Below are 209,620 nucleotides of genomic sequence, written 5' to 3'. Positions count from 1 at the left end.
GTTTGAATTGGAGAAGAACACCCTTATTCTGTAGATTCCCTCATTTTGCCCAAATAAAATGATGCTGTCAGCATGTAGGAGCAAGAAATTGCCCCACTAGTGGAAGAAGAAAACTACAGAAGTGTCAAAATTTACATACAGGAAATAACAGCAAGTAGTCTGTCCAAAGACAGCAGCAGTCACAGGTGTTAGATTATTAGTTTCCTTTGATATAAAGCTCCAGTCTTACACACTGGCTGGCACACTGGTACCACACATATCAGAATGCTGATGCCGTGCTACACAACTTACAGTGTCCTACAGTGTTGAAGTTCAAAGTTCAAAAAAATCCCAGTGCCAATGTGTAAAGCTAAAGTTAAAATTTTAAAAAGAACTAGCTAGATGACTTTAGTCAGTATCTTACTTTGGTGTAGCCTCAGATTCTCTCTCTCTCTCTCTCTCTCTCTCTCTCTCTCTCTCTCTCTCTCTGTCTCAGCCTAACTGGTGGAGGCAGACGGCATACCACCATGAGCCAGATTCTGTTCAAGGTTTCTACCTGTTAAAAGCGTGTTTTTCCTTGCCACCGTTGCCAAGTTCCTGCTCTTGGGAGAAATGTTGGGTCTCTGTAAATAACATTAAAAAGGCCTGATCTATATGAAAAGTGCCTTGAGATAACTTCTGTTGTGATTCGGCACTAAACAAATGAAACTGACTGACTTGACTCATGTCTTCCTGTCACAGAGCTAAGCACTTCCTAAGCTGCACCTCTTTTTCCTAATCCAAACAGAGATGATAGCTGGGCACGATGTGAACAATGTGAACTAAAATAAAACATTTCTTTCCAATATTGTATGTTTTCATTCAGAATAACAAGGATGTGTCATTTCCAACTACCTGAATGAGGAAACACAGTCACAGCTTAAAAAACTGGTTACGTTTTTTTTTTTTTTTTTTTTTTGTAGTGCAACAAACAAAAGGTTTTTCATCCAAATGGTTGGAAGAGTCTTTGAGGATTCTGGAAATACCCTCAGAACAGTAATAGGTGCTGTTAAAAGACCATCTGGGTTCCTCAAAGATCGTCAGGTATTTATTGTTTGGAAAATCTGATGCTTAGCTCTGTGACTCAAACGCTCGAATGCAGTGGTAATACACGTGTGGCACAACACACATTGTTGCTGTACAGTGGAATTCAACGCCCCATAAACTTTTGTGTGTCGCTTGTTTTTGTTTAGATCTGTTTTTTGAATTTTTGGCAAATGAATGAATGGCAGCTTGGACCTGGACACTTCATACAGTGCAATCATTCTGATAGTCCTATGTCCTGACTGATTAAAACAACCTAAAAAAATTAAGACTCAAGTAAAGACCTAGACTACCTCTGGACATACTGAGACTCTCTTGGCACTGATAAACTGTGTGTAAAGCACTTCCCCTCCATGACGGCAGGCAGCCATGATAAAGACTTGCAAATTCAGGCCACGGTAAACAAATACCCACGGCTGGAAGGTAATCTGTGGGTTGAGGGAGTTTCAGGCAAGAGGAAGACAAAACAGCCTTTGAGAGTCTTCAGGCTGCTGCTGATCAGTCGCTGATAAACTCCCCTCTGGATGATGTAACAATCTGGGCTGCAATGACAAAGGGCATGTGTGTGTGTGTATGTGTGTGTGTGTGTGTGTATGAAGGTGTGCACAAGCACTCATACCCAAAAATACTGTATCTCAGGGGTGCGGTGCGTGTTTGGGTCCATGCACCTGGCTTGTGCATACACTAGAGACTATCTTTTGCTGTGTGTGTGCATGTATATGTGTGTGTGGGGGGGGGGGGGGGGGGGGGGGGGGGGGGTGAATAACGAATCGCAATTCCAGTGGAGTTTTAAAGGCTTGTGAAGTGGCTCCTAAAACCTGAGAATAGAGTTCCACTGATGTAGTGTGTAATCTTGTCTTCATGGTCTCAGAGGGAGGGTGCCCTCCTATTCCAACAATACTGCTTTCATTTGAAAGATTCAGAAAATAACACAAAGGTTTTCAAGTATTCATGTCCAATCCTTTGTCTTGTCACCTGTGTTTGTGCTATTTCCCAGTGCTTGCTCCTGCAAACTCAGGGAGGGTAAAAGTTGAGAGAGATATAAATATATACATATTGTAATGAAATGCTGGTCAAAAACAGCGGCCCTGGCCTCTCAACCTGAGGTGAGGAATTAATTTCACATAGTCGTCTGTTCTCACAGCTGACAACAGCAAACAGTGCAGTGACAAACAGGCCAGAAGTTTAGCTAAAAGAGCAATACGACTGATGCAGCCGTGGCAAGTGAGTGGGAGTCAATCTGGACTTGGACTTTCTGTTCTCAGACTGCCAGCCTCATGGATTGCTTCAGGCTACTGAATGCTAAATGGTGTAGCCTTGGCTATCCTTTCAAAGTGCTGCTCACTCCGTGTGTGGGATGCCTAGTGATCTCCCCATTCTTTATTTATTTAAAGTGACCTTTCGACTCCCGAGCCGAGATTGCTTTGGGCAAACTGAGCTGGGTTTAAATGTTCGGGGGTGTGGGAGGGAGGCCATCATTTGTTGCCAGGGCCCTGAGCGAACTGCGCTGAAACTCTACAGTTTTAACCCCGGAATTCTTCTGGGAAGTGCCGGCTGGCAGGCAGCATCAAATGAAGCGTTTCAGGTTAGATGTGGTGATAGGTTTTTGTCCTCATTAAAACAGAAATCCCTGCCACTTCTTCCTCATTTGTATTCCACTGAAATTCATTCGAGGTGGATTTTGATTTGGGGGGATTTGGATGGTATAAGGCCACTGAAGCCAGGAGGAAAAAGAATGCATCTTGTAGTTTCATCTTACGCAAAGCCCTGAAAGAGCAACTTTACAAATACTTTGTCCTCTCTTACTTTCCAACTTCGTGGTTAAAGACAAAACCTCTGTCTTGGCTGAACAGAATAAGAGTATTCCTGCTTATGAAAGGATCTAAAGCTCGTCCCTTGAAACACCTATTCTTAAGCACACTTGCGGCTGAATGTGCCAATCACTTGAAACATCGACCCCACTTCAGGGAGCTGAAACATAATGAGTGTCAGTATCATTAAATCTGCCGCGCTGATATTAAATCAGTATCATTCAAAGGAGCTCATGCTGATATCATTGCTTCAAAAAGTGCTGATTCTGCTGTGGGACCTGCTGGCTACAGTATGATAGGATTTTGCATCCATTCAGAGATTCTTTAATTCCCTCAGGGACTATACTGCACAGTAATCCACTTAATTCACAATTACCCATGCAAGCCACTCATATGGAATGATTAATGGACTCAAGTAATTCCACTGATAGAGCTGGTGAGCACGGAAATTGACCGTATACACTATATATGTTCGGTTTTCTAAGCTTCCATCATTTGTCTCCATATACACAACATGTTGTCATATGTCATATGAGCTGCTCTCAGTTCAGAAGCACAAGCATGTACACGCACACATACATGTACACACATATTTACAAATATATATGCTGCACATCCCCTTCGTATCTCCGTTGTGAATACTGTATGAACCTCCTCCCTGCCTTTGAGGAGTTGCAGGGGTAAAGCCTGGCTGTGCAGGGTGAATGTTAATGTTTTAACTCCCCTGCCAAAGATCAGAGCAGTGCCTGCTCTCCTCGGCCCTTTGAACTCTAACCCAGATTTCGCTGTACCAACCTCTGTCCTCGCCACGTCTGTGCTGTTGGCTGCTGTTGGGTACTTGGGAGGAGTTACTGGCACAAGTATTGTGAGATAGATGGACACCAGATGTTCTGTTTTTTAACCTGCGACTTGGAGTCTACGACGATGCTAGCAGCTCGGTGACACTGTACAGTAGTGTTTAGAGCAAAATGCTAACATGTTAGCATGGTAACGCACTAAATACTTACATTAAAACAAAAAGGACACTACATACATAACCTTGAACTGCACATGAGCATGAATAACAAATGACTAACAATAATCACTGTAAAAACTCAGAGCATCAGCAAAGTTATTACAATATGTACTAGAACAATTAGTTCCAAAACCACAAATCACAACCTCATGATGGCATCAAACAAAAAGTCAGGGGATCACCAAAGTTATTAGGATTCATCCTCCGGGAACCATGAATGTCTGCACAAAACTTCACTGTAATCTAACCAGCACTTTTTGAGATATTTCAGCTTGGACCAAAGTGATGGAACGACAAACCGACATTGCTAGTGTGGCTAAAAAAGCTCTTTTTAATTTCACCTTTCTGATTCCTTTTTTCTTCTCTTCTACACTTTGTTTTTCCATATTGCAGTTTTCAGTTTAAAGCAAATCAATCTTGAAATCTCATTCTCTATCTCTCTGTGTGCGTATGGCTCCCGTCTCTGATTTGACTCTTTTGCTCTTACATTTTTCTCACTTTACTTTCCCTCACACATTTGATTGGTCCTTATTTCAGTTTCTAGTCAAAGATGGGCAAATCAATCTCCCTCTTTCACTTTTTAATCACTGTCTTTTGCTCTTTTTCTTGTTCCTTCTTTCTCTCTGACTTAGCCTATCTGACCCTTTGACTACAACTGCAACTGCCAACTGCACTCACTATACCTCTCCCCTTTCTCTGCTCTGATTCACACATTTTAATTGCCCATCTCCCCATCTCCGGAATTAATGAAATCTTTATTCATACAAAGATTTATTAAGATTTAGAGGGGAGAGAGAGGAATACAGAGAAGGAAGGAGAAAATGGAACAATATATTTTAGTTTTTACTGAGAACAACAGATGTTGATAGCAATGATTACCCCATAGCCAAATAGCCGAATCACTTCTTACTAACAGGGAATAAATCACAGAAATCGCCCTCAACAAAAGCAAATGAGAAACACATTTTTCTCCCTCTGTTCTGAGTATCATTTGCTGTCCAAAGCCTTTGAGAGAGATGCTGTGAAGGAAACACAGCAGATCAAAGCCTTTTCCCTCGCCCTTTCTCACAGCGGTCCTTATGCAGGGAACGACAGATGTGGGTGATGAGTTGACGGCAGAGAAAACGATGCAGGGAAAAAGGTTAGAATGACATGTGAGGACATGTTATGACTGCTGCCTTGACTTGACAGTGCAGGGTTAATTATGGATGGCCTCCTCTGTTGGCAAAGGCTCAACACTAAGTCGCAGAGACGACTGAGGCCCCTCTGCCTTCTGGCTATGTGCATTAGGTCCTCTTATGTTTTATTACTGCTGGAGGTTGTGTTGGGGTGGTGGAGTTCCACTTAGGATTTGAAACAAGCTTTCTGACATTAGAAGTTAACAACAGTTTCAGCTGATGTTTTATGGCTGACCCATTTTACTCACGGGTTATTAGCGAAACACATCCTCTGAGGACCACGGAGCCACTGTAACGACTTAACCAACCAGACTGAACAGAAGAACCAGAGTCTAATGGAGAAGATGGCAATTCCCTTCCTTCCCTTGCAAGATGGGCATCTCTTAAATGTCCTTAAATGAATAGTATAACATTCTGAGAAATACAGTTAAGTGAAATGAAAAGACCAATATCAATAGCACATATAGCCTAAATTCCTGAGAAAGTCACAGGGGGATTGAGCCTTCTGAGGATAGAGAGCTGGATGAATGAAAGCCCTTTTATCGCTAATTATTCCATGTTTTTACACAGCCTGTACTATATACACACATGCAAACATGAAACCATGTTAAGTTGTTAACTTTAGGTAAGATTTTATAAACACGGCCAAAGAAAAATACAGTTTCTTTTCTGTGCTTTATCTCATTCCTCTCCACAATTCGTTTTGCTGCTACATGTTCAATCAATCAAGGATGCCAAGCTGACATTGCTGGCACACAGGCTGAGTTGCATTGATTTGTTAAAAGATGTCAGGCCTCTGTGGCTGGTAAAATGTGCCTCAGAAGGATCTATTCTGTTCTCACACTATCGTTGAGGCGCTGCAGATTCATACACATTTGATTGCCCTGATGCCATAATTAGCTTGGTCAGGCAAACAAGCATTCTGCAGTGGTTCTACCTGAGTGTATCTATTTAAGAGACCTTGTTTTTTTTTTTTTTTTCAGAGGGCTATGGATTGAAATAAAGTGATGTCAGCATGAAACAAAAGCCCGAAACATTTAGTCGATTTACTGTCCTGACCTGGCAAGGAGAAAGTTGCTCAAGCCAGAAAAGCACCGGATTTGTCTCTATTGTCGACACTCTGGGAAGTAATTTGCCTGCTGCGTCTATGTTTGGGGAAATGGGGGGTAGTTTTTGCTTTGTCATGGGGAATGCGATGATTCATGCTAAAAGAAGCCTAACATCTGGCCTCATTAATCATTTCTTTTCAAGTCTGGGTTTTTGGGGAATACTTTTCCTCTTTTCAGCATATTCTCTCCCTCTCTCTCGCTTTCTTCTTCTTTTCCTCTCCCTCTCTCCCCCCATCTGCACCGCTTGTCATCTGTTGACATCCTGGCATGCCTCATCACCCATATCACTCCTCCCTCCTCATTTGCTCCCTAATTTGTTTAGATGGCACAAGAAAGAGAAGAATAAGAATGAGAGTGTCTAAGGTGTGGAGGGAGAAAAGAAGAAGAAGAAGGGAGAGTGTGGGAGAGGAGGAAGGACTGGAGAGTAGTAAATCAAGTTTGATGAAATCAGTTTGCAGACTGTTTAACAGTTAGGGAGTTCCTCATTACTCACTGAGCGCTGAGTGAATGCAGTGACACAGCCGCATTAATGCCTCATTGCCTGGGGCTAACCAACACAGTGATAAGAACAACATTTTCCATTCACTGTGATGTCCCCCACATGCCGCCCGTCAAACATTTACAGCCTTCGGAAATTGCTGCTTTCCGACAAAGTTCCCATGACCGCTGTCATGTCAGCTGAGATGTTTGTTACTCTTTATTACATTTCATGGCTCAGCTGGTAATCCTAAGGGACATGTTGTTCATAATGCTGACAGAGAGAGATTTACTGTGTATAATATTGGAAATATTAAAAGATGAAACCGTGGATTGCATTTAAGACATAAAGCAGGGAGAAGGAACAGATCAAAACATGCCCTGTATCAGATTATGCCACAGGTTTTGGAATATGAAATTTAAACTGAAAATGTAATGCTATCCAGCTCAAGGCTGTTTGTTTAATTGGGACTGTCCCCCCAAGAAAAAAAACCTCATCAGTCATCGCAGCAAGCAAGTTTACATTCAAGTGGCATAGGCCCTACGATGAAGGTCCCCTAACCTCAAAAAGGCCATCATTTTAACCCAAGGCACCAACTTTCCTTATTCCTTTTTGTAAAACCAGGGTCTTTCCTAATTGTAATCTTAAATCACAAACAAATTATGTCGTCCTGTCAATAGGGGTGTTAAATAAAATACTTAACATAAAAGCCCAGAAAGTCTTGCAGTTTTGCATTGTGGCATTTTTTGGCACTTTTCTTTGGCAAAAGGGAGCAGCAGCTGCAAGTAACATGGTTGCCCTTCAAAAGACCAGTTCATAATGTAATACAGTTTGATAATACAGTTTTGACACTGCATCAGGTTTATGGCATCCAGCTACAACCAGCATCCAGCTACAGGGATCCATGGATCTGAAGATTAGTTTGTGTGCTTTTACCACAGCCAGAGAATATGCATGAGGCTATTTTACAGAACCAGAAGGAGCCTGCGTCGTGCAAAGAATGAAATGTTTGTCCTTTGTATTCACTGATGAAAGCAAGGTGCTTCAAACATTTCCAATATGGTTAAGACAGATAATGTTCCCTAATGATGCACCAATCTGTTAACACGATTATCTCATAAAACTGCTCAGCAACGTTTGAGAAAACATTATCACCACGGCATTAAATTTTGACCTGCGAAACATGTGAAACAGTAAAAATCTACACCCACTTTTTCTTATGCAGGGTCTTCAGATCTAATATCAGTAAATCAGTCTCTATGGAAATGCGAAATCTTACATAATCTTCAAAGAGCTGGACTGCTTCCTTCAGAAGTTGTTGTCCATTATCCACTAAACACAGCTCAAGACTTTGATTACAGCAATTCAAACTGGACTGCAAATGTTCTAAGGAAAAGGGTTAGCTGATTAGATACTTTATATTCACATATTTTAAGATATGACCATTGTTTGTTTTCACATATGACAAAACCATATGTTTCCCAAAACCTGTCTGGGAGCTAAAGAAGTGCACAGGTTATTTTCAGACACAACCACTGATGCATATGCAGATGATACAGTCTGTCTGCTGTGTGATGTGGTGAGCGGGGGGGGGGGGGGGGGGGGGGGGGGCTTTCTGTTTTCCATTGTATGACAATTTCAGAAGTGTGCCATAAAAAACTGCCTAGGTTTGTTTATTTGTTTTGGTTATACAAGTATGAAAGCTTTCAGAGAAGGTAGATTCTAAACTAAAAAAAAATAAAAAAAATAAAAATTAAAAAAAAGCCTGAGCAACATGTCCACGCTGAAATAAAATTAAATCAAAGCAGAGCGGCAGGCACAAACATACAACACATATTCACACTTACATGCACTAGCTTGTACAAGGACAAAGAGTCATCCATTTAATTGAGTTTAATGCAATGTGCTGAACAATAGCCTACCGCACAGATAAAATGCACAGGCTGAAGCCATTAGCACTTACATAACTGTGGTGTGTTTGCCAAATAGGCCAAGTTGAAACAAACCCTGTTTGATGCTGCAGTGCAGTGCATCAACTTCTATTCAAAGGAGTTACATGCTACATGTACATGACAATGAGAGATATCATCAAGCACTCACACGCTGACGGTCTCTGCACTTGAAACGATAAATTATGAGTTTGTACACTCAGATCTTTAGATTGTGTCTTTGATCAAAACAGCAATTCAAAACGCATTTACAGGCATTTTAAAACTGTGTTGGACTGAGTTCAGTGGTGTGAGTGAAAACAAGTCTTCCAGTTAATGAAGACTAGGCCTCGACATGTAACACTGTATGTTGGAAGGGAAGTAAAAATGTTTGTGTTTAGTGTAAATGACTGATTACCTGCTTTGAATACAAACTGACGAGCTGCTAAGCCCCTCCTTGACGCAGCACATCTGTCAGGCTTTAGATTTCTCTGTATGTTGAAACTGCAGTAGAGTTTAAGTTTTCATCAATAAAAGCCCAGTTCTTGTCTAACAGTCTTTCTCTATTGTGTAGGAGTTGTCTGGATAACACGGAGGGTTAAAGGTAATGTAAGCAGCTCTCTCCTGCTCTTTACTTGTTCCACATGGATCAGAAACTGCTGGGGATGTTGACTTTTGGCCTGGGTCACATTTTAGCCTCAGTGTTTTAGTATGATGTCATGCATGAATCCATCCTCAAACATTAGAAAGTCAGCCAGAGGCCGCATTTTCAGCCAACTCACGGAGTTAATGCTAGCAGATAAAATCTGCAGTTGTTTTTTCAGCCAGCAAAAATCAACAGCTGACTGCAAGAAATGAGAAGCCTGCTTTTGTCTTTCTCTATCTGAAATCAAGGAACCATCGTTTCAAAAAATGTTCTAAAATTTTCAAATAACAAATTTGAAATTCGTAAACTGCATGTGTGCCGTGTGAGAGTGAAAAGCTGAACAGGCCTGGTAAATTAACTAACAGCCTTTTATTTTTGGAAAATTAAAAATAAAAAGCAAGGGCAAAAATATGGAGAAACACTGCAGAATCGGTAAAATCACAGATTTTTTGGGCTGAAGAGCTCTTTCCCGCCAACTGCTTCTGCAACCAGTTCAACAACCACTGATAAGAAATGACTCGGCCCGGTGGTGCTAGACACACCACAAAAAGTGCCCTCAAGAAGCTCAAGAACGGCCTGCTGGCTCCCAACATGTGACCGTTAGCTTGGTGTATCTGAGCCCAGAGAAACACAGACAGACAGATAAAACCCTCTCACACCAATTTCCTGCAAATGTTGTCCAATATCAGCTATGCTAAGACCAAACATCCCAGATTTCCAGCCTCCAGCTGTTTCTTCCATTCTGTGGCAGAATGAAGGGGAGGTCTTCCCACTGTAAATCACCCGGCCAAGGTCCACCATAAACCTCTGCGAAACTGGGACTCATCCAAACCTGAACTTTTAGTGTTGCCTTTTATCAAAAATGCTAGAAGAAAATAGAGGGGAGGCAAGGGGGAGTGAGAAAAACCAACAGATGATAAAGAAGGATGAAAGAAGAGGGAGCAGACGGAGTCAAGAAGAGAGTCTGAGAAAGAGCAGCAAAGAAGCTGGACAAAATTTATCTCCCACCAGTCCGGTCTGAACATCTGGGCTGAGATCAGTGTACAGAGATATCATAGAGATACACTAGCTGAAAAATATATAAATTATATGAACAAATCCTTTCAAAAGCTCTGTAAATATATTTGCAGAATAAACAGTAAGCACCAACATATACATCCCAAACCGAGCCACTAAATAAGAGAGAGATCACTTATTAAATAAAAGGCTGTTTATAAATGATGCATGTGGAAGAAAGAAGATGAAGAATGAAAATGACTAAAGAGGTGGGGGCTTTCAAACTGAAGTTTGGCTTGAATTCTTCTCCTGGTTCTTTGCTCCAGAACCTTTTCTAACGAATCAGGAGTCAGAGCTATTTTATGACCAAAGTTTTCAAGAAACGTGTTATTCCTGTTCCTACATTGGCAGAACTGCTGTTATGCCAGCATGCAACGGAATAAGACAAGGCACTAACCACTTTAAAATAAGTGTGCAGAGAGCACAGAGAATAGATTGTACAGAGATAGAGGACGACTTAGTGCGTCAGTGTTTGCCTGTGTGATGTACAAGGAAGATGAGCAAAGGTGAGAGAAAAGCAAGAGCTGGAGAGCATTTTGTTGGACAGCTGGTTTGCGCTGAGTAAACAGGCAGGCAAATCATAAGAAAACCTTTCAAGTATAAGGACCTTTTCTTAGAAAGGTGCTCAGTGCATTCAGTGCTCTGTGTGTGTGTGTCTGCTTATTTGTGACTTTTTTCTACAGTAGATTTGCAATTTTTTTCTCCATCTTTGTCTTTCTCTGTCTCCCCTCATGCCCCTCTCCACCCCCTTTTCACTGAGTTCAAGCTTGCCTGAACAGCTTGGCAAGCACTGCTGTAATACATTCCATCTACCAACAGCTCTGCAAACTCACATTTTCAAGGATTTACAAACTGATTACTCCCTGACAAATTGTCAGAACTGAAGTAATGTGAAGAAGACATTGGCTTTAACCCAAATCTTGTCAATTCACGCAGCAGATTCATATTAAGGTTATCAGGGTCATTACACATCTTGCAGCAAAAGCTCCAGTGTAAGGGAATTCTAAGGTGTGTGAAATTTGGAGCAAATTCTTTAACCTCCACTCAGAGGAAATTGAAAAAAAGTATGTAAAGCGAGGTATCTGCAACTGCTTCTCATAACTGCCTGTGTGACCAGAGCAGGTATCGAAAGAACTAGAAAGGGACAGAAGGTAAGAGACAGAGGAAAGACAGAGGAAAGAAGAACTGTATCATTGTTTGAAAGTTCATACTGTGTGAGCATGTATGCCTAAGGCAGAAAGGGGGGATTCCACTGGGGGAAATGAATTTGAGACTGCTTGCACTAAATGAGGAAAAACAAACACAAACATATTACAGCTGACTGACGGTGGACTAATAAAGTGCAAAGCTGCGCTGAGAGGAACAACTTACTGAGTATTTGTAGCAGTTTAACAACCCTTTATTCTAAATTACACTCAGTGTCATTGACAGGAAAACAAACACAAAGGTTATTAAAGTAAATCTGGGAAAATGAAATGTAAACTGAGCTAAAATTATCCAGTAATGGGGTCATTGTTCGGTATTATTAACATTTTTTTAACCGGGGTTAAATAACATTTATTTCAGTTTAAAACAGCAGGCTTCTGCAGTCATCATCATGCCATTACTTCTGCCAAAGCCAAATTCCCCTTCACCAGCTGGGACATTTAAAGTCCAAAAGAGAGTCGATAAGGCATTTTCGCAAAGCCAGTAACTTTTAAATAAAAGATAATGGACTTTTTAACAGCCACATTTTTATAGAGGCTCTTAATATATGACATTGCTCATTCTCAAACTAAGTAACCCTGATAAAGTCACAGTCTGTAATTTAAAGGCATAAGAGCAGTTTCCAAAGACATGCATGTTACAAACTGAGGCTCGTTCATAGCTCTGAATGTTACTGTGGATCCCAGTAACACTTACGTCATAACAATAACGTTATTTTAAGTGTCAACTAATAACAAGATGATGTTCTGCTGTTACAGTTTTCAGCATGTTAGAATGCTAACATTTGTTAATTAGCAGTAAAGTACAGCAGAGAATGTCATTAGATTTGCAGGTAGTCCGTCATTAACCAGGTTAAGACTTTGACTTGATAATGGCGCTAGATGAAAGGTCAGGGTATCAGCAAAGTTATTCTTCCTGGGAAAAGATGAATTATGAAGAAAATTGAAGTAGTTGTGGAGACATTTCACTAAAAAACAGTTTCAGTGTCATAGGATAAGGAAAAGCCAGGGGATCACCAAAGCTAGACCCCAGTACCAAAATTTGTGCTAATCCATTTTGTGGATGTTGATGTTGACCTGCTGGTCGTGCTACACAAACAGTTCTAAAACACCAGAGTAGTTAGGATTCATCCTCTGGGCACCATGAATATCTTGACAAAACTTCATGGCATTCGATCCAGTAGTTGTTGCGCCATTTCACTAAATAAAACCTGAAACTCAACATCATAATGGAGCAGAAGGGAAAGCCAGGGAACCACCAATATTAGAGCACTTAATCCTCTGGGGAAAACAAACAGAATTTTATGGCAATCCACTCAGTAGCTGTTGAGTTATTTCAGTCTGGACCAAAGTGGCGGACTACCCAAGTGACACTGCCAACCCTAGAGCCATGCAGCTTACATGGTTAAAAAAGACTAAGCATCGACTTGGCAGCAGCGCCCACATCTTCCCAGTTAAAAGAAAAAAATATTCACATTTCTGGAGCAAGTAAATATATTTGGACCTGGTCGGGCGCCAGGTGCAACATCACCCCGCTGTGTCTCACAGTAAGTAAACTAAAAGTAAACTTCTACATATTTCGGGCACATCAAGGTTTTGCCACCTAATAGTTAAGCAGGTACAACCTGACCTACTTACAGTAAATAGAGCGGTTCTTTGTATCAGCAATTAATCAAAGTGAGTCCTAACAAAGTGCTTCTGTCCCATGTAGTTAGATACGGGAAGGCACAAGCCGATATGATAGGTTCTTTATGCATCATGCCAGCCTTATATTCCCACTGAGGATTTCTGTGTCTGTGAAGGGTGGGAGGGCCCCTCACCTTTCTCTGCGCGTTACAGCTCAATGGCAAGATAAAGAGACAGGTTCATAAATAATGCTTCATCTCTAACTGTCTGCCTACTTGTCTGTCTTGATATGGTATCTATAAGCCACTCAATCAATCTACTACACCTGTCTGACACCAGCTGACCCACCTGCTTGCCTGGCTCAGTTTACACAGAGTTTTCTCTTTTCACCACCTGAAATGAAGTCATTTTACCCATAACGTACTTATGTCACTGCACATTTACCCTGTTGTGTCCTGTTTGTTGTGTTATTGCTTCACTGTGCTGTTTTTTTTTTGAGGCTTGATATGCAATGGTGCATATGCACAAGTGTTGTCACAATGCATGAGGGTTACTCAAAGTGAATGTGTGGGTGGGCGTGTGAAAAATGAATGCCATTTTGAATGCATGAATGCTGTTGTGTGTGAGTATGTATCATCAGGAGGGGAAGGCCTGAAATGTTGATCTAACCTCGTGCCCCAGCTGTTTTCATTCCCTATTCAGTGGAGTTTAATATTGAGGGACTCTGAGCTGTCAAAACATATCAGTGATAATGCATATTGTGGTACAATGTGCTTGGTTGCCTGGTGAGGGACATTTTTCAATGCTGAGAGATGTGATGGTGGTAATATCTCTCACACTGGATGAATGGGTAGACGGATCAGAGGTCTGTTCCTGTCTAACTGCACACATGGTCACTGTTTCCTCCTCTTTTTCCTGTTTCTTTCTCTTGTTGGTCAAACACAGCTCCTCCATTTTCACTCAGTGCAAAAACTGAGTCATGTTGCTTCATTGCTAAACTTTAAAAAGTTCTTTTGATGATATAGAATTGCATTAAATTACATTAAGAAGATTTTGATCCTTAAAAAGTATCATTTCACACATTCTTCTTCCTTGTCAAAACATAGATTGGGTAATCTTATTTCCTTTAAACCAATTTATCAGATTTCATGCAAGTCCTTCAAGAGCCACAAAAGACTTTATACAGATTTTCACATATTCAGTAATACCCCACCCACAACCTGTAAACTGTGACTTAAAAATAAAAAAATGTCAGGATGTGAGATATTAAGACAGTGAACTCCATTTCAAGAAAATAATCTTTTGGCCCTAGCAGCTGAAACCCTCCCTGCTCTACAAATGGACAACACCGTCTGACTAATGAAAAGTGTTAAACTGACAACAGAGTAGTAGAGTGGAAAACTATACGAGATCCGGAGTTGGTACTTTCTATTTTGAACCGTTTCTTGGTCGCCAGCCGTTACAGAGTACACTGATAAATGAGGCGAGTCGAATAGGCAGCATAAAAAAAAACTCAAAGGTTCCACCTCACCTCTGCGGTTCCGTGATTTACTCCCATTAACCTCCCTCCCTCCCTCAGCGGCTCGCGGCTGTCTTCGACCTCCACGACTTCAGCCTCCTGCTCTCCAACAACCATGTCCTCGTTTCTGGCTCCCTGATGCCTGGAACAGCAACCTGTGAAACTGGTACCCAAGAAGGCACTACCTCCCCTTTGTGAGTCTGTGACAATTATTTTAATGAGCAACACTTTTACATTTAGGGAATAATGTGACCATGTGTTAAATGAACTGAAAATGCAAAGCTTTGTAGCCATGGAATGCAAGAACATTGCATTAAATATTAATCTCTGCCTTTCCTCTTTAAGCATATCTAACACTGAATACTTTTTCCATCCCTATAATAGGAAAATTGTCCTTTTATCAAAGTGAATTGCAGCGTTCATTTCTTCTCTTATCTGTGTACTTATTCCACAGCCCACTGAAGGAAATTCAACAGATGGTTAAACTCTGGTATGAAAAATTAGGAATACTAGCTGATTAAAATTTTTAACGGACATAAAATGTATGATAATCATGAAAGACCAGTGCCTGTAACTATCACACTGAATCAAGCTGAATGCAAAAGGTCAGTTTACATAAAAGGTCATCCAACTAAAACCTGTTGGCCATACCCCATGCCAAACTACTGTGATACTGTGATTTTGATGCCCTGGCAACAACCCCTCCCACCCCCAATCAGATCAGCTGAGTCTGTTGACATGGCAGATTTTTAAGCATACAGTTTCCCATTTAAAAATTCAACAGATATGGAGAAACACAAGCATTCATCTGGACTCTTATCTCTGGCCACTTAGTGAATGTGACTTCAGTATTGAGTCTCTTTTAGCTCTGTTTTGGCCTCCACCTTCTCCCGAGAAAAAATTATGGGACTCAAAACCAAAACAATGAACTAAGAAGAAGCTAAAAAGCTCAGCAGAGCTCCGGGAAACTGCAAATATGGGTGATCACTGCAAGTGCACTGCATACTTCACATAATCATCTGACCCATAATTATCACAAAAATATTCATTACAGCTGCTTTAAGGTTAGGCACCTAAACCACTTTTTTTGTAATTTGGGTGAACTGACCCTTTAAATGATGCAGTTCAGCTACAGCTACTTTCAGCCTAATTTAACACTGCACACAAATACTCAGCTTCCACCCTGTGACGGGCTCTCTGAAACCACAACCCATGCTCTGCTTCCCATCCAATCCTGTGTGTCCTCCTGCTGTGTGCATTTGTCTGTATGTGTGTGTGTTTCTGTGTGCTTGTGAGTTCTGTCTTGGTTGGCACCCAGGTCCCAGCTGTCGCAGCAGAGAGAATTTGCGCCAAACCGGATACCCACGGGGCACACTGGAGCCAGAGGCTGCCAGCTGGCCCAGCAGTCTTTCCCCCCACCCCTCGATGAGACACACACTCACAGAGACACACACACAATCCCCCCTCTATCTCACACTCAAAAACTCCTCCACTGACCTCTCTTACTCGCCTACCCCCCCACCCAATATACACATTTAGACACACAGTGGGCACACACCCAAGTCTTGGCATGTTGGAGCTGTAAAGGCGACAGGAGTGTCAACAACATCACACTGCTGCTACATAATCCTCCTCATCCCCCTGAGCAACCTAGCACAGACACACAGCCTTAATCGATAAATCAGTCCCCTCGCTCAACACGTCTTAGGGAAAGAGAGGCGGGGTGGAGCGTTCAAGTAATTGCTGCTGGGACAGAAAGTGATGTCATCTTTAATTTTGGTGGACTATTTATTATGGTAATGCAAGATCATAATGGCTGAGATTAAGAGGCCGATGTGGAGATAAATGTGAGCGTGCAGTGTTCGAGAGAGAATTTAGGCCAATGAGACAATCAAGACACTGAGCTGCGGTGGAAGGATAAGAGCTGAGAGTGACTTTTGTTCCTTGAATTGTTGTTTATTCACTGTTTTGTTGGCATAGATCTTAAACTGCCCATTCATATTGAAACGGTTATTGTTCAGTGTTATTTCAGCCCACGCATTATGCAAATCTCACCCAAGCCAATCAGCTGCAAATGCTCCACATTTCTGGTTCTTAGAAATAGAAGAATACTTGTCATTATAGGTTATTGTGCTGGATGTTGCTGAGAGAACTCAATGTGTCTCCCTGTGTTTGTTTGGTGCGAGTTCATCCTCAGAGGTGTGGACAGGATGTCATCTCCTTTGTTGCTTTGACTGCAAGGAACTGATGCCAGTTTGTGCCAGTATATGACTGCAAGTGGTCACAGGATTATACTCACTCACACACACACACACACCTACACCTACACACACACACACACACACACACACACACACACACACACACACACACACACACACACACACACACACACACACACACACACACACAAAATCATGCACGTCTAGTACCTCCACACACAATATCTCAAGTATGCACACATGATGGAAAGACAGATACTCCTACCTCACCCACACACCTGAGTAAAAGCCACACAAACAACTCAGAGAGACAAGTGAACACACACACAGACTGCAAAACACACCTAGTCCCTGCACTGCTCCAGCTGAGCTCCAAAGTGATCCTCATCCTGAGTGCAACATCACATCACTAGCTGCAACAGTTATGCAGGGATTTGTGGACTTCAGGATAACAATACAATTCTGTCAACGCATAAATGAAATTACTTGACAACACAGTAATATTCTAACATTTTCATAGCAGTAACTAAGTAATAACTAAGACAGGGTAGTAACTAAGACTTTCTTATCAGTGCTTTTAAATGGTGAATTAAAATACTCAAACAAAGTCTAAGTGGAAAATGTCACATTGTTTTTGCTATCTCCAACAAGTCCGCCTACCTAAACAGCAAAATAGGTCACTGCCTTCCAAAACGATCCATATTGGTGGATGAGTGTTTTCCGATCTGGAAACCCAATCTGAGGGATTGCATTCTTTTTGTGTCTGACACAGAAAGACAAAGAGTCTACAACCACACTAGTCATTTCATTAAGCAGTGCATAGGCAAAGTGGTGCTTTAAGCTAAATGGCAACATCAACACACTAACATGCTTAAAATGACAACATGTTTGCCTCAAGCAGGTATTATGTATGATAGCATGCTTACAGCTGATTCTGGCGGGAATATCAAAGGTTTTTCAGGTATAAACCAAAGTACTGGACAAATTGCCCTATAACGGCGTAACACTACCTGCCCCTTTGCCTCTGAGAGAGATGAATTAGTGTTTGCAGGACGATAAATCACAAGTCAGGAAAATGTATTTGGACAATTTGTCAGTTCTGTAGTTTTTTAGGTAAGGACAGTCTCGCTATCTCTCACTTAGTTTGAAAACAAAGTGCTCTCTGACACCAGTCAGCAAGAGAACAAGTGCTCTTCAGTGCACAAATGTGAACTTGGCAAAAAGACAGAGCCTCTTCCTGCTACGATGGGTTGAGGTTCAACATGTAACCTGTTCGGTGGCAAAGTCACTGCTGGATTTTAAGGCACCACAATCACCAAATCTTACCGAGTGACCAGCCTGACCCCAACATTAGAGATCCATGAGTGGTGAGTATTCAGCCTGATGCATAATCAGATTTATCTGATAATAGTGTGGAAATCATTGCTTAAGAAGTGTGAGATTTTGATCAGAAGATGTGTGGTTAACCAGAACCCACATACGAGATTGCACAACAAGGTAGGAGGAGAGTTTCTGTTTTTTCCAACCACCCATCTATTACCTGCAGCTGTCATGAATTTGGCATAAAGATATTGTGAAAGGGTCCAATTTTCTCTGAGAATAGCATGCAATTGTACAACAGGAGAGATTGGAGCACTAAAACACAATGAACAGCCGAGGTACTGGGTTAAAATTGTCCTCACGTACCTGTTTATTTGGGTTGAGGCTGCTGACCATAAATGTCCCCTTTCTATTGATCATCAACCTGTAAGACAAATATGACCCCTGACAAACAAACTGCTTCTGTCTCAATAACAGTTCCAGTAAGGGAGCAATTTAGGACACTGATGTTAATCATTCACCAGTGGAAATACCCTGACATCAAATGTCTCCCGTCCAGGTGGGGAAAATGGAGAATGAAAAGCCACTAAATGAATACTGACTCATACACACAGTGGATGAAAGTGAGGAGGCCATCAAACAGGCCTGTACTTTAAACCCCTCAGGATACCAGCAACACCACACATTTCACTGTCCCAGTTCTGTGCAATAGTGAAAACAAGAATAGACTATTTCTCACCAAAGGCACCACATTGCATCATTTCTTCTGTTCTGTGTTTTTTGTTCTTTTTTTTTTGTTTTTCTTTTCTTTTTCTACAAGGTATCATTCCACAGCGAAGCCATCAATCCAGTCACTCACAAACCCAACAGATCAAGGCCCAGCAGTGTGAAATGCGTCGGCCATTTTGGCTCTGTCAGAGATGGTGGCACGCAGAGCAACTGCTCATTAAAAGGCAAGTGTGACAGAGCCTCTCTCTCCTCCACCAGACGGGTTTGACTTCCTCACCCAAACAGAGGGGGAGAGTAGAGAGAGGGGAGGAGAGAGGCAAGGGAAAAGGGGAGAGAAAGCAGGAGAGGGAGGACGGTTGGAGGGAGAGTGAAAGTGAAAAAGAGGTGAGAGGTGGGAGTGACGAAGAGATACAGTGTGAGAGACGTGGAGGGAGAGAGGGCAGGGGGGTGAGAAAACGTGCCGGCAGATATCATTAGGGTCGGGTACAGGGCTGTTTAACGAGCAAGCTCACAGCACCCCTCCATCCGCAGTGGCGCCTGCTGACTTGAGGCCCCCAGGTTCTGGCTTTTCAGTAGGGGCTCCGGCCTGTTCCATCCCCACTGAACGAAGGGGGGAGCTGAGGGTGGAAATGTATTTTTTCTCTCTACCTGTGGAGCACATTTGCACAGTCACATGCACAGGCTTTTAAATAACCAAACAAACATGAATTCAGGATCTCACTCACTCAGACACACAGCCTCAGGGAGGAGAGGTTTACCGCTCTCTTTTTTTCCCTTCTCCCATCAGAGGTATAATTGACTCTGCCTGACACATAAACATAGTGGTAATAACCCCGGCTTCCCCTTGATGTCGAACGACGGAGCACACAGCTGTGCGAGGTGCTGGCAAAAGTCACCGGGCAGCAGGCGTCTGGGAGCTTGCAGCACCCCTGCCGTCACCTGTTCAACTGTGTGACTGCACTGCCGCCATGGGAGGCTGACCAGAAAACATTTCCCTTTAGACCTCTAAGGAGAGCCGCTTCTTATTTGAATACATCAGCTGAAGGAAGGGAGCAAGATTAGAATCACAGGGCTGAGAGGTTACATGAGATAGCTTCACCACTGACAGAGGCAAAAAGAATAGGCAGGAGGAGGGAATCATAGAAGGAATATTAGCTGTGAAGATGAAATTAAATGCCATGTTAGAGCCTCTTTTGGCTGTGCACTACAGAAATATATCAAAGATATCAAGCTTTGCAAATTGATTGGTCTGATGAGAATAATCAAAAAAGTCCCCAACAAGTAAAGTTATGCCTGTTTGAATAACCTTTACTTTACTGAACCTTTTTTAAAAATGAAACTATATATTTGTGTAAAATGTAAGAAGCTGTAAACACAACATTTATATATGGTTGTATAAATTAATATGGCAAACATGTGGCACACAGGATGTTTACACACCGGGCAACCATGATGCAGCACTATCATTCATTAGTTATGTTTCTGGCCACCTGGTGAACGTAAGACCAATATTCACTTTACGTTTAGATTTGTTTTATCTAAATATCTAACTCAAATGTCCAAATGTTTGGTTTTTAGCACGTGCTGGCTCCTGGGGCACAGAGCATAGAGAGGAGGCAGCTTAGGAACAAGCCCACTTGCTCGCTGTGAATTCTCTGGACATTGACCTGCTCTATTCACACATCCGCTCATTCAGACATGACATGGTCTTTGTCCTACGGAGCTGGCAGGGTGAAGGCCATTTAACGTGTGGTTCAACTGATTTGGACATTTGCGTTAACACAAACGGATCTTTCTGGTATTGTCTATGTGCACCTTAAAGAACTACTGCTTGTATTTCTTTAAGAGAGAGCTGCACTGAATGTAAAGGTTTTTAAATGGAACTTCCCATTTTTCTGACCGATTATTTCCCTCTATATACTGTAATTGCCCAACTGAACAGATATTGCAGCCCTCAGTTTTGACCTGAAAAAGACCCCTTAAACTCTGAAAGGTTGCCACGGTAAATCAGTGTGATGGAAAGTGCGCATTATCCTCTGCAGTACTGACACTGGTCGTGGCAAAGCTGGCAAGATAAAACCCCATGAAAAGTGGCTGTTGGAGATGAGAACATAACCAGGCAGCGGAGAGCGGGGACTGTGAGTTCACGACCGGATGGATGTCAGCTTGATCTATACTCAATCAACGCACAGCGAGGGGTTGATAAGAAGGCTTAACGTCCTTGGCTGGTGAAGAGACTCTCCTGATGCCCACTTACACGCATGCACAGTTTTGTGAAGTTATGGTATGTAAGTTGAAGGTTTCCACTTGCAGATACTGACACGTGTAGAGACAATGGTACACAGAGATCACTGTTCCTTGCCAAAATAAACAACGTCAGTCGCTTTGAAAGGTTTTCATATCAGTCATATTGGCGGGATCAGTGAGAACAGGATAAAGTGGGAGAGACACGGTTAGAGGTAGGGTTAGAGTGGGAGAGAAAGAGAGAGAAAGAAAGGAGATGCATGTGGATAAGAGGGTAGGATATGGATGAAAGAACAGAAAGTCATAAAGGCAACACGATTAAAAAAACAAAGCAGAAATAAAGTTGAATAAAAGTTGAAAAATGAAAGGAAGCGAACTGGGGAAATGGGTTGGGGGCAGTGTGTGTGTGTGGGGGGGGCAAAAAAATATATATTTTGATACAAACCACTAGTTGAAAACAGCATGTACTGAGAAATCAAACAAGATAAGAGAAGGGGAGAGATAAGACAGGGCGAGACAAGGAAAGCACAAGAAAGACTGCAAGAAAAAAGAAGGCAGAAAGAAACTTTTCTTTGTCAAAGTGGTAAAGCTTTAGCACTAAAGAGGAATCTTTGCTTCTTCCACCCCCCTCTGACAATAATACGTGAAGGAAAACAGATGTGATAACCCTCACTGCTCAGTGTGATACAGTGTCAAGTACCCAGTAATGCGCACACACACACGCACACACACACACACACACAAACGGTGTGTGGCCAGAGCCCCCTATCTGAGTACCACTGCTCATCCTGACACTCCAAAGGGGCTCAGTGTGTGCACTGTCTAAGATGTTTAATTCATACTGCCGCCTGCTTGTGCTCGACATGAATGTGTGACGGAGGAAAATGGGAATGCAGAGTGTTATGCGCAACAGCCAGGCTGAGGATGATGCAGAGACACAAGAGAGGGAGGAGAGAGAAAGAGAGAATGCCAATGTATGAAGAAGAGATAAATAAAAGAAAGTGATGTAGGAGTATCCACAGCGACATAGGAAACAAGGATATAGAAATAGACACAGCTGAAGCAATAAAATAATACCAGAGAGAGAAAGAGGGAGAGAACGGAATAGATGATAGAGCACATGTTTGAGATAGATTCTCAGATGCCAGCACACACAGAATGAGTAATGGATAGAATTAGAGCAGCAAAACTGAGAGAGAGAAGAGAGGGACAGGGCAAAGTGAGAAAGTGAGGAAATTCAGACACACACGCAGAAGGACAAAAACTGTGGAGGTCTCATCCAGGAAGGCGGTGAGATCTCAGAGTGCTGAGGGTGTGTGCTGCAGGTCTCAGGAGAGGCAGGCAGGGGACTGAGCGCTAGCGATTTTCTGTCATACCTCTCTTTCTCTTCATCCCTCACGCCTGTTATCCACCTCCACCTCCTCCTCCCTCACCCCACCCTCACCACTGCAGTACAGCCCCGCTAAAAAAGTACAACAGCAAGTGTAGCATGTGTAGGGCATCAATTTCGATCCATTCACAGATCGATTTCATGGTGGGATTAATCCTGATACCTTTGTATAATTAGTTTCTCAAAATTGGGGCCATGTTTCTTATGCCACCTGTTTTTTCCTGTCCCTTCTCCTTTTGCAGCTCTGAAAGCTGTGGGTCTGTGCTGTGCTGGAACAGTGGAATAGTGTATTTTGTGCCCGAAAGCAAACAAGCAGATTTCCCCAAAAATCTATAATTTCTAATACATCAGCAACAAGCCACTATAACATTTTTTTTTTGCACTGGCAGCATTTGAAAAATACTTTTGACTAGTGCATATCTAGCGTAATACATGTACATGTGCATTAGAAGGTGAAAAGAATGTGTTCTTGTACTCACAATCATTTGCAGTTGCGATCCACAGAGTCTCCTGCAGGATACCGAGGCCTGGTGGAGGCTGCCTGGCCTGCAGCGTCACATACAACTCCAGCCACAAAATCTGCAAGGAAATCTTTTTTTTTTTTTTTGCAAACTCAGACCTTAGCGTTACACTGTGAGCACATTTAAAGAGAGTTGTAACAACCCAGTTGGCCACTCATACACAGCTTAAACAGAGAACACACAATGCATGAAGATTAATCTGTTTATTATACATATATTTATATATATATTTATATATATACTCATGATATCAATATCATCATTAATATCCATCATTAGGCACCTTATATGTAGATAGACTGGGAGTAGAGACTTGGTCTGCATGCCTGTTGGTTACAAAAACAAAACCCAAACATGCTGTCAACATGGGAGAAAAAAATCTTTTTGATTTGTCCGTCTTCTGTTTAGATTGTGTTTGAGTTGCTTATATGCCTGCTTCTACATGTGTTTATGCATAACTAATGTGAATGTGAACAGCTGTGACTTTGTTTACTGCTAATTTGTTGAGAAATGTGTGTTTGTTTAGTTCTTCTGGGTGCATATAATGTCACAGTATGCGTGTGTGTGTGCTTGTGTGTGTGTGTATTTTACACACAACATCTGGGTTTGTGTGTATTTAACGTGCATGCCAGCATGTGACAAAGTTCTTGTGCAATAACGTTGTGTGAGGTTTATTCTGGCATTCTCTTGTGTAACAGTGCACTGTGTATCAGTGTCTATGAGTGCGTGCCAAACCTCTTACAGGTACTGGGAGACTATGGGCTGAGCCAGTTCAGGCAAGTCCTCGGACACCTTGGCATGGTTGCCAGATCTCAAGCTGGTTATACCTGGATATCTGAGCCAGAAACACTGTGGAGAGTTTCCCTCATACCTCTGGAGGAATATCTATTCCCTCGCTTCCCCTCCCTGCAAGTATGGAACATACATCCTGCAGAGTAAAGAATCAATATTCCTTTACACTCAGAGTTATTACAGTGCTGCAGCTTAGGATATGGATAACTAAAACAGACTGCTACAGTACATTTGTTATGTAGTAGAGGACCTGCAAGCAGCTTTAGGTCTTGACCTGAAGTGTAGACTGTCTGCTCTAAATTAGTAAAAATTAATTTCAAAGACACTTTAACAACAAAGGGATATTGAAGGAACACTGAAGTGCGGAACTCCAATTGAATGAGAATATGGAGTACTTTACAGTGTTACCAACAAAAATATGATGAAATTGTATGCAAGTGGTTCATAAGGCCACAAGAAGTAAGCCTTGTGTTCTTTTCCCACCAGATTTTGGGAGTGCGTGGACCTTAGTTTTGTGAAACTGTTTTGTGCAAACGGTCAGAAGTGTTTGAACATAACAGCCTGGCAAACTCAAGGTCGTACATAAAATTAAACTGCAAAAATGACAGTAAAACATATGAGATATAACCTGCTATTTAATGATCTTTAGAGGTGATGGTAGGCAGATTTTAATGCTTTGACTGAACTTTGCTAGTGGTTTCCCTCTTTTTCTAGTATTTATGCTGAGCTAAGCTAACAGGCAGCTGTAGATTCATATTTAGCTGGCAGATACATGTATGTTGTATCCATGTTCTCATCTAACTCTTTGCAAAGCAGTGAATAAATGTAGGCCTATTATCCATAATGTTGAATTATTTGTTTAATGCCAGTAAGCAGTTATAGTGATGACAATGGTTATATGTTCAAAACTCCTGCCAACAGTCGTTTGCATGAATTAAGACCAGGGGTCTCACTCTTGGCGGCCTTTACCACTGCAAACCATTTCTTCCAGTTTAGCTACTGACATTTTCCAATCTGAAATTGAAGAATGGAGAAATTCCAAACTTAACGGAAGCTTCAGCCTTCTCCTTCCTCCTGTGGACTTGACAGACATGGACACGGCATCTCCACCAAACCGTGAAATAGCAACTTGTGTTTTAGCCCGAACAACTCCATTCCTATGTGACTGTCAGCGGGCGAGCGCACGTACACGCGCACACACACACACACAGTCCTTGAGGCTTTTGTAATCTGGGAGGACTGACTGTATGTCCTGAAGAACTGATCAATACAATTCAATCTGCTTGCAGGTCTTTGCGGCATTAGGCTACGGCTGCTATCCAAACAATGAATGGCTGGACACAGAGGGACCCGTGTACAAATGGAATCTCATTACAACGCAATGGCTCTCAGGGGCCGACGCCGACCCCCTTTTTATTCCCTCTTCTAGAACCACAGCATCTATTTTATGCTCCTCTGATTGACAGCTCCCATCCAGGAAAGGAAAGATGTTGTTACCGTGACAACAGCTCATGGTACACCAACTTGGATACGAGTTTTTGATGAATATCACTCCAGTACACTGAAATCAGCAGTTGATATTTAGAGGTCATTATACTGGCTACTAGATTTTATAATGTATTTACACTCAGACATAGCAGAGAGGACGACGATGATCTAAGTAAAAGCAGTTTTGTTTCATGACAGACACGTGCTTTTAAGTTAAAATACCTATAATATCAACAGTGAGTGGCCATTATTCACATTGACGGCAGAGATTTCAGTTTCTCATCAGAGATAAATAGGATACAGTGCATCTTCCTAACAGACTGACATACAACATTTCCATGATGAGCTTTTGCGCACAGCACGTCTCCTTTCTACACAATTTTCAATATATCGCACCTAAAAATAGTTTCAAGCAGTGAGATGGAAAGCAGACAAAGCAATAAAGAGTTGGCGATATGGAGGGGAGGAAATGAAAAAGGCTCCTCTTTTGTTATCTGTGATGTCTTTTCTTTTTTTTCTCTCCTCATTAGTGGTAAAGAATTTCAAGTCATAGCATCTCTTGGTTCACTGAGCCCTTTTGCTTTGCCTGCTCCTTTTTTCTCTCAGCCACCCCCTTTTGGGTTAACAAATCAGTTTATCTACTAGTACAGTGCTTTTAGGGACACAGAGGGAATTTCCTTCTCGCAGTTCATCCCTTATTTTTCTTTCCAGGTTCAGCTTCACCTCCTTCAGATTGCTTTTCACAACAATGCTGTGTATTTCGGCGAGCCAACTTAACCGTACCTAATGTGATGCCAGGTTCAGTGTTTATTCCCCTATTAACTGTTTTCACAGTGAAGTTCTCTCAGGCTTAGCGTCTACCTTAAGAGAGCGATCCACAATATGGAGAGGGCAAGAGACATGGATACTTCACCGGGCTTTGTCGAACACTGAGCACAGGGTCTATGCACAGAATGAGAGAGAGAGAAAGCACAACAACACACACATGGTTGTGTAAAATGTGTCACCCTCTTGTGGTTGCTGAAATATAGTCTGTGAGGAGATAAGAAAGAAGAGTAAGGGAAGGAAAGGTGTGTATAGTAGCAGTGGTGTGGACAGCCTTTTGTTGCTGCCATTACCAAATGTCCTTAGAAGGGCAAAACCTGGCTCAGCAGTGCACCACAAAAGTACTTGTGGGAGAAAATACACATTAAAGTGCTACAATGAAGGAGCTAACATGCCACAAACAGACCAAGAGACTGTGGATTATACTGTAAGAGTGGGGGTACTGTTTTGGGATAAGTTCCCTAAAAGCAAAATAGCACACACACTTAAAACTATCGTCCAACCACAAGGCAATGGTATCACTGTGTTTAAATGCTTTCAGGAAACCCAGCCAAGCGAACACTGGATTCTGGGTAGATGGTGATTGGAGGGCTTGGCTGTTGGTGCTGTTCTTGAAGGACAGAGAGCAAAGGGATGTATGAGAGGAGTGTGGGAGTTATAGCGTGAGAGGTCTGGTGGAGATTTGGCTGCAAAGGTCAGAAATGATTGGAGATGGGACGTCTGTAATGGAAACTATTGGTCAGACTCCAGGAAGCTGTGAGGAATTGTTTGGACTGCGAGGAAACAGCGAGTCAGAACTCGTGGGAGATTCAAAGGAGTGGCTGGGAAGAAAAGAAGGCAGGGGTATTTTTCCAGATCAGTCATTGCAGAGGTCAAGGACAGAGACCAAAGGTGTGAGTCGGAGAGCTGTGATTGGTCCAGGGAGAAGTCTGGGGATCACATACTGAGTGGATGGTGGCAAGGCGGTGGGCATCTGCGTCCTTTGTGACTGGGTATCCTGCTCCATCGGGCTACGGTGAAGATGGAGTGCACTCCAGAGAGGCTGTGGAAAAGAGACAGAAGACAGAAAAGACTGTAAAAAGTGCATGAAAAAATAACAGAGAAGAGAGTTGGAAGATGGAGAAGTGCTCCTGTTGGAAAGAGGAAGAGGTTGAGAAAAATCACAAAAATGGCGAGGAAGAAGAACAGAAGACGAAAACAGAAGAACAAAAAGTGAAACGATGACGGCCATCGTACGAAGAGCGGGGAAGGGGGTGCAAAAGGAAACTGAGAGGAAATTAAGAAGTTGAGATCAAACAGCAAAAAAAAGAGAAAGGGCTGAGATAACAAGCATGGGCACAGTGAGGCATAAAAATGGATCAGGGGGATGGAATTAGAAAAATAGAAGAGAGTGGAGGGAGATAAGAGAGACAGGATAAAAGAGAGAAAGAGGGAGAGCGAGGGGGAGGATGAATAAAAAGAGAGGAGACATAATTATAAAATGGCACGGGAAAATCAATGCAGTGGGCATCATTGTGCTTGCAGGCGCCGTACAAAAGGAGGTGGAGAGCAGCAGTGTGTCCGTCAAACGCATACACACCAGCACATGTCAGTGTCACACACACACACACACACATGCACAGAAACATTTCAAATGCAGAGTGAAGACAAGGAGGATGAGTCAGGCAGATGAAGCGGAGAGAGACAAGTGACATTTAGAGCTCAGTCGGAGCATGTGATGACAAGGCACAAAGATACATGCCAGCCCCAGCTCTGACAACAGCTTGTGTGTGTGTGTGTGTGTGTGTGTGTGTGTGTGTGTGTGTGTGTGTGGACATAGAGCTCACTGCAAAGACACAGATTTGTGATTTTATACATTATTCTCTTCACCCGTGGGAGTTGAAACTCAGGGCAGAGAGCCAACTCAGAGCTGAGAATTCATGTTAACATTTTAAAACTTGAGGCCATAGTAAGAGAGGTGTAGTAGGAAACATCTGCAGATACACTTTTCTAGCAGTGGAAGTTGTATTCCTTTAAGTTCAAGCAGTTCTTTAAATGAAACCACATGAGAAGTTTAGAGGGGGGAAATTGGTGTAACTAATCTTACTTAAGCTTGCTTAGCTTAATCTCTAGCACCTCGCAGACATCTGAAATGTAACAAGGTGCCTCGGCAAGATATTGCTTTTGTTTGGGGTCACAAGGAAAAAAGGATGGGAACCACTTGTCTCATTAAAGAATTTGTTGTATTTTATAAGCGTTGCAAGTTTTATTTCAACAAGTTTTACAAATTAAACAACAAAAGACGTCAGTTCGTCCACAGCCTAGAGAACCACACGCAGAAGCTTTTTATGACCTGATGCCTGTATTTGGCAGGACAACATCATTTTTTTATGTCTCCCACAATCATTTCAAATCACTGCTGAAAAACAAATGTAGACTATGAAGTGAGAGTGGTTAGATTTACCGAAACTTCATGTATTCGGTCTAATTACTACTTCGCTGAGGTTAGGAGAGCTTTGTTGTCACAGTTGCAATAGTAAACACGTAGCTACATTTCAGGAACAATCATGGTCGTTCTCAAAAAGGAACAAACATTGATGGTCACTTTGAAAGGGGAAAATGAGCAGTGAGCTCCCGCATTAAAGTCTGATGCTTTGTGAGGGAAAGGCTGTGGTTTCCCACAAGTATAAAGAAGCATGAAGTGGGAAAACGTAATGTGAAGTGATTCAAAATTGAACAATGCCTAAATAAATGCACTGAGTAACATTCCACCCCGTCATGGCTATTATTACACACATACGCACATAAACAGCCATGTAAATTCATTCATGTAATATTCATCATCATTATTGGATACAAACACCACTTCAGGCAGCACACACACACACACACACACACACACACACATACGCACACACACACACACACACACACACACACACACACACACACACACACACACACACACACACACACACACACACACACACACACACATTCCTCGTTAACTATATTAGTGCCAGGGCTTATCTGTGCTGTGGGACCACACACCACAAAAGGCTGAAAATCATTACAGTTGTAGGAGTGCCTTGACAAGCTGTCAGCACGTTCGAAAGATTCTTCAAATCCAACAACCCCCCCACCCCCAAACACACACACGCACACACACACACACACACACACACACACACACACACACACACACACACACACACACACACACACACACACACACACACACAAAACTCTGCTCTGAATCTTAATTTCATGGGTAGTTTACACTGACTCTCTCTCCATCACACACACACTTGTACACACTCACACACATACATGTACACACATTATTCTGAGTTAGCGGAGAATGGAGAGCAGGCCCAGAGGTGCAGTTCAATGACATACTCTGTATATCCAATTTATGCTGGCGTCACTACGCTTCTCTTGGCTGCCAGTATACGCACGCAAACCCTTCCTCTCTCTCTCTCTCTCTCTCTCTCTCTCTCTCTCTCACACACACACACACACACACACACACACACGTTACACATGCTCTGCATTTTTATGCAAAGGATACTTTGCAGTTACGGCTGTGGTTACATCGATAGGAAAACATTTTCGGATGATCAAAGAGATTATTGTTGTCATAAAACCATGCAAAACAATAAAACCATGGATGCTTTCACAACCTTTATGTGAACATATCTTCCAGTCTGGTTTAACTGTTAAATAGTGGTGTAAAAAAAAACAAAAAGAGTTTGATCATCCTTCAGCCAGCGCTGTTTCAGTCTTCAAGGACAGAAAAGGGCAAATTACTCTGGAAAATCTTTTCTTTAACGTAATTACTATAATCTGCCAAACCCAAATTAAACAGACCAGCATGTGAATGCCTCCCTGACATGAGTGTGGAGTGTGTGTGCTCCAGCATTTGACAGAGAATTATAATTTCGGCATGTTTCTGTGGTGTGTAATTGCATGTGTGTGTGTGCGTGTGTGAATGAGAGGCACAGAAGACTCCGTTTGTCTCCAGTTATTAAACTAACCAATTACAAAGCCCACTCATCACGTTTACGTCCCAAACAAAGGGAGAGTTGATCTATTATTAATGTACCGCTTCGCAGCGTAATTCACGCACAGATTCGGTGTCATACCCATACATTCACACGCGAATGCTTGCATGCACATCCCACATCTGCACAAAGAAATTCACCTCCTGTAGCCTGCAGTAGCTTACTCTCCTGTGCCACAGGATTAATATGCTAGTATTAACAGGTGAACAGCTTTTCAGAGACAGGTAAATCAAATGTCTAAATCATCAAAATTTCTCGCTGTCTCTCCTGGCTTCATCTCTCTCTGTTTCCCTCTCTTTCTCTATGGCTCTCACCCATTCATTTGTAATCAGACCAGTCTTGCTTGTTTACTCAGAGCACACCTCAGTGTGTAGCCACATCTGCCGTCTCTCCGCTGAGCACCATATCTCATTCTGAAGACGTGACCGAGGACATGTTTGCACTGATTCTGTGCATCCAGCTTTGAAGTACTGCATTTGTTCCGTAGGCTGGATCCAGGATTTACCTGGTGGTGCTTCTCTATTGTTGGGAAACCTTGAGATGTGCTTTTAAAGGATAAGGCTGGTGATATTCTGCATTTCTCTTTTTGTCAACACCCATGAAAACACTACTCTATTTTTAAAGAGGTACGGTACGGAGTAGAAACTCTAAGCTTATGGCTGAGTGCCACAGACACTACCAGACAGGTAATGAAGTCGGTTGTATTGTTAAAGCTGAAGTATTGTGAGACAGGCTAACTTATTCTTGATTTTAGTCTTTTCATGTTATTTGTTGTTTCACACATAGCTGTGTATTAAAAGGGGCACCAGTGCAGTTCCACTCAGTGTTAATGCTAGCCTCTGGTAATACAGATAAGAGACAGAAAAAAAAATCATTTGCAAGACATCCAGATCTGATCAGTTATCTAATTAGTATGTAACTGGAAAATAATCAGTCTCGTCTTTGAGGTAGTAAGTCTTTTCCTTTCAATCCTACATTATTAAAGGAAAACCCTGTTAAGGACTGCATCTCTAAGCAAGATTTGATGAGCCTAAAAAATCTATCTAATCTATTCTATTAATCATCTGTTTATAAATAGAAAACAGAGAAAATAGAAAATACAGATGATTAGAACAAAAAGCAACTCAGCTAGCTCTGCTTCAGAGCAGTGGTTTCAAACTTTCTGGCTTGTGACCCTTTAAAATGAAGCATGTGACTGCTTATCAAAGGTTATGGCCTGAGTGTGGGACATGAGCTGTGAGCAGCTCAAAGAAGGATCGATTTTTTTTTTTCCTTTTCAGATTACTTCATCTGAGGGATTTTTCAGAGACCTGAAGAGGTAAAAGTCACAAAGATTTCACAATAGAAAACTCAAGGAAGAAAAAATATATAATGGTTCATTCCATGATTTTGCAAAACCCTGGACTTACATCAAGTCATGTTTTTTATGTCTGATGCCAGTGTTTAAAGTTAAAATTACGTAAAAATCATGGTTATAGCAAATACTTAAGGAACTGAAACAATTGGTTATGGAAAGATTGTGGCTGTGGTTTGGTTTGAAATGGTCCAATATGAACATAATTCCTAGGAATACTGGATGTAAAGATACAAAGGCAGCCAAGGTCCAAAAGTATTTAGCATATACTCAACATTACAACTTGTAACATCTATGACCTACAAGATGCTTTCTGGGAATCGCCGGTTACTGATTACCTTGGTTGCTGAAGGTTAACTGGTAAAAGTCTGAAACATCATCACATGTCCTTTCACGGTTCAATAGTTCAATACACAGTTACAAAAGTACAGTAAACATGGCTGTGGTCTGGAGTACAATGACCTTACCAACAGACCATAATGAAAACCGCCACGAGGTAAACTCTTTGCACTTACAGCAGAATCCTTGTTATTGATTCATATATTGATTTATGTTAAGTCTACTGTTTGTCTGACTCAAAGGCTTCCACCAGAATGTGTAACTGAGAGGTCACTGTCTCTAGCTTCATCACATCTGCCACAGGTTGAGATGATCAATTTAAGTGAAAGTTCAGACAAATAAGGAAGAGCCAAGGATACACATAGGCACATGGACACACATGCATGCAAATATATATTCCTATATGTAGAGTTCTGAGCCTCTGTTGTGCTCAGATAAGGTTTAGAGAGCCTTGTCTCCCAGTGTGTATTCAAAATAGGTCATCTTATTCTGTGACTCTGAGCGAGCACGCCTGCTTCTTTTCCTGCCCTGATTTCAACAACATAAACAACTGATGAGAAGTTTCCCCCTCTCCCTCCTCTCCCCATCTATCTCTTTAAAGTGGAGCTCCTCATCAGCGTAATCCAGTGAGGTTAAGTAAATAAGTCTATTTTATGCAGAGCAAGAGACAGAGGAATGGTAGTTCTCAAAGTGCTTGTATTTTGGTATTCTAACTAGTGTCAAGTTGGATTTGTTTGCTACTGTGCCTTTACAGTGCCACCTGCCAACATACACACACACCTACACACACACACACATGCACGTGCGCGCGCACACAGACTTTGCCTCCATGCTTCAGCTTCCTTTAGTTGCTCAGCAGGGGACTGTCAAACTGAGCTCAGAACCATTTCTTTACTGTGCTGCTCTATCATGCAGGATATCTCTCCTGACATAGAGCTGTCATGGCCTTCAGGGCTTAAAGATGGCGATGCAAAGGAGCAAAAAGTGGAACAGTAAAAACAAGCCCTTCATTCATTTCAGTGCACGTGTGCTGATGTCTGCATGTATCTATATTTATGGGCATGTTCATGAAAGCATGGTTGTGTGCGTGGAAATTTGTGGGGATATGAAGCGACTTGAAAGAGTAGGATGAAAAAACAGCTTCTCCCCCCCCCAGGCGGTAAGAATCATGAACATATTGCCCCCCCCCCGCAAACCCTGTGACTACCCCGTTAAACAATGACGTTATTGGGTCTCTTCTTATTGAAATCCCTTTTGATGAATCATGGTTTCTTTTGACTGACTACAACAAAGTGGAACAGCCTGTTACCTGTTGTAGAAATATCAACTGTTGTCGGAAAATTAAAGGAACGATTAAAGGAACAAGTCAATGTTTTGGGAAATGCACTTATTTGCTTTTTTGCTGAGTTAGATAAAAACATAAACTGGAGAAGGCATTCCAGTAAGTCACAGGAAAAAAATGATAGAAAATTCTTTGCACAAGGTCTTATCACTGAATTTTCCAGAGCTTTCAGTCATATCTTCTTGCCTTCATCAGCATGTGGTGTTTTTTCAATTCCTTACTTATGTCGCGTGATTGCAACCGAAGCATCTCCTGGACAACTGAGGACACTTCATTTCAAAGCTATAACATGTGTGCTACGATTATCAATCTGTTCTCAACTGTGTTGTCAGATCATTTAATACATGATAAAAAAAAGTACAAGTACTTGAGCTCATCCAGTGTGATGATTGGTCACTTTTCTTTGTTTTAAGTAATTGGAAATATCTTTGTGTTTTGTATTTCAGACAAAACAAGACGTTTAAAAATATCAGCTTGGATTTGGACTCTATCGCGACAGTTGAATTGTTAACAGAATTAATCGTTAGCCGCAGCTCTTGATGGAAGATTTTATCCATATTATCTACCCCTAGGCTACACTTTTCAGCTCTGGTTTATTTTTGTTTTCTCATGTGTATTACACATTACACACCCAGTGAGCAAAAGAGAGAGGAAGGGAGAGGGGTGGAGTAAGGCGGCGGTAGACAGCTGAGAAACAGAAGAAAAGGTAAAGACATGTGGACACAGTGAGTGAGAGAACTATGAACTACCCTCAGCTCTCGGGTTCTTGCTGACACTGATAAATACCTGAGGAATGGGACACAGTTGAGAGCTTGCCTATGCCATCATTAACCTTGTAAAACCCCAGCCTGTGCTGGTGATTAACGACACCCCATTATGTGCTATTAAACAGCAGCAGAGGAGGGTATCCTCTCCCATACCAAAACAGAACAATGATGCCAAGGAACTATGGCTTCTTAGAGAAACTTTCCCTTGGCTTGACAGCGTTCTCCCACCGGGATGGGAGTATAACAAATTCAGGCCTTAACATTATACACTGGATAAGAAAGATTTGTTTGCAGGTTGCAGAATGACCCACTGTGGCCTAATATCCTCTGACTGCTGCTCCTTTGCGTGCCACTTACATGTTTCCCCTCCCTGTCTTGTTCAAAGGTCTGTTATTGTTTATTACAATAGAACTCAGTGGAGTCCCCAAAGAGGGCTCAGTGATAAGCAAAATACTCCGACACAGAGAGGAGGCTTTTACCATATGAAAGGCAGGGGAGACAAGAAAGAGAAAAAAGGAAGAGAGAAATGGGAAACGGATAAAGCGAGAACAGATAGAGGTGCTGGGATGGGGTGGAGATGTGGGGAGCGGAGGGTGTGTGTGTGTAAGTAAGAGAGAGAGAGAGAGAAGGGAGAGAGCTGGGAGGGCGGGAGGGGGAGATAAAGGCAGAGCTGTATTCCCTGATGTGGCTTCTGTGTGTTGGCTCTTCGCAGCTCCTGCTCCAAGGATTACTGCATTTACACTTCAGCTTAAAAATAGCCCCCGTGATAATTTATTTAGCTGGAGCATGCCATCCAGCATTGTGTTCCAAGAGAATAGTTTTTTTATGTGTCTCTATGAGATTCTTCCTCTCTCTCACTTTCTCCCCCCCATATCTCAGCTGTGATATTTTCTCCCTCTCCATATCTCTTTCTCTTAATCCCCCATTCCCTAAGAAACTCATAGTCTCTCTAAAAATCACAAATAAACACAGTGTCTATGTTTACCTGCACGGACCTTGCTACTGGTTATGTTCCTGTTATAATCTCATTTGCGCCGCTCGGTTATGTGAACCTCTGATACCCTTCGACTCAGTGCTGTGAATAAATCAGTTTTCAAAACAAACAAGAAATGACAAAAAAACCAAAACAACATTTATAACGTATTCTGTAGTAGTTCCATTGATACTGACATGCATCCTTAATTTTTTTAATTTAAGTTTGGCCAGACAGCAAATAACAAAAGTGCAAAGAGCATAATGCTGACAGGCAATAGTAATCTGCTTATTAGAGAAAACCACCTATTCTCATCTGGGTCCAGTTGCATTCATTTGGTGTAGATTTTTGACTAAAACTGTATCTACAATCTCTTTGTCATATGTGCAAACCTGTTTGTACGAATGGTTCTCTCATAAATCTCTGTAAGTTTGAAAGTGGGTGCAGAGGATGACCCTAATTTCTACTTCCATGTAACTACACCTTGGTAAAGTGACCTACAGCTCTCCTTTTATACACTTGTGCACAGTTTGTCAAGGTAACCAGTGGGCAGGTTGTGCGGAGCATCTTGAGGAATTTGCCACAGTTCTTTTGTGGATTTAGGCTCTCTCAGTGTCTTCTATCTCTTCATGCAATCCCAGACTGGCATGAGCATAATCATATGTTTGCTTGTCAATACCTCCCTCTGCTCCACCAGACACTATAATAATCTTTAGCCTTGTCAATGAAAAGGAAAGTAAAGTAAAGAGGAAGCAATGTCTGTATTGTACTGGCAAAGCCCTCGAACTGTGCTAGCTATTTCAGCTCCTGTATTATCATTACTTTATCACATGTACCTGTAAATCAGCAGTGATTTCTCAGTCATCGTCAGACATTATAATAGTCTGAAGCATAAACACATAAACAGGTATCATTATAAATACCTGTTTATGTGTGGGTGATGACGTGCACATTTTTTGTGCAAATTACACATTTACATATGTGACCTCTGGTTTCTTAGTATCACAGAATATGTTCAACCTGCTTATTCCAACCATGCTATCATATTTATGCTGTGCATGGAATTTTTCTGGAATGTAACCAAAGCCACCAAACATGAGTGAAATTAGCATTAGCACAACGCTCCTGATTCTAGGACAACCTCCTGAGCCAATGACATACTGCTAAAGTGTAGAAAGCAAGTCTATTACCACAGCACTATCCAATTTGCCCTTGGGATATGCCTGTTGAGTGTTCTTTGAGCACACTTGAAGGAAACGATCTCCCTCAAGTCGCTCAGCTGATACGGCAGCCTATCAAGACTCGAACAGGGCATGTTCAAAGTCAACAGCACTTAAACATAAGATATGAGAGGCCTTCAAAGAGTCGGGAGAGAAACGCTTGGTTGCTATTTTGGATCGGGAAAAGTGCTTCAGTAGCTGAGGTTAAAGGGGATCATCAGTCTTCGTGGCACAACGAATCTCATTTTCCACAGAAATGTGATGACTCGACAACAAGGAGGACAGCAGTGATGTAGACGTTGGGATCGGGGAAGTGGGACTCGCAAAAAGGAAAAGGATCGCAATGCACTCCACTCAGCGTTTTTGCCTTCCTGCCTGTCTATCTGTCTCACCTGCTATGTCTCTCACTACAGAAACCCTGAGAGCTTTTGGTGAACAATGATGACCGCACATGGCGCCATGGCTCAGAAACACTGACAACTCCTACATCCCTTTGTTTGTGTCCTAATGGGATCTTATTTCTCCCTATCAGATTTCTGCTTTTCTGCCAGCAGTGAGTGGTTCTGTGGTGAGAAGGTGGCACTGAATGTTGTTCAAACTCTAAAATGACTCATGACAAAGAGGGGAGAAAGAGAGGAGATGGTTGGCAGATTTCATCAGCTGTGAATGGCTAGCCAGTTAAACTAATGTTAGTTAGTGGAAAACGTGGTCTGTGAGTGACTTTTTTTAAAAGGGTCTTAATTATGCACTGTGTGGCTACATATGTATCATGCTAAAAATGCTAATAAACCATGCAGAAGGCATGTAAGGCTAAATAAAGCAACATCATTGTTCTTGTAGAACTATTTAGTCTCATTAGTGTGAGGAGAAGACTTTTTTTTTTAAGTAACCTGAAACTGGGTTCTGCCCCAGAAGTAAGAAAACTCTAGGTGACACTGGGGACAGAGCCTTTCTCAGCAGCATGTTGTGTGGCTCACTTCATGTGTTCAGATAAGGACAAGTAGGTTTTTAAAAAAAAAAAATATTTTAGTTGCTTTTAACAAACACATCCCGAGATGCTCAAGGGCTAAACGTCAAAGTTTGACTGAGGAGGTGACTCCATGAGACGATTGCGACTAGTTCAGATATGTCTGTAGTAACAGCAGGACAAATAGGACTGGAGGGTGCACAAGTTTTAGAGCTTGAAAAAAATTAAAGCTACAGAAGCTAGTAGAGCAGTTAATGATTTGTTCCTGGAAGTGTCAACTGGTTACTACTGTGGGTGGATATAGTTTGCTGGATGTGCCAACAACTGCAGCTTACATTAGAGAAGATAACCACAGTGTTTATTTCTTACACCTTTGCTCTTATGTTTGTGGTTTTGAAAAGCTAAAAAATAATTTCTGTCATGCTCTAGAGCCCCGTGCACACTGGGAAAAAAATAAGCTATTTTATTCATTATAGTGCAGCACACCTTGTCATGAAGGCCGGCTGGACCTGAGTTGTACAAGCCCAGAAGATTATTGTTTTGTTTTTTTTAAGTCTGAGGAAAATTTTGAGAAAATTAAAGAGTGAAAATGAGGGTGGGTGTTAGTACAATCTGTGAACAGACCTCCCTGTCTAGAATTATCACTTCTCATACTGCTTCTTTAAAATGCATTTTGTAGTTTAACCATCTTTATTTAATGTGATTGCAAACCTTTACAGTTGCAAGCACTGTGTCACTTTTATAAAACAAGAAAATGACTTGTTGTTTCTTGAATTATCATAAGCAAACTGCTGAAAAAACAAAACCCAGGACAGTTTCTTTGTGTTTTTCTCGATTTCCATTTAATCTGACTCATGAATCCACTCTGCCCCTGAAGGCACCATTGCCACTGATGGCATCATTATCCTCATTCACACAATGACAACTGTGTGAAAGAAGCAGCTTTCAGCATCTGGATGCTGTTACCAGAGGTACACTATTATAGATATATATTCCCTTCTCAATCTAACCAGTGTAAGAGATGCATTGAAGAAATTACAAAGCTCTCATAATTGTCTTTAGGGAAATGTTGTGTATACTCAGTATGTCAGTCTGGGTGGAAGTGCAATACAGCCTTCCTCTCAGCGACATAAACAATCACTATGCAAAGAAGATTTCATTTTCCTCTCTCCTGAAAACTTTTGGAAACACTCTAATTCCCCTCGAGTGGCTATGGGATTTCAAGTTTAAACTAATTTGGTTGTCTGTTAATTAAATAAGAAATCAATTCTACAAACAATTAGTTCCGCCGATGCATGCAAGCTAGTGGTGGTTGTGTGTTTGTGAGAGTGACTTTAAGCGTGGAAGAGCTCTTGTGTATGCAGACAGTATCTGCATGTGGTCAGGCACATATCTGAGTGTGTTTGCTGTGTGGGCGTTGTGAGAAGGATCACCTACTTTCAGATTGATTGCAAACTTTTTTCTTTTCCTTTTCTGGTAATCAGAAAGCAGAAAATGTGGGCACACGTTCACACCACACATTCTGGTCCATGTTTAGAGCCATCACAACACACAATTACAAGATATGTCTTACATAAAGTAGGAATAATGGAGAGACGTGCTAATAGTAAATAAGGTAAACTGAGATTTTAACCTCGTGAAGACATGCCTTAAGGTACTGAACACCACTCATTCCTTACACTTCTTATTACAAGCAGCTCACGCACATCTCACAAAGCAAGAAAGCTAAGGACCTGAATCTGCAATGTCATCAAGCAGGCAGTCTTGAGCTGCCAAATATTCAGGGAGGAAATGTTTTTTTCCTGATATGAAGGTACATTTGATCATTTAAAACTGATAAAACTCATATATTTGGGGGTTTGAGGAAAGTTCTTACTTTGAATAAACCTACTGTCTGTGATGTTCAGTACTTTCTGTTGGTTATTGTGCAAAGTACATTTTGGCATATCCACTCCCCCTCAAACTGCCTTATCTACGTCTGCTTCGGCTATTCCATAGATTTCCCACACTGCATCTGAACAACCCCCAGAGAACAGGAGTGAACCTGTTGCATTCAATTTGTGTGGGAGGAGAGTGCAAAACAGATAATGATAGCAACGGCATAGTAACTGCAATAGAGTGAGTATCTCCAGGCAAAAACAGGGGCGCATTTTTTCCCTTACTCAGTAGACATGACATTTTGTGGCCGAATTGCCACAAGACGTTGCCTGTTGTCGAAGGGGGAATTAGTATCTGTGCTTTCTTGTGGAGTTCTCCTTGTGCAATTGTTGAATGTTGAGTCTACAAAGATGCTCTTGCTTTAAAAGCTGCTATAAATCGTTACTTTTAAATGAATAATGGGTCACATGGCTATATGTAATGTAAAGGTTTCAGCAGACATATATCAGCTAAAGAGACAGATGTTTCCCTCAGGAGTCGGTGGTGACCAAAACCGACATAAAAGCAGCATTAATACTGGACTTCTATTCACCATGTGCCAGGCAGGTGACTCTATGAATGCTAATGCTGCTCTTTGTCTGTTCGATATGTAAATAGCCAGCTGTTTGAAAACAAATGAGCTATATCAACTTTATAAGGTGATGATATGTCAAAGTTGTCTTTTCACTTTGTTGCACTGTTCACAACTTGCTGAAAAAAATCTGTTAATGCAGGTTTAAATTCTCAGCAATGTTTACCATAGGGTGTTAGTGAAATAAGGGCAATAATTCAAAACTATTAATCATCAACTTTCAGTGGAATCTACAGTGATTACACATTATGCAGTTTATTTTACTGTTTTATGTAAAAATGTTTCTATGATATAATTCACAGTGGAACACAGACCCCTGTACTGAACATGAGCTTGATTAATTTATGATGTTTTTTTTTTCTCCAGAAAAACATTCTTACTAATTCCATTGATACCACTGATTTCAACAATATCACCAAGTGTTAAATCACATTTTTTTAATAGCCTAATGACTGGACTAAATTTTCTTAAAATGAAGTAGAAAAACAGCGGTAAACAATGATAAAACAGAGCCTTCAGCATATTTTCTGTTTTTCTTTTTCCTACTATACCTGTCAAAAAAAAACTAGTGCAAAATCAGATGCTGACTCTTTCACATAGTGTAAGGCAGTGAGCAGTCTTCATGTGCTGACACTGAAAATCTTCCCACCAGTCCCTCACACCTTCGCTGCTTCAAAGTAAATCACCTGAAGTGATTGTGTATTCTGTGCGTGCCGCCTGCCCCCGCTGACTGGGTAGCATTAAACGTGTATTTACCAGCTGGGGGTCTGAATACATGACGAGGCCTCTGGATTCCCAGCGGGACCATACCTGCCACCGCTACACCACATCGCCCTTGAGCTAGACACCTTAACCTTAGCGCAGCACACAGTCGAGTACGCATCGAATCAGGCCGACTGTGTGTAAATGGATTTAATGTTAGTGTCAGGGTGTGTAGGTCCCAGTGGATACTGAGGGGGCATCTGCAGGCAATGGAGGAGCCATATGATGAATATTAATCATCATATGTGCTGCAGATCTGGGGGGAGACTCTGGAGATTGTAGTGAAGTATTACCTGGGGGGAATCTACTATACACATTCATTTGCCATCAATGCTGCCATGTCTGCTGCAGCTACAGGGTGTCATGTCCCAGCATGCCCTCTAGTCAGAGCACTCTAGTTAGAGCGGTATGTTTGCGTGCATGTGTGTTCAAATTATACGCGCATTACACTGCGTGTGACAACAGCGTTCCTACTGTGAGACAGGATAGCGCTGCTCTCTGTTGTGTGTCTTTGCGCAGGCACCCTTGTCTCACGAAAACACACTCTCCAGCGCCTACCTGTAGGTTTATAATACGTCTGGGTCAACAGACATTGGAAACACAGAGGGAGGTTAATGTGAAGCAGATAGTGTATCTGTCTCACTGCTGGCAAGCATCAGAGTTATTTGCCAGATGCATTAGACACACAGTCGGTGAACGTCGCTAGCTGAAAGAGCTGCAGAAACGTATCCATTTGGAGATTGTTTTCCGACATGTGACACACTTGAGATGTGATTTGTTTGGATTGCCTGGTACTTGAAGAACCTCAATATTGGGAGAGCCTCTTTTAATCAAGCACTCTTCTTTTTTTTCAGCTATTCTTGAATCTTAATTTATCATCTTGCCACTTCCAGTGTCAGACATGTTAAGCTGCCCATGTGGAGGAACAAGGTCCTGAGGCACTTCAACATTAAGAAAAGAACCAACCAATCAAAGAGAGACAATTTAAGAAGATTGTGAAAAAATGCCTATCACACTTTCTTAGAGCCCAGAGTGATATCTTCAAATGTCTGTTTTGTCCGACAAATGCAAACCCAAAGATCTTAAATTTACAGTGACATAAAGAAGAATCTAATTTTTGATAAATAATAACTTAATCATCAACAAAGTTTCTTATTGATTTTCTGTCAGTGAGCCATACTGTATACAGATATATAGCTAAGTATACGTTAAAGTTCATCAACTCGCTGTGTCTGTACTGCTGCAGGAGCAGTTTAGCAAAACAAGTTTTCTGAGCCTCAGCAAAGAGCTGCACATCCTCATATCCTGGACCATGGACCGATGCCCTGAAAACACATTTGACCTATTAAACGTAGAGAGATTGCCTTTTAAATGGGGTTAGTGGCAGGCTGCAGAAGTTGCACTCCACAGACAAAAGCGGGACTGTAGTAGAACCGATTACTGTTGTGACTAGTAAGTGTTACATGAGCACACTACACACAGACAGACAGAGCTGAAGTGCTCCAGCATTATTCTTGCTGCTGTTTCAGTGAAAAACCACAGAAATAGATATCATCTTCACCTGTGTCCATGCAACAGGTAGGCTTTTTATGTAAATAACTGTAGTCAGGTTGTATGGTGCAGTCGACTGGTGTAGGAGTAAAATTGACTGCTTTTGCCAAAGCACTTGAATGCAATGTGCGGCGACCGTTTTTATTTTAAACCAAGACCAGTCGCTTTGGGAAGTGAAAGTGAAGAGAGGGAACATTTGCACAAATGATGACTAATCGTCAAAGCCTTCTTTGCACACGCCCTGCAAATAAATGTGTCACCTGTTTTCACCGCCTACTTGACACTGAGCAATCACACAGTGAGAGACATCTGCCATGTTACTGGATGGCAGCGTTGCCTCCTACATTCATCCCAGCCAATTGGGAGGGAGAAGATGAGTGCCACAGGAAGTGCTGAGGGATTAGGACTGACCCCTTTAACACCAAGTGAAGCATCAGATGTTGCAGAAAGCTTTTTGTGCAAACAGGCCAACAAATAATGATTCTGTGTCTCAGTAGCTGATTCACTGATCCATCCTTCTTTATTTCATTTAGAGGCAAAAGAAGCCGCATTATCCCAAATGGCATTCCTTGTCTTAGCTGTGTAATATGTCAGGTATAAGCCCCTGCAGTCATACAGGGGAACACCTGCTATGGGCACAAATAATGTACAAACTGTTTGCCAAACAGGAGGAGGAGGAGGAGGAGGAAAAAAAGGGAGATGGGGCTTTGGAGAGAAAAACAACATTAGGACCAAGAAACAGTGCAAAACCAACATGGTATTAGACGACTGAAGCAAAGTGGGAGGCCTACAAAACATTAAAACAAGATGGCAAATTCTGTATAGAATTTGAAAATTAATTCAGTTAATGTGTACGCCAGATGGTTATGGTAAAATAAAACAACAAACACAACAGAAGAAGTAAAGAGAATCAAAGAAAGGTGTTTCACCGTCAATTCTGCACGATTCTACGTCTCGTTGCAGTACAAACCACACCCAACACCCATCTCGTACTCTATGAAGGTTAAAATAAACACTGAATAATTTACAAGTGCTATTTGACCCAGGGTTGCGGGAGAGTAAGCTATATCAATTGGATCGGATGAAATTCAGGTACGCTGGAAATGAGCCAGTACTCTAATGAAGGGCTATTATATATCCTTCTGTTAACAACCCTGGGTTTTCTGCTTCTCTAAATAACGGTGAGTCTGGGGAAAGCTGACTGAAGTACTGACAGAAATGCAAATCAATTTCTTCTTAAGCACCCACTGTATGATAATCGCTCTCTCTACAAGAAATGAGATGATTTCAGAAAACGTGAGGCTGCTTAATTGCTAACCTGAAGAGAAAGATAACTAAATTCCAGTGGCCAAGAGTTTAAGTGTATAAACAGATTGAAATGAAAAAGGTTCCAGAAGAACTGGATAGTTTATTTTATCAGCATGCACTTTAAAACATTAATTTTTTTTTTTTTTGCCACATGGGGGCAGTCGAACAAGCTGTAAACACAGCATTGACATATAGTCACCTTTAAAGGTGATTAACGAACATGTTAGCAGTCCAATATTCACTTTCCTTTTAGCTCCATTTTGCTCTCCACTAACTTCTGAAGTGAAAAAACCTTGTACTGGTGCAGCTTTAATTTGTATTTCTTCCTCTTGTGGGTATTATATTAAGACGGAAAAATGTAAATATGTAATACCTGGCCGCAAAGCCATTTTGAAATTCTAGCTGTCTTAATGAAAGTATCTGAAATACAAAATAAAATGAATATATGTTAATGCCTTCTCAAAAATTCCACTAGGATGAAGGAAGTAAGTAAACAGAATGAATTAACCAGAGAATATAATTGTTTGTTGAAGAATCATGATTTAATTTGATTCAAAAAGCAAAAACAAGCAAACCTCATTTGAATGTTATAAGGTGCTTTAATGCTGCGGTGGTGTATAATTACACCTTGTGATTTGCATTTGCATTTTTCAATCATATATGCATACATACACATATATGTATGCAGCTGTTCACATGCATGGGTGTCTTGTTTGTGCGTTTGTGTTAACAGGCCCTTGAAAACATGAGTGTGCATATGTGTGTGACTGGGAGCAATGAGGCAGTGTATCAAAGGCAGCAAGCTGACAACGTATGCTTGAATGCCTCTTTAAATGAATCATCTGTCTTACTGAGAGAGCACGAGGCACTTAAGCAAAATCTACTTGACCTGCTCTAAGCGCAGACAGAAGTAAAGACAATTGTGTGCTAAACCCACTGGCGTTAAACAAAAGGATTTCATTCTTCATTACCGGCGGAGGAGAAAATGAGTTTGTCTTCATGGATCAGTGGTCGTGAGGCAAGCAGGTAGCGTGCAAAAGCACCTCGCACCTCACTCTGACAACCAAATAACCAGAACAGAAATCAAACCAAATAACATACCAATCCTACACAGCACAAGGCCACCGCCGGCAAGCTAACTGTGATTCAGCCTGTTAGTCAGTTAGAGGGAGTTGATGGACAAATAAGCATTACAGCCCTCGCCTCCTTATCTCCTTGTTCTGTTGAAGACTGCACTTGTGTGATTGATGGCTGAATGCAGGCCTTAATTTGTAGGAGGTGAAAGGATGGGAGTTACAATGCCTGACAAAGCAGGAACAAAGGAAGAGCAGATATAGATAAAAGACAGGAGGAAAATGGAGATGTGAAGATCCATTGTTAATCCTCGGAAGAGATAGGCTGACATTTGTTGGTGCAGCAGAACGCTGATATCTGGTTGAATACTACAGTACATATACGGTGTTTGTACAGCATACTCAGTGACATTCCTGCAATGCAAAGTTACTCTTTTTTTTTTGCCATTTTACAGGTTTTCAGGAGCAGGTGATATTTAAAAATGAATACAGCTTACATTCAAGGCTGACCCAAATGCTCAGATGCTTTGAAGCTTTATTTGTTGCCATAGTAATCACTGCCAAAATCTGCATTCAGATACTTTCTCTTGTCGTTCAAAATTCTGTCTGGACTGCAAGAGCACTTTGTCTTTACTTTAAGGGTCAAGTATGCAGATATGTTGGCTTGGTTTCGGCTAATGAGCAGTGAGCTGATACGGAAGTTATTTCTTCTGTATTCGCAGAAGAATAGAACAGCATAGAAGAAGAATAGTTTTTGCACTGTTTTTGCGATTATGTTTGGAGGCATTTTAGGGTCTTTCCCTGCCACAAATTCAATAAGTGTCACTGATCTAAGTAATAAAATCTTGTAAGTCCTAAAACGGTTAAATGAAGTTGTCAGAGGAGACTGCTGGTAGGCCATATAACTCCCTGTTCAATGTCATCATTTCCCTCTTTGCTCTCAGTCCTCCCGCTCCATCCCTTCTTTTTTTTTTTCTAAATCTTCCTATTTTCCCCAGCTCTTGTTTTTACCCACACTCCAACTGCTATGTCATCATCTTATTTCCTTCCCCCCCCTCTCTCTCTGTTGCCTCTTGTTTCCTCCTCAAACTTCCCCCTTCCTTCCCTGGGGTCAGCAGTGCGTTTAAGACGAGTATCTGGCAGGTAATTACTGTCACAGCCTAAAGATCTTAATCAAGGTGTAGATGTGATAGAATCACAAGCCTAGGTGACTGTTTAAGGATAATTTACAACACACTTCTCGCTACACCACTGCAGAATCGACTGTGAACATTTATGAGATGATGCACGACGCACACATTTTTTTTTCCATTTTCCTTTTTTGCTCATACAATTGCTGTCTTCAACACATACGTGCACAATCATGTGCACTTTGCTCCAACCCACAATTACAGAAGCAGCCGCGATAAACTAAGTTGTTTACATCATCAAAATGTCGCTGCACTGGCAGGAGAAGAGAAGAGAGGAAATTAGTGTCGTTCGTCACATGTCGAGATTAAGAAGCGCTGAGTTGAGTAAACGCCGTTTCTTAATGTGATACTGATGGAATCCTTCTCCAGGTTTATTTACAGCAGGCTATCATGTGTAAACAAGTGAAGTGGAGGAATACTCAGTAAGCATATGCTAACGAAAAAGCTATAGGGTTTGGTTTGTTTTACATGACAGCTCAGCAGAGGAGGAAGATTCCTCTCTGTGCAGCAGACAAGCTGTGGATTATTCTATGTTCAGCTGTACATCACCTGAAACTCACTACAGACAACACCTCACTTCTTTCAGCTTCTGCCATGTTTTATGTCTACCTAACAAATGTAATTTCAATATTCACTCTCTTTTTTCAGTTTCCCCTAATGACTGGGGAAATACCTGACCCTTTAGCTGCTAAATGCTCCATTATTTTTACCAGCTTGTGGCTTCCTTTGGGTTTTCGCTGTTTGGTGCTGAGCCTTTAGTGTACAGTGGAGTTTTTAGAGCTTTTTTTTTTTTTTTTTTTTTTGCTGAAAACAGCTGCCCGCTGCTGCCAAGAATTACGCCATGAGAGCTGTGAGAGTGGTCCAAAACAGCAGTTGTGGGCCCGAAAAAATTGAAGGGAAACCGTTACACATAAGATCTACTGTTATTATAAAAATATTGATTATAGACACTTTAATGTTATGTGAAAAAATGTGCCCTGGCGTTGCCGTACTTGTATTGTCAACATGTATTACAACTAAAAATATATGTGTGTCAATTATATTATTGCTTCCATAAATCCTAACAGTAGCTGATGATTACTTTCCCTTTAAAGAAAACCCTCCAAACCTGGGTCAAAGACCGCTGCAGACCGCTGAGACTTATTCCACTTTTGTCTCTGTGCACAGCTGTAAACATTTAGATTTAGTTTATGACCTCAGGAGAGAAATAGATCCAGTGCTGCTGCCATGCAAGAGTCATACAAGCTCTCAGCCTAAGTACATTTATTCCCCGGGAGGTGGTGAGCTGATGTTGCACGACAGTGACATTTTGTACACTCTCTGAGGAATAAGCCACTAAAAATGAGATGCCACTATGATTAATAACCATAAAAATATATGCACACATTCGACTTGAGGTGGCAACAATATGGACGCCATGAAGCGAACAATGACGAAGTGCAGCAGTTTCAGTTCCGAAGGTGCAGTCATGCACATTGTCGGATAGCCATTTTCTATAAAATGTAATTTTCAGCAGGAGCCTATTCCTAGAATCCCAGTAATCATTTAGAACTTCTTCCAAAATACAGCTGCAATTGTAGTGGATTCAGAAAGGTGTGCAAGTGAGTCAGTGTTTGTGTGTGCGTGCATCTATTTGTGTGTGTGTGTGTGTGTGTTTGTGTTCCAACAGGCTGTGCGCTGTCAGGCGGTGTTGTATAGCGTGGAACCATTCGATCAGTCTCAGGGAATAGAGTGTGTGTCTGCAGCATGGCGTATGGCCACCATTCCTCTCCCAGGAGCCAGTTCACTTTAATTGAAGCTCCACTGAAACACAAGCCCGGGCAGTACAGTAGCTCACACAAGACTGCTATCTGCAGCATCTCTGTCTCCCATAGAAATAGAATTAGACTGACAGCCTCTGGCCTCCAGAGCTGCAGTGTGACAAACAGACACAAAGAAATAGATGCACACACACACAAACACACACATACACCCTTATAAAAAAAACTCTTGCTCTCTTCCAAACAAAAAATACACATACAAAACAGCATATACACAGTAGTGGAGACAAAAGTGCTCACACATGCACACACGCACACAAATGCACACACAAAGGCAGTGTGATAGAGTGACTGTGGCTCTCCATCAACCAAGAAATCTCATATTGGTCTGCCTTATACTGGCCTGAGCAACTGCGAAGGAGAGAAAGATGGAGAGGGACTGAGAAAAGGAGACGATGGAAAATGGGAGGATCAATGGAAGCAGAGTGAGTGATGAGAATGAGAGAGGAGGGCAGAAACTTGGGAGAAAAAAAACGCTGGGGAGAAGACAGGGAGAGGCACGTCGAGGAAGGTGGAGATGAAGAGGAAAGGAGCAGAGGGTGGGTGTGTGGACAGAAAATTAATAGTTACCCTTCTTGTGGTTTTCACTCCGCTTCCTTGTTCAAACTGGGTTAAGGCTGAAGGTTAAGAGTTAATCACTGTCTGTTAACCATGAAAGCATGTCGTGATAATTTCTTACACAGTATAAATAATTTAATAAATAAACCAGTCCACTGTCAGGAAGAAGCTTAAACCAGAGCTGTGATTTCATGTCTAGGCATGAGCTTTACTCCATTCAGTGGTAGCCGTTTCCCAAGGTTATCAAGTGTCGGTTGAACAAAACGGGCACTTTGTGGACATCACCTTGGGCTCTGGGAAATGGTGATGAGGAACTAAACTAAAAGATAAATGAATGAATCAGAAAAAAATGTTAGTTATAGCCCTAAATCATACTCTGATGAAAAAAACGTGGATGAATGATGGCTTTTCATATTCAGCAAATATTTCCTTTGACAAAGTGGAGCACATTACTTTGTTATCCACTCATATCTACAACATCTGAAAATGTTTCAGAAGGCTTAATAGTGTGGGCAGTTTTTGGCCCATGGTAGACCAGCTCCAGTTGATTTGTAATGCCTTTTGATTTCACACTACCAAATGCAATACAAAGAGGCACTGAATTATCAATTATTAATTAGCCTCCAAACCCTCTGGCATTCCCCTTGTTCCACATCATGATCTGAGCTTTTGCAAGCCAAGGCCATATGGTACCAAGCAGTGGTAACATTTCGATGCTGTGCTTCTTCTTTGCCCTCCCTCTAATTTAAAATTTCACATTGTTTGCTAATGCATTCCCACCATTAAGGCCCGCATAATGAGCAGCAGGACACTGTTTAGCATGCAGTAAACACCTGCTTGGCCCCAAATCATTTTTCGCTCTTTCTCGTTGTCAGCAACTCTCGCAGAGGATGGTGTAGGAGTTGTGGTGTAGACTACAGGGGGAGCAAAAGGGGCTATTTGTATTCTGCTAATCCTCCCGTACAGTGCTGCAGAGGGTAATGGGGGTTAACAGGACTTTCACTTAAACACACGCTGAACTCCTCGCTCTCAGTGAGATTCTCAGGGGCCAGAGGAAGGTGTGTCTCTAGATACAAACCCCTCCATTGACCTGCTCGCCCGAGACTGCCTTTGCTCTTTGATGGGGTTATGAAGGTAGGTGTGAGTGGGCAGGGGAGTGGGCGTAGCGAAGATGATGCTGAGTGAAGTTGCAGTGGTGGTTGAGAGGGCAAATGTGGTCATGGTAGGCCATATAATTGTGTTATTACTGTGGCCATGACATTTTTGTTAAAGACACTAGAGGACATACCCAAACTATACAAGCAGAAACACACATGGACACGCCTGACTACACACGCTCTCATTCTAATGCAGTGGTGGATGGTGCTTACTTTACCTCAAATCACAAGTACAACAGAACTGTACCCAGGTACTGTACATAAGTGACAGCATCACTGCAGCTGCTCCCCAATAGACACACAGAGAGGTTTTCATCAATTAGTTATGCATTCAACCATTTTCTCCAGGCAAAACATCCACACGTACACCTACAGTATATGCAATTCCCCTAATCTGCAAGTCTTGTGTATCCAACTGGATTTATGCCCAAGTAATTTAAAACAATAATAAACTATTTTCTCTGATACAATTCTGCGAATTCTGGAATCAGTACTTTGGCAGAGACTAAAACTAAGATATATTCAGACGAAGTACTTTGCTGCTGCATCCACATTTGTAAATAATTGATTCTGAATGTACAGAACATCTACGCCCTAAATCATATATTAGTCTTACATTTGCACATTCCATTTACTGATCATACAGTAGCTTTACATTATGAATTCATTAAGAGGGAAAAGATTTGACCCGAGGCTTGAGGTGCAGCCATAAGGCTCATAAAGTGAATATTATCTCTATGCCATTGCCCTAAAACCCTATTTTCTTATTACAGACAGTGTGTTCATGTTTTCAGTGTAGCAGAGATTCTTATAGGTTCTTTAAGGTGGATTTGATGGGAGGACTGTGAAATATCATTATAATATACGTGTTAAAAAGTGGCACAGCTCAAAGTATATTGCCCTGTTAAAAACAAGGAAGAATAACGGCAAATAAAAATCTCAAGTCAGTTTTTTCTGTTGTTTTTTTTTTTTTTATAATACGACATTAAATCATTTTGAATGTGTCCTAGTTGTTATTCAAAATATTTTCCACAGAAAAGGGAAAGAAATCTTTACATATGCTTTTTTATGGTTATTAGGAAACATAACACTTTTATAGACTATATCGCAAATAGTTTCTCAGCATTTCATAGATGTAGATAGGAAAGTGACTCTTTTGTCTTAGCATTTTTATGAACACTAAACTCATGCATTTCTTTCCATTTTTAGACATTATAAGGTCTTTCTGGTTTGATTTACAGAGAGTGGTGGATAGAATAAAGAAATGAGACGTGGGATAGAGATGTGACAAATCACTTAGAAATCCACTGCGTCCAGTGCATGTGGGAAGGAGGTGACACAGCAAGCATGAATACTGCACTTCAATTAGAGCACCAAGGTTCGGGCCCCCATGTTTGCAGGCATTCACTCTGCTCAAGTGCCCTTGTACAAAACAGTGAGTCCTTACAGTTGCTATTCTGTATGTGACCCTGTACTATCACCTCCCTGTGGAGTGAAAAGAAAATTTCCTTGCAGGAACCAAAAAAAAAAAAAAAATCAAAACATTATAATTAAGTAAACACTGTAACTTCCAGGGCACCTGGCACTGAATTTCTTTTCAGTGGGGTCACATCTGTCCTTTGGTTGCCATTAATACATGAATTAATTCTGCCTTAAATTTGTAATGTTTAGGTCTGTTGAAAGTGTAAGAATTGGAGTGTGCTTATCTGCTCTGTAAAATGCAATCTTACTACCCACAGCCGCAACCTAGTGTTACTTCCAAGGTCAACAGGCACAACATTAACTAACCAGTTAGTTCTATTAAAAAAGAAAGCCCTGTTTACGATTAGCACATCCACTGTATAGTGTTTCCCCACTGTGCTAAAGCCGATAATGGAAGCTATTAGAGTTAGAGTAGGAGCTCTGTCCTGCTCTTTATTGGATTTGAGACGTTTACACTCCGGCGACCTCTGCCAGTGTTACCTGAGATGTGTTACACTAGCCAAACATCAGTTAGTCCTTATCCTAAAAGTCTTTTCTTTTGTATTGTTAAAAGTGAAAACATACTGTTTGAAAATACAGTGCTGCTTGGCTTACATACTTGCCAAACGGCTGCTTAGGGATAGTTTGGAACAGAATAACAAATCTTGCGGTTTTGGATTCAGTCTTATAGCACGATATAATGTATATAACCATTAAGTGCATATTTTTGAGACCCCATTTAAAAGAGTCAAGATTTAAAACAGGTTAGACTCAACTCATGCAACGCATGTTCACTTGATTAGCTTGCTGGCTACAGCAGATAAAATGTGCTGGAAAGAGAAAGGACAGGTCACCTTTTAGTCTACTTCTGTTTGAAATCTGTTTTTTTTTTTTTTTTTTAATTTTGAGGGTTAACTCTGCCTCTATTATTACTGTAAACTGCAAACCCTGACATGCAGAGCAACAGTAAGTAGCAAACAGGGCTTAGCAAACAGTGAATGTGCACAGTTAGAAGAGTATTAAGCATGAGAACCACAGGAAGGCTGACAGTGAAAGAACAGATTGAGGCGGAGAGATGCTGAATATGTTCTAGTGTTAAATATATGAAGGGGTCTCTGTCTGTCATTGCACTGTGTAGTGAGTAAAAATGTCTTTATACCAGTGCCACTTAAACCATTCTGAATGTTTAGTGTGCTTTGTAATTTAAGTTATTCTCATTTGGAAACAGTGAGAGAGAAGAATAAACCTGTGACAGGGAAAAAGATTCACTCTCTGCTGATGTCCGCTAGTGGTTGATTGCAATTTCAGTACAAAGGTAAAGTGAGGATGATAGTGGACTACACGTCCTCAAGAAGCTCTCAGGAGAATATGACAGAATAGTAAGAGTCTTTAGCAGGGGCTGTAGACATTCATTAAAATGAGAGCAATGTCAAAAGAACAAGGTAACTGATATGACTCACAGGCAGAAAGGGTCGTTTTCAAAGCATGCTCAGGCTGGCTTCAGAGTGGGATGGATTTAGAAAAACGTTCATTGAAAAGGCTTAACCAACACAAAAAATTTGCAAAAAAAATTAAAAAAGCTTAACACAAATTGTGGAAACAATGGTCTACATGTAAATGGAGCACAAAGAGTGACATATGTTCTGCTCTGCTTCAAATCTGAAGATTTTTCTCCCGTCTTACCTGAAAAATGAAGGGTTAAAAAATCTCCTTTTAACTACAGGTTATATGACAAGAGAAAAAGCGGCGTCCCTATATGGAACATTTTAGTCTTACTTTCTGCAACCAAGAATGCTGACGCCACCTAAATCCTGCAGGTTCTCTCCCCAGTGCTTCACGAGCTGGATTCATCTCTCTCTTTACCTTCTTCTGTCTGTGTTCTGGCAAAACTTAAAGTGCACAAAAGTACGTTTTTTTCTGTAAGAGTTTGTGAAACCACCCGTGGAAACTTCATCTGCAAGAGAAAAACTTCATGATTATGTAGCAGGTAAGATAACATGCTACATTTAACCTATTTTTTTTTTCTATTTTCTATTTTTCTTTTTTTTTTGCATTTGCCACTATGTCTCATTGGTTTTTGTCATTAGTAAAATGGAGAAATTGAATTCCCTCCACCCTGACATGACTGATACAGGAGAGTCACCGCAAGTGAAAATGACTTTGGCTGAATAGATCAGTTTTGATTTTATATAGAACAGTAACTTTACAGTTATAACTTAGCTTCATTAAAAATTCCAAACAATCAAACACAACAACGGATAGTGTTAAAAAGAAAAGTGGCTTTGTTGTTATCGGTGGCTACTAGTGTTTTTTTTTCCAATAAAAAAAAAAAATCAAATACACATACTGTTGTTTTGAATATAAGAGTAAAGTTTAGAAGTACAAGTGTGATCTTAAAAATGCTTTTGTCACTTGAGTAACTTCTCGTGTTGAATATTAGTGGATTTCCTGTTTTCTGAATATCTCTCAAGCCTCAAAGTACAAATGGCAAACTAGGTTTTCATGTGGTTGAAACAGGGAATTCACAACATTATGAAAAACACAACACTGATAAGAAGTGTGCTAATTAATACAAAAATATAAATTTGAAACGGTCCATTTGATAGCTTTTTCCTAAAGCTTTCATCTCCATCTTTTTGTCTTTCTCAGTGGAATAAGTTGTTTGCCATTTTAAAATGATTTATTACTAAAGCATTAAAAAAAAGAAAAATCTCCAGAGGTACCTGAAGTATTCAGTGCATGGCTAGTGGGCCAAACTGGTAATTTTGTGTATGGGAGTTAGTAAATTGCTCTTAGCAGAAAAGACCATTCTCTCTCTTGGCTCAGGTATAAATGAACAGAATCTTATGAAACAACATTTTGCTTCTTGTATTCAGGTCATAGGACTTACAACGTCAACCGAAACCCTTCCCATCTCTCACTGCTGGACAAGACAGCAATTGCTCTCTTCCCTCATCCAGCCCTCATTCATGTCGGGTATTCTTCTCTCAACTAAGACTCCACCCTGTATAAGGCCACCATTGAGCCTTTTAGAGGTGGTGTGGAGGGGAAGGTCACCTTTACATAAACACACCCTTCACCTCAGACAAGAGGATGAGGGCTTCAGCCACCTTCTGTGTTGTCTCTGCCGGACTCAGGAGAGTCAACATATTCTGACTGTGTTTGCAGGCTCCGGTTGGCTGCATGGCCTCTCTTTTCAATAAGTCAGTGCTAATGCCATTTTTGGTACTTTTATATAAAAATCAGGCTCTGGCTGGGTACACGCATCCACGGAAATAGCAAGGGATCTGCGCTCAATATCTTTGTCAGATAGTATTGTAATTGTGTGGGGCTAAGGTGGCAGGAGCCCAGTGACTCGGTTTGGATATTGCCTGGTTAGATTTCCCTTGAGCCTGATGCAGTGTAAGTAGTCTCTCTAGGTCTCTCTCTCCCTCTCTCGCGCCTGTCTGTCCTTGCTTTTTTGTCTCTCTGACTCTTTTTTTCTGTCTCACCTGCCACACCGTGGCAGAAAAACAAGTCCCGCCTCCCTCTCTCACACATCAGATTGAACACTTTTAGCACAAGAAAATGAAATTCTGGATGAAATACAGGAAGCACATTTACTAATTTGTGCTCCATCGCACACATGTGCAAGCCTTAGATAACAAGTCCTCGTAACACAACAACAAATATGCTGTTTTCCTTCTAAAAGACTGTTGCAAAAAATGATTCATATGAGCATTTTCTGATCTCTCACCTGCAGTGTATGGTTAAGGCTTGGTTAAATTTAGACAATAACTCGTAAGTTAGGGTTAAATAATGATCTTGGTCATGGTTTAAAAAAAAACTGCTCAGTGTATAAGCAATCCTTTAGACAGCAGCAATAGTAATTCATAAATCTTAATTTAAAACTTCCTAAGTCTCTTGCTGACAACTGAGACATCTCTATGACAACTGAGCAAATTCCATTCACTGAAGAAGACCATGGGATTCAGATGAAAGCTCTGGAAAAGCTACTAAGCCGCAGCTAGCCTAGCTCTGTCCACAGCAGGTAGCAAAATCCACTTACTGCGGCCTCTAAAACTCACTAATTAATTGATGCAATACATTGCTTGTTTAAGCTGCACAAAAACTTTGAGACTGTCTAGCAAATCAATTCTGACTGCTGGTAGGAGGCGCTGTGTGGAGTCCTGTCTCTGATATCAAAGTCAGGCACCCAACCATCCACCTGATCTCCTCCGCAAGAGATTTTGTGGAGCTGGACGGCATCACAATGCTATCTTTGCCTCTGGGACAGAATAGTCATTAGTTACATGACCATAAGAGGCTGCTTGTTAGAAAAACATAAACATTTGAACAAATATCTTTTTTCTGGTAAGGACAATCTTGCATATCACTCACATCAGACAAATGCCCTCCTTGCTACAGACATATAACAGATTGAGCCAATGAATAACACCTCATGGCAACAGGAATTAGAAAGGGAGGAGAGACAGTAAATCAACAAAAACAACATGGTCAAAAGAAGAAAATATGAAGATGCTCATGCTCAGACGAAGCACGTGGTGGCAAATTCAGAGATGATAATGAAACCTCTATAATCAGTCCCTTCTCACACCTTCCAACCTCCATTTCTTTGTCTGTTTGCCGGGGGTTCTTTTTCCTTCGCTCTGTCTCCCTTCCTGCTTCTCTCCTCTCTCTGTCTGTCTGTTCATTTAAGTTTGGCTGGAAAGCAAAAGGCTGGGCGTTAATTCTCCTGCTGCTGCCCGGACGAGCTGGCATGGGACACAAGGCCATTTTGGGAAATAGGATTAAGGGGGAAAAAGTTCAGAAGTACAAGAGAGGAATAAGACAGTGATTGACACCGAGAGGGAGAAAGCACAGAAAAAGGGATTATGAAAAAGAGATGGAACGTGTGGGAAGGAGTCTGACACGTCATCTCATGTTCTTTTGCAGAAGGTGAAAAATGTTGTGCAAAGATGGGAGAGTCAGACAGATTGGCTTTAAGTGCCTTCTCTGTATACAGTTTGGGCTGTAAATATGGAGGTGATGAACAAGTCAGCGGTGCTGGCTGCTGGTAAGAATTAAACTATGCAGCTGCATAGCTCCATTTTGACAGAGGCAAGACATCTGAAAAGGTCACTTGTTGATGGACCTTGGGTTTCAGCTGACAAAGGGCTAATTTACAAAGGGCCTCCAGTGAGGAAAATCTAGCTAGCGCATCCTTACGGCTTCAATAAAGGGCTATGGATGATGGTTATAGTTAGAGGTCTTTGCACACAGGGCAGTACATGCACATATAAATGGTGACCTGCTGTCATAAAATGGTCCATTGTGATGAACTTTGAAGCATCTGTCTGACATTTGCCCAGTGGTCCCATGTGATGGTAAACAAGGATGGATAGCATCCAGAGCTGAACATAACAACAGCTGATGACTATGATCTTTCTTGGTGTTGTGTGAAAGATGTGTCTTCATGTCGTGTTATTTATCACACTACTGTGTTCCCTTTCTGGGAAAGAGCACTGAAAACAGTTCAGCGTAACTCATCAGTAATGAGAAAAAAACCCTCTGAAATAAAACAAAATGTCTGTAACATGTCGTCAGCTGACACTATATCAAAATTGAGAGAGAGGGGATATCATTAAACACTGAGAGCTTCATTAAAAATGTCCATTCAAGTATAGAAATCATCAAAACGACAGCTAAAAATGCAATTGAAACAATAATTGCATTTTCTTTAGTTAACAAACCAGACACTCACTTGTCCAGATGAAAACTAAACAAGAAACAGGCATCTGTGTTACTTAAAATGTGAATATTTGGACTTTGTCAGCTATGACTGAAAACAAGAGGGTTTTAGGATGCTCACGCAATGCAAAGTTAGCTTGACGCAAATAAGATAACAGAGTTTTCAACATATCCTTTTCATACGCTGCTTCACCAGCTGCAGTATTTTAAGACACCAGCCAGAGTGTGTACAGAGGGCAATGATAATATCCCATGCTGCCACTACGATCAGATAAGCAGCTGTACTGACACTGCACATTTTAATTTTGAATTACAATAAACCTGCCTGTAAGTCTCACCTTTTAATAACCTGGCAAATTATGACTGAGAGAATCCTAACCAGCTCCTCAGTCCAATACCTTAATTACATCAGCCTTGCTTTTCCAGCCGTCTGTAAGAAACACACTCCCACAGGACACACACACATAAGTGGCAAAATGAAGCCTATGAGAAGACGGGACTTAGCTGGTGTGTTTGAAGTGGCTAAGAATAGCAGTGGTGATGTGAAATATGGTGGATTGTAGGGCCCTTGTTTATCAGATGTGAATGTCATTAAATTCAAATATTTCACATAAATTTACAGCCAACTGTCAGGAACATAAAATACTCTAAGAGGAAGAAGATGTGCTATCACAGAAGCAAACCAGAGGCAACATGATGATTTAAATCTTAAGACGTTTCCATTTAGCAATGCATGAGAAGGGAGAGCAATACAGTATTTATCTTATTGTTTTTGATGAAAGTTCACGGGCAATTGTGGAGAACAGGTCTATATGCTTGATTATGAGAAATTATTGAGAAATGCAGAAAAAAGGGTATTTTGCATCTATAAGTAAAACACTTTAATTTATTTGGTCAAAAATACTTTAGGGACCTTTAAACTAAATCTAAATTTAGACAAAATGTAAATTGTTGCTCCTCCTCTGAGAGCGTTGGTATCACTGCATGAATAAGATGCAGAAAGAAACCAGGCCAGTGATCCAAGATTAAGACTCTTATTCTGGGAAACTGAATGCATAGTCCTGTGGGTCCACAGTCCAAATGAGTATGCACGGATCAACATTGTGTTCAACAGAGCAAACACTGACTCACTCACTCCCACATGTCAGTTACCTTCGTTCTGACACATTTAATGCAGTTCATGTGTGACAGGGAAGCAAGGTAATGTTTCTGCCGAACAACCTTTAACTCCAGAAGGGTTGGCAAGTGTGATGTAGGCGTAAAAACAGATGAGACGCAGCCGTGAAGTTTGTGTACAACGTTTAGCAAACAGTGCATCTCATATCCCAATCAATATGAAACTTTCACAGGTCAAACTGTTGTGAGGAGATATTTATATAATCAGACCAGCAGAGAAGCACTCGACCTGTGCTGTTAATTCCCTTAAAACAAGGCTATGGCAGCTCTTGTGGGAACCAGGAAGCTAGTGTGCGATGTGGTAAATATTGGATAAAAGCCATAACACCCTTCTGGATGTTCTTTACTGTGATTATGGGTACTTTGATGATGCTGACGTTGTTCCTGTTCCAATTTCCCTCTCAAGTATTACTGCTGTAGTCAAACACGTGAACCAGAATGTCCCATAAAAGATCACATAGCGGTTATATCCTCCAAAGAGCAGCCTATTATCCACTGGGAACTGGTTAAGCAGAAATCTGTACTGTGTCTGTCAGAGTCAAACAGACAGTGTTAGAGTTAAAGGCACTCAAAAGAGAACTACTTCCAAGTCACTGTAGTAATGGGCATATAAAACTCTAAAGCAAAAACAGGAATTCTTGCGAATGTTTTCAGGCTCCAGGGTGGAATGACACTGATGAAAAAAAAAAAAAACATTGAAGACGAGTAATATTTCAACTGATGATTTAATGTGTGCATAATAAAAAAATAATATATCCCTCATAAATATCTGCCGGGTAGATTTGGTGTCATGTGCCCCAAGTGTGCACTGTATCATGATATTGCTGTGCCAGGGTAGTAAACGGCTGGCATATCTGAGCATGGCCTGCCTGCCTCATTCTACGTCTTATGGTTTCTCTGCGCCCATTTTATAGTGGCAGCACTTAAAACACTGACATGCCATAATTCCACACTTTCTGCAGCCAAAAGCTGTAACATTGATAGTGTAGAAAAGGCGGTGGTGGAGATGGAGCTGAGAAAAGTGTAAGGACGGGAGGTAAAATGTGTAAAGAATCAAGGAGGGACAAAAAGGGTGTTTGTGTGCATACATACATGTGTGTTGTGCGTTTTTTTTTTTTTTACATCCAACTGCCTTTGTTATGAGTCATTGCCTGAGGTGGAACAAATTACTGTAAATGGAATTATTAGTGAAACACGGAGGGCGAAAGGAGGAATTCAAATTAAAGTGTTGTTCGCTACCCATTTACTTTCTCTCCATCTGCATAATTACAGTTAGGACACCAAGCGCTGGTGTGTTTGTGTGTGTGTTTATGGATCTCGGAGTGCGCGTGTACATCTGACTGAATACCAGAGGTTGCAGAGGTTTACTTTGATTTGCCAAGGTTATAAACACTAACCGCACCCCTGCCCCATAATCAGCATACACACTATGGGCTGCACTACGAGCTGTTTTAATTACAAAGAAGTTAGGTACATGACAGATGAGCAAAGAAGGGGGGGCTGATATTTCTACACAAGACAGTCCATAATGTTTAGTGCGGTGTTGATCCACACACACACACGCACATGCTCATGCAGAGCAACAGAACTGAAAGCATTGACCATATTTAAGTTGAAAATTACGGCTGCACTAAAACTGTCACAGGCTGTATCATTAGTTGGTGGCGCAGGTCACTGGAGTCAGTGGGTATGTAAATATGAATGTGTTTCTTGTATTGCTGTGTGTGCACCGCTCTGCGGTGTGCCTGTGTATGGGAGTGGTGATCGTAATTAGTGTTAAATGAGTCTCTTTCTTGTCTCAGGTAGTCAAATTAACCTCTGATCCTTCTATAACCTCACAACTAAATTCCTAAAAGGTTGATGCAATACATTGGGTCACTATGATGTGATGTTCAAAATAGTGCCTTCTGTAAGATACTGTGAAGCAAAAAAGCATGGCACCTATAGCCTTGGAAATGTATGCATCTATATACATGTGCTCAACTATGAGAGGGTAAAGCATGTTGGAAGGGACGCAGTCAACCTTTTCAATAAGGTTAAAAAACACGAACACATACAACGGAGTTTGCCATGTCTGCCGTCACACATATGCTCATATATTCAAGAAAGCAAACATACTCCAAAAATCACATGCAAGATTCAGACAAAGCTGCAGCGTATACGAGCGCATAGAAATGGAACCAACACAAGACAGAAGGGATAAGAGGATTATACTGTATATCAATACTACTCCACATTGGTAGGAGCATAAATTTTCCTCTGCATCTGCCGCACTGACAACTTTATGCTCCACTGGTTTGACACCTAAAGTCAATCATTCCAATGGAAAATGCTTTGATTAACAGCAATAGATCAGTGAATCAGATCAAGGGATGGCCGATATCCATACTTGGCTTCATAAGCAGAGTATCAAAATCTGTTCTGATATAATGCAGAGAATATTTTATGAACAAAAACCCCTTTTAGTGACAGTCCTCAAAGCTACAGTACGAAGCGGAGTAAATGCAGGACCCAACTCTACCACAGTATTCTGGTTTGTTTGCTACCATCTGTGCATCTCACCATTAAGCGTAACTCTGATGTACTGTAACCACGTTAGCATTTTTATTTTCAGAATGCGCTATATGTCAGGCTTTAATGTCATGTCAGAGTTATGTAGTGTGACGCCGCATGTCATGCTGCGGTAAAACCAATTTTCATATGAGGGATTATACACCTACCACTACATCACAGCTAGATGCACACCGCTATTTAGCATCGGCATGCTTGTCTGCAAAAGACCACAGGATAGGTACATCAGTCGTGGAGTAAACTTCATTATTTAACGTTTCCTAATGTACAGAAATGTAGCCGCAGGTATGAACTGAGTGAAACAATAAATCAAAGAGTCAGCCAGCAGTGGGAAACACTAGGTGTCCCTCATTAGCTGCAGCACTTGTAGCGGCTGGCAGGCTGGTGCTGCATCAGGGCCAGGCCATCCTGGGGTCAGTCTGGAGGATAATCAAAAGCTATAATTATATCAGCAATGTCCCTCAAGCGCAGCAACTGGCAGCGGCAAAGCACTGATGACCAGTCTCAGAGAGAACATGGAAGATATATATAGATAGAAACAATGAGAAGAAGAACATGAGAGAAGCAGAGAAAAAGATTAAGGGAATAAAGTAAACATGAAAGAGAAAAAAAGGGTTTCAAGAAAACACAGATCCTTGAGCGATGCTGCTCTTGAAATACTGAAACAGCAATGTGGGAGGAAGAGAGGGACAAAAGTGAAGAGACAATGAAAGACACGAAACATTGACATGCAAATAGATAAAACAGACAGAAACTGTGAAAAGAAAATCAAGAGAGAAAAGGAGAGACAAGGAGACCAGCTTGGCATTCATAGCTGGCATATGAAAGAGTGGTGGGGCTGGGGGGGTGGAAAAAGATCAATCATGTGGAATAACAAAAAGACCTTTCAACAAACTGGCTTTAATCTTCTGACAATGCAACAAACTGGTCCTGATGTGAAACTTCTTCCTGAGGAGCAGGGGCCCCTGCCTCTAATAACTCCCCTCTGTGAACAAGCTAAATCTTTAATGGAGGGCATGTTCAGCCCAAAACTCCTGTCCTGTAGCACGCACATAACACGTAAGAGGCATGGGAAAGTTGAAAGAAAATGCTACCCGTTCAGAAGAGAGCTTAGCAGGAAGACACTGACAGCGTGAAAGTGTATGTCATTTCAGATATTATGCTTACAGCACATACTTCATACCTATACATGTACAGAACCTACTTTACCTACACATGCAGACGCTCAAACGTATCATCAAAACAGAGGAAAAAACATGTGCAGAGAATTATATGACATGAACTATTTACAAAAAAAAGCCTCGTTCATATTTCATCCCTCCGGCAACCCTTGCCTCTAAATATTTATTAAGTAATTAAAATAAAAGTTAAAAAGCCTCTAAAGCTTGAGGTCCTGTGGTGGTGTTGTGGATAAAAAAAAGCAAAGCTCAGTTACAATTAATTCTGTTTAAAATCCGAAGCTTAAACCAATGCTGTTTCAAATACGTTTGGGGAGCAAAATTGTTTTAAAAATGAATTAACTATCAGGGGGTCAGTGAATGCTTTACTACATGCTAATGCTGCTACTAGAAGGCACCTTGCACTTATAAAGTCAAAAACTAATTTTACTCCCATATATTTATTTATAGATGTCAGGTACCTGCCAGTCAGAGAACCTTTAAAGTCAAACCTTTGTATACACTACTAGTCAAACGTTTTAGAACACCTCCAGTTTTACATTTAAATTTACATAATTCAATGTCTCAGTGTTTCTAGAATTAAAGCACTCTTGTTGAACTAAATTTAAACTAAATCTCTGAGGAGTCAACTTAACTAATTTCTTAATCCCTGAAAAAAGCTTGTTGTCTGTTAAATTTACATGATTCTTCAGTTTTTTAAACCTTACTATTACTACTGGGTGTTAGGATACTGGTTAGGATAGTGATGTAGACCAGGGTCAGCAACAGCTGAAGGGCTAGAATGGAGTGCTGACAGCCAAAGTAAACTAGTGCACAAATACATATTTTCAGTTAAGAAGACAATGAGCAAATACGCTTCTGCCTAACCATCAAACTTCTAAAAATAGCAGAGAGCCAGTGCCTTCATACATCAAAAACCCACTGGCCTACAACAAATAACATCTTCTTTACTTATTCAATTTTCTGCTCTTTCCGTTTGTAAATTCTAATTTGTCATGTTTGTTGCTGTATATTTTGTTTCAGACCACTCGGTATGCTTTGCTGAAGGGCTAATTTTCCACCAGGGTCAATAAAATGTAGAGCATGAGTCATCCAGGACATAGTGTTATTTGTCTGTCATGTTTAATAGTTTTCATCATAACTTAACACACAGCAGGCACAGTACTGTGCAATGTGCAGGAGTGAGTACCTGTGCCGAGGGTGTGTTTTACAATAACAAGTGCTGCTTATCAGAACTTTCACCACTATTTAAAAAAAAAAAAGGACTTAAACTTTTTTTTTTCTGTTTTAAGTTTTTCCTGTTTTGAATTCTTCCACTTGGCACTGAGACAAGTAGACAATCACTTTTAATTACTGATAGTTTGGGGGGTAAAAAAAGAAAGAAAAAGCGACAATAGAGAAATAGATAGGCTGACATTTTGGCAGGCAATCAAGCATAAAAAGACTAATGGCACCAATTACAACTGATGTGGGGTGGGTTGATCACTGTTACTTATGCAAGGCTTACTTTTGATTTTAATTTTTTTTTTTTTTCCAAATTGTATTTTACAGTGACTCACTGCCATGTACGCCTTTTCAGCGATTGTGAGAGGGGAGGGCTATTAGACTGTACAAGAATACTATCATATTAATTAGAATAGAACTACTCCACGGGTGCAACAGCGATGAGCAGTTTTGCTTGTAATTTGCCAGTGTAGATGCAAATTAGGGCACAGACTACTTAGAAGCTTTTGTTGAAAAAAAAAAAAACTGTCTCTGTACAGTCTCAAAGAAAATGATGAAGTAAAGCTTAAGAAAACAATATATATTTTGGGTAGAAGATTTATATTAAAGAAGACACACAGAGTTAGATACAAGATACAAGTTTTTTTCTTGCTTCCATGTTTCTGTTCCATTTGTGAAATGTTTAATGATAATTTCCCATGATACCCTGATCCATTTTTAACAGTGATCAGTTTGACAAATGACTGTGTTCTTTTCAGACAACGTCCAATTGCAAACACCACCTTTTTAAATACCGTGTGTCACTTTTGTGGTAATAACAATTTCAAAGCAAAGTCATTAACGGCTCCCCATCAATCATGTCTGCCCCCAAAGTCAGAGATGTTACAATAATAATGGATGATCAGGTGTGGTGCAGCGCTGTTGCAAAGTACGCCGCCATAAATCCTCGATACACAAACCGTGATCCTGGACTGGCGTAATATACATCATTTCCTTTTATGTACCCACTCGTTGCACCCCATTTCCCTCAAAATGTCCTTCGTATCCCTCTTCCATTTTACTCAACACCTTTCTCTCACACTCCTTTATGCTCATCTTTATGCATCTATGGTACCGTACCTTCTGAGGTGGCTTTGTGAATAAATATTCCTTTTCTGTCAGTCACTCTTGCTCCTGGCTTAGCTGGTTATGTCTGCTTGATGCTCACATAAACAGGCAGCGATAACATGCAACAGAATAATAGTTAAGCACTAGAATATTGAACTTTTTACCGGAGGATCTATGTTGTGAATATATTATTATTATTCATTGTAATTACATTTTGTCAAATGTGAACAAGTGGTCTCCTTCATGTGTATCTGAACTGTATCAAAAAAGATTTTCTGAAAGAGCAGAATACTGAAGTTTGAATACAGTAAGTATTTACACTACACTACAAAAACAAGTGTGTGAAATGCAGAGGGTCTCAGTTTGGTCTTTGACTGTTTAACATCTGTATAGAAAACCTCAACATTAAATTAGTTGGGGGTCTTAAAACAACAAATTTGAGAGATGTTTTTTTGTTTTATCTGCAGCTTTGAAGGTTATATGCTTGTTGAAACGTTACAGGTAGGCAGTACAGAAAACAGACATAGTGAAGAGGAGGCTCATGCATCTCGCTTTGGCTGCAGTACTATAAATGTTATACTTGCTTCTGCCTGTTATTTTTGTGCAATCTATAAATCTAGGCTAATTAATACATTAGCCTATATACAGTACTGCTGTGTTTCTGCTGTGCCCCAAAAAAACACATTTAAGTTCATAAACATAAATATGCAAAAAATCCCTTCGACAAACTACACTTCAGTCGAGACACATTTACATTCGTTACAACACAACACATCGGCCTCCCATTCATTGTAATAACTGAAAAGTATGTAATTGTAATTCAAGGATTTGTGTTCTAAGCTCTAATAGGCCGGCAACTTTCAACTTCGTGGATTTATCTTATCTTATTTCCTCTGGTAAAATACCAAGGAACACTAACCCATTAACACATTATGGAGTCTGCTCTAATGCATTAAGTGATAGGCGTACTGCCATGCTACCTCAAAAATGCATAATGGTCACCCTGGCAACGAACAGACGTCAAAAGAACTTCTCGTGTGCCATTTCCTTGTTCTCCATTACACGTACGTACAGTAAGTCTGGAGCCAGTGCTCAGGCATGTTTATGGCATAATGGCTAGTCTCAGAGTACAGTAAGTGTCCTATGGCTATTGATCCAGGTTGGTAAGCTCATGAGCGAGTGCTGGGAAGCTGTAGGCGTGTGCTCAGGAGTCTGGTCTGTCCATGCTGTCTGGGCTCCTGGATGTCCGGAGGTGGTCAGGGAGGATGGAGGCAGCAGCAGACTGAGTGGAACCAGCCGTGCTTCCAGGCCACCGATACAATGACTTTTTAATGGATTCTCATTTCACTATAAACTAATGAATGCGGCTCTGCGCAGTGAAACCTAACCCACCGCTTCTGGTTTAAAACGGCATAAAAGAGCAAACTATTGAGCGTTCGGGTTTCATCGACCAACAAGGTCATTTTTGTTATATGGAGTTCGGCTTGTGATTTCACACCAATGTACCATTTACAGAGTTCACTTCTACAAGAATCATGAACTCCATTAAGTTTACATGACTGTCGGCATCCAGACTCTGCTGAGACTTGGCCTTTGTGGTGCAAGATCACGTCTATACAAATGGCATATTGACGGCAAAGCTCTCTGCCAATTTCCCTTTGCAGCCATCATATTATAGGGCACACGCTACAGTAATGCTTCAAACCCTACTGGACATCTGTTAGCCAAGGACTCTCCGGAGACTCTGGCAAAAGAGCAGAACATCTCATGTGATGTCAGTGGACCTGTCAGTGCAATCTGTTTTCCTCTGCTGTGGGTCAGGGGCCAGAACACTGAGTGTACACACACACACACAGACACGTCACGTATGACAGAAGTGCCGGTGCTGTGCCTTGGGCAATCCCACCTGTGCACCTTCTCTATTTCTTCCTCTGCCTCTCTGTTCATCTTTCTTGATTATCTCTCTTAATTCCTCTCCATTTTCCCTCCGTCTTCTGTTTCTTCACATCGTTGTAAATTCTGCTGGTGCCCTCTTTCCTTCAGCTTCATTAAGAGATCTGCACATGTTGTTCATACTCGGCTGAATCCTGCTCTAGAGTGTCCTTGAGAGCCAGAGCTGGAGGTAAGAGTGGGTTTGTTGTATTCATGCATCCTTTGCTTCTCCCTGGATAAAACTAGATGAGATGTGCTTCGCCTAACCTTGACGCTGTTCAACTCCCTCTCTGCTCTTTTTCCCGCAGAAAAAAAGAAAATGGCCGACACCGGTAGTGCAGCGTGAAGCGATTGGAGTGAGGCGAAAGTCGGTAATTGGGGGCCCTGAGTGGGGAGTCTTCACTGCATGTCAAGGAGAATTATAGTTTGAGGTTATAGAAAAGCATTTTTGGGGGGAGGGGATTCTTTTCAGACTCCGTCTACCACACCAGCTAAGGGGTGTCTGCTCTACATCCATTACCAAGGCCAGTTTCAATTAATGAAAGGAACTTTTGCTTTCACAACTGGGGATTTAATTATTCTCTGTATTTCAAAACATTATAATCATCTGAGGTATGTAGTTATATTGTGGATGTCTGCGTTTAGGCTTTGAGAGCCTTAGAGACCTACGGCATTAATGAGCAAGGTTAGAGCACAACCTGTCATCTAAGCAGTGAAGTCATTTGCTCCTAAATGACATTTCCTTTGTGACTATAAGCCCATATTAGTTCCTAATGTGCGGTGTCACCCAATGAATGAAACTGTGGGAGACTTTATCAAGTGTGACATTACCATACACCTTATCTATCGATATGGATAAGGAAAGAAACATTATTCAGTTTGTGAGACAGAGGTATTCACTTTGTCTTCACCTTAATCACATCTTTCAGGCACTGAGCCACAGATGGAGTCTCTGAGGGAGGAATCTTGCTGACAGGAAATTATGAAAAAGAATTAATTTGACCTTTGCTTGCAGCAAGAAAAAGAGAGGGAGGGAAAGAAAAGGAGGAGATGGGAGGGTGGATATATGGAGTCAAGGGAGGCTTAAGGAGGAAGTGCCTCCATAGAGGGCAAGATCCTGAGGAGAGAACCCGGATAATGAGAGCTCTCAGCTCCCCACACACTGGAGCAAGAGATGTGATTCACTGAAAAGCCCAAAGGAAGGGCAGTAGTCACCCTGAGCTCCTTAAGTCTTCAGAGCGAACAGATTCAATAACGACTTCAGAGTAAAGACACTCAATTCACTCATGATGGACAATAGGACACACTTTCTGAGTGTGGTGTAATTGAAGTCCAAGCAAATTCAAGTATTCATGAATCAAATAAGTCAGAAATGTTAGCGACATATATTCTTTCTTTATCATTGGTTCAAATATTTCTTCATTTCTTTAATAGCCCTGGTTATCCAGAAAAAGTAAATGTGCAATGCATCTGTGTTTGAAGCTAATAAGAGACTTCTGAGAGTCAGGTGTAGGCAGGTAGCAAAAAATGCTGTTTCTGCTCTGGAAGTGTCAGCATTAACACATCTATTAAAGGCCACATTCAAAGTGGATTTATTGGATACGAACCAGGTATCTGCCAGTGCCGCTGCCCTTGCCAGCAGTCTGGCCCAAAACCAGGTCTCCAAGCTCTAATCCCAAATCTAACTTTCAAATAGTGTTTGTGTGTTTGTCTTAAATCTAAAGTTTAAGCAGTTCAAACACAAAAAAAAGATCTAAGTTATGTTTACAGAGCAAATTAACAGGAGCTGGAAATCTTGGTTTTGCTAACCTGTGACATGAGGTCAGCTCGGCAAAACCTTTTCAGTTTGGTGTTTAAATTGCTCCTAGAGGCAAATGGACAATCAAAGTTAAAAAAAGTATGTTATAGCCTGGACTATGTTATTTGACCTGGGGCCATAGTGTTGTTAGATCTCCTAAGTAAGTGCAGTGAGTAAGAAAGGAAGTATAGTTCAACAAGACCTGCACATGCTCAAATGGTGTCTTCCCACTTCTGAGGCAAGCTAACTCTGCTCTCTCTTCAAGCCTGATATTGATTTGGCTGCTTGTTATCCCACAATCATCAGACTGTAAAATGAAGTGTTAATCTCCTAGCTGGGGAAAATGTGGAACCCATGAGTGTGCAAGTCCTGCCTTTATTTGTGCTTCGCTCAGTAAGGTTTCTCTAGTCGCTCAAGATCCTCACGTCAGCAGACTTTACATGTTGAACTAGTTAAAAACCATGGACAAAAAATACAGAGGAGGACATCCTGTTCAGTGAAGATCTCAGACTGAAGAGATTTCCTCTATGAAGCAATGAAGTACAGACAGATAATTCATTAAGGTGCCTGGAGCAAGGGAACCAAGGTCTGCTAAAGCACAACAGGAAAGCTCCCTTCATTTACTGCCCAGAGGCCATAGTTGTCTACAAAAGCTGTCACTGAACTTTTTCACCCTGGAACTTGTGTAAGAAATTTAGACTATTGTGTCTGAGATTCAGGCTCAGAGAAGCAATTGCAGCTCTTGTTATCTAGAAGCATATTTTAAAATCCCAGATAACACCTACACTGTGTCAAAAAACCTAGAAGGAGACTGAAATTTTTGATCATTTACTTGATTTGAAATGTTTCCCATTATATTTTCTGTGATTGAGTGGTGACAGGCTGCAAAAATTTACATGAAAAGCACATCTAACATAGTACCAAAAAATATTAATGGATTGAAGCAAACAAACTTAATAAATGTTAGTAATTCTGGTGGACAATAACAGGCACAAATGCACAAATTGAAGGTGAGTGAAACTGTAAAGCCTCTATGTCTAATTTCTTTCAAACTTGTCTTCATCTTCCCTTTTAAATGAAACTCTGTTACAGTAAATGAAGCATAAACAGTGAGCCTGTGTCTACATTCACAGATTAGCACTATGTACTCAGAGAACCACTTTCATAAAGCTCTGTCAGCTGTGTAATTCAAGATTCTTTTAAGAGTGATGATTTCACAAGTCAGTAATAGCATATTTACTGGCATAAAGCTGTTATTGAAAACTCTGAAATGGTTATAAGCATGAAATTGAATACAGAAGAAGAGTTTTTTTTTTTGGAAGTGGGGGAGAAACGTGACAGCTTAAAGGCTTCCAATCTTTGTATTAGAGTTAATTCAGAGAGATTCAGTGTAGCCGCTAGAGGCTTTTACATGCAACAGTTTCAACGGTTAAATGCTGTTATCAAGAAAACAGCCTGATTAATCACAACAGTCTCATTCCCTCTTTTCCATTGTCTCAGGGTCTGACTTTTTAAGCTGTCAGAGGGCTTAGCATGAAGCCACAACTCACTTTAATTTGCCAGAAGAGAGATAGATGCTTTTGTTTTTCACCCTGCCCTCTACATTTTGTCTCAGGTGCAGAAAGATCTTAGTTTGTTTCTATGGATACACAGATATCATATTAAGACTAAATATAAACTGTACAATGAGCATGTCTGTCTCAGACGAAGACATTTACAAGAAAAACACGGACTTGACTAGACAGGAGTTGATGGTCCAACAAAACCTGCATCATGTTTTAAATCACCTCATAAAACACTATTTTATTGGTTTTCTTCTATGTATTGATCTTTTATTAAATATCCGTACTTTTCATATATTACTTGTTTTTTTAAATGTGTTGACATTTTATGAAATCTTTTTTTCTGTTGATGTTATCTTTTGTTTTCATTTCCTCCCGACTGAAGCGGGCAGTGGGACAGCTGTACTTGACAAGTGCTGTCCACCTCAAAAAAACAAGGTTTCATTTTTCTTTTCTTTCTTTTTTTTTTAAATGACATGATGTATTGAGATTTTCCATACTGTTGTGAAATGAGAACCACAGAACTCCACTTTTGTTGACTCTTACATTTTAAGCAGGTGAGGGAGGACGCGCTCCTTCCTTAATGAGTTGAGGAAATTTGACAGCCTTTGACAGTTAGATATGTGCACAGTAATGAAGCAGGATACAAGGCTACTTTCATAGAATTTCATCAGAAATTGGAAAGTTGAGCACGTTGAGACACATTTCACCATTGTAGAGCACAAATTTATGTTTGTTTATTATTTTTCATTTCAAAAACTGATTGAAAAAAGCCTCAACTGGATGATGTGTGTGTGTGCATGAAAATGCAATATAAATATACTGGACATGTATTTTAGATAATGGAAAGTAACATGCACTTAACTACTTTCAGTTTATATTAAATACACCAAAGCTGCTATTCCTTCTACTTCTTCTGTCATGTCATGTCAGGTCACATCAGCTAAAACTCAATTCTTCTATATCCCTAATAGTGCTGGAGAAATCTGTAACAAAACTAGCCAAGGTGAATGCACTTGTATTATAACAACACTGTGAAGAACATGTGCAACATTCTTCCTTTCACCTTTACAGTCCTCGAGCTGCTGTTGTACTAAAGAAGTGAAACTTTAAACTCTCTGCCAAAGTGTTTAGACCCGAGCAGGCAGGCCAGGCTTTCTCATATTTTATGTCTTCACTTCTGACTCATGCGTTTGCTTGGTACATTAATGCAGCTCATTCACTATGTGCCATTATTATGACTCCAACTTATGTGCAATTACTGTTAACTGCTATTGATGCAATGTGCAATTACTGTCCATTTTTATTTTACAAGTAAAATCGCATATGTTTCTGTCCTTAAAGGGCCAGTATGATTAAATGCTTGTCAGATGGTCAAACAGTGTCTAAACCCTCTTTCCTCCACATCTTTCCCACTTTGGAAACAGGGGGGGAACTGTGTCTGATCATTTTTGTAATTTCCTACAACCGACAATCCAAACTGCACGCCCACTACCTCTGTCACTTTTTGCTTGTGCTCGTTCAAATGAAGTTAAAAAAAAAAGTTCAAAAGTGTGGGTGTTATCCTCATTTGAATGATTATCACGTCTCCCACAAATGCTTTGACCTGACAAAGATCCGGCTGGGGTCAGGTCGTCATCTGACTGGGATCAAAACGTTGTCTTTTTGATTAAATTTTGGGGCTTGCAGACAGCGTGCAGGCGTAACTACTTCTTTCAGTGATGTTTTTTAATATCCTCGCACCTATACGTGATGTGTATATAATTACACCTCTTCTATTGCTGAGTTAACCTAGATTGAGAATACTGTTTCCTAGATTGACCTGGTGTTTGAACCTTTGAGAATCACCATTTTTTCTTTTCATCCCTGCCAAGTCTTTCTAACCTGAACTGTGATAACGCTGATAGTGTGAAAACGGCCCTGTTTGTTTACTGTTCAACATTAATCAGATTCACCGCCCTATATTTTCCCTTCTGTCCATACAGTATGCCACCCATGCACCTCTAGGACACATCAAAAAGGCAGGGATCTTATTCTCATAGCTTCAAAAAAAACCTTTCCTCCGATTTAGAGTTTCACCTAATAGCATGAGTGTGTGGAAGAATGCTCTGTGCTCCCATTGGTCAACACCACCCAGTAGGTGTCTTAGGTGGGGCATCAGTTGTCGTACAATATCTCTGCACACACACACGCACTGTCTTATTGTAAAGTCTGCACTCAGCATTACACCATTCTTAGTCTATCAGGCCGTACACTTGATTCTCTAAGGTCGTTGTTGGGTATCACTTTCTGTTTGGAGAGCTTCATTCCGACTCTGTTGACTGTAAGCAATGAGTCTCCACTCTCCGCCGTCCCCGTGGCAAATGAGAGAGAGAGAGAGAGAGAGAGAGAGAGAGAGAGAGAGAGAGAGAGAGAGAGAGAGAGAGAGGGGGGGGGGGGGGGGGGGGGGGATCTAATTATTTCCCTCCCATGGCCCAGCAAGCCTTAAAGGTTAATCACTGTCCGTCTAGCTAATTCTGTCTGGGTACACTGCAGTAATTACAACACCTCGCTCTCTCCTGCCTGCACTCTCGCCTTTTTCTCTATTGTGTACCTTGCTCGCTCCAGCGCTCTCCTCTGCAACCTTTCTCTTTATAGTTAGTGGATCTCTCTCTCCCTTTCTATAAAGATGATGGCCCTCTCTCAATGCTTCTCTTTTTCTAACACAGACCTACTGTATATCTGTGAATTTCCACTGGGGATGTATAAAGTATCTATCTATCTATACCATAAATTTAAAATGCAGCCTTTGACTGAGGAAAACACCAGGTCTTTAATTGAAACAGGCTTATTTAGGATATTTTATTTATATTTATTTATTTATTTTTTAAAATATATTTTACTAAGACATTTCCATATTTTCCAATCTCCTACCACTTTCATTTTCTGCTTTCTGTCTGAATTGCCACTTTTTATTAGCTAATTTCCTGTTGGCAGGGTGGGGACATTTTATTTTGTTTTTGCCCTTACAGTAGCGAGCGACCTATCTGTCCAACAATTGCCTCTTAAAGCAGTTATTTTTAATGAAAATCTAAGTTGACATACAACAATCTGCCTGATGTGTCAATGTCACCTACATTTTTTTGCAATCCTTTTTCTGTCGCTGTGTTTCATGGATGCAACTAGGTTTCTACCCAGGGAGGGAAGGGAGACAACATCATCATTCTTCATTCTGTCTATAAAGCTCCGATCTGATCCCATCAACTGTTTATTCAACTGGTAGATATAGCCGTCACTGAGAACAACATTAGACCACATATTAATCGCTGGGCAAACTTGATATGTGTGCAGTAATGTGGAGGTGTGTTTATCTGTAGAATAATCTACATTTCCACATCTTTTATTCCATCAGTGAATCAACATAGTCATATTCACCTCTTTTATACTGTTCTAACTCACCGGCACTCAGTACTTTTCATATGGCCTTTATTAATTCTGCTCTGCTTTGAAGCTCAGACTGCATTTGAATCCTGGCTTTTAGTTGAGGATTTGCTGTATTTATGTATATAGATATGGATATTTGCACATATATAGAGAATGTAAATATAGATATTTCATAGATACAAAGTTGTATTTGTCTTCCATTATATCTTGGAGGGGGGAGGGTTTCCTTTTCTCACCTCCTCTCTTTCTCACACTCTTTCTCACTTTTCCTTTTCTCTGTCCTATCACCACCTCTCTCTCTCCTTTTCTTTCTCATCCTACCTTCTTGTCACCTACTGTCTCCCCCTCTCCCCACTCTTTGCACCATTCCTCCTCCTCTGTCTTCTTTTTTTTTCTCTTCATCATCTCATCACCACTCACCGCCACCTTCTCACTTCATTTCTTTCTCTCTCACTCTCTCTGGCTCAGCTTCCTACCGGCTGCAGCTGTATTCCCCTCCAGCAACAGCTCGAGGAAGTGTGCCCTGGGCCTAGAAATACTCCACCGTCTCTGCTCCTTCCAATGTTTTCACTCCCTGCCAAAAGCATCTCCAGAAGCGACAGCTTAGGAGACTTAAAATACTTCTGCTTCCTGCTCCTTTTCTAACTTTCTCACTGTTCCATCACATGCATTACTTCTCAGTGATACTGTAGCTGGTAAATACAAAAAACTATAGTTACGATAATGCATAAAACAATCACCAATATCAAATAAAAATGTTTATATTTCTCAAAATGTATGTACAAGACCCATCTTCATTTATACCAACTTATTACTTTCTGTGATGATTCTCATGACTTTATACATAATTCATGCCATGCAAAACATGCACACCCAATTTTCTAAAATAAAAACATTAAAAAAAACATGTTGTCGACATTTCTTCTCATCTACTCTACATCTTTTCTCCAACTCCTCCATATTCACATTCCCTAGATCCACCATATTTCAGTCTTTTCTGCCCCTGTGTCCTTCATCCCCAAGGCCCAGATAGGCTCCACTAACAGGCTGCATCCTGCTGAGGCCAGCGGCCTGTCGCTGTTGAGGCTGGTGGGCTGTCGCTTCCCATAACATCAATACAGAGGAGAGGAGAGAAGAGGAGAACAGAGGAGAAGAAAAGTGCAGAAGAAGAAAAAAGATGGGAGGCTGAGAGTAGCCTTTAGCAAAGTGTCATCACTCAGCTAAACTCCTGGCCTTGCACTCTCTATTTTCCACTTGCTAGGGGACCAAAACAGTGGCAGGGATAGAATCTTCTTTATTACACCCCAAATGTTTTCCAAGAATTTCAAGGAGTGACAAAGATCTCTAGAATTTGTTTTTTGGCCCCTGCGGCAAAGCTCTGTTTGAGAGTCTGTGGGCAGACGGGTGCTGACGGCAGTAGTGGTGGTGATGCAGAGTGCTGCTGGTAGCGGTGATGGAGGAGGGCAGCTGCTAGAATTGCTGAGGAAGAGACAAGGGAAGCTGAGAATCATGGGGTGAGGAGAGAGCCAGGCGTGGATGGAAAATAACAGCGCCTGGTTGTTGTTATGAAACAAGATGATGCATTGTGCAAAGTGAGAAGTGCATTGTGTAGAAAGCAAACAAATGAGGTTAAAGTGAGAAACTGCAGGGGGCCACAGAGTGCATAGGAAAAGCTAATAAAAGAAGTATGACAGTAATGTCTTTTGTAACACCATATATGTATATAGATATAGATAGATAGATAGATAGATAGTCAAACACTGTAATATTCGCATGGATAAATTTCTCAAGTGGGTGACTCCATATGAACTTATTTCACCATGAAATTTTGCCTGGTGTGTTCAGGCCTTAAAGCTGCCAGCCAGGTAAGTCAGGTAATTATGAACTGTAGCATGACAGCTCTATATGACAGAGAGAACTAAATGTGGCCTTCAGCATGAAGAAGTCATCGTACGTATTTACCAGTCTGACATGTCTGTGATCACTTTACACCAAAAGAGACCTAAAGAGACAATTTGTGCTTGACTCTTGCAGTTGCATAATCATTTTTGACTCATCACTTCCTGCGGGCTTTAAAACATGCAGTGATTGCCATGACTACAGATGGCATGTGCATAAATGCTGCACAGTGAGTTATTTGAATATTTATCAGAATGTGAGTTGTCAGTCTCCTTGTGAATAATCTTTACCTGGGAGAGACACACACAGTATGTTGAATATGAAAACCTGGAGTGTTGTGAAGCAAATTTTGTGTGCAAATTATTTGCTGGATGTGATTCACAGTATTATGGTGACATGTACGCAGAATGTGAGTGTATTTTTTGCAGGACTTAGTTTCAGGGGCTGAAAAGCCTACCTTGTGTGAGAAGCTGAAGGGTCCTGACTTCCTCGCGGACACGAAGCTGCAGGACCTGCTGCAGGATGTGCTGCCTCTGGGCTTCCTGCATGATGCCCATTCTTTCCAGCTTTCGGTCTGTCAATCTCATCAGAGCCCGCCCTAAATGGGAAAAAAAAAAAAAAGAAAAAGGCTGAAGGTTAAGCGACAGAAGGAGCAGGAAGCCAGTGGGAATTCTCTCTGCACTGCTGGAGACACTCTAAAAGGGTACAGATAAAGCATTTATGTCAGTGGAAGAGCAGAGTGCGGAAACACACACACACAAACAAAATGTGGTCAGAAGATTTCAGCCGCATAACTCGTACACTGAGTGTTGATAACAAAGACTGAAATCCTGAAGCTTTTCAAGGTTGCAACATTGTTTCTGACATAAAATCAAACTACTTTATGAGTCTTTCCCTATTATGTGACCACCAATTAGTCTGAAATTTCTATTAAGCTCAGCAGAACTCAGTGTGAAGCATGCTGTTTTAAAACACAGCACGTTTCACAGGAATATCAGTTCTGTGTATCCCTTGAGCAAATTTCCTTACAGCTCTTTCCTTAATTGCAAATCCTTGTATAAAAATCCATAATTTAATCATTCAATCAGATTCTATGAAGGGGATTTGGGCTGCTGATAAAATATGAGTAGAGTATGGTGTAATTATTAACGCTTGTTATGAGTGCCTTTATAACGTGGGATGGTAAGCAGATAGGATGATATTTCAGGGTAATTACTACGCATTAGGTTGGACCCCGGCAGCTCCCTTTGCTCCTTTGCTCTGATGGCTGCCTGGGCAGAAACTGGCTCTGGCTGGCTGACAGTCGAGGTAAAGCTCAGTCCTGATAGGCTCGTGGAGGTTTGCCTGTCACATTCTTCTCCTTCTGTTTTCCTCTCCTTTATGTCTGTTTAAGGTCATATCAATAAAATTAGCAAATATGAAGCTTCATTCATGGCTGATGCGAGACTGAAACCTAATTTACATATATTAAATGGGTGGTCATGGTCTTATTCAATGCCCCTTTTAAAAACAACAACAGAGAGAAAGGTAGACCTGATCATTTCCTGACTTGTTTGGACGATCTGTTTTAGATTGTTAGGACATGCCGAGCCCCACATTACCACTTCGCTGCCACAGCACAAAAGGGAGTAGTTGGGAAAGCTAAGTACTCTTAAGTGTTAGTGGTATAAGTTGACTGTGTTAGGCCAGTTTTCTCCTGCCTTGACAAAAGAAGCTCTTCACTTGGTGCTACAGCCAGATGGGGGTAAAATGCCAAACGTAGTTAAGATGCTTCAACGCAAAATGGCGCTCAAAGTACCCATCACATAAACACTGGGGAGCTAAGTAGAGTCATAAACCCTCAGAAGTGAGGGGAGCATATTAAATGCGAAGACGGAAAGACAAAGATTAGTGAGGTGGAAAGAGAAAGTGGACGGATGAATCAAAAGCAGGGCAGAGGGCGGAAAGTTGTGGAGAAGAGGGAGATGTACAAATTGACAGAAGGAGACCGACATGCACATAAAACATGCTGTTATGAGTCTATAAATATTGACCAACCATCACTTGGCACCTCATTGTGTAACCAAAGATAGATCGGCATGGAAACAGAGGTTCACTTTTTCTCTGCTTCAGTAATGTCCATCTTAATTATCAGCAGATACAAGCTCTATAACTCGGAGACAAATAGATCTTTGCTAATGTTTATATTACAACAAAACAAACAAAAATACTTAGGATTATTTATTGAGATGTTCACATGAGGACATTGAGGGAGTGTTTCTTTCAAGCCTTGTGTTTTGTTGGCAATGGCTTAAATCAGAATTGCAAAAACAACCAGTCCTTTTTCCTTCAGATGTTTTTTTTTCTTTTCTTCTCACTTTATTAATTATATGATTATAAAATCATATAATCACCACTCAATAAATATGAGGTCTCTCTTAATTGGCATTACTGTATTAATAATACCACAGTGTATTGGACTACAGTTAATTTAGAACAGCTCATTAACTAATTTCTCTGTAATGTGTAATTTGCATATTGGGGCTGCATGTTCGAGAAGTTGACAAAATTTGTGAATGACTTTATAATAATCCCTTTGTTTGCTACAAACTCCTTCACAGACAGACATGTGCAGTGCATTATCCTACATAGAGATGGCACTTATGTTCAGTTAGAGCGGGAGCTTATGAAAAAAACTGTTCTAAAACTTCTGTAAAAGAAAATTAAATCAAGTCACTTTAGATTTGGGAGGGGTTGTGAGGCGTGAAAATTACTGTCAACATCAATAACACATGTAAAGAAGAAGTAATGCGTCATTTTCTGTACAGACTGTGAGTTTTCACAGTCAACAGTCATTTGCCAACACCACAACTGGACCCTCCTCCTCTGCATAATGTTGGAAGAACACAACACTGAGCCTGCAAGAGCTGCTAATAGCTGGTTTGGAGGGTCTAACAATCAGCACTAACACTGGCAAGTCAGGCTAACTAGTTTCCGAGCTAGCCAGTTCCGATTTCCCCTCCCGAATGCTGAGTGTCGCGAAGAGACATATGATTAAGTGACTAAATACAAGAACCAAAACTAGGTAGGCTTGTTGAAAATGAGGAAAATCTGTTTTCTATCAACATTAGTAGGCTGCGGAAGGCTGTGACATGCTTCAGTGGGTTGACAGCGTGTTGCCGAACAACCCTCCCTCAACAATCCTCCCTACTTTGAAAACTTCAGATTGCATTTCCTCACAGAGACAGTGTGAAGAATTCACATTTCAGAAGGACTTTTAAATGTATATACACTAAAAGTCATGAAGTATAAAAGGTGATAAAACAATGTTAAGTATGTTTTTGGAGGATTTAATGACTCTCCGGGGCCCCAAAAAGAACATTAGGGTTCATGAAACCTTCCAGTTATGATTTAGAATTGGTCTTTAAAAGCATTTAGCATGAAAGTTTAATTCACTGAAGTTGCAATTGAGATTTTAATAAATTAGGCAGTTTCTTCTTTTAACAAATTTGTAAGTGTATCAGTATGGGCAGGTGGAGTGCTGCGGATGTCTGGAATATGAGAAGCTCGCCGACGACACCGAACAAACTGCCAGTTCTCGGAGGTGGGTGCCAGCGTGCCGCTCCTTCCGCTCGGCGAGGCAGTATCAGCAGGGTGGAACAGCTTCTGTTAGCAGTCCAAGCTTTCACTCTCTTGCCCTGCAGTTCTGAGTCATTGGCATCGACAATCCCACCAAGACTCGGCTGGGAATTTTTCAAACCACAATTAATACACTGAGCAGTGTAGCGTGGCCATGAGGAGTGGAGGAGGAGGAGGAGGAGGGGGACAGGACAGAAGAGGAAATTGGTCGAGAGGAAATAAATGAGGTAGGTGAGGGAGAGATGCTTACAGAAAAGCTGAACGTCGGAAAGTGAGAATTGTGAAACGGCTGTGAAAGGCACCGCAAACGTAGACGTGTAGTTACAAACAATGTCAGCTTGGTGTTTTGCTGTTACAGTACTACAACAAAGCATGGCCTCATTTGGCAGGTCAACGCAAAACAGACATTTTACACATTCACACTGCGACACTGTTGTCCCCTCCTCGATTAACAGCAGGAAACTTAATGTGGGCATCTAGTTCTGAGCATGTGCATAATCACTGGCCTGACTTTCTAAAACTCTATCCACTTACTCTACCTGTGGTACAACAGCTTCATCATCATTTTTATTGCATTGCTTAACAAAATCTGATCATCATCTCTGATACTTGGGCAAAATAAAATGTGAAACATTATGTGTTTCCATCAACAGCCTGTGTGTGAAGAGTTAACCAAGACGTGACAAGTTTACATAATTCTCTTGCTCCTACAGTCATTTAAAAGGAACTTGTGACTGCAGTCCAGCAGAATAAATATTTGGGAACCATCTTGGACCATGACTTTATTACAGATGCCAAAACTGATTTTATTTATATATAGAGGCAAACCAAGACTGAAGAACAAGAGCGTTCGTCTTATGGAAGCTTAAGCTGTCAGTGGTGACCCATGTGCGACCTCCTCTGCCGGTGTATGAGCACTGTCTGTGACATGTAATGTGTACAAACATTCAATTTGGTTCCTCTTCTTCTTCTTGTCTACATTCAGCACTTGATTATCCTGTGTTTTGGAAGGAGACACAAGTGGAGGCGAGGTATGTGCTGGGTTTGTGTGTTCGCTGAGCCTTGTGTGACAAGCATGCAACGGCCTCAGAAGTTTAAATTTAGGGCAAATCTGTGTTTGAGGTTTCTATACTTCCTTTTATTAACAACAGCTACAGCAACTGACCTATTTGAGACAGGAAAGAGAGGAGTGACATGGTTCAATGGGCCAAGTCTGGACTTGAATTGGGAACATTACAGTTATGTATTACCCTGACCTCTGCTCTTTTTATACATTATTCTGGGGGTTTAAAGGTGGAGTGGTGGTATGTAACTGAAGCTAGATGCTTTTTCTACAGATGCAGCAGAAGCAGACACCTCCACATGAAAGGTGTATTAAGAAAATCTGTTTCCATCTACCTTCATCTCATCTTTTTTTCATGTGTGTTTTTGACGACTTTTTTTTTTCTAATAAGTCGTTTTTTTAATGCCTAAATTGAAAATGTGAAGGTGGAAATCTCCTGTCCTACCTAACACAACCCAGTCTGTTCTCCCCTCTACACACCAACATACTGTATCTTTATCCCCTTTCCTTCTCACAAGCCTTCTCTTCTTCCCTTTCTCTCTATCTCACTCCTTCTGCACTGTCACTAACCTACTCAGAGAGCTTCTTGAATACCATACTTATCTGCCCTGTTGGAATGAGGTAATTCTTCCCCTCTTTCTGTAAGGGGGTTAGTGGATCCAAACTGCCGGGAAGATGAGCTGCTCCTGGTTTCACTGTACTCTGAGTATTTCTCTGCTCCACCTATTTCTTTGATTCCTGCAGCTACCTGTAGTTTCCTCCATCTCGCTCTGATTCATATCCAAGAATCTGTATTTCAGTAGAGCTATATTTCTTATTTTTATCATTATATTTATAGTCATATAAATAATGTATGATAAGCTGTATTGTACCGAATGTATTTTTACTCACAAACCAAATATGGGTACATATGTTATACACGCATACTTTACAAAAACACACTGATGTGCACACAAACACATTATCCCTGGGAATTAGATTAATGAGTGGTGGGTGAGTAGTAGTGTTGGGCTGAAGCAGATTAATCTGCAGCTCTAGCCTGGCACAGCCAACCATGGCTTTGATGAATGGGAGCTTAAAGTGCATCTGTACACACACACTCATAAAACACACAGAAACACACACATAGAGTACACAGACCCATCTGACATAAAAGTACACACACACACACACACACACACAGATCCTGCAGGAGTCCACTTCATTTTGCAGGTGGAGCTAAAATGGCATGCTAATTATGGCTGTGTGTGGGGCGGCCGTGGATAAGAACAGGGGTATAAAGGCAGAGAATTACTGTAACCCTCTTCTCCATCCAACTTCAAAAATGGTACTTTTCAGCCCTGACATGTTTTGGCAGCTATGCTGGAAGCCAGTGATACGGTGCAAGAATGTATTCTATGACTCCTTCTCCTCAGGTAAATCTTCCATACTAGTCACACATATTTCTCAAATCTCCCGCACAGCTGTGCGCCCATATGTGGGTCCTCTGGGGATGAATGTCACTGAGCTACATCTGGGAAACTGCACTCCAAACCTGCACTACACTCTGCCAAGCACAGAATAACAAGCGATGCGAGTGTTGAGCGCTGGATAGTAAGCATGCTTCGTGCTGCCATTTGCAATAGCATCCCCCTCAAGAGTGAAAGCGGGATAACAGCATTGGATTCAACTCGCTGACGACGACAAAACACAGCAAATAGCAGCACTGGGCATATCCCTCACTGGTATTCACTGTGATATGGCACAGCTTGAAGTCCTTAAAGTAAATGGTGACTGATTGTCCCACTGAGTTGCTTGTAGCCCTGCAGCTAAAAGACCACTGCAGCCACTGAGCACCTGTGATCCAATGCTAATGCTATTCCTGACGGGAGGTGAGGAGGCCAGTTGTGATCCTACAGAGAACAGGGTTCAGTCCAAGTAATGAAGCTAGTCCAAGTAGCCAGAGAGGGAGAGAGAGAGAGAGACACACACACACACACACACACACACACACACACACACACACACACACACACACACACACACACACACACACAGATAATAAGCTACCTCAATCCTCCACTTGTCACAGCAGCAGTACCCTCACGCTGATTTCACCGCTACTGATCTATTTCAGTTTGGGGATCATTATAGCGCACCTCTGTTGGTTAGCCACAGCTAACAAGCTCACTGGGACTCTAAAGCTGTGGAATACAGTACAGACTACTGAAGTCACTGTAAGGTTTACTGTGGAGATAACTAGTTGTCCTGAATGAAACAAATATGGATTTTCATGGTCACTATGGAAGGACCAGTGACTGTGATCGAAGACAGCTGATATCCTGCCATATGTGGAAGAGAATACAGTGATTTAATGTACCGGTACACACTCTTTGTGATTGTAAGCCTTGAATTGTATTAATTGTCAGCTGACACATCATGTAACATGGATCATGCTATACACATAAAGTTTACAAATTTCTGAGAGTTGTAATTAAAAAACAAACAAATTTGGTGGTGCTGAGTAGTGTCCATATAATTAAAGTGCTTGCAAAAGACACGCTAAAAAAAGAGTGGCTCAAACCCATGCAAGAGATTTTCTGACTTCCACAACAACAATTCCCAAAGTGAAACTCAGTAGTATATTTGGTTAGACCCACCATACCTGCTAAACACTCGTGTCAATCAAAGTCCACATCCCCAGTTTGTGAAGAAAGATTTTGGTTGAAAATTTGTAGTTCCTGAGCCCAAGCCAATATCATATTGTTCTGAAAGATACACAAGCACCAGAGCAGCAGAGCGTTAAAACTCAAAGTAAACTCCACATCATGCCTACAGGCTTCACTGAGGCACAGCCTGGTCATAGCCTTTCTTAGCTGGTAGCCAGGGGTGATTCACACTGGTGGAGGACTGGTGGGACATGTTCAACACTGTGGGAGAACGTTATGGAGACTCACACGTCTACATATCGGCAATGAGATAGGTTGTCTTTTGACTTCGTCTTTTATTTCATTTCATTACAACCGGCTCACGGTGTAATGATAATTTCTCTGTTTTTGGCAGGAACAGGTTTTCTTCTTTCTTCATGTGATTACACAGGCAGAGGGTAGTTGGGGGAAAAAGGCAATGACATAAGTATAAGAAAATGGTATCTTTATTTGTTCATTTTTAGCATTAGCACTATGGATAAAGAGTCATTAGTACACGTTTTTATGTTACTGCTCTACTGCATGTCATTCACAATCTCTGAAGATTCATTTCTAAACTGTCCATATGGAAAAAACAGGGACGACATTTTTGAAACATCCAATTGGAAGAACAGTAATTAATTTTATATTACACATTGCTATATAATCACCTTGCCAATGGCATCATTAACCACAATTCCTTCTGTCTGTGGATCAAATTGTCCCCCAAACAGCTCATCAGCATTGAGCTGTTCAAATTTCCCTTTTGGAAAATTACACAAAACAATGGCCACCAGCGGAGCCGTTTTGTGGCTCGCGAGTTGATATGCAGCCATGTTAGTTCCTCTATTACACAGCAGCACTTTTATGACAGCAGCCTGGCGACTGCAGAATTCATTGTCTCATCACTCAAGTGCTGTTTAGTCCTGTTGCTGGGTGTCCTCGCCTGGTTTTAAAATGGCGTTTGTCACCTTTCATCCTTTTCTGCGGCTCATCAAATATACATTCTGTACCCAGTGTGAGACCTTCCAGTGGACGAGGAGATCACGGCCAGAGCTACACAGGCTGCTGTTACTTTCAAAGTGGAGAGATGATGGATTCGGCAACCAGGGGGTTGAACACAAGACCTTTGAAAGAACTGATGTGGTATAGTGTGTACTGCTGGAGACGGGCCACCCTTCATTAAACCACTAATATTACAGGCTATTAATTATTCAGAATAAGGCCTTATGACACCATACATCAGTGGATATTATGAGCTGGCTGGTTATTCATTTGTCTGAGTATTCCTGTGTGAGAAAAACAGTCTAGCTGATGAATGGTGGGAGTCGTTTCCATGTATTTTCAGGTCCCAGTGTTTCCCATTCATGGGGTCTACTTGGGCATCTTGCCTGGGCGGATATATTACATTAGAAAACCTTACTTCACTCTTTTCAAATGAACAAATTTTTGGTCACACAACTGTCTGAGTTGTGTGTGCTGCAGTGACTGACCGGGGACTAGCTAGCAAGCATGTTGCTCGCAAAGGGTAGGGCCAAGGAGAATGAGCTGAGTGTTAAACATCTCAAGATTTCTTGTTGGGAAGTCAATCAAATGATCACATCACAAGTTATGAAAAAATGATGTGTGTCACTTTGTTCTGGGTGTCTTGTTACAAAAGGGGAGTGGGATAGTTTCTATCTACTGATATTATTATTTAATATTAGAACATTTAAAAACAACAATTTCAACATATGTCGACATTTTTACTTATTTTACAAATGTGACCCACTTCTTGAAAACTGTGTCCCATCTGACCCCCCCCCACTCAAAAGTTTGTAAACCTGTCCCTGCAGCCAATCTCTGCAGCTGCATCTGATTTAGCGTTTTTATGCCTTTAGAGAGGTTCTGAATTTCCACAATGTGATGTAATGGTCTTCTCTGACAGAAAATATAACTTAATAGTGACTCACCCCTTCTTCCTCTTTTTTTCCACCTTCTTGCTTTTGATTACCTATGTCATTACACCTTTCGTGCTGATTACATCTAAGGTATCGGAAATTGTGTGTTTAACTCATTTATCGTGCCAAGCTATTCTCTCACCAAAAGAGCTTTGTCCTTGTAATTACAACGGATTAGGGACTAATATCTAATTATGCCTTAATATGCTTTAATGCATTTTTAATGACAACTGGGTGTTGAAGTCCAATTCGGTGCTGTCTCTGTTGGGGGTGGGAGGTGAAGATTGAGAGGAGGAAAGGGTTTCTTGGCAGTAGAGGCTGGAGGGAGGATGGGAAACATTGATTTCTTTGGCTGAGGTTAGAGGACCCTAGCAGGGAGGCAGCTGCTGCATACTGAAGTCATTCGACGTTAAAATGTTGCACCAGCCCCGATACGCAGTAAAATGCATTTCCCCCGCCACTGTTTTATGTCAAAAGAGGGAGGACACAAATGCCTGTTTGAATTATGATCTGAAATAGAGACTGTTTATTGATTTGCTACTTCATGAAGGGATGACTACATTGCCAAGACAAGTGAGATTGAGTACCGCTGGCAGCCAAAAAGAGGGTTGAGTATTCTGTTATGGAGAGAAAATACAGCAAAAAAGCACTACAGTCTGGAGAATCCAGTGCTAAGAAACTGAAAAACAGACCTATTCACGCAGACACACATGAACACACACATACATTTCCAATTTTCAAGGGTCACAGCGAGTGTTTGACAAGCACACTGAACAAATAGATATTCTCACATGCGCGCCTGCATGCACGTATAAATGTATTAATTCTCACTGTTTGTTTGTCTACGCATGATTGTTTTCCAGAACAATATTCCATTCATCATTTGTTTCCCCCCTTGTTTATTCTAATAGGCTGTAGGAACAGAAAAATATCTGCATAATATTTCAAAGATTGATTGGGATGCAAATTGCCTTGTGAGCCCAATTGGTGTGGCTTGGCCTGTTTTAATTGGGTTCTGTTAATTAATGCTCGATGTGAAGACAAACTGAATTACTTGCAGGTTTTGTGCATGTCATTATCTCCTAATTGTGCCAGTATGAAAGCGAGTGCTGTATGTGCATGAGTGTGCATGCATATTTGGTTAACCCGTTCCTCTCTTGTATGATCCTGTAAAAACCATTACACCTTAACAACAAACACAGGTCATTAAGTTAATACACCATTAGGAAGCTAAGTTCTAATGTTTTAATCACTGAAAGACTAATAAGAGAAAATATAATTTATTTACAGACTATAACTGAATGCATTAGGCTTGTCAGGAACACTGAGGCATTTAATCTTAAAGTTAGATTAATTTTCCTTAATTAGATATGGACCTCATGAGAAATTTCTACCACATGAATGACTGGATGACTGTGCTTGACAAGATTTCTCTTTTATGCAATAACTAACACTGCACAGATATGATAATAGCACTGTCTTTGGTAGCCTCTGTAAGTCTTTTTCCTGTATGTTTCTTGTATTTAATCAGAATTATTTCTGCAAGTAATTTATTTTGCACAGAGGACCCAATTTAATAAACTGCAAAAGAAAAGAAAAGAAAACAACCAAAACTCATGTTTCACACAGCAGAGCTATTCTGTACCTTGAAAGAAAAGAAAACAGAATACAATTTTCCTAAATGATTCTACTTGAAAAGAGATCCACAATGTAGCAGGGGTTCAGCAAGCATGCAATGAACTGTGTATTATCTCCTGGACTTCTATGTTGCTGATGAGATATATGTGTAACTTGAACTGCAGAGCGACGAGATTCATATTTTCAGACCATTAAACAGAGGATGCTAAATCTCAAAACCCACCATGCAAACATACAACAGTCAAAATGCATCAAAGGGTAAAATGGGAGAGTGAGTCATTACGCCACTCATCATGACCGCCAAGCGATTTATCCTGCCAGCCAGTCACTGAGTCGAGGAGGTCCTCGACAGCAACAGATAAACATATTAATGTGATCAGTCGTGCTCTGAGAGGTACAGTGCATGGCAATTAATGGTCGTCTGTTGCTACGCAGACTGCAGTGTCATTAGCGCCGGGGTGACCTTGAGGAGCCTCGTTAGAGAGTGATTGACGTGGCAACTGTTGTCAGTAGTAATGCTGACAATGTGAAGGGGGGGGGGGGGGGGGTGGACAGACGGGTAGGCCGGGTGGCAGGCCTGCAGGTGGCAGACAGTGGGTGCAGAGCGCACCTGGGATGTTATGAATGAGACAAGACAAGCCGAAGAAAGAAATGGCAAATGCTGCAGAGTTGTTAGAAAGAGACGACTTGTGCTCCTCCACATTTTCACTGTTAACTTCATCTAAGTTCTTGGTGACTCTGCACCAAAGTCACCGATATGAATTCTAGAGAAACTTGTGAGCAAAGCAAATGACAATCTTCAGTGTCTACAGGGAAGTGCAGGTGTCAAAAAGTACCTGTGATGTCGTGTTGTTTGAAGGAGTCGCTGTAGATCTGGTGCTGATTAGGACAGTGTTTCTTCAGCCATTTGCACACATCCTGTTGGGTCCACAGAGCCACCGGCTTGGACAGCTTCACATACCCTGGCTGTTTAACAGACAAACAACATCAAAATTTAGGAACCATTCTCTCACAAACTTTTGCTGCTTCTGTTTTGAAAGCCTTTATGTACAGCTATTAGTAAAATATGGATACATCACTACACTTTTATGGGGCTTGGCCTTCCATCTGACTGATTTGAGACATTTACCCTCAAGGATCAATAAAGTATTAATCTTTTAAAGTAGAAAGAAGACACAAAACTCCAGGATAGTCAATAAAGAGACAATTATACAGTCTGCTGGGCAGACACTGTGGTGTACGACTGTCTCAATCTGTGTGTTAACTAACACTGCACCTTTTAGGCAACTGCTATACATGGCCTTAAAGTATGAGCTCCATGCTGAACCCCTGATCCATTTTGCTCATTGACAAGATAACCACATTCTTAACATGAAGAGAAAGGCAGCTACTTTGTATAATTCTACTTTGAATGGAAAGCAACAAAGACAAAAGAAGAATATGGACCTGACCAGATGGTTGGGAAGATGTGGACAATATGGTCTGTCTTTTTTTGCCATATGGGAAGAAATGGAAATCTGGCCCAGTCCTGAAATTTGTTTGTACCAAATTTCATGGCAATCCATTCAGTTGTTGAGACATTTCACTCAAAACCACAAATGTCAACCTCATGGTGGCGCTGGAGAGAAATGTCAGGGGATCACTAAAGTCATTAGGGTTCATCTTCTGGGCACCAAGAATGTCCTTACAAAATGTCATGGCAATCTATAAAATAGTTGACTTAAGTAAATCTGGACCAAAGTGGTGGAAGGAAGGCTGATCCGAGCATTGCTATGTAAAGCCACTATGAGTCAAACACTCCGGTAATGTAGTCGTTACAATGTGGTGAAAGTGAAACTTAAATCCAAACGGCACAAATGTATGACTTAACTTTTGATTTAACAAGTAGGTTATATTAGAATGCACGTCATTACATAGCTACCCTCACATACACGTATGTACGTAAACATGTCTGTATTGCTCTGTACTCTGGTTGCAAGATGCCGTTCTAGTTTATATACTTCAAAAGCAGGCAGGGCAGTAGCCTGCCAAAGGATAGCTCTTGAAAGTGCTGGCAATGCTTTTGATTTTGATTGAGGGGCTACTAAAATTACAAACACAGAGAGGTGATTAAAATTTCACATCCACTCCCCTCCACTTCAGCCTGCTCTCCGGCTGCAGCGTGGTGTGGCATAGCAATGGAAGCCCTTCTCTTCTCCACCCAAAGAAAGCAGAATAGCAGGTACTGGCAGCATTTCCTCTGCTTTGACTCCCCCCCCCACCCCCATCTCTCATCTCTCCCCCGTATTCAATCTTGCTCTGTCCCTGTCAGATCTATCACATTGACTTTCTCACTTCCTCTCCCCACATATTGTACTTCTCATCTCACCCATCTCCCTTTCTCTCTCACCTGTTTCTTATTATATGGTACTACCTCACTCTCTCCTCTGTGCCTCTCCACTGCGCCTTCCCACTCACTCTATATCTAGCATCCTAGAGAGAAAAAGAAATTGGGGGAGATGCACATGCTGGTTTGGGCACATGGTCTACATTGCTTGCAGGTAGGCGAAGTGACAGACAGCCAGAGCAAGCAGGTAGGCAGGTAGGCGAGGCCAATGGTCTTAATGCGATTGCTTGGCAGCCTGCGTGGATAGATCCTGAATCTGCAGGGAGGGGAGGGAGTGGTATCGCAGGAAGAAACCACATTAACCATTAAACACAGCTCAACTCAATGCTAATTAACCCCGACTAGGAGCCTGAGGCGACAAAAGAGAAAGGGAGGCCAAGATGGAGGAAGAGTGAGGGACAGAGCAAAAAGAAGCATGTGAGAACGGAGAGTTTGGAAGAGTAGAACTAGCAGGAGAGAAAGGAGAGGAGGCCAGGAGTGTGAAGGATGGCTGAACTGACAGATGAGGCAGAGGAATAAAGAGGGAGACTAGAAAAAAAAAAAAAAAAAGCTACTGCTCCAGAGTGGACTCAGCAGAGTTTGACACAGGGGACTCTCTCATTTTCCATGAACCCATTTGTGAGTCAATGGCCATCTGTGTTTTACATTCTGCACTGATTTAGCCCATAGCTGTGTTCCTGGGGCTGGTACAATAGGTGAGCCGGTGCCTTCCTGCCTGCCAGGCAGCCAACAGAGCCAAAGGGTGGAGAGAAAACAGCAGAGAGAAGAAAACAGGAGTACAATCATGCTCAAAGATCCGTGTTCAAGAGACTCTGGGCCAATTAGAGATTTGAGTGACAGCACAGGGGTGAGAAGAGAAGCCTGCTTTATTTCTAAATGGAATACATCTGGGAACAGGCAGACACACACAAACACACAAACACACACACACACACCCCACACACACACCCACATGTGCAGCCCAGGCACAGCAACACCTACACTGAAAAAAAAAAAAAAAAAAAAAACATGAATGCTATGTGTACACGCATGCAGCACAATCATACACACACAAACCATCCATTTGCCATATGTGCCAACACGCGTTCAGTGTCGTGCTGTCCTTGGCTTTAATTGATATCTGAAAGCCCAGTACGGCTCCCAGTATTCTTCATGTTACCTTAGCAACAGAGCAAGGACAACCTCAAAAATTAAAGACAAAGAATAAAGCCTTTGGGGAAAACGCACAACCCTAACATGAACCAGAGTCTGAAATAAACATCCACACATTAACGACCACAGTGGAAAACTATTACATACATAATGAAGCATGTAATCGCACTAACACTGATAAGCATTTAAAGATCCAATATGAATGCACTCAGCTAAATTAATCAAGAGGCAATAACATGCCCCCTTTGTGAAGACAGTGTTGGAATACAAAAAGAGCTGGGAATTAAAAGTACTGAAAAGCATTCCAGACACAAACACCATGTGACCGAGAGTGTGAATTTGGCAGCGGTGTTGTGTACAGCAGCAGTCGTTTCTGAGGAGAACAGCAACCCCCTTGTGTCATGGTTTTCATTTTGGCAGTGAGATTGTTAGGATGATGGTAGGGTCAAATGGCTTTACACTCAATTAAAAATGTTGACTACAGCGGAAATTAGCACATATAATGACATTGTTTTGTCAATAATTTACTGTATTTAGAATTAAACTGGCCACAAAGGCCTCATAATGTCAAATAGATTTCCGAGTTTTGTTTACTTCCCAGAAATAACTGAAATTGAACTTCAACCCTGGATATTTCCCATGACAAAAGAAGTGGGCAGAGTTCATTTATTGTGCAAATGCATACAAGGGCAAAATATTCAATAGCTCTTTGACAGCACAAGAGCTGTAGCTTTTGTGCAAAGCCATTACAGCTGTCTACCAGCCTTCATTAAGGGCAATAGTGTTTGTTGGATAAAGCACAGCTGTGTTCAAAACAGTGCAATTTCATTTCGTTGTTAAAAAGCTTAAGAAAAACAAGAATATGCAATCGCACACTGCAAAGTGCATTAGAAAAAAGGGGCAAGCTCAGTTCCTACACATATAACAAATTTAACTCCATTTCAAAGAGACTAGAGGTGTAATGTATGTTTCATGAGGCAATCTAGTTAGTGAAGTAGATTTTTTGAACTCAGATTTTAATTGAGATTTTTTTTTTTTTTTAAGATTTTAAAGTCTGGTATTTAAAGAAAGGAAGTAAATTCAGTCATATAGATTTTATATAGACTTTTTCTATGTGTTTTAATTGTTACAATAGTAAAATATAACTAAATGATAATAATAAATATAAATAAAACATGGCAAAGGCCATGGTTAAAAAGAAAAATGATGATGTTCACACATGAAAACCTTGTTAAAAGTCCCATGTTTTGTTTATCCATCAATCAAAGTTTAACCATTAAACACATCACTATGATCAATCAAACAGATTGTTGAACAGCTACATCGATAAACACTTAAAAAGACCTTACATCTTCTTCCAATTACATCCCGGTGTGTTAAAAACTTTTTTATCAAATGTCTGCATCACAAACTGCAGCCTTTCAAATGGTCACACAGTTGAACCAACATATCATCTGTTGTATGAGACTGCATTAGTTTTAATTAGGTGTACCTAATAAACTGACAACAAGGGAAACTAAAATAAGGTGCAGAAACAATATGAGTTGTCTTGCAGTAAGTGTGCTGTTTAGTTTTTTACTCTTCCATGTGGAAGTTTGTGGTTACTTTTCCACCCTTAATTCTATCACATTATAAGAGTACCAGAGAAACTGCAGGGTTGCATTAGACTGTGATCCTTTCCTTATATATTGAACTTGCTTATGTTATACCAGTGAGATTCACTGTGACATACCACCCTCTAGTGTCACAACTAGGCACTGCTACCACGTTTGAATGTGACTGGGCAGAAAAGCTCTGAGAGGAGGAGGGCTACAGTCATTAGTGTCATATTGACTGAGTGAATGGCTGTTTGAGACACGGAGCCCTGTGTCGTCTGCCCTATCTCCACTGCACAGCTAATTAACAGCTCTGGCATGCTCTCTCTCACTTTCTTTTCTCTCTGCCTCGCTCTATTTCTCTCAGCCAGAGCTGGCAGGAGATGAAAATTCCCTGTATTAATTAATCTGTTACATACAGGAATGGGGATGAAACCGAGATATGCCTATGTGTGTGTGTGTGTGTGTGTGTGTGAACGGGGCAGACTGGAGTCCAGAGAGCTGTGGATGGCTGACTGAGAATAACACACTACAGGATAAATTAATAAGCCCTCATAAGGAGCCTCTGTTTGAAATTGGATTTACAGGGAGTGCCAACTTTACTCAGGCACATAAAAGAAAGTACACAAGACCTCTTCACAGTCTCTGACCTTGGGATTTGGCAGGGTCCATAAAGCATTGCAGGGTGTGTTAACACCAAACAAAATATATTCACCTTAGGCCTGATATCGATTACGACTGAGATGAGCTGATTTGCTATGGATGTTATAGCCCTCCGCTGAGTCTAAATGCTAGTTTTATGCCTTGTGTTTAATCTATGGCTAAGCCTTGGCTCAATTACAAATCCAGCCAGGCGTAGGATTTAGATTTAATCCAATATTTAAAAATTAACACAAACTGATAATGTGATGAACTGAAATGACCTACAGTATACCTTCCCACGGGCTGGCACTAAGGTCTGGATTTATTACGTCCTTACATTTATTAAGAGCTAATCATTAAAATAAGTACTTACGCTGGACATGAAAACCAGATCTTAGTCTTAGTCAGCAATCCTGACAAAACTGCCATTCTACATAATTATAGTCTTTATGGACTTGATTTACTGAATTTTTGTCAAAGAGAAAATCTCACTCATAACTTCACTCCAGACACACAACACTAAGGCTGACAGCTCCGGCAACTAAATTATTTCAGCTAATACACTACTTCCTCCAGGGCTTGGCTTCTGCTTCAAACTGAGCAATGCTGAGATATGAAGTTACATGATGATGCCTGCATAAACCACACAGCATAGATAGTATGTCACAGATACAGTGTTTTTGTTTTTGTCACCTCAGAATCATCACATAGCATCTTATAGATACAGCCCAATCCGGAAAGACGAGAGCATCTCCACTATCTTTAAGTGTGTATGTGTGTCTGTATGTGTATGCAGTATGTACTGTATGTGTGTGTTTGCACTAAGTGAACCCAGGCCTGGCTGTCTGTTTGGTATGTCAAAGGCTCTGGATCCAGGGCTTACGCAGAGGACTGTGTCTGACTCAAAGTACTTCCACTTGCATTGACTGACAGCTGATTACCACAGATTTTACACAGAGAAAAGAGAATCAGAGTGTGTGTGTGCATCAGGAGCTATCACTCCTGTCTCCTCCCACTGTCCCTACCACGGTCTATTTCTGGAGAGGAAGTAAGGAATTTATTCTGCGTTGCTGATGATGGGTCCTTTGATCTATTATCAGAAACACTGAGGAAGAGTTGAGTTGCAGCCTGAAACAACGGCTTGTCTTTCCTTATTTATTTCCTTATTTATATTATAACATGGGGGATTATTGTATTTAAGTGGGCTGTTGTTTTGTTTTGTGTGTGGAAAGCAGCCAGACAATTTGCAATTTGACCACAAAAACAATCAAGTTAGCACTAAGTAAGGATGTTATAAAGAAACCACCACAGTGCAACCAGGCCCTCAGCGTGAATTCTCTGTCTGGATGAGGCCAATTTGTAGCCGGTGGCTCTGTGAAGCTAAGTTAATTATGCTAACACTCCCACAATGACAACATGCCAATCTTTAGCATGTATAAGGCTTACCATAACCAGCCTAGTTAAGGGTGTTAGCATGCTAACATTTGTTAGAACTAAACACAAAGTACAACAAAAAGTGACAGGATTAGTTTTGCAGGTAGTGGTCATTAAACGAAGCAACTTAGATTTGTCAGATGGACAGAAACATAATTTAAAATGAATGCTAGCTTTGCTATTTTGCTACGTATCTGCTGGATGTGTAAATAAACAACTGTTTAAAAACAATGTAAGCGTATGTTAGCATGTTAGCCACAATAACTTTATTATCACTTCGATGTAATAGCTTTGCTCTTTTGCTACGTATCTGCTGGATGTGTAAATAAACAACTGTTTAAAAACAATGTAAGCGTATGTTAGCCACAATAACTTTATTATCACTTCGATGTAAATTTTTTTGTTTACAGCTTCTGCTGCCCCAAAGTCAACTGTCTTACTAATAGGATCCAATTCAGTGTAACATTAACCTGTAGCTGTAACTGGAAACGCAAAGATGTTAAATCATTTGTGATGGGTGTGAAGTGATCAGGCATAAAGTTGATTTCACTGATGCCAACATTTTCACTGTGCAGGGTGCTTTTGGATCGGCTCTTACCCGTGTCAGCTCAGACTCAGAGACAGAGCGGTGTGGCGGGGAGCGGCGCTGATACATGGGGGGGCTGACATCCTGGTAGCTCGGGCTGTCGTCGTCCAGCAGCACAGCCCCCGCATCCACGGACTCCTCCTCTTCCTCCAGTTGTGATGTCACATCCTCTGGGCACATCTGGCGGTCGATGCCATTCTGGCTCAGGTTGCAGTGAACAGCTGTGTGGAGAAGGCAAAGATTAATAACTTGATGAGAGGAGGAAATGGGTACAATCAGATTTTTTTTTCCGGAACCATAAATTAAATTAGTGCTTAGTAAATATACCTTTTATGTATCCAAAGAATTATAGTAAATTGACATAACATTTTTATTACTTTGGTTATAGTTAATTAAATAAAGTTGTATTTTATGGAAGAAATGTTTAAACATAAATGCCTTTCAGTACTTTGACTTCCAAATATGATATGTTTAATGGTGTCCCGTATATTTTTAAAGGATCTCTTATGTAAGGTGCTTTCCCACGGCTTCATAATTTCCTGTTACTGGGAATACTGGTGAAAATTCCATTGGTGTGCAATGCAGCGTGGAAAACCCGCGGGTTCTCCACACTAAATGCTATACTGCAAAGATTTCACTAGGTGGCAGCAAATCATGCTACATGGTGGATAAGTTGCTCTCGAAGCTGTGTCACAATTCAATTCTACACACTAATGCAATACAGTTTTCCAGAGTCAACACATTTGAATGTAAGTCCACATTTATTCAAAGCCCAGATTTATCATGCAGCATGGAGCTGGGACACATATTTATCAGACATAAATATACAGTAATGCAAATCAAATACAGTAGGTTTGAGTAGATTTTGTGGATGTTACTTACTTACATAAAATTAGCAATTTTAATCATTCAAAAGACAAAAGACAGAACTACTGCATCTTATTCTGCAGTTTTCAGTCCCTTTACATTGATGGAGCTATCGACTTTGTGCCATCATAACCCAGGATTGATAGCCACGCGCTGCAGGAGCAGGTTTCGCCTTCAGCCAATAAAAAAAAAGGCTGTTTGGTGAATTTGATTCTTGTTGTGTTTTGTTAAAGAAAAAAAACACTTCAGCAAAATCTCTCCTTGATCAGGGATTAATTTATAAATCCATATAAAACTCTTACTTTGTTATGACAAACTGGCAAGTTACAGTCTCAGGCAGACCATTTGAAAATGACAGCAGGCTTTAAATATTGTACCCATATGAAACTGATTGTTTGGAGCCTGTATACTAAAGACTGTAGAATTCAAGACACCAAGGACAAAAGCCTCATATCAGCAGAAGGCTTGTATAACTTCTTATAAACTTGCACCGTGCTCCTGTGCCATTTCCTCCATAAGGTGATTATTTTTAGTTTTGTTTTTCATTGGAAGTGTCAGACTCCGGCACTATTTTAGTCACATCAGGCAGTGATGCAGGCACAGAAGTGACAGCTAGCAGTGAGTTGTGAGGTGCCACTGAAATAGCCCATTTGTCATCATGAAAAGACCCTTTTCATCACACCTGAAGGCTGCTGTGGTTTCTACTTCAGCAGCTGATTACAGGTCATAACAACGTTTTTCAAAGGCTGCACATTTTGCTTTGCTTAATGATCTAAAACAATGACTGCACTTGAAAACACAAATGCAGAGAGGATCTGCAAAAAAAAAAAAGCACATAAACACATTCACACGTTAAGACACAACAGCTATTAATGGTCTGTCACAAAACACTGTGTGACTTTCACTGCCTGCTATTGCTGGCAGTGAAAGACATGAATGCCTAAGTTAAATAAATGTAAGAATGTCCCTGATTGACAAATTGGCACTGGCTAGGACTTTAAAAAACGTCAGACAAAAATTTCAGTCTGTTTGCTTGCAGAGCGGCAAACCCAGGAAAACAGCCAATTAGGAACTTATTTCAGGCCACTGTCACCGACCAATTACAACAACTCTGACACTGTTCAGGGTGAAATGAAGCAAGACAATAACAACAGGTACAACATCTGTGGTGTCATTCCACATAACAAGAGCAGGAGTGTGAAAAGCTACCGTAGGTGGTCCTGTCCTCCTCCTTCGACATGCTCCACGCCTGGGAAACAGACGGGGAACTAAATATGATTCTGTGAACAAATGCACTGTTTGTCAAAGAAAACCTCCCAGAGAAACATACTCCCCCCCGTGACCTTAAATCACACCTCCCTCTCAGAATTGCATTGAAAATGTTTCAGCCCCAATTTTAAAAACCACTTCGCTTTGCTCTCATTGATTATTCTGGGGACAGAGGAGTGTGTGTTATACACATACTGTCACAGAGCACTGAACCCTGCACAGGTTTCTGTTGGATGATTCAAAGTGGAGATGTAGGAATTCGTTCTTCAGAATTCATTACAAGTCTGGCTGTATTTCTAGTTTTGTTTTACTTTGTCCTGTTCCAATACATTTCAAAGGGAATAGTTGCTCTTTTTATTCCACATATTCATTTGAGAGATACAGTTATTTGTTACTTTTTTGATCAAGATTATAGCTAAAATACACATGATAAGCTCACAAAAGACAATAGATTCTTAAAGATTAAACCAGTGGTTTCCATCAGTCTTTTTGGCCTGTGACACCTTATGAAAAAGCAGCTCCGATTGGGCCACATATCAGAGTTGTAAGCAGTTCAAGAAAGATTTCCCCTCTGATCATCTCAGATGGTTTCAACTAAATTCTGTTTGAGGATCAAAGAGGTAAAACTCTCCAATAATTTACAAAAAAAAGAAAACTGAAGAAAAGTAATCAATTCAATGTAGAAGAACTGTTTTTTTCTTTCATCTCATAACCTGTCGTTTTTAATCTTGTGAACCCTTTGAGGGGGCACAACCCCATGGTTGGGATCCAAGTGCTGTGTATGAAATAGTTCCTGGAAAACTAGCTCCACTTCAACCAGCTGCAACAGCACTGATGCATCGTTATTAACAATCTAACAATGTAAATATAATATCAGTCAAAGGGAGAATTACTCTGCATAATGGGTACTCTTCGATACTTTAAGTACATTTTGCTGATAATGCTAGAACACTTGAGTAAAATAACCGAGTACTTCTTCCACCCCAGAAAATCAGTTTTCTTACTCATTAGTTTTTCTTTGAGAAGTTGAAAGAGTATGCAGAATTGATGAAAACATCAAATACAATACTCAACTGAGTATTTATCAGAATAACACTGACTAACAAGGTTTAACTGTAGACAGATGGAGCATAGTTTTCTAGTATCAGAAATATGGCACAGCTGCAAACCTGCTCAGTTTTGATCCCTGATAAGAAATAGGGGCCCTGATACGCCCCATTTAAACCGTAGAGAGAATATACATGAGTGGTCCTTGTTTTAAACAAAGCCAACTTGAGATGCGCAGCACGAAGCATTGCTCCCTCTCACTGCCTCTTTATTCCTCTCTCCTCTCCTCCCATCTCACTCTTTCCCCTCTCCTCCTCGCCCCGTCTCAATTCATGACTGTGTGCAACCACTCTGGAGGAGAAATGAATTATACATCTTTTGCTGAGAGCATTTGAACAATGCTACAAACAGACTGAAGGGATAGAGGGTTAGATGGATGACAAGATGATGAGAGGGGTTAGGGAAGTGGCAGAACACAACACAGAGAAGAAGGACAGTTGCGCTGCTCTCTATCCTTTAAATGGAGGAAGGGTGGGTGGATGGGGGGGCTTGGAGATAGAGAAATGCTTTTTTTTTTTTTTAAACGGCAACAGTTACTATAAATAGCACCATTACATTCTTCCCTCTCTCCTCCCTGACATGCGCCGTGCAGCGAGGGAAGAGAGGTAGATGAGGGAGGATATCTGCTTCCTTTCACTACTCCCTTTTTTTTTCTCTCAATGAGATTCAGTAAAATGGGGGGAAACGAGAGGAGAAAATGAATGAAGCACACATGGAGATGTTAAAGCACAGCGCCATCCCTGCACAGCCAAATGCATTCCTATTATCGAGATGGAGGTTAATAAAGAATTGGATAAGCCTTACATAACTCTGTCTCTCTTAATTACGGCACATGGTTTCAAACAAGGAGCCATTGCCAACCAATTGAATCTGAAAAATACCAGCTGACAAGAACATTGTGTATGTCTGCATGTGGGGGAGCATATAATCAGGATATACGGCTTAATCAGTTTTGTCTTTCATTATTACACTGGGACTGTGGACCAGATGAGAGCCGCTGGAAAAAAAAAACAAAAACACATTTTGATAGCCGAACAGGATTTGAACCTTCAGTGTCTCTGTTCCCACGACTGAATCTCAACCAACTATTCTGAGATCTCATCCATCCAGAGAATACTGAATATGGAGTTGTTTTTGTTTGGCTTTTCTTTTTTTTTCATCATTGATTTAAACAGTGAAGCTTTGCTGGACATGTTCATGCTCTTTTTTCCAAGAGGGCCCTGTTCACACCTACACAGCAACACACACTCGCATCTGAAAGCTGCCCAGTCAACCCCAGTCTGATCTGTTGGCCACCTTCCAGTCAATAAGCCTGCTTCTTTTGACTTTCAGTTACCATTGCCCCGGCTATTATGACTTAGCTGCATCAACTCTCCCTGAGAGGATGGTAAATATTCACATGAAGCCTAACTCTACATTATTCTAATACTCTATACAATTCACATTAAATTAGTCTGCATGTTAGACATTGCTCTAAGGCTTGCTTGCTTAAGGAAGTACAGATTTTATGCTCACTGTAACTCAGTTGCAGCGTACGTTTGATCTGTTTCATAGAAAATGCAGGCAATAAACTGTGAGGTTTCAGTGAGTCAGATCACTGAATAGGCATGTGAACTGTACACTCAATAGAGTTAATAGCAGGGGGCAAATACTGGGCCAGACATGTCTCCCTGTCTTACCATAAAACTACACCCATGGCAGAAACCCAGTCAAAAGAAAATGCACATTTCAAACTGGGGCAATGGGAGAAGCCAAACACTATTTTTCTGTGCTAACTCCAGAGTCTGTGCTGCACAGCACAAGCTGGTTCAAAGTGAAACCAGTAGTGGGTCCATAATCAAAAGTGAAGTTTGCTCTGTGTGGGCGCTCAAGCTCATAGTGATCTCCTTCTCTTTGGCTGACTCTCAAAGTGGAGCAGAATGAATTGTTTGTGAGCAGAATCAACTGTATGACCCAGAAACAAAGCCTGGAGAAAGAGGGCAGGGTAAGCCAGGCCAGATGACTGTGGAGAATGTACAAACTCTGTACTGCTGCTATGAGACCTTTGCTCTCTTGCCTGCTTCCGGGACATTTACTAGAAAGGTGAGGCTAATCACCATCCGCCAATACTCACGCACACAGGCCGGGAAGGACGTGGGTGCATTCATTCCCCCACCAAACCAACTGTGCCAACAGATGCTCTTGGGAATTTGAAGAGGTGGTCTGGCACCAAAACTGGCAGGATCTTAGCATAATGACATTTCAGTCATCCACGCAGCTGTTACTCTTTTTATATGTTAACAGTGGCTTAGAGCTGAATCAGAAATCAGTCCCTGTCACATGGCTGAGAAAAATAATAAATAAATAAAACTCCAATCTGAAAATAACCAAGAAGTTCAGAAATGAATATGTTGATTGGTGCATATTTTTCACTGAGCTGGTCAGCACCCTCCATCTGTAATGCACGCATACACACATGCACACATTTGTATGCATCCACAATCATGTACGCAACCCACTATCCTACACAACCCTGCATGCGCGCACACAAAGTTGAACACACAAACTGCAAAAAAGCCTTCTTAACGCTGCATGCATTGCTGATTCACACCCAGTCTGAGAAACCAGAAAACCTTGCAAATGTACATGGGGTGTCAACTGAGTCCATCCACTGCTCTCCAAATTAGAACAAATGTGAGAAGAGTGTGTGAATATGCGAGGAGAGTACGTCTGCTCAGCTGTCTACCCTGAGGACCTTGGAAAGAGAATCTCCATCAGCGGGGGACAGAAGACACAGTCAGATCCTTGTTACATGCTTACTAAAGTACTAATTAGAATATCTTTGAAGGGTAGAAAGAGAGCGAGAGAAGCACATCGCCTGGAGTATCGGATGTTTTGGACAGGAGCCTGTAGGAAGAGCTTGCTGCTCAGTGAGATTAAATTCAAGAGACAGAGGAGATGTGCATGTATGGTTGATCTCTTCTTTCTCGTTTATTCATTTTCAAAGCCCTTCGGAACAAAACTCTCTCATGGGGTCTTAGTTTGAATCTAATGCTTAATTTTACTGAGGAGCACACTCTTTGGATATGACCTTTAACAGCAGTGCCCTCACATCATTACGGCTGTGTATCAAATCTCAATAAGTTTCGGTAGTGTTGCGTGTTGAAAGCTGTCAAGTGCCAAAAACTGGGATCGAATGTGTGTTAAACTTGAATCTCAAGTTTAGCTTGTTTTTGCTAAATGAAAAGTGATTTTGTAGAAAAACCTTTTTTGTTCCTAAAAGTAGATCTTATTGCAGCAGCATCAGTCTCGAAAAGCTTCATACAATCAAAGCCCTAAACTGGAGATACTTAATTTGTTGAGCAGATGCAGGTCTTTCTAAGCACAGTTCAGGTTTCTCTTTATTCCCACCTAAAGCTGGCACTTACAGCTTTCTAGTATTGGCCAATGAGCAGCTCCGCTGGAGCAATGATGAGTTAATTGTGCTGCTCAAGAGAACCTCAGTATGTCTTTGAGCTTGAAAAGCTCTTGAGTTTAAGTGGAGCTGCAAAAACAAAGGGTAGAATTAAACTACCAACTAAAAAATGAAGTTAATGTTATGTTCTGCTCAGCAAGAGAGGCTATGTGAAATGCAAAGTGCCACTCTTAACAACATGTTAAAAGAATGACAAGTGTTGTAGCACTCTAAAGACTTGTTTCTTTTCAGTGTCAGACAGAATGGGTGCTGCTGCTTTCAGAGGAATGAGGGCACATGGTTATGTAAGCTAGGTATTCCACTTCGTGCCGCACATGGTTTAGGTGTTTCTGTTTCAAACACGGAAATAAGTAGGGCATCACTCTTGTTACCCTGGCTGATCCGTGAGTTATTAGTAGACCTGCCGTTCATGGCTTCACCTGCGACATTAAAATTCATGAGGCGGCTCTGCAATCTGATTCAAGAGGCTCAGGTGAATCTCGGTGGGTCAACTCGGTTGTTGTCGCTGGATTTGAAAGCATAAATCTGAATGAATTTGTTGCCACAGCATGCTTCATTAGGGGCTGAGTTCAAAGTGCTGCAGGTAAAACGCAGATTATTAGTGCTTAAGCTTACATTCTGTCAGTTTAATGTGGTTTAACTTAACTATTAACTTAGTCTACTATGTGGAGTATGCAGGCTTAGCAGGTTACTGCAACAAGGGTTAAATCCAAGCCTGATGTATAAGCTTAGCCTGGTAATATACATGTAATGACCCATTATTAACAAGACATGACATCTGGAGGAATTCTTGTCAAGGTCCTTTTAGGCTTAATGGCTTTAGTGCATTCATTAGTGCATTCAATGCTGACAGGAGAATAGTGTTTGTCTTAACTGACTGGCACAACAGATTAAGGAACACAAGGAACTATTGGAGGAGTAAAGTGCATTGAAACATTAAGGCGGCATATAATTAACATGAAACATGCAAGAAAGTGTTCACTTAAAAGCCTTAAAAGATTCTTTATTTGGCATAATTGCATGTTTGATTTTTCCTCATATACATTCATTAAGTTAGCTTACGTGTTCATATGTCTGCTGTTGAGACGAGTACTGACTGCATGGCTAACTATCAAAGTGAAGTCATGTAACGAGTTAACCAACCAGCTAGACTCTCTGTGGGGCTCTTAATTCACCCTGACATCCTATCAAAAGTTAACTGTGCTCAAACTTCACAGACTGCCCTCTGCAACCCCCGAGGCCCGATCAGCTACGATTGGTTGGTCCTGTGTCAAGCAGGCGCAGATGTGCTCGGCTTTGAACATTCCTCAGCTGCAAAAAGCGCGAGGGAGGATAAGAACGAAAAGGTGAGAGAGACAAAGTGAGAAGGGGTGAAAAAAAAAAGTTGTAGAAGGAGAGAAAGTGAGAATAAGATAGACAAAATGAGTCAGTGAGACAGAGCTGGAAAGAAAAAGACAGAGTGAAATGACCCACTTTACAGCGCAAACACACATGAGCTAAATATAACTGCTGTTCACTTTGGCTCACCATGAAGCATGTATCCCAGGCGTAACGTTGTTAAAGCTGCTTCAAAGGCCGACGGTAAAAGGATGACATAAATAGACCGTCTTAATTTAGAGTAACATCTATTAATATTTGATAAGAGACACAAACTTCCACTGTTTGGCCACCACAACAGGAACTATTGCAGACAAAGAGGCAAAGTTTTTGATTTCATGGGGCATCATCAGTCATCATCTTTCACTGGGGGGCGGATTGTATTGAAAAGTCAATTTGGTTTCCTTCAGTTCTCCACCAGATTGTGGATCATGCAACTCATCCTCAGCAGTCCAGCCTTTTTGTTCCTGTCTGCCTGACACGTTATGACCTTTTGCCTTTCTCTTCTGTCTTTTGGCCTGCCTTGCCCTTTTAGCTCTCATTGTTCCAAACTTTTTTATTTCTGTTTTAACCATCGACAAAGCAAACCTTTGCTTTTACCATTGCTTTTTCATGAGTCTGAATCACGCTTTTGAGTCCTCTACCTATCTTACTGAGGCATTACAAGGTCCTCAGTACCTCAGCAACACAGATTATATACTCCATGTATACTTCTGCACTTAGTACTGCACTAGTATCTAATTTTAACACTTTATATCAGATAGCTGCATCCTGATAGCTCCATCCTCTTCTTCTTGCTTCACAACTATACACCCTATGATACAGTATATAAACACATCTTTTAACTGTACAAATCTCAATCCAACTCCACCTTCAAAGATGTCAAAGAATCAGCTCTGCAGCTCTGCTACACCATGCCACATAATGACTGCCTTCACCTGACACTGACTCCCTCCATCTGTGCCCAGTGTAACATTACTGACACACAAACTGTCTCAGATCTGCAGCTTCAATCAGTCAGCAGAATGGAGCCAAGAGAACTTCACGGTCATCAGGGACTGGAGCTGACACACTGCCAAGTTTCTGCACTCAACACAACAGGGAGCTAAATGTTGCAGAGTATTCACAAAAAGCACAAAGGTCGACATTTGTGAGAGAGAAAAGAGGCGCACAAAAGACTGGAAGTGCTTTACAGAGGTGGAAAGAGCAGTGAATGACTGGAACATTCAGCAATATGTGCATCTTCCCTTGGGTTTAATTTGTCCGATGTTCATACTTCATGAAGGTCGATAAAGATAATGTGTGGAGTAGGTTTTGTTCTGTCCTGCTTGGTGACACAGACAAGGACTCACAATGTCAGTCAGGTTAACACTGCAGTCCTAAACAGAGACTAGATGCTGCTGTGAATTCACCTAAAACAAAGACAACACAAAGCCGCCCTCCTCTAACCATTATGCCCTCCCTCATCTGCATATCCATTGGATCTGAATGTGGACACCTATTCCTTCTTTCATCACACAACCTGCGAATCAGAGTGTGTCAAGTGCAAAAACAGCATATGTCAAGGAATTCAACTTGATTGAGCTGTCACACAAAGCATCCTGAGGCTACAGATGTTAACAAAGTGAATTAGAAGTGTCAGTGCAGGTGTGACAACATGACTAACAGCCAATGACATTTACAGCTGGGGAGATTTAAAAACGCTGGACTGATTTTCTATTGTTTTAGTGCTGATGATCATCCCTGGTGATTTCGCCAGGAGACAGTCATTCACTGCTTTGCTTGGTGCGCTTCACATGGTGGTTCATCACAGTGACATATCTTTGGGCTCCTAAACCGAGGTCTGGATGAGAGTGAGAAAAAAAATGTTAAAAGAGGAAAGGAGAAACATTAAAACAGTACGTTCACTTATCTTCCAAACTATTGTCAAACGTAGGCTATCTATCAAATTAAATGCAGGGGACACAGACAAAGAGCCCACAGAACTAATTTTAGAAAAGGAAGAGAATGGACAAGTGTTTACAAAACAAAATCACTGAAGTGAAAGTTCTGTTACAAAACTTCAATGTTAGGTATCTTTGCCCAATTTTAAGGGGGCATATGGAAATCCTGAAGCTTTTTTAGTGGGTATGTGGTTTACCTGTGTGTAATGTGTGTAAGATAGAAGACTAAGAAACCAGCAAATATTCTGCTGTTAAAAAGACTTATTGTTTCAGGTTTACTTCTTAAAGTATACAACAGAAGTGAAAAAAGCTAACTTGTTTTATATGCCTAACATTAAATTTATTGTGCCTTTTTGCTTTCTGGTTGTGATTTGTTGCCAACTTTTTTGGTATTTTTACCTGTGCAAGTTGAGCGACATGAGTCCACTCCCACAAACCGTGTTGAAACTAAGTGAAAACAAGTGCTACATGAAAACAAAGCGTCTGTCAGATGCAAGCCCTGCTGGTTTTACCTTCCCTTGGATGCTTTTCTCTCAAGCTGACAGCCAGACACAGTGATGCAAGCTGAGCCAGCTGAAAGCTCTCAGTCCAGAGGCAGATCCAATAGAATCGTAATGAGCAAACCCCTGACATTTGATAGACAGATTCATCCAGGAGCTTGCAGTTTACAGTGTATTAGTCCTGCGAGAGAGTCTCTGTAAGTCTGTTGATAAGAAATAAAAGTCTAATTGGTGAATGTTGACATGGCCACAGGACAAGCCTGTGTCCACTATTACATTTTTTCTATTTTTTATTTTGTGCTTAGTGCTCATTCTAAATTCCAGGCAGCAGCACTTTAGCATGCTACATCTATAACGGCTATAGGTCCACCCAAGGGATGATTACACAACACTGCTCTCCTATGACATTTGCTACATCTTCTGTCATCTTAATCCCATTCACGCTGAGTGAGGTTGGGGAGATGCTCCTTCACCGTAGCAGCTCCTGATTAACTTGACTAAGATGTAATCCTATTCCACCAACTGAAATAAACATGTTTATTCTACCAATTCTATTCCTGGGCTATATTCCGGGGCTGGTTGTGAGATGAGTTTTCTGAATGGGTGCACAGGCAGGCAGAGCGGGGCAGGACATATCAAGGAGGCTTGATGCACAGAGGCAAGAAAGGAGGAGTGAAATGAACAACCTCAGCCACAGGGGTAAACACTGCTGTGGCTGGACAGGAGGTCCAGTTCTTGGCTCTCTTCTAAGTTTGCGTGTATCTGCATAAAGTCCATGCTTCCTTTACATGTTTGTTTGTGTCTATATGAAGCCCTAGCTGTTCACTGTTGCTCTAAGGTCACATAGGCTTTTTTTATAACCCGCCTACAGTGACATTAAAATGACATAAGCATTCATAAAAGCTTTAGGTTGCTTTCAGACTGAAAACAACACTGCATGCTACAGGCTGGGAGGTTAAGATTCATAAGATGTAACCATAACATTCCTGGTTTGATTCCAGCAGGGACCTTTGTTGCATGTCATACGCTTCTTACTGAAAAAGATTATACTGAACAGCACGTCATTATAAACATGATACCATGTTAGCATGAGCATGTTGCCACAGGTGCAGATGAGAGGATATAATATCAACTGGTAAGTCCAGTTTTAAGGCTTATAAGATGGCAAGACAATGCACAACAGTTCATACTCCTTCTAGGAAACAATGGAAAGTTACCACAGCAGGATTAACTTGCTCCTTCCAGGGAGAGTCAACTGAAAGTTTCCATCATTCACCTGCTGGCCCTACTCCACCACCATCAGCCTCTAGACTCCAGGGGATCCTACCATATCTCCCATCTTCACTGGGCCCAAAGATTAAAAAAATTGCTACCTCAATAAAAATTATCATTATCAAATTTGCGACATTCACACCCTCCTCACGCAGCGATTGGTGATAAAGGATTTGAACTTCTCTTTCAAGTTCTCTTTTCAGTTTTTTACACAACTTTTCACGTGTACCACCATGTGGAACACTATGAATGATTTCCAGACTCTGAAAACATTTGCGGGCATCGTCATATTTAAACAATATCGCATCTCCCCCCTCTCTATGAGGACTTGAGGCAGAACAATCAAAATCTTCGTCATCAGGAGCCTTTGTCAATTATGGAGTGTGACTGCAGTGTCGTGCCTAATTAGTTCAATCTAAAGTGATATGAATCTGTATTTGTATCTGAGACTAGTTTTCTTTTTGTGACTGCATATGAACCACTAATGCTCATGCACATGAATGTGTAGGGGCCTCTATTGAAGCCCCACAACTTCGCTAACATCGATGATGAAATTAGTCTCAAAGAGGGTATCAGATTCACTGTCCAACACGCTCATGATGCAACTATCCTCAAGACTCTTGTCTCCTGTCTTATACTGCTTGAAGGTAAAAGAGTTGCATCAGGGAAAGCCAAACAATCTCTGACACACCAATACAAAATCTCCTTCTGAGCCCAGGATTTCCTTTCCAGCTAGACTTGGAAGTGGTATTCAAACACAAAGAAGATGCTTCCACAAGGGAGTAAGGCTCCTTAAACAGATTATGTTGTAGAATTTGAACTAAAAGCAGCTATTATTAAATTTTCACACCATTTATAGACTCTGATTAAACCTTGCTCTTGAGTGTAAATCAAACCATTTGCCAGCTTTAAGCATCATCAGTACAGTTCTGCATACATTTATGCACTGTTTTGTTTTGTTGCACACAGACTAAATGTGCCAAACACATGAAAGTTAGTAGGTAAAAGTTCTTTCCAAAGTAAAGCTCATATCGGAGTAGACAGTCTCCAAAGTGCTGGTTTCTCAAAGAGCTTATTGTCTTCTCATGTGTTGTAAATTATGAAATAGCTGACCTATATTCTCTGTCTTCGAGGGGTTGGTGGAGCACTGGAACAGAAAACAGTGACACGGCAGAGTTGTGATTTCTCTCAAACTTCACAACTTAAATCAAAAGAGATGGTGCTGCAGCGAGCTTCGTCCCATCCACGGGGACAGCTTTGCTTGTACCACAGAGAAATAAACAAAACCAGTTTTAATTAGCGCCGATCTAAAAAAGGAAAACGGGACTTTTTAGCTAACTGTGGCAAATTTAGAAATGTGTGTGTGCTCTGTCCTTCTGGATCCTTGTCTCCAGTAAGAAAATATCACCTAAGAGGGAAGACAATAGAAATACAGCAAAAATAGGATGATACTTGACATTCTCGTCCATGTTTTACTTGACATAAAAATTACTTGATTGACCACATAATCACTGATTCATTTACTGTCAGTGAACTAAAATAAATAATATTATACATCCTGTGTTGGGAGAAATATTCAGATTTTGTACTTATATAAAGGTACTAATACAATAAAGTATAAATACTATAAATACTATTACAAGTAAGATTTTTATTCAGAATCATACCTAAGTAAAAGTACATACATATTAGCAGCAAAATGTACTCAGTCTCTCTCGCTGAAGTAAAGGACTATCATCACTGTCCTCAAGGGGAAAGTATTTCAAAGTATAATATTTCAGCTACAGTACAGTATAGGGCTGTATATGATGTTTTGGCTGCTCTAGCAAAATCTGACCTTGTGTGTTTAGAGGTGCAGCGTTTTCTCCCTGATTCTGGCAGATGGATTAGTTACTGCAGCTTCAGTGGACAGGGACACGTCTCATAATTCATCTCTCTCAGTGGCAAAAGTAAGTGAATCACGACCGAATGCACTGAGTCGTCCTATGAATGCTTGAACTGCTCAAGTCACAAATTGTACTAATGCTGTATTTCACGCTTTGTGTTTGCATTTATGCAGCAATGACAAAAGAAACGAAATCTTCTGCTTTCAAAAACTATGTCCTACCTCGAAGATGGCACAAGTGCTTGTACAAGTAATGGTTTCTTAAAGCAATAGTTGTGAGAGGTGATAATTCTGTAAGCTATGACTATGAATCTATGTAAAATTAGATGGCACTGATAAAGTGGTACTTTGGAATTTCATGGTTATAGAGAGGATAAAGTATGTTTCTCCCTACCTATTATATCTATGAAAGAGATATTGTTAAAATCCTGCCCCACTGTTTTTCTCCATCTGAGTTAGCCTGGATAAAAATCAGATGAGAAAGGGATGAAGAAATGGATAAAACTAGATAACAGATAAAGTATTCAGCTCTGGAACAAAGTGTGTATCTGCAGAAAGCCTCGCCACCCGCCTTCTTCTTTACAGCTTTGAAAGATGAATCTCAAGAGGCGCATGAATGAAACTATACTCGGGGATATGCTGGGGGGATGGGGGGTGGGGGGTCGCAGTGTTATATCTGCTGCTGTGCTCACTGTGTATCATTAAAGACATACTTCAAGCTTTGAAACGTGGCAATATCTTTACACCTGTAGGTCAGCTGTCAGCACCATTACGAAGCTACAACATCAGAGCGAGTAAGATGCAACTTGCAAAGACATTTCTTGATATTAAAAAAGGCACAAGCTGAGCAGCTGTTGCCAAAGTGGGGGTGGACACCTCCAGGGGAGCTTGATAGGCTTTCAGGTGGTCCACATGTAAAGTACTTCTTCTTAAAGTATTTCTTTGTTCTGAACTGCCTGAGAGCAAAGAAAAACCTGAGTCAAATTCCTTGTTTGTATGCACAAATTTGGCCAATAACACTGATTATGATTGTGACTGATTATTTTACTTGATGAAAGGAAAAAGTGACTGCTATCATCAAAGATTTCAAACCTTGACCTATTAGCAGCCCAATTGCTTCACTGGAATCAGTAAAAAAAAATATATCATGTGAGGGGATCCCTGGAATAAAAATTTGGAGTTTGCCGTCTCACGTGTCTATTTTAGGTCCTGGACATGGGAAAATATGAGGAGAATGCTGCAGAACAACAATAACGCTCTGCATGCAGATCTTCTTGCTGTTTAATCTTTGCTATAAATGTCAGTGCATGTAAATATTTGCCTGGCAGACACAGCATCCACACAAAGCCCACTTTTACAAAATCTCAGAGGAGGAACAGGAGAGACAGGTTCAGGTCAAACAGCCCAGCATGTGAACACTGTGCATAAAATGAGCGGTAATGGCGGTCAGAGATGAATAACCTGATCTAGGGTCGGAATGCAGGAGTGCCATAGTCTCATACCGATGACACCTGAATGAGCAAACGCGCAGAAAACACGGGAACGGACTGGAAAAGCCGTACAGATTGTCCCACTGCATGCATGTGACACTCCCTCCTCCCCCCTCGTCCTCCAACATACCTCTCATTGGATTCTGGATCCACAAGATGCCCCCGATAAGGTGAGGAGATTGGCCGAGCATCCCGAGTCACTGACTGCCTCTGTCACTTTTCTCACCTCTAACGTCCGGAGCGAGCACCTTAACTACCGTAACTGCTTACTGCCAATCACGGGGAGAAGCGGGTGACTTCTTCCCCGGTCCACATGTCACACCACCTGCTGCCAGATGAGCAGCCTCAGCCAGACTGGTCTTGTGGAACAGGATGAGCGCACACACGGCGCTCTGTTGCATCACAACAACACACAACAGCCCGGTGAATATTATCCAAAAGACAAAAACAATTTCTCAGAAAAGAGTCCCTGATATGAATCTCGGCACGGCGCTGCTTCAGCGTCCTCCAGAGGAACACACAGTACCCGGTACACAAGGGGATGGTTATGCAAAAGAACTGGACGCTCCTCGGTCGCAGACCTGTTAACCAGTGCTGTCTCCAATCGCGGAGCTTTCGACCAGGCGCACACGGAGTAACAACATAAATACAGAAAGAGGCTGCGCGTTAACACGAGTCTTTATGGCTTGTGATCTTATACCAGCACAGTGAATACCAGCGGTTTATCATTTCAGTTGTACAGTGGAATAATAGGAGAAGATGACCAGGGCAGTGTAATGCAGGGAGAGCAGTGCATGCAACATCACCCAGTCACAGGCTTCCACAGTTGACCCGACTGTGTCTGGGTTGAAGCAAGCACACCATGCAGCTCCACCGGTCATCACGGCAACTACTATCTTTTATCTTTCTACTAAAGCGAAACAGAAAACGGAAATGGCATCGTAGACAGCGCGGGGTGAAGCGCCTTACCTTCAACAGCCATTGTGCTACTCCACAGATTTGGGCATCACTCGCAAGGGAGCAGGCGAAATGCAAAACTCAACGCGCTCTCATTGTACCTTGTTTGGCGTGTTAACATCACTTAGCTGCGGGCAAGCCACAGCTCACAGCTGCTGCCGCGCCTCAGAGGATCCTGGGAAGTGTAGGCTCGGCGCTCTCTGGGCTATGAGGGAAGGGCAAGTTTCATCGGTTTTGCACAGAAGGCACTTTGAAATAGCCCCTCTCTCCCCATCGTTTCCACACTCTGCCTCTGTTTGTGTGAGTCTGTGTGCTGCGCTTTACGTACCCTAATGGAAAATCACTATACTAAAGCCCAAAAATATTCTCAGGCAAGGAGGCCTGATAGGAGGCAAGGAGTTAGACTTTTATTTGTAAAACACATTTCATTACAGCCAAGCTCAAAGTGCTTCACACAATCTACAGCAACAAATACAGAGGAATGCAATAAAAGGATCAAAAGAAAATTCAACAACAAAACAACACAAACATAGACACAGACACTCACGGTAAATAAGTATGGGCCTGAGAAAAGAGAAAAGTTTTCAGTTTATGTTTGCATGTAGATACAGTTGTGATAGATCTGGTCATTGTGCAGTTTCTTTCCTAGAAGAGGTCCAAGGTAACCAAAAGTACCCTTGTCAGATCTGGATCTCTGGGTACATTTCAAAAACTACCTCTTAAAGAAATAGTTTGATGTTTTGGTAAAATACATTTGTTCGCTTTATTGTTGAGAGTTACACAAGAAGACTGATGCTACTGTCATGTTTGCATAGTACATATGAAGCTACAGCCTAATGCCAGCTGGCTTGGCTTAGCATTAAGGCTGGACACAGGGAAACAGTGAACCAGTGGCTTGGTCCAAAGGCAACAAAACCTTCTAACCAGCACCTCTGAAGCTCACAACTCAACATGCATGATTAATCCCAGGTGGTTATGTTACTGTTTCCTGAACATGCCCTATTGACTTTCGTGCAGTCTCCATTGGTTGACAAAAACAGTACAGGAAGTCATTCCACCCCCCACTAACTGACTGGATTATAGTTACAACCAGTCTGACAATAATCCCATAAATCATCACCTATACCATGTACACAGTGTATGTACAGTGAGTTTAAGATATTGTTTATTCTTCTGTCCTGTTTTGCAGGGACCATGCAGAACGTGGACTGTATTGTGGTATTCTCTGGCATTAATCATTTCTTTGTGCATTTGAATTGCGCTCTGAAGATTCCCCACATCCATAGATTCAGCTTTGTGGCTGTTCATTCTTTTTGCACTCAACTGGTGAAAGCCACAAAACAGTAGTTTATTTTTACAGTGACTGTGTCTAAATGTGCACACCATAATTATCAGGTCTTTGAACTGACAGCGACAGTGAAGACTCTTTTATGTGCTAATTAAAAAGAACAATTTCAACATGACACACCCACTGTGTGAAGAAAGGAGAAAAACAGTATGTATACACTGTACTTTTACTTATTCGGCCTGTCCATTGAGCATGGAAAGTTAAAATTCACCAACCCTGGTCATGTAATCATTAAAGTGAGTAAGTCAAAAGGGACTCAAGGGTGAAGCTTATGTATCAAATGCGAGTCACTTTGGGCTGCAGTGTCTCCATAAGAAGACAGGTGGTACAGGTATTGCAAGTAGGAGCCAGATAAAGAAAACCAAGTGTGGACCCTACATACCTATCTGCCCATCTGTCTCAGTCTGCCTGGCTTGTCTGTCACTGTGTTTGAGTGGCATCCTTGATTGATGAAGAGATAATTTGTGTGACAGTATGAGGAAGTCCACCTGTCTCTTTCGGCACATTTCTTGTGTATGTTGTGTACTGTAAACTGTTAGCTCAAGCAGGTGTGGCCGTCAGTAAGCTTGTTGGAGTGTTTCCCTGTCTTCTTCCTGGTTTCTTCTTTTGTTGTAAGGTCTGTTCAGCCTGTCTGTGGAGTTTCTCTGAAATATCTTCATGTAAGTTTACAAACAATAGGTACCGGTAAGTGTATGTGCACGCATGCGTGATTGAGCTTCGTCTTCATCTCAAGGAAATGGAATGAATCATGGGTTCCAGCACATTACAAATTGATTAGTATGAAAAAAAATAATCTGCAGTTGTGAGACAAACCCTATCTATGGCCATGTTATTTAAAGTTGAGGAAGACAGAAAAACACCCTCACTTCTCTGCAATTAATAATATTCTTTGGCCATTTTAAAACCATATTTTGTAGTTTGTCCCAGGCAACAAACTGAAACTCCATAAAAATGTACATAAATAATGAATGCCAAAAAAGGAGGAAACTTTTTACTTTCTGCAGACAGCAAACTCTGTGATCTCAGGTTACCCCACTGGCAGCTCTCGAAAACAATGTCAAACTATTATGCTGTCATCTTGACATACAGATCCAAATAATTATGAGGATTAAATCTTTTTTTTTAAAGAGGTTTTTATTAGGACTTTTTATGGCAAAAACACAATAAGAGAAGCAGCTTGACACCAGATTTATTTAAAGGAATTGTTACATATTTCATTTTCATAAAGGAAGCAGTGGGGAAGTCGTAGCTTGGTTCTGTCCAAAGTTGAGAAAATAAGTCAGCCTGTTCACCGCTAAGGTGCTATATCTTGAAGTAATTGAACCAAAACAAGGACTAGATTTTCAGCATTTGTACATCACTCCCCATTGAACCAGAACTTGTCACAAGGGTAGCTGTTTCCTCCATGCTTCTAGTCTTTCTGCAAAGATGATCATCTTATCTCATGGACTGGTATGAAAGTGGTATCAGTCTTCTCATTTAACCCTTGGCACGATTCATTTAAATTGTGCAAACAATTGCAGTTGATGAGCAATACCATTAACAATTTTAAGCTGTGTGTTTGTAGGATCCAAGAGGCCTGTAGGTACTAAATGAAAAATAAATGCAAAGTGTTGATGGGCAAAAGATATATTTTTATTAATTGTTTTTCTTCTTGCGTATTTTAAATAAGCACAAGGACTTTATGTGCACAAATTTACATGTAAAAACAACAGCATCAAATCACAGTTACACAGGAAAGACACAACAACATGAGAGTAATGTTTGTGAAGGTCTGTTCTTCTGTTGGTTGTTCTTTTAAATTCTTTTAAAATCATAAAGGCAAGAACGAGGTCAGCTGATGTTTACACAATGCACTTTGTTACTTTGTGTGATTGCTGAAATGCGTAGTTTAAAGAAGTTCTCTCCATACTGTATTGAAGTAAACTGTGATTTTCATATTAGGTTTTCCGCTGGTTCGGCAGAATTGCTAGTTTGCCTTCCACCTCAATTCCCAGCAGTGGTGTCAGAAACCGAATCAACGACAGCCCAGTGGGCTCCGATGGAGGTGAGAGCCCCGTGGACGCGGCCGCTGATGAAACGCAGCTCAGCCTCGCTGTGGGTAGGGTACATGTTGAAGGAGTGGCCATATGGCTGGCCTGCATGCAGGGAGCGGCCCCTGTTAGTCACGAACACCAGTGACTGGATGTAGTGAGCATATTTCCCCGAAATTTGAATGATGGCCTCGCCATCATTCAACTCCATCTCCAGGGCCTCGCCAGTTTGGGAGCCAACAACTGGGGACCAAATGAAGCCGTATCTAAACTGGATGCTGAGGAAGGAAAAAACAGACAAATGTATGACAAGGGGGAAATAAAGTATTCAAACTTTATTTAGTTTAATTCATATGGCACTTGTTAACAAAAATTGCAAGTGCATTTTACAGCATATCAATATTATTCTTAAATGCTAACTTTCTGAGTTACCAGCATGTTAGACTTGTATAGACGATTAAAATATAATTTACCCTAGAGTAACTACAATACAGCTCTGAGTCATTACTTTATTCATTATCATGATCCAGATCTGCCGACATGTACGTAAAGAAAACTGCCAAACCAGATTAAATATATCTGATATTCACCCGTAGACAAAGTTGTTGTAGGTCTCCCAGATGCGGACAGCTGTGATACGGCCCTCTCCAGTCAGGCTGTAACTGGTGCCACTTCCTGACCCCACTGCTGGGGAGTAGGAGTAGAACTGAGGCTGGACTGCAAAGACAAAGAGATGCCAACGTGAGTGAACCTGTTAATATCACCAGACTGTGGACAGGCTGACAGGAAACTGTGTTATATTTTATTTTATTTTGTTTAATTTTGTTTTTCTTGTACAAAAACTTCACTAAAAATAATTACATTTAATTACATTTGTAAACATGTCTGAGCATATTTTTTTTTAAGTGCACATCAAATGTCAAAGGACCATTAAGCTTTAACACACATCCAATTAATGAAACTTACCATCAGCCAACACAGAAGCTGTGAGCAGAGCGAAGAGAATGATGTACTGCATTCTGTGAAACAAATGAAGCAGATTTATTAAACCAAGAATTATTTATTTACCCAGCAGTTACTGAGTTATTATTGCACTCAGTGTGAAAATAATCTAAATTTTTTACCTGTTTACCTTGCACAGTGATCGAGAGATACCTATAGACAATGAAATAAAAAATTATAATGTAATTGTAATATTCAGCGTTTGAACCATCAGGTACTTTGTTTGGCCAAATTGTTTTTCCATATTTCAGAGATGACAAATTGGCAGTCAACAATCAACAAATTAGGAGAGGATCAAAATAAGAATATACTTACAGATCAAGTTTCAAAGTGTGCAGTACTTCTTCGAAGCCTCAGCATCTATGTTCAGCTTCACCTCTGTTCACCTTGCGGTTTCTACCTGTGCAGAAGCTGCTCTTTTTATATCATCACGCAGCATTCCTGAACAGATTCTTAGGGGCCTGTACCACATGCAAATGCGGATCTAGCTCCTGACATTCACACAGGTTCAAGGAAACACATGAATAAACATGGGGCTTTCCTGTTAAATCACAGTTAACATCACAGAGTGATTAGCTAAAGAAAAAAATGTGTTGAGATCAGTTGATTATGGTGAGGTGAGACGAGAAGAGAAGGAATGTGGACTTGTGCCAACTCAAGCATTTAACATTACCGTAACAGGATATATGTTCTATAATAAATTATTGAGTGAATTACAATCAGGAATCAACAGGTAGGAAGAGTATGTACAGGTATTGGGTCCTGGGTAAAAGATAATGTTTAAAAAATAAATAAATATAAATAAATAAAATGTAATTTTACAGATAAAGTGTCAAAATGTAAAATTTACAACGATGACAATACGTTTATTTTCTTTTATTTCAATATAATTTCTAAATTATATCATATACATACAAGAACTGGATTACAGCAAGATGAGAAAAGAAAAAACGTAAGATCTTTTTTAGATGCAGGTTTTATTAACTTGCATAAGTCACTAACAGCTTAATTTAAAGAAAAGATTCTGCTATGACAAAATGTCAGCAGTATTTGTTGAGAATGGTGTCATGATTACATTCACTGATTCCTCCAGTCGACTAGCTTTAATGTCCTGTCACAATCACTCTCCCATACTTAAAAAAGAAAACAACCTATGTGTAGCACCTAAACTCAGCAGCTAGCTTTACGGAGGTTCCACACAATAATGTAGAACATGATGTGCAGAATTTTTCCCAACACCCAAAACTCATAATGATACTAACAAGTCCCTGAAAAACAACTGCACCTTGTGTTTTGTGGCCTCTGAAGAAAATACATACATGTAGAGAATGAACGTCTGCCAACTACATTAATACAGAAGTGAACTGACCCATGTGAACAACTGGCTAACCTGTTATCTTCATACACTTTGTTAAGAGGCTCGTAACTCCAGTTCAGTGCTGGAGTAACGAGCAAAGTGTCACCTTGTCACGTCATGTCATCATCTGCCGCTTATCTGGGTCCACAATGCACCGAAGTCCTACAGCACCTCCCACAGGTGGTGAGCCCATGGGAGGTGGTGCCGTCCAGAGTGGGGCTCAAACCCACAACCCAGAGAGATGTGAATCTCATGCTCTCCCAACTGAGCTAACCAGGCGGCCAAAGCTTTACGACCTTTAGCTATTTATTCATTACTGTAATAAAATACATTACAGTCCTGCCCATTATTTCTTCAGACGTTCCTCTTTTTACAGACACATGATGAATCAAGATGTGACAAAGTGACATTGAATTTGCCTTTATTCAGTAACTTGTATGTTTCATGTAGTCATTCATACTGGGAAATATTGAGAGTTACAGTGAAACGCATTACAATTTACTGGCCTGATAAAAGAACATAAGATAATGACACTTTAGTAATAAAAATGATCAATTTACCAACAGAAGAACAAAGAAGGAACAAGAGGCAATATCAGAAATTATTAATGATTTATATGGTGGTACTCACTCACACAGAAATGAATGGAAACACTACTACAGAACATCCATTGAAGTACCTGTGATTAAATGAGACTCTTTTGTTTAGAAATTTTGGAAACTTTGCAACTAACTCCTCTCTAGTCTCCTCAATGCCCAGCTGTGCTGTTGAAAGTTGGATCAGCAACAGCCCAGTGTGCCCCGATAGAGGTGATGCCTCCATGGACACGGCCGCTGATGAAACGCAGCTCAGCCTGGGCGTTGGTGGGATACATATTGAAGGAGTGGCCACTTGGCTGGCCTGCATACAGGGAGCGGCCCATGTTGGTGGTGAACACCACTGACTGCAGGTAGTGGGCATGTTTCCCAGAGATCTGGACAATGGCTTCGCCGTCACGCAACTCCATCTCCTGAGGCTGACCATATTGGTAGCCAGCAACTGGGGACCAGATGAAGCCGTACCGGAACTGGAAGCTGATGAAAGAAGGGGAAATAACAATTTTTTAAAAATTGCTTTAAGAGGGAATTTGTGATGTTTAATGCTCATAATGTTGCATTAAATTAAAGCCACCAGTAGATGAATTTACAGTTCATCATTGAGACAACCCAGTGCCAATCACTGTATAAAATAGCAATAGCTCTGGTGTCCTTAAAGTATACATTTGATATTCACCCTCTAATGTAGTTAGAGTAGTACTCCCACACTCTTATTGCTGTGATCCTTCCCTCTCCAGTGATAGTGTAAGGGCTGCCGCTTCCTGAGCCCACGGGTGAGGAGAACGAGTAGAGCTGAGACTGGGCTGGAAGAGGAGGAGATACAAATATGTCATGAACCTGTAAACATGAGTAAACTTTTTTTTTACAGCAGTGTCATAAAGTTCTGTGAACAGTATATGTTTGGCACTTTAAACATATGGAGGTTAAAGGGAACCTCCACTGGTTTTTACACATCAAAGTCAGCTAACAGGAGTAATACTACATATGTGAAAAGAATTATATAAAGCCTTGCAAGTAAGTGGTTGCAGAAACTTCTCTGCCACACTGCTGTATATTTATGCCCCAATAAATACAAACAATATAAACAACATATTGTAAAAGAGTGTACATTTGTATGTGCATTTTAATTACCAATAAATAAATGCAAAATATAATAGCATTAGTGTCTGCACAACACAAGCTGCCTTTTAAATTGTACCATTTTTGACATGGACACTTACAGTCAGCTAAAGCAGAGACTGCAAGAAGAACAAAGATGGTAGCAAAAAACATTCTGTGAAAAGAAGGATAAGACAGGATTATTTTACTCTGCAGCTCTTGTGGAACATTATTGTAAAGTCTTGGAAGAATAAAAAAGATTAATTCTCACCTGTCTGATTTGCAGTTTTCTCTGTGATAGAAATATACCTTTAGCAAATGAGGCAGAAAATGTTATGATGTTAATAATCAGAATGTTGGGTTTTTTTTTCTGAATACAATAACACACAATTCACACAATAATAGATCTCTCTCTCTGGCCAGTTTTGTTTGCCAATATCATTATGGTTTCTATCTGGAAGCAGAGATGACAAGCTCAGGTTCAGCATTTGGTTGCAAAATCAATCAATGGAAATCACAAAATAATACTCACAGTTCAAGTGTGCATCAGAGTTGATGAAGCTTCGCCACCCACCAGAACGCTGCACTTCTGTACAGCGTTCAGTCCATATATATAGTGTGGCTGATTTGAATTCCGGAAAAAAAAGGAGTAACTACCAGTTAATCATCATAACCATCTTACAAAAATCAGTGGGTGGTGTTTTCTGTTCGTAGTATGTCAGGTATGTTTCTTTGACTGCTGCCTGTTTATGTCATGCTTCTTTCATGTAACATGTAACATGCCACATGCCAATATGCCAAGTTTACTGTAATGTTGATCAAACTTTGTGATTACATATATATATATAACCATTTTTAAATAACCAACACATGAAATTGACAAATGATAAGGTCTTTCATATAAAGGAAAAGGAAAACCCCAATTTTTGCTTTAGCGAAAACCAAACTACTAGTCTCAGAGCCTTGATGTGAAATCAGCAGTGCTAACTTGTGTTAAATTCCCCTCTTCAGAAAATTCTAAATAAGCAGAATATGCCTTTTCAGTTTGATCAGGGTGTTTGGTTAATGGAAGGGTCATACTGAGTCCCCACAGGTGTCCCTTTCCTCAGATTCAGGTTCTGTAAAAGAGACGAGATCTGTCCACAACAGGAAGCATAGGACATTTCTGCCAGACCAATTCATGTGCTCAGAATTCTTGCAGGAAGAGTCAAGCTCATCGTCTAACAGCAACAAGTATGGCACAGCAATGTTGAACTGCCTCTTCACATTTACTTGACTTACCATGGCATGTCGAGTGACTGGCAATACCACTTCATGTGAATGTTTAGAATTTCTTTCTGCATAAACCAAGTCTCCATTTACTTCCCTCATGTTTTTCTAAGGACTCTTCCTGGAAACCATTTTTTTTTCTTTTTTTTTTTTTTGGAGGAGGGAATGCTTCAGAAATCAAATGTCATATGAAACATACAGTAAATACAGTGTCACATGCTTTAATTTTACATGAATCTCATGCGGAAAATGGGCAAAGGAAAGTCAGTAATGGACGATTGTAGTTCAATTCAGCAATCTAACTGCCTCTAAAGGCTGAAGGGGTAGCAATAACAAATTGAAATGAAGTTAAAGAAAATTTAAGTCTTGAAAACATATTTTTTCAGCATATTGATATATACTGTAAAATGTACAGTATATATCAATATGGCCTTTTGCCCAATCGTTTTCAGAAAAGAAAACAACATTAGTTGTGTTCTTTATGATTTTACAAATCCCAGTAAGTTCTTCTAAAATTTAATAACTGACTTTGAAAAGGAAAGTTTTCCCAGCCATTCTTTACATTAATCATAACAGCCTCAGTCTAACAGGCCATGAGATTTAAAAGTGCTGTGGTCTGCTCTGTTCCCCTGCATTGTGCCTGGTACAGTGTAATGAGTGCTGAGCTGAAAGAATTCAGGCAATGAAACCCAATCCCTGTCTGAATTACTGCGCTACAGTATACTGCAAAGCTGCTGGTTATTTGGTACATTAACAGATACTTAAGTATCTCATTAACATAAGCTATAAAGAAAGTGCAAAAGAGACACGTATGAAAATCTGCAAGCTACTCTGAATGGAAACATAAGTAGACAAAAACTCGGGATTTATCTCTCCAGAGCTTGTGAACTAAAACTTCAAAGTCTTTGCAGATTTCTCACAACATGTGCATGAGAGCTACACGTCACACATCCACAACGCTGAGTGGAAGCGTCTTCAAGTATCTACAAAAATAGCAGCAAAAAATTCTTTGGATAATCCACATTGACTCATTCGCCAAGCTTTGTAGTCTCTGTATCCTTTTGATATTGTTCTGCGAGTGTCCACTGAATAGACCCAGGCCAAATTGTATTTTAAATCCTCCTCTTAGCCCTGTCTGATAATAACTGAGGATTTCCAGTACAACACTGACCCAGGTGTTAATATCAAACCAGCAGAGTAATGATCACTCCATCATCCTGGCCTTGCCACAGCATCTCCCCTTCGAACGCCACCTTCCCATGTTTTCTGGCTCTCATCAGAATCCCTACCACCTTATCAGAGATCCGAACGTATCTGTCAAACAGCTGTCCAAACGTGATGCGGGTCTTTCCGTCTGGGTCTGGATCAGCCATAGTCCTGATCACGTAACACATGTCAGCGATCTCACGGTGGATGTGTTGCTCTGCACGTTTGGCTCTCTCCGCTGTTTTAGTGCCTTCTTTGGGGCGTCCATAACCATCCTGACCCTTCTGGAGGCGGAGAGACATGGAGTAATCATAGTCAAAGTATTCACTGAAGGGGTTTAGTTTCTGGTTAACATTGTGCTCCGAGGCCCAGTTCTGCCAGCGGCTCTTAAGGTTTCCCACAGCACTGTATTTCTTGGAGAGAGCACTAATCTTGTTGGCATCTTCAGCTTCCTTTTTGTACCTGCAAGGGATGACGGATCACATTACAAACAAATACAAATGCACAATACAGTCAATATCTTTTTTAAACCTACAAGGAGAAAGGGAAGTTGCCACAGTTGCAACATGAGACAGTAACAAATTGTTTTTCTACTTTCTGTTTTTTACACGGTACACAGCAGCTGTAAAGTCACAGAACTGTACTTTACACTGAGGTGAGGAATTAAACAGTCTGTGAATCAACATCCTGTTTCTTAAGAAGGTATCACATTAAGGAAGTAAGGATCTGACCTTTAAGAAAGTACCAGATGGAAGACGACATTTTACAGCTCATTTTGTTCAGAAAAAACTCTCATTACTGGAAAAACAAAATGAAACCCACTGATACTCACGCTGATACTGGAGGTCTTTTAATCTTCACTGCTGACTCAGAGTCTCCTTCACAGTCTCTTTGCTCTGCTTCTTTTAAAAAGCTTGCTGTGTGTGTTTGAGCATCCTCTATCTCCAGTCTCTCCTTTCCTGCCTCAGTGTGTCCACTCTCCTCTTTATCTACACCAAAGGTGTGGGCCTCTCCTAGTACTTGTCTTTCTTTTCCGAACTTCTGCTCGTTCTCCACCTGCTTCCAGCTTTTGGTCAGTGATGATACCATGTTGGAGCACTTCCTGCGGCGCGTGGGTGAGCTTTTCTTCGTCAGCAGCCTGTCAATCTCCTCGCCTGATGGCAGAGCCTCTCTCTTGATCTTCTCGGTCAGGAGTCCGATGCCTGCGCTTTTCTCCTGAACCCCACTGGTCACCGTTTTAACCACTTGCTTTGTCTTGATACGAGACGCAACCGGTGGCTCAGCTGAGGTCAGACCCCCCTCAGTTTTCTCGTGAGGAGCTAATGTCTTTTGAGCATCTCCAGAAGTTGTTGCATTATTTTGAGAAACTTCCTTTGGCTGGGCTTGAGAGGGAGGAGGTTTCTTGGGGACCCATGTCTTTTTGGGTTCTTCTGTTGGTCCTCCCAGTGAGGATGGAGCCCAGCCGCTGGGTTCACTGGCCTGCTTTGTCTCGTTCTCCGTCACCCACTGCTGCCAGCTGCTCGCCAGGCTGCACACCATGCTAACTGTGCGGAGCTTCTTGATGTTCTTGTTGGTGGATGGTTTCCTCTGGGATGCTTGGCTGCTCTGTTTGTTAGACATAATTATTGGTATTAATGTGTCAATGCAGGTACAGTTAATCCTTCTAAATGAGAGGTCAGATTTGTTGCAATAAATTCATCTCCTTTCTGCTTAAATCTTTCTGTAATTTTTTTCTTCCCCTGCTGCTTTCTACCCTCACGCTTGGAGCTACAGCTCTAAAATGGGAGAGCAACCCCTAACATGACGGTGGAAAGTATTTGAGTCATCCCAGGCTACGGACCTGATCGTCTTTCCCTGACACTGGTCACCCCTACCCACTCATGTTTCATCACAGACTGCGGAGCTTGTAACTAGAGGTAAACAGGGCCGTAGATCCGTGCAAAGTTTTATACATGCAAAGACCATTTCTAGCTTCCTAGCAGATTTTATATGAAGATTAAACCATTATGTTATCAAAGCAAAATACAAATATAAATGTAGAAAATTCACATAAACTCTAAGTAATCAAGAGGACTTTATTGATAATGGTTCACTTCAGCTGTGTTTCTGGACATTGTGAAAACACCCCTACAAATTTAGATGACCTTGCTTTCTGGGAGATAATGAAATAATCTTGTGCTCACACATTTAGCTTGGCAAGGTTATTCCCAGTGTTGGGGGGGAGTATTCAAATCCTTTCCTCTGAGTCTCCGAGAGTAACTTTTGAAAAAAAAAAAAAGGAAGCTCATTAGCAATAAAACACACCCTCTCTGAGTACATTACCGTCTGAGGTTTTACTGCTACTGTCAGCTACTTGGTGGTGTAATCTATAACAATGCATCATGTTTTTTATGCTTGTGATGTGTGAGCTTTGCATGTAAAATCGTACTCAAGTTACATTCCACCACTGGTCATTCCTGTTGTCAGGTGAGACAGCTATGATAGTAATGCTTTCATAGGGGGAATACATGTAGTTAATAAGATGACAGGCATTTGCTAGCAACTTTTCTGGGAAGGAAAAAAAGAGAAGCACGAAAGCTGAAATAAAACAGGTTGCAGACATCCTTCATGCCTGTCACCTAAATAAATCTTCATAATTTCAAATATGTTGCATCGAAAATCCTACAGACAAGATTAAAGAGCATTAAAGTGGCAAGGGAACCAAACTGAAGCGAAAATCAAAATCAGCACCTTCAGCGGTTTGCAGTTTCATTGTCATCTGTAAAATGGGGACAATCTCAAAAATGGGGGCAAATCTTAATGAAGCTTTAAGGAGCCAAGGCCGACACAGAGGGTATCACTGGTACAAGGCGATGCTTAAGATGAGATTAGAAAAGAAACAGGGAACTTCTGACCAGGGAAAAATGTGATACCTGTAGGAGATGAGGATCTCCTGCTTACGCATTAAGGGGTTTAGTCTTGCAGTGCAGCTGGTCGTGAGATCACTGGCATGCTGTCATTAGCAGTATTAACATCAACATTATGGTTTGCAGCTTGGACAGAGGTGTTTAGTGCTGTTTTTAAGAGCTGGGTTTCATGTGAACATACAGAAATGAATTTTATATGTGTTGATTTTTTTTTTTCCAGTATCCACATCAGCAGACGGGGGTGGTTTATAAATAGAACTTGGCACACACACACATGCACGCAGACATGAAGTTGCAGCTGTTGGCAGCCCGTCACGGAGAGTGGAAGTGACTCATCGCGCATCAGCACAGGACGTCTTCTCAAAACAAGGCAGCGGGATAATATATACAGCCTCACATTCTGGTGAGAGGGGAAGGCTAGTGCTCCTCCACACGGACAAACAGGATCATTACAGTTTCAGGTTTGGGGATGAAAATATAAGACATGGATTAAGCTGCTTTTTGCTACACATGGGGTATACTGGTGTCTTTTGTTTACAGGCAGTCAACAACCACCAACGTCAGAAAAGATCTCATCAGCTTACTTTTGTTATTTTTTGTTATAATAAAAGCCGTGAATACATGACATATTTCTGCTAACGTGGTGTCATAACATCTTGCTTAAAAAAACAAAACAACAACAAAAAAAATCATGCCACAGCATTTCCTTGTTTTAAATCTCACAGATCTAAAGAGGACACAGTGAATGCTGTTTACTTTAAAATCACCTCTTTACACACTATTACACGCTGTATATTCTCTAACAGTTTGTTCCAGCTCATGGAAGCTATTTAACATTTACGCTGTCACAAAGTGGCTCAAAGTCAGTGACAAAACAGGAACCGCACATGTTTAAAGTTTAAACAAATCAAACAAACCAAAGACACACCTAACTGGCTGATGGAGGCCTTGGCAAAGAGAGATGTTACAGATGAAGCCACTTTAAATGGGCTCAGGCCCAGTTTACCCAGGTGTTGGCAATTTCCTGATGTTCTTTTCAGCTCTGTCCATTGGCAGGAAGCCAAACCAACCACACAAGAATCAGGCAGAGAGAGAGGAGGAGTCACAGCACTGACTGACTAAATATTTCCTTTTTTAGAGTTTCAGATATTTTGAATTTCAATAAAAACAGTCACAGGTCACACTGGGGAGACATGATCTGTCTGTCAAAGCAACCCTCAAACCCTGTTTCTTTTCTGGAAACACCTTCTGTATTTCCTAAATTTGCCTTTTTCAAGCATAGCTGAAGATGACCTCTGAGACTGCTCATATTTTTCTGTGACAGCGTATCTGCAGGGACCTGGAACAGTTTTGATGGTAGTTGAAGCTCTGAGTCTGCCAGAACAGGAGGACGATTAATTCTTCTTTTACACAATAAAAAGTTGGATTTTTTTTTCCTCCCCACTTTGCTTAAATTGTTAAATTGCTGTTGGACACAACAGACTGAAGCAATAAAAGGCATTTTCATGATAATTCTGTACAGTATACAGTAAATGTAATATTGCCAGTCTACCAGAAGAGGTCGCTATGATTTCAGTGTTGGAGCAGTACAGCTCTAAACAATGTGGTGCAAATATAGTCTGTGCAGCTCTTTCTATTTAACTGATTAATTCATATATAATCATGTAAGCCTTTCTACCGATGAAGAGGCAATCTGTCATACTGTATACTGAATTTGAGCATGACAAATTGCAAACTAATCAACAATTTATTGTGGTAATATGATGGGGATTAATTTGATTTCACCCTGTTCTCAGTTTTTGCTTTATTTGGCTGCCTTGGGATTATGGGATTCTGGAATGCATTTTCTGATAATAATAATAATAATAGCAAAAAATGCGAATAAACACAAAATACAAAAAAAGATTGGTCAAACATAAAAAATAATACAATAAAATGGTGATAATGCCTGTTAAAATACAACTAATCATCCACTCATTTCTGTCAGACAAACAACAATAGAACAATGTCTTCAAATCGTTTTCATTCTACCTTAGCATTTAAAAGATATGTGCGCTGCAGGTGGGAAGTCAGTACTACTTGTCCTCAGTTACAGGCTTCTCTGACGATTTGAGCCAAATAAACCGGGTGGTCGACCCCACTGAAGGCAGTGGAGGTCTGAATCCAGAGAGACTGCACCTGTGTTTCCTGTTGCTTGTCAACATCTGCACTGTAGCTGCTGCTTTGTTTACTTTTCACTGCTCGTTCTGAGATTGTTTTTTTTGGCCGACCATATTATTGTGCATTAATTGTGTAGGAATGCATCTGAGAGGATCTCTCAAGCTGCTGCTCTGACCTCTGCGGTGTGCTGCTGATTTTTTGTTGCGCATCGGATGATCTTCTTGTACATACTTGGAATGTTGTCGCAATGAGCAGATCTAAATCCCTGCATGTAAGAGATGTGCAGAACTATCATCTTGATTGCAGCAGTAAGTTTGGTCAGAGTTTATTTGCAGGAACATTAAAATGACTAAATGAAACAGCTGCAACCAGGATTCAGAGGATGTTTTTTCACTCCCTGTCTGTTGAGTTTGGTTGATTTAATGTGTTTCCTTTTCCAGACAAATTAACAATAACATCTCTAACTGTCAAACAGATTGCTGTTGACAAATCATCTAAATAACTACAATAAACTGCAGTTTTAATACATCTGCAGAGGGTTATTGCCTTTCCCCGTTGCTGACCTCAACAAGGAAGCCAGCCGCACAAATCTGTCCTGGCCAGGAAAAGTAAACCACTGTGTAATCCACTAATACTTCCTTTCAAAGAGGCTGTATGTTATTGTTTGGCTGTGCCACTTGGCCCAGATAAATAAAGATGGGAAAGACACTAAATTAAAGCTAGCTCAATACAAGCATCAGTGTGGGCTAACCAGGAAGCTGAGGGAAAACCTGGTCCCCTGCAGAGGGACAGATAGGATGACAGAGAGCACTGCTGGAGCCAGACAAACTCATCAGAAGCTGAGGGAGGGTTAAAGGTCCCTGGTTTGGATTTATGGGACAGGTTTGACATAAGTCAGCGTTTTACACAATGAAGAGGATGGAAGCAGAAGAGGGAGGAATATGATGAAAGATAAAACAGGAGCTCTTTCAAGTGGCAAGTGTTTACAGTTGTAGAGGCTTTAAACTGCACTGTTTAGTGTTACAGATGTTTTACATGTGTCACTGATAACTGGTAATGGCTTTAAATAACATTAAGAGTCTACAGCCTTGTTGGAGGCCTTGTGAGGCTGTGGTGGGGCTTTTAGCTCAATGCTATGATGAGCATGCGAACATCTTCACGAAAACAAAACCAATGCACTGATGTTTAGAACGTGAAACGTTTAACATGCCCGACATTTTAGTATAAACGTGCTAATATTTGCTATTAGCATTAATCACAAATTACAACTGAAGCCGACGGTAATGTCATTAGTTTGGCAGGTATTTGTATAAAAGGTTGTGTGTAATGTGTGATTAGATTTGCCACGAATCCAGTAAGTTAGAAAATCAGGTTGAGTTTTTCGAGGAATAACAGTGATTTGCATGCTGGATCTTCTTCTTCTTCTTCTTCTTCTTCTTCTTCTTCTTCTTCTTCTTCTTCTTCATAGAGATATTGAATGAGTCCAACATATAGGCTATTTGTTTTGAGACATGGTCGTGTTACCAGAGATCTTATAAAAAGATGTTGGTTTTGGCTTGAATCGCATCAGTCAGCAATCACACTTCATTACATTTGACCGCAGCAGCCTCTGGAGCAATAATTGGCCACACACTTCTCACTTGTTACATCAACTTTTATAACGTTATGGACACTGAGCTCTGAAATCAAAAGCCCAAAACGGGACGTGTCCATTCATTTTTCCACTGCTTCTTTATCCAACATATCATATTTTCTGACGCCTATACTGGTTTCCCATGTTTTATGGCTAATGTTCCAACATAAAAAATGTCAGAGGAAACAACAAAATAATGTTTTCACTGTATGAATTACAAAAACAAGCGAACGCTTTCATGCATTAACTTCCCAGAATATCTTAATGTGATTTATAGTCTCTCTGGGATACATATCAGTTGATGCAGCCTTTACTAAAATCCAAGAGAGACTCAAAGTTTAGAGCTGATACGTTTAAGCTCTTAGGTAATCCGTGCAACTAAAAAGCCTTCACGTAATTATCAGTTTGAATGGCTCCTGCCGGAGCCTGCAGCCTTTCTTTGCTTCACACCCTCTGTGTACACCAGATGTCATTATAACTCCCACACACCATCAATCATATCAAGCCCCTTTTGAGTTTTTCTAGATGAGGGAGTCCCTCACCTCACCTCACGTTTACATTCTTATTCTACTCCATTTATTTTGCTGAACCACGGGACTTTTTACTCAAAACCAGCATTGTACAATCCAAAATTGCTTTATAATTGCAAGTTAAATAATCTTAGTTTTTTTCTCTACAGAATTGGACAGAATATCTATTAACATGATAACCAAGGGCAACCATTCTTATTACTAAAGCTAAGACAATAGATAAAAGTTGGCCTTTGGTAGTCTTGAGAAATCAGAGATCAGATAACTTATTTTGGATTTGGAATTCTCCGAAACACATTAACTTGACATGGATATTGTCTCAGTTTCATGAAACACTCAGCTCATTTAAAAAAAAAAAAGAAAAAAACAGTGATTCTTTCTACTTAATAATTCTGCCCGGGACCACACGTCTGCTGCAGGGAGAAGGAGAATGACTTGGAACTGCATGCAGTGATGTCAGCATTTAATATAATGATTTCAGGTCGACTCGCGTTTGATTAATTTACGAGTTCATTCCCCGGTGCCCTTTTAGCACCACACTTGTGTGTGGTGGCTGCTTTTTAAAACACTTTGCTTCATCAGTGGTTGATTCTGTGCCAGTCATGCGGTTTAACATATGATTTCTTTAGCTGCTGCTCTTGGTGATAGCCTCACAACATGAAAACATTTTAGGCTGAGTCATTAATTGTAACACAGGCAAAATGATGTCACTGTCACAGAAGGCCAAACCGTGGGGCTGTCTTCCATCCTAGCTATGCATGTATTTGTACAACTATGAAGCTAGCTAAACACACTTCCAATAAAGGTTGAAGATCATAGCGTCCTTTGAGGCCTTTATTGTAGGCAGTTGTGAAACTATGAAACCAGAATCAGATAAAACAATCAATTCAATGATAGACGAATTCAAATTTTAAAAAAGCCAAGCAAGCAGAGACTTTTATGGCTTGGAAATGTGGAAAAGATTAAAATACAACCAATCAAAGTTTGTCTCTAGTGATCAGTGGGTAAGGCCAATTAGAATGCCATCATGGTGTCACCACACATGGTGTCAAATGAATGTTTCGCAAAACCTGACATGTACTGTACCTTTTCAGTCCGGAAGGTTGATGAGACTGTTGTTTCTTGAACATCAGTGAGCTAATATTTTATATTTACTGTGCCCATGCTTCCCTTTCCTTTCCCAGTGGTAAACAGCTGGTTTTTGTTAAGTGAATTTAATTCGCTGAACTCACTGAATTAGTTTACCCCTGCAATAATGGAACATCAAAAAACTGTTATGGCAATAGAAGATTATGTTATAAACTGTTAATGGTTGCTTCTTCCACCGTCTCTGTGATGTTTCTGCTTACCTAAAATCCAAAAATGTCAGATATAAAATGATCATGGTTTGTGCAAATCACTTTGAACATTCATTCAGTTGAAAGTACATTCTTAAGGAATTGTATGATTAAATCTGATTTAAATAAATGAGCTTGTGCTAAGGACAGATGTTCATTTTGTATTTTTACATTCACTTCCTTTCTCTCGCTCTCCTCAATAATTTTATTCATGTCCATGTGAGCAGGTGGTCTCTTTAGGGAATTCAAGGGCCCTGAGCGTTCATTCTGCAGGTACTGTGTTCTGTCATATCTGATTTGGTCAGGGTCCAACGCTGTCCGTCTGCATGCAGCTCAGCCCCCCACCTCCCAATGGGAGTCTCATCGGCCCACCAGCCCTCAGCTCTTCCTCAGTTAACAGGAAAGGATCCATTTTCTGCAGAGCTACGTAGCCGTGGATATAAGGAGTCGCTGGTGTGTGTGCATACGTGCGTATGTCAAGATGACAAGTGAAACCACACTTTACTTGACATCCTGAATGTCCACTGGAGACAAAACTTCCCCCAGTGTATAATTGGTTCTCTGTACCTCCTGTCCTGACACCAACAAAGGACAAAGCTTAAGACCCACATAGGTGTTTGCCAGCTTGTGCAGACCCACTTCACACTCCGCTGCCTCGGACTCTCTATAGAACACATTCCAGCGAGGGTGTCGGGTCAGTGCAGGCGCTGAAGGACACACAACGGTTTGCAGTCTGTAGTAATTTGTTTAACCTCTGATTAGGCCCAGGAATGTCAACTATGAAGAGACACTACAGGTCCCGACAGCATCGTCTGACACTTTGGCAATCTGTCACTGCCACAAGCAAGCAAGCAAAGCGAGTCACCGCTCGAGACAATAGCCACTCCACTGACTAGGCAGAGAGGGAGTTCTAATCTTTGCACCATCTGGTTTGGTCTTGAAAAAGGCGGAAGAGAGCACGTCTGTCTATCTATGTGATTTATCTCATGTCTTTCTGTGCCAATAAGCTTGCTTTGCATGACACACAGCACAGTATAGCATTTGTTAAGGAAGATTTAAACTGATGTTGAAGATGTTATCATGAAAGGAAACTTTTTGAAGCTAAAGCATGTCTGCTTAAAGAAAGATGTAAGGAGGGCCAAATTTTGGAGCCCTGACTTTATACCCATGTCTATCATCACAACAATTTGGCTCAAAAAGTGCAGCCTAAACGCAGATTGAAAACATTAGTGCATCACATGCTCTTTTATTTAATCTAGCAACACAACACTGACCACATGTTACAAAAGATGTTTAAATAAATCTGCAAATCTAGAACTTAATGAGGTAAAAGCAGAATTATCAAAGGCACATTTCTCCAGGGTTATTATCTTAACTCCTATGTTTTATGCTCAACTTCAAAACACCATTGTATTTCTGGCAGAGAATAAACAGAAAAGAATGAAATAGCTTTCCTCAGGAAAGCTGCTTTATGCACACACGATAAATTATACAATTTTAGTATACTAATAAACACGTCAATTGTAGTTATACAAGTTCCAGATATACTTTATCTTCTCACCATGTGTACCTTTAGTAAATACCCCACTGTAGATTCTGTTGTTATAAGCTGGAAGTTATGAAATGTGTGTTCACACGGATCACTTGGTGGAATCATTAATTTCATGCTTCATATCCAACTCCAGCTCCTTTTTTTTCCTAAGCTGTATTGATGAGAAACAGAAACTGGCTGGACTATGATACTGTGTAATGTAATAATGATGTCTGTGAAAAATATTTTGGATGTAACTTGTCTTAATGATCTGCTGTTTGTCTTAAGGTCAGAGGTTAGAATATGAAGAAACCGCAAAAAAGCCGCAAATAAAAAAGTTTTTGTGAGTGGAACACCAGCTTAATATAAGCGTGTACATCTTTGTGATTATAAAAGGACCATGATGTGGTACATCATCATTGTACTCAGGAATATACTGCATATTTCTGAAAATGCGCATTACTTGTATATGCAAACGTGCACTTTCTTCTCCCATATGCGCACGGCTGTAATTATAACGCCTCACTAATTAAATGCATCTGAATTAATGTCCTTGTTTTTCCTATTCTGCAGAAGTAAGATGATCACTCACAATCTGAACCTTGGCAAGTATTAGATGTTTCTCAGCCAACAGCAAACAGATCTGAGTCCAGATCTATTCCAATAATAACCTCACATCTTGAACTCTAAAAATAATCACACTCTGTCAAGACAGCAAGTGCGTATTTGCCAGCAAACAAAAAAAGTGATCCTCATAACTTTTACCATGTCATCGCTTGAATTTCAAGGTCACCTTAAAACTGAAAGTGTGTTTTATACATGATGCAGACAGAGATACAGTACACACTGTACAGTACAAAAGACAATTTTATCTCACTTTTGATATTGTATACAGGTGGAATAACAAAAATAGTACTAAAAACACAAAATACAACACAGTCGTAATATTTATGGGCTGCATTCTGTGAGCAATATCTTAATAAAAAAAGCCATGTCTCTCATTTGTCTCCTGAAAGCGCTCCAGGTATGTTCTGTCCTGCAGTTTAAGAGTCACTGCTGCTCTGTGAGAGCTGCTTTCCAGTCAGGAGAGTTCAAGTCCTCCGTATTATTACAACACAGGTCCCCAGGAAAGTGGAAGAATTGAACACCATGCCTCACGCTGTCCTTACACTGTGCTCAAAATGCTCACACATCAAGTGTGTGAATCTAGCTTGTAACAGAAAACAGTTCAGGTGAATTGTATCATGCTTTGTTTTCCTCCCTGTGGCTGATTTTCAGTTCAATGAGGGGAAAGGTCATGATGCAACGATAGAATGGCATTTTCAGCTGCTCTGGGGAAGAACCAGGTTGAATAAAAGATTTACTGTATGACTCCCATGGCCAGCGAAATGAGATGAGACAAGAGGATAAAATAGGAAGCGTCCCTCTAATGTGCTACATAGCCATTTGGAAGGTAAAAGTTCACAAGTTCAGAAGACTATGAGAAGTCCAGTGGGCGGATCATCATGGCTGTGGCTCGGAGCGAGTAGCTGGGACCCTTGAAGTAGTGCCACTTGATACCGTTCAACTTCCCTATGTGCTGTCCTTGGGTGAAGTACATGCCATTGAGATTGGACGGGCCACAGGCATCAAACCACCAACCTGAAGAAAGAACAAGGACAAAGAAAAACACAATGTTATTGTGCACAAAAAATACAGAGTAAGATGATGGATTGTCTGATTGAACAACTGAGTGCTGTATGTCAACACGCTTTGCAAATCACTTGCAAGGTACTGTCTAAGTCACGTCTACCATAAATTTTGCCCTTGGTAAAGGTTGAAAGTTTCCCATGGCCTCTCCCACTGGGCCATGGCACTGGCTCAGACTCCATTTCACTGCTATCTGCTCAATGTGTTACTGTCACTGGCTTCACTGGCACGCCAGTACCTGTTGCTGAACATATTTTGTACCTGTTTCTATCTAAAGCAATGAGAGCATGTGTATTTGCTCCAGTGGGACACCAGAGTAGCAAATGGCATGGGAAACTCTTTTTCTCCTCCCAAGGTGACACATTTCATGATTTCCCTGAACTACATCTGTTATTTTGAGAAGGGTAGACGTGTTTGGATTAAACGGGCAGTTTTTAAAAATATATATACATAGAAATTATATATATTTATACAATTTAAGACACACATTGGCTTTGTGTCTTTTTTAGAACTGATTTTAAAATGTCTCTGGCAGTTTACATGGCTCTGATTGGTTTAGCACCTCCATACTTAGTCAACTGTCTCTCCCTTGTCTACCCGCTGCCTTAGAAGATCATCAGACACTCCAGCATTTAAGTACAAGCAGTCAAGAAATGCAAGTGTGGAGAGGCAGCATTTCTATTTCAAACAACACAGATGCTTACAGGATATAAAATCTATTCCATCGTAGTAATCTGTCAGTCAAGTTTAATATCTGCTCTGGTAAACACACCCTCACTGATACAGTCAGACATAGAACATATGCGAGGTATGGCATGTGTCAGTCACACAGTGGCAAATGGCAGCGCTTCACCTCTCTCCTCTGACAGACCTGAATACCACTGTGGACTACAGTATGACATTTCACAAGTCCTGTCAGTAAAGTGTTCTGCCCTTGTTGCTGGCATGGACCGCACAGATATAAATTTCAAACTGATTGCAATTGAACACACATGCACAGCATTGCATGGAAATTCCAGAATGCTGGCGCCAGTGGGAATTGAATATGAAAATGCACTTGCTCTGCTATAATAGGACACACTGCACCTGAAGTATCTCCTCTGACAGAAGTTGTCAATGAACCAAAGCTGTGAAAGGTTAAAGCTGCTAAAATCAATATAAACTGACAATGGAATGAATGATTGCGTGTAATATGAAAGAGGTCCTCAGCTCTAAGGGCTGTTTTAGTGTCTTTTAGTGTGTTGTTTTGGTTTTAGGACCCACAGATTTATTGTTTTGGTTTTCATTCTCACAGCTTTCATCGCTTTCCAGCTGTTTTCAGTAAGTAAGCTCCAAACGACAAAGTTGAGTTAGCTGGTGAACATAGTGAAGCATTTAGCAGCTAAATAAATTTCTCTCACATTGCTTTCCACCATCTCCTGAGGGAAATTTATTTAGCTGGGGTTCACACTACATAGTCAGGAAATAATTTACAATACCAACCATAATTAGAATGAAAAGACATTTGGTACAGAAAAGTTAGTGGGAGTGTAAATGACACCCTGATGGGAACACACAAACTTTGCTTTATGTGTGGAATTGAGACAAGTATGTTCTGTTTGTTGACAGCATTTCACAAAGCGCGTGTTGTGTAACCTGCAACTTGCATTGAGATAGTGTTTCTTCCTCTTCAGCAATAAAGCAGAATACAGCAAATGTGTCCTTGGCTTGTCGAATAACACAAGCTACTACACAAACAGACTACACAAACATAAACATTTAATGTGCAGAGCAGCAGTCCTTTGGGATTTATGATCAGTATTCCCTCCGTTTCCAGGCTACAAATTTTGACTGACTTGTAAAAACATTTCACATTTCAAAAAACAAAAACTGATAAAGGGATCCCTCCTTACCTCCTACTGTGCTTCATCCCTACTGTATGTTCTGGTGCTGGGTAAATATATACATTATGTGTGTGTCCACACTGTATCCTCCTCCGTATTCTTAATACGGCATGCTGCGGTTGTCCTCATAAATGTAGCAGAGAGGTATTTTCCTCTTGTATATTCCAGACACTTACATCATTTAATATCAGCCCTGCTCTTGTAAACGCAGGAAATAAATCAGATGATCTACTGTATATACTATAGCTAGCACAGTGCTGGGTTCGGACCAGCCTTGACGCAGGCTACATGTTGTCATGCTTCTCCTTTGTGGTTGGCCATAGGCAGGCTATGAATCAAGCAGAGTAGTGGTGTTGATCAGTGATCAGATGCCAGTACCCTTTAACCCACTGCATTCAGAATGACCTAAGAGGTAACGCTGATCTTAAATCTGCTCTTAGAAATGCTTGATTAGTACCAGGTCAGGACTCTACAGCAATATAGCTGCCATGAGGAGACAGCGAGGGTCATTGGGTTCCACTTACACAGCAGGAGAAGCATAGTCATTTTAAATCTCTCTGACACTTGGTGCCGCGCCCAGGGATTTTTATAATGCGCTCGTTTCCAACCACAATGCAACTGGGAGGGAATAGGGAACATGGCCTAATAGGTGCAGATAGATGTGTAAGTGGCCACGTTAGTCCACTGCATGTCTTGTAAGAGCAGATTGTGATCAAAATGACTTGAACTAATGATTAGGCAGTGAACATTTTGGTATTGGTCATAAAGCCAATCAGAGAAAATGGCTTTTGGAAAGGTAGACGCAATGGAGTGGTTATACCATTGGTTCACTCTCCCTGCTCTCATTAACCTTATTTTCAGCTGCTATTCATTGTGAATGAGAAATGGCGTTGTTCTCTGGATTCTCAATTCTGTATAACGTCTTTAACATCATAGCTGGTGTCAGTGTATATGTCAGGAAACAGCTGTCCAGTCAGAATAGAGTACGTAAATCAAGCGATCTCATTATACTTTGGTGATTACTGTATTATTGTAGCTTCATTGCAACGTGCTGCACTTACCTCCAGTGAGCATGAGGGCGCACTTGCACATGCAGTTGTCATTGTCCATGTCCTTGGTGCTGAAGTCTGCTCCATGGATTACTAGACTGCTCTGTCTGCCTGCAGTCCCACTGTGGCTTTTCAGGAACAGCCTGAAAGACATCAGGAGGAGGAAGAGGAGGGAGTGAGGACAAGAAAACAGACCAGTGGGAGGAAGGGGGGGTGGGTACGGTGGTGTGAGCAGTGTAAGGAATAAAGACAGCAAGAAGACATAACATGCTGCAAGAAATGTCTCCTGAGAGATATTTATTTTTTGCTGTGACTGAGTACATGTAGAACACCTGGAACAATATTAACAGGGTAGAGGGAATTATTATAATAAAATAAAGAATGAAAGAAAGAGAGAGTATATGAAAGAGTTACAGATGGAAAGTGAGACGGAGACAGAGAGAGGAAAAAGAATTTAGTACAAGGAATGTCTGGGAATCACATTTACATCTGCTGGGCCACAGAATGTTAATTTACACCATGACAACAGACTAAATCATTAAACACCAACTTATAACAGCTAAACACAGTAAAAAAAAAAAGCAATAAGCAACCTGTTTAACCCATCATCTATCCATAGCTGCATAGGCAGGGCAGGCTCTCTGTGGGTATGCAATATTTCTCCTTGTCTTCTCGTCATGTGTTCAAGTACACAGACCCTAATGCTCTTCCTCTTTTCACGATGTTACATTTATATCATGAAAAGATACATGCTACTGCGTTTTTTTGCTGCCAGAACAGAAATATTTTACGTCAGACCCAATCTAAAGAATTTTATATTTAAAAAGCATATGCTGCTGCTCAGCCAAATTTGAACAGGCTGAACATAAACCAGAACAAAAATCCAGGTTGCCTGGTAGTGGTGGTTAAAAAAAAAAAAAAAAAAAATAGGAAAACATCTGTATTATGGATTTGTCTGTATCATTGAATAATATTTCAAATAAAAAGAAATGGTTACTGAACACTTTCTGTCACCATTATCTCTATTTGCTAATTAAAACCCAATTTCTATTACATAATTAAAGCCCCTAAAGTACATCATTTTATGTGCATATGAAGACTCTGTGTAGTTATTTATGATAAAAAAGTTGCAAACTATTACTCTTAAAATATATGTTACAGATTAAACATATGCTTCAAAAATGGATTAGAGCCATGCTATAATCGAGAGAACAGCTGCTGAGAATGGTCACTTGGTAATTATCCATCTGATGTAAATGGCAGTGAGATCTTTTCATTCTGTAGATTACTAAAAGACACGGCATGTCTATCTGGCTGATAACAAGAAGTCACTCCCAAATTGAATTACTTCACACACTTGATATGCAACGAACAAATTGAAAATTAATATGGAGCTGGGAAGCAGATTTCTCCAGGGTGTGTCCCACTGTGAACTCACTTCTGGTGTGAATGACAACGGCTGCATGCAGATCTGACAAACCCTACATCCCTCTGACAACTCTATCATTACCATCAGAACACTCCTCCCGTTCTGTCGTATCACACGTTTCCTTTTTTTTTTTTCTTTCTTTTGTCTTTGTTTCTCTCACACTCTCCCAGTTTCACTTTCTCCCAATAGAAGAGAATGCTCATCCAAAGAGCAGGACTGTAGCTGCGTGCCAATGAGGTCTCTATTATTAAAAACGGTTCACTCTCAAAGAAAGTAATTTCCTCACTCCATTTCTCAACAACAGGGGACCATGGGCGTGTAGTGAACCTTGCACCTAGTTCTGGTTTTCCGATGAGAAAGTAACAAATACAAAAACAATATTTTCTGTTTTCAGGAGATGTTGAACCCTCCGCATGCACCTCCAACCTCCACGCTTTGGGAAGCTTGTAGCTGTGAGGCATCAGGTTGAACATCTCAAAGAAAGAGACAGCAGACTCCCCAGGAAAGAGAGTCATTTAACGTGAACAACTCCTGTATTTGGACAGCTGTGTAAATGGCTTATTTGAACAGCAGAGTAAAAAGTGTGACTGCACACAACTCAGTGGGGAATTCACTAAGCCACTAAATCAGTATGTGTAATCCTACAATGTAAGGGTGAGTCATGTATCTAATCAGTGGCACAAGCGACCAGTGGACATGGTAAGTTTGGATAAGGGCCTGTGAGTATATCACAGGCACTTGTGTGTATGTATAAATACACAGCTTCCTGTGAACAGTATGTCATCTGTGACTGATGATGAAATTATGTGGTGTCTACCAGGCAACAGATGTCTTTTGAGATATTTCGCAGTTAAGAGTAAACTCACATCCCAACACACTGCCTCACTTACGGGTAGCATGACTTCTATCAGCTAATTCCTGATTCTGAGGAATAAAGAAAAACATGCAGCGTCAAAGATGAGGTCTGCTACTGCTCTGATAAAGACCAGACCTTGCTGCACATTTACTCTCCATCCTCCAAAGTTCTTACAATCACTGTTGCTGACAAATCGCCAAAGCACATCATCAAGAGGGATTTTCAGCATGACACTTTGACAAGTTGCTTTAAATAGTCTGCGGTTGTGTTTACCGGCTGTGCTGCCTATTTACCAGACCAACAATCCCCAACCCAACTGACATCTGCAGTTTTTCCTGTCAGGGTCCATTATGCACTCAGATGATAAGCAGGGTAAAAGATGGGCCAAGTAATGAACTCAAGAGGAAGAGATGCTTTCTCTGAAGGCTGTTTCTAAGAATGAAAGAGAAAAAGACAGAGAGACGTAGAGTTTGACACAGAGACGACGTCTAGTAATTCATGTTAATGAGATGTATCAGGGGACAGACATCTGGCCAGCCAGATCAAGAAGTTAACAGGCAGTGCAAGATAATCTGATTGTTCCTGTTAAAGTAACTTTGTAATGCGATTGGTCAAGGCTCATTAGCAACCAAAATATTGAGTTGTGAGTGGTATAATTTGATTTTACTCAATGATACCTCTGGGGAGGGAGGTTGGTGTCATGTCATCTCATTCCTCTAACATCTATTTATAAAGTCAAAGTAGCAACAATGTGTGCCATAATTAAAGGGTCAGTTCACGCAACACATGTTTTCCCTGACCACTTGTGTCATGCAGATGCAGTTTTGGTCAAATTTCCCAGGTTTTGAGCTGATATCGGCTCACCACAAACACCACCCCAGTCAAAGTTTAAGCTAATTAGCCTAGATTCGTAGCTTCTGCTTTCTGCCTGGAGTACAACATTAACACCTCTTTAATGTTGAAAGTTGTAAAATTACAATTGTTGACAATAAATACGACAAAAAATATATCAGCAGTATCAACAGTCGCAGGCTGTAAAATGATCCGACACTGTTTCCACAAGTATGTGAAAATATGAAATTATTTAGCCTATTGTCTTTTTTAAAAATGAAAAAAAAATGTGTACAACAGCTGTAATTTATATTTCCTAACCCAATGAGTGTAACAGTTTGTAACCAACAGTATGTTCTTTCAAGAAACAATGTCCAGATCACATAGTTTAATCTACAGAACTCCCTTCAGTGCAAAATTGTTCCCACTGTAAACTATTCACAGCGAGGTCTGATGCTTATCATAGATAAATTGGGACACTGCCTCTACGAAGAGTAATCATCTAATGTGTTAGGGACCACAAATGACATTCCACTCTCCTTGTTGTATTGGGGTGGCTGCAAGTGTCTCCGGTGGACATGCAACAAAACTTGGGCAAATAAAACCAAAACCATTTGCATGATTAAACAAGTGAGTAAATGAGTAGGGTAAGTGAGAAAATGTTTTTTTGTCATTCGGGTGAACCAACGCCTTAAAGCTTCGATACAGATTCAGTTTCAGTTATAATGAGTCTATGCTCTGGAGTATTACAGCTGCAAACTGTGTATGTGGGAAATGACTTGTAGAAGGGTCAGGTGAGGAATCAGATTACTGGGATGTGTTTATCTGAGACCATTTCCAAGAAAAAGTAGGTTAAAGTGATTGACATTTTGTCACCCTGAATCTTTAAAATGTTTTTTATCAAACATCATTAAAATATTTAACACTTATATACACTGCTCTTACTAGAGTAATGGATGCCTCAACTTTTTAGTTAAAAATCTTCATTCCATTGGTTAGTTTTTTTTTTAAATGTTCAAAAAATAAAGCTATAGCATTAATTAGCTACAATAAATTTTCCAAAAATATGTTGGAATGGAAATTCCAAATGCACGTTGTACTTGGTACCTTAGAGCTGTTCTCCCATGAAACCTCACCTTAAAAGTTTTTTCATCTTCCGAAGGGGGTCATGCCAGAAAAAGTCTGAGAACCGCCTTAACATAAAGCAGAGAAGCCTTAACAGAGTACTCCTTGAAGTTGTTCCTCCCCAGAATGTGTCCCCTTCTGCCCACACAGAGGAGAGATGCTGGTGCTGGATTACATCTAAGCAGGCTAGGACTGGTGCAGGGCCTGAGATCTGCTAACATGTCACCTGTTTGCAGTGTCTGTCATCTGTCTGTACAAAGTTTGAGTGATTCCTCCAAGAAAACTACATGATCACTATAGTGTGCACAAAATCTTTCTTAAAAAAAACAAAACTCTAACTCTCAAAGTGGTTGCAGCACTTAAAAATGTCACTTTTCATCTCTTGACTAACACTTTAAGCTTAGTCTGCTTGTTTTCTTTCATCTCCATACATGAGGGGCAACTACCCAGTCAGCTGAGAGTCCAGCATGTGCTTCACACACCTGGTAGTCATTAGTCCCCTGAACTGCAGTCTGATTGGCCCATTACAGAGGTTAATCACCCTGACCAATGGTTTGCTTCCTACTGCGAGGCCACAGAGGTGTCTGGATGGCTCAGACCTGCTTGGTTGCTTTCTTGCCACTGGGTGTCATATAGCTCCACTGAGACACATATACACTGACGCAAACAACACGAATAGATGCTCATAGGCCTGGTTAGGTGCACATGGAATGATATTGTCACTGCAGTCAAGATACATGAGTTTCCAAATACAACCATGTGCACATTCATCTTTTTAACAACCTATAGCGATCACAAAACAAAATGACAGAAGAATATCTCACTGCAATGTCAAAATCAAAATCTGCAACTGGCTTTCCTTTCTAGTGACAAGAGGTCACTTTCCTTAGAAAACAGCTGGAAATCTGTGATGAGTGTGTCCAGGTAAGCATGAAAACTCGCTTTTGAACTTTAAAATAGTACTGTGACAAAACTATTTTCAACTATTTTCAATCGTATTAAAGGACTTCGTCATTAGATGGAGTTTATTTAGTTGTCATGGAGATGGATCTGTTGATCTGTGATTCAGCAGCCAATTACACCCTTATCATTAGTCAACAGATCTGTCTCTGTGGCAAATGAGCAAACTCCATCCACTGATGAAGACCATGTGGTATCATTGAAAAAGCTACTAGGTGAACTTTGAGTTGGGAATGTTTTTGTCTCTGATCAGATTATTATTTTTATAATTACTATTATTTAAATTTTATTTTAATTACTAATTTTAATTTCAGTTGTTTTATTTGAGAAGGTGACTTGCACAATCAACTTTACCGAGTGTAAAAAAAACAAACAAAAAACCCAAATACAACTTTGATTACGAAACACATTGTTCATTTAAGTGCAGCTTTGATCCTTCACGTCTTTGTAATTGGAAACTATGGAACCTGAACCTTGCATGGATGGGGTTCAAATAGACATTACTTTAGATATCTAAGATTATCTCACTGTAAGTCTTGGAAAAGAGACATGTCACCGTGTTTTGGAAGTTAAATCTCTGCCAATTTCTTTCCTAAATCCCCACATGAAAAAAAAAAATCTAAACTAGATCTATCTGATTCCATGGGGCCATTACCACACTATGGAGAAATCACTGCATTTAAGAACTTGGTTGTTGGAACAAGAAAGGATATTGAATAAATATGTAATGGCTCGTTCAGAAATAAACATATAAGTCTTTTTTTCCAGCTGGGAGGCTTTGAACGTACGTACAAAACATATTTCCCTTTAAACCTCAGCTTGTGTCTGTGCATATATTCAACTTGAATTAATGTTTCTATTGTAGACAGTTTTGGAAATAATGGTTCTCTCAGGTGCCCAGAGTACTTCACTACATCTTCACATGTGCATTAGGGTTTTGTTAAACACACCCAGACATCCAGAGACCCAAATTCCTCTCCTCTGAAGTAGTTGCATATAACTTATTTCTAGAGAAAACTTAACGATACAGATATGGTCATGCTCTGTGTAAAGCCGAGCAAAGGATTTTTGGAAAGAATAAAGAAAAGTCTTATATGTTAAGCATTTTGCAGGAAGTTAATGGAAAATATGATATGATATAATGATAACATTTGTTTATGGTTTTTGTCCACTTGGGTGCAAAATGGGTTGGACATAGCATCCTAGTATATGAAAAGGTTTAAACTGGACCTCTAGTCCAGTTATAGTAAGTAATCCACTGGAGACCAGTCAATAATCAGGATGTTTCTATGCACTTACAGTAAGTAATCTGGTTATTGTCTGCTTTCTGTGCTGTGTGATAACGCTTTCATCCATGAGTGTCAAATTAAACTTTATGCAGATGATACTGTTTTATACTTGCTAATTCTGTTCATTAAACTATAGAGAAATCCATTTTTAGGAACTGCAACAAGCTCTCTCACTCTTACCATATAAATTTTAGGCTTGTTACTCTAAGGAATCACTATATATATATATATATATATACCGAATTTACACAACTGCACTGTGTACAAAAAGTTCAGAGGGTCTTTTTCCTTTTTCCAAAACGAAATTGTGGGCCAAAAGGGGTCAACTTTTGAAAATGTTATCATCAATAACTTCAAAACTATACTCAGTAATCACCCTTATTCTGCCTTAAACTGTTTATCCAAGTATCCATCAGTATTGTGTATCATTCAGTTCAGTTTGTGGCTCTGTTTTTTCTTGTTACATAATTTAGTTTTGTACAACATGCAATTTTCCTCATTCTGTACCATATTTTTCCTTCTGACTCAGCACCATTTTACTTTTTTCATTCCATCTCTACTTCTCTATATTCCTTCTAATTAGCCTCTTAGCTTTTAAATTGCTTTTAGCACAAGATAGGTTGATGAATGAGGGTAATTTGCTGAATGTGTTTATTTGATGGCTATGGTTGCAACAATATTTGCAGGTCATCAAATTATATTTGATTTTATTATCTTCCTTTCTGCAGCCCATGGTGTAACACAGCAACCAAATTATCTATGATGGTAGGGGACAGTAACCTCTGCAATTATGGTGACCTTAGTCACAATGGAGAAAAAAAACCAAAAAGGACTAATTTCACAATATTATGAGGTTGTGGTTTAGTAGAAGCTTGGCCAACCCAAATTTACCCCTCAAAGTGTTGTCAACAGAATTTGTATGGTCACACTAAAGCAACATTTCTCATCAGATTACACTGTGCAGACGTAGTCAGTATTTTTCTTTTATTTGGATGCTATTGTATTGTTGCAGCTCTTTTGCTTCACTTTTGCTATAATGCTCTATTTCTAAGAGAATTTTCTCTTTACGTTCTGCAAGACCAGTGTATGCATATTGTGTATGATAGATAGTTTAATTATTTGTATGGTTTATATAGTGTACAATTGTGAAAAATGCTCATCCTAATTTTTCTAAACCCATGTTGGAGAATATAGTTTTCAACCCAAGCGTGCTGGTAATACATATGACATTTATTCCGTTCACATAATTTCATTTATAAAGGATTGGGACCTTTCTTATTTCACATAGGAATTATTGCACACCTCCCTTACTGCCTGCTTGTTGAGTAATTTCCGCTTTACAGTCTATGTAGATGAAACCAAGAAACTGGCAGCAATACAAACATTTCCTGGCTTGTTTCGCTTAATATTCTTGATGATAAATGGGGAATCGTGTACATTGTTGGACTTAGACTATCCAATTATTCTCCCTGGTGTCCAAGTGGTGCTCGTCTGTTCATGTCTTTCTTTGTGTGCTTTTTTTCTCTTACAGTATGAGAGTGTGCATGTGTGAAACACACACACACAGAGTAAGAAGTAGATTAACTATACCATATGAGGTCTTTGTAAATGTTTGTCTGACTTGTGCTGATGTAGACTGTATTCCAGTAAACCACCACAGATGACAGAAAACAATCCAAAACTAACTAAAAGACAAGCCATATCACTTATGACTATCTCTCATGTTTCAGGGCAATAAATGCAATCTTAAGAACTTGTCACAGATTGTTTGACATTTAAAAGCAGGAAGGTGCCAAAGCAGAAAAAACAGAGAATGTGGCAGCGTCAGTTTGTTTGGAGCCAGGCCATCTGGTTTGTTTTGGCCTGTGTTTCAGAGAAGCAATGTGTGATTATCATACCACAACTATTTTTCAAGAACAAATGTATTTATAGAGATCAGCATGTCGATTGGACTCCTTAACAGCATGAGCCTGCATCCAAAACAGGCTAGAATGGCCAGGGATGCCCTTTGCTTGCCTCAGTGGGACAAAAAAAAAAATTTCCCTAATTCAAAAGAACAAAAGGTTAAGCGTGGGATCTTAAAAGTATGTGTTTATTACAGACATGGATGATAAAAATGAAAAAATTAATGTGTGAAAGAGAATAGTTTAATTTTCAAGAAGCAAAATGAACTTAATATTTAAATCATCAACCTCCTCTCAGCAACAGTAAATATTAGTTTGACACACAGCCTATAAATGTGCTCCTGTGCACTTCCATATCTGTGTACCACATTGAGAAGTCAGTGCCAATGCAATCAAACCAGAGCCAGAAATGAAGACTAAAGGTTACATCAGATGAAGTTACACTGGGTCTTTCAAAACAAAAAACATCTCTTCTCTTCCGCTTGATTAAAATCCATTTCTTCAGTCCTCAGAGAAAACCACAGAGCCTACCCCAGGTACAAACTCCTCAAGACGGAAACCTTGTAAAGTGAAACCCCTGTCATCGCAAGACAGTTCTTAAGATTAGATATGACAACAAGCTCAATGGTCTCCCTGCTGTAGGGAAACACCTGAAACCTGTATTCTTTTCTGGAGCTTGGGTGGAAGGAATGGAAGAATTGAGGGTAAAGGCTTTTAAGCTACAGAATCTAGTTCCTTATTTCGTCATTCAAAGCCTAACACAAGACATTTCGCAACTAACGGGACCTCTTATCAGAGGGAACCAACCATCCAGTGAAAACTACAGAATTGGAGATGTCAGACCTTCTACTCTGAAGCCAGCAATTGCTTGGAAGTCTGTGGAATTTGCAGTAGTTTTCCACATCTGAGAGGGCCAAGCATCTGCCATAGTTTGAGGGCTGTTATCATTAACCCCCTCAAAAGAAAACAGAAACCTTCGCCCCCGCAACACACAAGGACAAAGCGTCAATCAAAGGAAAGTTTGCAATGAGGAGACGATGACAAGTGATACATTTGGGTTGGAAGGAATTTGCAATGAGAAAAATCTCACCACAGAGTTACATAACTGAAGCAACTTGATTGAAGTGTCTGGAAAGCTCATAGTTACAAGCCATATTTATAGTCTTAACACTTTTGGACATTTTGTCCTTCCATTGTAGTATTATCCTTCTCCTCCTGCTTTCTTTTTTCCTTCCATTAGTGACATATGCTGAAGACACAGTTTAACAGTCTTCTGATTTGCAGTGATCAAGATTAGAAAAGGACAAAAGACAAGAGCACAGATGGAGGACTAAAGCTTGTGCTGCTACTCTGCTATTCTGCTGCTTTCACTACACAGGCTGTGTAGACATTGTATAAGAATCTACAGTCACATTAGCGATCGTGTGATGCTGTGCTATTGAAGTGGTTGAGCAACAGACAGTCCGACTGCCATCAATGGAGCCATGCTGCTAATGTGGCTGAAAATAATTTGTATCATTATTTGCAGATTCATTAATTTATTCACTTTTCTGCCTGAAGTCTGTATCGCTTTAACATGTGGTGCAAATATGGAACTTCATTTCAAACCACCACTGGATTCTGCAAAACCAGATCCAGCTCCCAGGATGTTTTTGATCTCAGCTAAGTTTACCAGCTACGATGAAAAGCTGTAAGAAAGACAGAGAATTTTGCTGGCTGTGTGTTCCTTGGCCTGAAAAAACAATTATCCCACTCTTTGTCTGCTGGTAGCAACATGAGCAGCATTACCTGTAGTTTTGTTTCTCACTGCCGATTTGGAAGCGGTCATATAATGAGAAGGCCTGGCGTCCGTCCCAATCTGTCAACTCTACACGAAGAGCATACTGCCTCTGGCTAGTTAACTGGTAAACATACTCGTTGCCCAGCCAGTGCTCTGCAGACACGCTCCCAAAGCCCTGCAGTGAAAGAAGAGAAACACAATAATCAGCGTGGAAACAACAAATGAAAATCCTTTTTATAAATCAAAAACTAGAGATTATTCATTGCTATCTCTTTTCCAAGAATGATAAAATCTCAACACTAGAGGATTGTGGAATGGATGAGAAGGAATTTTCTAATTTATTTACTGATTTATTTTTTGTCAGTCAGAAACAGGATCAGAACAAATGGTTCCTAATCATTATTAATGTGGCTGTTTATCCATGAGCAGAAATGTTTCTGTACTGCATAAATATTTTTCGTAGCATACTAGCATTCTTTTTTATTTCTCCAGATGCAGTGAAAAAGTCAAACACATTACTTATGTTGTATTAACGTATTTTATGCAGGTCTCTTTAAGCATGCTTTATCCCCCACGTGGATAGACTTACCTATCTATAAAAGTGTGTAAATTGGTACCAGCTGAAACAGACACACACCTTTTTCCATCTCTGTCTTCCACTCAAGTCACACATGTTAAACTCATTATTACTTAAAGACTCCTTTCCCAAAATATATACTGCATGCAGGGACACCACTTCAAACAAATGCAAAAGTTTGTATTTGATCAGAGTGGCTGCCGGTCACAGGCAAAGTGCTTCTGACAGCAGCAAGAGCAGCAGATTGCAGAGGGGAATATCACGAGGCAGGATGACATTACAGCTCTGACAGGATGGCCTGGACCGTTCCATTAAAGACTGGGAGAGTGGGGAGGGGGGTGGGGGCTAGGGAGGCAAAGTCAGAGAGAAGTCTGTGTTTGTGCTAAGCGTGTGTGGTGATGAGGAATGGGAAGGAGGGAAAGTAAATATGGGGCATTCCTCTAGCCTTAGGCATGTCCTGCCGAGTGGGTGGAAGAGAAAGGGACTGGGGCCCATTACAGCTTTCTCTCCTTTTTTCTCCCCCTTTTCTCCACAATTGATCTCATCCCTGATGAGATGTTCCCTTCTGACTGGCTTTCAGCCTGGTCCAATGCCTCCTACTGCGACCGTGGTTTATCTCGAGAACCCTGGCTGGAGAAAAGGCTTGGAGTCAACCTGTGTTGACAGTTTTCCCCTGTATAGTTCCGGTGCTTCGCAGCTCTTCACACGCAAACCTGATCTACATCATTCTGATCAGAAAAGATGAGGGGATGGTTAGTCATATTGTTGGACTGAGCACTTGGGTTGCATTTCAGTTACACTTGCTAAAATCTCATTTTCTGGGAAAAAAAAAAAAGTAATTGTACATGTTGATCACTGTAAATCTCAGGAGCGGTTACATGTACAAGGATAAACTAGAATTACAGAGAGTCCAGTTCCTTGTTTGTCTGACGCACCCCCACAGCCATCAGATGAGCTCACGTACACTCATCTGCAACCCCCGTCATGTTCTTGTGAATTTTATAGTGTTATTTTAACACTATTAATTATTTAAAAGTGGAAAATATTAATTTTCAAAACTTGCTTATTAGTTAAATGTACTTTTGGGGTACCTGTAGAGCAATATTTGGGAAGCATTATCTCATGTTAATAAGATAAAAGAGTGAGTTGTTGAATATAATTCGCAAAGTCTCCTGTGATGTGTGGTCTCCTAGTAATGTCATGACAAACATCAGATGGTCTTAAGTTCTCATTTTAATAATGTGCACTACCTCCCTATTGCCAAAATTCTCTCTGTGGTCCCACAAAGAAACAGCATCTCAATTTTGACTGAAAGATTTACAAATCCTCCAAGTACATTAAATCTGTGAGCACAAGCCTCTGGAGACCAAGAATGAGAAACTTAATAACACAATAAAACACCATCGATCACCTCCGGTCTTTTCAAGGAGACCAGTCATACAAAGCTGTTAGATCAGCAGTATAACATAAATGTCAGTCAGTGTCTCTGATTGTCCTCTCATGTACTGTAATCCACCTTATAGATGAAGTGGAGATTTCTCATTGAAATAAGACTAGAATAAATTATGTAAGTGTAATAAGTGGCCACTATAGTTTTCAGTCGCTGTTATGTGCTTTCATTTGGTTCACTGAGGAGGCTTCTTGGCTTGTAATGTAATTGTTGATCAAGAGCAGTGGAGAGAGGGAAAATAATTAAACTGTAAACAGAAAGCATATTACAGAGGATAGAATGAGCACAGTCCATTGAACAATAAACTGAGGATGCTGGAGGAAGGTATACACAGGTGACTTACACAGCAAACACCAGAAATTCAACTGCTAGCAATAATAAACCCAATATGCCGTCTAAACACAGCTTAGGTTGGATATGTTAACACCCTTAATGCAAATATGCATAGATTTTTTTTCCTTGATGACTAACAGATGAAACACCAGGCACCAGGACATAGAGACTAAACAAATGTGTTGTTTTCAGATTTAGGTAATAGCTTCCTGTTGGAAAAAAAAAACAGAACAATAACAGCATGTCACTGAAGCTTTGGCTAAGCAGCAGGGCAAATCTCAGACACCGCATCGCTAGCACAAAAAACAACAGGGGAGCCATTGCTGAGGAGGAATGACATCTGGCCGAAGCGTTCCAAATGGTCTTGGATCAGGGGATGCTGCCTCTCTGTTTTCAGCATGTTCAAAGGCCAAAAGGCACATGCTATTTTTCATAATCCCCTTGCAGAAGTGTATTTTTGAAACAGGATGTTTTGCTCATCGCACAGTTTCGTAAGTTATGCTTAATGGATATGGATGAGTGTCTGGATGCTGGGAGAGTGTCTGTGTCCATGTATTTGTCTTGTCTCACCATCTTGTACTCCTTCCATGTTCTCTGGAAGTCCACACTGCCATCTTCTCTACGCTGGATGACCGTCCATCCACCACCGGCTGTTTCCATGTTACAATAAACCTACAAATTTGGAAAGAGAAAGAAAGGGTGGGCTGGGAAAACACACATGTATGAAGGTAATGGAATACAGATAGACCACAAAGGTAATTAATTCAATATTCAATGTTACTCTCAGTGGCATTAACAAACAATGAAGGGTCATTTGGACGATTATTTTCAGTTTCAGACACTCCTTTTCCCAGCTTTCATGATGAATCATCTTTGGGAATGCAACATATCTGTGTCCTCCTCAAACATAATCAGCGTCTCCTTATCCCTCACCAACTCCCCAGAGATGTTCCTCATCAGAGGTCCTTGTTTCTTCATGATCAAAGTGGAGGTCCGAGCTGGACACATACCAGCAGACACCTGGGTATAATGTGGCCCTTAACCTTGGACCTCAGTGTGTGTAAGCTGATAAGGCAGGGCTGGTGCTCTATCTGCAGAGTTGCTCGTTGTTTTGAGGAGGAGACCCCAGGGTGGAGTGGAGAAGGTCTCTCACCTCAGCCAGCCCACACAGCTGAACACACATGAACACAGCCTGGGTATAATTAAGGAAGTACCCCTGACAGAATCATTTTCCCCAAGACCGGCTCATCATTCATGGTTTACAAAAGCACGGGCACACATGTGCATACACACAACACACATCTCACTCAAGAATAAACATTTTCTGTGGTATTTCAAATTAAAAAATAAAAATAAAATCCATCTGGATGGAAACACAGTTAATGACTCTGCAGGTATTGAACTAACATGAACGAAAAAGAACGTGTAGTGAGAATCAGTGTCAATGTTAACAAGTCAGGCTAACTGATATCTACCTTCCATCACTGTATTTTCTTACGCAGAAAGTGTGGAGAATTCAAATATCAGCTTGACTTGAATCGTCTGTGGCTGGCCCAGCAGCACCATGCGAGAAAGAAAATCAACACACACAAACCTCTTGCCAACATCCTAACATATTAAATCAGCACTTTCAACAATCCAGAGTATGTAAGCACAGTGTACAGGGTAAGAGCACACACATCCACACACATACTTGAACCACTGTCACCATCCTGATCAGCTCAGTGTCTTGTTTCACATCTTTGTTTCACGAACCTCTCCCTGCTGCTGAACTACTGTCCTCTCAAAGCTGCCAAGTGTATTTTCAGCTTTCAATATTTCTGCAGCAGCTAGCACCCATCATTCACACCCATCAGTGGCGGATGTCCTGTGGCGGCTCAGGATCTTTAGCTCACATGGAGAAAGTTGAGTTCTGCTCCAACTCAAAGAAAACAAGTGAAACCCTGTACACCCACCATGAAAGAGCTTCCCAGACGTGATGAAAAGACAGATATGTTCACATTGCAGTGGACTGCTGGCTGCAAGATTTTTGCAGCTTCTCACCTTTTTGGTCTCCTGCGAACTGATCTGGATGGTGTAGACGGCGTTCTTGTGGAACCCAGCCTGGTAGAGGTCGGCACAGTCGCGGAACCTCTTCTCTTCATCCTCAACCTTTGTACTGTTAGGAACAACTGTGGATATACAAGAAATAATGGGCACAGTGTGAGACTGTTTTTTCTGTTGAATAACTGACCACTAAGGCAAATCAGACACAGGAAACATACTTGTGGCCTACACTCACAACTTGATTTGTAATTAGCTCTACAATCCTGGAGAACGACCGAAAATTGTTTCAGGTCTAGTTGTCACAACAATCCGTTACTTTAAAGAAATGTTATACAGAGATAGGAAATAAGTCTGTTCAATAGCGCTCTTATGTCATAAGTTTGGAGCCAGAGTCAGAAGGTGATTATCTCAGCTTAGCATAAAGACTGGAAAGAGGGGGAAACAGCTCAAACAAATCTGCCTACCAGTGCTTCCAAAGCTTGCCAATTAACACGTAATCCATACACAAACAGAAAATTTAAAAACAATAAATTGTGGTTTTACTGGAAGTTTTGGGCCTTAAGTGTTTCTTGGCCATAAGCGGCTGTGTCCAGTGACTTCCTGGAGTCTCCACTGGTTCTTTGGAAAACTCACATTGATGACAAGACCCAGGGGAGTCATTTTTTGAAATTTTTAGAGAGCTAAACTAGCTTTTTCCATCTGCTACCAGGCTTTACGCGAAGCTAAGCTAACTACCTCCGGGCTCTTGGTCCATACATAGTCCATATGTGTGCTACAAGTTGTATCAACCTTGTCATCTACTGCGAAATGCCACTTTTTTTTTTTTGTGCACATCTGCGTTTTTGCTACTGCCACTGAGTTTACGGAAAGCGGATTTAATTGGTGTAATTTTTGCACACCACACAATACCTTACATGCATGCCAGCTGTTTGGCCAATTTTGGACTTGGACTTTGACTGACAGGATGCCAAAGCTCAGGTGCTGGTCCAACAATATTTTGTGATAAAAGAAGGGATCAAATAAACACTTGATACACCAGATACAGACACAAGAATAGCTCTGTAAATAAAACATTTGCTATTAAAGCATGTGCTATTAAAAACTATAAGCCTTCATGCAATCTCTTATGTCAAGTATGGAAATCATAGTTCTATAATGTTTTATAAAATCATGAATTGCAAACAAACACTTAACAGTTCCGTTTATCATATTTCACATCTGTACATTTCAGAGGAGAAAATATAAAAGGCGTCTGAGGCAGAAGCTGATCGGTGAGGTCTCACTGTGAGTATCTTGTAACTGCCTGATAAAATCTGAGGGTGACCAACCTATTAACAAGAGAAAAGGAGTTCATCGACTGGATGATTTCTCACTCGGAGAGAAACAGACCAGCTGTATTCATTTCCATCTGTAGATAATTATGGCGGCGCTATTTTGAAACCAAGCAAGGGGCTAAGGACAAAATACTACAAGCTATAAATTTCAAGTTCCTGTTATAACAAGTGGTTTATATTTACCTTCCAAGCCCTTGTTATATTGATGGAAATTCCTTCCGATTTTCCTTTTTTTTCCTTGCCTTTTTCTTCCTCCCTTTCTCCTGTTATATGAGAGGTTCATCTCAGTTTTCACACCATTGTTTTTATTGTTGGAATTGTTGAGCAAAAGAAGATGTCAGTGAAAAGTGAAATGTGTCAGCAATCCTTAGCCTTTGCTTTGATCCCTGCTCCTAAGCACAGAACTTCCAGGTGGAAGCAGAGTGCTTATTTGGGTGTACTATCTGAGCATTTTGACAAAGTATTGAGTGTCAGAGACAAGAATCTCCTGCTGTGACAGGTTGATAGAGTGCGCCCTTGTGCACCACACTCTAATACAACAAAGAGTGGCCCTGTCAGGTGGTAATTTACCCCACACCGGCATACAGCAGGGTACATTTTAGAGGCCACAGAGATCATTGTCAGAGGGAAACTTTCTGGTATTCGATATGTAACAGTGTGGACAATTATTTCATAATCACCTTTGAGATCTCCCTGGTGGAAGAAGACTGTTCGCCGAGGGACTGGATGCTCCAGTGTAGGAGCGGCTCCCTTGAACAGCTTGCTGCCCAGCTCTACAAATATTATTTATGTCCTAATATTTATTTACAGAAAAATATTTTGTGGTTCAGTGGGGACTCGTATTCAGTAGGGGGTTCATGTGAAAAGACCAGCAGGGCTTGGGTGTTTGCATAAATCAGTACCCGTGCCAAATGAGCCAAAATACTAGAGCTAAGCAGAGTGAATAATGGAGCTAAGTAGACTGCCATGGACATCACAGCTCCCATGTGACTATAATCAGTCTCTAAATACCGCTGAGAGTTGAAGTGATTCATCGAAGAACCAATTAATGTCTCTGGTGTTTTCATATATGAAGGATGCAAAGCACTATAAAATAATGTAAAATGTAATGTTCTTTCCCACAGTACATTTAACAACAATGATGTGTAGTCCTTGCTTAACATGTGAAGAGGATTATGGTTGTGTGAAAATTCCTGGGTAAGATTCATGCTTTAGTTCAAGTTATGTGATATTTATTCAATATTGTGCATCATACTTCCTTCCAGTCTTTCCCTTAACTTAACAAAGTGTTTAGCAGCCTAAATATGGTCAAACCTGACCTTTGGGGTCAAAGTCCTGAGCTGTGTTCACTCAACCACACATCCCAAACTCCCTCCTACAACCTCTGTGCAGTAAAAGAGCATTAGACTTCATGAGTTGGTGAAAAACACCACCAGTGAACATAATGTCAGAATTTACATATTCATATATTATATACATATCTTGTAGGATATTTTCATACTAACTGTCCTACTATATACAGTCTACATACTGTAGCCCTTTAGGGTTCATGGATAGATTTAAACTTAAAATGCCAGGTGAATTCAGTTATCTAACTAACCAACACTAATGACTGGAATTGGTATCTACTGGCTTATTAAATGGCTGTAAAACATACGGCTCCATTTAACAGTTTTAACAGGCGTTTGCAAATGCTTCACATAATTAAATAGTCCAGGTCCCTCTGTGAAAATAAATGTGAGACATACCCACAGTTTTAGGAAGGTTGCTGAGGTGACTAGCAATAACTGCACACATTTTGTAACAATAGGTGTCAGTTCATTCTCCTGGTCAGTGAAGCATGAAAATAATCATGTGCAGCACTTAAAAACTGAATCTGAATCGTGGAGTTATGTCTAATGAAGTGGTTTACCATACTGTCATGCTGAGGAATTGCACGCTGCAAATGCCTTTTTTTTTTTTTTTTTTGAGATTCTAAATGGAACTTTAAAATAATTCCGTTTTCTTCGACGCTGAGTAAGCAGCTGTAAAAATGATGAATGTCATTCGTTTAGTGGGATAATAGAACACTGTAAAACAAAATCATATTTAGTGGCCAGAAATTTTTACACAGCGTTCCAAAGCTGAGGTCAATTACCGTTAATAACAGTCTGTGGCTCATTGCACACTAATGAGGTTTAGGTAATGATTACAACCTAAACAAGAGCTGCACTGCTGCATCTGGCCACATCAAAAATATCTTACCAATCCTTAGTTTGCACTGCAACAGTTGAAAACACATTGGAAGCCTTAATTGTAGGAAAAGCCATATATGCAGAAATGGAAAACAAGAGGTAAGTTGATGGAGATTTAGTGTTAAAACTCCCTTTTCTAAGCATATGTCACCTTCCTAAAAGCGAAGTCAAAGATAATTTGAGTTCATGCTTTTTAAAGGAAATGCCCAGGCTCAGTTTTCAAAACAGAGCCTAACGCAAGCAGACGCCACTCTGTGGCATGAAATGCTAACCCTTTCCTCAAATGAAAACACTAATCCGTTTCTCAAACAAACAACAGCCCTCCCCTGAACACAGAAAAAAAGAGAGCCTTTCTGCTTCTGTGTTTTAAATGCTGCAGAAAAACAGGGGCAGTGCGTCAGATGATCAGTGAGATCTACCTACTCCTTCACCTCCTTTGGACAAGGCTTCCCCCAGGGGCTATTACAGTTTGACTTATTCGAGCTCGGGTGAAGAAAGGGGAGACCTCTGACCTGCACGCCTGCCTCAACCTTCAACACAACCATGGAACAGGAAAGGACCAACCACAGAGCAGCAGCGGCCACTTCGCATTTCTATCGCCTCTCGTTAAGGCAGCCACCAATTATGGACAGGGAAATGGGCTGAGGTAGCCTGTTCTACTCATCTTACTGACACTAAAAGTGACAGACATGGCGGTGCAATAAAAGGCTACAAAAATATAATTTACGGTGAATTAAATCAAACCTGATTGCAAATAAAGACCTAAACATGCGGAACAATGACAAGCTTGAATCTCAACATGAAGAATGTTGAGATGATACACAAGGACCAATCAGCCCAAGTTAATCTCAAAAGACCTTTGGTAATTAAATGTAACATACACAAATCCAGACTAAACAGTTGGAGTGCGACTAAAGGCCAACCGTGACATTTATTGCATGGAACATTAAAATTACAAAAGGAAGCAGCATGATAAATACAAAGCATGTGTTAATCATGTGCAGCAGTTATCCACTCATGACTTCTACATCCCCTCATGCCCTTGTTGTTTCCTGTCTGATGGGAAACCTCAAGAAACAATGTGGGGTCTCAAGTCGTCTCTGCAGGAAATTCACAAATGGAAACGAGTTTGCAACCAATCCCCCAACACAGACATTCATGTCAAATCTCCTGTGACCAATGGGATTTAAGGCCAATGTTAGGATCAAGTGGGTTTCGTGTTTAAACGGCTGAGATAGGGGTAAATGAGTTCACTGCGTTTGACCGAACAAGAAAGGTTGCATTGCTGCCGGGTCAAACGCTGAGCCAAAAGGGAAATCCCTAGCCTCTGATTAACAGAAGGGAGAGACTCAGAGGAATAAAAATAAGTCTATTACTTCATAACCAGAGATCAAGTTTACGTTTTAGCGAAGCTGTGTGCACCGTTTTATAAAATTAAAGCGTGAAAATATATTGTTGCAAGGAAAGAGCACCACGCTGCTTTATGAGAGGCACCACGCCTCTTTAACAGGAGCACAGAAGGTTACGATAAGTGCAATGTTTCTTTCTTCATGCTGCTCTCAATGATGCAGAATTTAACAGCCGGTGCATCTCTGCGTCTCTCAGTATGGGGTAAAGTTTATAGAACTGGTATCATGATAATTTCATGAAGGTCACAGAATCAAAGATTTAGTTGCTGTAATATCTAACCAGAGGAAGTAAGTACTTCAAAACAAGTTGAGTGCTGCCTCATAGTTCAAGCCTCACACAACCAATCCACTAACTTTCCTTTGCACATTGTGGTCTGGCAAGGGTCAATAAGGCATTTTTCTTGGATTGGAGTTATCGCTAGCAGGGGGTGAACAAAATTTGGATCTGTCTAGAACCAACTGACAGATGACTGACAATTGCTCTCCTCCACTGAAACATAAATATAAACCTTCCTTCTCCTGGACGAACCAAGCCAGTACATGTTGGACATCAGTGATTTTGATTCAGGGAAAATCACAGGAACTACAGCCATTGGACCAGACAATCCAAAGAGCTATGCTACCACCTTGGCTAAAAATATAGCTGCCATTTTGGCATCACTGGCATTAACTAACCACCGTAATCGAACATGGAATAACTTTTAGGTGAGAAGTTGGCCTTCCAATAGGTAAATCATTGCTCATTGATTTCCTGGTTCTTAGTTAAACTTCATTCCATTAAACCATTCATGGTATTTCACTGATTGTTCCAGCTTTGTGCTGCTGGATCCATTTTCAGTGGCTTTGCAGGGCTATCAGACTTCACCACTGGGTTACAACACATACACTTCTAATATGTTATGACTTTCCTCACCTTCATCTTTAGCACCATACAACTGCCAAAATCTCTATTGAATAACACCATAGTTACACTCTGGACAACTGAAAAAATTCCAAAGATCTTGAGATGTAGGACTTTAATTTGAGTTAGCTCACCTCCATCTTTAGAGCAGAGGTTGAGCAGGTTGTGGACGGTATCCATCATCTCCTGCTGCTGTCTCTGCAGGGCCGTGCTGTTTCCCGTGGTTCGGCTCAGCTGGGCTTCTAACTCCCTGATAACCCCGCTCTGCCTCCCCACCAGGGTCTGGAGACTTCCCTTCTCCTGCTTCAGCGTCTCCAGCTCTTCACGGTGTCGCATCTCCATCTCTAACATCTTCTCTTCCAGGAGGCTAGAGGAAAGGAAAAAAAGGTCAAGAAAAGTTTGTTATGGAAGACAGAGAAGTCGTTAATTATTATGATCCTGCAGGGCATCCAAATCCGCTGAAATGAAATTTGCTTTCACAGGATTTAAATGGATTTAATATTGTTTTGCGATTTTTGTTATGATATTACCAATCATTTTCCAATTATGTAATGTGTATCTGTTTCATTTTTTATGTAGCCATCATGATTAGGGTAAGGCGACTTAAAGTTCTTTCTGATGGACACTGAGTAGTTACCATCAAGATGTTTTGATATACACCCCTTTCCAGTTACTGATATGGGAACACAAATTCAGGAACTTTCCATGAGACAGAAATACCAATACTGATGTCTGTAGGTTTGGTTGCTATGTGTTCCCCGCTTAGTATAAACATACCCTTCATCATGCACTTAACAGAATCATCTGAGGTAAATGAATAAGCCCTTACGGTGTCTGAGCTTTACCATTATACAATCTAAAGCCTGAAAGATGATATAGGCTGACATCAAATTCCTTAACTAATCATATCTTTCCCCCGATTAGAGATTTTGTAAAGGAAAAAGAAAAGATGACACGTACAAGATGGAATAATGTCATAATTGCTCAAGCTTAGGGAAATTGCCCTCAGAAATCCATCTGCATAAACTTTAAGAAAAAAAAATCAGAATCACCAGAGACTGTGCTTTCAAATGGTGTTCTATTTTCTTTTTTCCAAAGTGATTGTGAGTCTCTATGGATACTGCAACGAGAAATGTGGACCAAACCCTTTTAAACACTAGATCATCTATAACAATCCCATAGGACCAATCACTATGAAGAATCAGCTCTGGGGACATGAAAATAAAAGCCACATTTTAACTCCTTGATTTTGCAACAAATGCACAGCGGTCCAACTTGGAAAGCATGGCCTCATGGATTGGAAACTGATTTACTGAACATCACAAAGAATACAAGCTTATATCATGCAGCTGTTTATACAACTGAAAATTGTTTTGGAAAATGGACAAACTATGTGGTAGTCAGTGAGAGCTGGTAGCAAGCTTTTGATTTCGTTTACACAATCCCACAGAGGACAGCAGTAGTCAGAGTGAAAACCGTTTATTGCACAGAAATGAAGATGATACCTCGTCTATCGATGGATCAACTTTATTCCCTCCAGAATATCTTTGTCCAGTTTGCTGTAGTACGGATTGTAGCCAGCATGTGTGGGTTTTGTTTGCTTGAAGTGTTGTCTGTTTACCTGTTCTTGTCATGCAGTTTGCTGATCTCATTGGTCTGGACCATTAACTGTTTCTCCAACTTGTTAGTGGAAAGAGAATTTTCCAGCAGCTGGATCTCAAGCCTGGACGTCTGATTTAGGACCTACCATGAACAGAAACACACAGATGAAAAGAATACAAAAATAGTAAAGATGATATGATTTCTTGATACATACTACGTCAACTGCAGTAACACTAGCTAACATAATGCACATCTGCACCAAACCCTGAAGAGAAACCAAAAACACAGGGCTGTATTTAAGGCTTTTTAGACACAGGAGGAAAAAAACACACTGCACACGTGAGGCGCATATAAACCATCAACTTTGTTTTCATTTTGTCAAGTGTTCACCCAACACATGGTAATACTTAGGAGATATTAATCTCTGCTATGATTATCTTTTTTTTAAACTTTGCAAACAGTTATCTTTTTAGTACTTTAGCAAAAATTACTGACCGCTAACTTCACAACTTTCCATCACCTCCTCCTTAAACTCCTCCATATAAACACTTAAAGGAATCTGAGCCAAATAACTCAAAGAAGGAATAGGCATTTATATAGCATCCCTATTGACTTTGGCCAGTTCTCTGTATCCTTTTTGGGGCAGTTGAATATGGAATGGCTGGATTAATGGAGCATTGTGTGTGCATGAGAAAAAGAGAGAGAATAGAGTGGAACACAACTACGTTTATTTGTGTGTGTGTGTGTGTGTGTTTGAGGGCATCATGAGTGTATTTATTAAGCTGTTACCTGTGTCTCAACATCCGTCAGCTTGCGTGTCTGTTCAGCTGTCTGAGAGAGGAGGTTGGTGCCCATTTCCAACATGGCTGCCGTGTGGTTGTGCACGGCACTCTGCTGCAGTTGAGCCATCTCTGTCTTCATGCTCTCTTTAATGTAGTTTTCAATCTGTACCCCAAAAAAATAAAAAATAAAATTGTAGAGAATAGTTTAGATTCATGTCAAGAGTCCAGTCGAGCAGGTTTAAAGGACACCATAAAATGTACTGCAATCCAAAATTCTTTAACTACTTTTTAAAATCAACATTCCTAAGGCTGCCTAAATAGAAAAGATTTCTTACATACATAAGAAAAAATGCACAAACAACCATGAGTTTTCCATCATTTGAGTGGCACTCAAGTGAAAAATGGGTTTAGTCACTACAGACACAGCCAGATGTAGGTGGTTAGCTCGGGATGGAAGAGGCAGAGATGAACAGATAGTCACTGAAGCTCGTCTGGAAAGAACTCTTTCATCCTTATCTCCAAACGCAAACAAATGACAATATGGAGATAAAAGTTGAGGCTGGACAAGATTCTTCATATGGATTAATTATATGGACCATCTGCGCAGTGTGTTTAGATTCTTTATGTCACTGTCCTCCCTCTTTACAGTCTTGTGCTTTGTTTTTTTGTGTCTCACTGTGTTTTTACATCATTTTGTCGCCTAAATGATAACTTATTAGAAACAGAGGGGCTTTTGTATGGCTACAAACATCCTTTTGTTTTGCAAATACAGTAAACATAACTTGATTAGATTTTAGGTGTCCTCTTGTTCATCTGGTGGCTTGCAGTGCAAACACACACTGAGATGATTCAATAATCGACCAGTGGGGAGATTCTCAACCACTTGATCTAAAAAAGATGTTTTCACAGTTTTGCTTTTGCGCTGGCTCATCAATGGGCTGTAACAGCCATTTTTTAAGAACATATCAGCCAAAACAAATCAGTGTCAAACAGAACAACATCACATGTGTTGGTGTCCTTAGCAACAGTTCACATTCTGCAGCTGTGGGCTACACAAACCATAATTCTTCCCAATTTGCAGTTTTTGAACAGTGTATCAGTACATTAAAGGGTACAAGATATTAAGTAAAGGAACACGTAATGTTTTATTAATTGCCTGTAATTTATTTCAATATGACCCTATATTTCTTCTGAACAAATTGGAGTAGGCAAACTAGGTGATTTATTTTTTTTTAGGTTGGGGTTATTTTGGGTGTGTATGCTACTGTGTATGCTGTAAAGATGGCCTACTTGTGGCATACAGGGTCTGCAGAAGCCCGAGGTGGTATACATTTATGAGGATTCACACTGTTGTTACCCAGGGTAACATTATTGTTATGGGGGTTCTATCGTAAGTGCAGGTGAACTGGAAATCAGAAGTGTTCATCAAGGCTGTTGTACATGACCGATTTTATGACTGAGTTAAGGAGTAAAGGACATGAACACTATATAGCAAGTGACAAAAATTTAAGAAAAAAAAAAATAAAAAAAATTTTAAGAGAATGAACAAACAAATGAACTTGAAGGAGTTTCAACTTGCTTCCAAAACTGAGCAGACACAATGCCAAAAAACATGTTAATTAATATTTACAGTATAAGCATCTTTTGGCACAATAAAATCTTGATAATTTTATATGTAGATATGTATATTATTCATTCATTTGCAGAAAAAGAATAGTCTTGTATCTGCTTATACAAATAACTGAATTAGTGAATTTGATCCTGAACACCTTAATCAATCCGAGACTGACACATTAAAACAGAACAGAGATGGATCTCTTTGCTTTTCAGCTGAAACAGCCAGTTTCAGGTCTGCCAAGTTGAATTAACTTTTCATGCAATATCCTTTCTTGGCAACAATATTAAAGTTAAATGTACTTTTTTTTTTTTCAGGCCAGATTTCAGACATAATACAGCTTCCCCTAACTGTGAACTACATAAGTGTCACTTTCCACATAACCTCCAATGCTCTGCCCCCAGGAATTGGAAAGAAAACAAGGAGTCTGGACTCCTCAAAGCTCAAGTAATGATGGATTGCTCTGCCTGATAATGAACCATAGAATATGACTGTGTTTGGAAATGGTTTTCAGTCCTTCTAGAAATGTAAAATATCAGAAATCTGTGGATGGTGCAGGTTGTTTTTACATTCTTTTAGACCTAAGCTCAAAGCCTTTATGCAAGTCTCACTGCTTTGTACATCTTACACTAGCAGCTTTGTGCTGCAGTTTACTCATCTGCTGAGGTTATTGTGTCCACTGTTTGAGAAAGTTAATAGGCTTTGCACAGTGGAAGCCACCTTGGGAGAAAAGGTATTGAAGGGACAGATGGCTGAGGCAAACTTGCGCTCACGGATCGCTTCATGGTTTGTCTCTTAGGGAATGTGGCTGACTCATGGCTGGATCTGGTGGGGGTCATAAACGGAAAGTACCAAGGAGAAACAAGATTACACAAACACGCCCAATCATGTAAAATCACTACTTGGGAAGCCATAAAATAGGTCTATGTGGGTGTTGGGTTATTTAGATGGTTTCTAACCTCGACTCCTTAAATGCTGTGCTTTTCCAGTCAGTAGCTACCAATAGAAGCTATTGTCAGCGATGAAGGCAAATACTCACGTTTCACTGCCAGAACAGAAATGCAAATTTGTGTCATTTGGGAATGGGATTGGGATGGTGAAATAAACATGAATTCATAATGAGAATGCAGAGGCTGTAGTGCTTTATTTTGTACTAAGAAGTATGCTTCTTATGCCAGCAACTGATTCTCTCTAGAATATATTGTAACTCAAAAATTTTTAGTTAACCTCAAACCTGAACCAATTAATTTTCAATTTATGGTGCTCTGTTCTATCCTTTTTCATCAAGGAATAGAGTCAAAATGCCAACGAATCGACATGCGGTACTGTCGTCTGATACTCTTCTAATGACTAGGAATTTGACAAGAAACAGGTTTCAGACCAGTAAACTTGGCTTAAAGGCTTTACGGTTTGGTAAGCTTCTACATGGAGCCCACCAACTCAAGGTTAAACTAAAAAAAATGTAGGTCACCATGAGTTCACATGTTACCCTCAAAGTATGAGGGATATCCAAAATAATGTTAATGTAGTAAACTCAAAATTGGGTTTCAGACATAAAGGGGTCATATTATCTTCAAACTACATCTTTAAAGTGAGACTATGAGTTTTGCCCCAAATATCTACTACCTACCTGAAGCCAGTAAACTGACTCAGTAATGTCTCTTCTACAGAAATGTTTAGTGTTAAGTGAGATTACCATGAGCCAGTGGTCATAACTACTGTGTGTACTGAGGAGGGTGTGTGTTGTATTGGCTCTGAATTCAATTTTTCAGTTGTAAAAGAAAGAATGTGTTATTTCTTCAGAAGTTACGTTTAAAAGTTTCAAGTTGAAGATTTAAAACTTTTGTCATTTATGTGTGTGTGTGTGAATATTTAACTTTCAAAGCAGTGCGTTATTCAAAATAAAAATAAATCTGGTTTGTTCTGATTTATAAGACACATTCCTGACGGTAAAATAAAAATAACTTCTGGTTTCAGAAACTACTACATCTAGTCCATGGTTTCACAAAATCATTGTTTGCTAAGTGAGAGTCACATAAACACAAGTTTATGTTTCCCTCAGTGCTACTTTATACGGTGTTATAAAGATTTCAAGGTGGTGTTTTTGGCACAGGCTGGCTTCATGAGGACTGCCTGTGACTCTACTAATGATGCTGCCTGACATCCCAGCTATGGAGTCCCATTAGTACTTTCACTGCACCCCTACAATGTAACATGTACAGACTGGTCCATTTAAACAGTTTATGAGGTACGACTCACTGTTACTCACTAAACAAGCTCCTTTGGGCAGTCTAGGACATAAATGGCAAGCTGCACAACATTAAGCATGTCACAGGATGCAGATTTTAGGAGCAAATGGACTGTTCATCATACTGAGGGACAGGTGTTTAGGTTACTGAATGAACCGCACTGCATGTGTGCATTTTCATGGAAAGCATCACAGGCAAAAAGGCACAAAATCCATCAGCTGACATCCCCATACATATTTAGTAAATTATCATGGTGTAGCTTCTTAATTCCCATTGCTTGAGAGCCAAGAACAGGATAATCCCTCAAGATGGTACTCCCTGCTATCATTGTTACAGATTAGAGCAAATGTTTACCACTTTTCTGACATTTCCCATTTAGTGAAACTTCCATTCCAAAAGGGGGTCTTGATCTTTTTCTAAACAGCAGCCGTGACAGTCCTGAGAGACACTGTGAGAGTTAGAAAACGGTGGGCCTGGACTGTATAAAGCACTTACTGCGAGAGCTCTGTCACATCTCTGCTTATCTCTGGCTCTGTGCGTGTGGGGAGGTGATGGTGATGGTGTTACTGGGGAGGTCTGGCTTCTGGGATGCTTCCCTTGCGCTCAGGCCTGGATCCATTTCAGACCACTTTAATGGACAAGAGCATGGGGGCTACTACTCACCCCCCAAATCAGCACCTCCGGGTGTATCACAGGCCACCTTGGGACCAAAGCCAGCACATACACTTACAGCTTCTTATCACCAACTGACAATTAAAGGTGAATTTGACACCCCCTCTTTGAAACCTAGGGCTATAATTTACTCACACAGGGCTTTAGGAGGTGTTACCCTATCTCACTGCACTGTCACTCCCCAGCATTATATACTATTTATACAGGCAAAGTCTGTATCTCAGAAAGCCGTCTTGATGAGTCACTGGCTTGTTTTCTAAATCCACCTTGAAACTGTTGTAAGGCCCTCTGTCTGAAACTCTGCCAAGATTAGGTGAGTAACAACTCAGGCTGAACTCACAGTTGACCCCTGTGACCTTCACCCCGGTGGCCAATATCCAGGCGTTTACTCAATTGCTGCCACATTTTTTTTCCTCTCACAGAATGTCAGTTGAGAGAAACTGAGCAACAGGGCAGACGAAAACATAAAAATAAGAAACAAACAGATGTCCCTCATGTTTTAGCGGGTAAAAAAAAAAAAAAAAAAATCTTATACTGGTCTCTGAAAAGGGGGTTTGCAAGCAATGATTTTCCTATCACATGATAGCTACCATAACAGGACACTCCTTACCCGTCAAGTGTTGCACTTCTTGACACAAGCCTTTCCAAAATGAAAAACACAAGAGCGAAAGGTGTAAAGAATGGATTAAACAACGTGATTATTAGCTCTAACATAAGCTGCAATCATTAGCATGTTTGGCTAACTAGAGCAACCGAGCATTACTTCCAAGGCTAAACTTTACACCCGTAACTAACTAGGTAACATTTGTTCATGAGGTTATGTAAAAAAAAATAAATTAACAGCACATCAGTGGTGCAGTATTTTACCACTGTGTGCCATGCAAGACTGGAGAGCTTAACTTAGCGATCAGTCCCGTTAGCGATCAATTCTCATCATATTTAGCAGAGCAGAGGTGTGCAGTGAGGTGGGTGGTCCAGCCCCTGCCTCATCTCTGGTTCTCTGTCTGAATTGCTGATTCCTTGACTACCCTCAGCCAGAAAGATCGACTGCCATCCGAAAAACAGCCCTGCTACTGCCAGTACCCGCCATTCTGAGGCTCTTTTTCCCCCTTCTTTGCATCTTTCTTCCCTCTTTTTTTCTCGCTTTGTCTTTCTGTCAAGAAGTTTGTGTTGATGTTGATTGCATTTCGGTTGCACATTTCCAAGGACATAATGGGGATTGTGTACACAACCAGAAAACAAGCCAACCATTCCTCTATATAAATCACTGAGTAAATCATGGTGCTTAGTTTGAGACGCCCCAAATCATTTGGCAGGTTAAAAAGCACACCATTTTCCATCCTTCAAAGGTTTTCAGTCACAATGGTTTGTCAACAGGGCAGAAAATAAATGAAAGTGAGAATATTTGGCTAATGATAGCATTTTCAAGGCTGGTTGATTGTTTCTTTGGAAAAACAAATCAGAACTTCTAACAAGAGGACAAATGTTTTTGGCTAAATTGATTTTCCAGCCTTTTTGTAAGGTATGTGTAAACTACACAACTTTCTAAACCATTATTCAATGTTAAGAATTCAAATAAACCACAAAACTTGTTAAAACTGAGTGGAAAATGTGATTTTAAATGTGTTGAGTCCTTCAAATGACTAATGAGCTCTGTATATGGCTAATTTATTTCAAGTTACAACAACAGAAACCCACAGAGGCTGGAATTCAAGAAAGACTGAGTATAATGTTAAGATATTGATGCTAAATCCTGCTTTTGGAACACAAATTGGCAGAAATGTAACCCTAGCTGAGTCAAATTTGAGATATAAAATTTTATTTATGAGGCCAGATATCTGAAATGAAAAGAGACTGGACGTACTGTTGCCGTTTTTAGTTTCCGTTGGGAAAAAAAGTGAAATATTTCAAAACATTATCATGGAAATATACTTTTACTGTTACTATCGTCACTTTTTCCCCCAGACACAAAGTTCACTTTTAGCTTTCTCTTACGTGAAGACTAATGTGCCATGGCTACCAGAAATCACTCAATCTGAATGTAGCTGTTAGCTTGAAAGGACTTTTTAAACCAAGAGCTCTGACAGTGTTATGTCTACAAGACATGTCTCACATAATTTACTGTGAGCCCCGGAGCAAGATGAATCGGAGAAAGCCCTGAATGTCTGTAATATGTAAGATAAAAGCCAATTCATCTTGAAAGCCAAACGAGGTGTACAAATTCATTTTGGACAACTCTGTTATGAAAAGCATCAAATTAACTTTCTCTTGTCATAAAAAAAATAAATAAAAATAAAAAACATGGATAAAATGTTTTACCTTGAACTTCAGTTTTAGAACTGTGGAGCAGATATGAGCACATCCAACAGAAATATTTGCTTTACTTCTGTTGATATTGGTACAGCAGTTGCTTGTTTTTACGATCAAAATTAATTTCAGAAATGAATTCTCTGACTTTGGTCTAGAAAAGAAAGGTCTTGTTCTCCTTTCTGACTATATCCCAGCAAAAACAGCATGTAAAGAAGCATTAAAATGTATCGTGCAGATTCTGTGCCAGTGGACCATTGCGACTATGACAAACCACATAATCCTGGCATCCAGCTCTCCCCAATAAGATCAAGAGCAAAATCAAATGTGTTAGCTTCACATTTTAAGATTGTATAGCCTGTATCAATGCATATTTTGTGAGCTAGCCAAATTACAAAATCAAACTATTGGCTACTCTCTGGTAAACCTGCATTATGTTTTTTATTAGAAAGTATTACCACTAAATAGGAGCTACAATAAATTAGTCTGGTTTAGATAGCTGGGTTTTAAGAGAAATACAGATCTTATATTATTTTAATATCATATTTTAATATATATATTTGTATCATTCACTGGATGTTCATTGAACCCCTAAGATGGAGCAAGAAGGCCCCAGAAAAGTATTAATGGACCAATTTAATCCTGTCCTGAAAAACTGGCTCCAACACTGTTCTTTATGTGTATATATATATATATATATATTATATATTTCTTTCATATCTGACTCATACCTCGAGCAGATGTGATGATCACTATCAGAGACGTCACATGGCTTCATTCCATGTTAAATGAAAACAAATACAGTGAAGCAGAGCTTATGCATGAATGTATATTTTCACAAAACCTCCAGTTTCAGTCCTGCTCTCTAATGTCAAAGTGGCCCCAAAAATTACTCCAATTAATTATGCGTATCTGGCCGTATGGGAGAGGAAGTACTTGCATTCACCCAAGACATGGGAATGCGCAACGAAAACCAAACAACCAAACAAACTCAGACCTGGTCATTCATCCAGAGGTTTTAAACAGTGAGTACCAACAGGGGGGCAGCCTGTAGAGACTGTGACGCAGTTGTCCAACATGGGAATCTTTCCTCAGGGACACATACAGGCAGGAATGTGTGTAATGATGGCTTTTTTTGTGTGTCAGTCCTACAGGCCATGTCAGTCTGCCCCTTTTACCAAAGCACAAAGAGATACCCCGAACCCACCATCCCACAGGGGGAGTTATTTACATCCAAAATATTTGAGATAGCATTCCTGCGTACCCTCTAAACATCACAGCAGGGGATCCCTCTGCCAAAAAGTTGAAGAAATAGATGCTAAGCAACATGTTCTGGATTAAGCTCAACCATGACAGAAACATTACTACGCATGCATGTTAAACCTCCCAGCTCTGCAAAACTTCAGGGAAAAAACGGCTGCAGTGTTCCAGTTAGAGTGCCAGCACTGCTACCTATCAAGCTGAATGTCTCTTCTAATCAAAGTGGAAGGGCATTTAATGACAGGGGTTGTTTCCTTTAACGTCATATTCGTGTTTATCTTTCATCCTAACAACCCACATCTCTCATTAAACTAGGACTCCATAGTTTATAAACCATCCCTGCAGTTGTCCAGGGTTACAATCACCACAGTATATGCCAACCACAGCAGTTACAGTTTTCTCTCACTTTCTCTTTCTGTCTCCCTTTATCTCTCTCTATCTCCCACTGTTTTGCTATCCCCCTTCTTTCCTACAATCTCTTCTTTCCTTTGCTTCAGTCACCAAAGATGGACTGACGCTATCACATCATATCCAGATTGTGTTACACATGACTCACTTTTCCCCCGCTGTTGTTTTTGCTAGTTTTTGCTACACACACATAGCCATGAATCACATCAGTGGCTGCACGAGGCACTTTTAAGTACTGATGCTGGTACTGTAAGGCAGAATGGAGGGTGTGTGTTTACATACAGAATTTCCCTTAAACGATGCTGAACCGACATTCTAATTCAAATCTTAAAAAAAGAGATTAGCAGGAAGACGAGGTGCAGTAGCTCGACTAACATCTCCACATGGAACTGCTTTAGTCTGACCTGTGGTTCATCACAGCTGTTGGAAAGGAGGAAAATAGATGCTGCTGTTAATGATAATGTGCAGCTCATCCACAGCCACTATTGTATCCCTGCCATGCTGCAACATTAGAAACATTTGCTGCTGTCTGACCTTCGGCCAAAGATGGATGGAAACACTGATTACGCTTATATTTCTGTGTCTTTATTGTCTGTTGCTCACTGCGATGCAGCTCTTTCTAGAAAAACTGCAGGATAAATATACTTGTAAGTTATCAATCTTTAGTTAGTTGGGACAAACATGGCATTCTGACGGTACAATTCATCAAGAAGACTTTTATTATGGCTAATATCTGATGGGAAATAGTGCCAAATAAAGCCAAGGGAAATGCACAAGATGTCTCTATAAACACGATCAAAAACAGAGGATGGATCAAGTGATAAAAATCTGTGCAACTGAAGTGATATCATTATTTAAAGACAAAGCAAAACATCCTAGAATGTGACATAATTTCCACCGACCTAAATTTACACAGCTTCAGCCACACTTGGATTGTTAGTCTTGCCAAATCTACACGAAACACAAACAGCCTCATAATCTCAGCCTGCAGTCCATCTTGTAAGCTTTGGCCAAGCTGAAAGGTCCAGGTACTAAATGGACCTTCAGGTGAGATCAGGAATGAACTTCAAAACTCAACTTTTGAGAACTTTTGAGACTCAGGAAAAATTGGAAATCTACGCTTTCATTACAACTTAGCAAACTCCATCTGCTAATGAAGGTCATGCAATATGATAGAAAGCCGTAGAGTTGAGATTGTTTTGTCAAAATACCCGAAAACTGATTCAAGTGCATCACTGTAAACAGCGATAAAGTGCTGTCTCATACTCACTCCTTTGCTCAAGAAGGATTTGACTTAACTGTTCATGTGCTTGTGCTGTGCAGACGACAACATGGACATCATGCATCACTAAGATGTATACATCTACGCTCACAACAGAAGTGCTGTTTGAAAGATACTGACAAAATCTGACGGCCGCTTCTCTGTCTGAGCTTCAACTTGTGACTGTATGGGCCCAGAAAAGGAAGATCACATTCGATCCTTTACAGGCCATCAGTTAAGCTGAAGGTCGTCTCATCCAAACACAGACAAACACAGACTCATGTGAGCGTCAAACAATGTCATGCACCGACACATATGCAGAATTGGAAATGACTGTGACAAAGATTCATCTGTGTGCTCACACATGCAGAAGCACACACACACACACACAGGCCTCTGGGTGATTACCCTCTCCATCTCACAACTGCTGCAAACATGTCAGTTTAAACAAACATCAAGAACCATTTGTAACCATTTGTATTGTAGTTGGAAAACCAGACCAAAAAGCACGTCCATCTGTTCGATCATGGACAGATTTTTGGGGCAGTTCCTGTTAGGCCTCCGCACGGCAGCACATTTCAGTTAGCCTGCCCATTACTGTGACACATTCTTACTTTTGGGAAGTAATATCTGTAAAAATACAATACTTAGGACACATAGCTTCATCTCTGAATGGTGGACAAAACCAAAAGCAAAACTCACAATTATCACCCCGCTCCCCTCAGCTCTATGGAGTATTTCAGCATTTTTCACAATCAGCGTTTTTGTTTTTATGGCTCACAACTTTGCTGTTCTGGTTCACTCTCACCGCTCTCATTGCAGGTTGCTGTTTTCAGCAACAAAGCTCCTACAAACTCACTTCATGCCACCTTTCCAGAAGCAAATGGCAGGCAGAAAAAAAATAGTTTGGTTTGGTTGAACATAGAGCCAGATATTTCCCTCAGGACTGGGTAGAGACCAAAACAGAAGCAAAGGGGCCTGAAGATCAATTTCACCCATTTTAAAGCATTTTAAATTGAAAAAAGTAAATACATTACCATTATCACCAGTATCCTGAGTTTAGGTACCAAAATCAGTATTAAGCATCAGTGTTTCCCTGGATTGAATATCCATCAAAGTGTGCTACACGTACACAGTGTTCAACAGGTGTTTCCCATCAGTTAATCACCTGCTCTGACATCACTGACTGGGGTGTCATCAAAAGTCAAACAAGCTAAAAAGGCCAAAGGAAAAGAAATGTGGTGAAAGGTCAACAATGTGAATGATTTTATGACTGATACTGTACTGTATTTTGAGGGTGTTATTTTTAAAACAGAACAGAAATGTCATGGGCTAACCCTTTACTCTTTACTGCGTCGCCCCTTCACATCTACAGTCTCTGTGCCAACTCCAGCCCTGGTGTTGTGTGGAATGTGAGAAGCCTGGCTCGGGTCCCAGACGAGGCAAACAGTGCTCTGGACAGGGTTAAGAGTGCGTTTCTGTTTTCAAAACATATTTGCAGGTTTGTGGGTGTAAATCTGTGTGCATGAGCGTCTGTATCTTTTTGTCTGTCTGTGAGCAGGCTGAGGAAGGGGTCGCACCAGACCTAACATGCCCAAATCACCCGCAGAAAAGAGACACAGACTATAATCAGCCTGCTGTTCTGCATCTCTCCAGGCTGTGTCTGTGTAGGTCTGAAATTGTAAGTTAATGCATCACAGGATATTCACCCAGCAACTTTCCCCTCTCACCCACACCAAGGGACATAAAGATTAAACAAATAAGTGAGGTCATTCCTGAAAGTGACGAAGGCTTTAAGAACAAGTGGCTCCTATCCCAGCGCCACAAGAACAAAACAAAAACAATGGAGTCAACCATTAGTCATTTGAGGATCTATCTAGCCCACACTGCGAGGGAGTGAAACTGTTTATCTTTCACCCAGTATCTTGCACTCTGTCCCGATCTCCTCCTTTCTCTCTCTTCACGTTTACTGGCTTCCAGTCATCCACAGTTCTGACAGATTCTACGGCCTAATCTTCCTACAGTGAAGGATCTGGTTGTGATTCTTTTGTTTCTTATATCTGAAATCATAGCAACACTCGATACACAGGGCTGAACTCCAAAAGAAGGTGAAACGGTTCTGTCCTCTGGAACCTCTGGAATGCTCCCCGGCGTTGACAGACAAAGAAATCCACTCAGAGTGCAACATCTGTAGGGGAGAGTCAAAGAGATGCTGTAGAGAGAGTCAGGCCTCAGAGGCAGCATGTGGGGAGGCTTCAGGAATTTTTCTTCCCACCTCACAGACTTAACAGAATTAACTTTGGGATGAATAACTGTCTGATACAAGGGGATTCCTGACAGAACTTACTATAAACTTCAAAACTGGAAGAAAATAAAATGAGGCATTTAGCGAGAGAATTTAAACTTAGTGTATTCTAATTTTTCCTTCTCCTGCTCCTTGCCAGAATCAGCAATACAAAACATGCATGTTTCTCAGTCATATCTTTTCCAGGAAGTAAAAAGAAAAAAAAAAGTTACTGACACATTGTTGTAAATTCACACTGTGTAAGACGTCCTGGGGTATTCATTGCAAGCAGCTCAAACTCTAAAACGTGGTTTTGTTTTTTCATACTTGTTCACTTCCCTTGACCTTCATCAAACCCTGATTTACAGAGCACAACCTAAATGAACCTGAAGTCTGAAGGAAAACGAATAGAAACAGATACGAGTGAGTAATATTATCATATGTTCTGTTTATCAAGAGTCATTATAAAACAAAAGATACAAAGATAACAGCCGGTTCTGTGACTGAAGTAGGTTCAAACACAGTCGTGATTTGCTGCAGGCTGTGAGAACACCGCATTACTTGCCCACAAACTGTGCACTCAGATTGACCATAATGTCTAATGTTTTGCTCTATCTAAGCTATTACTATCTCATATTTGGCTCGTAATCACTCAACCTTAGCAGTGGCAGAGATACAGCCATGAACCCTGTGCTTTTGGCAACTCTTCTGACCATAACTTACACACTCAGTACTAATGGCTTCCACTTGCCTGCCCAAAATAATATTATTTATACTCATTCTTTTGAAAAAAAAAAAAAAAAAAAAAAAGTTCCGCTCTTGTTACAGCCATTTTATACGAAAATATTTAAATGCCACAGTGGAATAAAACATCTAAATATCACTTCCATTTAAAATACATTGTCAAGCACTTACATTAATGATTCCATAAAGTTGCTACAGTCAATATTTTTATATTAAGAAAGGATCAAATAGTTAATTATGAGTATTTTAGTGTCTTTCAGCTCATTGTTTTGATTTTAATGGAGAGTGGCATTTTCAACCTTCACTACTCTCATTCATCTGGTAGCTCCACATCAATTCTAGAGTTGATCTGTGTCTGTTCTAATGTGTCGGTTTTGTATTTAAAAATGGCCTAAAAACTGAATGCTCGTTTAAACAGATCATTTCCATACCTGAGCAACATGCTGCAGATCACTCCAATTCATAATACCTCCGGCAACCAAATGAAGAAAAATTAGCACCATTACTGGAGTGAATATACTCAGGGGTGTATGGAAACACAAACATATCAGAGGAAACGATCAATTTATCCTACAGATGCATCAATGGGTGCCAAGCTACAAGGAAGCAACAATGTTTTCAGAGGGGATGCCATAAATCCTGCATTTGTTAAGCCAAATGTAGAACCTTGTAATTAAAACAAAATAAATCCCCTATGAGGTACCCACCAGAGAGTGATTCACTAAAATGAGTGATGGAAAAGGAACCACATGCCTGCTTTATAGCTGCAATAAGGTAAACTGGACAGATTCAAGATGCATAGCAAAATTACTATGAAATTTACTGCTTCATTCATTGAGCTTTATAGAGGCATAGGTGTGCAATACCTGTCTGCCCAGTATCAAAACTTGCAGCATTTGCAGTTTAGCACCACTGGGTGCACTGGAACATGATTTCCGAGGGGGAAGAAAAGACCAGGGGGTCTCAGAAGAAAGTGGCTTGCCATATTGAGCATGACAAAACTACTAAATGCCCCTTTTCCTGAAAATCACTGACATTAACAATGTTGGGCTCCATTCTCCTGTCCATGTGGAAATACTGTGGCATGGCCTTAATGTTTTTCCCTATTCCCAAGACATGCTATGAGGAAAGCTCTATTTCCTTTCAGTCATAGCACAAGTGCAACCAACAGATTTTCTGGAAGCTGTTATTGTAATGTCCTTCAGCAATTTCCATGGTTTCCTTTTTACAAGTTTTGGGGTCAGGAAGGGAGAGCTTTTTATTCCTCAGAGCATCTCCTAGCCCTCTGCATCATCTGATTGTTAGTTTTGGCCCAAATTATCAGTGAAAATAAACTCCCATAGAGGAAGTCACCTCTAAAATAGATAGGTTTCTCCTTGGATCCCCGGGCATGCTGTGTGGCCCTCTCATAGTATTAAGTAGAGAAACATATTCACCCTTTTTCGTACGAACTCTCAGTATGGAAGGGAAACAAACCTCTGCCCACATGTTGCTATATCCTTTTAAACCACTGTTTATGCAGTACAGTCGTGTTCATCGAGAGGCAGAATGATGGGAATTTCACAGGGATAAGACTGAAGATAGTTTTCCCCCCTCCCTTTGTTCAGCAGCTTAGTTTGGCACAGGCTGACCTTCTCAGGGAACACTGCTCTCAACCACTTTCTACTGTCTCCACCAGGAGGGAAACCAGAAGATCTATTACTTTCACTCCCAAGAACAGAAACAAAATTTGGCTAGCTGACTTTCTGTCTGTGCCAAATTTTCATTGTCCTTGAAACATTAGAAGACTAGAAAGGGTATTCTCAGGCCGTGCTACGAGATGCGTGCTTCATCTGCTTTTTACTCAATACAACCTATTCTTTTTCTTAAACAACCCATTCACTCTCATATTTCCAACAAGAGATGGATCCTCATTACCCTTCAGCCCACCAAAAGCCCAGAAGCTAGAATAACCGGTACTTACACCAAACTGTTCACCAGTCCACTTGCTCCCTGTGAGAAGAGCTTTGTTCCAAAACTCAATGCTTTTTTGGATCTGATGGATAACCTCTAATACAGCTGCTTGTGTTCAGATAAACGTATTATGAAGTGTGGCTTTTTAAAAAGGGTTTTGTACTTGCTGGTAGCAAGTAGCTAGTAGCATTAACTCAAGTATGGAATCGGTAGTATTGAACATTTTCAGACACTAAGCAGCCCTACCTGTGAGTTTCAGAATCCACTTGAAGATTTTATTAACAGCCTTTTAAAGGAATGGTTGGAGAGAGAAGATTGACACCACTGTCATGTCTGTCCCTTAAATATGAGGCACAAAGACTTAAGACAAGGGAAACACGCAGCTTCAGAGGTAATGAATTTCACCCACCACCAGCACATCTAAAGCTCACAAATTAACATTTTATGTCTAATTTATTGAATCCATACAAAAAATAAAGCATAAAAATCATAAGTTGTGGTTGAACCAGGTGTCATGTGCCATTTCATGCTTGTTATTGGTTGGGCGAATTAACTTCCCGGAAATTGTTGCACCTGCTAAGCTAACAGTCTTCTGGCTCTGGGCATGGGTCGTAGCTGCAATGACAGTTCTGATGCAGACTGGCTTTAGTCTCAGAAGCTCTCTCTCACGGTACAATTTAAGACCAGTGATTTTGATTGATTTCTCTCATAGTTGTTAACTTTTGTCTGGCAAACACACGTAAATGTAATTTTAGTTATTCTTTTATGTATGAAGTGGCTTGTTCCCTGCTGCAGTTTCTCTCTTAAGATCAGAGCCTAGCTTGTCTGAGGTTCCTCGCCTTGCAGCCAGACCAGGGAAGTAATCCTTGGACAAACACAGGCAACCTTTGACTGGTCAGGAATGTTATCAGGGTCCATATACTCTACCCTGGGTTGAGGAAGGAAAGATCTCAGACTTAAAATGCTTCCCCAACAGCTGTTTGCTGCATCACTCTAACTGTCCACCCCCCACACTGGACTGAGCACCCAGGCACGGGGGTGCTATCTGGAATGGTCTCCTCCGTCCTTCTCTTTCATCAGAGCTCGTTGGAGCAACATCAGGGGCAAACTTTCTCTTAGACAAGCAGTAAAAAGGCTGGGGTGATTAAGATAGATAGACTGGCCAGGACACTTAATCTTCTGTCCAATGAAAAATGTTAACTGCATCCTGATGTCCCCCCCCATGCAGCGTAATTAGCCTGAATTACCACTGTGTGTTTAAGAGTCCCCTGAAATGCCTAAGCCAATTTTTTTCTTCTGCTGATCTGTCTTTCTTCTGCTGTATGCTGTCTACTTTTTTCCGTAGTCAAAAACATTTTTTCAGTTACACGCATCTAGGGAGTTTAATTTAATTTTGTTCACACATTTTGAAATACAATCCTCTGATCTATTATACGATATTATATTGCCAATACTGAAATTTTCTATTTTAAATGAAAAATATATGTGGTCCCAGTGTGTTGGGAAATAAGCGTGATAGTGTGAGCGGTGATGGCAGACGTTTTAACATGCTCCCATTTTCACATCTAAGGAGAAAGTTATTCTGGAGGTCTCATTAGTCAAACCTTCAGTCTACCAATGCTGCTGTTGTGTTTTCATAGTATCACTTGTACTATCGCAGACGGATGAGGTCCACTGAGCAAAGATAAAGCCGGTGTTATTTCACCCCTGGCCTTTCTTGACACATGGTCCGCTTTTGGGAGCCATACAGAAACATACAGGTTTTTCAGACTTGGGATTTTTTTTCCAGGTGAATGCATATTACACCTCAGGCCTCTAAAGGGAAAAAAAGTGTGTAGATTTTTTTACCTTGCTTATTTTTCTTATCTCTGCATATAAAAGTGAATGCACACACACACCTTTGTAAAATTTTCTGTACATCATGTCTTAAACCTTGACATACACCATGAACAGTAAATTCCTTGGCTAAACTGAGATAAAGACAGTGATATACAGTTTAAAGATAAGCTGATGTTATACAGATTCTGTTCTGTAATCTCAAAACCCCTCCGCATACAATGTTTCATTCAGATTTGGATATATACATATATATATATATGTGGTTTAGGTAGAAAATCTGAATGTGACGGAGGGTGGAGCAGCCTCCAACTCTGTTCCTCCCTAATTACAGACTCAGTCAGCATCTCACTGCAACATGCTTTGACTAGTGCCTGGTTAATTGATGAAGAATGATTATTTCCTCTAACCTGAGGAGTGAAAAGTATAGTTTCTGAGAGTAAATGAAAAGCAGGCACACATAGGTGTAGTCCAGATATGTCTAGGACACGCCAATTGCTAATAAATAGGCTTGGGGTATTGATGAAGTTCGGGTTGATTAATTCCCCCGGTTCCACAGTAATCCATCAAATCCCAGAGGTGTTGTCCGTGCATGCAGTTGCTTCGTGTTACGCCACGTTGTTTTGTAGACAAAAAAATAAACCATTAGCTTTAAGCAATTAATCACAGGTCGGACATGCTAATCTTATTTGAGAGCGGCAATATTGTGGAAAGTCGAGGAGCCGGAGAGCCGGTTATGCCAAATTTGGAAGTTTGTTTATTTGATTCATGTATCCATTTCATAGAGATAGTCCTGCTCTCTTTGGAGACACGAAGTCTCAAAGCTTAAAAAAGCAGGGTGGCTGCCAAGCCATATCAGCGATGGCCTCACAATTCGCAACTCATTAACATTACAGTAGAACCATATTTGAACATAGAAAACACCTTGGTGACGCTATAAATAGAATCTAATTTTGTTGTTCAACAGTAATTAAATATCATATGCGCTAAGATATAATGGGCTTTGTCTCCTAGCAAACAGGTTATAGATTTTTTTATTACATGTAAGTCTGGATTTTCGAGTTATACCCACACATCCTTTGAATAAATAAAGGGAGCATTCTCTTTCTCTGTCTTTTTCCTCCTCTGAGTGTCTCTGGGGACTCTCTCTGACTTCCTGCCATTAAAGAGACAGCCCACTGGAGAACAGGGGGTGACTGACATGTAACTACCTCTGCTCTATGACCGACGCTTTGTGCAACTCAACTGGACATCTGTGGAATTCACTCGAAGGGTAATTTACTCAGGAAAAAATGGAGAGAAAATAGGAGAAAATAGTTTCGTTTGCTGGACGGCCACCGAGTCGGCAGACAGAGACTTGATGTGCAAGGTCTCTATGGAGACTACGCAATCAGACAGCTGTGTGACATCCAGAACAAAAAGTTCAATTCAGTTAATGTACACAGTTACATGGTAACATAGCAGAGGTAACATAAATTGTGAAGGTAGTCATGGGTTCTAGAGCTGCATATTTTATCAACTGCCGCTGTCTATTAAAGCTGTTTAGTCAAACACTGTGTATGTTTGAGTTCATACAGTGATTTTAGAGCAAAGATATAGTCTCTTCAGTTCAGTTTTTCTGCTCACATTTTTAATATTGTCTTGTGATTTGTGTGAAATGTCCTCTCCCCGATATTTTATTTTGAAACTGGTCACACACCATGACACAAAAAAAAAAAAATGCTCAACTCCTAAAGCACATAAACTCTCCTACTGACAGACATTTTGACAAACAACACGTTGACAATGAGAAAACAGCAAACACTCCTCTGCTTTGGTCTGAGAGCCTCATCCAGAAACCAAAACAAGTTATCTAGAGAAGCCACAAACAGACACTCGGCAGAGACCACACACCCCGGGAAACATAAATATCTTAATAAACTATGTCCTACAGCGCGACCACTTCAAAAGAAATGGATACAGTTTCATGCAAGGATGTTACACATGTAATTCAATGACCAACTTTTTCAACATGGATCTAATTAAAATAGGAAAAACAACAGCATTCCTATATCAGTCTACCACTGAGAAAACAGCGAACCAACCAAAGTCATGAAGTCACTAAACACCACCTGAACCCTTCCTTACCTTCTGTAGCCACTGGGTATAATTCTCCATAATGTGCTCGAGCTGCTGGATCTTCTGGTTGGGAAAGTCTGGCTCAGGTGGTGGAGAGTCCCTCTGGAGAGAGTTGGCGTTGTACTGCGGGCTACCGGCTTTCGCCTCCTTGCAAGAGCCTCCTCCGGCTCCATCTCCTTCAGGTAGGATGAACGTGTAGGTGCACTGGCCGTGCTGGATCTTATGAAAACGTCTGTTGCTGTAATTACTACTACTACTACTACTTCCTCCACTGTTGCTGCTACTGCTGCTGCTGCTGCCACCTGTGCTGCTGGTGCTGCTATCTGTCCCTCTCCGTTGTTCCCCTCCTCCGCAGCTCGCAATCACCAGGAGTGCCGCCAGCGAGAGCAAGTGGTGGCCAAAGTTGTACCACAGCATCATTTCACTTTCACCCCAGGAGAAAGGTTGCAGGTGAATTAAGTTCTTATATCTTTAGCTGCTCCTTCTCGGTCTGGCTGGATGTTCCCTTTGGAGCTCGATCAGAAAACGGTGAAGAACACCGTTGGCCTGGAACATGTGTCATCCATCCTTACATTGGACCTCCAGCAATGAAAGCCACTGTAGACTCTTACCATGGACACTTACACATGCTATGTTTCCAAAGCTCCTTTACGTTTCTGTCCTGGCAGGAAAGGTTGTACTCATCTCTTGCAGAGTGACAGCTTGGTTATAAATCTTGATGTTTCTCCAGTAAATCAAAGCCAGATGTGACCAGGTTGTGGGCTTGCATTTATCAGTCTGTGCATTTAAAATAGGTGCTGGGTAAGCTGGGATGGTGTCGTCAGACCTCCCTTGGTCTCTCTGCCTTCCCTTCCTCCTCTGTTCTCTGATTTCACGACTGGGGAGAGTGAGAGAGACGCTCACTCTGAAGAACAGTTCCAAGCTTCCAGCACACTCTGCGCCTGCCCCTTGCAGAGCCTGCAGAGGAATGTGAGTATGTGCACGAACGAGTGTGTGTGTGTGTGCGCATGTGTGAGTGTGTGTGTGTGTGATCCTGGCAATAAAGGGACCCCAGCACAGAGGATGTGCTACGAGGATCGGTTTACAGGCTCTCTGACTGCAGACTCATGTGGTTGACCTGCCTTCTTGCCTGTGTTGACACAAAAAACTTGTCTAAACGTGTGCATTTAATTTATCTGCTCCTGAGATACTACTCTCATACTACATCGTGACAGGTGCTTTATTACATGTAAGGACGAGAGTGGTATATTTCCAGGTGATTCTAATTCTCAGACTTTCCAGGTGATTCTAATTCTCATCTAAGAACCTTAAAGTTTTAATACTTAAAATTTTCATCATATCAACCCCAATATTTGATATTAATTATGCTTGGCATTTATTATGTTATAACCTCTAAATGTTTTTACATTCATTATTTCTCTATATAACTGCAGTGGTGGAGTCTGCCATTGTGTTTGGTTTGCATTAGAAAAGTTTACATTGCGCGTAATTTCAGAGCAACAGAACTCTGAGACTTTTAAATAACCACAAGCATCCCGGATAAGAACTGTAAGGTCAACAAAATGATGATGTATTTCTTATTCTGAGGTTTAAACTTTAGTATTGGCAGGGATTGAATGACGTCAATAGTCACTTTCCTTCACTGTAGCCCACAAATAACAGAACCAGTCTGAGAGTTAGATTCTGAAAAGACTGCAAAAACCTCTGTCTGCAAGATTTGTTTTCTGTCTTTCATCCACTAAATACATTACATGCACTGTTCCTATCTTCATTCATTTTATGTACAGTATGTTTCTATCACACACACCCTCTGTTGTTATGTTTTCAAGAAAACAAAAGTGAAATCCAAGAATGAGCATTGGAAGATGGAATTTCTCTTCATCATCAGGCCAGAAGAAGGAGCAGAGTGAGGAAATAGCGCTGAAAGGCCCTGGGTCAAAGGTCAAGTCCTTGTTATGGACAGTCCATTAAAATCTCTGATTCGGGGAGACACAGCTGTCTAAAATTCTGGCCGGACTTCAACATTCCTCTTCGGTCCAAAACGTCCAAATCCGTGTGACAGTGCACATGCTTGAGTGCGCATGCTCATGCTTTTATTTGTGTGTGATGTCTGTGCATGTGTTCACACGTGTTTACTGTCTCCATCTGCCTGCTCATGCTTACATATTATAGTGTGTAAATGTCCTGCATGTGTGTGTGTGTTTGATAGAGGGTGTGTATATTCAGTGATAGCGGGGGGCTACAAAAAGCTGGGCCCTCTGTGTGGGAGAATGCACGAAGGAGACCCAAGATAACAAATCCCTCGAATAACCCAGACTGGCCGAGACACAAAGCATGTGCAAATATCTCTTGGAGAGCTTGTCTTTGGTTGACGTACTTTGCTGGTGTCCTAAAATCTGGGCGCCAGTGACTGTGTCCAAGGGAAACTAAGTGGGAGATAATTGCTACCCCTGGGCAACTTTGAGTGTGCAAAATTCAAACTACACATCGCTCCTATGAACAGCTACACAAAAACACCCACTCACGTAGGAAAGAAATCAGGAGGAGAGGTGTTATGTCTAGTCTTCTGTTAATGACTCTTGATTTAAAATGGGTTAGCTGGAAAAGTGTTCTACCAATTCACAGAGCCAATTATTGCTAGATAGGTTCAGCTGATAAAATCTGCTAGTTTCACTAGTCACTGCAGTCAGCAAAATCAAAGCATTTTTGTCTGTGTATGAAATCAGAGACTAATTGTTTCAAAAAATAACATAACATAATATAATACGGGAAATTAGTGTTTATTACCAAACTGTGTACATGTGCTTTTCAGTGAAATGTGTTTAAAATGTCATTTTTTGTAAAATTAAAATCAACATTCTCATAGTTTGCTGTCTTACTTTAACAAGCAGCAGAACTTATGAAGACACAAGCTCTAATCTCAGATCTGAATTCTTACTGGAATATAAACTTACTGAGAAAACAAAACTGATTTTCAAAGCTACAAAAGTATAATCTAACCCCTGGGGGACCATGCTGTTCTGTGCTGCCTGTCCCACATATCCCTTGCACACCCTGTTTAGTAGAACACAATAATCATTTTGCTGGTGACAGTCAAGCACAGTGCGGGTCATGTCAGTTGAGAGAGGCCTTGAGGCAGCTGGCCTTCATGGGAATCTGGCTTGTGTTTTGCTTGTGAAAAGTTTGGGAGGACATTTTGTATAACTCAACATCAATCTGGATGACACTGCCTTCCGCATGTAATGTAAAATTTAATGTATGATGTGGGAACATAGAAGATCAGAGTTTTTACAGCTTTTCAGGGACACGGCTCTCTGTGTTTTCACAGTCCTGTTTGTGTCCCTCTGACTGTTCCAGCTTTATTTTACTGACTAAATCTGTCTGAACAGTCCTCTTACTGACCAGCTATGACAGAAAGTCAGCTGATAAAAATGTGGATATGCTCATATATGTCACCTTCAGTTACTACCATGTGCTTACAGAAGAGAGCTTTACAGTAACCTTGAGAGTTAGTGGATGTTTTTGCCCTGGGGTTTGCCTTCATGGCAAGATGAATTCAGACACAACTCAGAGCTGAAAAATATATTTCCATGTTTTTTTCATGAATCTATCTTTTTCACTGAATAATCAAAGATGAGACTATGTTGAATAAATGGATTATCAGAATAGTTAGAATAGAATAGATTCTTAATTGATTAAATGAGTGGCTCTAGAGAGCATAACACCAATTTAATCATAATATACACATCTGTCTTATTGTTTGGTTGAAGGATCCTTGATTGAATTGTGTCCCTGAATTCTAAAACCTAATATATATCCTTGAATTAAGTTTTTTAATAATAATAATTTAAAAAAAATCATCATTCATTATTCACACTTACCATTAATAAATTTGGCTCTTAGATCGTTTTATCCCTGGACGGAAAACAAAACACACTGTGGGTTATAAATGCAGTTGTCAATGGGTGTGAAAAGCAAAAGCGTTCCTTTTGACGCAAAAGACAAACCTCAGCAACTCATTCAGACGTGCTTGAATAGCTCGGGCACTCTCAGTGTTTACCGGTTTCTTTCAACTGGGAAAATTTGAATTTGATTAAATGGTTGCATAACCCAGCCAAAACACTGATGGCACCGTTTCTTTTGCCCTTAAGCTTCACTGTTTGTCATGGTGATGGTGATTCAAGTGCGCACACACAGTCAAACACAGTGTCATGGTAATGCTGATCCAGTGCCAGCGCCCATACCATTGAGTCATCAGTGGAGAGATCTATTTGCTATGTGCTAATACGGGTCACTCTAGTGAATTATTCTCCTGTTCTGAGTTCAGGGTTGACCTGTCATATTCTGAGCTCCATCGGAAAGATCCACAATCCAGTCTGTTGGGACTTTGAGGGGACGTTAATCTCATGCACAATGGCCTCGTTAGCATTTGGCTGAGTGATGACTTCACTTTTCACACACAGAGGTTCAGAGGTGACAGTAAAGGAATTATACATTTGTATGTGCTTTGAGTGGATTTGGCTTTTGTGAAGGAACAGGCTGTGCTGAAGTGCATGTATAGGGAGTTAAGGGTTACATTGGTGGCTTATTCTCTGAGGCCACTTCAACAACTTTGCAGTAAGCCTATAGAGTAATAAGCTCAAGTTTTTAAGTCTGCTTGAAGAAATGCTTTTGGAAAATAATACCGGGGCTTAGCCTCCAACGGTTTTCCTTATAGAGAAGAATGTAAAAGGATTAAGAGGAAAAGTAGGTTCTCAGCAGGGTATAGAAGCAGAGGCCCAGCGAGAATACAGGTTTTGCTTTGCTACACTCTCCAGAGAATAGAGTTAAAAGTTAAAATTTTAATTCCTCAAAACCTGTGCCCAATGAAGAAAACTGAATATCTCACTGAAAAAGGATTCTTTGGTTTAGTGTTTTTAACCATGCTAGCAGCAAGGCTCAGATGATGAATCATAATGACTTGGATTCCCCGGCTTTTGTTAAGTATGTGTTTTTACATGACCTTTTGGGTTTTTCAAACACTGCTGGTTAATTGCCTTTGTCTATGTGCTAATCATTGAGAGGCACAAATTGTGGCTGACAGTGGAGACATAAATATAAAGTGCTTAGAGATATAGTGTGTTTCATAGCCATCAGTACTGGCTCAGGCTAATTTCTGCTGCAGAAGCAGATGATGTGATGGATTTCCCAAACAACCCATTGTGACACGTGCTTGCCTGGAGAAATGATGTCATCAGGGTGAGACCACTGGAGTGACACCGCAGAGCCATTAGCACAAGGTGGCCCCCCCTCCTGGCTCACAGCCTGTCCTCACCACAGGCATGGCCTCTATCTGCTGTCAAAATAGCCATGCCCAATTCCTGCCCCACCCCAGTCCCTCCCATCCTCGACTCGTGAGGCAAAGTTCAGAATGAGGTGAATGGAAAAGTAAGGAGGTTCCTGTCTGTCATGATGTTAAATCTTTTATTTCAGTTCTTCACTGAAGGGACATGTTTCTCACACTCACGTCTTTCTCTCAGACATAAAGGGAACAAGGGGTTATGAAAAAGGGGGCGTCCATGGTCAGTGTAACCACTCTCCTGTTGGTCCAGCAGCTGGGGATGTGGCACGATGCTAGCACTACAAAATAAATTACAAAACAACAGCAAACAATAGAAGAGAAAAAGAAATCAAAAAGAAAGATGAGTGCTTTGGGTCCGTTTACAAAATCATTTGTGGTCAGAACCCATGTTTATTTCCCATCTGATGTGATCTTTTCCAACTTCTTTCCCTCATTCTTCCAAAGTCTCATCATGAACACACAACACATTGTGTATTTTAGTTTAGTTTTTGTCTCTATTGTGTGCAGAGCACTAATTTTCTACACACGCTGAGATCAGATTTGTCACAATGAAGTTTATATGATGCCACTTGAGCTATGTTTTCAATTTGCAATCATAAAGTTGACCAACTCCATGTGAAAACAAATGCACAAAGAAAGAATAACCTTTGCTGCTGCAATGCTTGTTTGTTGCAAAGGTCAGAGGAGGCTTTGGCTAGACTCTGGGTATCTGCAGTGGTACTCTGGGTATGCTACTCTCTGTCCTTCCACTTAATCTAGAGAGCTGAGTAAACACTGAACAATGTAGGTCTGCAGGACACAAAAACATAGAGGCATGCAAACATAACATAGAGTCAAAAGACATACACAGACACACAAACACTCAGTGTATACACATGGTGGATATAGATGAAAGCAGACATTGTGGCTCACTAAATCTCTCAATTAAGGCCCCAGAGGTTTCTCTTACTGATCAGAGTCTTAGACTGAAACTCACTGGCAAACTGGGGAGAACAGATTCATGTAACTTACGAGAAAGACTGTTCGCATCCACACATTTACATTTATTCTGTAAACTGGATTCCCAGTCTTTGTATGTTTAAATAATCTCAAGATCTGTTTCCAGTATTACTATACTGTACTATAAGACCATCACCCATCACATTCCTCCGCCTTTAGCTAAGATTCTCTATGTACGTTCTCTATTCTCTTCTGCCACATCAGATAAAGTGAAGTTTAAAATTTTTGACAACAGCAAGCTGACACCTGATACATGCTGATGACTCCTTCACCATAACGAGTAATTTAACAAATCAGATATTGGTCATATACAGAAATGCTTCTCTGTCAGTATGAGCAGAACTCTTTGACTGGTTTGCTGTGGCTGTTGCATGGCACTCTCGCCTTGGCGTTTGTCAGCGCTCCATGGCATTATCAAACAATGGAACCTGATCTGAGGCGGGTATGAGGCAGAAATGCGGCTTTAATGAGCGATAACTAATTTAGCCTAGCTACTTGGACCACTGTTTGACATCAGTCATGATGGCGCTGACGGAGACGCCTTTCGTTGGCTTCAGACAGGCTACATTGTCCAGTGTCATACATCAGAGGAGACGCAGTAAGCCCAGCTATATCTTCTTACTTTGCTAATTTCACTGCTGGCAAGCCTTGTTTGCTCTCTTCATCTTAATGCGGAGCCAGCTTGCTGCCATTTGTCATGTTGTATTTTCCCCTGTGGTAATGGGGCCAGTCAGTCCTCCTAACATGGGAAAAGAGCATGACATCAGTGCATGGTTATTTTCTTGACTTAACCTGCCTGTGGAATCAACAACACATATTGAGTCAGTGTGTAGGTGTGTGTTGCACTCGAGTGAGATCATACATGTGAGAGCAATAAATACAGACTCGCTGCCTTTGATCTATGCAACTGCACACTGCCTATCACATTCGGTGACTCACACACATGGGCAGTAAAGCGGTGCCGAAAATGAATGTCACACACACAATTTGCCACACGTGCATTTCCTGTGTTTCCCGCTGTTTGGGGATGATGCATGGCAGTCTATCAGACAGAGATGTACGGGGAAGGAGCTGTTTAGACCTCCAGCTTCACCTCGGAGCCCACTCCTCTCAACTGACTCTTCACAAACTGTATGAAAGATGGATGGGATCTGATAAGAGGTCTGGTGGACAAGGGCTGTTCTGTGCAATTCCCTATCCACCCCACCTACAGTTATGAAGTACGATGCAGCCAGACAGAGCAGAGTTTTGGCGAATCTGCCACAATGCTAATCCTTTAATGGCTCGAAGGTTAGTTTGCAAAGAGCCAAAGAATGTTCGCAAAGTCTTTGCCGTGGTCAGGAGGTGTATAATATAAAAACTCTTGAGAAAAGATGGATGGTTACGATACTGGTCTTGATGCAACATCCATCTTCAGACCTGCATTATCTCAAAAGTGATGAAATGATAAAAACTTAATGCAGCTTACTTACAGCAAACACTGTAGAGAATACTAGTTTGATTTATTAAATTCCAGAAAAATGGGTGAATGTTCCCTTAAACTGTGATTTAATACTGCTGAAGGTCTGTGAAATCAATCACCAACTGTTTAAATAACACTCAAGAAAAAACGTGCATGGTGGAAAATTTATGTTAGCTAGCATACTACGGTGAGTCACAAAGGCAAAGCACGCCTTCAACTCACAGAAAAGTACACATGCTACGGATGGTGAAGTAAAGTAGATGCACACAGCATTAAAAATGCTTTTTTGCAACCTTAAATTTTGTTATGTTTTAAGTAACCATTACGTATAGCAGGGCAAAAAGAAACAAATATGTCGACTATTGTGAGAAAAAGTAATACACAAAGCTCTAAACACTCTAACACTTTCATATATTTCATATGCAGAAGACAAAAAGATTTGCTGTAAAAAAAGAAAGAAAAAAAAAAAAGAAATCAACTGCACATGGCCACCAAAACCCACAGGACCAATCATGTTAAATTTAATCTGTCTTTAATGCTCTCAGCCACAAACAGAAGCATCTGCATCTGTTTACATCTCCTCTCATCTGTTTTTGGTGACGCAATACTCAGATAAGTAAGCTCCTACAACATGGGGAGTGCACCAGGGCTCAATTCTGAGACCAATTATATTTTCTCCACATTTGAGTCATACGTAAGCGTGACATTACATTTTGTTAATATTCAGATGACACTCTGATATATTCCCCAATGAAGCCCAGTGACTGTGTGTCAGATATGAAAAGTTTAATGTTGGCAAATTTCCAAGAAATTAGACTTTCTTATCAGTGGTTGATTGAATCTGCATGTACAGATTGAGCCATTACTTGGTAATTGTACTTGTGCATTTTGTGCTTCTGGCCATAAATTATGAAAGCTACACTTGCCAGTTTGTCCAGTCCTGATTGCCAAATTGGATTAGTTTTGATTCTCAGTAAAATGTATGCTAAACTTACTAATTTTCTTGACTTTATTCCAGTATTTGTTTTTCCTCAGTCTCTGTAAAGTAAAACACTTTAAAATTTGGGTTTTGAAAACTGCTATACAAATAAACATTTTCGTTTATAACTGAGAGAAAAGTTTTTGTCTGAAGATGTGGGTGGCTTATGGACAACAGAATAGTTAGTCTGAAAAAAGCGTCCCTTTAAATTGATCTTTTCTTCTGTCTCACTTGGTTTCTCCCACCCTCTCTCTGTCTCTTTCACACACCCACGAAACGGTCTGTTTTCAATTTTATCCACTACACTTGAATCACCTGATGACAACACAAAGCCACTCCTATGTTTTCCGTCGCTGCAGCCCTGACGTTAATCAGCGGCTTGATGATGGTAGATGGTGATACCATTCAGGGTTGGGTTGCCAGTCTCGCTTGCTATTTAGTTGGTTCATCAATTCTCTTGATCGATTACACAGCAGCTGTGGTCGTCAAGTTTATACCTTCAAATTAATTTTAGTCTTTGCTGCCAACAAACATACAGAGGTTTTGTTAGCTTATACCTTTGTGAAAGGCCGTAGTAATGTAGCCTGCCTTTTTGGGGGGTTATTTCTAATTTTCTTTTATCATATTAGAAATCTGCCATCAATGTTGTGCCAAAAAAAAAAAAAAAAAGGTCGCTGAAAAATATTTTTTCATTAAAAGTGAAGCCTTTTTGTCATCACCTAGTCAGGTGAACTGCTGCACAGTGTGCTGTCATCACCTCAGACTCATTGCTGTAGTTTAAGTTACACTAAATTTGATGACTGCAATGCAATATGAACATATTTTCATATGAAATATATATTTCTATATTTTCATTTGTGGAAGTCTAATAATGTTTCTCTGTGTTGAGTCACATAATGTAGAAATGTCACCACACAAAAGGAGACTGAACTGGGTTAAAAAGCAGTTTGTTGTCTGTGGAATAATTGTTGGTTTTGACGTTTTCCCTCATTTTCACTTCAAGCCATGCATTCCTGCAGTAAGTTGAAGGAATTAGGCTGTTTTGCCTTGATTTTCTCATTGTCTTTCACCACATTCATGACCCCTAAATGTAACACAAAGGTTTTCCTTTTTTCTGTTTTTGTCTCCAGACTGTATTGTGACTATGACAAGCACACTGCAGCTAAGCTGAAGGAAAAAAATAGATAAGAGATCCATATCCTCTGACATTTCTTAATTGAAGCTGGGAATGTCATCATCAAAAGTGCATTAAAATGTCAAACTTTCATAAAGTCTACTGTCAAACAAGACACATGAGTCACAAGTCAATATCCACAGGCTGATCTTCCTCAAAAAGGACATTTACTGCAGCTCTCGATTAAAATTCAACTCCAAAACATCGAACTAAAAAAAGATAGTAGGATATTACATACTTTTACCATTTAGGGTTTTATCTTCTTTTTGCAGAAATATCAGTTGTTGACCACCCATTAAAGCTGTGATAGCGCTGCTGTGATTTTCTGCTGACTGGTGCCAAACCTGCTACTGTGCCAAAATGTGATTTATAACACTCTGAAAGGATATGTTTTGAGCTTATAAGATCATATTTTTATGACAACCATATGGAAAACAGCACCCAACAGATATGACCACATCCCTATACACGCTCATAAAGTTAAATATCAGTGAGCCAAAGCAATTCATTTTAATTTTTCTCTTGCCACAAAGTTGATCTTATGCAGTCCTTCTCTAAGACTTAGCAAGTGCGTGGGATCGTGTGTAACGTCACAGTGATATGAATAAATAAATAACACATATCACTATCGTTGATAGCACCTCTTGCTTTGCCTGACAAGAACCACTGATAACTTGAGATATATATAGACTTAAATTATAAAGACAAGGAAAGGGGGAAAAAAAAGGGAAAGGAAAACATGTAACCCAAACGTAAAATGAGAATTTCCACCTCGGGAAGCGGAGATGCTTTTCTAGTTTGCCTGAATATGGAAACGACCTGTGAAGCGTCATTGCGTCAGTGTCTGGCGACGCTTGCCTCAACCATTAGAAACACAATGAGGTCAGGGGAGTGAGCGACAGAGTGTACCGTGGACCTTAAACACCTCACAGCAAGCAGGGCTATTAGCTGCTTATTAAAACTCAAATAGCAAAAGAGCGTGTCTAACATGTCTCGCAGCAAACTGGCAGTTATTCACCTGGTGATTTGGGCGGGTATGTTTCACTGATCTGTCAGAAACTTTGACTGTGCTACAAACCAGATCTTCACTACCCCTCCACACTTTACGTGGAGAAACACTTGAGCTGCTTCGTGGAGGTGAATTCCTTGGCTGCTTATCAGAAACAAATGTCTCATTAAACTGTCATGATTGATGAATTCATTCCCTTAAATCAGAGTAATTTGTGCTCACACGACTGATAATTTGACCTTATCAGTTTCATGTCAGGAAATTAGTTGGAAGGTGGAGAAGTGGTATAAACTTAGCCGTGCTGTGCATATGTTTACCAGAGGTCTGTCACGTCAAATAAAGCCAGAGGTGCAGCAGTGGTTTACATCATGTCACTTTGTTGTATGGGTCAGAGGGCCGACACTAAACACAATCAATGACTGGCCCTCTTGCCTCGCCTCCAGGACACACCAGTGAGGGTCCTTAGCGCCATTTTGAGTATGTGTCTATGAACTTGTCATGCACTAAAGCCGCTATTACCAAGTAAAAATAAATGGAAACTAATTTAGCAAATGGGGAGCAAAAGCACCACCACATGGTAAATGACCCCTGTGACACCGGGAATTGACCAACTTGCTGGTCCCTCTGGCTCTGTTTGTTGCTCCTAGTGATCTAACAGTTGACAGAACGGGGGCCTGGAGGTGCACAGTGCTTCCCACTTTTCACAGATGGGCAGACAGCTGGGGCACATTCCCCTGATCCCCGTGTTCCAGTGAGAGCCACCCCGCGCTCTCTGCACTGAAAACAGCACAAGTTACAAAAACAGCTGACAGTACCAAAGCCTCTGGGACCCATCACTGGTGGCGAACACCTTCTTAACTTCTTAAAGATCTTCTAAAGCTTGGATCCAGCCAATCATTCTTTTATTTCCATACAACATATTTTGCATGTATTCGAAACTGCATAATTCTGTAATTGTGTTTCATAAAACATCACAGTAGACAGACGGAGCACATTTCAGGAAAGGTGCTTATCCATTTTCTTCCTGAAAGTCAGATGAGAAGGAGAGAAGTAAATTTGAAGGTACCGCCAGCAGCTTAGTTTAGCACAACCCAGCGACTGGAGACACGTGGAAACCATGAGCCTGGCTTGGTCCAGGCTAGCTAAAACCACCTACCAGCATCTCTGAAGATCACTAATCAACGCGTTGAAGTAAGTGATATTCTATGGCTTCTATAAATTTGTGATAAATCGTGTGGTTTGGTGATACTGTCACAGGTCTCACTTAAGATCATCCTTATCTGGACAACATCTTCACAACTCTGCTGTGCAACATCTGTTGGTTAGAAGCCAACAGACTGACGTAAAGTATATTACTTGGTTTCTACGAAAAGGTTGAGACCACATGAGATTTAATACGCAGCACTCAAGATGTGGTTAAGAAGATGTTTTTTGAAGCTTTTGACCTACCACACCCCAAGGCTGTTGGGTGTAGATGGGAAAAAACAGACACTTGAGCACTGCTGTTCTCAAAGTATATTCCACAGTTGTTAAAATGAACTAACAAACTGCCCGGAGTCATGATTTGCTTACACTGATGCAACAATGTCTACCTGCAAGGTCACGGGTTGAATGCTCGGCCTATCTGGCAGCACAAAGTTTTATTTGATGCAGAAGAAAAATTCACTTCCTCTGCTCTGACGTGTCAGAAAAGCATCACTCAGAAATGCTAATGATTTCTAGCGATAGCCGTTTGTCTGGTCCTAAACAAATTTGAAATTACTGTACTTTTCTATGGTTTGCTATCATCATCTTCAGTCACCAAAGAACACAGGGAGTTGGAAAGTCTGTCAGTAACTATGATGGCACCCATTTTGACAGAGCATTGTGAAACATAGACTGAAAGAATGAAACGTTTAACGCTTTAAAGAATCACGTTATTTGGCCATACAACATTTGTCATAAGTCTTCTTAATGATGCCAGATTTCACGATTTCTGTGGTCTATCTGAGAACATAGAATACATATGCAGCCACCCACACCCTCGTAACAGTTAATTAACAACGAATGTGTGGGGCAGAACCTTTTATATCATCCGTAGCTTGTCTATCACATGACACCACACAGGACACTGGAAACCAGCCAGCCTTTCAACACTACAACCCACCCCTGCTGTTTTTAACATGCAAACTCTTTTTTGCTTTCTTCCTCCCCACTGCTTCCCCTGCCATGGTGAGAGAGACATTTTGTACTAAACACCTTCATATGCTGTGTATGTCAGGTTGCCAGAAAAGCTCTCCACGTATGGAGATAGGCTTAACATGATGGCCTCTCTAGGGCTTATTAGAAAGCTGGTCTGTCAATGCCACTTTTCAGGTCCGACAAGCACCTTTCTCTGCTGGATGTCCAACCTGAAGAGGAGGAGGAGGATCGGTGTAAATTCCCATGTTACTAGTGATGACTAGAGTTCTCCACGGATGCTGCGGCAGGGTAGGCCAACTTGAGAGAGTGATGACCCAGCTCTTTGGCAACGCCACACAAGGAACATCTCATAAGGTCGTAAATCAGCTGTCCTTCCTACCTTTGATACAGAATATGCTTTTGATTTCAGCAATATAATGGTCATCTGGGGATTTCAACATGAAATAACAATAATTTAATTGCAGAGCAAGCTGTCAACAGTGTCTAAAAATGCGATTTTAATGAATGACTCATTGTCTTGCCGGTGTGTACCTTTGTGGGATTTTAACCAGCCCAAAGGGGAGATTGGGCAGAGATATGGTTACAGCAGACCTCTTGAGTGCTGAGGAATTATGTGGTCATCATTGTGATTTAAAAAGAGCAAAACCATAAATGAGCAGAAAATAAAAAAGACAAAAGGCTGACACATCCTAGCTCTCTCAAGTTTGGCTTCTCAAGCCTAGAATTCAGCTTTTCACTCAAAAATCTAAGTTCGTTTGTGGGAAATTGGCTCACTTCAGTTAGTATTGTGCAAGTTACAAAAAAATCTAAAATGACTAAAGACTAAACATTCATTTCACAGAAAGAGGTGAAAAGCTAAGGATTGTGTAAAGCTATGTTAGATCACGCTTGGAATTTCTATTTCTGACTTCCAGTATATTCCATGGAAATTCCATGTAGAGGTTTTTCTTTTCTTTTTTGCTTGTTTTTATTTGTTATATTTTATACTTGTAGCCAAAACCAACAATGACTGGTCACCTTTCCCTGTGACTGCACAGGCCTCATCACAGTGAACATCCCCTTCGCTCAGGGTGTGGTCCTTTTCCAGCCATTTTTTTTTTTAGCTGCCCCTTGTAGCCTGTTCACTGTGACATATAAGTTTAATCCATTTTTAGCAGATATATGTAAATCAACAGGCTAAGTAGTTTACTAAATCAAGCTTTTAAATGATTGTGTACTGTGTGTGTGTGTGTGTGTTTGATCAACAGTGTGAACAGTGAACTAAAACTGCTTTCATTTCCCTTTCTACACAGATGTCCACTACAGAGGACATTGAATCAAAAATGTGTTTTGAACGGGTTCAAATTATTGTGCCTTTAAAAAAATCTTACTAAACTGAAGTCAAGACTTTGATATTAAAGAAAAAATGTTTTTTAGCAACAGAAACATGATATCTGCAAAAAATCAATGACTTATCTCTCTTGTATTGTAAAATATGGAAGTTGGAATTCCTGCCACTTTGAAGAGACATTTGCTGTGTTGGCCACAACCCCACAACTGAGGCATCACAAGAAAGCCAAGGATGTCCACTTAAATGGACAGTATGATAGAGATAGATTGTATAAATGATATTTTGACCTAGGGGTCTCAGACTCACGTCCCCCACAGAGGACAAAAATGAATTGCCAGGTCTCAGGAGGATATCATCTTTTCCAGAAATTGGTTTGTAATGATATGTCATAATTTACATGTTTAATATCAATAACGTCACCAGCTTCCCATTACCTGTTTTGTCTGATTCAGGTTCAGACGGGCATTTCACTGAACACCATTTTGAGAAACATTTGCTGCATTCCCCCCTAAGTCAGGGTGCTTACTTTTATACATGCGTGCTTGTGGTGCATGCTAAATAACCCAAAATGTACTGAAAAATTGATGGATTGGTTCACATAAAACAAATTTGCTGTTCACAATCTCAAAACCAAAGGACACTCGTAAGCCTCTAGTAACATTATATTAGCACCCTTTGTGAAGAATGTGAAGGGCAAACAGATAAAGAGCACGTAGGGAACACGGTGCTGGAAAAATCAGCCAGCATCCAAACTGTAATAAAGGGCTGCCAAGGGTCACAGGCATTTAATTCATACCAGTGGAGTGAAAAAGATGAGCATTAGTCAGGTGTGTGTGTGTGTGTGTGTGTGTGTGTGTGTGTGTGTGTGTGTGTGTGTGTGTGTGTGTGTGTTTTGTCCTCTTGACAAGGGAAGTCCATTATCATGACCATTTCATAGTGGTTATGTTCAACTTAACCATCACTGTTCATAAGCATCTTCCCTTGAGCAAGCAAAGTAAAAACAAGAAAAGCGTGAGGGCTCTGTTTCACTTGCAAATCCTGCTGGTTTATAACTGCCCAAGCAAATTCATGCAACACTTTCCATGAGTTTATAATTGTTTCTCTAAGCCCCCCCAAAGATTACAAAGACATAAAGACTAAGATGAGGAAAATGTTGGGCAACAGCTGAGTCTCAGCTGCTCTGCCCCAGGGCAAATTTGCCAGAAGGAGGAAGAGCAAAGTATTAATGTCTGTGTTATTTTTGATATGTCCCTCTAACCCACACCACTCAAAAAAACAAATACACATTTAGCACTGCAGAAGGAGGCTGCTGACATAAGGACGAGCTCTCACGCTGGGGCTTAGCACAAAACTCCAAGATTGGGACCCCATGGTGATTACGAGAGAGAGAAAATAGCTTAAAAAACAAAACTAGGGAATCCAATTTACCAGTGCACCTGCATGTGTGTAAAACAAATCCCCTATACACTTCAGTAAGGCACTGCACAGTGATTTACAATAGCTATATCTAAACGTTAAATGTTAAATATGAATATCATATTTTGATCTGGGTACTGTGTTGAGCAGGAAAGTGTGACAAATTCTCAACAAAACCATTATGTGCTGTAACGGTTCTAGCCAAGAACACAAGGGAAGGCTCCAAATGCAGACACACCAGGCAGACATAGTGATAATGTCCTTTTATTTAACTCTGAATCACTGGCATTAATGTCCATGTCCAGGAAGCTAAACTGAGGTAACAATAAATCATCCACAAAGGAGTAAAATGCTGGGAACACCAACTCAACCCAGGCAGGACCAGAGGTGTAAACAGAGACAAGACCATAGGAACAAATTTGGGGATGACAACAGGGATGACATAGACAGACTCAGTCAAAACAACAGACAAACTAAAAAAGAGAGTGGGGAGCAACAAGACTTAAATACACTGGGGTAAATTGGAAGCAGGTGAAACACATTAGGGCAGGGCAGACAATCAACAAGGCGGGAAACAGACAAAGGCACGAAGTAAACTAAGAAGAAAGACACAAGGAGTGGGACTTAATAATAAAACTGGGAATACTGCAGAACATGACCAAGAGTTCAACAACAGTCCGTAGATAGACCAAAAGTCCAAACACCGGACACCAAGAGTTCAACCAAAACCCCAAACAGTCCAACAAGCGTCCAAAAACAGCCACCAAGGGGCAGATTGTAACAGTAGGTCAGAAAGCCCTCAAATTGTTCATAGGAAATTGGCATCATGCTCTCGCAGATGTTGAACACAGAGGGCTCCTGCCAAAGATGAAGTGTAATGTAAGCTAATGTTGACTCACATTAAGAAGCAGGGGTAGATCTTTATCTTTGTTAAATGAGTCTGCTCCAGTCTAACCCAATGACTTGGCTTCCAGCAACAGTTATAGAACCAGTGATTAATAACAGCAAGTACACATCCAGCTTATTCATCATGTCACAGACAGTTTAATGATGAGTCAACACTGAGTGTCAACAAGTGTCATTCACAAAGGTGGATGGTGAAATGAGCTAAATATTTTTGCGCTGCTCTCTTATTTTGTAGAATAAAGGTGAAAGTAATCCAAAGTCAAAGACAAGTCCAAGTATGCCTGAAAGTTTCCAAGACAAAACATTAGGTAAAAGGATTTTTTTTTTTTCTTTTTGTAAACTTTGTGCTAATGCGACCCTCCAGTCAGAACTGGCACTTGTGGCTCCATGCAGCCTTTAATTATGCAAACAACAGAGTGAATTTAAGTCTCCCACAGTCAACATTGTGCCAGAACTTGCATACGTATAAAATTCAGCAAAAAAAGTGTGTGTTTTTGTTTGGACAGAACATAGGGACAGCACCTCTCCCCCCACTTCACCTGCACACCTGTTGAGAATCTACTCATCACTCCACCCACTTCCTGCTGTATTTAAAGACTGGTGCTCCATTCTTCATCTGTTTGTCTGTCATCTTTCACGGTAGAAACATCGGTTGACCGTGCTATGGAAAAGGCATTACCTTGTTTGAAGAACCTCAGTGTGTGTGACAATACTAACTTCTGTTTATCTCGCCTGTGCCACAGTATTACCAGGCACGCATTCACCCGTTCATTCTGTTCTTCTGAAAAAGATTGCAATTAACAGATTTTAACACAGCCTGAATTATTCAGGCTAATTTCTGTTCTCATAGTCAACTTTGTGTTTGACTGTATATCTGTGAGGGCAGCTGCAATGTTATATTCATGGGGTGTGTGGTGACTAGCACCCTCTTGTGAAATCATCACGGCTATCCAGTCACCTTGGAGCTGGATAAACAGCTAGATGCAGTCCAGCTTCTGCCTGGAAACTGAGAGTGTGATACAACGCCGGCCCTGCCGCCAAGCTATTTGGTCTTTGCTGTGGCGATAATGTGCAGCCTAAACGGCGCTGTGGGCAAACTTTGTGATTATAGAGTGAACAAACTTTATCTCAAAAGCAAAATACAATGTCTCAGATGAGGGACTTTTTAGTTTGATTTCTGGTTCCTATTCTATTCCATCATGGTTGGAAGAAGTATTCATATCATCAAAGTTTTAAAAGCAGCAATAACACACTGTAAAAATATTCCATTATGAGTCGAAGTACAAGAAGTTTGAGAGCAAAACTACCCGTAAGACAGACCCACAAGTTGTTGAAATAACAGAGCATTGCTGGAATTAGTAACAGTTCAAACTGTAACCTCTTACACTACTGCTCACAGGAAAAAAAGTGGTCACATTACTCTAACGTTACAAAACAAGTGATTACAATAACACAAGTGTGACTTCTTGAAGTCTGAGAAAGGAGCCTAGTGTTCCTGAGGTGTTGGGAGATTGTACCCACACACCTCTAAGTGTATGGAAGAACTGCTCAATTAATTGTGTTTCATATCTGCTGAAAGGTGTCAGGACAGAGGGACGTGAGTGTCTTTTCATTCTCTTACACCCTCTATTTTTACCAACCACTGACAGCTGTTCAGTGCAGCACATGGAACCCATTCCAGTAGGTCGCGAACAGCCGGATGCCAGACGCCTATCCGCTCTGATCCAACCACTGCAGATTAATTGATTCTCAAATATTGATGTAGTCCCGGGTTTTCTGCCTCATGTAAAACTGAGATCAGTGGACCTCCTCTGCAACATCCTCATCAGTTTGAATTGCACCTGCGGGACTTAGGAACTCATTTCTCAGTGGTTACAATGAAAATAAAGTACATAAAAAAATACACTGTCAGCCATCATGTTTCATTAAGACGGGCTTCCTTTTTATTTCCCAAATAATAGACTTCAATAACCAATTCATCCTAATTTATCTAGGAAGTCACGTTGTGTTAACAGACCACCCTTTTGTATGTGTTTCTTTGGGAGATCCAGGGTGTGAGATGTCTCTGTTTATCTGTAATTATACAATCACTTCCACAGCTGCTCGGCATTATGGTCAATTTGTGGCACAAGCCTTGATATGACCCCACTGTACCATGCCACACTCCACCTATGATATGATGTATTTGATTTGGCATCAGGATGCACACAACTGTCTACTTGACATCTCTAATGTGACAGGAATCGCTGAACGCGTGCCAATAATCTCAGTTAGTGTCAGTGTGATCGATGGAAAGAGGTTTAGCAAAAGATTTCCACTCTAATTACAGAACGGTCTCTTGACTCTGCCAACGTGGTGTGTGTCTGCGCATGTAACCATGAATAAATGTGATTAATCTGAAAACTGATGTGTTCCCTTGAGTGGCCCTTAATAAATCTGACCTCAATTTAGTGGTTTAGTCCAGAGAGCTGCTTCATTTCACTTCAGTGTTGTGTTTTATTCCCTCTTCTCTTGACCATGAATACCTGAGCTACGTCTGGCTGTGAGCTGCCAAAAAGTTTCCAAGCTTATTACTGCCACGTCTCTCTTGAGTGTCCTATACATGGCTGGAGAGATGGCATCTGCGTTGAAAGGATATTTCTGCCCTGGTAGTTGAATGGCCCCTTTGTGTGACCGGCTAAAACCTGCGTTCTGCAGAGTGTCACGAAAAGTGCTGCTCGTGTCCTTATCGGACAGAAATGAGTTCCAGACTTGGGTAAGACATTTAGAGGGAAAAGAGGAAAAAGTGTGCTATCTTAGATCTTGTAGGTGATTTGTCATTCCTTTGAAGGCCATTTTTAAATCTGGCATCATGTTTTAAAATATTGTCACTGTGACTCACACTGTAAAGGAGAGCGGCAAATTACATTTTCATTAGAGTTGGTTTTCTTTAAAATCAGATGGCTTGCAGTGATAGAACTATAAGTAATGTTTTCCGTAATTCAAAGCTGGTGGAGCGTGTCGCTTCAAGGGCCTCTTGAGTACACATAATATTCAACAGAAATATTCTGTCTTTTTTGTTTTTGGCATTGGGAATTCAGCTTTATATTAGACGGAAAAATTCTGCTTTCATCGAAGTATAAACCTTTCTAATCCCTTCTCTCAGCATTGGCAGCCAATCTGAAGCAACAGCAATTTCACCCCTATTTGCTCCTCTGAACTTATTCAAGTGTTCAAGCTTCGGCACAATGAGCACATAGTGGGTACTGAAAAATACATAGAACTCATTGTACAACTGTACGAAAGAGTGTACAGGTACATGTTGACATCACAATGATCATCAATTTATTTCTTCAAATTGTTTATTTCATAAATTTCATTTCTGCTTGGACAAATTGGGTTGCTTTCATTCTGTCTGTTCATCACATGGTGTCCTGGTAGAAGATGATGGATTTTTTCTGTTGCCCTGCTCTTTTATCTTTTCGGTTTTACAGATTTACTGTTGATGATAATGTCGACTAACATGTTTGAAATGTGCAATAAATCTTTAAAGGTTCTGTCCCATTCTGAACCAGCGTCTATCCACTACAGCTAGTTCAAGTACAGAAACCTATTTTTAACCCATGGGGAAAATTAAGTGTAGTGTCCTTAACTACTGTTGAGGACATGCTCTCGGTGAGGCCCGGAGCTTGTACGTCTGGTCACAGTTATATAATAAAAGATAAAAGACTGAACAGGAGACTAGATATCAGTCATATACTGGTCACCTACAGCAGCTACACATTGCTAGGAGTCCTGGGGTTTGTCTCCCATCACCTTCTCTTTGGTAAGGCTGTAAGGCTGTTTGAGTGAAGACATACTCTACACACACACACACACACACACACACAGTATAAATGTACATCATCTGTCTTTTGCCCTCACTTTGTGTGTATTTGCACAGTTATGAAGCAAACAGGAACAAATATGATGTGAAAGATCAACGAGACAGTCAACGAGAATGTTGTATTAGCAACACATTAGACACAGGCAATGTAAAGGCTAATACAATAAAACTGTTATAAAATAATTCTGTAGCAAGAGTGTTTGGATGAAATATAAACAGATGATGTCTTTGTCTTTTTTAATATGCTGGCTCATTCTCAAAAATAGTTGAAAAAGTTTTGTTTTGTTTTGTTGTTGTTTTTTATCTGAACAGACATTAGCTGTTTGCTAGCTAACGAGGTCCCTGTTTTTCTGTGCCAGATTAGGCTCTGGCTGATCTCAGGTCAGCTTCAGTTCTTTCTGGTGTATTCCTTCAGTCTCACTCCTTTTCCCTCTTGTCTCTGTACATTAAGAAATAATGCTAGATCAATAAGAGCAAAGTTTTTGCTCATGCTGAAAAATTGTCAGATTTACAAATGGATTTTCGCTTCTGTTCAGACAGCCACAGGCAAATTTGCATCTATTTTACCCTACACATGTCACATCCAACTTTAAACTTCACTTTAAGCCCAGTGACAGGAATGCCAAGGCAGATACAGGGATCAGCGGTGCGTTTTACAGGAGCTTTGCCACCACTTGACATCGTAAGGGCTCCATCTACATAGCAGCACCTGTAGAAAAGGCTGCCCAGAGTCCTGATAAAGACAGGAAGGACAAAGTAACATCTCTGTTGTCTATATTGTGCTTTGGGGTGGGAATACTTTTTACTGAGCCGCATAACTTAATAGGGCTGAGAGAATTGCTGTCTATGATTTAAGCTTCTTTGAACAATGCGCAAGTGTCTTGGAATATATTACAGAATAATTTCAACAGCTCATAATCAGCTGGTAATGATTTGCGGTGTGCAGCGCAAGTATGTGTAAGCCAGTCTGTGCACAGCAACTTTTCTGTTCTTAATAAGTGTTGATTTTTATTTCGAGTGCTGATTGGAGGGTTGTTTGTCCACTTACAGAGCTGATGAGGGTCTGAGGCAGCAGCCCAGGACTAGCAACCATCTTAAATCAACTCTAATGGGTGTGAACTAACAGCAACACTGGCATATGGTGCATTTTTAACACTCGTGTCAAATTAACTGACAATTTTGTTGTGTGCCTGTGTGCGTTTGACAGAGAGAGGTGAAAGTCAAGGTTTCATGCTCATTCAATCACTGACTCCATATCTGTCATCACTGATGGAAACATAGCAGCTATAAAACACTGCATCCAAAAATACCACTGAACCACACCAACCTCAGCTCTTGAGATTGAGTTTACATGTTAAATATACATAGCTGATAAATCCATTATAAAGGAATGGGAAATACATACAGCTACATTGTTTTTAGGGGTAAAGACACTGAAACTACTCCTACCAGCACCTTGATTAGACAAACCAGATATAACATGTTAAATATTGATTTTTAGGGATGCTGGTATTGTTTTTTTTTTCAGCCTTTGGAGCTAGGCTAGCTGTTAGCTAAGGACTCTTGGCTCTAGCCTCATATTTAGCACACAGAAAGAGTAATATCAATCTTATCATATTACTCTTGGCATGAAAGCAACTGTGTGTCTTAAGGAGGACAGTAACAGCTATAGTAGTTCAGCTATAGTGGGTCCCACTGACATCTGTATGTTTTAAGACCACAAACCTGAGTCTGATTAGAAACACAGATGGCTGATTAGAGAATTAGAGACACACAGGGAAAAAGAGGATTTTCTATTTCAAATGATGTAATGGTTGCAGGGCCAAGCGATCACACTTTATCTTCACTGCCTTGTGTGTGTATCTGTATGTGCGTATGGGTGTGCCCCTGGGTGTGCATCAGTAGCGATGGATGCAGGCACCACAATCAGAGAAAAGAGAACATCAGAGGTAACTGAAGCCTGCTCTGTCCAGAACCTCTAATTTATCAGTTTCCAGGCACACGACTGAAAGGAGGTCACAGGGGCGGCTGTGCATGTGTGTGATAGTGTGGGTCAGATGGGATGGCATAGGAAACAGACCAGACAACTGATAGCAGTGTGGTGCACAGGGCCACAGAGTGGACAGAGACCGCTTTGAGTCTGACCCATGGTTTACTAGGGTGATACATGAGCACAGAGCCAACTGGACTGAGGCAAAACACACATGATAGTAGCATTTATTTTTTCATCTATCTTTCGGCAAGATAGCAAAAAAATATATATATTTACAGGTGGCTGTCCTACATTTACATTTTCCTTGCTGTAAACTGCTTTGTTTGTACAGTTCATCACACTTAACACAAGTGTAGTTCTATCAGCGTTTTGTTTTTCCTCTCTTGAGCATTACATGTCAATTACTGTTGACAGAAATGGAAGTCATTACCAGGAAATAAAAACACTGCAACACAAAATAGCAGTGACACTCTAAAGTTTAGGTTAAAACATTAATTAAACACAACATGAGCTATGTTTCTAAATTATGCCAGGATTGCCCTTCATGCATTTTATAAGATCTTGCGGTTACTGTGCAAGCTGACTACTTTTTTCTGGCTTACCCCTGAGTCACTGTCTGTTCTGCAAATGACTAAAGGAGGCATTATGCAAATGGGAGGGAATCTAATCTGAAGTTAACGGCGTCTGAGTGATGTGTGGCAGAGATCAAAGGAGTGTGTGTATTCCAGCTATGGTCCGGCAAACCCTCGGGGCAGATGGGTCACGAAGGCCTCTGATAGCCACTGTCCTGGGGTGGGACTGGTACAAAAGATAGGAGGGTAGAAAGTATTTATTAGACCTACATTATCTACACAGAGACAAAAAGAGCGCTGTCGATAGAAAAGTCGATAGATAGAAAAAAGAAAGCTGATGTCTTTTGGTTACAGCAGGAATTGGGTTATGATCATCATTCTTCAGCTGGCCCACCAACGCTACATGAGCCGTAAAAGTAGTCAAGTCCATAAATCATCCGTCTGCATGCCTTATCTTTTTTTCTCTTTTCTCTCTGTCTCTATCGTCTGTTTGGGAATTCCATATCTATCATAAAAAAAAGAAGGGACCGGAGAACTGAATTGTAAATTGTTGCAGTGGGAATAGTGTCGGTATAAATGAAAACATTCAGAGACAAGGCAGTGATTTATTGATTTATCTGAGCTGTGGAAGAGATTACAAGTAGGATATGTGCTGTGGCAGGGGAATATTTAACATTTGTCATTTGCTGGGGACATTCTTCATTCAGGTAATGAGCAGTAGTTTGACACTGTATCTGCATCATTTTGCCTTTTAGAGAGTTGTATGTAAAAGACAAAATTATAATGTGATTACCTGCCAAGAAGAACACGAAACTCAATTAGAACTATAACACAAAACAAGAATAACATTTCACTTCTTAACAGGATATAATCTTTGATGGTTTTATGAGTGTTTCCATTTAATTACATTATTCATATAACAAACTGCTGTAAATGTAGGTCAGCTGTTTCTTGGTGAGTTATCAAAAGGGATGTAAGATACAGTGAAGCATGAGGGCCACCTGTTGGACAAAAAAAAGGCATAAGTAAAAAAGCTTGAAATCACTGTAAAATAGTTCTCTACGCACCACACTACAGTTCAGTTTGCTTTTTCAACAAACACGCCCCACGTTGCTCCATGAATCTTGTCAAACTGACATAAGTAAATGGACAACGTAGTCAACTTTTCATCTCGCTAGGTTCAGTAAAACCTGTTAAAATCACAATATTTTGAAGGGCAGTATTATGGTTGAGTGGGATCTGTGTGTTTGAGTGAAAAAGTGGGTTTATGACCACACACACACACACACACACACACACACACACACACACACACACACACACACACACACACACACACACACACACACACACACACACACACACACACAAAGCTCTGAACTATGTCATAGCTTGGGGAGTTAAGTCCCAGACACACTGTCTAGAAGAAGGCTCATCACTCAGCAGCCTAGGGGGCTATGGTGCTGGATGTGTATTGTAAATGTGGGGCTATTAGGGGCATTAACTTTTTGTGTAAGTGAGAGAGTGTGTTTAAGTGTGCACATATGTGGTCTTCTGTCTCTATGTGTTGGGTGTTATGGGAACTTGCCGCATTATATGCTTCAATATGCTTTCAGTTCTTGTGCCCACATGCATCCGTATACTGTTCACAATCTGCATCACATGAAATATATCTGTTTGTATGAAACTGTATTTATATGTTCAGTATGTGGCCACAGTCAGCCACTCCACGGGGCAAGAAACATCTACCTATAGTTCACCTCCTCGTGTTGTTTACTAGAGGAAGTGGCTGCATTATTGAGGGATTTACTGTTGAGTCATGAATATCCTATATTCTTACACTGCAGCCCTTAAGCATTAGGACAGTTTGTTTTGGCTCTTTACTCCAACACACTGGATTTTAAATGGAAAAACGTCTCTGACTTATAGTGCTTACTCTCAGCCCTAATTTCGGGGTGTTTACATCCACATCCCACAAAACTGCAGCCATTTTTACACATCTCCCAAATCCCACATGGTTTTACCAATATGGTTATGAACACTTAACAGCATTTGCTAATTTTAGTATCACTTGGGGGGGGGGGGGCTGCTTCTCTATGCTCCCCAACTAGTTGCCAGTGAGAGTCATTTGATTCATTATTAATGTAAAAATACTGATTACAGCTTCTTTAAATGCAGCACTTCAATTGCACAGTCTTTGTTTTACTTGAAATCCAGTATGTTGGAGTACAGAGCCAAAAGAATGAAAAATATATCACTGTATAACAATTCAGAACCTCGCCCAAGGTGCAGCCAATACATACACAAAACTACACACTGTGGTATTCACCATCTCTTAAGTAGGTCAATTTGATGGCCAATTTTAAACCTTTTGTCAAATGACAATCAAATGTCTATTAACAAAGAATCTTTTCAGACCCTGAGAAAACCAGCTTTATTTTCACCGTTCACGTACACACAATTTTGAGTTTCATGCGTTTGTTCTCTGTGTTTTGAACAGCGAGACAAAATTAATCCAAGGTCAACACTAACAGACTATTAAATGCAGGGCCTGTGTCTAAAGAGAGCCTGCTGTGACAGGGTCAGAGTAGAAACAGAGGATTAGGTTGTCACTGTTAGATCCAATAATGATTTATCTTCTGGTTTTTAGTGGTACAAGTCCAAATGCACTCCCTCCCACTCACACTCACACACACACACACCTATTTCCCCTTCATGTCCCAGCAATATTGAAGGAAACTGCTTTTCACTTCACTCCCAGGGGAGAGGTTGGTTTTGTTTATGTCCCAGAGTCACGTGGGGCTGTACCACAGAGAGGTGGTGTAGGTCTTTAGGCTGCCTGTGTCCTGTCTACCCCTCTTTGAGAGGGCCTAAACTAAGGCCTAAAATTTCTGAAAATATCCCCTGGTGCATTTTTGGACACAAACCAGACTGAAAGAGTAGGAACAAATGGGGACACGTGAGGACAGAGGTTTCTCTTCTGTGGGGTCCAAAAGTCTGAGAAAGTGGTCTCAGGCAGTTGGACCCCACCATTGTGTCAGTGTGTGTGTATGTGTAGGGGTGTGTGTGTGCGCGTGCGTGTGTTTTAATCAATTATACCTCTTCAACACTAGATGGCACTAGAGTATTCCACATAAAAGCATGCCATGCATCTCTGTCCATAGACACATAGGGCTGATAACAGCACATTTACACACAAGGACATACAAAGCAGAGAGCTCAAGATGTTGACAACATATGGAAAGTCTGCTGTTTAATCCCAGTGTCATATAAAATGTGGCGTCTATCAGATGTTTTTGAATTTGCATTCAGTTTTGGAGAGGGACAAATATACATCACATTAAAATGCAGAATAATAGCAAAAAGCATCTGCATATAAAAAGCTTTTTTGTGTGTCTGATGTTCCCAAGGGTGGAAGGTGAGTGGGTGAAAAGTGGTGATGTTTGGAGGAGAGCTGCATTTTATTTACCTGTTTTTGTGGCACAGTGGGTGAGAGAATAAATCTATATCCACCCTCCAGCAATGTGACTGTGAATAAAACGCGCTATTTTACTATTTTAGAGGAGAAGGAACACAATAGTCTAATGTTACACTCTGCCTTATGGAGGCCTTGGCCTCCTCTGTTTTGGCTTTTAAAAATGCCAAACCTGAAACTTGATATCTGAATAGGTGAGTGAAAGTTAATGAGAACTTGCTTCAGCATACAGTCACCCTATGGGCCCAATATTTCAGTAAGAGACATAAAACATTCACAGCCAGCTCAGTAAGGTGACAGTAGTGAAGGTGATATATGTTTTTGGGGTTTGTTGTTGGCGCTTGGAGAAATGGCAGAGAAACTATTAAAACTAGGACCATTTCATATCTTTACAGATACATATATATTATTTGTCAATAGAATACACAGAGAGAGTGGCAAACGCAATATTTATATTTAATATTTAATAATTGTTTTTTATATCGTGAAACAGATGTTAAAAAGTCAGATTAACAGCTTAACTGAGTGAGTATGTACTGTGTTTTGCTTTTGTAGGGTAGTATAGCACATTATGGCAGATGGTTTTAATATAGTGGAAACTCTTGTCATGATCATCCAAACTGATCTGTACTAAATAGTAAAGCACTATTTATCTTCAGGAGAGAGAGAAGATATGTATGTACAATTTGTTCTAAGCTTTATCAAGTAATAGTGATAAGTTTGGAAAAGGGAGAAGGGAGACTGAAGAGACTTGCGTATAAACATTCGTTATGCGCATTCACAACACTGAGACCCCATCTCCACCCACTTCTCCACCCTTCTGCTCTGCCCAAAAATGTTTTGTTTTGGACGTAGGATCCTGTGATGCTCTGCCAGTGGCACCGAGCGCTGCTCAAATATTTGAGCTCAGATACAGCCAAATTGACTTAGCTTGGAGCACGGCGATCCCGGAGCTTTGATAGGATGCCTGTGCCTATGCACTGAGCGCCTCTTGTGCCTCTCTCCATCCTGTGTCTGGTGGGTTTCAAAACAGACAGGCTGTTCTGAGGGCCAGACAGCCACATGAGAGACGACTGAGGTTTCCCCACCATCAGAAACACACACTGGCACAGGACTTCTCCCATCCTGAGTTCTTGACTGGCAGAGATCAAAGCCTCCTGGTTCCCAGATTTGGTGGGTAGCAGAGAAGGTGGGTTTCTTCAAGGTAACTGGGGAATAGTTTAGACTCCATTTTCTAAATTATAACCCAATACAGTGACCTAGTTTCTCTCAGCCTTTTCCCATTATACAATGACCAGTGCTCATGAATAACTAAGCTAGCAGGACTCCTAGTCTGTGCTCCATCTAGGCTAGACTATGATACTTTACTGCACAGTTGTTTAACAATCCATTCAGTGTGGCTCCCTGAACAACAATTCCTTGATGAGTTCAAACCAGTTCAACAGACTGAAAAGGCTCCCGTGTTTGATATCAGCAGGGAGGTATGAAGTAGATGCTATACATAGTAAAAGCTTTGCCTGAGGCAAACCTGCAGCTTTTAGTTCCTTGTTGTAGCCTTGTCAATTAGCTTCCCTGTCAGAAGATTGTGTGTTGAGTTTGTTATGGTCCCTAAAGTGGATCTTTTTGTTGTCTGCCTCTTATACAGTAAATCAAAGATTTCAGCTTCATTATGGCATGTTATGATGCATGCTGAGGTGACAGGACCCCCACACTGCTATTACAAATAATTTCCATTTCAAGATAAGAGAAAAATCAAGCTTGAAATACAAAGATGAACATTTTCTCCCGCTTGGCTTTTAAATCGTAGTGGAATGAGAAGTGAAAATCAAGCAAACACATTTGACAGAGAGACAGACCGGATCTGAAAACCAGAAATGAAACTACACAGAATAGCATTGATAATAGACTGTATAGACTGGCAAAATCTCCTGAACAATAACATGACAAAGAAGCTAAGCGGGCATAGCGGAGAGGATAAAATTCCACGAACACCAATGAAAGGGTTTGATTTTTTCACAAAATGAAATCCATCTTGCTCACAGTGTGTAGGTTAAATAGGAGATGTTTGCAATCCAGGGAAAGTCCCATGGTAGACCAGAACCCTGTTGTTTCCATGAGAAAGAGGAAACTGGGCCTACGCATATACAGAAGAGCGCTGCAGCCCACGGGCCTGTGTGAGTTGGAGGTCGTCCAAATGAGACACGTTCTGGCAATGAGAGATCAGCACCCATATGACTACCCATGGAGCAAAGAGAAGCCTCCTCTCTCTCCCTCAGAGTAGAGTGTCAGTCTTCAAAGGTCAGTCAGTCACTTGTGCACTCAGTCGCACCTAGATTCATGGACAGTCTGGTCATGGACACAGCCCTCCTTTTCACCATTTACCTTTTCTGTTTCTTTCCTTGCATCATTTATTTTTCCAGTAGTGGCAGTTCAGCCTGTCATGTTTGATTTAAAGGAAAGGTGGTGAGGTTTGGCTGTGGGGTGAGTTAAAGGTTCCACTTTTCCATCTCCAAATCAATTTTAACCTCAAGATGAACTCACGTCTTTCTTTAACATCTCCTGTAAAAACCTTCATCCTAATGCTGCTTTTCTCTTGTCTCTTCTCCTTTCTTGTCCTCCTGTCTTCTATTTTTGTTCACACAGTTCTCTCCTTGGTCCTTCTATTTATTTCGTAAAAGTAATATTTAGCCAGAGTAAACAATGAAGAGGTCAATTTGACAGCACATACATCTCTCACTACAACTGGATCTGCTGGGTATGATGAGCCTCCACAAGTCTTGACTTCCTCTTGAATCATTTCCATATAAATAAGCAGCAGAGAGATTGCATGTTTTAAATTCCAGTGCTTGGAGTATCACAACATCTATAGAGTTTTATATTTCTTTCCCTTACCGCTACAGACCTTTAATAAAGTTTAACATGGAGTAAGCTCTTTTTCTAGATATTGTGGTTCATTTGAAGAAGAAGAAACGTAGCGATTTTTATGCTATTCAGGTGTTTCTGTGTGTGCAGAGGTATTTGATAAAACAACCAGGAAACAGTAGTGTGAATGCAAGTTCTTTTCATGAAATTAGACATTGTAGAGAAGCCAGAGTTTCAGTAATTCATTCCTGCCTAACACTGATCTCCCAATGCTTCTAATAACTTTAGCAGACATTTAAAAGACAATCTAGCAACACACAGGGGTTATGACATTTGTAAAAATCACCTCCAATATGTAGCTTTTTGCTGAAGGGTGCACTTCAGGGCATTTTGACTGACTTATTAGATTCGTTTAGGGCAATTTCCCTCAACAGTGGATGGACTGCTTCCATAGAATTCTAAGTACTTGATATGTCAGCAGCTGGCACTTACTCAGACTCAGTGCAGGGATTAATTTCACCCTTTAAAGTCTGACTGGCATTAACAAAGTTTCATTAATTGTCCTTCATTGCAATTTAATTTTCATAAAACCTCACAACTCACCACTCAAACCATTAGTTAGATTACTCACCTTCCTAATAATAATAGCCCACATGCACACCCACGCACATACACAAACACACATACCCTTGTATGCACACACACACACACAGTGCTTTGTCCAGTTCCATGTCAGTTAATGTGTAATTAGTAGGACCTTAATTTGCATTTTTAATTAAGCACTGCATAATGGGGACACAAGGCCCAGATATTGGTGAGGTATTTAATGGTGTGGAGGCAATTGGAGAGATGACTGGTAATTACAGATACACAGTCTGATTGCTTTCTGCGATCTAATGAATTGTCTGCCAGAATAAATGGCTTTGATGTAATGGACATGGTCCTGATGAAGCCAGTGGACCACCACCTATAATGGCAGCAAAAGTTTACTGTCCTCTATCACTGAAATCACTTGTAGATATGTAAGGGAAATACAGTGTGTTTCTCTGCTTAGAACATCACACTATTTATTATGCAGGGATTAGTAATCCGTGCACTCAGATTAATAATCTGTAAAGAAAAGAAAATATCTGGGAGACCTCTCTGTCAAGACGTGTTGATGGAAATGATGAAGCCCTCAGTAAAATAAGTTCTACTCCATGTTATCCAACCGTGCCTAAAGGCAAAAATGCTCATAGCTGTACTGAAGGGCCACACACAAAGGTGAATGGAAATCCTGCCATCATAGCTGCCACATGACTGCATCCCACTGCCTCCCTGATTTATTTCCAAGAATGTTGCATGTCTTTGTCGTCTCAACACCATAAACTGAACAAATAGGTAAAATAGAGACAGACTCTCCTCAAAGAGACTGGAGGTGGTGCACACACGAAAAGTGATGGATGTTGAGTGAGGAATTAAGTAAGAGCTTAGGAGAGAAGGTTAAATCCTGCCTTCTTTTACACCTTTACACACCTGGGCAGTGGTTGTGTCAAGTGATTCCTTGCACCAACTGAAAGCAAGGACGTAACATAAGTTGCATTTACTGTAGTTACTATCACAGGGTGTTTTTTACTTGAGTGCAATTTTCCAGCACTCTTTCCACTCCTGAAACCAGTTATTGGTCTGGTATGACAATTTAATACTAATTATATATTATTCCAAATGGCAAATTTGGAATAATTTGGAAATGTTGTTTCAAAGTTTCCCCCAAGATAAGCGGACTGTTTATTAATCCAAGCACATGGTTTAGCAATCCACACTCATTTACATTGTTTCTACATCAATATTTTATTTTTACCACATGACCCTGGGGCTCTGTGGCAATTTGAACTAATAACATAGAGAAAGTGGTTTGCACAGTAATGGCGTTATCATTTGCCTTTCTTTAATCTAGAAAGGTCTGTTGTATTCAGTGTTGTCGGTGTCCTTTCTTTACTAACATCAGACTTCACATTTCCCACACTCAGCTGGAAAAACCTCAACTGACACTCTGAAATTTCTCATAACCACTTTGGGCTGCTGTTCCCAAGATGCAGCTCAGCTCCCAAGAGCTTTTGTGGGTGAAGATGACACTGAAAGAAAAATAAAGAAATCAATTCTTTTTTAGAACATCTGCAGATCTCCTCTCTGGGAGATGGGACAGGTTTTCTGCACTAAAAGCTCAACCTTTTCTCTCCATTTCCAGTATACAGTGATTTGTTCCTTGACGATTCAGGAAATGATGACATAAGGCAAGATGACCTTACAAGGACACACAATCAAGGATATATTTTGTACATACACACACACACACACACACACTGTGTGTGTCTCACAGTGGTCAGGTCAGGCTGATCTGACACACAGGATGTTGTGGTGTGTGTGAATGTCATAAGAGGTCTATTCCACATTCAAAATTTGTGTGCAAACATACACACACATTCTCACATACGGTATATTGTGAGCAGCAGGGTACTATCCAAAGAGGGCTATGAGTGAGCCCAAAATAGCCTGCATTCAGCTGAGCTGATACCACTCTTTGGCCCTTTTCATCAGTGTTTCTCCTTTTCAAACAAGTATGAGCAGCACTCATGCACATGAATACGCAGCACACACACACACACACACACACGCACAGAGAGAGAGAGAGAGAGAGAGAGAAGAAGAACTTCCAACAAGCACGCCCCTGTGCTCTTGTTAAAAATGCATGAGTGCTGGCATCCCATTTGGTTAGTGGAAAGAGAGTGGCAAGGCAGTGGAGAGTGGGAAGGGAATAAAGTGATGTACAAGAAGCAATGCTGGTCTCAAATGCCTTCCTAAATAGCTCTGAGGGGCATGAAATGAAATTAGGATCATGGCAAAAAGAAAGCCTTAGTGGCTTATTTAAAAGAGGAGAAAAGAAAAAGAGATGCAATTATCATTAACAAGTGCGACAGGTGGAGAACGCCCTCATCGCCATGGTGAATATGCCTCATTAGGGAGCGCTAAAGAAAGGCAACCAATCAGGATGGAAAGTTGATTTCTGGGACAGAGAAGGATCAAGGAATTATAAGTTAAAGCTGGTGGAGATTTTGTGCTGAGCAGATGATCAGCTGTTATTCGCACAAAAATGAACCTGAGAGAAATCTGTGTTTAATGTTCTGTGATGTGATTAAAGATTTTACAGACTTTGCAGTCTTTTGGTTGACTCAGTTGTTATGTGACAACAAAACATGGCAGTGTCATTTCACCCCTCTGTGCTGAGGAAATTAGCTCAATGCTATAACAGACTGAACTCGGAGAAAGACCTCTCAAGTGCCAAAGAATAAACGCCTAAGACAAAAAAAATACCTCTCATTACAAAGCAAATTGGTCAGATCCCATGAAAAGACTAAAACAAACTTTGATTTCACCCTGTAAGTATTGCCTATGTTGCTAAAGCATGGTAAAACTTCTGTGTCTTAGACCTGCAATGTTGTCCAAGAATGCCCATATTGGTTCAAATATATGACAATACTGTTTTCTAGATATTACATTTAGAGAAGTGTGGTGCCAACTCCCACAGAATGTGTTGCATTATAGGGTGTTTCTAGCCTTAAAGTTGACAAGTTTCTTCAAGGCTGTTTTAGAGTTAGGCTGTGTTCAGACTGAAATTAGCCCTGTGTGGAAAAAAAAAATAAATAAAATAAAATAAAATAAAATGCAGCCCTTCATTTGAATGGAGCCGGTCCATCAGCACAGTGGGGGTGCCAGCACAGAGGGCTCCAGCTAAAAAAAAAAAAAAAACAGGCTTGGCAGAAAAGTTGAATCAGACTCAACTTTTGCTGCAACTCTATGTCATCTAGCAAGGTGCTACATTGACCTATCACATATATAAAAGCATAAAAGCACACATTCCCGGTGGATTACTTTGTAACACGAATGCCGTATTTCCACTGCTTACCTCAAGATTGTTGTGACAAAAGATAAAATAGCTGCCGCCTTTCCAAAGTTGTAAAATCCTGTTTCTAAGTCCCACAAACTGTTGTGCAGTGTTTTTGGCACCTGATAAGCCTTTAAAGGCATTAATCACCATGGCACTGGATGATACGCTTCTTCATCATAATGAACTCCAAATGTGTTTTTATCTCCACTTAAAAATACTCCCTAATAAGTGCAACAAACTACAACTCCATGAATAAACTACAGTTCCCAGATGTTTTAGAAACTTACTTGGCCTTTAAAAAAAACCCCATAAAATTATTCATGTGACTTGTTTTAAGGTTTTAGTTCTTTTGTGAGTATGTTGACAAGATAGCTTCTTTCCAGTGCTTGTGTAGTGTAGCTAAAGGACAACCTGGGCAGCCGATGTGTAGTGGGCACGTTCTTTAAATGCTCTCTATGGTGAGAAAGTCATGTCTGATATTCCTGTTTTGATCTGTTTTCACTTATTCTCTTTGGCTTCGAATGGAAGGCAAATAACATCAGCGTTGTCAAGCCACGGGGGTGTAAGGATTTGTCATAGTGCGGCCAGCTGGGTCCTCCTGAGATCTGATGCCTCACATTAACTTTCTCCAAAGCTGCACCCACTGACAGTCCATCCCACTCTCTCAGATTGTTAAAGAGTCACAATATGTAATCCATTGATTCGTGCAGATGGACATGAATTTTCCAATTTTTTTTTTCATGACACTCAGCACGACTTTCAAACTAATGTATTTCAGTTGGAGAGATATTTTTTGAATCTAGCACTGCATTCATTAACGGCAGCGGAGTCACAAGTTGAGTTGGCTGGGGTGGATGGTGGGAGTACGATCCGCACGACTGTCACACCAGAGACCAGGGTTCGCCTCCGCAGTCCCTTGTATGGTTAGGTTTAGGCAACAAAGGCACTTTGGCTAA

The 209,620-nt window shown here is 40.7% G+C and overlaps 5 protein-coding genes across 11 annotated transcripts; all 5 read right to left on the bottom strand.

Annotated features, from left to right (window-relative positions):
- Positions 1–23,229: 23,229 nt before the first annotated feature.
- samd12 (sterile alpha motif domain containing 12) lies at positions 23,230–109,140 on the bottom strand. 4 transcript variants are annotated; one of them, XM_041053336.1, is made up of 5 exons: positions 108,173–108,402; positions 92,891–93,099; positions 85,920–86,049; positions 74,616–74,756; positions 23,230–27,206 (listed from the first exon to the last, which is right to left on the bottom strand). In XM_041053336.1, exons 1-5 carry the CDS (start codon positions 108,231–108,233, stop codon positions 27,175–27,177), a joined length of 573 nt encoding a protein of 190 aa, XP_040909270.1. In that variant the 5' UTR covers positions 108,234–108,402; the 3' UTR covers positions 23,230–27,174. The 4 variants fall into 4 exon arrangements, with proteins under 4 accessions (XP_040909270.1, XP_040909272.1, XP_040909269.1 ...); XM_041053338.1 differs by lacking the exon at positions 23,230–27,206 and adding an exon at positions 27,233–27,481 and having other exon boundaries at positions 108,173–108,404; XM_041053335.1 differs by lacking the exons at positions 23,230–27,206; positions 108,173–108,402 and adding exons at positions 68,520–73,738; positions 109,012–109,140.
- Positions 109,141–111,960: 2,820 nt separating this feature from the next.
- LOC121192047 (zymogen granule membrane protein 16-like) lies at positions 111,961–113,826 on the bottom strand. 3 transcript variants are annotated; one of them, XM_041053599.1, is made up of 5 exons: positions 113,698–113,826; positions 113,505–113,535; positions 113,347–113,399; positions 112,971–113,097; positions 111,961–112,658 (listed from the first exon to the last, which is right to left on the bottom strand). In XM_041053599.1, the coding sequence occupies exons 3-5, from the start codon at positions 113,396–113,398 to the stop codon at positions 112,334–112,336; spliced, it is 504 nt and encodes a 167-aa protein (XP_040909533.1). In that variant the 5' UTR covers position 113,399; positions 113,505–113,535; positions 113,698–113,826; the 3' UTR covers positions 111,961–112,333. The 3 variants fall into 3 exon arrangements, with proteins under 3 accessions (XP_040909533.1, XP_040909534.1, XP_040909535.1); XM_041053600.1 differs by having other exon boundaries at positions 113,347–113,403; positions 113,510–113,535; positions 113,698–113,814; XM_041053601.1 differs by having other exon boundaries at positions 113,513–113,535; positions 113,698–113,780.
- Positions 113,827–114,308: 482 nt separating this feature from the next.
- On the bottom strand, positions 114,309–116,931 carry LOC121192048 (zymogen granule membrane protein 16-like). Its single transcript, XM_041053602.1, has 4 exons — positions 116,705–116,931; positions 116,556–116,608; positions 116,012–116,138; positions 114,309–115,812 (listed from the first exon to the last, which is right to left on the bottom strand). The coding sequence occupies exons 2-4, from the start codon at positions 116,605–116,607 to the stop codon at positions 115,488–115,490; spliced, it is 504 nt and encodes a 167-aa protein (XP_040909536.1). The 5' UTR covers position 116,608; positions 116,705–116,931; the 3' UTR covers positions 114,309–115,487.
- Positions 116,705–120,702, bottom strand: abrab (actin binding Rho activating protein b). 2 transcript variants are annotated; one of them, XM_041053598.1, is made up of 4 exons: positions 119,741–120,702; positions 117,514–119,370; positions 116,966–117,055; positions 116,705–116,742 (listed from the first exon to the last, which is right to left on the bottom strand). In XM_041053598.1, exons 1-2 carry the CDS (start codon positions 120,526–120,528, stop codon positions 118,887–118,889), a joined length of 1,272 nt encoding a protein of 423 aa, XP_040909532.1. In that variant the 5' UTR covers positions 120,529–120,702; the 3' UTR covers positions 116,705–116,742; positions 116,966–117,055; positions 117,514–118,886. The 2 variants fall into 2 exon arrangements, with proteins under 2 accessions (XP_040909532.1, XP_040909531.1); XM_041053597.1 differs by having other exon boundaries at positions 116,966–119,370.
- An 8,021-nt stretch (positions 120,703–128,723) lies between these two features.
- Positions 128,724–176,037, bottom strand: angpt1 (angiopoietin 1). Its single transcript, XM_041054068.1, has 9 exons — positions 175,185–176,037; positions 156,476–156,631; positions 155,706–155,827; positions 154,219–154,451; positions 148,204–148,331; positions 146,731–146,832; positions 143,809–143,975; positions 133,639–133,769; positions 128,724–130,646 (listed from the first exon to the last, which is right to left on the bottom strand). Exons 1-9 carry the CDS (start codon positions 175,593–175,595, stop codon positions 130,483–130,485), a joined length of 1,614 nt encoding a protein of 537 aa, XP_040910002.1. The 5' UTR covers positions 175,596–176,037; the 3' UTR covers positions 128,724–130,482.
- Positions 176,038–209,620: the final 33,583 nt, after the last annotated feature.

Source organism: Toxotes jaculatrix, chromosome 13 (assembly GCF_017976425.1).
Source record: "Toxotes jaculatrix isolate fToxJac2 chromosome 13, fToxJac2.pri, whole genome shotgun sequence".
Classification (NCBI taxonomy): Eukaryota; Metazoa; Chordata; class Actinopteri; family Toxotidae; genus Toxotes; species Toxotes jaculatrix.
Note: the sequence above shows the minus strand (reverse complement) of the source record. Positions and strands in the feature narration are given on the sequence as shown.

Bases quoted from the DNA above. Each gene is read 5' to 3' on its own strand.
- samd12 (XM_041053334.1), bottom strand. From the start codon at position 108,233: ATGCTCGGCCAATCTCCTCACCTTATCGGGGGCATCTTGTGGATCCAG. The intron at 93,100-108,172 runs GTATGTTGGAGG...TTCTCCACACAG, and splicing joins GATCCAGAATCCAATGAGAG to CTGTTCACTGCAACCTGAGC. The intron at 74,757-85,919 runs GTACTTTTTGAC...TTTCCCATTTAG, and splicing joins CAAACAACACGACATCACAG to GGCGGGCTCTGATGAGATTG.
- LOC121192047 (XM_041053599.1), bottom strand. From the start codon at position 113,398: ATGCAGTACATCATTCTCTTCGCTCTGCTCACAGCTTCTGTGTTGGCT. The intron at 113,098-113,346 runs GTAAGTTTCATT...TTGTCTTTGCAG, and splicing joins AGCTTCTGTGTTGGCTGATG to TCCAGCCTCAGTTCTACTCC. The intron at 112,659-112,970 runs GTGAATATCAGA...TTCCTTCCTCAG, and splicing joins TACAACAACTTTGTCTACGG to CATCCAGTTTAGATACGGCT.
- LOC121192048 (XM_041053602.1), bottom strand. From the start codon at position 116,607: ATGTTTTTTGCTACCATCTTTGTTCTTCTTGCAGTCTCTGCTTTAGCT. The intron at 116,139-116,555 runs GTAAGTGTCCAT...CTCCTCTTCCAG, and splicing joins AGTCTCTGCTTTAGCTGACT to CCCAGTCTCAGCTCTACTCG. The intron at 115,813-116,011 runs GTGAATATCAAA...TTCTTTCATCAG, and splicing joins TACTCTAACTACATTAGAGG to CTTCCAGTTCCGGTACGGCT.
- abrab (XM_041053597.1), bottom strand. From the start codon at position 120,528: ATGTCTAACAAACAGAGCAGCCAAGCATCCCAGAGGAAACCATCCACC. The intron at 119,371-119,740 runs GTGAGTATCAGT...CATCCCTTGCAG, and splicing joins AAAAGACCTCCAGTATCAGC to GTACAAAAAGGAAGCTGAAG.
- angpt1 (XM_041054068.1), bottom strand. From the start codon at position 175,595: ATGATGCTGTGGTACAACTTTGGCCACCACTTGCTCTCGCTGGCGGCA. The intron at 154,452-155,705 runs GTAAACAGACAA...CCTTTCCTCTAG, and splicing joins AAACTGCATGACAAGAACAG to CCTCCTGGAAGAGAAGATGT. The intron at 146,833-148,203 runs GTGAGAAGCTGC...CCAAATTTGTAG, and splicing joins GTTCGCAGGAGACCAAAAAG to GTTTATTGTAACATGGAAAC.